Source organism: Pseudopodoces humilis, chromosome 4, assembly GCF_049639895.1.
Source record: "Pseudopodoces humilis isolate 2021_Gansu_Grassland_sample_001 chromosome 4, ASM4963989v1, whole genome shotgun sequence".
Lineage (NCBI taxonomy): Eukaryota > Metazoa > Chordata > Aves > Passeriformes > Paridae > Pseudopodoces > Pseudopodoces humilis.
In genome coordinates, this window is record NC_142203.1 from 32,036,885 (window position 1) to 32,281,822 (window position 244,938).

Sequence of the window (244,938 nt, forward strand, 5' to 3'; positions counted from 1 at the left end):
CCTCCAGTCCTCTCGTCATCTTCCTAGCCCTGTGTTACATCCTCTCCAGTAGTTCCTTGACTCTCTTGTCCTGAGGAGCCCAGAACTGTACACAGTATTCCAGATGTGCCTCACCAGGGTGGAGTAGAGGGTCAGGATCACCTCCCTTGACCTGCAGGCAGTGCTCTTCCTAATGCACCCCAGGATCCCATTGGCCTTCTTGGTCCCCAGGACACACTGCTGGCTCATGGACAGCTTGTTGTCCAGTAGGACACATGGGCCTTCTCCACAGAGCTGCTTCCCAGCAGGTCACCCCCAGCCTCTGCTGGTGCCTGGGGTTGTTATTCCCCAGGTGCAGGATCATGCACTTGCCTTTGTTGAATTTCAGATGTTTCCTCTCTTCCCATCCCTTCAGCCTGTAAAGGCCCTTCTGAAAGACTGCACAGACCTCTGAGGAACCAGCCACTGCTCCCAGCTTTGTGTCATCAGTAAACTTGGTGAGAAGGCATCTGCCCTTTCATCCAAGTTATTGGTGAATAAGTTAAATAACACTGGGCCCAGTATAGAACATTGTGAGACCACTGCAGTGACAGGCCTCCAGTTTGACCCTGTGTCATTGATGATAGACCTCTGGGATCTGCCATTCAGGCAATTCTCAATCCACCTCACTGTCCACTCATCCAGTGCAGTGTCAGTCTTCCCAGTAATCAAAAAGCTACAGCCCATCTGGACTATTCACCTGCTCCAGTTTTCACACTGTCACAGTCAAGCTTTCCTTTACCCTGTTTCTGTCATGCCTATCCCTGAAAAGCTACACATAATCAGTTTCCATCCCATTAGCACTTCTAGCCAACACTGCATCTCCCAACAAATGTCCAACATGACTAAAAATCTCAAGATCCAGAAACTGTTGAGTCTATCAGTTCACTGCAAACTTATTAGAAAAAAATTTTTTCACCAGATATTTGTCAAGAGGCTTTGGAAAAGGCTGTCCAGGGAAGTGTTGAGTCACTATCCCCAAAGGTACTTCAAAAATGTGTAGATGTGGCACTCAGCAACATTGTTTAGTGGAAGACCTGACAGCAGTATGTAAATTATTGGACTCAAAAATCTTACAGCTCTTTTCCAACCTATATGATTCTATGAGTAAATCATTCTGTTATTTATGTCACTGAGATAATGCCCTGAAGCAGTCATTAGCTTGTACATGAATAACAGCCAGCAATTATTAAATTTCAAAAACTACTATTTCGAAAGCTGCTGGAGAGCATGGAAAAGACCAGGTGGTCCTGGCCAATGTCAAGTTGAACATGAGCCAGCAGTGCCCTGGCAGCCAGCAGGGCCACCCATGTTCTGGGGTGCATCAGGCACAGCATCACAGCCAGGCAAGGGAGAGTATTTTCTCACACTGCTCTGCACTGGGGTGGCCTCACCTTGAGTGCTGGGGGCAGGTTTGGGGGGGGCACAATATAAAAAAGACATTAAACTGTTGGATAGCATCCAAAGGATGGCAACAAAGATGGTGAAGGGTCCTGAGGTAAGCCTTATGACGAGCAGCTGAGGCTACTTGGTCTGTTCAGCCTGGAGGGGGCTGAGGGGAGACCCCATTGCAGCCAACAACGTCCTCATGAGAGGAATGTCTGGATATAATAAAAAGTTCTTCATCCAGTAGGTGGTTGGGCACCAGGTTGGGCTCCCGAGGGAAGTAGTTACAGCACCAAGCCTGACAGAGCCGGGGAAGTGCTTGGACAATGCTCTCAGGAACATGGTGAGATTCTTGGGGCTGTCCTATGCAGGGCCAGAAGATGGACTTTGATGATCTTTGTGGGTTCCTTCCAATTCAGGATATGATGAATACTGCGTTTCTGTGTTTCTGTGAATGGGAGGGCTGCTCAGCCATCACCACACAGGGACACCTGGATCTCAGAAATGAAGGATGAAAGCTGTTGCACAGCATGTTGATAGACCATCTCTCTTATTATCCAACCAAACATTTTTCTTGTAACCTTGATGTCTGAAGTTAAGAAAAACAGGTTGAAGAAGGAGAGGTGTGCAGGAAGGAGGGAAAAAACAATACAGCACCCAAGTAAATTATACCTTGAAAGGAAGATATGAGTAACTGAAATGTGAGCAGGGATTTTATGCCATGAATGGCATGGCCTGCAGATGGTGAGGTGGAGAGATGACTAACAATTAGGTGGGCCTTGGTAGGTGGATCCTACATTAACTGACGTTAGAAATGAACAAGGAATTTAGTGGGAGAGACGAAGAAGAAAGATTGTATTTTAGAGGTCTACAGAGGAATAAATAAAAGTACTTAGGAAGAACATGTCTTAGAAAAACAATTATGATAGTAAAAGAAAATAAATCAGAAAAAATAAAGCCAGTATTTCAGCTAACTTCATCTGACAAGAGGCTTACAGCATTAAATTAAATCAAATCCTTTTGTTGCAAGCAGGGCTAATTTGAACAGGTCAAGGTCTTAGCACAAAAAGATTACACCTTTCTTAAGAGAAAAAAGTACCAGTATCACTTATAACTCCTGAATTTCTACTCTTCAGACCTCATTTAGACATACACTTTGCTGTCTGTAAATCTGTAGGTAAATTATGTGGTTAAGCTGTGTGTCATGTCAGTCCTGGTACTCCAGAGGATGCTGGAAATCTCACCCGGGCTGAAATTTCTTCTTTCTTTTTCACTCCTCCTGATCCACTAATGGCTGTCCCCTTCTCAGCTGCTTTCTACACATATCATGACTTCTTGTGCTCCTCGGTTATGGGTTACTATCAAATGAGAATACAATTTAAATGGGAAACTACACTTGCTGCTAGTAATTTTGATTCTCCTAAATACATGACATTAGTGTTACAGAGCATTCAAAGGGCAGACTACTTTGGTAAGGTTGTGGTGTGCTTAAATAACACACCCAGTAACACAATGATAAGAAGACCAAGCCCTGTGGCAGAACAAACAACATCTAAACCACCCTTGACTAATATTCCTCCAGTTTGCCCATATGGGAGGGTATCCGGGGAGTCAGGGCCCACCACTTCCTCATGACTCCTGTTTAATGACGGCCTCAATTGCAGCATGTAATGATGTCAAAATTATGAAAGAGCTTTTAACACCTAATCCATCTTTCTGTCCCTAAAATTAAACATTACTTTTTCTTCTGCTTTGCTTGGCTACAAAGTACAATTGATGATCATCCTCTTCAATCTTTTCTATATTTCTTGAGATTTACCAAGTCTTGTTTAACCACTCCTTCTGCTAAATCAAACTCTAGTCTTTCTTCTGAATTCTTGTATTTTTAAAGTCTTTTAACATTTTCCTCTTGTCTCTCTCCAATTTGTCTGTATCTTCTTAGAGCCTCGGATACAACTTCAAGAGTTACTGTATACAGCCTAACCAACCTCAGAATAATTGTCTTTTCTGTCTCACAGACTACACAATTAATAAATTCAATGACAAAATCTGGCTTTTTCACAACAATATATTCTAAAGAACCCAATCCAAGGCCCTGACATCTCCTCATCCTTTTCTTATTCTCTTGTTGTAGCTGAGCATTTGATTTCTCTTTCATTACCGAATTTCAGCTTTCTAATTCAGCCCACTTTCCCACTTCATTAAGAACAACTTGATGCATATCAGAAAGAAACAAAGACATTGACTAACAGCAGTTTGGTTTGGAATATTTTTTTCACCAAAATATGAATCTGTTCTTGAAAGACAAATTCCTTACCTAAGTTAGGTAAGCAAGTAGGAGAAACAATGAGACAATTTAAGAATTCTTTTTAAAGGTTAACATGTTTTCATCATCTTTACCTACCACATCTTATTTAAGAGAAAGTTCAAATGTTTGTTCCAAAACCAAACAACATTTCAAAACATCCAGTTTGAGGAAGTAAAAAAAAGATAGGTCCTCATTGTTCTTCCATCAGAAAAAGAAGTTACAAACTAAAACAGGTGCTCATAGAAGAATATGTTGACCAGCCTCCAGGACCAAACATGTAGTGTCCTGCTCTCATAGCATCTTAAAACATCAAAACAAAACATGTTTACTCAAGATCATGAATTTAATTACATCATTTACAGAATCACAGAATCACTAGGTTGGAGACATACAAGATTAACAATGGTTATTATTTTCTGCAGTACTGTACTGTTGTGAGATGGTTGCCTTAGCAACTGAAATATCTCCAAACTCAAGCTCCCATTCCTTAGTAGTAAAGTCATCATTTGACCCCAAGTCTTATCAAATCAAAGTACAGTCATGTTATAAAATAGTGGGGGAATTTTTCCTGCAAGCTTATTCCAAAATCTCTGAAGTTCAGAAATGGTGCTTCCTAACTCTTCCAGCATGAAGTCCATTCTCTTTCATACAGCTTTTCCTAATGATTTGCACCAGCCTGTAGTAACTTTTGCTGAATCAGACAAAGCTTACACAGCATACAGTGTTTAATATCAAAACTCCTTCTCCATTTACCAGGACACCACAATTGCCAATTCATAGCAAATAAATAACTTCAGTACATATTAACTTGCATACTTGCTTTCCCTGCATATTCTAAACAAACAATTTTTTGCCAGCAACATAAAAGGAGTCAGGCAGATATACGTGAAAATTGAAGAACATACACTGAGGCTTCAGTGTGAATGGCAAGTGTTTGTTCTACATTTCCAATCTAGAGAATAAAAAAGGAGCAGGGACATGTGGTGCCCCACATGTGACCACTCCAAATTAACCAGCACACATCAAAACTTATCTTTAATATCAAGTACTTGCAATGAGCAATTTATAATTTGAAAAGCATCTCAGGAGCGTGGCAAGTAACAACAAACAATGAAACCTAAATAAAAGAATGGCATCTTTTTTAAAAACCAAATAAAAAAAGAAGTTCCTAAAAACTGCTTGCCTAGTCTTCTCTTATCACCCTTTCTTCTCTGAGAAGGCCTGACTCATTTTCCTTAGCAATATGTCTCTTTCAGTAAATATCTATAAATAGAGAACATGACAAAAATCTCAAAGAAGTATTTGGTTTATAAACTGGTTCACATCCATCAACTTTAGAGATTAAATATCTGCATAGAGGGAATAAAAGTACATGCAGCAAAGTTATTGTAGTGCCTGCTTGGGAAATAAGAGATGAGTTATATCTTCATCAAGTTTTGAAGAAAGAGCTCGATTTGCAGCTTTTATGCTGACTGGGAGCTTGAAACTCCTGGGGCTAAGTTAATGTCCTGTGCCCATGTGGTGACTCTTTCCTAAATAATACCACAATATAGCTTCTACACCCATTTTGGTTCAGGGCATGGAATGATTGACCCCTTATCTGCTTCCAGAATTGCATATAGACCAACCTTCAGAAATAAATCACTGACAGTGTTTTTACATCTTATTTTATATGAAATGATATTTTATAAAAATATGTTTCAGGTGAAGTTGGATCCCCAGTAAAAAATCATGTCAAGCCAATATGTGTCTGGGGATTGTTTCAGGAGCTAAATAACCTCTTAGGATTTGTTTTCCTTAATTTTCAAAGGATGACCTACAGATAGCATTTTTCTATCTGAAATCAATAATTTTCATTCTGCAAGGCTTCTGCTGTTATACAAATGTCTTCTCCAGCGCCTTCTTATGTATATAGCAGGAATGCAATCAGAGGGCACATAGGCTGTGTGGAAGACCCCTAACTGCACCTCTGAACACTCAAGGAAGCCATACACCCTCAGTGCAATGATAATACAAGCATGCCAAAAATCAAGAAATTCCATTTGTTGAATCCCTAGAGAATTATGGAACAATTTATGTTGAATGAGAGCTCTGGGGGTCTTCAGTGCAACACCCTGATTTTGAAAATCTCCACAGTTATATTGTACTCATCAGTTTGGCCCCTGCCCAAGACCAACCCTGATTTTGGGTGAAGTTTTTTGTTTTTACTGTGCAGTCAAAATTTCCCTTCCTGCAATTTGTTCCCATTGTTTCTTGTCCCTTCACTCTATGTCTTTGAGCAGAGTCTATCTCTTTCTTCTCTATAACCTTCCAATGGGCAATTTAAGATAGGGATAAGAATCACAGAATCATAGGATCATTTAGGTTGAAAAACATTTTAAAAATCATCAAGTTCAACTGTTCACCCAATACTGCCAAGACTACCATTAAACCATGTCACTCAGTGCTACATCTAAACCTCTTTTAAACATCATCAGCAGGACAGTGACCCAACACCTTCCTAGCCAGGGCTGTTCCAGTGATTGGCAACCCTTCTGTGAAAATATGTGTTTCCTAATATGCAACCTAAACTTCCCCTGATGCAACTGGAGGCTGTTTCCTCTCATCCTATCACTTGTTGCTTGGGAAAAGAGATCAACTCCCACCTGTCTACAATCTCCTTTCAGGTGGTTGTAGAGGACAGTTAAGTCACGTGTGAGCCTCCTTTTCTCCAGACTAAACAGTCCAAGTTCTTTCAGCCACTCCTCATCGGGTTTGTGCTCCAGATCTATTGCCCTTCTCTGGACATGCTCCAGCTCTTCAATGTCCTTCTTCTAACAACAGGCCCAAAACTGGACTCTGGGTGTGACCTCACCAGAGCCAAGTACTGTGCCCTGCTGGTCACATTACTGTTGAACTGCTGGATCATGTTCAGATGGCTGTCAAACAATACCCCCAAAATTAGACACCCTCCTAATATTTAATTTCTGGCTAAATAAATCCATCTTCTCCCAACAGGCTCCTTGTTCTCTGCCAAACCCCTCAAACTAATCCCCATCTTCTGCTGGACTCACTCCAGTTTCTCAGTATTTCACTTGCACCGAAGAGTCCAAACTTTTACATAACATTCCAGATAAGGCCTCAAATCTGCTGAACAGAGGGAATAAGTAACTTCCTCATTATGTTGACTACAATTTTCATAGTGTAACAAAATGCATGGTTATCTATAAATGCTGCAAGGGAAACACTTCTGGTTCTTGTTCATCTTGCTATTCATCATCAGGTTCCTTTTTTTGCAAAGTTCCTCCCTATTCAGCTAGAACCCAGCCTAAGTTGTTGCTTATGGTTATTCTGACACAGACAGGAATTCACAGTCCCCTTTGATGAACTTCTTGAGGACCTACCAGTTCTTTTCTCCCTATTACGAAGTTTTTATAATGGCAACTGTACATCCAGTGTATCAAAAAGGTACTTGCATCCCAAATTTGTCACCCACAAAGGACATAAAGTGCATTTTGTCTGTCATCCACACCATTGATGAAAATACTGGCTCTGGCATTGCCTTCAGAGGAACACCACTCTCTTAAGACCTTAACCTGTGGGCTCCCATTGAGTGCATCTGCAAATGGACCCACAGAATCATTTCCCTTCACCTCCAGCAGGACAGGCAGATAGATACAAAGACACTGAAGATATTGTCAGCTCTTTTCAGGTCAGTGAAGGCAATATGCATATTTCAGTTATATGGGATATGACAGGCTATTTGTGTGAGAACCAAAAGCTGTTAGTGGCAGGATCTGGCTTTGGCACTGTATTATTTCATAGGGTTAAATTGTCACCTCAAATGACACATTTATCTTATGCTGATTCACACTGTTCCACATGACTTTTTAAGAACAGATTGTGGTCTTACATGAACCAGTCATCGTTTTTAACATGGGTCTCTTCCAGTGCAGGTCTCCTCCACATGAACAAGTCCAGCATGAGTTCACAGCCAGATTGCCTGTGCTCACAGCGGTGCTGTGCACAAGCACACACAGACAACTGAAATCCTCTAGGAAGGATAGCACACATTCAGCTCTTTCCCAGCTAACAACACATCAAACCTGGGGCCCCATGACCTTTTGCTGGTTTGAAAGTAAAACAGTGGGAGAAATGGTACAAACACCTTGAGAGATATTTCAGGTTGGAGTTACAATTTAATAGAAAGATTAAAATAAATGCAATGATACAGGTAAACTAGCTTAGACACACAAAGTCAAAGTAAAACCTGGCACCCTGTTGGTCAGGGTGGTGGTTGCAGCCCAGTTAAGTGATGGTTGCAGTCCTGTTGAAGTGATGGTTGCAGTCTTATCAAACATGGTGGTCCAGTAGAAAGTCCGGTCCTCCTGTGGGAGTTTGGGTCCTCCTCTGGATCTGTCCAGTGGTGGTGGTGTCCCAAGTCCCCAGACAGCCCAGACTGTGTATGGTCAGATTCAGGCAGGAAGGTTCAGTGCACTGTTGCAAGGCACAGCTACCATCCACAGTTCACAACAAGTAATGTAAGTGGGAGAAGAATGCATAGTTTGGTTACACCCCGCATTGTAACCCAGGACAGACCTACAGTCTGTGTTCTGGTGCTTAGAGCCACACAAATGCACGCTGAAGAGAGTGAGATGGTGAAAACAAATAGGAAGGGGCTGTTACATACCAAGGCAGGACAGGCTGCAGTGACCAGGTGCAGGATTCAGCCACACATCTGTGGCCAACAACCTGGTTTTTACACTCTGTATTACTCTTTCCACACCTCTTCCTCTAGGATGCACCATAATGGATCCACACTTCCTGCTTTGGCCCTTCACTTGAACATCATAAGTAACACACATTCCCACTGTCATCTTGAAAAGAATCTCTTACACAATCCTACAACACTCAAAAATACCCTGCACAAAGTTCTCTGTTTCCCTTGAGACACATGGTAACCTCATTTTTTCCCTTCCTATTTCTCCTGTCTAACTCTCTCCAAGGAGTGCTTCCTGCGCACCAGCTAGTGAGCTGATATCTGAACTTCAGTACTGTCTGTAACCTCCTGCTTGCTAGGGTTTGTTTACCTAAGTGTGGGTGATTAGTTTTCCCATCACTTGCTTTTGATTTTATGCTGAATACCAACTAACAGGATATGCATATATAGCCTTCCACATATCCTTCCACGGGCATTTTTCAAATGACACTACATCATGTCAGGTTACATAAGGGAAGAGGAAAAGGAAAGAAACACGGAGGAAACAGATATCAGATGTCTACATAGAGCAATGTACAATAGCTTGCACATCCGTACACTTCTTTCCAGGGTTGCAACATTTCTTTGGAGCATGCAGGCAACATTTAAGGAAAGGGATACAGAAAATGTTTTCAGGCATTGACAATAGGGTCTTACCAGAGTTTATCTCATTCTTACACACTCTTTCTCTAACCCAAGACATTACAGGGCTGTAACCCTCAACAGTCTCAGAGCAGGCATCCTACTAAGTCACCCTTTTTTGTTAAATCTCCAGGTTGGATGGTCATAGAAGGAGGACTCAGTGTTCAGTGAGGTTCCAGATCATCCAAGAAGAGGGATGAGGACATGTCTGGATGCAGGAACACCATGTCCCTGTCTCAGCAAGCATGTCCAATAGGCCTGAAGCAGATAGTCTTCTCAGCTCTTTCAGGATCTTCATGGTGTTGTGATAGATGCTGTGATGGAGCAAGTACTTGGTGTTGATGCTTTGATGTCCCTTCACACAGCATAATCTGCAGCTGGAGGCAGGGAAGAGCAGGGACCCAGGTAGCCCAAGAACATTTGAGAAAAAGTACATTTGAGGCACATGTTGACCAGGAGTCCCACTGCTTTGAAGAGATACTGACATATGCCCTTGCAAAAGGAGACTGACTTGTTAAAGGGAAAGTGAGAAACTTCTTGGTGCATGAAAAGAAAATGGAGACATAGAAAGAGGTCTTCCTGCTTCATGAAACAAAATTTTTTAACAATATTTTACCCAAAGTGCCCTATTTATCAGAATGAAGATTGCGATGCAGTGAAAAGTTGTTGACACCAATTTAATGAAGACCAAGTTGGAAAAAAAGAGTAAAGAAACATGAGAGAACTTTCACAGATTCTTCTTACACTATAGCCATTTATTTCAAAGTATAACTTTCATGGAAGCATCATTAAATATTCTTCCTGACAACAGTTATTCAGAGACAGTCCACTGACAAACAGACTTCCAAAAGAAACACAGTTCAAACACTGAACTTAATTCATGTCTGCATTATTTCTTTGGTCCTTTTTGGTGCTATTGATTACATCTGCCTTAAGATAGAGAAAAGGTATCAATGCCTTTCTCACAAAAAGAATTAAAAGGCCAGACATTTCTTTCACCTCTAACTGCATTTTAGCCATTCTGAAAAAAGTAGTATAATGATACACTGTCACATCATTCAGGACAAGACAGAATTGTTCCAAAGCAAGCACAAACTTCTAAAAGGAGGCATTGAAGCAGTTTTCCTGGTTAGTTATGACATGGCTTTTAAAGTGCAGACACTTCACAATAAAGCTGGAAGCACAAAACATCTGTAAGACCATCTAAAGACAAATCTCCTTGAAAATCACACTGCAGAGATTAAAACTCCCATCACAAATGCAAGTCTATATTTATCTTGTCAGAATAAGCTGGAATGCTACTGAGTCTTACGAAACATGAGGCAGACAGAAACCACTTAACCTTCATGGATTCCTCCTGCATTGCACATCCGCATTTGTGCTGTTCATGGAAGAGGAAACAAAGTATGAAATTTTTTGTTGACTAAAGACCTCACAGAGAAAGAATGATGATGCTTTTCTCAAGTTATCTCTGCACAGTGGCAGCTAACATCAACAGGCTTGTACTGTCTATTGCTAAACATGGAACTCTGTGAAGTTTTGCAGTGCTTTGGAGAGGTGTGATGACTGTGATGTGAAAATGGCTTAAAAGGAATGCTGTTTTTTTTTTACCCATGAGCGGTTTCAGGCAACAGAATCCACAGAGAAATTATCTACAGCACTGAAACACCTCAGATTTCCCACTTAGGATGAAGGTGAGAAGCATTCAATGGCTATTTTTCTCTTTAAACTAATTTTGTGCTAAAGTGAAGACTTTTAGAATAGCTCAGGAGAAAGGAAAAAGAAGGGAGCAGAAAACCAATGATAGAGCCTTCGAGAGGCTAAAGAGTCTGCTGTCTGAGCACCTCTGACCATATATATATATTTAGGGATTGTACAAACATTTGTTTCAGCAGGGAAGAGGAATACTCATTCCACTGTGGAAAGCATAATCATCAAGGCATGGAGAGGTCATTATTTGGTAGGGTAGGAGAGGCATCCAGTACATTTTCTCAGAGCCCTAAAGGAAATCACCAGCCTAAAATGTGGGCCAGCTTTAAAGCCAGATGACACAACTATGGGACAAACAGGCTATGGCAGGGATATTTGGTCAAAAGCTGGTCATAACTTGACCACAGTTAGTTTTTTCAGAAAACAGTACTCCATATTATGCCCAAGAATTGTAGACCAAGCACTGGTAAAACAGCTAAGACAGCAAGGCTGGCAGAAGGCAGGTACATGGAGAGCTGGCATTAATATTCCAAACTCTTTGGAAACTAAAGAGTTTTGTAACACAATACATTGGATATACCAAACACCATGATCAGCGTCCAGGAAAACATGTGTCAGATTCTTCTGGCACTGTCCTGAGCTTTACATCTGTTGCTGCATCACTGATGCTCCTATGACTATTGTTTCCCTGACGGTCTGCCAGAATACCTGGCAGTAGGATAAGAACAGATAAGATGGGAAGAAACCTTCCTTTTTATCTTTCACAACAATTCTTGATGCTCTCCAGATCGTACAGTTATGCTATAATCTGCCAAATGGATGAAATTTTCATCCTTGATCTCCACCCATGGAACCAATTTCCGAAGGTTACTTCTGCCTAGAAAGCACACTCTTTGCTCAGGTGGCAGGCATCCCTTCTCTCTGTCTGTCTCACTGCACTGTCTTACATACCTTTGTATGCAGCCTAAGAGATCAGCACAGAGTCACAGTAGGAAACTTAAAATTTTACCCTGACACACAGAAACAGACAAAATGTTTGTGCCTCATAGCATTTGGGTAGTGCAGACAGTTGTATGTCTGCAGTAGTGTGTGACAAAGAGCTTGTCTCACCTTTCAATCATCTGCTGAGATTGGCAGCCTGTACCATGGTCACCACAGTGCCATAGCCAGGCAGAGTTACTGCTCTTACTGCAACGTGACAAGCTAGGCTTCCAGCAGAGCATCTAGCCTGGACAGAAAAGACAAACACCAAATACAGACAAACTAGCCAGTTCAACCAGGAACTCCCACATGGATTCTTCAACAGTACAAGGCACACAAATTCAGGGTTGCTTGTTCAGAGCCACTTGTTCCCACATTTTCTTAATTTAACCTCACGTAACTGTCCTTGACCTGTGAAAGGTAGGTGGTGAACACAATGGCAGTGCAAAGTTTTCATCTGCTTTTACTACCTAAGTTTGTGAGAGTTATGCTTTTTTTCACCAAAGCAGAGGGAAGGTGAAGAGAGAAAGGGTACTGGTGAGGAAGATGGGGCTGGGACCAGGAAAAGAAGGGGAGGAAAGGATTCTAGTGGGGGAGTTTATTTGGCACTTAAAAGCTAGGTGGAGTCCTTCAGAAGTATGATTTAAAGTATCATTCATTAGAAAACATCCTATCTGAGCACTTACTACATGATTTGTCCCTCTGGTGCAACAATTCACTAACAGCACTCAGAAGAAGGAAAAAATATTTCTAAACTTAAATTAGTACCAACAGTGTACAATCCAAATCCCACTGCTGAAATTCTACACTGAAAAAAGGTCAGTTGTGTTGGATCCCGTCCTGTCTTCTAAATCTGCTCAGCTACTACAGCTTTGTACTTAGAGGTGTAAGCTGTGTGCTAGCAGCAGGCACAGACTGGCAATAGAAAAGCAGGCTGCCAGCCAAGCAAGAGAAAGCAACAGCTATTAGCCACCAGCTCTCTGGCAATGAGAATGGGCACTTGTCTCCTCTTTTTTACACTTGTGACATCCCTTGGGTTCCCAGGAGAGCCTTCCTGCCTGTGGAAAAGAGCTCCAATCAGGCTGGAAGATCCAAAGTGAAACCACTGCCTCAATGAGCATTCTTGGGATCCTTTCACACTACCAGGGGAAAGCGGGAGCATGAGAACAGCTTCAAGTTCTAGTACAGGATCATTTAAGAGGAAGCAAAAGTTTCCACAAATGTCGTGGCCTTTAATATTTAGCACAGCTGAACCTGCAATTTGGTGAAGGATGGGTAAAGTTCTAAGCACATGAAGCACTCTTAGTTCACTCATGAGCAGCTTGTCATTGGTGAATACACAATGCTCTGTCTCCTGAAAATTAATTGCCAGATGTAAGACACAGAGGAGAGGGAATTTCAGACACTTCAGAAACATGCATAGGCACATCAATGTATGATCTTATTGCTAGGTCAGCAGACTTGGCTTTGTCCTTCAGAGGTCCGCATAACCATGCCAAATCCTTTCAGAAGCCAATGGCAAACATTCTCCTGGCATTCTGCCAGACCTGCCTGCAGTCTCCAGGGCTCACTGAACTTCTTATTCGTTGTTCATGTCCTGTGTAACATTCAGTATTGGGATGAGCAGTGTAAGGCATGTCAGTTGCCCCACGCTGGGCTCTTCAGAGTGACTGGCAGACATCTCATTGAGAAAAGTATTCCAGAAAGGGGCAGTTGCTTTTCATGCTTTTAGGCCTTGCTAAGTGCTGTTATGCAGCTGTTCAGCAGGAGGAAAGACTGTAGCTATTCAGTTTGAATGATGCTAGCCCCCTTAAAACCTTGGCTCCCAAAATCTACTTTTGCCCCTCAAACACTAATTTTACATAAAAGATGGTGAGTCTATATGTCCCAGACATGTAGTTGATGGTATTTCTTTCCTATTGTCTCCTTAGCAGACAAAAACAGACAGGAGGAGAAAACATAAGAAAATTCTCCCAAGGTACCCGTTGCTCCCAGCACCTGGAAGACAGTAAGGACATGTTTCAGCAGAATAACACCAGTTTGGGAGTTACCCTGCAGCATGGTCTGGAAATTATCTGGAGTATCACTTTTATGTCTCTAAATGCAGTAACTCTCCTTGCCAGAAAGCTCTGCTACTGACTGTGGTTGACCCATCCAACACTCTGACCAAATTTTACTTTATATTGCTGAAACATACGTAAGATGGTTGCTGATGGTGAGAAATATCTTCTGAACTGCAGAACCACGCAAACCATGCAAACCACCATGCAAACATGGTGGTTTCTGAATAATTTTTGCCAGGAGTTCCTGCGAGAAATTCATATTGCAGCTGAGAACTCAAAAATTTCTTCTTTGGGACAAAGACATGTGGTCTCTTCCCCCTCTCTGAGCAACACACGCACAAAGACATCATGTTTCCACTGCTTTTTTTACATGAAAGGAGAGCTGAGACTGTTTATTGTTGTGAATCACTCAACATCTTACTCATTAGCAAACATATTCTCTCCAACTGTCTTTTTGTTTTGCAATATTGCACACATCACCAGCCACTCCTTATTTTCTTCACTTCTAAATAAACAATAGCTTTTTTAGACAGGAAGAGAATAACAGTAGTTGAGCCATTACCTTAATTTATACAGAAGCTATATTCTTAGTGTAGTATACTTAATGTAAAAGCCGTTGTTCTCAAAATCTATTTCAAATCCTCAAATACTTTAGTCACAGTTTACCACATCCATACAGTCATTACTTCTCAGAGAGATTTTTGAAAGCTAGTCCTTTAACCTATATCTCTTAAGAGCAAAAGCAAGTGACTGTTGTTTCCTTGTACTTGCCTTTAATTATGTATGAAGAGAACATATGAAATCACATGGTAACATTTACCAGCCTGTATCCACAGAAGATGCTTGCATTCTAATAGTTACTCTCTGTTTGCCATCAACAAATGAGGATTTTACCAAACAAGCCCTGCATCCTCCCCCTGCCAAGCCTACTGGCCGCAAAAGATACATGTGGATCAATAGGGAAACAAAAAAAGAGAGTTCATGACTCCCTCTCTTGTGTGTCCATACTATTTGGGAGAAGGCAGAGCATAAAATGCTAGATCTTTTGGTCAAGAAAAACTAGACAACTTGACCCTGGGTGCAGCAAATCCTCATTTTATCAGCATCCCTCCAGCTGAACCCTAATAATGGGATTCATTTTGCCAGAAATGCTACTGGCCCAGAAAGGTCATTGTGCTTTCTCAGTTACTTTTAATTGACTGAGTGATCCGAATTTGGCAGGGTGCAATTAAACAATCCTGTGTGGCTAGTATGAGGCTGTCCAGCAGCCACACTATGATCATCAACACATCTTTCAACCTTGCTGGTAATGAACATGGCAGAATGTCAGTGTGCTCTCTCCCGCTCTTTCTGTGTCAGGTTTTAATGCTCCTTAGCATTAAACTCCTTAGCAAGGAGTTAATTACTGGGGCTTTGGATCAGTATATAGCATAACATGACACATGTGACAGCAAAATTTGGTCTGCAAGGGGCAGAAAGTGCTCAAGGCTCTGGAGTTGCAGAAATAGGCAATGAAGCTGAGCAGGATCCTTTCTTGCTGACGTTACAGGAGGCTGGAAGCAGTCCCGGCATTCTCTACAGCTGTGGAGGAATTGATGATGAAGCAAATTACATACACAGAGCATTGTCAAGATCTGTGCATACTCCTGCTCAAATGACTCTTAACAATCTCACCAGAAAAAGTACAGCAGATTAACCGGCTGTGGGCAGCATGTGATGCCTGCAAGTTCATAACCCCATCCAATTAAAAACAGCACTTCTGCAGAAAGTTTCCAAAGTCAGGCCTCCTCAGTGAAGCTGATTTCCAGCCTCCTACCCTGGCTGTTTATTTCAGGGACCTTCTAACAAGCATAGGAGGATTATTTCTGCGGTTCCGGAAAGCAGATTTTGTCATTCTCACTGGAGTTGGAGAAGGGCAATCTGTGCTGAGTCTTCAAAAGAAGTCACACAGACAAATCACCACAGAGGTGGTGGAGGAGCAGGCTAGCAGCAGAAAGTAACTATGGGGTCAGGGCAGCTTTTTTAGACCAGATCGCTGTCAACCCTGTCAAAATACTGCTTAAGCTTTTATGCTATGAAACACCGGAGCTATGCCTTAATTGCAATATGGGGACTGTTTCAAATTGGATTTTTTCCCCAATTAAACTGAAGAGTAAAACTAACACACTGAATTTGCATGCAGGTGAAAATTAACTGTTCTGACACTTTGTATGATGTACAGCCCACACAACCCAGAGAGGGTCAGAAAACTACCCTACCTTGCCCCTACCTTCTTGGATACTCAAGCCCACAAGCAGACTCTATGGTACTGTCATGGTGGTGAGCTCTCACACCATGACAAAAACGTGCTGCTTCTCTGTCAAGGCTTAGTTACAGCTTGCCAAGGACATACATTTCTGGGCTGCACCCCTAATTTTGGTGGCTACCCATTTTTGGTAGGACAAAAATCTGACCTTTTCTGCACCTCTGCACATCTGCATATCAATTAAAGGAAAGTGAGAGAAGCTCTCCTTCACTGCAGGTTACCTGCCTCACCCTCCCAGGGCCTGCTAACGATTACCCACTGACGTTTTAAGAAATGTGCAGTGGAAGGATATCTCACTTATTTCCTTCCTCTCTCTCAGAAAAGTGGGTTCTTTCAAGATTTTCTGATTACAGACTTTTTCACCTTTAATTGCTCTTTCTTCCTCCTGTGGACTCTCCAGTTTGTTTCTAATTTCCTCAATAAGACCTCATCAGTGCTGAGTACAGGACAATAATTGCTTTCTCTGCTGCAGAGAACTGATCTGCTTTTAACTGCTCTAAGTTAAGTACTGCTGGCATACTAGGAGGAGCAATGCTGTGCTTCACCACCAGCTTCATTCTCATCAATTGTGAGCCCACAGAGTTGGAGTCAGAGGAGAAACATGACAGACAGTAAAAAGGGTAGCTATAGAGAATGGATGAAGAGCTCTGGGAGGTGATTAAAAGGGACTGACTTTATAAAAATGGGAGACAGACAAGTCCAGCTCCTAAAAGGTGTTCCTGCCAGAATAAAGGGCAGTGAGAAGTTGTCCTGCTTAGTGTACCAGAGAGGCAGAAAGGAAAAGGCAGATAAATCCACATTCCCCTGTTTTAAGTAGTTGTCTATTCATCAGGATGTCACACCTGCCTACTTAAGTCTTTGTGGCTGGAAGTTTGGGAGCTTTTGCTTAATGTTCTTCTCTGAAGCCACTTATTTGGACATCATACTGCTGCTACCCACAATATCCATATAGCATAGGAAGAATTCCAGAAGGAGATCTCTGGAATTCCATTTTGTTCATGTTGCATTTGACAATACAAGAGCATATCAGAAAGAAAAAACAAAACGCCTTCCTGCATGAATTGATACTTGCAGAGAAACAAAATACGAAGCAGCTGATTAAAATTAGATGGGCAGGAGAGAGAGTTATCAGCAAAATAACAACACACATCTTGTTTAAAGTTTAATCTGTGCCAAAAGAGGATGGAGAGAGGGGTGAAAGTCCCATGAACATTCAGAGAGAGGAAGAGAAAGGAGGGAAGAGTACAAGAAGACAAAGAAAGAAAGAAAGTCAAAGAAAGAATCTGCTTGAGACATAGGTATTCATGAGGGAAAAGAGTCCTAAGCACTACCAGGCAATAGAAATCTTAGATGGCAAATGCCAGGCACTGAGCACATTTGGGTACTTGGGTAATTCTGCCATGTATCTACTTAGAAGATTAATTTCTTTGATTCTCTGGACATTTAAATGTTAAACTATAAATTCCTCACTCCCAAAAGCAAAGGACTACTATGATTGAGAAGCTGTTGCTCATGTCATTAGCCTATGTAAAAAAAACCCAAAACATTTCCTTTCCTTGGGGATGTAATCTGTGAGTAGCAAGGTTGAGGAGTGTTTAACTGAGTCCTACCTGTGAATCTCTTATACTCTTGGTTTGTGTGGGAGTCTCACAATCACGTCAGCTCCATTTTTAGGGTTTCTATATCTTGTGCATGTCATGCTGTTGCTCAATAATTGTCAGTGTGCAGTTTTGTCAGGAAATAATACTGTTTATTCTCTGAGAGTCTTTGAATGTTGGTCTTCATATTTTATAAGCCACTCTGAGTCACTAGTACCTAAGGGACAAAGGCAAAAGGAATAACATAGGGAAAAATAAAGACAGTTGCTTGGCATTACATTTACTTAGCAGAAGGAATTATTCTTGGAAATTTAAATCTACATTCTTTATTTTGTGAACCCAGTAAAAGTTTTTCTTCAGGGCTGTTGAGAAAAATAGAGAAGAAGATTTTCAAATGTATAACTAAATTCCCTTCTATAACAGGGTGTAGTTCAATGCCAAATAGAAACAACAGAGCAGGTGTTGGAGAAGCATTGTAAAGTCTTGAAAATATTTATACACACTTAACTATACTAGACCATAAACGATTAGCTATAAAACTACTGCGGTGTGACAGGTGTAATGTGAGGACAAGGACTGAACAGCTTCTGTGGTATTTCAGATAAGGCTTCCCACAGTCCTGCTTTTCATAACATTCAGGCATGAGCAAGTAGGTAAAAATCTTTCTTTGCACACCAGATGGGACTGAAGCCCTCCCAGGAAGCTGATACACCCAAACCTTAAGGTGTATCTTTGACACTCACCTTGGTGAATGTTACATGCCAAACCTGTGACTGAGTAGAAGTAGCACAGCCAAATATCTCTGCTCAACTGCAGTCTCCCTGATGTATGCAAACAGTGGTTTTGCCTGATACGGCATCTCTTTGAGTACTACTTCTGTCTGGGACTTCTCAATGGTACTGTTTCTTACATGCTTCACTGGACAATGAGCTTCTCTTTAGTTACCACACTTAGGATTCAAAGTGTTCAGATGTTGTATCAAGATCTCCTGTGGAACCCAATTTTCTTAGTATTTCATGTTAACCTCCTACTGAGCCCCCAAACTCTTTTGACTCTTAGCATTTTTCCAGAAATGTTTCCAGAAACCTTTGCTCAGGGACAGCTCAAGAAAGACATCAATTCTTATATGGTTTTGTTCTAAGATGGTTAAAACCACATAATCCTCTCCTTCAGACTGAAATTCTGATCTGACGTTTAACTATTTGCTCCCTGTTACCTTTCTTTTTTACACCCAAAGCTCCCCTCTTGTAGTTGTCCTCTAATGGCACTCTAGACATTAGAGGGAGGGATGACATGGAGAGAGGGAACAAATTAAATCTCTTGAATTGAAGTTTATCTCTACAGGGGCTATTGGACAAGATTATCTGAATTAATTCTTAAATTCATGTTCCTTTTGGAAACAGAGAGAGAGAAGCAGTCAGAGAGAAAGACACCAGTTAAGTTTTGCTTTCTTTTCTAGGGGAATGAACTAGTGTATAATGAAGTACAGTCATATTTTGTGAATGAGGACAGTAAAAAAAAAAGCCACCTGAGCTTAGTCTTTCAAAAATTCGTATTTGCAGATAATCCAAACAACATTTCCTAATACCACCACAAAGTAAAGGTCCAATATCCACATTTCAAGACAGTTTTTGCATCTCTTTCCTCAACCCCCACTTCCCACACCATTTTCTGTTTTCTGAAATATTTCCTGTGGTCATGGACAAATGCTGTATTCCTATATTGAATTTTCAACATGGAAATTCTAGCCTTCATTTCTCAATTGCATATATCTCCAAAGGCAACATTACATCCACCTGCTGTGGCAGAAGCTGTGTTTTAATACTTCAGTAGTTTTTATCCATTTTGATCCCCAACTATTTTCCGGGCTGTCATCCCACACCCAGCAGGTAAGGCCACAATTGCCTATCCACACTTTCACAGCCTTACCCTGAACAGTACCATTTTTCTTCAAATGTCCTGCTGAATAATCCTGATTGCTCCTTTTGTACAGCAGTTTTTTGCACATGGCTTTGCAGACATTTTGGCTGACATAGTGTCAGCTGTGCTTTTCAGGGAGTTTGTATTCTCCTCCAGGTATTAGGAAAGGTTACGAATAGGCTCAATAGAAAACCTTTTAGAACATGCTGTAAGAACCCATATTTATCATAAGTTCCCTTAAAAACTACTTATGTCAGCTAGCCAATTCTTAGTGCCTGCACATTTCAGTGTCAAATAGCATGTGTTTCTGTATCAAAAAGGCAATGGTATAAGATCAATATCATAACAGAGAATCATATACCTTCACAGCTGCCTTCATCAATGAGACTTATTATCTGAAGGAACAAAGTAAATTTCATTTGACAAGGTGTATTTGGAATAAAGCTATGTTGACTGACATTAATTATATTCCTACGCTTTATTTCTCTACTGATTGAATCCTGTATCAATTTTTCCATTATTTTCCTCAGGAGTGATGTTAGTTCAACTGGTCTACACCTTTCTGTGTCATCTTGTTCACCTACTAATACTCAGCTTCTAATCTTCAGATATTTAATCAGTTTTCCAAGTATTTTAATATATGTTTATGATTATCAATAAAATATTTGCTTTTTCAGTGACAGAGGGGAAGTTTCATCTTTCTTTCTTTCTTTTGAGATCATGAAAGCAAATTACTTAGACAACTGACTGAAAGTCACTGCTGATTTACCTTCAGTTTTCATCGGTTAGGCAGCATTCCATGCTTCTTCTTCCAAGCACAGGAGACAGGAAGAACTGCAATACTTTTACCACTCCTGCTCATCAACACCTTCACCACTGTTATGTCAGATCTTGTTGGCTTTATATGCCCCAAACTATCTTGGTCCACCTAAGCATTAATTTCTTCTGATAACCCTGGCCCCCTTTAAAAACTATTCCGTCACTTACAACAACCCATTACACAGTTTTGCATATCTTTCTCCCTCTCCCATCCATCTTGTATTTTCTATTCTGTCTTTATCTGCAGCCCCCACTCACTGCCATTAGGAAAGTTGCATTGTGGATTCACAGCTTTGAGGCCCAGCAAATGCCTTTTTCTGAGATCACAACACACTGATGAAGAGCTTTGTCCCCAGTCTTGCATTGAACTCCTCAATGTTTCTTAAGTTTGCTTTGCTCTTTCTTGTCTCATTCATTAGCAGCATTATACCTTCTATGCAAAATAATGGCATGTGCTTTTCTGTTTTTCTCCCCTCACTGCACAAAAATCTGCACTATCCCCTGACACATGCATAGCTGAATCTGCTTTACATCTGTTTTGACAGTGCCTTGCTGTGTCGCTCTTTCCATTCCCAGAGTCAGTGTCAGCCCTACATGATTCCAGTCTCTTGCTCACGCTGTCTGTTGTTTCATTCACACTCTCTGCCGCCCCATGGAGATGCTGTGATGCAGGGAGGAGACATTATTCCTGCATGCAGCAGATCCCAAGTGTGGTGTGCTGCTCTGCTCTTCTCACAGAAAACAATAAGGCTGGGAACCTACTGTCCTTGCAAGTGCTCCACAGCTGATGTGAAAAAGCTATTCCAAAATTGCCTTTGAGGAAGCTCAATTTCAAGACAGCCCAATTTAATTTTACTTGCATTGATGCCATTGCTCTATGAAATGAATGAAAATTATTTTAGGAGCTTTCCATGTTTTCCCAAAGTTTAAAAATGAGGTGTGGAATATTGCTGTTTCAGAAAGAGGAGGTTTAGGAGACACTGTGCAAGAACTTGACAAATGGCACCTAAAGATAGCCTGTGAAGATATAAATATCCCATTTGGAGGTTTTCTCTTTAAAAGATTCCCAATGCTGACTTACAGACATATCTCCCAAGGCTCTGATTGCTGCTGTGGAGACACATTTTAGTGATGAAACCAATATAAAATATGTATGCATAATCTTGAGATCTAGATTTTAAACTCCCTAGGATAGAAAACCCATGTTCTCAGAGGATTCTGCATTGAGCCCTATGACTCCTCTGAGCTCTTGGATGGCTTTGAGTCTGGCTCTCAGTTTCTTAAGGTATATGGACACCATTCCTGAAAGTTCATGCCCAGCTACGTAATGAAGGGTCAGGACACTGTCACATCAGGTTATTTTTCAGATTATATTTCAGGTTATATTTCAGATCATGAAAATAATTAAAAATAAAACCTATTTATTATTTCATCACAAACTACACACTTTCCAAAAGCCTTTATTCGCCTCTAAAATTCACACTTCCAAGATCCTGTTTCTAGCAAGTGATTTATACTAATTTCTTATTCCTAGACCTTGTAATCTCTGCATATACAAACCTGCCTAGTTCTGGTAATAGCCAACTGTGATTAATCTCAGTGCAGCTCTTACTGACTCTACATGTAAAGGGATCTTCCTGGTAAGAAAAAGCAGTGCTTCTACCCCCAAAGGGAAAACATAAACACCAGAGACATGCAGGGTAGGGTAGTCACTAGAGATCTACACATCTCTCTTACAGTTATCAGAAAACAGCAGGGACTATAGCTTGTAGCAAGAGCCCAAAAGCTTTCAGTTAGAGCATGTAGAGCTGCAACATGGATAAGAGTAAAATGGTAACCCTGGCAGAGACTTGAAAATGCACAATGTATTTAATCCTCTGGTGTTATAGGTAGAGCTTGTCCTAAAAGGTGACATTCATCTCTGCACAAACCACCTTCCCAGAGGTCACAGGGAACTCACAGGGCTCCCCACTCACGTGATGGTGAGGCCTTGAGATGGAGCACTGCACAGCAACAATTGACCTGCTTGGGCTGAGCAAGCTGCAGAAAGAGGCACAGATGTGGCTGTGCCAGTGACCCCCTTGCCCTAAGGAGACCTCAGCAAACCCTGGTTATCCTGTGTGTCTGTCTGTTGTGCCAATGTGAGCACTTTTCTTCCAGAGGCCAAGGGATCTCCCGCCACACAGGGACAAGGAGCATGTTGCCTGCAGATGACTTGGAAGATCTCTGTGCTTTTAGTACTGCATAGACTGTGCTTCACCTGGAGGGTTTCAGAAGAGACCAAGGAATGTGAAGGGCCAGAATAACAGGTGCTGTTCAGCAAAGACCCCTGGCAGATGGTACTTTGGACTGCCTTCCAGCAGCTCAGGGAGGCACATCCTCATCTGGAATATATGGAAGAAATTCCAAAGACCCTGGATAAGTGTTTGCAAAAGCAAATACCAGTACCAAAAGGCTCTGGGTCTGCTGCAGAACAAGCAATGAAATCCATTTCTGCCACAGGAGTAATGTTATGGTGAAACCACACCCAGCACCTCAGGCACATCTGCAGAGTTCAGCCTGTTTGGGGACTTCTACAGAAGCAGAAGTCCACAGACCTCTTTGTCTCTGATTAGAAAAACCTCTTCAGCAAGAATCTCTCAGGTCATTTGTCAAATATGTTTAATTCTAGTTAGATCTTGTGGCAGAACTGAGTGAAAATGTGACCCCATCCCTAGCAGATCTCATCTTCATTTTAGCTGAGAAACTGTTATATCTCAGCCTCTATCACAGGCTAGCTGCTATTTCTAACCTGTCCATTATGTCAAAGGTCATTATTTATTCAGAAGAACTAGAGGGTAAGATAGCATCCAAGCTCTGTAGCAGGGATCAATAAGTGCCTTTTTTATAATGAGAACAATTTTTTTTTTTTTTTTTTTTGCTTTTTAAGGCCTAATTTCTGAGCACTTAGAGAGTCATTTCTAATGCTGAGCCATTAGGGATTGTTAGAAACATCAAAGCACTACTAAATGATCTATTAAAAAATACTATTGTTGCAACTGCTATTATGCTAATCTATGTATGATCTTGTTATTCGACATATTAACAAACTCCCAAAGCTAAAGAAAGGTAGCAGCATTAAGACCAGGAAAATAGATTTTGATGGGAAATTAGTTACCTGTTTGTATAAAAAGTTTTAATTTCTTTATCTTAACTTTGCAAGCCAATGGCTTCTTTCTCTTAATTGTCTGGAAAACAAGTTAGATGTAACATAATCAATTACACAATGCTGCAGATCTCACTTTCCTCTCAAAGAGAGTACCATGAAAATCTGCCACCTTGATCCTTGGAAAGTAAAGTAATAAATCTACTAATATTACTACTACTAGTAGCAGTACTCAGCAGCAGCTAAGAAAAATCGGTGGAAAGAGGCAAGAGAGGGAAAAGTAGAGTTTATTCTGGAAAGAGAAAATAAACCAAAAAAAGTTTAAAGAAAAAAAGTGCAAAAGGAGAGGGACAAATCTGGCATTTTTGAAACTTAGTGCAAAACTCTTTGACAACCCTGGGGAAACCAAGCCATCCTTGGATGTCCCTGGATATCATAAGGGTTTTTAAAAACAAGTGAACAAGATGGGAAGTATGTATACTTCTACTATCCTTTCTTTATAGAGAACATCAAAGAGAGCAATTAAAGAAAAAATTGCATCAGATTAGGTTCTGTATCTAATGGAGAGAAGAGATGGCCACTACAAAGTGAAGGGAGCCAGTGTCTACCCTCTGTTAATTCAATCTTTTCTATTTCTTAGGTATTTTCCAGTAGGATATATATTAAAAAGCCCTTTAAAACAGCACAATGATAGTGATGGCTTTCTCAGTGCCATGGGTTTTTCTTAGTGCCCAGAGGAAGCTCAGATGTCCCTTAGACAGGCTACTATCTATACTCACAAGAGAGAGACTGCCAATGAATAATGTGAAAACAGAAAATTCAGAGAAGAAAATTTCTCTTTTACCAGGCAGAGCTGGCAGCAGAACTCAGGAATAAGTCAGCAAATAGGAGAAGCTGAGGCTAGTGTGTGCTTTTTTGGGTCTGTGAAAGGAATCAGCATATAACTGAGAGTGCATCAAAGCTGTCCAGTCATCATTGCTCCCTTTGGTATACAGACTTGCAAGCCAAGGAGGGTAAGACTGGTTTTTTCTCCAATACATTACAAAAATAAGAAGAGCCTAGAATGTGAACATGCATGAGACAGCACTTTGAGGGGGTGCGAGGAGGAGGAGAGAAATAGGCACTGATTTGTAATAGAAAGCTGCCTGTAGCATCACTTGAACATTGAGGAGATTAGCTCTCCTGAGAACTCCATTCAGAGGGGGCCAGCATGGAGGGGCAATATTCTACACCATGCAATAGCAACATCAACTAGAACTGCTCTCAGGAGAGAAAGAACAAAGCCAGGATTGCCCTCAAGAAAGCAAATAAGCACGCAAAATTGCAGATTCTTCCAGACTGCAAACATTTCCAGACTATAAAGGACAACACATATCTCTGGGAAATCTGTATGCAGATGTCCAGGAAGTGAGTCCACAACAGGGTGCAGAACAGCCAGGCTTTGTGGGGAGCAACCCAGAGCAAGGCTGCTGGTGTGAGAGAGACACTGGTGTGAGATACGCTGTCCTCGTGTGGGCAGACGTGTTGCCTGGCCTTCCACAACAGCTCAGAGGGAGTGGTGGCTGTCCCCAGCACAGGGGCACACCAAACTGCCTGCTGCTACCTCCCAGCTACAAAGACAGCCTGAACAGGTAGCTCAGACCCTGCATGGTTCTGTAGTCAAGCACAGGTGAAACAAACCCTACACCTGAAATTTCGCTGCTCCACCCCTAGACCTCTTCCTCTCCCGAGTAAAGGGTGTCAGGGACAAATGGAGTGACTGTTTTCCTCCTGCCCCCAGAATGGCAGCCTTGCCTGGTCCACTCAGTCTGGGATTAAGTCTGCAAAAAGACACTTAAATTGGGAATTAAAAGGTGAGCTTATTATCACTATTACCTGGGATGCAACCTATGATTCATTAACTAAAGGAAGAGTTACTGTCAGGGAGACGGTCATTACAGATCAGATTACAGCGCTGCATTATCTGTTTCTCAACACTTTGCATTAGTGTATTTTTGTATTTAATTGCAGAACTTATTTTTTTTCTCTACTAATTATACTATTTTTTAATTTATCTTACAATGGAATGCAATAATTTTCTATAATATTCCTCCCACTACTTAACCTACTTAACAAATTTCAACTCCCTGCAACATAATGCATATAAAATTGATTTTAATTTCAAAAGCAGTGAAATATTTTTACTTCAGACATTTTAAATACTTTTCACATACTGGAAATCCATAATGCATGGTGTGAGATCAAATACAAAGCTATGATCCTCCAGACTGAGCAGTTTTGCATTTAAATTCTTAAAAGGCATTATCAGGGGAGATAATATTTTAAAAAAATATATACAGAGAGGCTTTTGTTTCTAATGTAGTATTTGATCCAAATTTTCATTTAAAAATAAATTGGCCAGGTCCATTATATATTCTCAAGTATGAATCAGCCAAACATCCAGTGATTTCTAATGTTGAAGAATACATACTGCACCTGCAATATGCAGATTTATAGGGGATAAAAAATTGAAGTGCTTTGCTTACTACAGCTGAGGATAAACGCTGCTGTACTCTGTAGCTGAAATGCTAACACTGGAATTCTAACAGCATATAACAGTTTGAAATCATCTACCATGATGGATGAAATGTGCACTCACATGGTTCTGCAACAAAAATATGGACCAGACAGAAGGCAGGATGAAAAACACACAAAGTATTTAAGAACACGGACTGACTAGCAGTAAAGCCACATAAAATGTTTAGATTTATGAAGACCCTGACCTGTATATAGTCTACTAAATATACTATTTTAGCAGTAAAATATGTGTGTCCTTGTATGGAACCAGGCTGGGGGACAGAGGAAAAGAGTCAGGAAATTTATTTTTCAGTATTGTTCATCATATCTGTCAACCTGTCACTCATGCATTTGGTATGCACAGTTGCTCTTAGCATAAGTGCTCAGTCCAGCCCTACTCCTGGTCCTTCTCCAATTAAAAGTAAATCAACATTCTAGAAAAGAACACGATATTCATCCTTGTTCCCACCTTCAAAGGAAGGACATGCAACCTCCAGTCACAAGTGTAGGAAACACACAACTGATGCATTTTGCTACAAGTAACACTAGTATTTTGCCTTGGGTAATAATTTAGCCTCAGACCCTCAGGCATATACAAGTAGCTCAGAAAAGTATCTGGACAACTTTTGAACTGAGCTGAGGCTTCATATTTTGGAGACTGTCTGACTCTGAAAAAACAGAGCAGAACCACTCAGTATTTTACTTCTGCTGGACTTACTGTTTTTAAATTTAAAGGTGGCCTGGCAAAAATATTTCTGGGCCTGCAATTTGGAATATTTTCAGAATATTTTGCTTGTTTGACTAGCAAAATGCTTCAGACAAATGAGTTAAGTGCTTGGTTTATGAATTTTTTTTCCACATCATATTTTTTTTCACTGTGGGTCACTGGGCGCACTCTGGGGTCCAGCTAGGCAAGGTCTCTTCTGTCCCTGCTGATAAGGGAGAAAATCACTGTTCAGGATCATGCCTTCTCTTCTGGTAGATGCCATTTACTGAACAGCAAGCATCAGAAATCTCACAAAAGCGGCCAGCAGGTTGAGCCTAAGAGGAAGATAAAGTTTTGGAAGCAGTAGGGTTTGCTGCATCAGATTCTTTGGATGGATCACCTGAAGACGAGCTTGCTCCTTGATGAGTGGACCTGCAGCCCAAAGCATTGGCAGTCCTTGTAACAGAATCACATAAACCCTAACCAAGTGCAGTAAGGTGAGGACGTTGCCTGCTGTGCACGACACCAGAGCATTGCAGCCCAGACACTTATCCCTGTAAAACCACTGTCCTTCCTGAGGGCTTTGCAGTGCCCTCAGCTGTACCAGGGCAGGCAAGAGCACACTTCCAGAGCTTTATATTAAAGCAAAGGGAGGGAACCAGAGAAGTATGAGTGCCTAGGAGAGAAATCCTCTTCCCCTCCAGCTCCAAGCCCATGACTTTTAACAAAGCCTTAGAAATTGTGAGAAACATAGCCAGGATTTTTCAACAATAAGAATATGTAACTAATAACCTTCATCACCCCCAGTATCAAAATGGGGGACCAAACACCTGGATAAGTGATTATTGGGCCATTAGGATATTTCCCTATAAGCCTGCCTTCTCATGTTTTCCTAATGTTTCAACATTTTGCTCATGGCTGCTGCACTTTTTATTTGGCATAATCTAAAATAATGATCCCCTTTCACCCAAAGTAAGCAAGAAGCAGCTTCTAGCAAAGAGAATACAGCAATTCATTATGCAGCCATCATTCAAAGGTTTTAACAAGACCAAGACAATACTATATTTTATTTTCTTTTTGTAAATCCTTACCTTGATTCCAATATTTTTTTCCCTCAGCAGTGTTATAATTAGCTCTGTGTTTGACTTCCTATGGCTAAACCATAAAGACCTCAATTTGAAGAGGAATTACCATAGACTGATTTTAAGAAAGTATGTCTTTATTGAGGCCAGTGAAGTCCTTTCTATTAATCATTATGCAAGTGCCTTAGTGAGCTTGAGAAAGTATCCCCACAAAAGGTTATAAAACAATTTCTGTGCAAGAGAGTGGAGGGATTTCATTTTTAACTGTGTCTAGGTTTTGTAGAACAAACAAAGAAATTAATCCTATGAAACATCTTATTAGTGCATTGAACTTTTTTTCAACAAATTATGTAGCTTCTGCAAGTTTATTGTGCACAGTGTTTGATAAAATCTAGGCTTTGGTGAGTAATACAGTCATGGCAGATATTTTTTTTTTCCTAATATGTTTCAGAAAGCTAGCAGCTGTGTGAAAACAAAGCCCATATAATTAGAAGTGTTCATATAACAGCAGTTCCTCTCCCGTGTTCCTGAGCCACACACTGACACTAGAAGAGAGACTGCATTTCCCCTGAAAGGCTTTACAGCCGCGCCGAGGGGCTGATACCTGAGGGGCCCATGCTCCAAAAGGCAGCTCTGTGGCTGGCAGCAGGAGCTTGTGTCCCCAGTGCCACAAGGACCTGGAGCGCAGGCCGAGCCTGGCTCACCCTCCGTCTGCAGGGAGGCAGCCGCACCGCTTCCCATGCGGGCTCCATCCCACATGGGAGAGACGCCAGCCCCTTGCCCCTCCCGCATCCCTCTTCCCATCCACCCACCCTCTGGAATGACTCACAGATGAGTAGCTCAGGTGGGGTCATTAATACAGCTAGCTGAAAAATAGTTTTGGGTGGGAATCTGTAGAGTTTGCAGTTTAACAATTTTCATGATGCGCTTTTTAAAAAAAAAAGAAAGTTAAAATTCCAAATCTAAAAAAACAATAAAAAGTCAGGGGAAACCATTCTTAAAAAGGGCTTCATTTTTTACTTGATATTTTTAATCTCAAATACTGGCGTATTCTTAATTTTTTTTTTTTTTTTTAATACCAAAACTGCTTGCCCAACATTGGAAGGGACTTCTGCTTTATAAGAAATAAGGAAACCATGGCAACCATAGCAGTTGTTTGCATTTGGCTAAGAAACCAATTTTCCATTGAACAAAGCAATCCTGGTAGAGGGCTTCCACCTAACTTTGAAAAGAAAAAGCCTTTCTTCCTAGGTAGCACATTGAGAAGCACATTGCACACTTAATCATGTATGGGTCAGCCAACTAAATGGACAAATAACCTTTGTAAGCAGAGAACAGCAAAACTTACAGAAAAATAAGTGTGGGATTTCTTTGCCCTCTGGATACTGGAGGATGAAAGACTAAGGTGTCTACTAAACTGCAGCTGTTACTCAGTCTCTTCTCTAACCAGCAGTTCCTTGTCATGTTTTTTACTATGAATGGAAAATAATAAAATAGGCCTTGCTGTATGTAACTGCTGGGTGGTATTTATTTATAGCTCTGCTGTGGATAGTGTGACTGGCTGGGCAACGCAGTATTAATCATCTTTCCAGTGAAAAGCTGGGAAGTGTTCTCAGAATAAGATTAGACATTAAGAACTGTATTGTATATTTTTGGGAAAATCGTGTGCTGGCCAGGGTGGAGCTGGGGAAGGACTGTGCCCAGCACATCCTAGAGAGAGCATGTGCTGCAGGGGATGGGACACTCTCCTCTCAGCCAGCCAGCTCTGCCGAGTGCTGCAGCAGACACAGCAGTGCAGGATGAGCTGAGAATTGCTTTCTTCCTCTGCCCTGCCTTTCCCTTCAGGAGAGAAGACCTTTTTTACTGGAAACGGCCCTGGACCAAGGGCAAAGCAGCATCCTTCTCTCCAGGTGACAGAGAAGAACCCTGCTCCATGGAAAGGCTGGATGCGGTGTTGGCTGCGGCACGGGTGTTGCATGGTGACTTGGGGATGAAAGAAGGACCTTACAGCTACAAGAAGTTAAAGCACTAAGAAACCCGAAAAAATGTCTCTCAAAGCACTAGGAGAGACATAGAGCAGAAACTGGGAGGCACTGGACAGGGAAAAGCAGCAGCTCTAACTGCAGCCTGAGAAGTCCAGTGCTTTGCAGCCACAAAGCCCACAGACAGAACAAAACAGAGCAGTGCAGCAGTGATGTCTGAAACCAGCAGCACAAAGCAGTGACACCCAGAAGGAGATATACAGCTAGAGCAAGGACAGAAAAAGATCCCAGCTCCCATCTGGAAACCTGGCCGCTCCTGAAAGCAGGGATGCTGGATGAGGCTGGTGGCTCTACACAGCTCTACAGGGATGGAGACTCCGGGGTACTAAGTAACCTTGAAAACCAAAGGGAGTAAGTACTCCTGCACTCCTGCAGCACCTGCCTGTGCTACAGGATGTCTGTTAATGCTACAAGAATGCCCTTATTACCATTACAGGCTGTGAGGTTTGAAGGAAGACACCAAAACTATGCCCAGTCACTTCAAGTTCCTGACACACTTGCAGGCCCTCTGAAAGCTGCAATCCAAGTAACTCCTTGAAAGAGAAGACAAAAATCAAGAGATTGACAAGAAGACAAGAATCAAGTCTACCTGGTCAGGCCTCTAACTGCATGAGCGTCCAGTCCTGGTTTCTTAACTTGATATTTATCCTTGACCAGCATATTTTACAGTATGATTGTATCAAGCCTTCAAAAACTGAAGATCTTCCCTGACTCTCATGTGTACACATGGCTGTACTTCCAGGGGAGCTCCCACTCGAGGAAACTCGAGACAGCAGCATGTCTACAGAAAATACAGCATCAATGTGAAGCCCCAAATCCCTCTGTGAATCCCTTGCCTCTTTTACCAGGTGCTGGCTCACCTGAGCTCCCTCCCTGTCCTTATCACAGTATAAGCATATCCCTGGCACCCATCATTGCCCTTGAAAGTCAGCATCCCCACAGCTCATGCCCCCATGTACGCAGCTGGAAAGTCAGGGAAACTCCTCCCTCACCCCAGACACCATTTCAAAGCACAACATTTGCAAGAAGCCTAAAGTAGGGCTCAATATTTCAAGGCAAATTAAGGGATGTTGCACCTGCAAGACCACGTTAAGCCTGCCCTCTGAGATTGTGATATGGGCTGGAGGTTCTCAGATGTCCCTTAGACTGCTGCTAAAGATCTTTCTTTGGTTAATGAACCCCAGCAAATAATCAGACCCCAAATGATAGGCTTGATTGGCAAGTAAGCATGAAACAAGCGGAAAGGGAGAGCCAACGGAAGGATACAAGCAATAGGAATATAATTATGCAGTGATTCATCTTGGGCATGCTTGCACACTGGGAAGAGGGGGGCCGGAAAATAGGGGGAACCAAGCCTTTTCTTTATTTCATTTTTTTTGGACAGCAGTGGAAATCCACTGAAGATGATCTGCAGGAATGATTTAAGAGACATAGGTGGATATTCTGCAAGGATCAAGGAAAGTGAAGCAACCCTTTGATTCTACGTGACCTATACAGAACTGTGCTTCTACAGTGCACAGTGAACACATTACTGAGATCACAGATTCAGGGGCTTAGCAGGCATTTACAATCCTATCCTCTCTCTTTGTAGCTTCACCTTCGTGAAACATAGAAGCTTTCACCAACCTTAAGGAAAAACTGTGGGATGAGAATTTTCATAGGCAGCCCACCAGTAGTCTATAAATATATCTGAGTAGTGGCAGAGGCAGATTTCAAGCACATACAAAAGATTGCTTTTGGGAGATCTTTAAAGCATTGCAGAGCAGGTGAACTGCTTTGAAATCCTGAATTGTCATTTTGAATTAAATGCTCATATCTACTGTATTTATCAAGTCAAATTACAGGCAGTTGTTACTGGCAGCTGGGGAGAGTGATACAGAGCATACTCCCTGTGAGCTGTGTGTGATCAGCCCAGTGGGCTATGAGTGATCAGAACTCAGGAGCAGCACGGTTATTCTACAAGTCCATCACTCAGCTCCAGCAACAGGGCTGCCAATTGGCAAAGCAGCAGGTTTGCTTTCTGTCTAAAGCCCAAAGCTCACTTCTGTGGCCATCCTTCTATCATGACCTCCTGCTTCACCCAGCGCAGATCACCCTCAAGACCCTGCAAGGACACAGATGCGCTCAAAGCAATAGCTTTTCCTCCTCATTTCCATAACACATACTGGTGGAAGTCACATCAGCTTTGGCAGCTCTGCACAAGCACTCACCAGGATGGCTGGAGGTCCTCACACTGTACAGGTGGCCAAAGAACACTCCCCATTTTGGGCAAATGCAGGTAAAATTGACAGCCAGGTCTTAGAGCAACATGTGAGAGTCACGTGCATGTTGGCCTGTTGCCTAGTGCATGGATCTTCTACTTCTAAGCTTTCTAAAAAAAAAATCACAATGAATAGACAGTAAATGAATAAAGGTTGATTTTTTTTTATGCATGCGCCAAATTAATTATAAATGAGCAGCAAAATAAATCCAAAAGGCTATCATCCCATCTACCAATCAATAAGTTGAAGGTATAAATAAACTAGAATGATACAAAGTGCCTGTGGCACACACACAAACCCAGTGAGCTAAAAAAGGAAGGAAAACATTTCCAATCTTCATCTGGAGAGATGCCACAGATTTCATCAGGCTAAGATGAAGGGGAAGAGTTTTTGTAACTGCATTATTTTTATAGACTGAACCTCCTCTCAGCAATCTACCTAGGGGGGAAGTATTTTCTCATAGCCACTAAGCATCACTGCTAGTCATGTGCATGCACACATACATCAAAACTAATGACCTGAGCAATCTTAATGATTTCAGCAAGGGCAGGAGGCTTGTCTTCAAAGAGATAGGGAAATGTTTGCTTGGATAAAGGCCTAACTTAATAGAGACAGGCAAACCCAAAGACAAGGCATTGCATACGTCAGTTTACAGCAAAATTGTAGTGAAAGGTGGTTAAAATGTGTTGTGCAGAAAGAGACAACCAGATAAACATCTTCTGCACAGTGATACAGTGAGAGCTGCAGTCTGCAAACAAATTGGTGTCTCATAATCCATTCCAAGAAGCATTTGAGAGGTGTGAAAGAAAAGGACCCAAGATAGCAGCACTATTCCTGCTCAGTGCCAAGTTACCACTCTTGGTAGAAAAGAATGACAGTTCGGGAACAACCTCCAGCTGTTGCAGAAGCAGTCCCTGTGGCACCCTGAGTTGGCTTTTCCTCCCTCTGAAATGACTGGTCAGGTCTCAAATGCACTCCTACATGCAGGTCAGAACAACGGCTGGGCTCCCCACAGAGTCCACATTGCTCAGGTCAGACTCATTGAGGTCCAGTGGCTGGCAGCTCCTCATAGAATCTTCTGAAAAACTTACCAGCAATCTTGTTTCCCATGTGGAAACAACCAGAAAAGATTTTATATTGTGCCTGCATTTGCTAATCAGCTGTACATGTTAAGCAAAGACAGACACACAACATCATCCACTGCAATCATTGCAAAGCACAGGGCTTGAGGATGTTTTCAATAATCCCAGAAGGCTCTGTTTCACTCTGTGTTAAATTTTTGCCTGTCTATTCTATATTCCACTTCCAAGGAGCTCTCTTTATTTATGGATCAGCTTTCTCTTCTGAAAGCCCAGCAGGGCTTTAGCAGACCGAGTGTGAACACACATTTTAGTGTTCTCCATAACCGATGCAGAAAATTCATGAGCTGAAAGCTGTCTGTGGTAAAGCTGAAGTCTGTAGCTGAGACACAGACTCTGCCACCTTTGTCTTGAAGACAGACAAGCTGCAATCATACACACATTTAGCCAGACCCTCAGCCTTCATAATTTCATTAACCAGTCCTCACAGAACCTCATCACTAGTCTGTTACATACAGCCTCTAATAAGTTTTCAGAAGTCTATTGCTATGCCCTGAATACAGCTGAACTGCAGTAGGTACAGACAATGCCTACTTCCTCCTCATTCCAAGACAAGGTGCTTTTGGTCAGGCAGTTCAAGAAATACACTACAGTGATTGATAATTCAGAGTTGACAACAATGCCTTGGCCACTCTTCCAGCTCCATGCTTCCCACATTCTCTTCACATTACAGATTTGCAGTGAACCAGTTGCATTATCCACATAAAAAGCTGTGTTCCATTTCCAGGTAAGGACAACAGCATCAGCTATTAAGCACATGAGGCAGGCCCATCATCTGGGTGTACTTGAACTCATTTAAGAGGCACAAGCTGATCAATGCTATTTAAACAGAATAGCATTTGCATAAAGGAACCCAAAGCCCTCCCTCCCTCCCTCCCTCCCTTCCTCCCTCCCTTCCTTCCTCCCTCCCTTCCTTCCTCCCTTCCTTCCTTCCTCCCTTCCTTCCTTCCTCCCTCCCTCCCTCCCTCCCTCCCTCCGTTATCTACACTACATTTTTGACTCTTCCTTAATACACTACTGCATTGCTGCTAGGGACCCGCTTGTACTTTTCCTTCCTACCCACAACCTGGACCTCATTTGTTACATTTCTGTCACCTGTGTCACTCAACTTGTATATCACAGAAACAGGGTTTTCGTCTCAGAGCCACCAAACTAAGAGCTTACAGGCCAGAGTTTCCTCTGCCTTCCTCTCCTTCCTTTCTTTAACTTCACCAGAGCTATGTGATTCCTTGTCACTCCACAGTGACCACCTGGACAAACCCCCCTGACAGACTGCTATCATCACACACACAGCTGATCATACCAATTAACCTGTTCTCAGTGGGTCAGAAATCCCAAACAGATGTGCTTGCTTTGTGATTCTTCACAAGCCCTAGCCCAGCCACTACCAGCCACCTTCTTCAGCACCTCTCTGAAAGATGGACACTGGAATTAGCTGGGGCCTTGTGGAAAGAAAATATGACCATTACATAACTGTAACAGTAAAAAGCAAAAGTAAAAATAATATAGCAGTTGAAGAAAATATTCTTACATACAAAATTTTATGCTGGATATGCGCATGCACGTAAACTCAATGTGTAATTTCTTACACAATTCCTGGAGTTTAAAATTAACCTATTTTGCCCAAGAAAGGCACCCAGCAAGATCAGTTCCATAAAAATTTAATTTCCTGTGCCATTGTGGAGCTGAACACAGGGTGAACACACACTGCATAGGTTACCTAGGCTACTTTGACTTAGCATAATTAGTGGTAACACCTTAGCTGGGGCGAGGCAGAGTAGAGCATCTTTGTTAGTGAGCTGGAGAAGGTGGTGGAGCAGACTCTTCTCTAGATCTCAGCTAGCAGCAAATTGTATGGAACAGTCAATACAGCACTGCCTTGATAATCCCACTGTACCTATGGAAAGGGATTAGTGACACAGGGCTGGGGACTTCTCGTCTTGGGAGGATAAGGGACAACGGGCCAAAGTTCAACAAGTGTTTCAGACCAGGTAAAAACAGAAGGGTTTTTCTGCATGGACTGAGGCCCAAAGAGGAGATGCAGTCTCAAGCCTCAGAGTCCTTCAAGAACTGACTGGACAAAGGCTAAGTCCATTTCACACTGAAGAATCCTTCAGTCCTTTGCATTCTTAAGGCTCCAAAGTCATGCGTACAAAAAAGACTAGAGACTGATTACAGGAAGGTTCAAGTAGCATCTGCAGGGCCAGTGGTGTCCTAGTCCCTCTGCTGCTGAGGGTGGATTCCAAAAGAAAGCACCCTGACAGTCCTTGTTCTCTGTACCTCTTCTCCTATTACAATGTTAAGTACCCAGCCCTGGACCTTTAGGCTGGGATGGCTTTGCAATTGCCTTCTCTATGTCCTGTGAGGCTAGGCATTATTTTCACCATGCCACAACAAGAAAAAGACATATCTGAAAGTCTTTTCATCTCTGCAGACCCCTTCTTGAATTCAGGAAGAAAACACTGTGTTTCTTCATGCCCTAATTAAGCCACAGTCATTTGTATTGTCTGGTAATCATCAGACATTGCAGTTACTGAACTGAATGCTGAGAACAGTGGGTGATAATGTCAGTTTCCAGGCAAGAGACCTCATTGCATATATGAACAAAAAAGTTTTCCTGCTTTTACAGCCTGTTCGTTCACTGTGGGCAATAGTAGGTGATTTAAAATAATAGCTGTGTTCCAAGCACTCTCAGTGTTTGAGAGAGCAAATACACCTGGAATGAGAAAATAACAGTCAAGAGATGAACAGGAATACAGCAAGCACCTGCAAACACAAAGGAACAGTGGCTGGGTGCAAACCTGATGGCTTCCAACAGTCAAAATGTTTTCTTACATCATAATCATGTAAGCTCATTTAAGCACTCTGACATTGCCACAAAACTTTCAAATTGCTTGGTTTTTTTCCTTTTAACATAGCTAGTATTTTGCAACTGAAGTGGCTTTGCATAGATATTACAGTGTTCCAAAGAAGTTGCTTTAGTAAAACCTTGCTGCCTCCTAACACTGGGGTGTCTCAGAAATGCAGGGATCATTCACACAGATGTAAAACATTAGAATAGCATGAAGTGCTTTTGTTCTGTCTTGGAACCTTTGGGAAGGCTTCAAAAATTCTCTGCAAGGCTTTTTCCAGGTAAAAAAACACTGCTCTGAACTTCAAGTGAACTTTTGTTCCCAAACCACAAATCAACCTTGGCTAAATTCCTTGGGATTATAGTGTCTACCTGCATGCTGCAAGCTGTCTTCCATTACACATCACAAGCTGGTTCTAGGACTCCAATTTCTACCCATAATCACCTTTTTGAGAACAGGATTTTCATCTTATTGGGAAAATAAACCTGTGGAAACTAATCTTGGTCAGAATGCTAATGCTTCCTACTAATTCTCATCCAAAGGAGCTGAAGTAACTATGGAGGATTTATCCAGGTTCTGTTCAGCTGAGCTATCATCTGAAGCATTCTTAATGAAGTACAAGTTGCAAGGTTAATCCCAGTAGATGTAACTGCAAAAACACAGGAAACCTGTACATGGAAGTTAACACTCTGGGTCTTTCATGGCAAAATGACATGCAAAACTGAATCATGGTTAGACTCGAATATCCTACCCTCCATTTGACTGGCTCAGCAGAGCACTTTCCCTTTGCTATCTAAGCTCATTTGCTCTGTCACTGAGTAACAGTCAGAGCACCAGTCATCTTTCTCTCCAAACATTTCTGTAATTACAAAGATTGCCTATATTTTAGACAATCCTTTGTGCCCTAATAGAATCTGTCACAGAGTTTCCTTGCTATCTGGATTAGTATGAACCATGTTTAGAAGACTGGAAGACTGACAAGTGAAGCCTAAGCAATACATGAACTGGATGTCTGTAAAAGTAGGGTGAATCAAAAACAATGGCAGTTCTGTACTATTGTGAAGCTGACTGCAACATTACAACTTTCTTCAGTGACAAGATCCCAGGATGACTGAGGTTGGGAAGAACCTCAGAGATACCTCCAGAGATACCTCCAGAGATACCTAGACCAAAGTCCCTGCTCAGAGCACAATGGCTTACATCAAGTTACTCAGGATTTTGAATAGTAAGATTCTGAATATGTCTGAGGATGGAGACTCCATCGTCTCTCTGTCCAGTTTCTGCCAGTGTTCAGCCACTGTAACAGTGAAACAAGCCCACAACCCAAAATCTCCTTTGCTCCCATTGTCAACTTGTCCTTTCATGGGGCACCTCTGAAAAGATTTTGGCTCCGTCTTCTTTATTCCTCCCCAACAGGTGTTCATACACAAGGGTGAGATTAACTCAATTCTTTTGTTCTGCAGAATAAGAAATCACAGCTGTCTCAGCCCCTCCTCTTATATCACATGATCCAACTTCTCTGCCCTTTTTGTCCCTTGGTTGGACTATTTTCCAATATGTTTATGCCTCTCTTATCCTGGAGTTAGAATGTGGATATCTCTCAGCAGTGCTGAGCTGACTGGAAGGACCACATCCCCTGATCTGTGTGCAGCACCCCTCCTAATTCAGCCAAAGATGCTGTTGACCTACTTTGCCACAAGAGCACATTGCTCACTGATTTTGCTCACAATTTTTCCAACTGTGTGCCAGTGTTAACACCAGCAATTTGAATGAAACTGCAGCAGCCTAATTAATCTTCAAGTAAGTTTACTTTGGTTAAGTTTTGCTTTACAATGCAGATGGTCCCTACACTTAAAACTTCAGCTACACTGTTCGAGCATTTAAGATGGGAATATATCCTGACTTCACTAGTGGATTGCTACATTGGTGCCCAAGAAACCATAAACCAGGACAGTTCAATTTGTGCTTGTGCATGCTTACAAGCATCACAGAGCTAACCTTCAGCCTTCTTCAGCACCATACCCTCTTTCTCAACTTCATAGATTGTGGCAGAGTATTGTAGCAAAGTTATTAGTGCTTAATACTTCCATTAAGGGTGTCTGTCAGATAAGACTTCTTCTGTAGGAGAAAGCTTCATCAACTTTTACTAGTCATTAAGCTCTTGGGAAGACATCCCTATTTCATTGTAAGATTTTTTTTTTTTTTTTCAGCTAAATCAATCCACCTTATCTAAATAATTTTAAATTCACTGGTTGAAAACAGGGTACTTACACTGAACAGATAAATTCTTCACTAGTGGTATAAGTTGTCCTGTGCAAGAAGGAAATAGTGGTCTCTCACTGTGAGTTGATTGAGGGTTGCCTTACATTTATGTGCTGAGGTAAAGTATGAGGCTTCTGAAGTGTAAAAGTTGCAGCAGTGATGACTCTCAGAGTTGCCAGGATGAGTGCTGGTGCAGGAGAAGATCCCTTCTTTTGACAGCTTCCCACTGCAGCAGTAGATGCACCTGCTTTTCTCTCTTCAAACAAGTGTAAATCAGAGCTGTACCAGATGTTTTTGTTGAATAGGCTGCAAGAGCTGCACTGAGTCAGCAGTCCCAGTACACCACACCAAAATTTCCCTGAAAGTTTTAGCTGGATGCTCAGCGATGAAACACATGTAACCACTTAGCAGGAAGAAGAATAGGTCATTAGGGATTTGGCTTGGTTTCTGTTCCTTTTGTTGAACATGCTTTTCCACTTCCACAAATAACTACAAAGAAGTTCTTCAAGATTACCCTCCTATGACACACCTATGACTAATGTAGTAATGAGACAACCACTTTAATTCACTTCTCATCTAAGGCTACCTTCAGTACTTCTCTTGCACACAGCTGCTATAAAAATTGACACCTACCCATTCTTAGGGCTACAGCATTATCTGCAGACCCTCCTTAGAAAGCAGGTGAGCACCCACATTCAGCAAGCAGTGAGGAACCACTGCATACTCAGTAGTGCAAAAGCACAACAGTCCTGACTTTATGGATGGGAAGCAAGTTTTTTTTTGCACTGTGTCACATAGCAGGTAAGCTCAGGAAATGTGGGTTAGGTGAACAGACAGTGAGCTGGATCAAGAACTGGCTGAAATGACAGAACTCAGAGGGTTGTGATCAGAGGAGTAGAATCCAGTTGGAGGCCTGTAGTGGTGACATTCCCCAGGCATCAATATTGGGTCCTGTCTTACTCAGCTTGTTTATCAACAACTCAGATGAAGGGATAGTATGAACCCTAAGCCAGCTGGCAGATGCCATGAAACTGGGGGAGTGGCTGACACACCTGAAGGCTTTGCTGCCACTCAGAGGGACCTTGATAGGCTGGAGAGCTGGGCAGAGAGAAACCTGATGGAGTTCAACAAGGGCAAGTTTAGAGTCTGCACCTGGGGAGGAGCAGCCCCAGGCACCTGCACAGGCTGGGGCTGAGCTGCTGGAAAGCAGCTCTGTGGAGAAGAACCTGGGGGTCCAGTGGACAACAAGCTGTCCATGGGCCAGCAGTGCCCTTGCAGCCAGCAGGGCCAGTGGGACCCTGGGAGCACCGAGAAAAGTGTGGCCAACAGGTCAGGGGAGGTGATTGTCCCCCTCTATCTCTGGTGAGGCACATCTGGAGTGCTGTGTCCAGTTCGGGGCTCCTCAGTACGAGAAAGACAAGGAGCTACTGGGGAGGGTCCAGTGGAGAGTCACTAAGAGGATGAGGGGTCTGGAGCACCTCTCTTATGAGGAGAGAGAGTGATAGAGAGAGAGAAAGAGAAAGACAGAGAGAAAGACAGAGAGGGAAAGAGCTGTGCCTGTTTAGTCTGGAGAAGACTGAGAGGGGATCTCATCAGTGCATACAAATACCTTCAAGGCACATGCCCAGAGGATGGTGCCAGACTTTTCCATGGTGCCCAGCAACAGAATGAGGAGCAATGGCCATAACCAAAACACAAGAAATACCACCTCAGCATGAGGTAGGACTTCTTTACCCTGTCATAGCAATAGAACAGGTTCCCCAGGGAGGTCGTGCTGTCTCCCTCTCTGAAGACATTCAAAACCCACCTGGACATGTTAACGCGTACCTGCTCAGAGTGACCCTGCCTTGGCAGGGGGACTGGACTGCATGATCTCTAGAGACCTCTTCCAATCCTAACAGTTCTGTGATCCTGTGATTGTGTGAAGGTCCTGCCATTCTCTGTCTTGCACAGCACACTGAGAGTCAGCTGTTGCACTGAAGCTCCAGCCAAAATAAACAGAAGAAAGAACATCTATTTGGCTTCCATCACTACACAAAAGAAGCCAAACTCCATCCAAGGCCATACAGACAATCTACAACAAAGCCAGGAATAAAAGCCAGACCTTTTCAGTTCAATTGTAGTTTTTCAGCCACTGGAGTTTTACTGATTTAATTTATGAAAGAAGAGCAGGGCACTGTCTGCCTGCATTCCAGCCATAGTGGGTGGCCCATGGTAGTGCAGCAGTCTGCCTTGTAACAGCACAGAGAGGACCTAATCTCTTCTCGTAGTCTTATGAACAGGAATAAAGGGACATTAAATTAATTCAAGGTTTTGTTGTGTGGGTTTTTCTACATCCAATACATTTATTCAACTGTGAATGATCAGCAACTTGTACAGTTTAAATTGGTATATTGCAAAAATTCAGACAGTATTCCCTTTGAAACAGCAATGAGAAAACCTCCTGCAGACTAATCATATACCCATGAAAAAGCAGCTTCTGCATGACTGCTCAGTAGCTTCAGGTATCCTACCTGATCTATTGCTCAATCTATCTGATTTTTCCAGCACCTAAATGGACACTGATCTATCCTGTTGGCTCTTAAAATTGTATCCATCAGACTTGGCTTATGCAAAGGCTGTGCCATCCAGCAAGAAAGCAAAAGGAGAGCAAGTGCTACATCACAGATGAAAACATCTAGTTAGAAAAAAGTGCCCTGAAAAAAGCTAACAAATAATAATATTTCACACTTCCTACTGCCACGTCAGGGACACTTCTTGATATTTTAATATATTAACATGCTGTTAGTATTAAATATCAATAAATCAAGACGTTTATAAATCAATCGTCTGCAAACCTGTACTAACTATAGATATAGAAAGTAAATGCCTTAAATTTGCAAGCCTGAAAGTCTTCCAGATAAATTCCATTTGCTGTTACAGAGTTACATGTTCTCATTTTGGTAAGCTTTTTCTTTAAGAGCCTTAATTTACTGCCTTTAATAACTATCACTGAAAATCTTCTGCTTCCTAATGAGAGTATTTATTTTGAGAGAATGCGAATTCAGTAAAAAATTCTTTTACTTGGTGGAAGAAAGATTGTTAATTACCATGAAATTCTGCAAAATGCAGTTCTACTATCTTACTGCCAAGATATTCAACCTGGCCTTTAAACCTGGCCCTGGGAAAATGTTGATGTTGCCAGTTGTCACCGCAGAATGTGCTTTGGGGACTGGATTTTTTAGTATGTAGCAATTTGCAAAGGCTAAAGTCAGAGCAAGCATTTATTAATTTTCCTTTTTTTTTTCTTCTGACAAAAAAACCAAAAACCCAACAACCCTAAAATAAACTCAAAACAACAAAAACCCCTTACATTTCTTGAATAAAAGATACTTCCCCCATTCTCTTATGATGGAATTGTTGTCAAAGTGACTCTTAACAGACTGACAGCTCCTGAGAGACTAGAAAACGTAATGAACTTTTTGTGTTTTTAAACCCAACTGCATTTCTAATGACATCTTAAAGTGTAGCATTCGTGGCCACATTATCCTTGTCTGCTGATGTTCTTCTGCATCTGAAAATAGTTCTGCACTCAACAAATTTCAAAAATACTCAATAGCAGACAAAATGTCGTAAAAATTGTAAATATCAGGAAGTTTCAGAAACATGAGAATATAGAAGATACGGATCCTAGCAGTACTTCACTGAAAAGGAAAATAAAAGCTTGATCCTTGTTAGGGTCAATCCAGATAACAGAATAGAATCCATGCCCCACCAGCCACCGCAGTGTACCACCTCTCTCAATTTCCTTTTGTAATGAGAGTCTATGACAGCAAATAAGGCAGAATAGAAAGATCACCTTTTTAAGGTGTACCTGCCAAAATCACCCTTTCACCTGTGCCTTCCCCCCTCTGAAGTAAAGAGTGAGATTGCCATGATACTCAGTATGATTTAGAATTTTTAAAAAGCAACTGAACACCCACCTGTGGTGAACCCCATTAAGCACTTGTTATTTACTTTAGCACTTTTCCTTATTTTTCCCTTTAGAAAAGAAGTCATATTAGATGACTCCACAGAAGCGTTGTGAGCACAGTCTGACAGTCCATCTAAAGGGCATGAGGTGATCTAAATTAACTCTACAATCATCCTGATATAAAGTAACAGGGACCCAGGAAGTCAGAGACACACCTGTGAAGGAGAGAGGCTATTTAATGTAGCTATCCTGGACCACAGTTTTATGACTTCTTTGACAAATTAAGTCTTCAGGAAAAGGGGAGAAAAACAACAGTACTTTCTGCAGTGGAAACACATTGTCCATTGCAGTGAATACACACTACATAATGTGTCCATTGCTTCAAGGACTTGTGGATACACCTTACCCTCCAGTCTTCTAAGACTGAGGTGGCCCTAATGCTTGATAGATGCTGGGGCTCCATAAATTAAAATTTTGCAGGAGAAAGAACGTGTGTGTGAGGCAGAATGTTTGGAGGTTCACAAGAACCTCCACTGTACAAAGTACAATAACATGAGGACAAGTATAAGTATAAAAAGTATTAAGCACAGAAAGTAGTAACTTCATGGAAAAAAATGGCCAGGAAAATGTAACTTTCTCCTAATGCCCCCTCCCTGATCTTGTCCTAATACCCCCTCCCCCGTGTCCTGATCTGTCACATACCAGTGGCTTTGAACTTGAGGCAGCCAGTGACACCCTCAGTGCACAGACATACAAACATAGGAGACAGTGCCAACGCAGTTAAACATTAGTAAAAAGCAAATACCTGAAAAAACTTTTAAAACAAAAACAAAACAAAAAAACAACCAAAACCACACAAACCCAAATCAAAACTAATAAAAGAAAATCACAACAATAACAACAACAAACAAGCTCTTAAAGAAAACCAGAGCTACTGTGTGGCTGCAGCTGGGAAGTCCCCCTGCAGACCCTCTAGCTCAAACTTCCTCTTCTAAGCAAAGCTCATGAGAGCAGATTTCTCTGCATACGGTTGGACTCCCTCTAGGGAGTTTGCTGATTGCTGCTGATGCCCTCTGTCCCTCAGCCAAGGCATTCACAGAGATTCAGAAAAGCATTAACCCCAGTTTCCATCCTGGTATGTTGCTGTGATGATGGGCTTTTAGCTGGACTTTGTGCTACTGACCACTGAACGGTTTGGGTTGGAAGGGATACTCAAAGGTCTTCTAGTTCCCTGCAATGAGAAAGGATACCTTCCAGTAAATCATGTTTCCCAGAGCACTGTCCAATGTGATACTGAATGTTTCCAGAGATGGGGCATCTACAACTTCTCTGGGCACCCTGTTCCAGTGCTTTATCCCCCCCCATAAAGAAAATTCTTCTTTATTTCTAGTCTGAATCTATCCTTGTTGAGTTTAGAACCATTAGCCCATGTCCTATCAGTATGGCCCCAACTAAAATGTCCAGACCCCTTGTTCTTATAAGCCCATTTAAGTAATGAATGCCATAATAAGGTTATGCTGGAGCCTTCAGTTTTGGTGAACAGCCCTAACTCTCCCAGCCTTTCCTCATAGGATGTTCTCCAGCTCTCTGATCATCAGCCATCCCTTCTCTGGACTCACTACAACAGTTCCACAACCTTCCTATGCTGGGACCCCAGAGCTGGATGCAGGGTTCCAGGTGGGGTCTCACCAGAGCAGAGCAGAGGGGCAGAATCCCCTCCCTCCCCTGCTGCCCACGCTGCTTTGGATGCAGACCAGGATACATCTGGCTTTCTGGGCTGGGTGTGCCCATGGCTGGGTCATGTCCAGCTTTCTATCCAGCAGTACTTACAAGTCCTTTTCCCTTACAATACTTGAACCCGGGAATCAGTTGCAACAAAGGAAACTTCAAGGAAAGATTTTTTTGTTTGCTTGGTTTGGTTGTTTGTTTTGTAGTTTTGTTTGTTTTGTGGTTTTTGTTTTGATTTTCTACCTGCAGGCAGATACAAGCCAATGGCATTTTATTGTTTGTGGACGTACCTGGATACACTGACTGCAAACAGCTTCACCTACTACGCTGGCTACAAATATTCCCTCTAAAATTTCAACACATTCCTGGTGTTGTTCTATCTACCATGGCTGATTATGCTCCCTTCCACAGTGTATTTACGTGTCTTCTTTTCTGTGTTCCTGAGGAAGAGATGAAAACCTGCCAGCTTCCTGATTAGAGTCCAGGAGACCCTTTCCTTATGGGCCATGTTGGCCCAAGAAAGTCTGCTTCATTTTGGCTGGCAGTGACTACCTGTGGGGGTGGCATGCTGCTGGGACAAGCACCTAGGCTCTCACGTCCAGGTCAGCTAAGGTGATGTGTCACTGCAGGTGGCTGTATCTGGGGAGTCCTTTAAATGTAAGAAAATTCCCAAGAGGTAAGTCCTGTGCAGTGAGCAGAGCTTTTCCAAAACCACCTCATGACTTTTGGGGAACTGGCTCTGAAGCTCTTTGGCTACAGATTTAAGGACATGCAGTGGGCAATAAATCCAGACAGAAAGCAGGTTTAATGACACTATTTCCTTTGGGGATGTGGTTTCTTCTTACCTTCAGACATCATGGAGAAAGAACAGTTTAAAGGAACTAAGCACCTGCAAACAAGAGGGTTCCTCTTTAAAAAGCCTAGCTTTATGGAAAGGCCAAGAAAATGCAGGATGAGTTTTTGAATATTTCAGGCTATTTCAATGGAAATTTTATTTCTTCTGAACCTAATGAAGTTTTATTACCTCCTGTCACACTGCTGTGCCAACCTGGTTTGAGTTGTGAAAAGTCCCTTGCCACTCCACAGGCACGCAAACTGCCATGAACCAATTGTCTTGGCTCATGAGATCTTTCAGATGATCTGACTGAAAGTCCTGCCATACCTGCACATCCAGAAAGAACATGCAATCATGAGGAGAGCTTGGCCAAAGTGTTCTCTGAGGCTATGTCCTTTCCTGTGGTGGGACAAGGACTTCTCTCCAAAGGTTAAACTCAGCTGAAGCTCCTTGTCTGGCTTTAAAACAGTTTCTCCTTTGGGTGGCTGTGCTTTTACCACAGTCAAATGGCACACAGTGGACACAACAGCCTAAAGCTTAGTTAAGATGCTTTAGACCTAGACTGACAGTGACTAATCAAACTTCTTCTTAGAATGGGTTGTCAAGCACTGGAACAGACTGCCCAGGGAAGTGTCTGAGTCACCATCCCTGGAGGTATTTAAAAGATGTCTAGATGCTTAAGGACATGGTTTAGTGGTGGACTTGGCAGTGTTCGAGTGACAGTTGGACTTGATGATCTTAAAGGTCTTTTCCAAACCAAATGACTCTGTGATTATATGACCTTGCAGTAGTCTGTCAACTTTTGAGATTAACTGATGGAAAAACAAGCAATAGAGCAATGAAGAGTTTGTTCTTCATCACAAAGCATCTCTTGCTCACAAACAAACTGTGATGATGAAGTAAAGTTTACTTCAGAATAGAAAGATAAAAGTGTTCAGTCAGGTTTTTTTCTGAAAAAGCATATAAAAACTTACAGAAAGAAAAAGAAAGAGGAAGAGTCTTTCAGGTACCAATTTTAGTACCTCATCAGTAGCTCCAATACAGGAGCTTTTTTAGGATACACTTTTTCCAAGGTAGTCCAGCCTAATGAATCCTGTACTTAAAAGATAATGGTTATTTAAGTCACAGAAATGTCTGTTAAAAATAAGAAAATTCCATTATCATCTACTTAAAAAAAAAAAACAAAAACAAAAAAAAACCACAAAAAAACCGCCAAAACCCACAGCTGAAAAAAAAGAAAAAGAAAAAAAAAAAAAAAAGGAGGAATTTCTGCAACCTTTGAAGTCTGGATTCACAATGTGATGCAGTTCCCTGAAATGCAAGTTTAAAGCTTGAGGATCATAAACACAAAGAAATCAGTGATAAATCCTGTTTAGCCATGAAAAGAACATTTTAAAAATCTTGAACCATATGTCAATTTGTGTATAAAGTAGCAAAATATAAGGTAGTGTGTCCAAAAGAAGTGCCTAAGAATTAGCACATACAAAAATTGCTAGTCTTGGTAAGATGGCCAAGTAACTAACAAAGGGGATTTTGAATTAACCCAAAATTTCTAGTATATAACAGAATGATGTTAAATGTAGGGTTCAAATCCAGTCATTTCAGAAATGTAGATGGGTGCTGAAATGACAAGACACATTTCATGGAGACACCAATAAGATTCTGAATTGTAAAGATTCATGCTGATGCACTGAATGTTAAATAATTTACTTAAAAGTACTCTTGTGCAACTTGCACAGATTGGAGATTCAATTCCTACCAGAATTTTCTTAAAAAAAAATAGAAGACAAACAGAAAAATATTTTAAGAAGTCATGGGGTATTGTATTAACCCAAACCTCTAAGGACTACTTCTTAGATCTGCAAATAGGCAGAGCTACAGGTGTTTCCAAAAGCATATGATTATCCTGCAGTTGGTTTCTAGCAGCTTAACTTTTCTGAAAGAAACTTTCTAAGGATAATAAGGGGATATTTTATGGGCATAGTTCAGAAAGGGCTTTTGAAATGAAATTTCACACTGTGTACAAATCAGTACACACAGCAAATTTTTTCCTTTTTTCATTACTTTTGTTCAGGTTCAAAACTCCAGTGGCTTTCTGGAAGTAAAAATCAAAACTAACCTTTGTGTCTCCTCCTACTCCTGTGCCTAAAGTAGCTGGATATTTAATAAAAAGCTGCTGCATTCAGCCTCCCTTCATTGCTTCAGCTCTTAAATGCTGAAGTCAGATTACTTCACCCTCAAGGAACAGAAAAATCAGTGTCTAGTTGGGAAAAAAAAAAAATCATGTTTTTTTAACATGCATGGGGGAATTGTTGTTCTATGCATATAACATGCAGATGCCAATCAGGAGCATTTATAACTTCTGCTCCTGACGGCCAAATGAATGTCCCCCTAAATGAATGGGAACCTTCCCACCAATCACAGTGGAAGTGGGATGAGCTCATAAACCATTGAACTATAAACATAGGATGTGCTAAATGTATTATAGAAATGAATTCCTGAAGAAATCACTAAAAGAATTCTTATCCTTTCCCTTCTGAGCTATATTTTATATCAAACTTGTTTTTGATAAATAAAAATTGTAAAGGTCCATTGGTAGATTGCATTTATACTAGCAACATTTGGTATGGAAAAACTGTTCTTTTATGACAACACCAATCTGCATAGGAACATGAGCTTTCAAATCCAGTAAAAAATGCAGAGCTTCAAGAAAATATGTCTTCAGAGGAGTGCTCTATGCTCTTTTTTCATCAGAAACATATTAAAACAAAAACCTATTGAAGGAAGAGACAGCCTACTAGAATGCAGCTCCAGAGCCATTTGATTCAGCCTCTACACAGTACCTAGGAGTAAAAATCGCTTACATTTTGCTTATGTTTACTCCCTCCTCTACATGGTATGAGGAAGATATTTTGTTTCTTCTCAGAGAAAACAAACTCTTCTTGACTCCAGCAACTATACTGTACAATAGTTTCTCATCCTCAATGGCATAATTTTTTCTCATAGAAAACAGAAACAACAAAACAGAGAAAAATGCATCAATTCATCTACAGGCATGAAAAATGTAAACGTATCTTCAAGACAAAAAAAGTGGGACATCAAGCATTAATGGCTTATTTATTTCTGAATAATTCCAATTATTTATTTTTATCTATAGATAAAAACAAGAGCTAGAGTATTTGTTTTCTCTAGGACAGCACAAAATAATATTGTAGAGAGATGACAGAAGAACAATGCATGAATCACTCATATAAAATATCATGTACAAATACTCATTGCTATTAAGGTGACATTGAAATACCTGCCCTGTCTCAGTCTAAATAATATATCAAAAACAGCACCAAGCAATTATATCAAAGTCTGACTGGGACTCCATCATGAAAGACCAAATTTTTTCCGTGCCATACAGGTGATTACATATGACAAGTTCAAACAAATAGGTGAGGTAAATCTTAAAATCTCTTTTACATCCTTTTGCCTAGATTTAAATGGCATCACAAGGAGAAAAAGAGAGGAGAATGAGCTCTTATTCATGCACAGTGACTCGTGGCACTTTTGGACTGATCAACTGTTGCCCTGAAAACTCAGCTTCTGAGCTTGCTGACATGGTTTTCTAAAGACTTTCCCAGGACAGTAACTGTAAAAATAGATATGTATACATTCCTTCTATTACACGTCTTGTGATGGGCATCTCTCATGGCCAGTGCAGTCAGAAAGTGTTATCCTGACCATCCAATCCCTGGCCGTGGTCAGAAACCTATAAATCCTGGGAGGAAAAATAAACTTTCTCTTCCTCTCACCACACCTCGAGCTGTGTCCGTGTGATCTATTCAGCACCAGCAGCAACAATCAACTAAGGGTATTAAGCAACCCAGAAGAGTATTTCAAAGCTTCTGTTTAACAAAGTCAGCATGCCTCATTTGTCAAGGCATCATGCTATCACAGAAAAAATGCAACACTGCCCATTAAGATCACACCTTGAGCATCTTCATTGTCCAATGTTTCCCAAAAATATGTGCATACTTCTCAAATGGAATAATTTAGCTTGGTTGTGTTTAACAACTGTGTCTATTTTATTAAGCCCCTTAAAATTTCCCCCTTTGACAGTCTAGATAACAGTAATGACCTTCTCCCGAGGTTCATTTCAGGTGTTGTAGACAGAGCCCATTTCAGGCAGATGGCCTGCATAACACAGTCTTTTGGCCAGTAAGGTGTTCAAAACAGAGGTTTTTAAAATTTGAAAACTTTGATTAGAGAGCTCTACATTAATGGTATTAAGACACCTAACTGGTATCTGAACTTTATCTGAATCTTGCATTTGTTTTCAGAAGTGCACTTACATGCTTTACAAATTTCTCTATAAGATTTGAACAAGTACTTACTAGAACAGCAGAATCCTCTTTATTCATTCTTTTCTCAGAAAAAGGAATTTTATATCAACTTCTCCACACTGACACCAACAGCAATATAATCTTTAATCCTTTCTGTGTGCACTGTGAAGGTAGGATTGTAAAATATCCCTAAGCTGCCATATTTTACAGTCCGTGCTGTAGTTAGGTAATGCAGGGACTGCAAAAGCAGAGAAAGGTTACTCAGAACCCTCTGTGAGACATCAGAGGGAGAGGAGAGTTCTGGTGTGCAGGTAAAACCTGACTGCTGCCCTCAATATTCCTGAGAAGAACTGTTCTCTTCTTTAGTATTTGTCATAGACTGGTCTTCCAAGTACTAGACTTGAGTAGCTCACATGAATTCCGAACACAGATCTGTTTAGAGATCTCTTCTTTCCAGTGAACCCTTTCATGTGAACTTCATCTTCCTGACTACACACTCTTGATCATCCTCAAAGAACATATGTAATTATTTCTTAAACTTCTCCTGTAACCTGCTCATTTTTTGTTAATACCATAAGATTTCTTAATATAGTGAGATCTTGTATTTTATCTGCTTATCACTCCAGCAAACACTCCACTTTGTAGTGGAAAATGCAGCTATGGAGGTCCCACTCAGTAAGCTACTATTTACCTAACCAACCAAATTATTTAGTTTTAATTATCTTATTTTCTGTCACAGATGGTTGTCATGCTCTTCCAGGAGATTTTGTGAGCCACTATGAGCCCTGCTCCCCAAAGCACCCATGTCCTCTAAGGAATCATTTCACATTCTTCAGTCAAGCCACTATGGCCTGAAACAGTGATGTCTTCAACTACAGCTGTTTAACAAACTTTCTGCCCTCTTTGTGACACTAAACCTCCAGAGGAACTTTACTCAAGGTTGATGCTCCTCATCATTTTCCACGATGAGAACACCAGTGTTACGCGTAAGGCAGCTGATGTTGTGTACTTTGACTTTCTACTGCCTTTGACAGTCTGTCATAGAGCACTGACCAGCGAACGGGTGAGACATGGACTGGATAAGTGGACCATGCCGTGGGTAGGAACTGCTGGTGGCTGCCAGCAACATCCCCTGAGGATCAGAACTGGCACAAAGACTGTTTCATGTCTTTATCCACGACCAGGATGCTAAGATGGTGCTTTCTGTCATCAGATGTGTGAATGGCACCAAACTGGTGGAGTGGAAAATTCACTGGAGGGAAAGGCTACTCTTCAGAGGAACCTGAATAAATGACCTACAGGAACTTTGTCAAGTCCAACAGGAGAAAACTAAGTCTTGCTTCTTAATGGAATAACCCCATGGAACAATACAAGACCAGGCTGACTGTCACAGAAGCAATTCTACAGAGAAAGATTTTAGCATCCTTGTGAGCAACAAGTCAAACATGAACTAGCAGTGTGACCCTGCAGCAAAGAGGGCCAGCTGCATTCAGACCTGTTTTGGTACTTGTGTATCTGACAGGACTAGTAGGGTTTGGCACTTACAATACTGCATTTAGTGTTGTGTCTGTTTCTATTGCTGCAAAAAGGACATTGACAGACTAGAGTGAATCCACTGGAGGCCACAAGGATGATCAGGATATGGAGTACATGAAGTACAAGAAAAGGCTCTAGAAGCATGAACAGTTCATCTTGGAATGGAGAAGGGATAGGAGTCACATTTCTGTTCACTACAACTGCCTGATCAGAGGTTATATAGGGGATAAAATCAGACCATTCTCAACCACATACAGAAAAAATAAAAGAACCAATGGACACATGTAAGAAGATGGGAAATTCTGATTAGATAGCAGGAAATATTTTTTGCCATGAAAGTAGCTAAATACTGACACAGATTGCCCAGGGATTTTGTCAGATTCATCCTTAGAGGAGGTCAAGATTTAACTTGGCATGGCCCTGAGCAATCTGATCCAATTACACCTGCTGTATTTAGGCAGTTATTGGGCAGAACAGTCCACCTCTCCAAATATATCTTAAATTCAGTTTACAGCTTGTACAATAGAGGATATAAAACAAAGCAAGACAAATACCTCACACCAGTTAAGACTTCATATTTTAAGTGTTCTTTCAGACTGTTAGGGGAACTCACAGTACACCAAAGCACTGAAAACACATTTCTTGATAAAAATATAAGGAGCTTTTACAATCCACATGCAGTTACCAAGGCAATCCAAAGGCAGAATAAAGTATGTCCTAGAGATCATGTCTCTTGTGTGCAAACTAGATAGATACAAACTCTAGAGCACCGTACCAGCCCAACCACCCAGACTGGCACTCATCTGTCTGCACATGTCCTTATGCATTCCTGGGAAACTTCTTCCAGAAGAAGGAACGGGCTTGTTGAAAAAGCTAATAGTAGAAAGATTTTTACCTTCAGGATGTATGACTTCACAGTCCTACTTGTTTGAGTCTCACTGTGGTTCCAGCAAGGTAAGGAGTAGCTCTGCATACCAAGACAGACCCAGCTAAATTAAGCACGAGGATGCTCCTACTTACTTTGCTGTGGATTGCCTCTGTGCCGAATTCTGTGTGAGGTTCCAACACGAGATAACCAGCATTTGAGTTTTTATGCCACTTGACAGTGCTTTTAACATGGAGTCTCAAATTGCCAAGCAGTTCTGGAGGGTTCCTCTTGCCCTTGCAAAGACCCTCTTCCAGGTGACGAGGCCTGCCCAGCGCTCAGTTAAATGTTGCCACATTAACGCCCCTCTTCCCACCCCAGTGTATGAGAGATGAAATAGCTCAAGAAATGATCCTTATGCTGTTTTCCCCGGCTACACCCATCAGGACACCTCCTAATGTGTACAGCACTCATAGCTGCTGAGCATTCCTGCAGATCCGTGGGAGCACAGGTCTGGTACCACCGGTAACTGCACAGAGCACAGAGCCTGCCAGCCCTTTCCACCCAACATCCCCTCAGTCATCTGAAGCATTCAGGTAGTACTGAGCAATGGGTCTTGGATTTATTCCCAGGTGTTCATCTCTGACAGCAGTCCACCCACAGGAAAAAGCTCATGCATTGGCCAGCCCTGCCCTCCACCTTACTAACTTGTTTCTCCCATGAGCTGCAGCGTTAACAAAGTTCGACTAAGGAGGCAGCAGTGAAACCTACAGCACTCCCCTGCTTGCATGAGCGCAGGATAATTTAGAAGTTGTGAATTGTAGCAGTCCCAAAACCTTCACTAAAAATTGCAGTATCTGTAAATAATATCTTCATCCTAGAATCATCTGAATGTAGGCCTTGTTCACTAAAATGATGTAACAAATACAAGTTTTTCTTCATCCTGAATTGTCATTTAAGATTTATATTATTCTGTCTGCTTGTGTGACCTTTTTAATAAACAGGGAGGTCCTCCTCTTCCACTCATAAATTATCCATCAGATGTTTTAACTATTCAGTAACTCTAATATGTGAATGATAAAATAATAATGCTTTGAATAATAATGATAACCAAGCATGAATAATAAAAACTTTTTCTGAATACTTTGGAGAGCAATCCCTGCCTTAAGTAAAATTTTTTCATTTTGTGATTTTCAATAACCAAACTTATGAATCAAACAATCTTTTATTTAGGTGTCAGAGAACACAGAGGTAGAAGCACTGATGAAGGGGAAAGAGACTAAATTAATCCATCATATCCACTTTTGCCAGAATTGTTCTAATATATTGTGGAACTGTAGAAGATCAGTAAAGAATAATTTTTAAAAACCCAAAATACAGAAGAATTATACCAGATACAGTTCCTATTAGTGAAAAGCTACTATCTATATCCATATAAATAATACTTTTAAAGCTACTGTTAAATTCTTGTATTTGGAGTCTAATTTGACCTACAGTTACAGCTGTCACTTCAGTGAATTTACAGTGATTTGTCCTGAGATAGAGATGTGCTCAAATCTTTCAGTTGTCTTTTATTTCCACTTCATGACTCAAGGATAAATTATAATGATTTTTTTCAGTTATGACTTCAATGCATGTAAGAAATTATTTTAAGCTTATTGGTTTTTTCCTTTGTGATTTTATTCCAGAAATTTAGGGGTGAGGTTCAAATACACCTATTTCAGTACATAAAATGACAATTCAAAAATCTCTTTGAAATACCTGATAGCTTTCTTTTTCCTCTTTGGAAAGCTCAGATTCAAAATTTTCCCACATATTGTTCTTAAAACATGTTCATGCTTCAAAAGAACATATCAGACAGGAAAGTTAAAAGAAAATTTACAATGTGTTTGTTATTTTCCCTCTTCTTAGAAACTCTTGATAGACTTCTGATTTTTGCCCCTTTTTCTTATCTTCTCAAATGGAATAATTTATTAACAGATTTCTCATCATTGTAAAAGAAACATATGCAGCCTGAAAAAAAGAAGTTATAACTTCTGTTGAGAAAAATTAGGTGCTGAAAACCTTTCTGATTTTTGTATTTATGAGAAACTATGTCCAAATAATTTCCTAAGTTTTTTTAGAACCTTTATAAGGCGGATGAATCTGGGAGAAATAATGCTGTTAGGGCTAATTCAATAGTAGTATAGTGGAACTGTTGATAGGAGAATGATGACACAATGCATGAAAATTATTCTTGCAATACAGGGGAAAATTTATTAATGGATAGAAAATGGAAAATTTGCAGTAGGCTCAAGCGGCATTAGCTATTCTTGCAGTATTGTGTGAGGAGTCAGCAGGAAAAGTGCTTAGCTTTCTCTGGAAACAGTTTTAGACCTCTTCCAGTGCAATGGCCTTACTCTGATCTCTAGTGATATAGTGACTCTCTGAGAAAAATCTTTTGAGTGCCACTTGGCAGACAGTCCTTGCTCATGCTGAATCCTGTTTCACAGACACAATCTTCTTTTGCTGTTCTCCTTTGAAGGTTTGGGGTTGGGGTGTTTTGGCTTGGTTTTTTCTTTCCACTGTTGAGGTTTTTAACTCAGTTTTACAGCAGGGATATTTCAGCAGATTTTTTTTTCAGCATGACATTTCACTGTTACCTGTGTCACATACTTCGTGCTATTCGGCACATCCACAAACATCAAAATTGTGGGTCCTTCTGAGGTGCCCATGTCAAAGCAAGGGCACAGTCCTCTACAGCAGGTGCACTCTGGGATGGGAAAATGAATGATGCTTCATTGCCCCACTGCCAAGAAACAGCAGAGGAAGCAGTGCTCCTTGCAGGCATGGCAGTAATAACAGACAGGAACACAGATGTTAGCAAATAAACCTTGGAAGAGATGCTGGTAAATGCCTGGAGTTGAGCAGTGCTCTGGTCTTGTTCCCAGCCTGTCTGTGGCAGGGGTAAACACAAAGTCTGGCACCAGATTGGATTAGAAAGAAAGAAACTCTTCTATGCAAACCAGGCAAGTCCATGGAATGAAATCCAGCTTCTAGCTAATTTCAGGAATACTTCATGCTCTGGAAGACCCTGCACTGGGAGCTGGGAACTATGCTAGGAAAGTTCGCTGTGTATTTGCATTTCTCCTAGGTACTCACCAGTAGCCAACTGATGGATTGGAAGCACTTTCAGAACTTTTCAGTGTTGTTCTCCTCCAAAGCTATTCTAGGCTTCCCATTTCCATCCTAAGATGAGCAGTGTGGGACAGAGAACAGAAGATGGATGGACTGAGGCAAGGAATATGAAATCTTGTTTGCTTCTCAACGCACAGTCCCAGAACACCTGCACATGGTTACATTAAGTGTTTTCATTTTCACTGAACTGTAAATATAAGGCACCCTTTTACCTGGGTCCTTCCCAGAATCATCAATACTTATCTTGCCCCTAATCCTCACAAAAGTTAGCCTGAGAGGCCCACAAGGGCCTGAAGCGGTATAGAGCACAAAAGCACAAGACTTTGATCTCAGGCTGTCAATGAGACTCCACAAAAACAAATACCACCTCACCTGACTGTGTCTGGAGATGCTAAAGGAGCCAGAACAGAACATTTTCTCAGCCAGTCAGAAGGGAAAAACTGTGCAACCACTTATTTGTACATTCAGTGAAAACATTATTTCTAACTAAAGGATAAACATATGTACCGTAAGGGGGTACCCCACCATAAGCTGTGACCACAAACATAGCAAGACAGCAAACATGATGTGACATTTTTCCAGTAGCTTCATAAGCCAGAAATAGCCAGCTTCCTAAGCTGTTGTATAGCCTGCAGCAGAGCTTTCTCCCATGACTTTATCCATCTGTTTTATATGACCGTATAGAACTTGGGTGGGAGATGCTTGGAGAGATGGTCATGAGCCACTATTAGTGTTATCCCCTGCCCTCTAGCCTGTGGATGAGAAGTGAATTTCCTCTCCTCTTTTCTGCATGCCATTTATCATTTAATAGGCCTTTGTGCATTTTCCAGGTTTTCAACTCTGATGAAACCAAGTTAGTAGATGCAATTTCTTACTTCATCTATCCCGCCTCCTCCTACACCTTTAAGCCTTTGACTGTACCCCTTGTAAGGTACTAGTAATAATCCATGCTGTGAGATTTTACAAAAATAAACACTGTATTCTGCACCTGGTAGAGTGTAATTCTGGACAAAAGTATAAATTCAGAGAAGAGAGCAGGAAAGCAGCCCTGGAAAAAGAGACCTGTGGGTGCTGACTGTCAACAGGCTCAATATGAGTCAGCAGTGGGCCCCAGCAGGCAAGAGGGCAAACCAAGGTGCAGAACCAACAGCTGATCAAAAGAGGTGATTATCCTGCTATATTCAGCGTAGGTGCAGCCTCACTTCTAATGCTGCGTGAAGAGCTGGGCCCCAGAGTTTAAGATGGACACAAAGGTCTTTGAATGCATCCAGAGGAGGGCAATCGAAGAGGTGAAAAGGCTGGAAGGCATGTCCTGTGAGGAGCAGGTAAGGACTCTGGCTTGCCTAATTTGAAGAGCAGGAAGCTGAGGAGTGACCTCATTGCTCCCTACAGCTTCCTGAGGATGGAAAAGGAGAGGGAAGTGCTGATGTCTTCCCTTTGATAGCCAGCAATAAGTCATGTAGAAATGGTTCAAATTTGCATCATGGGAGGTTCAGACACGACCTTAGGAAACACTTTTTTAAATACTGACAGGCTTCCTGCAGAAGTCAGTGTTTCATGCCTGTCAGTGTTTAAGAGGTATTTGAAAAATGCTTTAACTTCCAGTCAGCTTGGACTGGTCAGGCAGGAGGACTAGTTAAGCTCTACAGGTTCTTCCACTGAATTATTCTATTATATAACCGATGAGGACTGTGCATAGCATGGACAAGCTGCATGGAATTGTGCAGTGAAATAATGGTGTATTTAGTTTAGTCTTTAACTTCCTTCCTAGTATTACCTAGTGCTATGTTCTATGCCCTTCTTTGCTTATTACTGCTGTGCATTGGGCTGACATTTACATAGCCCCTCTGTAACACCAGGATCTCACACCTCGTTAAAAACAGTCACTCCAGAGTCCTTTCTGCATAAAGCTAGGATTGTTCTTCCCATGTGTTTTTCTTTACATCTGCCTACACAGAATTTCAGCTGCCTGTTTATGCTCCATTCAGTCTCATGAGATCCTTCTTTGATACAGTCCCAGCCTTTAAAACTCTGAATAAGGTTAGCAATATCAGCAAACTTTTCTCCTCACTAATTACTTCCTTTGTACAAAGAGTTATAAATAGGTTCAACAGCACAGACCCTGTCTGATTCCACTGGTGACTTGATTCTAAACTGAAATCCCCAAATTTACCATTTATTCTTCTCCTCCACTCTCTAGTTTAGTTGCTTACAGATCCACAGAACCTGTTGGGAAAAATTATCACTTCTGCTATAAAATTTACAACTATCCTACTGACTTACACATTTGGTTTTGCTGCTTCCTATAAATTATGTGAAAGCAAGGAAAGGCACAGATCTAGTCACTAGGTAGGATGGTGGTTGGGTTGGTAGTAATTCAGGTTAAAATCATGGCAAATTTCACAACTACAGCTCTGGCAGATGAAGTAAACGTTGTCACTTTATGTTGTCCTCTAGAAAACATTCCCTATTACTAAAGGATCCTTAATGCCTGGACTGGCAGAATTGCTGCAGTCACTTAAATGAACAACATGCATTTTTCTGTATAAAAATAACCTGGCCTTTTTTTTTTTTTCAAAATTAAATGCCAGAGTTGCATACAAATACCTAAATAAAAATCATCAGATTTCTTCTCATGTGCCTCCCAGTATAAAACAGAAAACTCATCTACATAAAATTGCAGAGGTCTGCTCAAGAAAGCAGAGCAATCATGTAAGTACATTTTAAAGTAGAGTTTGACAAATGGTTCAGCCACTGATAAGATTGGCTGTCCATGACACTTGGTAATGCTTCTGTCACTAATATCTTATGTGCTTGTATTCACACAGAGTTGCAGTTGTTTGGCATGAACTTACACTCTTGTCTAGGACTAAGATTTCTAAAACATATAAACTCAGAAGAAAAAAATAAGGGAAAAAAAAAAAAAAGCCAAACTCCAACCCCTGATGAAACAGCAGACACAGAAGAAAATAAAAAAAAAATAATCTGAAAGTTTACATGGTACCCAGCTATGTACATTACTTTGCCCATTATACTGGCTAATTTAGTAAAGCTTAGTATTCACACACAAAATCTTGCCTAGTGCCCTCAGACCCTCACAACTACAAAAGTACTAGGAAGACATGAACTTAACACCAGTGTCTCTAGTCCAGTGACACGACATCACATCTAGTCCATGACATGAAGTCACAAGGCAGCCTCCTACTTTCCTCAGAAGCTGGACCTGACAAGTCTGTAACAAGTTCACAGAACAACAATTGCACTGATAGAAACAAACTAAGACTGCTTGAAACTCCTTGCTAAACCAATCAAGATCAGCTTGATTACTGTATTGGCAAATACCATCTCCAATGAGCAAAGGAAAATGTCCCCCTAGGAAATCTGTCCCTAGTTGCGCTGAACTCTGGCTCTAACTAACAAGGCTTTGGGGAGCATTAGTTTATAATCCAGCACATTGTCATTCCAGATAGTCTTCTGACACCAGTGGCCTGCCTTTGCATAAGTGGGGTTGGACTCACAGCTGACACAACTTAATGAAAAATAGATTTGCCAAAGATTGGCATCTCTCCTAAATTCCATGTACCACCTGAAAAATCCTGTTAAAAAACCTGTTTCACAGTGCCCTGCTCCTTCCCCAGAGCATTTTGCACCCTAGTCTTCTCATACCAGTAAAGACAAACAGGCACTTTCCATTGTAATTGTTTTAATTAGCAAGGGAATAATCAGTCAGATACTAGTAGGATGCCACCACACAGCAGTAGCCCTTCTTTCCTACACTCTGTGCTCCAGAGTGCCTATAGCACACCAAGGATTTTCATAGCAACACATTCCACAGGCATTAATGTGGTGTGGACATCAGCATCCTGCATGCACAGTGACTATAGGGTGGAGTCCTGGCTTCTCATCTCCAGTCTGTGCTCCCCTGCACAGAGCAGTATTTCAGTCAGGGTGCCCAGACTCAGAACAGTTATTCCCAAGCCCTGTAATCAGGATCAAAACATGATCTTCATCCCTGCATCCCTTAACTTCATTACAAATCTAGACACAAAGTTTTTCCCACATGTCTGAAAAAAAACTGAGGTCTACAGGATCAAAAACTACTATACAGCACAAGTGAAAGTGACTGATAGGACACACATTAAAACAAACAGCACAAGGGCCTCACCTAGGAGAAATCTAATTGATTTTACAATGACTTAGTAATTCAAAGACTGACACAGGTTTATTCTCCTCCTGTCACTTATTTCCCATGGGTCTTTGGACACATAACCTTTCTAGCTGTCACACTGGTGAAATGGATGATATTTACAAGCCCAAACACTCAGGCTGCTCTAGCATAGAAAGACGAGTTTCTGGTGGTGCTCCATAATGATGGCAACATTCAGAAACTCTGAAACCGAGCAGTGTGATATTACAGTGTATTGGATATGGATGAGATGGAGTTAATTTTCCCCGTAGTGGCCCTCACAGAATTGTCCCTTGTACTGGTACTTAGGAAGGTGTTGGTAACACACCAGTGCTTCATCTGCTGCTGAGCAGCAGTACAGCACCACCCCCAAACGCCAGTGGGCTTGGCTGACCCAAACTGGCCAAAACCATATTCCACACCATATGACATCTACTCAAGCAACAAAAGCTAAGAGGAAGGATGGCCAGGGGCACTTATTGGGCTTGTCTTCTGGAGTCACCACTATGTGTACTGAAGTCTTACCTTTGACAAAGTGGATGGACATCACCTATTGATGGGACAGAGAATAAATCTTCTATTTTCCCTTGCTTCCACACGCAGACTTTGTTTTTGCTTCATTAAATTATGTTCATATTGACCATAAGATTTTCTGTTTTACTTTTTTACCTTGTACCTTACTGAGGACAGGATTGATAAAGTGGCTTGTTGGGCACCTTGTGCCCAGCCTAGGTCAGCCTACCACATACAGAAGTGACTGCAATCCACTGAGGAGGGGATCCCAGATAGGACCAAACCAATTTTCCTTATCCTCTTCTTCCAGTAAAATAAATGGAGAAAGCAAAACCACTCCCCACCCCTACATTATAGGAATTAGACTTGGTAGGGAAATGAGGACAAGGAAAGCTAACATAGATGCAGTTATATGTCTTTATAAAAGCTATCAAAGAACAGAAAATACTGGAGAGCCTTGTGGTCCTTGTTACCTGGGAAGTTCACTCAAACTCCTCTTGAAATGTGCCAAAAATTGGTCCCTGTTTTGTAGGTCTTGAAGAAAATAGAGAATGCAAAGAAGTGGCTGGAATGGGCCACTGGTCTGTCTGTGCCTGCTTCCCTGCACCCACCAGGACCAACGCAGTCTTCAGGCAAATTTAGCCAAAGCCTTCCCCACAAGCACCTTATTCCTCATGGAGCTTATGAGAACTCTCTCATAAACCTCTCCTGAGGTGCTGCATATAACTGCCTGTGTTCCCAACTCTGAAAATGCTCTTCAAACACTTAAGACTGGTCTTAAGACTGCTGTTAGTTTTATCCTCACATCCCTCCTTTCACACACCCATGTTTCGTTCATCCCTGTCAACTGCTTTACAACAAGGTCAGAGAAATTTTTCCTAGTTCTTACCAATATAAGTATCTGCCCATAACAATGAGTGACAGTTATTTGCTGGGACCATAGGAAGTTTCTAGTAGGAGCATTATCCTGATTTGAAAATGAAGTTCACAAAAAGACCCAAAAATATAAATAAGTAAATAAATAAATAAATAAAGTGGAATGTAATTGGAAAGCTCCAGGTAGGGAAAATAGGTTGGGTTCATGATGCTGTGTCTTTACAAGGGTGTCACAAATACACAGGTGAGCCCACTCCTGAGCCCACTGCCTTTGCTTAGAGGGTCAGATATTATCACAGCATGAAATTCCTCCAAAAGCCCCACTGTCCAAAAGCACACATCACTTTTAAGTGCTCAGACTTTCTGTTTGAAGCACATTTTCCCCTGAATTTTCATGATGTTGTTTCCCAAAGGGAGACAAAAGCCAGTATGACTGATCCTCCAGAGTAGCACAAATGCACAGCCTAGTGTTACTGGCTTGGGATTGTATTGCAAAGGCTATAAACAGTGCCCTTATACTCAAATTGAAGTCATCAGGTTGGCACCCCATCAAATTCCCAAAAGCTTATGCCCCCCATTCATTTTCTGCAAGAGTGACTCAGAGTGAAGTTGTTGAGTAACAAACCTGCCCCACTCACCCACTTCATGGCCTTAATGGAGTAGGTGCAGAAAAACAGACTGACGAGTGTGGACACAAAAATACACACTAGAGAATCAATGCCATAAACCAAGGTGGCAGCAAAAAAGCATCACAAATAGGCAAACCAGAGGAATGCCATCCTGATTTCTTTCAATGGCTCTGAAAGCTGTGTTTTGTAAACCCCTATGAATCCAAATTCTGCAGTCGCTGCTCAGCTTTTGTGGAAGCAAGCTTCCCATTGACGTCAAAGAACACATTACCTTATAAAGGACTGCAGGGCTACTTCCAGAGACATCACTCGTTATTCACTGTGACTGCACGCTTTGTGTAGAAGTAATGCATCTTCATTCCCCCCTCATGCTGTCCTATGGAAATTAAGAGCAGTTTTCAGTGATGCAAATGCATCTGCAAAACCAGTCCAGAGGTCGGACTGCTGCACACTGCTACGCTACGTTATACAGACACTTACAAAAACACACAGTTTATCCTGAGGTGTAGGGAGAACACATTTGATTCCAGTTACTGTGACAATTTTTCTTCTCTATGCAATAAGGATTTCTGCAGATTCAGTAAACTGTCCAAAAGCGGGCAGCAGTCTCCATTCACATTTTCAGTCCAGTCACCATGGGATGACTAGAGTGGCTCCAGGTTGCAGATTTCTGTCCTTTTCCCCTGCCAGGTGATGAGGCAGGCTCAATGTGTTGTGTGCATGCTCTACAGCTGCCAAAGTTCACAGGAAACATTAAGAAAGAAGCATCCACAGGGTGTCTGTAGGAGGTATGCCTTCCATGCAGTATCCTTCTGTTGGTGTGAGAAAAGCTGCCAGAGAAGGGAGGCAGAAAGCAAGGGTGGAAATAACCTTGGATCAGATGAAAACATGATGCTGGGTGCAAAAGAATAACTGCATTCCAGATTCAGTGAATTGTTTGTCAGCAGAGTCAACTTGTCAACTACAAGAAGCCACATGGGAAAGACGTTTCATGTTGCAGATCAAGTGCTTGGTCAAATAAATACAGACCATATGAAAACGGTCTTCTGTTTCCAGTTGTATGTGCCAGCAGGGCTAACACAATAGTCAAGAATAAACTAGAATGCATGGCAAAAATGAAAATGAGGGTAGAGTTAGGTATAAGCAAAACCAGACTAGCTGTTCCATAATATTTAGTCAGATTAATATTTTACACATTAATCTGCCTCTTTGCAAACAAATGGATTTAAAATACCCAGTAAGTTATTACTGAATAAAAGCAAGAATGTCAGAATCCAGGTTGAAATTGCTCTCCTTAGCGATAAGAAACACACTTTACATCATCATGGGTTAATATTTCAGCATCCTTGTCACAGACCATTCAACAGTAATTACCAAAATAAGTAGGTGAGGATTGATGGGATCTTCCATTTAGATTTACCATTTATAACTTGCTCTTACTGTCAACTTTATCTGGCTGGAATTTGCACTCATACATCTGTAATCAACCAGTGGATCCAGAGCTGTCAGGTGTTATACTTGGTTTGGTGATTCAGATCCGTTGTCCTTCTGCACCATTGCTTTATTGTACACAAATAGCACCCTGGTGCGACATTTGGTCCAGTGCTGAAATCCAAGATCCCACCATCATGCCTCTACATGCATAGGCATTTCTGGGGAAAGTATAGTCCAGGGGAAAATGTTCAGACTACTTCCTTTCTGCACTTCATATTGTTTGACTCATCTGCTCTATACCCTATTGATATGCAAATCCATACAGAGTGACAAGATGTAGCTACTGTGTTCAGATGACTGGTCTAAGGTACACATCACCACATTCTCTGTTAATTATTATCCAGTCATAAAAATAAATCCAAATCTGACTTCTCCTTGCCCATTTTAAGAGCCTTCTGTAACATCAGCAATTGTATCTTCTCCTGGAAAAGCAGAGATTGAATTTGGAGCTCTGCTAGAATCAGTGTGAGGAAAGCATCCCTTCACACAACAGCATATTTCAGCCCTTTCCTTCAAACTCTCTAATCAAAGGTGGGTCCACTGGCTATCTTATAACTGACACTGGTTGCCAGCTACATTCTTGGTTATGTAGCTGTTCTTGTATATCTCATGCCCACTGACAGCCTTCTGCTTCAAGAGAACTAAAACTTGGCAAGTTACAAGTTTCACTGGTGTATTTCAATGATTTTCCTTGCTGGGCCTCAAAATTCATTATCTTTGAAAAGCTCTTTTATCTTTGCAGCACCCTTTTTCAAGTATGAGTAAACACAGTTGTCTTTTCTCTGTCTGAGCCATCTGATTGTCATGTCCTTCTCTTATTCCACAAACTCCTCTCATTTCCACAGCACCCCTTTGTGCCTCTCTCTGCCATGAAGGGGGACCTGAGAACTGCACTGAGGTTTGTCCTGCAGCAGGTTTGCTTGTTTCACTCCTTGCTGTCCCTTCAATGCACCCTGATTTTCCTTTCACCTTCTGGGAAGTAATATCATGGCTTTGCCCCTATTTCTCTTCAGGAGGTGCACAGGTTCTTACTACTGCCTACATTTCCCATTTCCTGGCCCTGATGTGAAGGATGTTGCTAGTTTGCCTTCCCCTCCTTCAAGACCCCATCTGTTTTTCATACAGAGTAAGGAACCATCAAATGTAGGGCAGAATAGGAAGGGCAAATGGACTTCCACATTTTTCTAATAGTCCCCAAACTGGAAAAAATAATGAACACTATCTGCAGCTGAGAGTCCAGGATAGCCATCAAACTGCTCTTCCATTGCTGACCCTGCTGTACCAGACCCTCTATTCTCTCTGACCAGCACCAGCTTCTGACCTTCCTGAGCTTTACGAGACTGGAAAAGAAGAATTAGCAACAGTTTATTGTGAATATAAATGAGTGGACAAGCACAGAGTCCAGGTACCTTATCTTTCCAGATGTAGAAATTCAGTCTTCCAGCACTTTTTGTTCACTATTAAATACTTAATTAGGTGTCTGTCACTCTCAGTGGCAACATTTTTTACCTAACTGCCTGCTTTTCCCTACTTCATCCTTAACTCCCCTTAGTGCAGTTTCCTCCTCTTTTTGTTATATCCCTTATTTCAGGGTTATACTTCTTATTTCAGTTCTTAATCCCATGTGTATGCCCCCCTGAAGACAAAATCTGAGATTGAAAAGGTACATCACTCATGCAGATGCCTTTCCCTGGCCACTGCCCAGCATTGTAGCTGTGAGCTGATGTGCTGGATGATCTCCAAACTGTGACACAAGTGATGCAGTCCAGGCAAAAAATCCTGGCAGTATTCCTGAATATTTGTAGTGGCCTCCAAATGGGCAGAATACTCCCTGGAAGTTAAGCACATCCATCAGTCAGAGGGCATAATAGTGACTGGCATGGTGGTGCCCATGTGAATTAGTAAAATTAAAAAAAAAGTGGGCTTCACAGGGTCACTGCGAAGTATATCCTTTTACTGACAGGGAAATAAAATATTTTTGAGGAATGCCTGCTCTGATCCGTTGTGTTCTTTGCCCATCCCAGCTTTGGAGGAGAGGCAGTTCTGGAGATGAGATGTCACCACTCTGTACATCATCATACTGCAGCAGGAAGTCTCTTGCAACACAGAGAGAGTAAGTGTTAGGTTTTGACATTTGTGTGACTGTGAGATTTCATCTTTCAGAAATAGGGACACATCTGTAGAGCCTGACGATGCTAAATGCTTACAAATGGGCAGAGTATGAGACAAACAACAGAGAAAAGATACTATCTATTTTATAAACTCCATCTCCATTGCTGGAGTTCACTGGAGAGGAACAAGCATGTAGAACATGAGCTATTTAGTAAACCGCCATGGAGATCTCCCCACCAGGGAACAGAGCAAGGCAAGATACACACACAAAACAGATATTAGCCCTGTTTTTTGCTCACGGCAAATATCTGATGCTGCGATAATGGACACACTAACAGGACAGAAATGGGCATCCTGCTGTGGAAAACAACACAAGTCTCAAAAACTGCACCCAAGCAAAGCCATCAGCAACCCAAAAGCCACTCTATAACCTTTATGAGAGGTAAAAAGAAAAATACATACATAAGCAGCCTCTATTTGCCCTGTGGAGCTCATACACTTCCCTGCAGGAAACTATGTGCGCTCTTCACCCACACACAGACGCTGCATCCCTGGCTGTCTCTGAACTGCTGGCCTGCATTAGTGGAATGGGAACAAGGCACCAACTAACGGGAGACTTCTGTCCAAGCTCGCTGATGGTTTTGCTGGCTCAGTTATTATGATTAATTAATCACCGTAATTAATCAGTGCTACAGACCACTGGTGGTTGCTGTCTTTGTGCACTGCTAATGCCATGATGTGTTTCCTTTGTTCCCCTTCTTCTTTACCCAAAGTTACCCGGATGGACACACACCACTTCTGCATGCTTTGCAGCACTGACCCAAGAGGAATATAAGTACTTTCCAGGTGCAGAATACCAACAGAGGAAGCTGTTGGCTTCTCCACAGTCTTGATGGAGCTGAGAGCACAGAGACTTCATTCTAGCAGCTCTGTCTGTTGTGATCCACAAGCACACACCAGAGCTCTGCTCAGCCCACCTGAAGATGTGTGAACAATGATCACTGCAAGCTCCTTCCTCTTCTAGCTGCTGAAGCTCTGGGGACTTTTCACCAGCATAAAGGTGCATATCCAATAGATTCTGCAACAGATTCCATGCGTGAAGCTTCAGATTAGCTCTCCTGTTGAACATGAACCTCTCTAGAGCATTTAGGGAGTTCCAGCTTGAACCCCTTTAGTGCTGCTTTCACCTAATATCATTCATGAGCATGGTCTGGTACAGGTTCTAGGTTCTCCTCATATCAATGGGCTCTGTTAAATCCTTTTACCATCTGCCTATGCATGCAGCCTTCAAGCACATTCATACTTCATGCACCAACACCAAATTCCACCAAAGCAAACTAAAACAAAAAATATGATATGATGAAAAGGCTAATTTCAATACTTCAATTAGAGTGCATGATGTTAATCTTGTGCATTATGCTAATCTTGAGTCTTCTTTTTTGAAACCTGTTTTCCTCTCCACTACTTCAAGTGCACAATGTCCTTAGCACAGCCACAGGAGAAATTACTTGACTTTTGCAGACTGTCTTGCTAATGAGAAAATTTTTGGGGTTTATTGCAACTTGATGTATATAAATATTCACTGCAAGATAAAACTCTTAGAAAAATGTCTAATTTTCAAAGTGTCCAGGGACACAGCAGGGAGCAACAAACAAATTAATTCATAAAAAATTTCACATTGGGAAAATACTTTTTTATCAGTTCCACTGTAACAAAAATAATAATAATAATAAAAAATTTAAACTATAAATCCAAACCATGAAGGCATTCCCATTTTAATTCCAAAGGAGTATGGCACAGAAAAAAATAAAAGCATAGGAAAAACTCCTTCCTGATACAGAAGGATGCTTCCTGTAATCAGAATTGGGGAAGGGGAAGAGGAAGGGGAAGGTTTAGAAGTTTTCACTGAAAAAGACACAGAGGTGAATCTCAGCAACTGACCAAATATACCCAGGAACCAAAGCACAGTGAAATGGACCATGGCATGAAGTGGAGAAGAAAAGGCAAAGGTATGTATAGTTTTAGCTCTGTGCAGTGGCAAAGACCAAATACACTCCCATCATGCAGCAGCTGAAATTTATACAGCTGAAATTTATAAGGATCCATCGTAGTACATTTCAATACATTCTAAACCTGAACTTTAGTTCATGCATTAGATATTTTTAGTATTTTTTGTAACTTTTGGAAAGTGGGAATTACACCATGCACAAATCAGTGGCTTGGCCCCTGAGATCTGGATTCACAAGTAATATGGCTGTGTTCACAGAGCATTCTGCACGACTGCAGTCCCTAAAAGCTTCACAGGGATTTTGAAACTCTCTCACTGGAAGTAGCAAAGTGGTGGATTTGGCAAACGGAGTGTGCAAGAAGTTTAGCAAGTCTAAAAATGTATGGCAATGCACTTGAACAAAAATAGCTCAAACTTTTACGTAAGCTGATGTTCTGCAAGTGAACTTTTATGTGCCATCAAGGGAAAGCCCTCTGAGTCACCACATGTAACTCAGCACTGTCAGATGCCCTGAAGCAGGTGAAGCAGCTACAGTGTGCACATGTGCTGCAAAGCATGCCACCAAAATGATCTTATGCAACTGTGTATTTTCTTCTTTGTGTAACAAACAGGAGTCTGGGGCCAGTGCTTGGAGATAGTTGCCCATACAGCTTTTCTCTTCATAGACCAAATAGAACTCTTCCAGGAGAACCTGGAGCAGCAGGTAGAGGCTGTTTCTCCCAGCAGAGCTTTTCAGCTCTTCATCTGGAGAGACAATGCACTGAAAATTGCAATAAGCTGCAGGCTCAGCCATCACTCTGCTCCAAATTTTGTTGCTTTCAGACTGTCTTAAAAAATATGGCAGGGAGTGTGAAGGGAAAGAATTGCACTTTTTTCCCCATCTTTTCTGAAACCCCATATAAGATGGGGAAAGGGGTGAAGCCGTGAAAATGTGGTGTACCTTGTGAGATCCCTGTTCTGACATCTAACAATTGCTCAGGTTTTTGCTGCCCTTCCGTGCTCTGTCCTCCAAGGTTGATTTCTGTAGCAGATGAAATTGATGGTCAGGGAGGATTCATACTTAATTAATTAATTAAATTCACATTTAAGTGCTGCACTAGAGGCAAAATCTTGTGCCCTCTCTCACTGCTTCCAAAGGGTGCTATAATAAGCACCTTTTGAAGGTTTCTAGGTGATGGACCATCCCAGAGGCTTGAGGATGCCCATGGTCAGGAGATTTTGTCTTTCATCTACGTCAGGCCCATAGCAGAGCAGAGACTTTTTATTCCTTGAAATTTCAAATATAACCAGAAATTACAGTAGTATGTCAGCCTCTCAGAAAATCAGGCTAAAGAGGCACCTCAGCAGGAACAGCTAGACCTGAATGACCCATAGCAGACACTTGCCAGTCTGTTATTGGACAATTTTAACATCATCTCTATACACTGTCAAGCCACATGTTCCCTAGGAAAGTATCCAGACAGGCTGAAAGTTTTACCTCAAACCAGTGACTACTAGTCTTGCCAGTAGATATGACAACAGGTTACTCATTTCTTCAATATGGTAGTTTTTGCCACTTGCAGTACAAATCCCAGTGCCTTTTCAAGCCATTTCTCCAGACGGAGATTTCAACAGACTGGTATCAACACATCTTCTGGCAATCAGCCCACCTTTCAGACTCCAAGCCATGCCAAGGTCAGCGTGGAAACTGACCCTCGCCTTCCCACCATTGTGTGGACCCTTTCAGGCCAAGCAAAGGTGCACCAAATGCTGTGATAAAATCACTACCCAGATTTCCATGAGCTGTTTATCAACAACTCTAAACTAAACACGTTTAAAGTCTATGAAAACAAAACAATCTCCTAAGTGCCCTCACACACACACACACACAGAGGCTAATTCTGTTTGCAGTTCAGCCTTTTTGATTTAAAGTTGCAGGAGGTAACCCTGCTACCAACACTGCCAAGTGGCAGGATTTTCTGGCTTTCTGTGTTGGCACTGCAGATGCAGACATCAAGGCCTCACACAGTCCTGACTTTAGAAGGGATACAGCTTCAAGAAGAATAGGCCAGAACCAAGGTTGTTTGAAAATCCCACACTACAAAATCAATATTTAACACATTGGATTTCCTAGTGAGTCTTCAGAGACAAGTGCCTGACATTTGAGTTGTCCTGGGTCAATATTAATTGCACATAACTCCTCATCTGCATTTATTGCCATGTTTTCACAATTAAATTATAAAAACTAAATGAAATCTCTGAGTTTCCTAGCTAAATCTGCATGCTAAGTTAATTAACACTGTAATGGAAACCATAAAAAAAAACCTCAGGCCTGTCTGATCCAAGGCCCATTAAAATGACAGCTTGATTATAATCTGAAGCAAATTAATGCGGCTTTAAAAAATGGGGTAGTGATGAACTGTTTCTTAGTTGTCAATAAGCCATTTTGCATGGAGGCCAACAGAGAGACCCCTTTCTGGCAAAGTCAGCATTTCTGGCATCTACTGAATGCACACTCCCTGTTTTTCATCAACAGGACACAGGGCAGACCTTGCAATGTACACTAGCAGTCTCACCGTTTCCAGCTGTTCTCTAGGAGGCAAAATGCTAAGAAGTATGTCAGCTGGCATCAAGGCCACCAGGAGCCATCATCAAACAATGGGCTGAGCTCCAAAGGAAGATGCCAATTTTACTTCATGAGAGGTGCAGGGCACCAGAGAGTGCCACAAGATGCCACAGTATGCTCCTCACACATAGACTTCATCTTGCTCTTATTGCCAAACAGCATTAGTCTTTCAATCAATCAACTGTTTTTTATAACTCTTTAATGCATGACACTTTAGAGCACTTTCCAGCAAGAGCAACAAAAGCAACAAAATTAATACCAAAAAGAAAAAATAGGGACAGGCAGACTTCAAAGAGAATAAAATCCAGAATTCTGGCTCAGTGGTTAAATCAGAAAGGTGAAGGCTTATTCACCATGTGTGGCACTTGGGCCTTTGTCAAACATAGCACATACTCATCTAACCAGCTTTGGCAAGGCAGGGAGTTGTAAAATAGGCACTGAGATGCTGTCATGATCAGCAGCTCCCAGAAGCATCATGTGAAAAGCACCAATGATGCACTATGAGGATCCTGCATTCAGAGTCCTACAAGCTGCGAGTTAATTATGCAGACAACTGAACAACAAATTATTGAATTCAAAGGCATAGTACTGAAAGGAAGAAGTAAACACCTGGAATATGTATGAGTTTGTATAACCTGAACCTGCAAATGTGGATTTGTTAGTCATAAGCCAGCTTCAAAATATAGCAGGAGAAGTGTTGCAAAGCTTAATATGGTTAATTGAAGTTAATTATACCTAATTATGTATGTAACATATTGCAGAGAGTTATCTCAAAACAAGTATGTTTAATAACTACAAACAGCACACAGGGAACACTATGATGAAGTTTTAAAGAAAAAACATAATAGATGTGCCCGAAAGCAAAAGCAGGGAGTGCCAACTGCTGAAGAGCAGCAACTGCTCACACCATCTTTCTGGCAGTATCTGTGACTGCCCTGGACTCCCTTCTCTCCACACACTCACTTGCTGAAAGAAACCCACCACCTTCCTCCTTCCAGGCCCACCCCATGGAGAGCACCTGGGCCTGACCACCCAGCTGTGCCCACAGGCACAAACCCTCATCTCAGACTCTGGGATCTGCAGTCCCCACAGGCTAACACAAAATGTCACTGCCAGATCATGTGGACAAAGATGCCAAGAAACACTATCCTGTCTCTGTCAGCAAGCTGCTCCTGTTCTAGGTCACCAAAGGAGGTGCAACTGGTGACCTAATGGTCAGGTCCAAATGTGTCCCAAAACCACTGCCTGATGTCCTGCATCAGAAAAACTATGTATTTGAGTACAGCCACCTGAACTGGGACTGCCAAGGGAGCAGGCTTGGAGAAGGGAAAAAGTAATAACCAAACCCATCACCAGATGAATTATTTTACAAAATGGTAATGGTGGGACACAGCACAGACTTCTGATTTAGCAAGACCTTTATGAGGTGAAAGGGGAATTGGACCACATCCCCAGTAAAGAGCTGGAGATTGTTGAGTCCTTGCAGGATTTTCACCTTACCTTGCTGGGCCTTGAGAGCTTGCCCAAGACAAATTATATCAACATGTCCCCAGGAAGATGATAAGGGCCTGAAGATACCTCAGACACCCTTACAAAGGCCTATGGCTATGTAGTACCAACATCTCCTATATTTAAGTGTTCACTCACTGTGACTCCTATAGGAAAAGGGTTTCATGCACCTAGAACCATTCTCTCTCCTCCAAAGCAAAGCTGGAGTACATGATGGATTCATATCAATCAGTTTCCCTTAGCTGTCAGCTCCAAGGCTTCAGATGGGTTTTTCTTAGCCAAGGAAAAAGAATTACCGGTGCAGTACTTCAGCTTTGAAACCTGCAATTTTGTCCAAGTTTTTTTGCCACCAGAGAAGACCATTGCCTACCAAATGATGGAAAAGATAACTCACTCATAACACAGACCCACAATGAAGACAGTAAGATCAGACCTAGGGAAAGAACTGTAATTCTCTGACATAGCAACTGAAGAAAAAATTACCTTGACAACTGAGTGAGGAATTTAAAGAGTCAATAGACAGGAATGAAGGGATCCAGCAACAGAAATTAAGTTCTAAGTGTTCTTCATGCTTTAGAAAATGAAGGCAAAAGTCTGAAATCACGGCAGTGATGGGAAGACCTTAAAAATCTGTAGACATCAAGAGCAGAGGAGAAGATTAGGCATGCCAAGCATCCTTTACAGCACTCCTGAGTATGAAAAAGAATCCCTGACAAACACTCTTCAAATTCAAATAGGAATATGCAGCCATGACCGAGGAAAAGAAAAAAAAGGAGAAGATGGCTGAAGACATATGGGACAGCATAGATCTTTAGTGCTGGTCAAAGAGCAGAAAACATACAGTGAAGAAAGACTTTCTTCAGAGGAATGAGGTGAGTACCTCACATTAGAGGTGAGCTGCTGCTGGTACCCAGATAATGAAAAGGAGAATTAAGCAGAAGGAGCTGTGATGGTCAAGAAGAAAGGAGCAGCAAGCCTAACATGACAAAGAAGGGCAAAGAGAGGCTCAAGGAGGGAACAAACAACATGGAATAGACAGAAAATTGTAACACAGAGAACTGGAAACCAACCTCCAAACCAGAGGGGCAGATTTATATAACAAAGGACACTGGGGGGAAAAAATCTGCCAACTGAGGAAAAAAAATAAGGTTATTTGAGTAGTGGGAGGCACAATGGTGTTTTCAACAGAGAGGGAGTTCAAAATACCAGAAAGAAAAAAATTGAATTACCTTAAGGTACTAACAGGAATTTGAGGGGAAACAGCCAATTAAGAGGAAAGGTCATCAGTGCCCCCAACTGGCAGCCCCGCAGCTGGGTGGAAGGCAAAGAATGAGGTGCACTAAGTACAAGTATAGCCTCCTATGGGAAAAAGCAATCAAAAATTCTAGGAAAATTGGACAAGGACATTCCACTGGAGATGAAGAAGCTGTAATACCATCATTCAAGGCCTTGGTAAGATCATGAAAGGTACAGCATACTGTCCTGCTTATGTGCTTAGGGATGAAGTCAAACTGCAGAGTATAAAGAGTTTTTAATACAAAGGGGGAAAAAAAAGAAAAATAAAAAAGATCTGGCCTATTTAGCAAAATGAAATCTCGGAGGGAGTGTGTTTGCTGTCTATAAATACATCCAGAGAGTAAACATCAGAGAAGGAGAAGAGCCATTTAAGTTAAAGGACAATGCTGGCACAGAACAAATGTGTGCAAGCTGACCATAAAATACACTTAGCACTGAGACAGGCAGTTTCAAATCATCAGAGCTATCAGGCTCAGCACAGTCTTCCAACAGGCAGGCAAAGAATTCTAGAGAGAAGTGGGAGTTGTTCATGGGTGCCATGACAGGCGCATGATGTATGCAAGACCAGCAGCCTTACACACTGCCTTACGAAGTCACTTGTGTTTCAGCATTTGCTAATAATTTCCAGTCTTTTTAATCTGAAAATATTTCCAGTGGTTCTGCAGACTTTGATACAATGAATTTATGTCCCCTGACAAAAGTTTAAGCTTACCAGCCCTTTAAAAGCAGTTTACAAATGTTCCCGTGAATCAAGGAAAGCCCCATGTTACCCTGTGTCCATGGAAAGTCAACTGCCCCCATGGGGAAGTCGGGGACTGACAGGGAAAAGGCTGCACTTTGGTGGGGATCACTTGTAATTGCAAGCTAGGAAAAGACCAGACGAGCAGCTGAGATAGGGACTGAGACCTCTAGGAGAAACAAGCTGTGACAGGCAGCTAGGACAGCAGTTTTGTTACCAAGCCATAGCAGAAACCACAGCTCCACCATAAAAAAAAAAATATGTAGGCATCATTCAGGCAACAGCCACGCTGAGCCCTCAAGCAGCAGGGAGGTACTTCCTAAGCTGTAGATGTGTGTAGATCTACAGGAAGGCAGACTCACCATGCTCTTTGTATTCAAGAACCAGCCAGATTATTCCTTGTCTCAATATACAAAGGAAGAAATCATGATGCAAGTGAGCTACACCTTCCTAGCACATGACTTTTGCTTACAAGGCAGCCCCAGGCAGAATGATTTCCCTATTATTCTGACTGAAGAAGATATTAATGTACACTTTCAGGAGTCTCGCTGGAGTGGGGAACCTTCTCTCCCCCTCCACTCCTGCCTAGAAATTCCCTTCTGTAGAAAATTCAAGGTCGTTTAGGCTAAAAAAGAAGCATCCCAACAGGCAACAAAGTTTAGTATAGCATTCACTAGAAGGTGACTTCTAGTCCCTCTTTAAAGAGCAAGTTATGCCCTGATATTAAACAGCCAATGAATGAAATGCAATTCAGGTGCACAGAAATTCAGAAGTACAGCATCTTCTGAGGAGAGTCTCCTCTCAGACAAAGCAGCATCAGTAGAGAGTACTCAAGATCCCTGTGTCAAGTCCAGTACCTAGAATTTGGACGTGGGCAGGTGAGACTGACAAGACACCCTCTTGAATAAGTTAAAGCAGCATCTGATCCATCTCAACTCACCCGATGCACACACAGTCCTTCCTCCCCTCAGATGCAAACAGGTTCATTGTCCTGACAATGACAAACAGAGAAACAGAGGAGAGTACAATATCAAATTACATGACACATAGCAAAGTAACCCTTTTCTCCAAATTAGAAACTTAGCCCCCCTTCCCCTAAACCTGGAATAAACCCTGCTGTGCTGATTTTGGCTTGGATAGAGTTAATTTTTATCACAGTATCAAATACGGGGCTGTGTTTCAGATTTGTCCTGAACACAGAGTTGATAACATAGAGATGTTTTTGTTATTGCTGTGCAGAGCTTACAGAGAACAAGAGCCTTTTCTGCTTCCCATACTGCCAAGCTGGAGAGGAAGGTGGGGATACATCGGAGGCTGGGAGGAGACATAGCAGGACAGGTCACCCAAGCTGACCAAAGGGATATTTCAGTCCATTTCACATCATGCTCAAAATTTAAAGCAGGGGGAAGAAGGAGAAAGAGTGGGGCATATTTGGAGTGATGGTGTTTGTCTTCCCAAGTCACTGTCAAGTGTGATGGGGCCCTGTTGTCCTGGAGATGGCTGAACACCTGCCTGCCCATGGAAAGTGGTGAATTAATTCCTTATTTTTCTTTCCTTGTGTGTACAGTTTTTCCTTCCTCTATTAAACCATCTTTATATCAACCCACAAGTTTTCTACCTTTTACCCTTCCAGTTCTCTCCCCAGTCCCAGTGGTGGTGGAGTGAGACAGTGACTGCATGGTGCCTGGTTGCTGGCTGGGGTTAAGCCACAAAACCATATGGACCTTTCAAACTTCTTAATATTTTTATTATCACAGTCATTGCTCAGCAGAAGACAAAGCACAGATGTATGATTGCTGCTCAGGTCCTGTGATGAAGGCCTAAGTAGAAGCTAAGAGATGTGTCAGTCTTAAGCCTTAGTACAACACCGATTTCAAAGATATGGGATTTCAAATATATCAAATATGCAGACTGAACCAAAAACCTAAACAGAAACACATTTCAAAATAATCCGAGAGCCCAAAGAGAAGGACTTTGAGACACCTTTTGGCTGGCAGTGTTCAACAATCTTTTATGATCAACTTACCAGCTTCCTAGAAGCAACATAATAAAATACCACCCAGGTCCCATCATTCGAACAGCAGTTAGGAAACTGTAAGCTTCCAGAAAATTTGCCTTAATTTAACAATTTTGCGACATTAGTAAAGAAGTCCTTGTTTAAGTAATGCATCAAAGAGTATCAAATAGCCCCAAGCAACCCAGTCCAACCTCAGAGATATGTCTGCCTGAGCAGGTCTGACTGGGCACCTCTTATGGTCCCTTCCAACCTAAATTACACCATAATCTTAGAGTGAAATCACCTTATTGCTCTTAAAACCCTAACTTCTCAAACATTTTTTCCCTTATTCCAAAGCTCCTAGCACTAGCAGTTGCCAGGAAAGCCTTACATGTTCAGCTTCTAGTATAGGCTTTGCTTTCTCTGTTTTGAATCCTTATATTTTCTTCCCAGCCTCTCTGTTTCCTATTTGAAATGTCACCCATTGAAGCAGCATTTGCAGATGTTTTTTCATCACTGACCCAGCGACCAGTTAGGTCCAGACTTGTAGCCTTATGTGGGTCTTTTTCCAGCATGTGTTCTCCATAAATTCCCTGCAGAGATAAGTCTTTCCCATAAAATACTGTGAAAATTAGAGAACAGCAGGCTCAAGCACACAGAAATACACTTGTGGAACTTGTAAATGGGAAAGAAGAAGAAACAGAAATAAATACAATGGGTTTTACCTTCAGAGTTTCAAATTTCTAATTTCTAATGTATTTTTAGTAACTGCATGTAGAGCAATTATTGCAAGATTTCACAGTCCATAATGTCCCCTATGGAAACAGGAAAAAAGTAAGAAGTAGTAGGAAATAGAGTAAGTTATGGTAGGTTACACAGCCATCATGACTGAATAGTCAAAGCTATGACAACCATTTGTCAAACTGGCACAGAAATAACAACACATATATCTTACCATAAACACAGTGTGGGAGAAGAGGCAGACAATAAAATAATGCAATGTTTTGCACTTTGGTGGCATAAGCTGAGGATCTCCATCTATTTTACAAGCACGCATTTTAGCTTCAAGCCTAGAGTGCAAATAATTAATAGCTCTGTTGTCCTTTGTGCCACTGAGCCACTACAAAAAGTTAAGAGCCTGATCTGCACATTGCTGAAAACATCCAGTTCCGTGCACAGTAAGCAAAGCAAGCCCTCACTGCTGGTTATGCCAGTGCCTACTCCCAGCAAGGCACCCAACCCACCAAGCAGAGCTCCCTCAGCTCCCCTGTGAGCCAAACAAAACTTTGAACCAAAGATCTGCTACGCCTCTTTGGAGACAGGAACTGGCCATAAATGACTACCACTGCAACACACAGAAAGCCCAGACTATGATTGTGAAGAGACTGTTGGGAACATACGTTCCAGGTTGGCGTTGTTCTACAAAACCTTATACACTTGCTCCAAAGCCCGTCAGAATAAATCTTGAAAACAACTTATAAATTTTGGAAAAGGAAAGCATGACTAATAAAGCTGAGTGATAAAACAGCTGCCAGAAACTCAAAACTACCTGCAGCAACTAATTTATGTGACAGACTGATGTGGCCAAGTGGCTTGCAGTTCTCCCACCTTTTGTTGCACACAGATACTCTTTTTTCAACAGGCAAACCGGGCCGAGGAATTAGGCACACAGAGGTCAGCTATGAACACCCAAATGGATATCCTAACTGTACTGTAAGGGGCCACTAGCTAGGACTGAGGTGATCAGCATTGTTCTTTGGGGTCCAGAGACCTCTTCAGTGACCTTTGTTTGCAGTGGTAGGTCAGCCCTTTTTTTTTTTACAATAATGCCAATTCAGTCATCAACAAATTATTCGGTATAGGTATATAGATAGATGTTTTACGGAGTCTTATGTCTATTATTATTAATGCAACAATATAATTTAAATGGTTTTAGACCTGTTATCCAAGGAAGCTGACCTTCAGTGTGCAGGATATACTAACAACCATACTGTGTGTCTATGTGTATGTGTATGTATATGTGAGTGTTTAAAAAGTATCCTGTTACTGAAAATGTGTCACAGTGCAAAGCTGAAAATAATCTGGTGAAAAACTGGGCTAATTCAGAGTGGCAGTGAAACACAGGAAGTTTATGAATAATAAATAATGTGGTGAAACAAGTTGGCAGTGGAACTTCTGACTTTTCATATTGGTGCTTGGAAGGCAAAGAGGTGTTTTGGGGAGAAGCAGGTAAGATGTGGAAAAGATTAACATTAGCAAGCTGCTCCACAGGAGGAGTTAAAAGGTACAGCAGAATTATTAATTACATTATTAATTTTGGGTGTTAGTCTGGCCTCTCACAATGCATAGCAATCAAAGATCAGTCTCCTATCACAAACACAGGGAAGAAAATGTCCTTTCTTTAGAAGATGACATCCAGGATGAGGAAGACTGAACACCTGAAACAGCTGTAGGAACACCGGAAGAACCATACTGGAGAAGCCTTGCTGGCCACTTCTGACAGTTGCCAAAATGGAAAGAAACATCAATAAATGCTTTGTACAAAAAGCAAACAATTTGTTGCCAATGGAAGGTTTGCTTTTTCCTATCTAACCACTGTAAGTTAAAGGCTGAGTAATAAATTGATACATAAAGGCTTAGAACTTTTCTTAGTTTTGTATTTATTTAGTGTTAAAGTTTTCACCATTCACAAGAAATAGTTCATTTTTTAAAGTCTTGATAATCAAATTATACAAATCACACGTTTCCCTCACACATAAGTTTACGTTGTGTGCCAGGGAGTAAAGGCACTTTTCCCATTCTACATATAATAAGTTCACTAAGTGTTTACTTCCCGCTAACTACATCTCCTCACAGAGTGTTTGTACCAGGGTCCTCTGGATTAACAGCTGGATTGAGATTCACACATGCTTTCTGAAGCAGTATTTTGATGCTCAGCAGGTATTCCAGAAGGTGTGTGCTATACTTCATAAAATCCTGTGTGTCCTCTATGCATTCACTTTTTAAGAGTGATGGAGTGAGTTCTTTTCCAGCACCTGAAGGTCTTCCACAGCAGTCCAGGCACTCATCACAAGCAGAGCCAAAATCACAGCTCCTATAGCAAAATCTTCACATGGCCACAGATGAGCAGGCCAACAGACTCACTCCTCAAGGTAAGGGACAGCCTGGGAAGAAGAAGAGTTAAGGATGACTGGGCATGATATACCCAGCAACCCTTTTCTCAAGGGACACAAGAAGGCTGGTCAGGACTTTTGTGTCTTCTCACATACTCAGTGTTCCATGGGCCCTTTGTGAACAGGAGGGAGAGAGAAAAATTCCCTTTCTTTTGTCTGTGTGGTCCTATGGGGCAGGATGGCACATCCTTTTGATACTTTTTGATACTGAGCCAACAATGCTTCTGGAAGGTGCAGCCTTAGAGAGCTGGACTCCAGTCAGGACAGCCTCCCACCAAGTGTCCGTGAGAGGACCATTGCCCCATGGAGGCATGGAGGGCCCAGAAACCTCTCTCGCGGGGAGCAGCTGCTGCAAAGGAGACCTGTACCCCTCTGCCCGAGATTACAGCTGTGTGCTGCTGCTCCTCAGGGAGGTGCCAACAGGGTCTACCCCGGCGGGACAGAGGGAGCAAGGTCGCGTCTCTGCAGAAAGCTGAACACCGGATAACGCCACACACACCCCTCCTGCCACCAACAGGTGCACTTGCGCTGCTGGAAGAGAAAACGATTTGGAAAACTGCTTTCTCTCTCTCGCTTGCTCCCCTGAATGCTAATCAGCGGCGCCGGCTAAAAATACCCAGCAAGGCTGGCGTGCGCACGGCAGATAGGGAAAATGGGGGAACAGAAAGGCTACAGCTTCCCGGAAGAAAAAGGGACTAGCGAGGAAGAGCCTTCCTCAAGAATCCCTTGCGGGACTTGCCCGCTCCGAGGCTGAGGTTCCAACCTCTCCCTCAGAAGGCCACTGCAGCTGCTTCCCGAGGAGTCGCGGGGCCACCATCTACCGGGGCACCACCCCAAACCGGCTCCCAGCCTCGGCGCTGCAGGCGCTCCCGGACGGGGCGTACCGAGGGTGCCGCCGTGGCCATTCGTCCCTCGAGCCCCGCTGCCCACGGGGTGCAATCCCACAGCGGTTCATCGGCGGTGCACGAAATAAAGAGGGCTGCTGGGGACCGCCGCCCCCGCGGGCCCGGAGGACCCGGCGCGGCGCTGGGGCTCGGTCCGCTCGCTCGCTGCACCAGAGCCGCCGACACACCGCAACGCGGTCACAGCGATGCACGGCGGCTCGCCGGCCTCCTGGCGAGCGCAAGAGATAAGTAATAAATAAATAAAATTAAGAGAGGGAAAGAAGGCAGGAACACGGAGACAAGCAGCAGCCCTCGGCAACAGAACCCGCGGGGGTGTTAAAACCCCCGCCACCCCCTGCCCGAGCCGCGCGTCCAGACCCGCGCTCCGCGGTGCGGGGCCGGCCGGAGGGCGACGTGCGGCCCCCCCGCACCACGCAGGTGGGAGGGGAGGGCTGGGCAGCTCCGTCGCCCCCGGCCTCACCGGGGGTCGTACTCTGCCCCTACCACCCGCGACGGCCCGGTGGGCCGCCCCCTCCGTCCCCCCGCCCGCCGCGGCTCCCATCCATAATTAATCGCCTCCCCGCAGCCGCCGCGGTAAGAGAGGGCGGGCGGGGACGAGGAGGCGGCGGCGACCGGGAGGCGGTGGGGGGAGCGTTGCGCGCTCGCCGCGCCCGGCTCACTGCGGCCGGCAGCTGCCTGCCGTGCGGAGCGGAGCGGAGCGCAGCCGCCCCGTCGGGGGGCGCCGCGCTCGCATGGCCGCCCCGCGCCGCCCCGCCCCCGCCGCGGGGCCGGGGGGGGCCGCGGGAGGAGGATGAGGCGGACGGCGGGGCGGCGGCGGCGGCGGCGGCGCGGAGGATGAAGTGGAGCGTGCGGGGAGCCTGCGCCGCGCTCTCCAGCTGCCTCCTGCTCGCCTGCGCCCTCAGCGCCGCCGCCGTGGGCCTCAAGTGCTTCTCGCTGGGCTCCGAGCTCAAGGGCGAGCCCTTCCGCCTGGGCACCGCCGCCGGCGCCTTCTACTCGGGGCTGCTGCTGGCCGCCGGCCTCTCGCTGCTCGCCGCTGCGCTGCTCTGCTGTCGCCCGCCCGACGAGGCGCCCGTGGCGCCGGCTCCGGCACCGGCCCCAGCACCGGCACCGGCCTCTGCTTTGCCCCCGGCCGGCGACCCGGCCCCGGCGAGCGGCGGCCCCGGCGGGGCGGAGGCGGCGGCCGCGCCGTCGGGGCCGGTGGAGAAGGCGTCGCCCGGGGGGCGGCAGAACTTCCTGCTTCTGGGGGTGCTGGTGTTCATGCTGGGCGTGCTGAGCGCCTTCGCCGGCGCCGCCATCGACGGCGACACCGTGTCGCTGGTGGAGAGGAAGTACTCGCACTATTGCCTGCTGCAGCCCGGCGGCGCGGCCCGCCCGCGGAGCGGACCAGCGGCCCCCGACGGCACCGCCGCGGCGCTCCGCTGCCAGAAGCTGCGGGACTACCAGCAAGGCTTGGTGCTCTCCACCGTTTTCAACGCTCTGGAGTGCCTCCTGGGCCTGCTCAACCTGCTTCTTGTCAAGAACTACAAAGCCGCGCAGCAGCGCGGACGGAGGCGGCGGCGGCGGCGAGCGGCCCCGGCGGCGGCGGCGGCGGGCGGGCGGCGGCGGCGGCGAAGGGGCGGCGGCGGCGGCGGGCGGCGGGCGCCGCGCCACAGCCAGGGCTCCCTCTTCTCCGGCGGCGAGCCCGAGCTCAGCCCCGGGGATTGCCCCTTCCAGGCCGTCTCCTACATCAACGTGGGCGTCTTCCACGTCTTCGACGAGGCCGGCGTGGAGGTGCACTGCGGCGGACATCCCTCCGTCGAGCTGCCCGGCTACTCGCCCTTGGACCCCGAGCTCAACGCCTCCTACCCCTACTGCTACCCTCTGCCCAGCGAGCAGCCCCCCGCCTACGAGGAGATCTACCCCGGGGAGCCCTGCGCTCACGGCACTTAGCGCCGACCGCCGCCGAGACGCCCGGCTCCCCGCCCGGCCCCCCGGATCGCCGTGACAGCCAGGAGCGGGCCCGCCAGCAGTGCGGGGCCCGGGGACAGTTCTCGCACCACCGACGGGATGGTCCCGCCGCCGCGGGCGCAGCGGGACACGGGCGGCGTGCCGCCGTGCCTCTGGCTCTGCGGAAGCTTCTCCTCCCTCCCTCCCTCCCTGCTTTCCCCTTCCTTCCCCCCCTTCCCTCCCCCACACCGACCCTTCCTCCGCCGACGGCTGAATTTTCCGAAGGCTGCGCAAGAAACGCCTAAGGGTTGGTTCCTCCCGTCGCCTCTCCTCTGTAGCCAAGTTTAGTTCCCTTCAAGTGATTCATCAGTCTCCAGCTTTAGCAGTCCAGAGTTACCCATTTATGATAACCAGCCAGTGTAAGGAAAAGGTGTCATGAAGCTTCTTTACCTCTCAAAAGAGCTAAATTTCTAAACAACGCAGAGACATTTGTGTCACGTTTACTAGAGGTGTATTGGGGATCTTTAACGTTTACACTACTCCTTGGGAGAATTGAGTTCTGTTTTAAGATTTAGTGAGTTAAAACATTCGTTGGTCTTGTAAGATGCACATTGAGAAAAACCTGCACTTTGAAAAAGAAACAGGAAAAAAATCAACAACGTTTTTGTACACTAACGTGCCTGCTTTTGTTGATAACTTCTTACTGTAAAAGCTTTCAGAAGTCTATAGTGAAAATGTTTGGTAAATTCACTGCAGTTTAAAATTGATGATTAGTTCCTTTACTAAAATAACTGAGATGTTGCTAGGATATGGCAGTTAAAAAGGAAGTCCAAATGTAGTACACATTCCTTTTTGTAAACAGGTTCTGTGTTTTTAATGCAAGGCAGGATTTCTTTTTGTTTTGCACAGGTGAAAGGTATAATTCTATTTTGTACAACTACATGGTTTACCTTGTAAAGAGTTCCATTTTACCTGTTACAATTCATCAATCTGGTAAGCTTGAATATTAAAAGTTTTATTTGAAAAATATATATATTGTAAACAGCCTTAACTGGTGCAGTACTCACAGTTTTAAAGGATAAAAAAAAAAAAATATAAACCATCCTGGAAGACATCTTCCAAATGTGTTTTCAAAACAGTATTTACACTCCTATTTTAAAGCAAGGATTTTTATTTGGTTGGTTGGTTGGTTGGTTTGTTTGTTTATTTAAAAAAAGGCCAGTCTAATTTCTGAAAAGGGGGAGGGGGAAGTGATGGGATCATTTGCTGTTAACTCTTCATTAACTTTGAGGTATTAAAAAGGGTTTCTGCAAAGAGAAAAATGCTAAATCCTCCTTTTGGATTCTGCTTTGGAATGCCAGTACCAGATAGTATAAAAAAGTGGTAATTAAAGAGAATCAGATGCGGCACATTTTATTACATCATCTGAGAACAGACAAAGGCTTGATTTCACGTTGCTCGAAGAACCAAAGAGCAACTCCCCTGGTTGCATTTGGTTCAATACCCCCTCCCCCAGTTAAGGCATATTGAAATGAAGTATTACAAAATAACCTTTTTGTTAATCCTGTGTTTGGAGCCTGCTACAAAATGCCAGTGTATCAGCTTCCCGGGGCTGGGGGGGGTGGGGGGAATGTGGAAGAGGAGGGGAGACAGTGAGTGGAGAGAGAGTTAAGAGTATGCAAAGTTACAGTCTATTTCTGTGGTTCATGGAAAATTATTTTGAACTTTTTAGCTGCAGAGAGGCTGACGTAATTTGCAGCCTTAGAACTGGAGAGAGAGATTTGATTCTAAAATATTCAAATATCTCTGCACTGTTGTTTTCTAAAATGTTTTGACTTGCACACTTTGTACAATCTAAAATGCAGAATGCCTGAAAAGTCTTTAAAGTTGCAAACTGATGTCTGTGAAGCTCACGATTAAAGCTCTAATCTAGAGAAGGGAGTGAAAAGCAGCAGTTGCCAATTTGTCAAGTAGTTCTAAATAGCAGAAATTTAAAATAGAGTTCCTTTTGGCCAGCAGATTTCCTGGTGTGGAATGCCTGTCTAAAACATATGCCCTAGCTAAGTCCCATTTTAGTACTGAAGACTGATTTTATGCTGCCTCTCTGCAGATGCACCTTCTTAACCCCTTACGGGAAAGTGAGAGGTGCTGTAATCTTTGCCTATAATATTGATTTAGGCACAAGACCAGTTCCATAGCATACCTTATTGCTCATACAAATGGGATTCTGCAAAATTACTAACTAAAGCAGAAAGCCTGAATTCTTGCGGAGGTCTCCATTTGAATGAGTTTATGAGAGAGCACAGTACCTGATACTGAATTAAATGGGAACTGCTAGACTGCAGAGTGATTTTGAAAAACAGACGAACCAGCTAGGTGCCTAAATACAGATGCAGATGCGTAACAATAGTTGTTGGTTTTTTTAAAAATTGGCTACATACATTGTAGTTCATGGAAGATGTATCCTAGTTTTACTTAAGGAATTGATTTTTTGTCATAAAAAGACAGCATTATACTTAAGATAATTATTTTAGGAATTATGAGCTAGACAATTCTGAAACTCCAGATGTTCCAAAGATCAGTGCTCAGGGAAATAAATGGAAAGTCAAGAAAGCTACCTATTATACTCAATTGTTTAAATGTAAACAATTTTAGACTATGGATTTTTAAGATTGTTAAAGTCATAACTTTTTTTTGTATGTATGTGTGTGTACATGCCTGTGTAGGTGTGTTTGTGTTTGATTTAAGTCTTTTCAGGATGCCATTGAATTAGAATATTTATTTGTGGCTCAGTTTTAGTTCCCAAATTTCTACTTTTCTTCATTTGGGCTTTTATCCCCTGGAATAGTTTCATTTAGTGGTGGACAGATTGCCAGAATAATGTCCAAATCAGACTCCCACAGAAGCCAGTAGGCGTTGTTTCGTTGACTTCAGTGGATCTGGGCACAAATTATATGTAACACCTACTCTAAATAATCTTCAAAGTAATCTTGATCTTCTGGCATGACAGGATGCAGCAGTGGCATATTATTTCTCAGTTATTTGTGATCTGTATGGATAGCAGTATTAAGGGAGGTCACCTATGGTATTATACACGTTTTTAAAAGTAGGAAAAGAAATTGGCAGGCAAATTGACCAAACAAGCCATGTTTTATTAAAGATGGTATATCAGTGTTTCAGGTATCTGGTGACTAACTTTTCTGATAAAACACAAAACACCACACAAATTTATTTCTCAGTGAGAAGAAACTTACAAATACAGGATATGAAATGAAGCTTCACAGGCATGATTGCAGTATTGTGAAGCTGTTTTTAGTAAACCTGAATCATCATTCTATCTTCTGAGCAATAATGTTAGAGTGTATAAACTATACTGTGCCAAAATTGAAAATAGGCTGGTGTGGGAAGCATTGGAGCTTAGGTTAATTACCTGAGAAGACCTATACTGTCCCTTTATTTCCCATTCTCCATCACAGTATTGTCAAGGTGAATGCAAACCTGATCAGTTCATGTCACTGAAGGGTGATAGCTGCAAGGCTTCTGCCTAAAGCAGCAAAATCATGGAGAACGGAAGAGAAACTTGTATGTGCTATCAAATCTCCATTTTGCCTACCTGAAATAATGACAAGACTTATTTTTGCCCTATGGCTTGTTGTTTTAATTTGTTTCCAGCTTTACTCACATCTGTTCCATGGGAGGGAAGAATAGGCTCATTACTACTGTTTTGGTCACAGTGAAGTACTGATTTAGTAGCAGACTGCTTCACAGCTTTTGTGCCCCTTCTGCAGGTAATAGTGGCTAGTTAAGGTGGAAAATCAAGTCTGCTGTCTTTGATGAGACAGGATTTGCCTCCAAGTGGAAAAAAATTATTCCCACCAGCCTATTAGCAATTCACATGAATTATTTTCACACTCCAACATCCTTGCTTAAATCTTACTTATACTTCGCATTGTAATTGACAGACAGAATATACATGAATCTAAAAACAGGGAAAAATTTATGTTAGAGGGAAATTGTATTAAAGTAGTACAGATTTTACTCAAAGTTTGATTTCACTGTAGGACTTCTTTGGTTCACCAAAAAGCGCTATGGCGGCTGGTATAACTTGGATATATTTCAGACATACTGTTTAATAATCAGAAAAGGTTTCTGAATGTTCACATGAGGACGGCAATCTGTTTCTGCTTTTGGATATAGTACATATGAAAACCTTTTCTTCATTTTGCCATTTAATCCAAGATTGATCCTCAAGAAAATGTCAGTAATTGATCTTGTAACTTTAGGATCAATAAAATAAGTTTTAAAGCACAGCAAATCCTATAAGAAAAGCCTAATGCTCTTCATTTCATATTCTTTGTCTTAGGTGAATGTCTAATAGTACAACTGAAACTAGTATTTAATAATCATTTTCATTACAAAAACTTGGTTTTCAGAGACTTAGAACTGGTACAAGCGGAACCATGGTATAAAATGCCAGGTTTTACTGTGAAGTTGAGTCTGTTCCCATAAGTCAGGTATTTCTCAGTTACAAGATGTTCAAATATTTTAGATAAATTCTGCTGGTAAAAATCTGTTCATTTCATATGATGCCACTCTACACATGTGCTAGAGTAACCTCTCCTTAATACAGGTACATATTTCCAATTAAAATGCATAAGGATAAGATTCAAATTTGTCATGATCACTGTCCAGTTTTTAAATTTCTTCATTATCTGTTATTAGTTAATGGCATGGGACTAGGGCTTGGTGTATTTTCCAGCTCATCTAATAGCAGTTTAGCAGATAACAGATGGACTTCAGGAAATCCACAGGCTAATGGAGTGCTGGGGGAAAAGCTTCAATTACCTGTTGCAACCATTCACGATACAGGGCTTTCTGCCCCAAAGAAGGCACTGCCCAAACAAAATAACTAGAAGAAATCTGAGATTTTAAATTGAGAGCATTGTGCTCTCATAATACCAGTTCTGAAATTCTTTCCCTGCATAGCTTTTGAAGAGTGAAATCCTCAAATTTGTCATCTTAAAATGTGATTCAAGAAACTGCCTCACTTTCTATTGGCCAGGTGTGCTGTGTACTTTCTAGACAATGTTCAGGCACCATGGTGAAGTTCAGTTGAAGCTTATGGCTATGTCTCCTTGATGTCAGCCTAGATAGTCTGTAATTGAAGACCAAGTCATCTAAGAAGCCATAAGACTCTCTTAGGTATATTTCCTTTACAGAAGAAAGCCGTGCTGTCCTGTTTCATTCATTTTTCAGACCCAAACACCTTAAAATTCAGTGAATTTACCTTGAGGCAGGACATGACATTAGAGTTTGCCAGTACTTTGGTTGTGGAATTTTAGATATCTGGAAGATGTCCTTAAGTTTTGTGGAAGGAAATACTTCTAGTAAAAAACACATACTGACTCATCACCAGAACACAGAAAATTCCAGTGTAGATGTAGTCCCATAACACTACAACATAGCAGAAATTCCCAGGGTTTCACTTATGGATTACTTCTGGCATGGGTCTGTCTGGCACGGGTCTGTCTGATGGGGAAGTTCATTTGCAAATGAAGGGATGGGGAAGGTCTTTGCAAATGAATCATTTGTTTCACTTCAGCAGGTAGGATTTAAACACCTACTAAATACCTCAAGCATCCTTACCAGTTTGTCTCCTCTGTGGCCATTGTTAGCAGAGGATAAAGTGAAGTGTGGGAGGAGAGAAAGCTTATCATGATCTTCTTAATGGTTTCAGAGGACTAAACGTTCAGAAGCATTCATTGGTTTTATATTAAGATTTGTGAATGGAAGAATACCTATAATATCTAAAAGGATTATTTTCCAGGGTTTATATTTTTGGAAACCTAATACTTAGGTTTAGAGAAGGTTCTTTCAGAATTTGCGTTTTCTCCCAGGTTCTACATTTTAAATGAAAGCTCATCTCACAAAAATACTCAGTGAAATCTCCAGGCATTTAAATTATTAAATTTAGGGAGATTAAGTAGAGCTGTCCTACAAATTACTGAGTGCCACCAGTTCCTGTGGAGGTCATGTAAGGAATCTGACACATGGTGCAGATGAGGCCTTATTTGCCAACGTTCAAATTCTGGCATTTCCTCACAAGTGAAAGAGGCAACAGCACAGAGCTGTGCTACAAAAAAAGAAAGTTCCAGGCAATCAGACAGTCATGGATTTTGGAGGAGGTATGTACAGTCTCAAGGTCTATGCAGCTGCCATCCATTTATGATTAAAATGTATGGCCCCACAAGGGACTGTCTGTGGTGTATCTGAGTAGAGGCTGATCTTGCTATGTCTAGGTCCAATGGCTTCTAGAAACATGGAAAAGTCCTACCAAAACAAGATCATACTTTCACTGAAAAGGAAAGAAAAAGAAATTTCTATTTCCTTGTATTTTGGAGTATTCACCATTTCCTGAATAACAAAGAAGCTACTGGTATATGCATATTGACTAAATTAGACTCTTAGAAAAATAGAAAATTGAAATATAAGTGTTGAAAACTACTTAATCTGTCCAAAACCTTTTTTTGTGTAATCAAAAATTATGGTAATTCCAGTAGCATATCCGCCTGACCTGGGCACTCAAAATTACTAGAATTGAAAAAATTACTACCACCAAAATAAGACTGGGAGATTGAAAAAAAAAATTATATTCTGCTTTCTGATTCATCTTTTGCTCTAAATCAAAAAGAAAGAAATTCTGATACAGCTCTTTGTGAAACTGTTGCTAAGAAATATGGTTTGTTATTCTGAATGGAACATAAGGTTGCTTCTCTCAACAAACTGGGAGATGATAGCTGCACAGAAATGCATTTGGCTAGCACAGAGACTTCCTTATCAGTAAAGTCCTTGGAGATCCAGCTACCAGAAATATATTGAAAGGCACCATCATCATTATCATCATCATCATCCAGGTTTACCTGGACCATTGTTTACCGCATTGAGCTTCATGTTCTCCTAGGCAATGGAGCTCATCTTGTCAGTGGGAAACAAGCATCTGTCTTTTGTGACACGCTAATCCAGGACCTGGATACGTGCAGGGAGCCTCTGGCCCCCTGAGAGTCAGTGTGCTGTGGCACTGTCTGTGCATGTATCGAGAGCGGGTAAGGTGGGATGTGCGTAGCCCAGGGGAAACGCTGCTCTATGTTACAACAATGAAGAAAGCAGATTGCTGTCACAATGCCAAGTTCCAGACATGTTATGCAGTGGTCCTGGGGTGCAGCAGGAGCTTGGCTGCATTTGGGGAGGTGCTTCTGGGTCATTTCTGCTAAAGCAAGTTGTTCAAGTCAAGTGGAATGGGAAGAACAATAAATGTCTTTACTGCTACCCTGTCTCTCCCCCTCCAACAAAATGAAAGTGATCCAATTGCAGACCTTCACAACAGAGGTGTTGTGTCTTGAGTTCAATATTTATCCTCTGCTCCCTCTAGCAACTTCTCCAAAGGAACAGCTCAGAAATGCCAAGTGCACACTGTTGGTTGCCTCTTTGCTTAGGGGGACAGCCTGCTAATGGTGTACTGAATTACTTAATCAGCTGGTGGGACAATAAATAGAAATGAGCAACAAACAATATTTGGCACATTATGAGAGCTACGAGCTGCTCTGGGCTGTCCTTCACTGAGGGGCTGTGGCAATTCTTATCTGCTTAAGGTCTGCAAGATCCAGAGGTCCAAGAATAAGGGTCCCTGTTAGAAGTTTTCCTCAATGAATTTATCTCAAAAGTAGAAAAGCAACTGTTCCTGTGTTTCAGTAAATGCATCTTGGCATCCAAGCATGAAAAGGAAAAAAAGCATAAACAGGGCAGAACTGTTGATTCATTCACGGTTCATTAATTTTTCATCAAGGGCAGCAAAAAGACAAACATTAGTGTTAACATCTCAGATTCAGAGAATTGCTTCATTGTAAGAGGTTTTGAAGCTGACTGATAAGGAAGCAGCAGAAAGTACACCAAAAGAAAATTGATATTTCACAATGCTACTGTCAGACCATTCATAATGTTAGCAAAGACTAACAAGAACATGAATTTCAACTTCCCTTATACATGCAGCTGGAAATGCTGCAAGTCTCCAGATGATATTCAAAATCTTCTATACATGACTAGACTAGAGCTGCAGACCAGTACCCTCTGTATTCATAGCTCCGTTTTGGGACCTTTCAGTTGTGTGTGTGTGTGTGTGTGTGTGTGTGTGTGTGTGTGTGTGTGTGTGCGTGTGTGTGTGACTGAAAAATGTGTGTGCTGGCTGCAGACAGATGGCCATCTTCATCTTCCCTACTGCCACTGCAGAGCCAAGCTCATCCATTCTGTTCAGCACTGCAGCAGAACATCAGAGCACCACCACTCAGCCACTACATCTCAGCAGAAGTGCAGGCACTGCCAGCATAGTGGAGCCACACCTGACCCTTCCCTGTCACACTCCATGTGGGGCCCCAGTGGAACCTGCAGGTCCGTGGACAGAAAGATACTGGCACAGTTTTTCTCCAGAGAAAAATGCAAACAGGGTACTGCTCAGATCTTCATCTTCTCACTTTATAATGCAGGCCCCTGAGATCCTCAGCAGCAGAGAGCCTCAGTCACCCAAGGGTGCAACACACCAGGTCAGGTGCCCAAAGAAATGCCTTTCTTTCCTGGAGGAGGAATCACTGTCACAAGAACACACAGAAGAGAGACCAAAGCACTGATATCCCTGACTTGCAGATTTACATAGTTTCAGACAGGGCCAGGCTGCTGTCCTGTGACCCCCAGCCCTTACAGCTTATCACCTGATGCATATTGATACATGGCGAACCAGAGTGAGCAGAATGACAAGCACATTTAACCAGTTAAATTAAATACTGATGAACCAGCCAAGGGTAAGATATGGAGTTAAAACAGAGAGGCAATATAATCCTCATCCTGCCCTCTCCTGGGCACATACCTGGAGAACTTCAATAGGTAGGGATTTTGTGAAGGGAAGTTTTAGTTGCATCAAGTGGAAAGAACACCCCTGATTGTAGCGGAAATATCAGGGTATTTCCCCCCAAAATGGTCACCTTGTTACAGCAATGTGGAAACCCAAATGAAATTCCCAGGAAAGGTAATGCAGATAGAGACATCCAGCTAAAACCCACGTAAACAGAGTAGAAGCTGATCTCAAAATTTCACACCTCTTCTTTTGGAACAGTCACATCATTTCGTTCTTTGCATTTTCAGCTCCAGCTCTCAGGAAAGATAGAAGCTGGTAGGAGGCAGACACTGGTAAAGGCTGTACTGGCAAAGTGTCAGGTAAAGGGAAACCATTTTTACATTTCTGTTCTGACAAGAGAGGACAATATATTCTAGCCTGAAAGCTTAGATGGCAGAAGCAGCAGTGATTAATTGCTCTAATTAGGGCTCCAAATAGGAAAGAGTGAGTTTCCTGAGCTATTGCGTGCTAAATTTCCTCGCTTCTATGAATAACTGTATTGCTCAGAGGAGATGGGCATCGGAGTGCATCATCAGAACAAACATTTACCCACTTCAACCTAGAAATACCACTACAACCTCAAAACAGATAACCAATGCAAAGAGACAACAGGCCATTTTGTCACCCGGGAGGCAGCATAACAGTCTGGCTCATCTGCTTCCCTAAAGAGATCATAAGTCAGAGAATCACAGAATCATGAAATGACCTGGGTTGGAAGGGACCTTAAAGCCCAACTAGTTCCAACACCCCTGCCATGGACAGGATGGTCTGAAAAGACCAGATGCCTAGTCCTTTCACAAGACCAGGATGTTCAGAGCTCCATCCAATCTTCAGGGCCTCACCATCATTACAGCAAACAACTTTTTCCTTTTATCTAATCTAAACTTACTCTCTTTCAGTTTGAAGTTAATTTCTCCTTGCCCTGTCACTACATGCTCTTGGAAACATCTCTCCCTTTCTTTCTTGTAGGCTCCCTTCAGTTACTGAAAGGCCAAATTACAGCACCCTGAAGTTCTCTTCTCCAGGCTGAACAATCCCAATTCTTTCAGCCTTTCCTCATGGAAGAGGTGCTTCATTCCTCCAATCATCTTGGTAGCCTCCTCTGGAGTTCCAACAGGTCAATGTCCTTTCTGTGCTGGGACCCCAGAGCTGGATGCAGAGCTCACGTACTCAAATGCTTGCATGAAAATGGGTGAGCTGCTGGTCTACCACACTACCACTTGCTGGTTTCAGTGAACTACAAATTTCTTCTGGCTACCAAAGTATTAACGGGAGATTTTTCTGTAACAAGGCTGATATCTTAATCCTTTTGTGTTCTTCACTGATGTTTTGTGACCCTTCCACCTCCACCTGCCTTTCAGCTGCCAGTGGATAAATGTCAGGTCCTGATTCTGACCTCTTTGATGTGGACAAATGGAAATAAAATCACTACAGTCAATAGAATTACACAAAGAAACCTACCTCATATCACCAGAAGGAGAAAAGATCGCATAAAGTGCTGACTGTCAGCTTTGCAAAATGCATTATGGGAAATTCTGAGTACATTTCTAAAAAAAAAAAAAAAAAAAAGCTGGAAAGTGATTAGCAAAAAAAAAAAAAAAACCAACCAAAAAAACCCCCCACAACATTATTGTTGGAATATATCCTACACAGCCCGGGAGTCAGCCAACTTTAGCAACACTCTTCTGTCATATGCAGGAAAAAGCTTTTGCTTCAGCTGAGTCCAGCTGCTTCTTATTGACAATCAGATGTACTGGCACAGAGAGCATCTAATCTGGATTGTGGCCATCTACAAGTAGCTAGAAGCACACAAATAATAATGGTTCATCATTGCACACTGATTTATATGAGGCGGGCAGTGACATGCATATGTCCATTATTTTTCTTTCAGTCTTTGTTTGAACTCCTCACTTGCCTGACTAATAAAACACACTGATAGAGGCCATCAGGAAAGGAGGAGCTTAGCATAGGTGCGTGCCAGCAGCACTTCACATTCAATAAGTACAGGGTTCCTTTCACTGCCTGTGCCTGTCAGAGGAGTTTCTACAGTTTGCTACATCACTAGAGAGCCTGCCATCAGGGCTGCAGAGGGTTGCAGGCTGGTCTGAGAAATGTTCCTACTGGTGAAGTAAAGCAGAGCAGAAATACGCAAAGCAAGCCTCACTGCTGATAGTACCCTCTCATTTGTATGCTCAACACTCTTCCAGTAATGAATCATCAGCCCAAGTTCTGCTCAGCTCATCATGGCTAGAAATGCTGCAATAGCACCAAACTGGGTGGGGGGACACAGCTCCATCTCCAAACAACCAAGCAGAAGAGATAGTAGATGGCTATGAAGCTGGCAAAATGATACCTTGCTGATGCTGGAAGTGTTATCATATACAGGTATCCATAGCAGAGTTGAACAGAGGAGAGATACACCATGACAAGGTGCAATGTGCAATGTGCGTCAGTTGTGAAGCAAATGTTATTCCCCTCTGGAACTCCATTCTGGAGTACAGCAAAATTACACAGCTATGTCCACGTTTCCTTTAGTGAGGAAAACTTTTCATGTCAGGACAGGGGAAAGCAATGTATGCCATGGGGAAAGAGCACTCCATCCCTTTCCAATCATCCAAATAATCTAGGGAACAAACACAATGTTTTAGACAAAATGCATTCATACATTCCCAGCCAGAAAGGCACACTCTGTCCCAGCTGTCTCCAGCACTTACCTTAATGTGGTGCCTGGAAATTGCACCCTGGTGAGCAACAGAAGGGAACTACTAGTCCCACACACACCTGAGCCCACCTATGAACTTTCTCCTAGTGATCCCATCTCTGGAAAAAGGTGTACCTGTGCCTGCCAAGAACAAAGCTTATATGTGGAGATAACAGAGTGACATTGTAGGGATTTTTTTCAAGATTTTATGATGAGAGAGTGAGGGACCTTTTTGTTAACAGCTCACTTTTGGTTACAGAGACTTATGCATCAGCTTAGCCAAGTGAAACAAAGCAGAGGGATGGAAGAATTGGAGGGACACACCAGGTACAACTCTCAGGTACTGCCTTTAGCCAAAGCTGAACTCATGCAAAACTCACCCTGTCTTGGTGCCCTTCAGGAGAATAGCAACAGGTGAACAAATCCCAAATGCAGAGGAAATTAAAAATGCATTGATGCCATATATAATAAAGGGGAGACATGTCTAAGCATGATTTCAAAATTAAAAATCTAAAATCAATTTTGTAAGGTGACATTTTGACATGGAGCCATTTGTCTCCAGTGTCAGTGGTCTCTCACCTACTAGAGGATCTTAGTACCTTCTTGTTTTAGAGGACAACATTAAGCCTTTGAAAGCTCTGCCATCAAGGAAATTTGGGATCCTTTATAAAGCCCATCCTGAGGAAACATAGCTAATATGGTTTCCTGTTTTGTCATTATCCACTTACACAGAGTAGTAAGAGGAACAAAGGCAGGAGGATCACATATGTCATCTTCAGAAACAAGAAAACATTAGATATGGAAAAGGGCATGATTAAATGGAGATAGAAAAGGAGGAAAGGAACTTGAAAAAGTGGATTTTTAGGAGAGCAGGGGGAACACAGAGATCATAACAGCTTTATTCTATAAAATACACAGACTGGCCATGCATCTCTGTTAATGACCAGAGAAGTATTTTCTTCCTCATGGATTGACCACATAGCTCCTAAGACTATGTCTGCTCCTTTTCTTCTATCTCAGTTCCAGAAATTGCTGCCTTTGCCATTTTTGCTGCCTGGCAGTACTGTGGAAGGAGGTAGCAGCTCTCCATACCATTACAACCAGGACAGAGAGTGCCCACAGGCCAATAGCCCTGCACAAACACATTAGCTCCAGGAATTAAGACACTTCCTTTTCCTGCTATATTGTTGCTAGGGAGCTCCTGAGGTTCCCCTGGATACCACGTAAGGGATAATAAAATGCTGTCATCTGTCTGAACTGAACAGTAACTGCTACCAAGTTTCTCTTGCATTCTGTCCTTTTTTTTTTTTTTTTTTGTTTACTTCACCCCTCATTTGTCCCCAAAACCAAGGTATTGCCTAGGGTTGGTTTGGCACAGGCAAGAGTGCAATAAAATCATGTACATTCAGCCTTGCTTATTGTGCAGACACTGAAGCAACACTGAAGCTGCTGTGCATCAGCAGCTTAGTCTGAGCCTGCTGGGAGAGGCAGGGATGTGTTCAAGGCTGTGACCTAATGTTTATGTTGAGTCCAGGCCCTCATTACATAACAAAGCAGCACTTCCAGGGTGCATTCACAGCACATCCTTGCCTCTTAGTCACTCTCCTTGCTTGCCTGAGGTATCTGCTTATGTGCACCTCAAAATGCATGTAGCAAATTAGATTTTGAGTTGAAGCCAAAGAAATAAATATCTTCTTGTAAACCACTGTGACCCATGTGTTGCCTGTGAGGATGCAGGCTGGGGAACAGCAGATCTGAAGCAGAAGAAGAAATGTCAGATTGGCTAGAATTTGAAGTAAAGCCAGAAAGGGAAAAGTGCTCCAAGTACAGCTGTGATACCTCTGCTAGCAAAATTTGAAGAAGACTGTTTCATCTGTTGGATTTTCAAATGAGCCAAGATTCAAACATGCAGCATCACTGAAGTCTTATTCATCTACTTCTCAGCTTCCTGAAAATCTCATTATTTTTCTATACCCTAATATTTTATGTTCAAATCACAGCACAGATCCTATCTGCAAAATCTGCATGATGGAAAAAACTTCACAACCAGAACAGCAGGTACAGACAGCCACTGTATCAGATCTAGCTGAGACCATGTACCAACAATGATTCATCATGGCAGCTTAAGCAATAATAAAAAATAGTCTGCCCAAGGCTCTCAGTGGCCTAGCACATCTCAGGTATAATAAAATCTCTGCAATATTAAAATACTTCTACTAGCCAGCTCCAAAACCTCCTTGATAATCATCCATTGTTACTGGGGCCACCTACAGCCTTTTCTTGAAGACAGATAAACCCATCTCCAGCCTTTCAGTGAGAGGAATACTGCCTATTCCCAGCAGGTACTGCTACTGGCATCCCAGTGAAAATTAATTTCCTGGCTTCCTTCCAGGAAAAGTGAACCTTGGAGTACTCAAGATCAGCCAGAGGATAGGTGGGGACCAGGGTGGTGTGACCTCTCATTCAAAGCATTTTTCTAAATCAGGACAGAAATGCTGAGTGACAGATACGTGAGCATGTGTTTTCCTCTGCTTTTCATATGCTTTTTCCTTCACTTGTGAGAGGAGTTCCTGTGTTTCTCCTTTTGCAGCAACTTGCCTTGCAGAATGACATCAGTCCCCACCTTGGGACTGCACTGGCACACAGAGCCCAAACCTTGGAGCAGAAATGGGATACAGCAGAAGGTTGTTTGCCCAGCTTCTGTCTATTAGCTGCTGGCCACAGCACCACTAAGCTCCCACTGGTGCTCCAGAGGGGTAGGCTGTTTCGTCTGGTGCAGAAGGAAGGGAGTACCAGATCAGAGATCCTAGACGGTCCTGAGCAGACGGTGTCTCCCTGTTGTGACATGCCTTGGGGGAGGCAAAGAGTTACTTTTCAGATAAGCATTGTCCCACCCCAAACCCCTTGTGAAGGGCGGCCCAGGGGTTCTGATTGGGTTTCGGTCCCTGGGGCTTCTCCCTTGCTGTGTTTCTAATGGTCCCTCAAGGGTGGAGACCCCCCAAGAGTTCTGTCCCTCAAAAACCCCTGCTCGGCCTCTGTTCGGGGCTCTCTGCTCTGGACCCGAGTTTGTTCCCATGCTGAATAAATGGCTTCATGAATGGGAGCCCATCTCGTTGGTCTCCCATGCTGGTCCCCAGAACCCTGCGGTTTCCCTGGATGAGATCCTGAGGTTGCGGACTACAACATATGGTGGAGAATGCAGGCATCCAGCAAAGCACCAGGAGAACAGCAGGACCCAGCTCCGTGGACACCTCGTAGGCTGATGGCTTGAGAGCCAGCAAGACCCCCGCCTAAGAAAGGAGGACTCGAGAGACCTGGCAGGAGGGCCACGTTGAGAGTACCTCGGGCATGGGGGAAAAAAGGGCTTACGGAGGTGTGGGAGCCGAGACCAGACACTGGGACAAACTAACATCACCCAACGAGACGTATTATGGACAGTTTTGGTTTTTTTTATATACATGGGAAGGACCTTTATGAACGATATTAACATTATGGATGATTATGGACAGTATGGCTCTTCTTGTGGACTGGTTTTTTCCTTCTGTGAAGTCCTTCATTATTTTTTTTTGGTGTATACCTCCCTGTATCTTCCCCTCTCCTATGTTCCTAAGGGCAGGACAAAGGGTGAAAAAAGCCAAGATGGCTCGGGGTTGCTGCCGACTCCCCGTCACCCCGGTGTCTTTCTGCCATCCCATCCCCTGTTTTCCTGAAGGCAGGCAAGGGACGGAGAACAGCCAGAGTGATGCAGGTCTGCTGCCGTCTGCCTGCCGTCCCGTGTCCTCCTTCACCCCCCGTCTTTCCATATTCCCTGTTCCCGGTCCGGGAAAGTCCGTCCCGGACCGCCTTCCCCGTCCCAAAGTGGCGCTGGCCACGCGGTCTGGGATCCCTTGTTTCCCGCCTTGCTCCTTCTTTTCCAGTCCTGAACCTTCCCTTCCCCCGGTAACTCCTGCTTCGCTCCCACCCCTTTGTTCGGCTGCTCCATCCCTGGGGGTTGTGCCTTTTCCATCCTGGGCAACACCTCCTCCGGGGAAATGGAAACTGTAACCTGAGCTCCCAAAGCCAGTGTTTCACTGAGATCATCTAAAGGGAGGACACCCACGTGGGAGCCGGAGCCGAAGCTGGAGATCGAAGAACTGCCCCTCGTGAGAGGAGATCTAAGAGCTGCACCCTTCCTAAAAGAAAATCCTTAACTGGAAGAGACTAACTAAAAAAACATTATGTTTGTATTAAGTACCATCACTGTTTAATTTGCCCGGCTGTTGTCTGAGATTTAAGTGTTTGTTTTTAATTTTGTTTTTTTTTCTGTTTGCTTAATGTGTTTTGTTACTGAGTTTTTAGTGTCCCACAAAGCAAAGCGGGTGCTCTGTGGAGGAGGTGAGATTTTATGGTGTAAGTTTTAGAAACATTTTAAGCTCCGAATTCAAATTTGAAAAAAAAAAAATAAAAAAAAAGGAGCAGGTGTTGTGACCTGCCTAGGGGGAAGCAGAGTTACTTTTCAGATAAGCATTGTCCCACCCCAAACCCCCTGTGAAGGACGGCCCAGGTGCTCTGATTGGGTTTGAGTCCCTGGGGGTTTCTCCCTTGCTGTGTTTCTAATGGTCCCTGACCCTGAACTCCACCCTCAAGGGTGGAGACCCTCAAGAGCTCTGTCCCTCAAAAATCCCTGCTCGGCCTCTGTTTGGGGCTCTCTGTTCTGGGTCTGAGTTTGTTCCCATGTTGAATAAATGGTTTAATGAACCAGGAGCCTGTCTTGTTGGTGTTCCATGCTGGTCCCCAGAATCCTGCAGCTTCCCTGGACGAGATCCTGAGGTTGCGGACTACAACATCTCCCAGCCATAAACTCAGCTCAACAATTATTCAGAAGCCAAGGAAGATATTGGGAGGAGGTCTTGACTCCCTCAAAGGCAGAGTGGTTCTGCAGGGAGACCTAACAAATTACAGGGCTGGGCAGTCACCAACTGTGTGATTTTTAACATGGGAAGGTGTTGATTCCACATACGAGACAGGGCAGCCCTAAGGGTTCTGGTTGATGGCAGCCTGAACACAAATCAGCAGTGCCCTGGCATAGGAGGGCCACCCATGTCCTGGGGGGCATCAGGCACAGCATCACCAGCCAGGCAAGGGAGGGGATTGTCCTGCTCTGCTGTAACTCAGCACCAGCTCATCCTTCCAGGCAGCTTCTGGGCAGAGCATTTGTTCTCACCATATGCCATCCACACCCACAAATGTAAACTAAGCAAGGACACGAGATACAGCAGGATGAGATGGCTTATTTTGTCACCACAGGTGCCCTGTGATGCTGATAGGGCCCATTCTTACTGGATTCTGCCCCTTTAGGTTGTGGGCACCACAGTCACACCACTCTTAATCTGTAGGGAATGAATCAGCTCTGCCTCCTCCTAGGGCACCACAAGCAATAGTGCAATGCTTTACAAACCACACAAAGCCTGGCTTTTTACAGGCCACAAGTTGAACTACAAAGGATTATCTCAATAGAGAGACATGAAACCCCCATCCTTTATGGCCCCCTTGTGCCCATCCTTTGTGGGTAATAACTCAAAAATGGAAAACCAAAAATTAAACCTGATGGCCATGTTCCACATAAAAGATATGATCCTGGCAGTTTTAAATCACCTCCTCTTCTCTTCACAGATCTTAAAAGAACAAGAAGGTGATGTCAGTTCATCCATTTCTTCCTCAAACACCGGCATCAGGGTTGTGATAGAAAAAAAAAAAAAAAATCCCTATTAAGAAAAATATCAGTACAATGAACTGATTTTTTATACTTCCCCATAGACCACCATCAATGAAAATGGCTCCTGAGAATACAACACCAAGAATTTCCTGCAGAGAAGGAAACCCAAGCCTTTGTAAGTGTTATTAACACTCATGTCAGGCCTGCCTTGATCTTCTTTCTTCCTTTGACACCCTCAGCCTTATACATCATCTTCTATCCTATTTGCTCAGCTAGGCACATCTTTGATCTGTATTATGGATGTTAACTCTGAAACAGAGAGCACGGTGCCAGTGGAAATTGCAGGCCGCATAGCTTTCTGTCTTGCCTGAGAAAGTGGCCTGAGAATTCATAAGGAGGAATTAAAACAATCCTCAGAGACAGAAAACAGCCTTGCAGGTGCTGTTTGTCTGTTCCTTGTTTTCTTGCAAGAGAAGGTCGAGGGGTGGTGAACCCCACTGACCACTGATGGTGATGTGTTAGTTTACTAACTAATAAGAGTTTCTTTTCTGTACTTTCCATGTATCGGTCTATAAAAAAGACCTGAAGTAATAAACTGAGAGAAATTCTCCTGATCGACTCCCTAGAGAGTCTGTGTCGTTCTTCTCACCGTTCCTAATAGAGCGACACTGTATTTCTGAGATGATGACACCTCACAAGGCCAGGAATAATCAGTAGTACATACACAGCATAACCTAACTTAAGCATGTGAGCTGGAGGCATGTACTCAGCAGTCATTAGACAGAGAAAAAGGCTCTTTCAAAACACAAAGCAAGGCAGGAACCCAATTTAGCTGCACTGAATTGCCCTCTGGAAAAGAACAAGGTGCTTGATGATTAATCAGGAAGATAATCTCTCTAGATAGTTGAGGATTTACCAAATATACCCAAAATGATGTGGCAAGCAAGCTCACGGGCACAGGGACTGCACCGAGTGCAGAAATGGAGACTGGCTGCACTGCACGAGGCTAATGGGGAGCTCACCCGTGGCTGGAACACACCGCTGCTCAGGCATAGATGTGGTCTCCCAGAAATCAAGAGGGGAGAGCCACTTGCAGCTCACAATGCTCCAGTCCCCTGGGATGGCCAGCAGGTGCCCAAACATGGACAAGCCCCTTAGCATTTTCATTTTGCTGCACTCCAGCTCAGGGGAGGTCTGTGCTGCTGCACGTGCCATCACACAGCGCTTGAAGATGAGCCCTACCAGCAGGCAAAGCACAGACCTACTCTTGCTCAGCGGCTGCTCAGAGGGTGGTTTCCATTACTGCCTGACCCCTGCGGGCAGGGAAGTGGAGTAATTCAGCTGCTTGGCTAAAAATAGAAGGAGAGACTTCCCTTTCTCCCTTTGGCCTGTTCGGTGAAAGCTCTTCACACTGATTCAAGCCACTTTAGCTGTTGTCTGCCTCTTTCCTTCCCTAGCCTTTCACAGATCTGATACTCTCTGCCCCTACATTTCATATCCAGTCTACCCACCCCTTCTCTGCCATGCCACTTCAGATTTTTCTGTCTTCTTCTGCTTTGGAAGCTGCATCCTACCCCTGCAAGCTCCCTTTCCCCACCACTATTTGTACTGTCATGTTTAGGGCATCACAGATGCACACAGAAGGTATATGAAACCATCATTTTTAGTACAGCCACATTGCTGCCATGCCCTCTGATGGTGACACCTGGCAGGAGTAGATGTCTTCAGGCATCTGGGCTGGTGGATTCGAAGCTCTGCAAAGCCAGAGAGCACAACAAGTGCCAAGAAATATAATCCCTCACACAGCACCCACCCTCATTTGACAGCACAACAGCATCAGGTTAGCAGGTGCCTGAGTGATGAGAAGGCTGAGGGGATGGACTGAGGCATGTGGCAGCTTGGAGCAAAATGAGACTCAGATTGTACAGTAGCTGTATATGAACTATCTTTGCTTAAATTCTTGTGTTTGCTCCACATTAAAGGTAATCCAAATGAGATCAGAATCTGGCTTTACTTTCCATGTGTCCCATGTGCTATTACATAATCCCTTCCAAAAGTATTTAATTGCACTTGTAAATACAGTGTCTGTGATACTAGAAAACTCCAGTGGTGTATCCTGCTAAAATCCTTTGGCCAGCATCCACTGTTCCATGGAAAGACACAAAAGTTTTGGGCACTGAGTTGTTACCAAGTAAGCTGCTTGTAGGTTGTTTCTTTACAGCCTCCAATGAAAAGCTGAAGGTTAATCTCTGCCTGAAAGCATAGGACTGAGTGTGCTGATTGCTTTCTTGTAACTCCTTTTTGTAATTTAAGAAGAATACTGGTTTTGATCCTGATTACAAAAGTTGTGGGCTAGATGCTAATATACAGCCTAACATTAACCTAACATTGCAACTTGTGGGTAGAAAGATAATGAGACAGTATTCTGGTCTCAAAGCTGCCACACAACATTTATGTAACATGTGGTCTACTGACCACTTTTGTGGAAAGTAGTCCACGCTTCTAATGTTTTCCAAAGCACAGTATTGTCCAGAATGGAATTATTCTGCTGAAAATATAAATCAATGCGTATTTATTTTAGGCATACATGGCAGAAACTGTCTTACTCCCTTGCAAAAATTTCAGTGAAAAGCAGAATTTACACTAGATGAAGCAAAGTATCCCTGGTGCAGAAAATGCATAACTACATGGAAAATGTATCTCCCAAATGAAAAAAAATAGCCTACAACTTCTCATTAGGTAATTGAAGATACTATCATAAGACATGGATTATCTCCCAGTGACTAAAGTCATTCATCCTTCCCAAAGGTAGCTTAATAGGTTTACCACCTCTCAGGAGAAAATGAAAGGCTATACCTGTATGGTCTGTATTGCTGACGCCCTAACACAGTTTCCTGGAGTCTCCCATATAAACTCTCCCTCACACCTGATGACCATACACAGGCTGGTTCCTAGACTCATGCTAAACATGTAACTGTGCAACAGATTTTTACTGATTTTGGAAAGAAAAGGGATTTTCTAACAGAGGAGATGTTGGCTGGCTTGCTTTTAGTTCTTGTGAGAATGAAGGTAAGTGAAAGTAAGAACTGAATTTGGTGTCCAAATGCTTTGTTTTGTTTCAGAAAATGTAGAGTGCCCACAGCAACAAATTCTGGCGCAGCACATTCACGGTGATAGTGGTAGTCACAGTTTTGTATTTTTTTCCTAATGCACTACATCCTTTGCATTAGGCAGGACAGCCTGGGCAGCACAGGAAACTAGTCAGACTGAAAAGGAGTTATGTTCTCTTCTAACTGGAAAATAGGTAAAATCCAACCGAGGCTTCTCTTGAGCAACCAGAGCTTTAGCAAGGGACCAGGTGCTAGGTGACTGGGGAGAGGAGTCTCTTCAGCTAGAAGAGAATTACTGCATTAGAGGTGAGACAACAGATAATCCCAGCCAAGGCAGAGAGACTTGAACATATTGGTAATGAGACAAGCGTGTTTTGCAAAATGATCATCTACAACCACCTCACAGACAGCACGATCTGTAAAACCTCAGGTCTTCAGCAGGTGAAAGACAGAATTCTGCTTTGGGAAAGTTGTCAAGCATTACTCCCAAGCTCTTACTTTAACAACTGAAAGCCTGAGTAAAAGATTATATTGAAGAAGAGTAATTAATCAACACAAGAATTTAGCTGAAACCAAACAAAACAACATGTTTTGGGAACTTGCAATATCATACCGCCTGTATAAAAGTATTTTTAATGTCATCCTCACAAATCCTGGGATTTTGTCAAGAGATTAAATGTTTATGTTATTATTTAGATTAAAATTCAGGAATCACACAGATACAGCTTTTGGTCTCAAAGTTTCTAGCACTTAGGGTGTACGTGAAAATTTAAAAACCTTCATAAATCACATTCCCTGTCTTCTTCCCTGTCACATTCCCTGTCCCCAACCTTCCACCCCCAATAATAATATAATAATAATAATAATAATAATAATAATAATAATAATAATAATAATAATAATAATAATAATAATAATAATAATAATTATTATTATTATTATTATTATTATTATTATTATTATATATCATAATAAAGAGGCCCACTATTATTTTTACATCTCTGTCATAATATTCAGATGTCACTTTAACAATATTTTTTCATGAAGAATTTATGAAAATTGTTTGCTACCACTAAAGTTACATTCCTTGATAATAATCTAAGATATTAAAATAGATTTTTCCTTACATGAAAAAGACTGGAGCATTTAAATTAGCCTTCGAGAATTAGATAGAGATAATTTTCTCTAATTAACCATTCCAATTTCTTCCTAAATGACTTCCCCCAGTAAGTCAAAGATATTTCCCTTCTTAATTCTGCTACTACTGTGTCTAAAATAAGTCTACACTCAGTTTTACATTTCATTTTCTGCTACATTGGATCTAATAAAGGACCTGATTTACAGAATAGAATGCAAAGTGCTTAGAGGCTGCAGGGAGAGGTTGTCCAACCCATTGGTTTCAGAGAGTAATTAAAATTCACCCTTCTCTCCAGCTCACAGCAAATAAGAGACATTTTGCAAGCTCACTTCCCAAAGGTCAGCAAAGACAACCATGACTGGAAGAAGAAGATACTTGAGATGATGTGCTCTGAGGATAGTGATTAAGAGCTGGGAAGGAGTGAGAACTGGTGGTACTCACACAAGGTAACCTGCTGCTTGGTGCTGCAGGGGTAGCCACATCAGGCAGAATGGGCCAGGGAAAGGACACATGCCCTGTGTGACAACAAAGGGCACAGATTTCTGCTGAGGAGGGACAGCTGGGGATGGTGAGGGCAGTTCTGGAGTGGCAGAAATCACTACTCTGGCACCATGGAAAAAGAGCCATCATTGAACTCTGCAGCCACCTAAACACAAAATGGGAAAAAGGTTTTTCTCAAGAAACTCAGCTGTCAGAGGTACCAAGAAAAGTATTTTAGGTGAATTGTCAAATGTCTCCAAATATTGTCTCCCATATTATCCTTATGCAGAAGGTATTTGTCACTGGTGAATGTCAATGTCACTTGTCATTTGTCACCAGTCCAAGACTGGATACTGGAGCTAGGTGATATGTGGTCTCTAGTCCCAGTCAAGCATTTCTTCCATTTCATTTATAGACTTCTCCAGCAAAAGGGAGATCCTAGTCTCAGAGGGAAAGTAATCTCTCTTATCTTGTGAACAAGAGATTTTCAATATCCTGTTAATCGTGAAAATACTTTAATCATTCAGTATCATACATATTACCCCCAAACAGGACTGTCATGTTTCTCCTCATGGAGGGTTTTTTGGGACAGAAATCATGCCCATGCATGGAAACAAACTTTTTATTAGGACATGCAGTGATAGGATAAGGGGGAATGTTTTAAAATTAAAAGACGAGAACTTAGATTAGATATTAGAAAGAAATTCTTTCCTGTGAGGGTGGTAAAGCACTAGACTACGGCAGAGAAACTGTGGATGTCCCATCCCTGGAAGTGTTCACAGCCAGGCTGGATGGGGCTTTGAAAAACATGGTCTAGTGAAAGGTGTCCCCACCCATGGTGGGGGATTTGGAGCTAGGTAATGCTTAAGGTCCCTTCCAATTCACACCATGCTGTTTCCAGCTCACTGCACAGGACAAGTCCCATCACAGACAAAATTTTGCCATGAACCCCTGGGATCCTGAGTGATTTCCTCTGCATACAAAAGGTTCAACACATCCATTTCAGTGTGTAGCAAATATGGCACTTGCATAGAACACACCAGGTCCTCTGCAGTGCTCCAAGTCTAAATTTCTGCATAACAACTCTGATCAGGACATTGAACATCTGGAATTACAGGCAAACATCCAAATATGGCAGATTTCAACCAAACATCATTTTCAGCAAAGATGATACATGTGGAAAAGCTGGAAGCATAACAGTTTCACGAGCCCAGAGCCAGCCAATCCTGTCAGAACTGAAATCTCCTACTCACTCATTATAAAATTGGCTTTTATTTACATCAGAAAACAAGTCTTTTTGGTGTTTTTTACAGAATTTTATATCAAAGAGCTCAGAAGAGCCATCCCATCTCTCTTTCTATTCTTCCTATGCTTCTCAGGTACTAATTCTCTGGTTTTCCTTGTTCTCACTACTGGCCTGACATTCCATGCCTTATTTAAAGTATAAGGAGTCACTGAAAGTTTTTCTGTTGATTCAAGCCCTGAGCACACATGCAGTCTCCAGAGAATTTGTCAGGGAAGGATTTGCCTTTATCCAGTTCAAAGCCATTTAGGTTGCAAACTCAAGAGAGGCCTCTGGAGTCAATAAAAGGAAGCTGTGCCTCCCGAGGCTCTCTGTGTCCCAGCTGTCTCCTCCCTGCCTTGTGAAGCAGTACAGACATGAGCAGGACAGTGGAGAAAGCAGGTTGCCACCATGGGAAACACTAGGAGTAAAAAAAAGAGAAAGAAAATCCCAGGAGCTGCAGCCAGTTTCCCCACAGACCAAAAACCAGGGGCAATCTGGACAACCAAAAAACATATTTACCTCCAAAACACAAATCTGGTATACGCAGCTGTGGGGCCGCTGGAGATGCACATGCAGAGGACACATCACCCGGGTCTGCAGTTTCTAGACTGAAATGTTTATGACAGAGGATGAATTAGCTTTAGACCTCTGGTTAGAAGAACATTATAGCTTTGGGTAATAGATAATCACTTCTCATTATCATCTCCGTGAAATATGTTAAAACTGGATAAAAATTTAGGTACAAAACCAGCTTGTATCATGCATACAGTAGCCTTCTCACCTTCCTCCAAGGGAAGAAAGGTTAAACCAAATGATTCTTACAGTCATCTTCCTGGCAAACAAAGTTTCCTCTTTAGAGTACTTCAGTGTTGCAGAGCATATTTCGCGAAGAGCAGAAAATCATTTTGTAGGGAGCAGCAATGTGCTATTAACAAATGCAGTGTTTTACTGCCTAGTGGAGCAGAGCAGCTCACAGAAAATCTCTGTGCTTTCCCTTTTTATTCAAAAGGTCATACAATGTCTCAGAGACAGTATCTACTACTTTCATAGCTACTTCCATAGCTAGGACAGAACTTTGCATAGCTGCCTGAACACTAGAATTAGTCCTTGCCATAGCAGTGAAAATTTGGCCATTGAGCTACCAGTAAGAATTTGACCACTCAGCTAGCAAGGAAAACCTAAGCTTTTGTGCAGGTCTTATAAAATATTAATATATCCAATAGCAGGAATAGCAGTACAGTAGTACTTCAATACAGCCGTAGACAAAGCCATGTCAACAGTCCAGGTCCAGGCTCCAGCCCAGGTCCAACTGTTTCATTCCCACTCTGATCCCAGATCGATAGCAAAGATTTCATTCCATCTAACGAATGAACAGCTGACAGGATCATTTTTCCATTATCGTCTCCAGACATGATCATCTTATAGACCCATCCCCTAAAAGTTATCCTGTTTCATGGTGCACACAACAGAGCACAGAATCTAGAACAAAGAAGAGCTGTCTGCCATGAAATGGGGATGTGCTAGTCCCAAAGAGAAGAGAGACGAGTTAGCCTAAGATGAAGTTTGTCTTCTGCAGACCATCTAGAGCTGTGGCAACATAGAGAACCCAAACATACACGCTTTGATTTTACACTCGTAATTCCATGTGCCTTGCCAATTCTTCTTCTGTCCATGGCCTCCCTTGCATAGGCCAAAGAAGAACTTCCTGCGTGGTCTCTCCATTCCTGAAGTAGCAGAGAGGAAAGGGTGATCTAGCATCCAGTTGTGGCCCCTTTCCCTCTAAATCTTCCCTCTCTCCCTTTTGCTCTCAGCAGCACAAGCCAAAGCAGGATAGACTTGCCTTGCACTTGGATCAGCCAGGTTTGGGGCCCAGGAGGAATTGAGGGAGCAAAGGATTATGCTGAGATAGAGGAGGGAAGGGACATGGTGTGAGATCCCTTAATCTGCAGGCAGTTGCCTCTCTAGTATTCAAGTGGCTGGGTACCCTGGGGTTATCAACAGTGATATCAATTGCCTTCAGCTCAGATCCCTGGCCAAGCACAGCCAGGAGCTTCAGCTTCCTGAAGCACCAGCACCATGGAGGTTACCAGTGGTCCAGCCTGCCCCATGCCCACAGAGCTGTAAAGCAAGCCCTGAGATGAGCCAGGGGGGATGAGGCATTGCTGCTGCATTCCTATGTGATTCCTCCACTTTTAAGGATGCAACACCTGCAAGCCACTCTGGGCAAGAAGACTGAGCCACTGTGGAGGTTAAAGCAAGCCCTCACCGCCCTGCCAGCCTTCCCCAGATGAACAGCAAGGTAGGGATTGCTGGTCTGCTAAATCCCCCTTGCGTGTAGCAGGAGTGCTGAGGTTCAAGGACAACCTCTGGAAAAGGACTGAGACTCCACCACAGCCCTCAATTAACCCAGATGGGAAAAACTACCCTTCATTTCAGCTTTGAATTTGTTTTGTTTCAAGCTGCAGCAACTGGGTCTTGTTATCTGTCTGCCTGCTTTACTGAAGAGCCCTCTGTCATCACATCTCTGTTTCCAGCAGGTACTTACAGATTTGGATCAACTCAGCCAGTGGCCTCCTGGGTGATATGTCAAATAAATTGAGCTCCCAACTGTTGCATTACATAAGCAAGTTTCCTGGTATCCTACTTGTTTTCTTCCCTCCTCTCAGAGCCTCCTCCAAATCAGCAGCATGTTTCTGAGCTGCAGCTCAGTTTCTGAGCATTTCTGCTGCAGTCACCCCAGTCGCAAGCACAGAGGTGACACTGTTGCTCCACCTCTATCCCAGTGTTGCTGCTTACGTCACAGACTCACGCTAGGATACTCCAAGTGAATACCCAGCAAAAGATCTGTCATGCTGAGTATGTGCTGCCTTCTTCATTGACAAGACCTTTGTCCAACCAGTTTGTCTGCATGCAGCTCAAATGGGTTCCAGGTTCTTTTAGTAGTGGCATATTTCAGTAATTCTTTTATAATCTGTGTTTATTACAACCTTAGTATTACAATTTCTTTTATGCCTTGATACAATCCAGCACCACATCCTACTGTTATCTGTCTCCTTAAAGTGGGCAGGAGGATCCCTTCTCTTCTTAGAAACAAAGGCAGATTTACCTATCAATGGATATGTTGGCACACATCCCAGGCCATGTCAGCTGTCAGTCTGCGAAGGGCTTCTGGGTTTGTGCCACCAGCACACCTTCATCATAGTTGACTGCAATATGCCAAACCAGCCAGAAGAACCTCCTGGAAGAGACAGTTTCTCCAGGGCAGAGTGGGATGCAGCCCCAAGCTCTGTACCTTGTGTAGAAAAAGCCAAGAGAAAGGAAGGAGGGAAGCAGTTCTGTGGCTACGGCCCAACCACCAAAAACAGCGGCACTGCAGGGAGGATCCATGCCCCTGTCCCCTTGCCATGTCAACTGTGCCAAGGTGCTGCCATTCCCTGAGCAGTGACACAGCTCAGCAATTTCACATCATCATATGAAGAAAAGAGTGTCTCCCAGATCCCACATCATTTTATATTCCTGCATCATGGCCAATGTGTATTCCTTGAGCACTTGGGGCAGCCAGGATTTGACCAAGGTGGCAGGCTGCTAGTCTCCAAACCTCTGTCATTCCTTCATCCAGCATTCATCTGCAGCAATGTCACAATCACTGCTGTAAAGTGCTGTAAAGTGGTGGCCTCCTTGCAAGGAAAAGAAGGTGCATTAACATTGTCTCTGTATGCCCAGCTGCTGGAAAAAACTTAAAGGTATTTCCAGCTGTTTGAGAGAGAGAGAGTTTAACGCACGAAAGGGTCTGTCCCAGCTCTGCTCCATAGTTGCATCCTGTCCAAAGGAACAAGAAGATGCCTCCAATTGCTGTACAAGTGAAGCTGTGCTTGGAAATCTGACCTAAGTCCCTGGCCTGTCATCAGGGAGTGTTAAAAAAGAAGGACCATTCCAAGAAGACAACTAGGGCTTTTCTTCCTCATTATGTGTTTTCTCCAGGGAACTTATTTACTACAAATTTAAAGGTTTTGCTTAGCACTAGTGTGAGCCCAAAACACTCCAAGGCATTGGGGCATGAAGGGCACTGGGAATAATTTTTTAACCAAACAATTGTTTAATGTCTTTTCATTTAGAAGGCACTTTGATGACAAATTCCACAGGGATGTATTAAAACACTCTCTCAAGATTCATTTAATGTGGGCCAGGTGAAACATGACCATAATGGGTTTCAGTTTGATTTGGATTAATTTTACTGCCTTTCCAGAACTCATTAACAAATGTTTGCTGTGAACTTTTTTAACTAATAAAGTATTTTATACCCATAAGTAGCTGTTTGGCTCAATTATTACTCCAGACACCCTCAAAAATCTCACATTCCCTTTGATAAACATGGAGTCATTGTTGCAAGGCACTGAACACGACACAAAGGAGCTTGAGGGCTGAGTTAATTTTGTGTTAGGAGGAGACCTCAAGTGCAGACATTATCCTTCATTTCTAAGAGCACATTTGTCAGCTCATTGAATAAGGAAAATAAATTAACTCAGTAGACTATGGACCATTTTTTAGAATAAATGCAGATCAGACATGTTTAGTTTTTGGGTTTTAGAAGAGTCATGCAGAGCTATGAAACCGTGTGTGTGTATGTTTGCAGTGAATTCATTGATTGAGTAGCAGCAAACTCTGTAAGGAGGTGGACCGAGAAAGAGCTGAAGCAGTCCAAGCAGTGGACAGAAACCTCTGTCCCTCAGGACTGAGCATTCACAGATTTATGCCTAAATTGATGGCTTCAAGCAGCAGGGCAAGCAAGGAAGACCATATGGGTTTTTTCCATGTTGTGGCTTATGCCAAACATTTTGTAATGCATGTTGGGGTTTTGGGGAGGTTTAGCACTTCATAAGCACACATTACAGGAAAAGGTCCATAAATGGGGACATGATTGCATAAATGAGGAATGTCCATTCTGGATGCTGGAAGAAGAGTTTCAGGGGTGGTCCTGTGACTTACAAGAGAAAATAGGCATTAGTTTCATCATCCTACAGGTTCTCCCTGCCCTGCAGTACTTCCTTATCTTCAGAATAGCACCCAGAAGCTTACAAGAATACTCCTGGACACTGCTGATGTTCCAGTCTGTGATACAACTATCCCCCTCCCTTCCTCCCAGGACTCCTTCACCAGATCAGCTGGGGATCTTGAAGCTACCTGAGGTTTACAGAGAGAAGAAAATATTAACATTTCCAAAATCACAGGGCTCCTAGAGGGCAGCAGGGTGGTCAAAGCCATATCTGACAGAAACCCACCCCTCTGCATCCTCATCCTGTATCATGTGACTTTCACGAGCACACACTCCTCCATCCAAAATAAAGGCACAGGCAAAGGGCTGTTCTCCTTGCTGTGGAAGCATTGATAATTTTCCCACCTAAAGGAAAATTTCCTCCAATGCACAAAAAGAGAAACAGTAAAACCAGCTATGTAATAACAAATAACATTTGTTTTGAGTTGTCAGAACTTAGTTTAGTATCTCCATGTGAAATTCTCAGATCACAGAAACCAGCTCTTAGGGTGAATAACTTTTAAATCTGTTACGTACTAATGGATACTAATAATGCTACAGCAGTAGGTTGGAAGAGTGCACACATAAACACTTAATCCTAATCCAGAACACATACATGACTCCAGCTCTCTACATTTCCCACTCTGTATCTTTCAACAGCAGGAATTTCACATTACGATCACTTCCAACTCTAGGTATCTTATTTTGGAAATAATCTTTTCAAAATATGTTCAGGCTTTAAGCATCCCACACAGAACTGGTTGCTCTGAGTTCTCCATTATTCTTTTAGCATAGTGAATGCACACTTAAAATTTCCTAATAGGTACTAAGAAGCTCAAGTCAGAAAAGATTTCTAAAATAACTCATGCTATTTTCAGAGAATCCAATTTAAACAAGTGCCAGCTAAAATATTTCTGGATTGAAAAGTTTTCTATAGTAACTTGCAAATACAAAATCAGTCACCAGGACAGTTCTAGCTCCTATTTTTTTGTCATAGACCTATACTTCTGTCCAGTTAAAAAATCCTAGTTTGAAAATAGGAAGGTGTGGGATGAGCACTGATTTTTATCTAAATGTTTCAAAAAACAGATTCATGTTTCTAAACCACAGATCACAGGTAAGGTCAAAGAATAAGTCTGCCCAGGGGTTACAAGGCTTGCTCCTACAGCTGCTGGAGGAAACAGAGCTATAGCTTCTGAACACAGGATTGATGGTCAAGTTCTGGCCAGTGCAGGTTTGGGCCAGCTGTGGTCAAACACAGCCTTCTCTGTGGATCTCATAGACCTTGTGTTGCAGTATCCCAGACAAGTGCAATTGTAAGATCAAGACCAGAAGACCCACTGTACCTACTCTCTATTTTTCATCCTGACTCCCCCTTTAAATTCTCACTGCAAAGCAAAGCAAAAACTACTTCATGATATAAAAAAGGGGAAAACTGGAGCTGGACATAAAAAGAAGCTGAAAACTTGATGTCAGTCACACAATCCTATTGGGTAGTTCTGTTGTTTTGTTTCCAAGTGGTTGCTATTAAAGCCTTTGGGATATTCTCTGCCCATGTGAAAGTCAGGCTGCAGATCTCAGCCTCTAAGTGTGATTTTAAGCACCTGCCTTTCAGCAAGCAATTTCCAGACTCCAAGCTCTTCTCACAGGCTCTTGTGACCCTTACTGCATGCACCCAAGCCAAAGAATCTGTAGAAGGAAGTATGGATATCCAGGTATGAAAAGTAAGAATGGTGTGCTTAAATGCTCAGGCAGGCAGGGAAACATGACACATCCTCTTCAACATGTGCTGCTGCAGTGGACCCTCCTGCCCACACTGGTGCTGGGTTGGGGAGAGGGCAGCCCCTGCTCAGTGCATTCAGGTCCCTGAACACAGGTTCCTCCTTCTGCTCTCAACAGCTTGGAGGCAGCTTCTCTCTCACAGCAGCTCCTCATGCCCCTGCACCACTCCCCAATCTCCCCTGCCACTTTTTCATGGCTCGATCTTTCTATTTAGCTGCTTTACTGCCAACACTGAAGACTGATCTCCTGGGGCAGCTCTCCAAGTAGAAGCAGCAGACAGAATTGTCTGCATCAAGAAGCAAACAGTGAAAAACAGCTGCTTTAGCCCCATAGAAGTGGCTGTCAAGCATCTCCCCTTCCTGGAGAGATCGAGACTGTACAGATCTCTAGCAAGACATTAGCTGCCACACAGCAGACTCCAGCACACAGGAAGATTTGAAAGCCTACATCTTAGAAACTCAACAAGATCAATCCCACTGGGGATGGAGGAGCCAAGGCGGAGCACTGACTAGCACCCACACGCATCACTTCTCCCTCTGTCTCAGCTGGACAGGCAGAGCACAAGCCATCAGGAAAGTTCACACACTGCTGCTTTAAATAGCAGCTAATCCCCAAAGCCCAGAACTCAACAGAAAGCTGCCTGAGGAAAAACATTCAACAGCCTGAAAATCCCAAATTAATTCATTCTGATAGCTGCTGCCAAATAAACTGAAGTGGATTAATGGCAGCACATAGCAGACAACTGAATGTAAAGGCTGGTTTTTAGCTTGTTGCTCGGTTCTCCAGATGACATCACAGCACATCTCCATGTGGGCAGCTCCAGCTGCTATGTCCCCAAGCAGCCGTTGCAAGACAGGAGGCCAGGGGCTGGGGCTGTGGGTCCACGGTGTGTGTGGGCATGCATCTGCTTTCAAGGACATGTTGAAAATGCACAGAAATCAGCCTGTGGAGGACCAGGGCTGAGTTTACACCTAGCTCCAGCAACCCTACTGCAGCTGCTTCACCTTCATACAGTAACACTGCCATTGCCTCAGCATAAGCACTGAAACACCCACCCTGGCCCATTCATGTCTGCAGAGGGTGGCCTCCTCACCAAGGATCTCACACATTCCCTTCCTGTGTGAGACCCTCAAGGTAGATCCTCTTAAGACAGAAGCAGCAGTTACTTCCAGGCAGTGCTAGTGCCCACATCATGGATATGCGGTTTCTGTCTTCCCTCACAGTCCACCTGTGGATTTCACACATTGCACAATGAAATCTCCCAAATGAGCATGTACACACCTGGGAAAATGGTGGTGGCTTTCTGTAAAGCACAGAAATTAAGAGCTCCCCATCTTCTATTGCATTTGGGAGTCTCATTGTCTGGCAGCCCTCAGCTCCTTGAAACAATGCCCCAAGGAGCTCCACCCTTACCTGTTAGCACCTCATCAACTGACTTCTTGCTTTTGTTGGCTGCACCTGAGAGCAACATGGCCAGAAAATTGCTCCTCTCTTAGATCAGACACTGGAGATCCATGCACACCTTCAGATAACTCTATTCTTGACAGTACACAAGCCCCTTGAAACTCTTTGTTGCTTTTCTTTCAGACTTTTCATCTGGACAAGACAACCCTGCTCACTTCATCCAGTTTAAGAAAGTTCTAGCCTTTTCTTCATGCAGTAGTTTAGATTCGCCAATTTGAGTTTCCCAGCCAATGCACCAAATAATGTGGTGGGTTTTAGCGCTGGCTAAAATCACCTGGGTACTTACTAATTTCTTGCTGTGAGATATGGATTAGGAGAAGGGCAAAACAGGCTTAAAACGTAAAAGTAATAAAGAAACTTTATTAACAGGACTACAAGAATAAGAGACCAGAATAAAACCTCCAGAAACCTTTCCTCCCCCTACCCAACTTTTCCTTTCCCAACCGACAACGTAGAGATAAAATCTGGGATGTTAAAACAGTACCAACTATACAATAGTCTTTTCATCAGTTTTGGTAGTGAGATGAGTTTTCTCTTGTCATGCCATGGAGACTTCTCCACAAGAAAGTTTTCTCATGGCTCTTCATCCTACAAATAGCAGCTGCCCAGGCATAAATTCTGCCATTGTGCCCTTCTCCCATTTTCATAGCCCTCCTACAGCTGTGTCCATTGGCCATGAATTCAAAGGGCATTGTTTTAAGGATGAGTTATTCAAAGGCAAAGGTTCTTTCCATCTGTCTCTGTGATCATCTTTGGGAACAGAGGTTTTCTTCTTCTCTCTGTAGGGGCAGAGGGTCTTCATCAGCTCTCATCTCTCTCTCTGTTCAAGCATCTCATGGGATCACAGCTACTCCAACATCTGCTTAGCTCCGTCAGTGGATGCCTTTGCTCAGATCTACATCTTGAATACTTCATTCCCCCAACACTCTTTCATGAATTAAAGAGTTATTTTCAGAACATTATTGTCCATCTCCATGGCCCTACCAAAAGAGTATTTCAGCCTATTAGAGCATCTCCTCATTCTCCTTCCATCTGAGGCTTGACTCCTTCTTTTACTGATCTTGGTGTTTTCATGTTGTCTTTCTACGTGTTGCCACTCCTTTCTCTCCCTTGAGAGAGGATCGAGGTCTGCAAGTCTCATCTGTGTAGTGAAAGGCTTAAATCTTGCCCAATCTGCAGCAGTCACAGTGTTGGATTTCAGGCTGCGCTGGTGCCTCTCTCAGCCTGGCAGTCACTGGGAGGGAGTGGACGGTCCTTGGCCTGGAGCCGTCGGTGCAGGCCAGGACAGAGTGGAGAGGTGTTGGCAAGTGTCAGCAGCGGTGGCCTGGCCCAGCCTAGGGCTGGGGGCCCCCCTGGGAAGGGCTTTGGTCCCCCCGCTGGGATGGGACCCGGAGCGTTTCCCAGGACGGGCCACAGCAGAGCCCGGCCCAGCCTGGGGGAGGCCCCGCAGTCTCCATCCCCTGCCCGGGAGCCGCTGAGATCCGAGCCCAGGCCGCACAGGCCACGGGGGAGCAGGGCCAGCCGCACCAGAGCTCTGATACCTTTCAAGGCCAGAAAGAAAGGGACAAGAAGTTCCCAGACTTGGGTTTTTAAAAGGTGGTATTCACAAAGGTGATCTTACTTTTCAGTGGCACAAAATGCTGTCAGTTCTCAGAACTGGCCAGCTGTTGGCCTAATCTTAAGCACAGAAGAAACTCCCAGCAACTTCTCTCAAAGAAATCACTTCCGTGGGTATTTCCCACTTCTTCCCCTGAAAGCCAAACCACCACACTTCACAAATTCTCTTTGACGTCTGGAAAATAGTTGTCTTCAGGTCAGTAAAGTCTCCAACAGTTGGAAGGAACCGCTGAAATGTTGCTTCTCACACACTAGAGGAGCAGACTCACCAGAGAAATCACTCCTGGCTAGATACTCACGTGGACATGGACATTCACAAGTCTGGATGGGACCATCCAGAGTCCGTTTGAGCTGAGTCTTAGCTCAAAGGACTAAAGATCACCAGTTGAAAGCTTCCCGCAGAGCTGCAGGAATCTCCAAGCTCTTCCTTCCTTCACATCAACTGGGAGTGACATGTGCAGGGCTTTACCCAGCCACCTGCAGTTAGTAGTAAGTTATCTTCTTCCACAAGCCCTTGTAGATGGCCATATCAGGACATGGCATTAGTTGGGGTTTCTGGAAGGTGACATGTTTCTCTTTGGCCTTCCAACTTTTTATCACTGATATTTCCCTCACATTAATATTCTTTGTGTAGCCAGGTGTACAAAAACTTGCCTGATTTTTGCCTTCGCTAATAAAATTTATTCGCTTCCCTGTATGCCTTGCCTTTACAAGAAATCATGTCCTTTCTAGATCTGACCTGTAGAAACTGTCTTTGTGCACAGGGACATCTTGCCTGATTCCCTGCAGGTCACACTACAAGCTGTGCTGAGGGTGGTACTCCTTGTTTTCCCTCTCAGTCCTTCAGCTTGACTAAGTTACATAAATATTCACAGCACAGAGGAAAACAGTTCATTAAATGAGGGACTTCAGCTCTGATGGATGCTCAGCTGCTTCATACAAAGGAAAAGAGAGTCAGCAGGAGAAGGTTCTGTTGGGCTTGCGTGGACAGGCTTTGGTGATGGGGGGGAGTGATGGACATGGAGCCAAGAGTGGCCCCATGTCCAACAGAGCCAATGCCAAATGGCTCCAGGATGGACTTGCCAGTGGTCAGGGCTGAGACAGCCAAGAATTATAGTAATGTCTCTGTGATAACATATTTTAGAAGGGAAAAAAAAAAAGTTACTGTGCAGATGCAATTGTGGCCAGCAAAGAATGGGATGAGAATATGTGAGAGGAGCAGCCTGGCAGACACCAAGGTCAGTGGAGAAGGAGGGGCAGAGGGGCAGGAGGTGCTCCAGGCACCGGAGCTGAGGTTCCCCTGCAGCCCCTGGTGCGGCCCATGGTGAAGCAGCTGTGCCCTGCAGCCCCTGGGGATCCACAGGGGATGCAGAGATCCACCCACAGCCCGTGGGGAGGTGCACATGCTGGTGAATGCCTGGAGGAGGCTGTGACCCCACGGCAGGCCTATGCTGGAACAGGCTCCTGACAGGGACCTGCATACCCATGGAGAGAGGAGCTGGAGCTGATTTCCTGGTAACATTTGTGACCCTGTGGGGGACGCACACTGGAGCAGACTGTGCCTGAAGGACTACACCCTGTGTAAGAATGACCCATGCTGCAGCAGTTCTGAGAACTGTCTCCAGTGAGAGGGATGCCACACAGGAACCACTCCTGTCCCTGAGCAGCAGCAGAAGCAAGGTGCAATGAACTGACCCCCATTCCCTGTCTCCCTGTTCCTCTGTGGAAGGAGATAGAGCTGGGATGGGGCAGGGGGAGAGGAGGGGCCGATGTTTTTTAATACTTCGTTCTCATCATCCTGCTCTGATTTTGTTAGTAATAAATTTAATTAATATCCCCAAGCTGTGTCAGTTTTGCCTGTGATGTCATTTGGTGAGTGATCTCTCCCAGTCCTGGTCTCAACTCATGAGCCTTTTGTTATGTTTTCTCTCCCCTGTGCAGAGGAGTGAGAGAGTGTCTTTGGCAGGTGCCTGGCATCCAGCCAGGGTCAAACCACTACAAGGGTAAAAGCACACTTCATTTAAAGCTCCTGACTGCCTAGAGCTGGAAGAACTCAGACTGTCCCCTCATCATGACCATATTGAAGCTCTAATCAAAGGACTCTGGAGAAAAACCGGCCACTGCCAGTTTTCTGTCCCATTTCGTGACCGATCTCCAAGTTTTACCTCTAACCATAAAATCAGTGCTGTGAATTCAGCCTGGACTGGGGAAGATGAGAATGGGTAGAAGCTGTGAATACAGAATGGGTAGATTCCTGTGAATACATTGCACAGAAAGGATAGGTTAAGTGTTTCTCTTTTGCCCTCCTCATGCCTCCTCCTGCAGGATCAGAGCTAGACCAGCTGCAGTTTCCACTCCATAGTATGCTGTCAGCCTCATCAGTTACCAGAGTTAAATACTCATGTTTTTCTAAGTGTTGTTTCACACAACAGACAGCAGTTATGGAAAAGCATGCAGAAAAGGATGAGTTTGATCTGTCATTTAATTTGGGGAAAAATTTGTCATTTAAAGCAGTAGAATCCCAGACACTTCCCCCTGCCTCATTTGTCTGCATACCACCAAGGCAGTAATTCCCCTGAGAAAGTAGAGGCACAGCACTACTAGTCTAAAACAACTTTTTCCCCTCTTGAAACATAGTTTCATTTCTCTCAACACAGTGAGTGAAATGCAGCAGATGGACAAACACATACATAGAAAGGCATGCATAAAGTTGTAAGATGCACCCTGAAAGAGGCACATAATAGTGGTATTCCCACAAGCTGGCTTGTGTGCAGCTGAGTAGTGCAAGGACTCAGCAGCTGAAGTAGTAAAAGCAAGAGAGGGGTAGAAGTTGCTTGAAAGCCAGAAGTGATGACACAGAAACAAGCAAAACAAGCAAATACAGGTGCTGCCTTCCACTTGGAGTGGTCTTGAATGTTCCTGTAAGAGACTGTGTTCAGAAAACAAGGGATTTCTAGATACATATCTACTCACAGATTTGCTGTGTTTATCTTCCACCAGTAAAACTCTCTCTCTTTAAAGCAATGAAAATTCTCAACCAATTTCTAGAATCTTGGCTTCAATCTTTTTAAAACAAACTTCCCTGCTTCATTCACAAGCTGTGACAGGACCTTTCTTGAGATGTTACCTTGAGGGAGCAAGCAACTCTGTGAAGTAGGAGCCATAAAATGAGTGTTTTGTAAAACATTAATGCATGAAAAAGGAAATTGCTCTGTACTATCAATTCCAGTAATGCTCAGGGTGAAATGTCTATGGATATTTGTACATTACATTTACAACTTTCCCACCCTATGCCTGCTTTTCATAGCATCATAGAAAGATCTGGTTTGTAAGGGATCTTTAAAGATCCTGTAGCCCAAGACCCCTGCAATACACAGGGACATCTTCAGCTCTATCAGGTAGCTGAGAGAACAGTTCAACCTGGCCTTGAACATTTCCAGGAATGGGGCATCTACCACCTTCCTGGGAAACTTGTGCCAATGTTTCATCACCCTTACCAGGAAATATTTCTTCCATATATCTAGTCTAAATCTCATAGAATCATAGAATCCTAGAGTCATAGAACAGTTTGAGTTAGAAGGGATCTCAGAGGTCATCTAGTTCCAACCCCCTTGTCATGGACCAGGACATATTTTACTAGACCAGATTGCTCAGATTGCTCCACCTGGCCTGGCCCTGATTGCTGCCAGGAATGGGGCATCCACAGCTTCTCTGAGAAGTAGCCTCACAATAAAGATTTTTTTCCTAATTCTAAATCTACCTTCTTGTAGTTTAAAACCATTACTGCAGGTCCAACTAAAATATTTGTCCCCATCTTTCTTACAAACTCTCTTTAAGTACTGGATTGTGCTCTAAGTCTTTTAGGAAGTTTTTCTTCTCCAGGATGAACAGCCTGAATTCTCTCATGCTGTCCTGCTAGGGGAAGTACTCCAGCCCTCTGATAATTTTTGCAGCTCTTCCCTGGATCCACTAGGTGGATCTGCTTAGGTCCCTGTCTTTCTTGTACTGTCTTTCTACCTTCACTACGTCAAGAGATATTGCCCTGAAAATGAAACCTTCTGATAATATTTTCATAGTTTTAGTTACTTTCCCATGAAAGTCCTGTAAACATAAATTGTTTATTACATTCCTTCTAAGAAACATCTTTTGATAGATGTTTCGCATGACCAATGTGCTTGGGAAGGTGGTAAGTTAATTATCCAATCCCTGGTCATTCTTGAGAATCTATAAATACTGAAGTCAGAGAATAAAGGGACAGGTTTTGTTCTGACACTGAGAGTGGTTGTGTGAATCATTTTGTGTCCCTCAGCAACAAAGACACATTGTTCTGTGCAGATCTGAAGCCGCACAGAGGGTGATCATGACAGGATCCCATGAAGTGCTTACTAGTTGTCACACTATATAAGGACTGGCAGAAGCATGACACAGACTCTCTCTGCTGGGTTGCAAAAGAGAGCAACTTTTATTCTTCCAGATCTTTTGTAGACACGTACAAGAAGGTTCGAGAGGTAAAACTCTCATTGGTCATTAAATCAACACATCACCATCATTGGTCAGTTAGGAACACCAACCCTTGACTGTTTCTTGCAAGTAAACAACAAGGATCCAAACAACACCTGCAGAGGTTGTTTTCCCTCTCCAAGGACTGTTTGGATTCCTCCTTATGATTTTCCAGGCCACACTTCTCAGGCCAATCTGAGAAAGTTGTGTGACTTGTATTCACACAGGCTCAAGCTAATGCCTGAAGCATAAAAACTCTTATTTGACCATTGTCAGTTCTTGTAACTAGTCAGCAGGTAAGGCTAAATATAGTGAGATCCCAGCACTCTAATATTGTGGGATGCTGCTCATCAAGAAATCATCCAGTGTGAAACAGAATGAACATTCCATGAGATGGAGAGGGAGAGTTCTTAATCAGAGCAGGTAGTTTTAGTTGACAGTTCTTATAAATGGTACTGTTCTTCAAGCTAGACTTATTTTCCAGAACTGGTCATTTTGTCCAGCCTATGCTTTCAAGCCCCCTTTAGTTTTCTTTGCATTTAAGTTCAGAAATAGAGTGGATTGAAGTTAGTCACAAGCCCTCAAGAAACACCTTGAGAACAGACTTCAACCTAGCTTTTTCACATTTCCACCAATAAGTTGAAGAATCACTGCTTGACATTGGTTTCACATATTTCAGTCTTCCTCTTTTTCCTCTGTTCATTTGTCTTCCCGGTGTTTTCTATGTTCCATCTGATTCCAAACACTCCATCTATACTGCTCCTTTCCTGCCTGCAATTATTCTCACCACTTCTCTCCTGACAAGTCTCTCCCTCCAATGACCAGCCCTGCTCAAGGATAAGATGCAGAGTGCCTCTCCTAGTATCAGTCTACTAAATGCAGACCCAGCCTTGAACACAAGAGTGGCTGGATGTCTGTGTCATCCCTTGAGAAGGCCATCTCCACATGCTTAAGCATTTTCAGGATTTGGGTCTTTGATACCCTTGAATTAGAGAATGCACCATTCTCTTTGCACGATCAACAGCACTTAAGGCAATTACACTCAGAAAATAATACTCAAGATGCATATGCCTACATAAAAGCAGCATGACACTGACATTTCAAATGAAGAATTAAGCTGATTTAGTCCTTATTTTCTAAGAGTACTTCATACATCTCAAGCAATACAGCATCAAGCAAGTAAGAGATTTCAGTGATGGCAACTGGAAATGATTTGCAAGTTAGGGCTCTCTTGGCACTATGAGCAAAACACCCCCGATTTCAGTGGGAATAAGCAAGGTTCAGTTAAAAACCCCATTCCAGGGAAACAGAATGTTTAGACAGATTTTGGAGTGGACACATCACATGTAAGAATGTAAGATAATCTAATTGGTCTGATGAAAAGAATCCAGCAATTCAATTTAAGCATCTAACAGCAGGTGAAACATTTCCAGGGAAGTTACACTTGCTCTGTATTCAGCTAAGATATTTTCAAACCATCACATATCAAAATACAGACTAATTATAGTCTTTGCATAAAAGAGGAAAACTGCCCAATCTCTGCGCTTTTGTTTCATCTAATCTACGTTCATTGCACTCCTCATGCAAATGAGTACATTTGTTACAAATGGAGTAAAATTACTTTGCTAATCATCTGGTATTTTATCATCTGAATTTCAGGCTTTAAATATCTTGTTTGTCTATACCTGTCTGCTAGCTGTGGTATATATCACGTGGTATACTTTCGGTGATGTTTGCTCTGCAAAATTCACCCTAGGGCAAGCAAGCAGGCTCCACATAAGTTATCCACAAAATGCAGAAGGAAAGTCAGACCTTTATCAGTCTGTCTCTGCTGATCTGTGAGCTAGGAGAATGTGTCCCTTCGGGTGGCAGCAGCCCCCAGTCATGTCCCTACAGCATTCAGTGAAGAGGAAAAAACATTCACTCCCAATTCACTGTCCAAGTCTCAGGCAGGCTGTGTGACACTCCTGGCGCCCTTTCTGCTGAGATGGGAATCCAGTGCAGACAGTGTCACATACCCTGAGAGATGCAGCAGTGTGGAGGAAAGATGGAAAGGGCGACTCATTTCTATCCTGCACTTGAACTCAGGAATCAAAACAGGCAGCAGCTGTCCAGACTCCACCACAAGGATGCTAAGGCAGAGTTGCAGGTGTTGGCCATGGCTGTAGATAAGAGCCTTCATCAAAAACCCAGTAAAATTTTGCTACTGAGGCACATTTGTCAGATGGCTGTCTCTTTAGTGCATAAGAAGGAACTTGTAGGAGTTTCTTCATTTTGCATTTAAATAAGGTTGTTCCAGGACCAGAGAAACTAGCATCATCTGCTCTTTGCCCAAAGCCCATGTGCATGGACTGGTCAGGCTGCTGTTATGTGGAATGGACACGAGCTAAGTCCTGCCTGCTTAGTCTTTACAGAATCACAGAATTTTTAGGGTTGGAAGGGACCTCAGAAGATCATCCAGCCCAGTCCCCCTGCCAAGGCAGGATCACCCTGAGCAGGTGCCACAGGAACATGTCCAGGTGGGTTTTGAACATCTCCAGAGAGGGTGACTCCACAACCCTTCCTGGGTAGCCTATTTCAGTGCTCTGCCACCCTCCTTCTGTTGAGGTGGAATTTCTTGTGTTATGGTTATGGCCATTAACCCTTGTTCTGTTGCTGGCATTGCTAAGAAGAGTCTGGCAGCATCCTCTGGGCGTGTGCCTTGAAGGTATTTGTATGCACTGATGAGATCCCTCTCAGTCTTTTCTTCTCCAGACTAAACAGGCACAGCTCTCATAGTTTCTCTTTCTTCTCATAAGAGAGGTGCTCCAGACCCCTCATCCTCTTAGTGACTCTCCACTGGACCCTCCCCAGTAGCTCCTTGTCTTTCTCGTACTGAGGAGCCCTGAACTGGACACAGCACTCCAGATGTGCCTCACCAGAGTAGAGGGGGACAATCACCTCCCCTGACCTGCTGGCCACACTTTTCTCGATGCTCCCAGGGTCCCACTGGCCCTGCTGGCTGCAAGGGCACTGCTGGCCCATGGACAGCTTGTTGTCCACTGGACCCCCAGGTTCTTCTCCACAGAGCTGCTTTCCAGCAGCTCAGCCCCAGCCTGTGCAGGTGCCTGGGGCTGCTCCTCCCCAGGTGCAGACTCTAAACTTGCCCTTGTTGAACCCCATCAGGTTTCTCTCTGCCCAGCTCTCCAGCCTATCAAGGTCCCTCTGAGTGGCAGCAAAGCCTTCAGGTGTGTCAGCCACTCCCCCAGTTTCATGGCATCTGCCAGCTGGCTTAGGGTTCATACTATCCCTTCATCTGAGTTGTTGATAAACAAGCTGAGTAAGACAGGACCCAACACTGGTCCCTGGGGAATGTCACCACTACAGGCCTCCAACTGGATTCTACTCCTCTGAACACAACCCTCTGAGTTCTGTCATTTCAGCCAGTTCTTGATCCAGCTCACTGTCTGTTCACCTAACCCACATTTCCTGAGCTTACCTGCGATGACGTTATGGGAGGCAGTGTAAAAAGCATTGTGTAAAAAGTCAAGGTGGTAGCAAAGGCCTGCCCTGGGAACTTTGTACATGAGACATTGTGGATATTTAGCCAAGACATACGGGAACTCAGAATAACCTGCAACTTCTGTTTTGTTCCAGGTTTGATTCAAACAGGTCAGCAGTACAAATAAGGCTACATACATTTTGTTTCCTTCTGCTCCCCTTTCTCTCCACTAGCAAAACATTCTGAGCCGGATGTTGAAATGAAAGCCTACTGGTAGTCAGCTGTTGTGAATTTATATGTAGCTGAACGATTGGTTCCAGTTAGACAGCTGTCTTGATTATGGTGATTGGATTTTTCTAGTTGGGGTTTGGTTTTGGTTTGATTTGGTTTGGTTTGGTTTGAGGGTTTTTGCATGGTTGGTATTTCCTTTTTTTTTTTTTTTTAATTCTGGGTTTTTCATAAAAGGGATTAATTTTGGCTTGCTCAGAAATGCTGCCTACATGTGTTGAAAGGGCAGATGGGATTTACAGCACAGCCCACCCTGCAAAAACTACCCCACAACAGAAAAATTCAACACCACTGCTATAATAACTACCATTTTGCTTCATCCTTGCATATCCCTTATCACAACTCTACTTTCCCTTAAGTGTTCTTCACATCCCATCCCATAAGGGAATCATCTCAGTCTGCTACTGAGAGCCTTGGAAATAAGCCCCAGTGTCCTCACAGGGGTTCCCCAGGCTGTCCTCTGTACACCCAGACCTGCCAGGCATGGAGCTTCTAATCACACACAGCTGAAGTGGTTCACCACATATTAATCTTTCACACACTTCACACAGCAGACTGTGCTTTGTAAACCAAAGCTGTGCCCCGCGCTGCTCTTCACCAAAGGATCGATCACCCGCAAGTGACAACATGAAGTGCTGCACTGTGCTGGAGTCCTTGAGGCACTGCCACCCATTTCACTCCCATGGTGGATCTCCACAGGGTTGCCCTACATGCTTATGGCAAAGCAGGAGACAAGGCACTACTTAAGTGCTGTAGCAGATTATTGAGCAACATTAAACAGGAAACATTGAGATTTTCTGACTACACAGAGCAGAAAAGAGGTGTTTACACTCCCAGAAGCATGTCTTTGCTAGAGTTGTGGACAACAAATCTCCAGTTGTAACTACATCTCCAGCTGTGACAACCCTCTCTAACAGGCCTCTGTCTTTCCCCAGCAGCTGCCTCATGTTCCAGTTGGAACTGGAGACCTTACTCCACTGTGTTGGCTTGAAAGACAGGTGTCTGCTACAGAAGGCAGGAGCCCACCTTGGAACGAAAAATGTAAAACCCCTCCCTCTGAATGATTATAATTTTTGCAATTAAGGGGCTCACAGGCAAAGCTATGGTGGTAGGAATGTCAGTTCTTTCATGGTGTGTACAATAAAGCAGACAGCAGCAGCTCTGGCACTCACACCAAACAGAGCAGGCCCCAGTGACCCCTCCGGGCCGCTCTCCCCTCTGCAGTTCCGGGCACGGCCGCCAGGGGGCGCTGCTGCTCCCGCCGGGCGGGGATTCCGCCGGGCCGGCAGGGGGCGCTGTGGCGCGGGCTGGGCCCACACGCGGTGATGGCGGCTCGGCCCGGACCGGAGGGGATGGGAGGGAGGCTTCGCTTCACAAACCCCCCTGGGACAGCCGGGCCCGGTGGCCCCGCAGGACTCGCGGAAGGACCGAGCTGGGACCGCAAAATGTCTCGGCAGGCAGGGGTTCGGGACTGCAGTGCAGCGAAAGCTCGGAGCAGCGCGGAAGAAGCGGCGGGAGTGGGACAGCGACGGCCCGGCTCCCAGCAGGGCAGGGAGAGCTGAGCTCAAGATCCCGGGCAGCCGAGCAGACGGGGGTCGGTCCCTCGTTTAGTAAGGTAGCTGTTAATAAGGTGCCGGTTCAGAGGCTGCTCTCAAGAGCAGAGGCTCACCCCACGGCAGAAGAAACAGCTGCGGGCTGGGCTCCAGTGGCAGCAGCGAATTCCCTTCTCCAAGAAGCAGCTCCGACAGATAGAGTCAGACGGATGCTGACAGAGAGACAAAGAGATAGCCAGCAGCTTCCCCAGCCCCGTCCTTTACCTGCCCAGTCCTCACGGTCTCTCTACACCTCAGAGAGAAACTCCAGATGAGAGCAGTGCATCCCGATGCCCTCCTCCCCTGAGCTTGGCCACTTGTTTTTCCCAAGTACCCAATCGTTAGTGTTTCTGAGCAATTTAGGGGAAAAATTCTTTAAGTAAGAAGAAACAAAAGGAAAGAAACCTAACCCCCAACATCACTGATAAGGCACTTACAGCATGGCTTTTGTGGAGGAATTACGCTTTCAGTGCCACTGCCAAAAGGCCTGAGCACTGATGTGTAGGGTGAGTTTATGTGCAAACAAAATCTAAGAAGCTGTTCACCCACTCCTAAGCTGTTCGCTGCTCTGGGCGGTTGACTCCAGTCATGTTAGTCTCTTAAACATTTATTCAAAACAAAAAGCCACCCACAATACAACTAAATACTGCCTGAAAATTTCCCTTTTGTCCCCACCTTGCATTTCTTACCAGCCAAGCACTTCTGGGAGTCTACAGACAACGTGCAGGGACTGAGGCAGAATTGGAACCAGTGGATCTGTTTGTCCCTTTTCCTTTTAGCTCCCACTTTTTATTTTTTCCACAAAGATGTTGATTTCCATGGCCCAAGGTATGATTCAGGTATGTTTCCTTTCATCTGACCTTGTGCCCAGCCACCCAAAGACCTATGGACTAACACTGCTCAACAACTACTGTACACCAATGGTGACAAACCAACTTGTGCCAAATCAGCAAGCCAGACACTACACCACTCTCCAGCACTGTCCCTGTGATCACAGACTCAGCTTTTATAGGGGACCGCCCCATACAAACAGCTTTTGCAGGTCAGCAAAAGCTTAAGACCAAGAAGGGCCATTTCCCCAAGAAGGGAACTGCTTCCACCTCCAAAGACAGCAGGTTTTCAGCGGTTTTTTTCTATTAGGAAAAGTTGAGCTCAAGTCTTCCTATCTTGACAGATAGAACCAGTTCTCAGGGTGACATGTGCAGGGTCTTCTGAATGTTTGGAACCTCCTGTCTTCCTGCTGGTGAGTAATATGCCAACATGCAGTACTGGCTGCGTACTTGAGTTGGTGAGTTGGTCTGTGTCAGGTTCTGCATCACCAGCAGTCTTTGCAACAGACATCAGCAAATACACTGCAGTGGTAATGTCAGAGGTCTAAAAAAGACATAGGTGATTAAAGTTTTGCCATGTATAGTTCATCTTCAGATTAAGTATGATGCCTAAAGCCCATCTCTAGTGGCTGGCACCCTTAATTCTTCAGATGACAATGAAGTGATAGGAAACAGTGGTGCACTGAGTAACAGACTGAACTTTTCACTGAGTTACACCTTAACCGTTGTATCACACTGAAAATATGTCCTCAGTACCCTGCATGTGGGCAAATATACGGAGTGGGAGAGACAGCTGAAGAAACAGGGCTATTCCTCATGGCAACCCAAGTGTGGTAGGTTAGCGTTTAGGAAAAAAAGTCAGAAAACACCCACAGCTGCTGAAGGCTCTGAGAGAGGCTGCTGGGAGTTTCTTCTCTGCCTGAGACCTGGCCAATAGCTGGCCAGTTCTGAGAATTGACAGTATTTTTCACCACTGAAAAGTGAGATCACCTTTGTGAATCCCACCTTTTAACCCTAAGCCTGAGAACTTGGGACTCTCTTTCTTTCCGGCTTTGAAACGTATGGGAGCTCTGGTGTGGCTGGCATGCTCCCCTGTGGCCTGACGGGGGCTGGGCTCAGCCTCCAGCAACTCCCAGGCGGGGGATGGAGCCTGCGGGGAGTCCCCCGGCCCCAGGCTGGGTCAGGCTCTGCTGCACCCCTCCTGGGAAGCCCTCCAGGTCCTGTTCCAGTGGGGTGGCTGAAGCCTTTCCCAGGGGGGCCCCAGTCCTAGGCTGGGCTGACATCTTACCAATACTGTCCCCCCTCTCATGGGCTCAGATGGCTCCAGGTTGAAAAGCGAAAAGTGTCTGCTGCCCGTCCAGCACTGCTGAGCTGAAATTCGACACCATGAATACCTGTTGCAGCTTGGGCCAGATTTTCACCCTTTCACTACACAGATGAGACCTGCAGATTTAATCCTTTTCCAGAGAGAGGAAAGTGAGAGTGATCAACGTGTAATGAGACAACATAAACCATCAAAGTCAGTATAAGAAGGAGTAGAGCCTCAGATAGAAAGAGAATGAGGAGATGCTTTAATAAGCTGAAATACTCTTTTGATAGGGCCATGGAGATGGACAATAATGTTCTGAAAAACTCCTTTAATTCATGAAAGAGTATTTGGGGGAATGAAGTATTTCAAAGTGTAGATCTGAGCAAAGGTATCCATTGATGAAACTAAGCAGATGGTGGAGTAGTTGTGATCCCATGAAATGCTGGAACAGAGAAAGAGAAGTGAGAGTTGATGAAGACCCTTGGCCTCCAGTGAGAAAAAAGAGAAAACCTCTGTTCCCAGAGGTGATCACAGAGACAGATGAAGAGAACCTTTGCCTTTGAATAACTCATCCTTAAAATAATACCCCTTGAGTTCACAGCCCATGAACACACCTCTGAGCGGTGTGAAAATGGGAGGAAGGCATGATAGCAGAGTTTCTTCTGGGCAGCTGCCATCATGGGAATGAAAAGCCATGAGAAAACTGTTTTCTTGTGGAGAATTCTCCATGGAATGAGAAGAGAGAACTCCTTTCTCTACAAAGACTGATGAAAAGACTACTATATAGTTGGTACTGCTTTAGCCACCAGGTTTTGTCTCTATGTTAGTCAGTTGGACAAAGGAAAGTTGGGTGGTGAGGAGGAAGGGTTTCTAGAGGTTTTATTCTGGTTCCTTATTCTTGTAGTTCTGTTAATAAACTTTCTTTATTCCTTTTAAGTTTTGAGCCTGCTTTGCCTTCCTCCTGATCCATATCTCACAGCAAAAAAAAAGTATTCCAGTGATTTTTAACTAGTGCTAAAACCATGACACCAAGCTTTTCATCAAATGTTGTGAGAGGTAATAGGTCCTTTGAGGCGACCCTCTGCCTCCAATCAGGCAAAACAAAAGAAATAATGTCCACAGGCCTATTTCTCAATCTGAAAACAGAAAAACAACTCCAGAAAGTTAGTCACCTATGTGCGTCCTACCAAACATACCCAGCATGGACCTGCAGAAGTCCCAGCCAGGCCACAAGTTTCACTTCAGGCATGACAGACAAGCTGAACATTTTAGGGAGCCATCCAAATCATGATGACATAATGAAGAGATAAGAGATAATGGCAGAATAGGGCACCTTTTGTAATCAAGTCTGGAAACAGAACAGCTACAGAGGCACTGAAGGGCAGGTGACATTGCAACTAGGGGTAAATGCATGGCTACAGAAACGCCAAAATTAACAACAATTTTCAACTGTTTATCTATTAATAAAAAAAAATAAAAATTACACAGACATCCTTTCTTGTTGTATTTTTTTTTTTTTTGTGGTGGTGGTTTTTTTCACTTTTTTAAAATTTTTTTATTATGAAGTCAGTTATAAAGCTTTTTGACTTCAAGAAGTAATCTGTGAAATGACCAGCAAGAAATTGCAGAGACAACATCAAACACAGCAAAACCACAGAATTCTTGCTGAATGTTGGTTGGAAGAGTTCTTTGGAACACACACAGTAAAACTTCCAGCCCACAGCAGGGGCAACTAAATGAGGTGCTCCGGTGCTGGAAGATGTCCCAGGGCGTCATCCCCACAGTAAACACCCAAGTAAGAAAAGAGTCCCCTGACCTCCTGGAAACGTCCTGTACTGCAAATTGTGCCTGTTGCCTTTGAGGCTCTCCCTATGCCCTTCCGAGAAGAATTCACCTCCATGCCTCCCCTCCTTGGAGCTGACTGCAGCCAAAAGGTCTTTGATGCATCCTCATTCCCAGGCTGAAACAAGGCACAAATCACTGCAAACTTAGGTAGTAACAGACTGTTCATGATTGCACAAAGGTCAGATGGGCAAGGCCTTGCTGAGGATCTCAGCCCACCTAATTGCTCAGTCAGCAACTTATAGTAATTTATTTAGATAACAATATAATCAGTCACTAAGCAACTGGACAATTATCCCTCGTGTGAAGCACACCAGGATTAGTCAAAAAAAAAAGTGTTTCCTCCCAGAGACCTTGCAGACTCAAGGAATTTACTGCCTGGAGGAGCATAGGACTCATAGGATCCACAGGAAAAGGCACTTCAGGATTCAGTAAAACTTACAGCATGTGTTTATGGGGATTGATGGAACATGCAAGTTATTACATAATACTTAGAGAAGGGACAAAAGGATGGGAAAAAGAAAGACCAAGATGGTTGAGAAAGGAATAAACATGGGAAAACAGAAGAAAATGTAGAGAAGTGCTGGCTTTGTATAAACAAGCCTCTAGAGTATGTATTTCTTTGCGAGTCCTTCCCTTCATCACTGCTGAGTGCCTCATCCTCTCATTAAATCCTTTGTAAGTGCATCCTCTGCTCTTGATAGATGTATGAACAGCAGTGAACTTCAGGCTGGACTCACTTGTAAGAGAAGAGGTCTGGATACTAGCAACAGAAGCTGGAAACCTCTGGGGTTTCCTTGTCTGGGTGACAGCAGCAGGACAGGCTACTGGGACCAAGGCCAGGTACTGGATAAAGTGTCCATGCAGATGTGTGTGTGCTTCTTGAACACTGATGAGCTGGGGAACAGGATCAGGCTGTCACGGCTGCTCAGCAGCCCCTGGGCACCATCCTGTACCATTACCAGTCAGGGGCACATGCCCAGCTGTACTGCAGGTTGTCAGCAGCCCATTTCTCCAGTGTGCCAAGCTCACCAAGGACCTCCAAAGGGTGGTCCTTCCCTTCAGCATATACACCCCTCCCCTCACTTGGTACCATTTCCAGATTTGCTGTGGTCTCTCCCCTCATCCAGCTTAAGAATGATCCTAAAGTGCCTTGCCCTAGTATCACATCACTTCTCTGCCAAACAAGGCTGAGATGGAGTGACTCAGACCTCAGAGGTCAGAGCCCACAGATCCAGCCCACCTTCAATCCCACTCATCTATTAGCTCAACTAATATGAGCTCAACTTGGCTGCCAAGTACACGCTGCTGAAGGCAGTGCTCAAGTTGTCCAACATACAGTGCTTTTCCCTTCTCCACTGTCTGTCATCTCTTAAGAGAAGAAATCAAGTACCTATGGGCCAGGCAGAAATTATCCTGCAAACTCCCTATCAGTCATTTTCCTTCCATCTAGCTTTTGGCAAAGAGTCTGCCTCTGTATTATCTGCCTGTAGAATGAACAGAGGCAATTGCCCAGACTTTCTGTACGTTAGATGGTGCAATGCCAGCCTCACAAACATCCGCTGATCAGTCTTTCACAGTTAGGAGGGTAGGACGCCTATAATGACACCAGCCAGCTCCTTCTCCTGCCCCACTGACCAGTGGAAGCACAGTTTCTTTCCTCTCCTGCTGGTGAAGCACTCTGGAAAACCTTGGTTTTTCAGAGGAAGCCCTTCATTTTAACTTGCAACTATGGCCTCTCCTTTTGCGCAATTGTAGAGCTAAATCTTGCTCTGATGCCTGATGTGAGGGATTTCAGAAACTGCCCTGACCCTCATAGAGAGAACCATGAAGGAATAGTGGCCTACCCTACATGCCCTGCCTGGGGTTCATGCTGTGGATTTTGTGCTGGCTTATGTAGATACAAGGAAAACTGAGGCTTCTTTTCCTAGAGAGCAGAAATACAAACACATAGTACCTGAAATACAAATAGATTGATTTTTTTTTTTATTAAGCAGGAATTAATTTACAAGAATGAAGCCCAAGCATCACCCCTGTGAATCCATGGGTTCGTACTGGACATCAGTTATAAGCTTTAAGTTGTGCTGACTGGTGGTCAGTTGAAATCTAGTGAAATCCAGCTGAACAAGCTGTAGACCGCAGTAACTTGTTGCACTTTGTGACCAGCAGTGAGGGTTCTGAGCAGAAATATTTAACATGGCAAAACTTTATCCAAATAGAGAAAACATACCTGCTTAGAAGTTAATTAAGGAGGAGTCTGTGCCTGTGCACAGGGCAATACCGAGGAAGCCCAGGCTGATCCCACACAGAAGCAGGGACTACAGGTGACTTGGACAGAAGAAACTGGTATGCTCAGAACAGCAAAAAAACATCCCCAGTAGTATTCCTGCTTCCCACATCACTTGTCTCCTTGTGTGAGGGTTTGAAACACACTGAACATGACAAGAAGTGAGGTGGAACAACTAACTCGTGAGATAAGAGAATTTGTGTTCAGGCATTTGCTTTCTCTGTACATTCAGATCAAATGCCAAAACTTTATGTTGATTTAAAATAAAATTATTATAACATAATCCTCCAGTTAAAGCCTGGTTGCCTGAAGCAAGAATTCATTCCTTTACTGCCTAAGATCTGCATTGCTAGAGCCCATAAGCTCATGAAGCATTATTTCATTTCCCTACACTCAAAGGAAAAGGCTGAAAAGGAGTAAAAATGTTGATTCTGAAGTTGAAAGCATCATGTTTCTTTCCCATGTCATGCAAACTCATCAGTTAACTTGAGACAGAGATGCAGTCTCTTCTTCTTCCTTCCTTTCCTGGTCTTGAAGGCCTAAGTAACATCTTTCCCAAGCCATTTAATGCTGGATCCAGTCTGGACATCTTTCAACTTCAGAGGAGAAGGGGGACATGAATCATTTAACTAAGTAATCTGAAAAAATGCAATTTTAATACACACACAATAGTTTGGATTCCACCATTTGATAAAAGAGGCATTACTAGAAGCAAAAAAAACCCAAAAACAACAAAACAAAAACAAAAAAAGAAACAAGCCAAAACAACAACAACAAAAAAACAACAACCACCCAGGAGGAATGAATAAAACTTGTAAATGTCATGCCACATTGTTTTAGGAATCTGTACACCAGAAGAAACTTCTGCTCTATCCCTCTGACCTCTTTATTAGCACCCTTTCCCTCTGACTCAAATATCTCATAAACATTCTCAGTATGCATTTTAGGGAGGACTGCTTACAAATTAATGACGTAAGTAAACAGAGAATATGTAGATAATGCCACATGGCTGCTAGTCAGCAGGTAACCAAAAAATATTGAGAATTGTGAAAATGGTAGATGTACATTTACAAATACAAACTCTTTTAAATAACCACAGTTGGCAGTAAAAAATTATTTATTAGAAGTATTTCATTTTCAATCTTCCAGCAGGTCACAGTAAGTGACATTAAGATCCAGTACTCCCTCCTGCAGGTAAAGAGCAATACGTTGCTAGTGTATTGAAAAATTGAATTATTTTATAGCTGAAAAAATATATCATTATTAGTTATCAAGATGGCCTATTATTAATGTATAAAAACTAAAGGCCTACATTTTGAGATCTGCATTATCTGTAACATGAGACAAAAAAATGCGTCAGTGATTTTAACAACGGTGCTGTAAGCTGTATTGGTCCTGAAAGCTTTCTTTTTCCATATTTGTAACAAAAATTAAAAGGTCTCTGTATGCTTCTCTTCTGATATACCTCAAACATATTAGCCACTAACATGGACAAAAAACATGGACGAAACTAAGAGGCAAAAAGGCCTCACATGAATCCTGATAGTCAGTATAGTAATTAACATGTATCTTCTTGAAAGAAGCAAGGAAAACAATATTGTTAGAAATTAGTTACAGCACATTCAAATGAGAAGGCTAGACAGGTCACTAGGGGGGTGGTGATGAAAACTGCAACACACCTTTTACGCCTTTTATTCTGCTGGTAACTTAATCCATTAAACTGTTTTCCTGTTCGCTGCTCACAGCTTCACACCCATGTGTGGAAAACGTGATCAAATGTTCAGTATGGCTGCACCAACCTGATTTATAATTTATACACTGATAAGAAAAAACAACATTTGAGCGGTGAATGGACTCGTCAGAAGATTCATTACTTTGTTAGACAATAAGTATTTCTTATTCAGTGTCTGAAGTGCAGATCAAAATCCATTACAAATAATGATTGCACTCATCTTACAAAGAAAAATACTGCTTTTAAACAGAAATGCTTTCTGCCTATGCAAAACAAACAAAATCTCTTACCTGGGATGTTTGTACAATAAAAATTTAATAATAATTTCAATGCATCCACTAGAAAGAAAACAAACATAAAAACCCCCTGAGGCTAATGGATTCAGGATCTTTTGAAAAATACCTAGAAATCCTGCACATTTTTTAGGATTTTATAGTCTAAGAAGGTAAAAAAATTGTATGCACACAAGATTTTTTCAGTGCCCACAAGGCACTGGTCTATATTTATATTAAGATGTATATTTTTTAATTCAAAACATGTAATATCACCATTCTGTTATTTGGAAAGTGCTATAATGACAGCTACAGAGCAAAAGGTATCCATGAAAAAACAGTGTATTTCAATTCAACATTTTTAAAGAAAACTCAGTTTTAACACAAGACTAATCTTGACTAAAAGAAACAACTCTTTTAACAATTTACTTTGCAAAATCTGCACAACAATTTAAAGCCAGTATTTTCCTTCTTCCATTCCAGTGGCACACTGGACATCGCAATGCAGAGTCACATACCACACTTATTTTCAGTCTTGCACTTTTATGTAAGAGTGGTTCTGATCCATTGCTGTGAAGAACAGGCAGACAGCAGCTGTGATGAACACATGCACTCCCTCATACAGTAGCTTTGGCGAGAAGACACTCCATATGAACAGGTGGTAGCGCAGACCTGTTACCAAAACAACGTAGATGGCAACTGGAATTGAACGCATTAGAGCGTAGCAGAAACAGCCGTGACCCACTGCTGCAGAATTCCTGGCAACAAAAACAGAGGAGTTCATTCTCAGGCAAACTCAGAAAAGACACTGGAGTTCCTCCCCTCTTTAGCATTATTTCAGAACACAAGGAGTATTCTGAAAATTTCACTTTGTATTAGAAAGCTGATTGTTTACTCAATGATGAACCAATAAAATTTTTTCTTGTCACCTCTAGATATCCTATAATGTGTATGTCAGGTGTAAGCATAGCAACTGTCTCTGCAATAAAGGTGCCCAGGAGTTCACTTCATACTTAGATTGTTCTGTGCTTTAATGTATTTTATTCTAATTGTCAAAGTTTCAATTAAGCAGTTTCAAGACAGCTTTGTCTCCTGTTAGCCTTATAGTGCTGCTCTACAGAACCTGAACGGTAAGAGGAAGAGAGGACTACAGTACTCCTCACAAAGCTTCCTAACCTGTTCAACAGACAGTTCAGATGGAGTCCGTGTCCCCACCTTGTGAAAAGCATAAAACTTGTCAGAGTACACTGCTGCCCATAGCCAGCAACACTGTACAAAACAACATAAAAATTGTGCTATTGGAAAACTTCACAAAGCTAACATAAATATATTCTCCAAATAATACCATATTCTTAGGTTCACAGGAGTGATGCATTGCATTTCTGTCACAGCTACTTAGCTCAGCTGGGTCCGCGGCATCCCAAGAAATGTCTGCCCCATGTAGCCTACAAGGTCCAAATTTGCCACATTGATGTATTTTGGTGGGTTACAAGAGCCAGATGAAAATGGAAGTGAAAAGGTTTTCTGCACTTGGATTGTCCTCCCTCTCCTGAGGCACCAACTCAAAGCAATGATGCTGGGTTGGCCCCTCTCCAACATATATTTATTCCAAGATATATTTGCCCAAAATACATCTGCAGAGATTAATTCACACTGAATTCAGATGTTTACCCCTTCAGACAAAAGGAAGGAAAAAACTGTTTAGCTGGAATAATAAGTGAACATTTTCCTCTCCCCATCAAAATATTTTACATCATCAGTTCCCAAAAGAACACACTGGCAGAGTGGAAATGTTTTACAGTGAAATCCTGATCTGAGACTCTGTTCAGCTCCTCCCAGTTTTTAATTCTAATCTTGTTCCAAGTAATAAAAATTTAACATGGCTAGCACTTCTGCAAGATGTTAATTAGTCACTTATGACTAAGTAAGCTACAGAATGCAGTATTTTACATAAACCATTAAACTTCTTATGCTCTAAATAGAAATAACTAGGATACAGCCCTGTTTTCCAGTGAAGTCAAGATCTAAATTCCCAAGGCTTTCAGTAGAAGGAAGAACAGGTCATGAAAGCAGAGTTTTAAAATCAAGAACAGCAGGCACAAATGACTGAAAAACATACATCCAGTTCACAGAAAACTATTTCCCTTGCTGCTTAGCCAAGGAAACTGAGACTTGGGAGTGAACTAGACTGCTCCCTGCTTCTGCATAACTATCTTAGTCTTCAGTGAGCTTGTGTAAATAACCAGCTTTATGTTTAATAACTGATTTCGTGGGCAAGGATTAAATGAAATGCAGTTCACTCAGTCTTAGCTGTTTTCATGCTGATGTGAGTTAAACCAGTATTTGTAGTAAAAATAGTATTTGTAATAGTCAGATGACCACTGAATAAACAGAGGAAATGGCTTTTCAATCAGATAAACAAGCATTTTAAAAAACATTTTCTTGAGCTAAAAAATGCACTTGATAGACCATATAGATGAATCCCCAAGTCAATGATACATTGACTTTCTGCATTCTTTATCAAAAAAATAGCTAATTCTTTCCTACTTATAGGATACCTCTACTTACAGAAGCTCTCAGCACTCACTTCACCTCTCAAGATAACATCGACATTGTACCTTCAGAGGGAAAATCTGAAGAGTTTCACTGTATAATGCAGTGGTGCATTATACAGTGCATTATAGAGGAAGCAGCAAAAGCACACTGCAGCCACAAAATTAAACTGTTAGTGGGATTCAACAGCAGAATAATTGGGTTTATCTCAGAGCTGGTTCACACATCCATCATCGTGGACAGAGCACTGGAATGACTGAGCATAAGCAGCTAGACCTTCTTGGCCTGATTCTAAGACAACAGCTGATCCTAAGGCAACAAGGCTCTTCAAACACATTTTTGCTCTTACTTTGGCCAGGGACAAAATCTGAACAGCTAACAGTAATGCTTTTGTGTGCTCCTTCTCCTCATTCTACAGTGCCCACAGCATCTCCAGGCCACAAGAAAGGCAGCATTCAGAGATCAGGCAGTCAGTGATAATATGACCATGACAATCCAGTTAGTTCAGCCGGTTTGAGTTACTCCAAATGAATTCACCAGGAAAACAGAGAAACCTGGCTGTGGCAGGCTACTCATGTATCCTCATGATTATGATCTGGACCAGCCAGTAATGAATAACCTTCCATATTATCAGTGCTGTTTCCATTAAAATAATGGAAGACTATAGGACACATTTAAGTATCAATCTGTAACTAGTCCATACTGAATCATCTCTCCAACAATTAAAACCTTTCATTATTTAAAGGAGAAGAGCATAGACAGATATAAACTGTGCACACTATCTCCATGTTCTGACAAAACCAGCCCGCTATTAAGGCCTCTGCACAATGCAGGAGTAACAAAAAGGAATTCTAATATTCTCATCTATAGCTCATCCAGGAAGTTCGCTTATGGGGACTTGAAGGAGAAATCCATATGTGTTACAGATGACAAAGCATATCCAAACTTCATGTGAGATCCAGGAAAAAACAACTTTTTTGGAGAGTTCTGAAGCAAAGAACACTACAGATTCAAATCACTAAACATGCTGCAATTCGAATGCAAACATTAAGTGTGGTCTAAAGAACATATTGGCTTTCAGCAAAAATCGTCTATTTTTCATGGAAAATGTTTAATACGTAGAAAAATATGCCCAAGAAAAAGTTACATTAATAGGTTTACCACTTCTCTGGATATCCTAAACCGTAATTGTAGATGTTTCATCAACAAATCTTTCACCTCTCAGTCCATCTCTAAGGTGCCACCAAGATGACTAATACAAGGCTTGCAAAATGAAAAAATTATGATACCAAAAAAACTCAAAAAACCAACCCCACCAAAACAATAAGAAACTATTTTCTTGTGAAAACATGTCTCCTAGTTATATAGAATTCTTGGCACGTGGTGGCAATAAGTTTCGTAGCTTAAAAATCAAGCAAAGAATCTCCATAGACAGCCCTACAAATGCATCTACAAGGAATTTTTAAATATGCTTTACAGTGTTTACAGTGTTCCAACCCTTTTTCTAACACACCGTATCAAATAAATGGTTTAGAAATATGCAAGCATATGATGATGGAATACCCTAGGTATTGTCACATTTCTAGGGTTTGAGAAGGAGGGTCATTCTGGAGGGTTTCAGTATGAATGTGCTGAATCCTTTCAGTGCAAATTACCCTCTAGCATTTCTGCCCTTCCTTTCCTCCTTTTCTCTCTGATTATCACAGCCTAAGCTACCTCCCACGGGAGATACTGAATTTGCCTATTTGAAGACAATTTTTGCTGTATTAACATCTTCTACAATATTAAGCGGCACTTCTCTTTCTTGGCATTCTGCAGTTTCAAAGATCTCCCTGTTTAGTGTCCTCTGAAAAATATTTGGCATTTCATTCATCTGCCCCATATATACTAATGAAGGGTTGCACTCCACATGTCTCCAACATCTTAGAGTATCTGCAATGTGTAAGAAATTTCTCTGATCTAAGCAAATATCAGCAGCAAGAACAAACTTGCTACATCTCTCCCACATGTCCCACTCTCACTTAGTGTAATTCTACAATACTATTTTAGATTACAGAACACAATCCTGCATTGTCATGGAAAAACACTTTATATTTTTAGCAGTTCCAAGGAAACCAAGAGTCCTCTGGAAACCTACATGATTGACTCTGGTAGAAACTACCAATCAGAACAACATTCTTAATGCTACGAAGTCACAATTTTTGTCACCACAGTCTATCAATGGATAAATGTCAAAAATGGTGGTTGCCAGAAAGATAAAAGGGCTGTAAAGTATATTCTGCTGCCATGGAAAGGATGGATCTTGGGAATGACTGATTCTTCTCTGCTGTCTGCATTCTCTTTCCCAGTAAGAAAGGCAGAAAAGACACAACTACCCTAGCAAGGTCATGTCTGTGGCAGCAAGTTACAGGGGACTGTAGCACATGTGGACTGTAATACAGGGTTCAGCAGGTTCACGCAAAGATTTAGCTGCAAAAAACTATCAGGACTTGAAACTTCACTTCTCTTCATCTCCATATCTAGAATATGAAAAATATAATTGTATCAATTTTTTTTCCTGTTCTCACTGCTGGCATAATCAGTTGCGCTGTGAGCTTCATGTCAGCAAAATAAAAAAAACAAAAACAAAAACAAGCAACAAAACAAACAAAAAAACCTCCACACAAAAGTAACAAAAACAAAGCCAACTCAAAACCAAACCAGCCTATTCCTGTTGACACTGGCCCAGATTTTATTGCAGCAAGGTATAACCAAACCATCCTAACAAGCAAAACACAAATCCTAAGTATTTCAAAGCCCAGCCCTGGTCAATTTTCTGTGACTATTCTTCCAAAATTCACTGAACACTTAATAAGTTTCCAGTAGGAAAAAAACCTGATGCATTTTATATTGGCATCATACATGCAAGGAATAATAAGGAAATTTACAGCTTGACTTTTCGTTAAAGGTGCATCTGCAGGCTTTCCTACCCATCTTTCTAAGCAAAACAGTTGTTCTTCACGATCTTAGCTAAAGGTATAAAGAAAAATTGCATAAGACAATTGTTATTGACAGGTGGGATCTGAAGAAATTTAACACAGACTGTTAGTGTCCAAGTTATTCAATTAAATTCAAACTTAATAGGTTAAAATATACCAGTATAAGAAGACACATCAACAGTGACACAAGGCATTTCTAGAAAGGCAAAGCACAATTTACTTACGTATGGATAGGAAACAAGGCCAGAATGGGTGGTGATCTGTGTTTTTTACTTAGTGGGGCAGCCAGTCACAAGTAGGGTCCCACAGTGCATGTTACTGAGCCCCAAACTCCTCAACATTTTCATAAATAGAGTAGATGGTAGGATTGAAAGCACCTTCACTAATGTGCTGTTGGCACTAAACTGGCTGTCAAGATGGACACATTACAAGGGAGAGCTGTCTTACAGAGAGATCTGGTCAGGCTATCAAGAACTGTGTGAAGTTTAACAAAGACAAGTACAAGGTCCTGCACCCAGGTTATGGGCTAGGATGCATGTGTTGCTGAAAGGGACCTGGGAGTACTGAGGGACAACAAGCTAAACATGAGTCAGCAGAGCACTGCTGTACCAACAGGTGCACTACTAGCTGCATCTTCAGGGGCACTACTAGCAGGGAGAGATGTGATTATCCCAACTCTACTGAGTGCTTCTCAGGCCATACCTGTAGTACTATGTTCAATTCTCGTCCTCCACCCTTCCAAAAAGACATGGATAGGTTGGAGGGGCTCTAAAGAAGGACTGGAGAGCATGAAAGAGCTCTACAACGTACGACAGTAAGACTTAAGTCTCTTCTTCATGGAGAAGGCTCAGGGAGACTTCATCACAGCATTCCTGTACTTAATTACTCAAAGATGGCAACAAAGGATGGAGGTGTTCTCCTTACCAGGTGGTACATAAGAAGACATAAGGCAAAAGTTGCACTAAGAAGGGTTTCATCTCAGTATAAGAAAGACATGTTCTACAGTGAGAACAATCAATCACGGATGCAATCTTGCCAGGGATCTGGTAGAGCCCCCATGGCTGCAGATTTTCAAGACAAGACTGGACAGCATGCTAGATGATCTCATGGAGGCTCCTGTTCCCAGAAAAGGTCAAACCAGATGATCTTTTAAGGGCACCTCCAACCTGGGGTGTTCTGTGATTCTGTGAAGCAATGCTCACTCTTCTGAACTGAGAGCAGAGTCAATTCTCTCATATTTTTCCACTACAGTAACTATTTTTAAACTGGTGACTTAGATAAAATAACAGTTCTCTCCTCAAATTACTCCTGCCATCCCAGTAACACACACATTCAAGAAGAATTTGTTAACTTCAAGAAAAGGTGTGAGAAAAGAAGATAGAAAAATCCTAGATAAACACAGAATGACAGTATGTCATGTAGAGTCCTATCCACAGCTACCAGAACTAAGCAGTTATGTTGGCCATGGAACAGAGGAGAACAGAAAACTAGTGGTGATAAAGGAACTAACTTGTAAGAATAGTATGACTAGGCCAATACCAGCAAAAAGTACAGGTTACATCTAGAAACATTGCTACAATAAAGAGGTATGTAAGCAAAGGTCTACAAATATGACCCTCTCTTTCCAGTAGTGCTCTTCTGAATGACTCTGATTCTACTTGAGCAGCAGCATAAACCAGAGTCCAACATCACCATTCAGCTCTTGCTAATTTAAGAGGGGAAACAAAGTTGGTACTATGCTCCAATCTTTTCCAGAATAAAGAGGAAGGAATATGCAAAGTACTGAAGAGAAAAAGGGGATGGGATAATTTCTTCAGTGCACTGAATTAATGCATTTTTTCAGAATATTGCTCCCAACTTTCTTCACAATTTTTTCTAGCAAAATGCCCAGCATATTCATCTTCAGACTCTTTATTCCTTGTGGTGCAATGAGATGTCTTCTGGAATTGTACAGGGATACTCTTACTAAGCCCAAGTGTCATACTTCAGCAAGTTTATAGGAGTGTTGGACTTGTTAGTAATTCAGCTTTGTGCAAATTGCTTTTAAGAACAATACTCAGCATTAGGATGAAGACTGTGCATGAAGGAAACTACATGTGCGACAGAAATAAGGGAAGTGGAGAAACTGGGCAAGAGAGTGGATGGGGGAAGAGCATTGGAGGGAAAGGAGAAGTTACATGAGCAAAGGTTGGCAGGAGGGGGAGAAGACATGGAAGCAGAAGCTGAGAAAGGAGCGTAGAAAAAAGGGAGAGAAGGAACAGAAAGGAAGACAAAGTAAGCCAAGAAAAAAAATGGATGGCTGTGGGTGAAATGACATTAGGAGAGACAAGGATTGAGCAGAGGGAGTGTGAGAGTGATGAGGGAACTGAGGGAGAAGAAGAGAAAATGGGATTAAAAAAGAGGGGACAAAAGAGGAACAGAAATGGCAGAAGGAGCAAGCAGAGACAACAAGATATGCAAAGGAAAGAAGGAAAGTGAGAATGAGGATTTCAGGGATTTGGAAAGTATCATTAGGGGTAGACAGATTGATTGTGATCCAAAGAGACGGCAAAGAAAGCCAGAGCGGGATTGAGAGAGGAGAAAAAAGCCAGATACAAGAGAATGAGAAGGGAAAAAAATGAGTCAAGAAGAGGGGAAGAAAAGCAATGGTAAGAGAGTAAGAATGATGGAAAGAAGAGCGAGACGGAAAGGGCAAGCATAGGCAGAGACTGACAGGGAGCAAACCAGAGAGAAGGACACAGATAAGAGAGAGTGGGTAAGACAGTGAGCATGACATGAGGTAAAGAAGGAAAATTGCACAAGACAGACATAAAAATGCCCAGGACAACCAGAAATAGAAGCAAAAGAAGATGTGCACAGGAGAGAGTAAAGCCCTCATATGGAAGAAGGAAAGAGCTTGACAGAAAGAAGAGGCACAAGAGAAATGGAGCACAAGAAGGAAAAGTGCATGTAAGAGAAAGGGACAGCATGTGCATGTGCAAGAAAAGTGCTCAAAATCAGGAGAAAGAATACACAAGAGAGCAGAATTACATAAAATCAGTAAGAAACTGTAAAGCAGACAGACACATAAGAGAGAGTGCATGCATGAGGGGGGAAGAATGCAAGACAAAGTACAAGGGGTAAACATGAGATACAAGGCAAGTCTGACACAGAGGAAGCATGTAAGGTAAGAAGAGAAAGTGTGACTGTTAAAACAAAGTGCAAGGCAGACAAAAAGTGAGATGTGTGACATTTAAGACATGAAGTATCGGGGAGAGAGCAGACAGAGCAGGAAAACAGGCAAAGGAAAAAGGGAAAGCATGAAAAAGGAAATGCAATGACTGGCAACAATTGAAATATAGCATGTGACAGAGAAAGGATAAATGTGCCTTAGAGAAAGAAATCATAAGAAGAAAGGGCAGGAAAGTACATCAATAAGAGAGTGATGGTGCAAGACAGAGGACATGTATTGTATGCCAGAGAGGAAGGGAAAGCTCATACATTAAAGGAACATTACAGTGGTTAGAAGGGAGAAAGTGGGGAAGGGAAATCAAGACATTATTGGAAAGTGTGAAGAGCGTCTGAGAGAGGAAGAGATGTACAGGACAGAGGTAAAACGTTTAAGAGAGGAAAGGAAACCTTTCACAATAACAAGGAAGAGAAATGCAAGAGGGACTGAAAGAGGATCAGACAGATGTTCAATCAAGAAGGAAACTTCTTGATTTCCTTCTTAGAGGGCAAACAGACACAAGAGGGAACATATGTTGATTGAGAGAGACCAAGAAAGTGTAAAAGTGATAAACATTCACAGTAGAGACAAGGGACACTTGAGCACACAAGAGATGTGTACAGGAAAGTGAAAGAACCTGTCAGAGAGGGAATGCACACAATTAGAGCAGGAAACTGAGGAAGAGAAAGCACACGAGAGAAATATGAAAAGTATGAGAAAAAGATGAAAAACAACAGGGAAAAGGAGGGAAAGCATACCAAGGACACACACTGAATGTGTCTGTAGGTGTGAGCATATGGGGAAGCCAGATAGAGAATGAGAGAGTATGTGCACAAGAGAGAGGAAAGGTGCAACAGAAAGAATGAAAAGGTGTCAGAGAGGGGAAAGGCAGGGGGAAATGGATGAAAAAATGAGAGGGAATTTATGTAGAACATACTTTTATTATGAATATACATGTGGAAGATCACAAGCATGTGACAAAACAGGAAAGTACACAAAAGAGATGTAAAGCTTCCAAGTCAGCACAGGAAGGGAAGGGAGAAAAATGGCTGCGTAAGGAAGGGAAAATATGCCCGAGAGAGAAAGAAAAGCAAGAATAAGAGGGTAAGAATAATCAATGGAGAGGAAGCAGAAGCCTGAGGTGGGGAAAGCATACCAGAGAGGAAAAATATATGCACAAGATGGGGGACACACTAGAGAGAGATAAGGAAAGCATGCATGCAAGGGAGTGGAAACTTGAAAGATGAGGAAACCAACAATACAGTGTGAGGCAAAGAGGGAGGGGAAGTTTACACAAGGGAGAAAAGTATACAAGGGCAAGAAAGGAAAACTGCAGTAGACCAAAGGAAAAGCACATGCAACAAAGTAAAGGCATGAGAGAGAGAATATTCTAGGAACTGAAAGCATTATCTAAAAGGAAAGCATAAAAAATAAACAGGGATGGAATATGTGAAAGAGAGACAGAAAGAACGAGCAAAGGAGGAGAAGAGGGGAAGTGAAAGAGCAAGTGAAGACACATGTAAGAAAAAGGCAGTGTGCATGAAATGAAATTAGAAAAGTACAAGCAAGAGAGACTGGGATATTGTTCAATTGAAACTAAATGTGGTTAAGAGAAAGCATTAAATACAATGAAATATAAAAGAGAAACAAAATGTGTGAGACAACCCACAAGAAAAGGAAAAAAAATATAAGGAGTGCAATAGGGATAGGGAAGTGCATATGCAGAAGAGCAGGAGCCAAGAAAAGCATGGTAGAAAGGGAAGCCCTGTGAAGCAAGTGTGAGAAAGCAAAGTGATAGAGGGAAGTGTGTGAAAAAATAAAACAGGGTAAGAGGGTGAAAGACTTCTGATAGGGGAGAGTCAAAGGGTACAATTGGTGGGAGGGAAGGGATATCCACAGAGGGGTGAAGGGAGTGCAAGGGAAAGACCCCAGGAAAGACAGGGTGATGAGGAAGGAGCATGTGGGAGTGACAGAACCTGTGTATGCCAGTGAGTGCCAAGGTGCGTGAGAGGCAGGAAGAGTAAGGAAACAAGAGAGGGAGTGTTAGGGTGAGTTTCGGAGGGAAAGTGAGGGGGCAGCAAGATGAATTAAATTATGGAGGAGAGGAATGCAGAGAGAGAGGGAACTAGCAAGTGTACAGTGAGAGGAGTGCTACTTACTGAGTGAGAGACACGCAGGAAGCACAACCAAGAGTGACAGCATGTGCTGGGGATAAAGTGCAAGTGAGTGAGTGACATGAAGCATGCAAGGGAGAAAACTACAAGGTGGCAAAGTAAGAGAGCATGATAGAGGGAAGAGTGTGAGGAAGATGAAGAAAAACAGGAAATCATGTGAGAGGGAAGGGAAACAAGAAGAGAAAGAGAGAAGGGAAAGCAAGAAGAGATAATAAAGGATGAAAAGGGGCAGCATGAGAGAGAGGGAGGAAAGGAGCACAGGAAATTGACAGTAGGAGTAACAGAAGAAGTACAAGCAGAGGGGAGGAGAACTGTGTGCCTTGTACAGCAGTGCAAGAAAGGGGGGCAGCAGAAGAGAGCAAAGTGACAGAGGGCAAGGGTGTGTAAGAGAAAGATCACACACACAAATGAGTGAAGGCATGCAAGCGAGAGATAGAGAGCAAGAAAAGGGGTCAAAGTGCATCCAAGAGAGGGAAAATGCACACTCAAGAGAGAGGACATAAACATCGAGGACAGCAGTAAGAGCATATGACAGAGATGGAAACATACTGTGAGAGGTGTAGAGCTAGGGGAAGTGTGAAGGGCAGCAAGTGGGACAAGGACAGAGAGCAATAGAGAGGAAGGCAGCAAGCTAGAAGGGGAAAACAAAAGCCAGAGACTAGAAGCACAAGAAAGAGGGAAATCCAAGAGGAAAAATGTGAGAAAGAGGGGAAACTGTGAGAGAGTAGGTTAGTGAGCGAGAAAGACACGAGATAAAAAAGGAAACAGTAAAGCACAAGGGAAAGAAGAAGCATGCAAGGGAAGTAAAACATTAGAGGGCAAGCACAAAGTGCATGTCCAAGACAAAAATCACATGCCAGACAGTAAAACTGAACAACAGCATGAGGGAAGATGTCTGTGACAGAAGGAATATGGATGAGGTGAAGATGGGGAAGGGGTGTGAGAAAGTGTGAGGTGAGCAGAACATGACATCAGTGAACCATGCAAAGTTCAGGGGAAGCACATGACAGAGGCACAGCAGGTGAGAGGGAAGCAAATCATATACTGCTGGGAAAGTGTGTGAGAAAGACAAGGCAAGTGACAGAGGGGGTGGGAGTTGAAGAAAGAGAGAGGTAAGGGAGAATTAAGGACAATAAGAAAGGGAATGAGGAGAGAGGGAAAGCTAGAGAAAAAGAGGGAGCAAGACAAAGGGATAGTGACAGCAAGAGAAAGGGAACAGTGACACTAGACAAGACAGAAAGCACAAGTGGCATTCAAAGTGCAAACAGGAAGGGTAATTTTGTGAGACAGAAAGCATGCAAGAGAGAGAGGAAGACACAGAAATGAGAATAGTAATAGATGTGAGAGGAGTGCCAGAGAATGAGAACAGCAAGCAAGGAAAAGGACACATGGGAGATACTGTAAGCATGACAGGCGGAAGTCATGTGAAAGGGGAAACACATGAGAGTGAGGAGGATGCCTGTGAGAGGCTGTTTAAACAGACAGGCACAAGGCGCACCACACATGGGTAAAGGACACAGAGAGAGGACAAGGTGTGGGAAGCCTGTGAAAGGGAAAGTGTGAGGAAAAAAAAGCAGAAGTGAAGAAGAGGGAAAGAGACAAAGCATCAGAAAGGCAAAGCAAACATGGGTACCAGGAAGAGGAGGGAGGAAAATAGGTAAAAATGGAAGCAAGAGGAAAATAAAATCAAAAGAGAGAAGAGTGTGAAAAAGGGATGAAGCACCCAAGAGAGAGGGATGTGAGATTAAGAGATCAGAACAACAGACATTGAGACAGGGAACCACCTGAGAAAGAATAAACATACAGGACAGCAAAGACACAAGAGACATGCTAACCAAGAGAGGCAAAGTGAAAGTATGAGAGAAAACACTAGAAAGAGTTGAGAAAGAAGACAGAGAGGTGAGATTCACGAGAGAGACATGCAGATGGGATGAAGGAGACGTGAAAAAATGTGCCAATTAGAAAAGGAATATACATTGGGACAATGAAGGCAGAGAAGGAAGGGGGAGGGAAAGGAAGAGTGCTGGCAAGCACACTAGTTGGGGAGAAGAGACCAGAGAGAGGGGGGGTTGGTAACAGGAGCAAAGCATGGAGAAATAAGAAAAGCACACCTAAGAGACTGAAAGCACAGGCAGGAGGGAAATCACATCAGGAAAGCAGGAATAAGCTGGAAATCACTGCAGAGAAAGGGCAAGTATGCCAGAGAATGCAACTCCACAAAGAAAGAGGTGAAGTAAATCCACAAGAGCGGGCAAGCATCTGAATAAGGCAATGCAGGACCACAGCAGGTACAGTGCATTCAAGAGATGAATTATGTCAGACGGGGTGACCAAGACAGGGGGAATGCTTGAGAGAGAAATCTGTGACGAAAGGGGAGAACAAGCACATCAGGGAGGAACAGTATGCCTGAGGCTAAGGGGCAAATGACAAAGGGATAATAAAGGGAAAAGGATATTTAGGGAGAATTACTGAATCATAGAATGCACCAGGTTGGACAAGACCTTTGAGATCATCAAGTCCAACCTATGATCTAAAACCCCCTTATCAACCAAACCATGGCAGAGTGCCACATCCAGTCTTTCTTTAAACACCTCCAGGGACAATGACTTCACCACCCTCCTGGGCAGATGATTCCAGTGTCTAATTACTCTTTCAGTGAAGAACTTTTTCCTGACATCTAACCTAAACTTCCCCTGGCTCAGCTTAAGATTGTCATCTACTTCTGTCAGTTGCTGCCTGGAGAAGGAGACCAACCCTCACCTGACTACAAACACCTTTCAGGAAGTTGTAGAAAGTAATGAGGTCTCCCATGACTCTACTTTTCTCCAGGCTAAACAACCCCAGCTCCCTCTGCCACTCTTCATAGGACCTGTGTCCCAGACCATTTACCAGCCTTGTTGCCCTCCTCTGGACATGCTCAAGCCTCTCAACATCCTTCCTGAACTGAGGGGCCCTGAACTGGACACAGCACTCCAGGTGTGGCCTCACCAGTGCCCAGTACAGGGGGAGAATGACCTCCCTGCTCCTGCTGGCCACACCACTCTTGATCCAGGCCAGGATGCCATTGGCCTTCTTGGCCACCAGGGCACACTGCTGGCTCATGCTCTTGTCTGTCACCTGTACCCCCAGGTCCCTTTCTGCCTGGGCACTGTCAGGCCACTCTGTCCCCAGACTGTGGCACTGCAGGAGGTTTTTGTGACTCAAGGGCAGGACCCAGCACTTGGATTTGTTAAATCTCGCTGGAATTGGCCCTTCAATCCAGGCTGTCCAGGGCCCTCCTACCCTATAACAGATCGATACTTGCTCCCAGCTTGGTGTCATCTGCAAATTTACTGATGGTGGATTTGATCCCCTTGTCCAGATCATCAATGAAGATATTAAACAGGACTGGTCCCAGTACAGATCCCCAGGGGACTCCACTGGTGCCCAGTCCCCAGCTGGATGCAGCACCGTTCACCACCACTCTCTGGGCCTGGCCACCCAGCAAAGAGTGCTCCTGTCCAAGCCTGGGCTGCCAGCTTTTCCAGGAGTGTGCTGTGGGAGACAGTGTCAAAGGCCTTGCTGAAGGTCAGGTAGACAAGATCCACAGTCTTTCCTGCATCCACCTTGTGGGTCAGCTGGTCATAAAAGGAGATCAGGTTGGTCAGGCAGGACCTGCCCCTCCTAAGTCCAAGCTGTCTGGGTCTGATCCCCAGGGCATCCTGTAGGTGCCATGTGACCACACTCAAGATGATCTTTTCCATAATCTTGCCAGGCTGACAGGCCCCTAGTGTGCTGGATCTTCCTTCCTGCTCTTCTTGTGGATGCGTGTCACACTGGCCAACCTCCAGTCATCTGGGAGCTCCCCAGTGAGCCAGGACTGCTGGTAAATGATGGGGAGTGGCTTCACAAGCTCATCTGCCAGCTCCCTCATCACTCTGGGATGGATCCCATCTGGTCCCATGGATTTATGACCATTCCAGTGGCTCAGCAGTTCTCTGATTGCCTCCTCCTCAACAACAGGGGGACCATTCTGCTCCCTGACACCATCTACCAGCCCAGGACAGTTGTCCTGAGGACAACTTGTCTTTCTGTTGAAAACGGAGGCAAAGAAGGAGTTAAGTACCTCTGCCTTTTCCTCATCTTTAGTTATTGAATTCCCTCCTGCATCTAATAGAGAATAGAGATTATCCTTGCCTCTCCTTTTGCCATTAATGTATTTATAAAAATATTTTTATTGTCCTTCACAGAAGTGGCCAGACTGAGTTCTAACTGGACTTTTGGGCTCTCTAAGTTTTTTCTTACTTGACCAGCAACTCTCTTAAACATTTCCTGAGGTACCTCACCCTCCTTCCAAAGGTGATACACCCTCTTCCTTAGTTCCTTCAGAGGTTTTTTGCTCACCCAGTTGGTTGTCTTCCTGATGGCTCATCTTTTAGCACACAGGGACAGCCTGCTCCTGTGTGCCTTCAAGATTTCTATTTTGAAGCATGCCCATCTGTCCTGGACCCCTTTGTTTTTAAGGGCTGCTTCCCAAGGAACTCTCTGAATAAGTCTCTTGAATAGGCCAGAGTCTGTCCTCTGGAGGTCCAGTGTGTAAGTTTTATTGATGCCCCTCCTTGCTTAACCAAATACTGAAAACTATAATTTCATGATCACTGTGCCCCAGACAGCCTCCAATCACCTCATCTCCCACCAGTCCTTCTCTGTTTGCAAACAGCAGGTCTAGTATTGTCTCTTCCCCGGCAGGCTCCTCACCATCTGTGACAAGAAGCTGTCCTCCATTCACTCTAAGCACCTCCTAAGACTGCCTCTTCTCTGCTGTGTTGAGCTCCCAGCAGTTACCTGGCAGGCTAAAGTCACCTGCAAGAAAAGGGCTAGTGATTGTGAAACATTTTCCAGCTGTTTATAGAATAATTCATTCCCCTCTTCATCCTGGCTGGTGGTCTATAAAAACTCCCACCAGGACACTGGCCTTGTTGTCCTTCCCCTTGATTCTTACCCATAGGCACTCAACCATATAATCATTAATCTCAAGTTCTGTGGCATCGAGAGCCCCTCTAATATACAGAGCCAACCTTCCACCTCTTCTCCCTCTCCTGTCTCTTCTGAAGAGCTTGTAGCATTGCAGCACTACAGTTATGCGAGTCATCCCACCGCTTCTGTAATGGCAACAAAGTCATAACTTTCCTGCTGTACCATGGCTTCCAGCTCCTCCTGTTTGTTACCCATGCTGTGTGCATTAGTGTACATGCACTTCAGCTTGTACTGATTTCACCCCTGATTCTGGCTTACCACCCATAGGCTTGTTTCTGGAGAGCCTGGTTGCATCCGCTTCCCCCTCAGAGACTAGTTTAAAGCCCTCTAAACGAGTCCTGCTAACTCACAGGCTAGAATCCTCTTGTCCTTAATAGATAGATGGAGCCTATCTGGCTTCAGCAGGTCAAGCTGCTGTAAAAGTTGCTCCATGATCAAAGAACCCAAAATTCTACTGATGGCACCAGCCCACTTGTTGATAATGAGAGTTCTCCTGTTACTTTCATCATTTGTCCCTGCCACTGAAGGGACTGAGCAGAACGCCACCTGTGCTCCTGCCTCATTAACCACTCAACCCAGAATCCTGAAGTCCCTTTTAATTGCTCTAGTGCTCTTCTTTTCAATCTCATCACTGCCAGCCTCGAGTATCAGCAGTGGATAATAATCTGAGGGCTGAATCAGCCCAAGAAGTCTCTCAGTAATATCCTGTACCTAAGCCTCAGGGAGGCACAGACCTCCCTGTGGGATGGGTCCGGTTGACATACAGGGCCCTCTGTTCCCCTCAGAAGGGAGTGACCTACTATGACTACCCTTAATTTCTTTTTAATGCTAGAGTAGCAATCCATCTGACAGATGAAGTGTAATTGGGAGGCTCTCCAAGCAGATTATCTTCTTTAATGTTACCTGGCTGACCCTCTGGATCCAGGGCCTTGTACCTATTCTGTGGCACCTGGGTAGGTGACGGGTCAGAAGGAACTTTTATTAGGTCTCCAAGTAGGGGGACCCATTTCCACTCTCCTTCATTTACTAGGTCTCCTCCTTCTGCCTGATCGTAGGAGGCACAGGAGTCCTCTGGCTCCTGGTGGGTTTCTTTCAGGGATGAAAGGATGAAACTTCATAGTATTTCCCTTTCACTTTCCCTAATACTCTTTAGTCTTTCGACTTCCTCTTAAGCTTGGCCACTGGACAAGGGAAATCATTCACCTGTTCACACAACAGGCAGGCATCTTCTGCATCATCCCCCAGTACTACTGACAGGTTCAAACACTCCTTACAGGAAAGGGTCTGAACAGATGTGTCCTTCTTGAGAGGTTCTGTTTGGGTTGGCACACTTTTACTAGCTATGGCTTTTGATCGTTTGGAGACCATTGCTGGAAAAAAACCCAAAACCAATCAACCCCCAATATAAAATACAAACCTCACTAGCAGGAGTATGACTGCAACCCTGCCTGTGTGAACTGCCATGTCACTCCCTCAAATACATGTGGCATCCCTGTTCACAGTACTCCCTAGAGCCTTCTTTTAGTTGCACCTCTGATGACAGGAGGAAGCCCCTCCCCGCACTTGAATGGCGGCAGAGACAAGGGAACCACCTCCTCAGATGGCTTTGAGAGAAATCTGTGAGGAAAGGGGAGAACAAGCACATCAGGGAGGAAAAGCATGGCTGAGGCTAATTGGTAAATGACAGCAACAAAGAGAAAGAGATAACAAGGGCAAAAGAGAAGGCTACTTAGGGAGAAGTAAGGGTAGCAAGCAATGGGAAGAGATAGCAAGTAAAAGGGGTAGGGAAAGTATGAGCAAGAGATTGCAAGCATGAGCAAGAGGGAAAGTGCACACATCAAAGTAGAAAAATGTGCCTAAGATGGAAAAGCACCCAAAGGAGAGGAAAGAATGACAGAGAGAAGTAAGAGTGGGAAGAGGGAAGCGCAAAAGAAAGTAACAGCACTCAAGAGAGGCAAAGCATGTGACAGAGGGACAAAGGACATATCAGATGCAATGTAAGAGAGGCAAAGAAAGTAAATAAGGACAATCATGTGAGAGTGAATGTGAAAGGGAAAACGTCTGAGACAGAGTAAAAGGAGGGTAAAGAGAGACACAGAGTGGGGAAATGGGAATATCAAATGAGGGACAGAGTGAGGTGGAAGGGAGGGAAAGAAAAATAAGCGAGATTGAAAGGTGAAAGTAAGAGAAAGAAGAAGAGAGGGATAGCATGAAAGAAGGTGGGGAAGCACAAGAGACAAAGTATGAGAGAGGAAAGGTACTAGCAGGAGAGAAAGGGATTGTGTAATAGAAAGCATGTTAGGAAGATGAAGAGAGAGGAATAAGAAAGGGCATGAGAATGAAGTATATGCAAGGCTGAGAAACTACAAAGAGATGTAAAGTTGCACATGACTGAAAAAAAGCACCTGAGAGTGAGAAAGCTAAGAAAGAAGAAACTAGATAACTTTGTGAAAGTATGGGAAAGAGAGGGAAAATATGCCAGGGGAAAAAATTATACAGGTGAAAGGTAAGCCAGAGACATACTGAGAGCAAATGAGGGGAGTAATGAGAAAAAATAAAAGGAAAATAAATCAAGCTGGAGAGAGAGAAGAGTGTAGGGGAGAATGGAAAGAGTGGGTGAAGAGGGGAAGCAAGACAGTAATGAGTAATGAGGATAGCAGGGCTTAACAAATGGTCATGCAAGAAAGGGAGGAAAATCACAAAGCACAGGAAGCAAGAGCAAAAGGAAAACTGAAAGCAGGAGATAGGAAAATTGTGTAACGGGGAGAAAGCATGCAACATGAGGAAAGACTAGGAGTGCAAGACAGAGAAAGAAAATGCAAAAGAGTGAGAAGGACACAAGAGAAAAAGAAACATACAAGAGAATCAAAGCATATGAGACAAAAAGGCAAAGCATAAGAGACTGTTGAAGTGTGTGCAAGAAAGTCACAGTACATCCAAGAGACACAGGGATAGTGGTGACACATGCTGTGCAGTAAAGGCAGGATAATGAATCAAAAAGAGGGGAAGGCATAAGAAAGAGAGACTAAGAGTACAAATGCAGGCAATAAAGAACACGTTTCAGAAACAGAAAAGTATGCAAGGGATGGGAAAAATGTAAGACTGAGCAGCAGAGCAAAATAGGGAGAGGGAAAGTGAAGCAGAATTAGAAAGTGAAATGAAAGGAAAGATGAGGATGAGTGTGTTCAAGAGAGAAGACAAGTGAATGGAAGGGTCAAGAGTAGGAAAGTGCATAGGGATACACATACATACACACCACAATGACACAGCATTCAGAAAGGCAGATAACGAGAGAAGTGAACAATCTATGAAGTAAAGTCAGGGAGAGGTACAGCAGAAGAGGGGGAAAAGTGAAAGGGAGAGCTGGTTGGAATGTGTGCATGGAATAGAAGAGACAAAACATAAAAGAGAGGGAGGAAGTGAGAAACCATGAGAAAATAAGCATGCTAGAGGAAGTCCTAGTGAGCATGTGCACATCAGGGAGATGTGGAAAACAAGACAGAGAAGAAAAGTACAATCAAGAGGGAAAGCTTACCGGAGAATGGGAAAGTATGCCCAATAGAATGGCAAAGCACATGCAAAAGAGAGGGAAAACGTGTCTGAGACAAATGGAAGGCTCAGGAGAGAGTAAGCAAGAAAGGGAGGAAGTGAGCAATTGAGAATGAAATAGTGAACAGAGGACAAAGAAACCACAAGCATGAGAGTAAGAGTGCACACGAGAAATGTGCGCACATAAGAAATGTGTGCATCTCAGTGATGGAGTGGCATGTGAGTCACAGGCAAAGTCAGTTAAGACAGAAAATCAAGCAAAACAAGGTGGGTTGGAAGGGCATAGGATGCAGGAAAGGGAATGAGAAAGATGAAAGGGAAAGAGAGAAAAAGAGAAATACGAGTGAGAGACAGCAACAGACCGTAAGGAATAGCACAAGAACAAGAAAGCAAAAGTGTAAAGGTGCAAGTAAAAGAAGAAAACTGGAAAAGCAGGAACATGTTAGAGAAAGAGTGTCGCCCTGAAAACTCAGCTTCTGAGCTTGCTGACATAGTTTTCTAAGGACTTTCCCAGGGCAGTAACTGTAAACATAGATATGTGTACATTCTTTCTGTTACACGTCTTGTAATGGGCACCTCTCATGGCCAGTGCAGTGAGAAAGTGTTATCCTGACCATCCAATCCCTGGCCGTGGTAGGAAGCCTATAAATCCTGGGAGGAAAAATAAACTCTGCTCTTTCTTGCACCACACCTCAACCTGTGTTCGCGTGATCTATTGATCTTCAGCGGTAACAAAAGAGGAAAAACCTATCAGAGAGAACCTATCTCAGAAAGAAGGGGAATTTGGAGATAGAAGAGAGAAAAATACATAGGGAAAGTGAGAGCAAGAAAAAGAGAAGTCAATGGGATAACAGCAAGAGGGAAAGTGAGGAACACAGAAAAAACAGAAAAGAAACATACAAGAGCATGAACATCCACAAGTACCTAAGAGAAAAGCAAACCAAGAGAGAAGCAACATGTGTGTGAGAGGGAATGTATGTGAGGGAAAGCAAATGTGTTTAAGGTCGTAGGAGAGGGGAGGGGTCTGTGAAAGAGAAGCCTGATCAGAACAGAAGAGAAAGCACATCTACAAGGAGAAAGAGCTTTTTATGGGAAGGGGGCAACATGGCCAAGAAGGAGGCAAAGGTTGAGAGGTAAGAGGGAATTGACTGAAAAAAGCCCACTGCTAAGAAGGAAAACAGGGAGGGAAAGAGACGGGTGGAAGGCAGAGAGGAGTCCCAAGAAAGCCTAAGGCAAACAGAGAAAGTAGAAGCTATACAAATAGGAGAAAAGTAAGAGTGAGACTGGGAGGTAATTCGTGAGGTGGGGAGGGAGAGAAAACACATCTAAGACAAAGGAAAAGCCCAAGAGACAGATGGATAGAGAAAGGAAGGCAGTGGGATGCTGAGAGCAAGAAATAGCAAGCAGTGAAGGGAAAGTACAAGAAAGGGAATGAAACCATGAAAGAGAGGGAAAGCACATGCGAGAATGTGTCAAAAAGGTGGGGAAGCACATGAGGAATGGAGAAAGTGAAAGAGGCAAAGCAAGGGAGAATGTCAAAAGGCAAGCATGGGAAAAACACCATGCCAGAAGCAAAGTGAGTGAAAGGCAGAACATGTCTGAAAGACAAGAAAAGCTGCAGGGCAGGGACACAAATGAGAAAGGAAAAGCACATCTCAGGAAGGCAGAAAGATAGGAGACAGAGAAGAGATGAAGGAAAAGAAGGGCAGAGGCCAAAGAAAGATAGATTGATGGGAAAGAGGGAGGGAACAAGAGATGCAGAGTGAGATGGAAAGTTCAGGAAGGAGAGGAATGGTTGGGGGGTGTGATTAGGAAGGAGGGATAGCGAGCAGAAGAGAAAAGTACAGTGAGGCAGAGAGTGGGACAGCAAGTGACAGAAGGGGGATTGTGAAAGACACAAAGCTGTAGTGAGACAAAGTACAAGGAGAGAAAAACTGAAAGATAGAAATGCATGGGAGAGAAGAATATTAGACTCTATAGCAAGAGAGACTAGGAGAGTAAAATGCCTAAATCAACACATTGACTGCAAAGCACAAAACACAAAGCTGCAAACGTGTATGAGGGAGACAGAGTGGCAAAGCACGCACACAAGAGACAAACTGCACATGCATGCACAAGAGGTAAAACATGAGCACAAAACACTGAGGAGAGAGAGGCAGAAGGAAAGAGAAAAAAGGGAGAAAGGTAAAGCACATGACACAAGAGACAAAGCACAAATGAGAGAACAGCAGAGCATGTGACAGGTAAAGCCCACAACATGCATGTAAAGATGACAACATGCAGAAGGAAATGAAAGAGGGTAAGTGTACAAGGGAGAGAAAATGCATGCATGAAGAAACACACAAGGAAGGGAAGTACATACAAGAGGCAAGGGTCAACACACAAGAAATCAGTGACAGAATAAGAAAGGGAAGTTCAGAGTTACAAGAAAAAAAAGGCACACGAGAGAGGCACAGCACAATATTCAGGTGAAAGGCAAGAGAGGCAAAGCATGCAGGAGAAAGCAAGCATCAGACAGCAAGGAAAGAATGAGAGGGAACATTCACACAAAAAGCATACAGAATCATTTCGGTTGGAAAAGACTCTTAAGATCTTCGAGTACACCCATGAAGCCAGCATGGTCAACTCCACCCCTAAACCATGTCCCAGAGTGCCACATCTGCACATTAAATATCTCTAGGGATGGTGACTCCACTACTTCCCTGGGCAACCTGTTCCAATGCTGGACAACCATTTCAGTAAGGAAACCTTAACATCCAATCTAAACTTCCCCTGGCCCAGCTTGAGGCCGCTTCATTTTGTCCTATGACTTGCTGCTTGAGAGCAGAGATTGACCCCCAACTTGTTACAACTTTTTTTCTGGTGATTGTAGAAAGCCTCTTTTTTCCAGGCTAACTAACCCCATTTTCGCTTCTTGTAGGACTTGTGCTCCAGACCCTTCACAAGCTCTACTGCCCTCTCTGGACGTGCTCCAGCACCTCAATGTCCTTCCTGTAGTGAGGGGCCCAGAACTGGACACAGAACTCAAGAAGTGGCCTTACCAGGGCTGAGTACAGAGGAACAATCCATGCCCTGGTCTTGCTGACCACACTATTGCTGGCCAGGATGCCACTGGCCTTTGTGGCCACTCGATGGTTCATGTTCAGCTGCTGCCAACCAGCACCCCCAGGTCCTTTTCCACCAGGAACCTTTCCAGCAATTCTGCCTTCAGCCTGTAGGTTGTTGTGACCCAAGGGCAGGACCTGACATTTGGCCTTACTGAGTATTATACCATTGGCCTTGGCCCATTGATCCAGCCTATCCAGATCCTTCTCCAGGGCCTTCCTATCCTCCAGCACATCAACACTTCTACCTAACTTGGTGTTAACTGCAAATTGACAGAGCGTGACTTGATCCCCTTGTACAGATCACTGATGAAGATACAGATGAGGGGCAGGCAAAGCAAAGCAAATGAGAAAAAGGCAAAGCCTATCAGAGAGAGGGAAATACGGGTGCAGAGAGAAAGAGAAAAGTCTCACAGTGAGAGGGGGAAGAGATGTGGGAAGGGAGCAAGAGAGAATATGAAGAGGAACTAGTGGACATAATGACAGAAGGGAGAGAGTCACCCCAGGACAGGAGGGAAGGACTCAAGAAAGCTTGAAAGACAGATAGAAAATCCCCAAGAAAGAGGAAATGCAAATCTAAGTGGGAGGAAAAGCAGGTTCAACACAAGCCAAAAGTAGGGTATGGCTGGAGAAACTCTACAGATTTAGAGGAAAAACTATAGAGATGGAAAGGACAGAGAACAAGTGGGAAGAAGAAAGCAGAAGTGAGACACTGCAAGCTTAGGAGAGGCAGAGTGCATGCAGGAAAGCATGTCTGTCAAGAGACTGGAAAGCAAACAAAGGAGAAGGTAAAAGACAAAGAGACAAAGGGAATGAGGGAGGGAGTGAAGTCCTACAGTAAAAGGCATGTGAAAGAAGGGTAGGAGAGAAGATGAGGACCCAGTTAAAAGGACAGAGAAGGAGAGTGCAAGCAATTTGGATTTGAACGTATTTGAGTGCATGGGAGAGCTGGAAAATCTGTGAGACATGGGAAAAGCATGCAAGAAAGAAGAAAAGCTACGAAAGACAAAAGAAGACACAAAAAGGAAAAACAAGAGACATAAGGATGTACAAGACAAAGACACAAGAGACTGAACATGCACAAGAAAGCAAGAGAAAAACAAAGCACGTTCAAATGAGAGGGAAAGCATTTGCATGCATGCAAGAGGGAGAAAGTGCATGAGCAATGAGAGTTGCATGCATGAGGGAAGCATACAAGGGGAGAGATGCAAAATGGGAACACACAAAAGAGGATAGAAGTGTGCCAGCCAGGGGAAAAGCATAAAGGTGAGGAAGCAGGCAAGACAGACGGAGAAAGGTATGTGAGAGAAGGGGAGAAATGTGTGAGAGAAGATGTAAAGAGGGCATAAAGCAGGAAGAACACATATGTGAAAAGGAGCAAGCATGATAGAGAGATGGAAAAAGTGAGCATGAGAGAAGGGGAAAGGCCATAATGGGGAGTCAGGGAGCCATGAAGTGTGTGTGAGGATGTGCATGAGGAGGAAAGCTCATGCAGAAGCACAAAACAGGGAGAAGCATGCTTGCAAGGGGTCAGAACCATGAGAGTGACAGGGGTAGACTGAGGAGGAGAGCATGAGTGTGATGAAGCCCATGAGAGAAAGGTAAGCATAGTGAGGACAGGAAGAACATGCATGAGAGGCAGAAAGCCCATACATGTGGAAAATGGGAAGAGTCTGCATGTAAAGGAGGTGGGAAACCGAAACATGAGGGGTGATGAAAGCACAGCCATGAGAGACAGGCAAAATGCACAAGAAGGGCAAGTGTCTGACAGGGTAGGAAAGCAAGAGGGAGGAATAATTGAGGGGGTGGAGAGAAGACAGGTGTAGCACCAGGCAGAGAAAGACTGACACAATGAGAGAGGAGCACGAACAGAAGTGGATGTTAAACCACATCCAGATGACTCAGTTTGACTGGGACACCTCATATGCATAAAAAAATATTTACTCTTGTAATTCTGTGCTTTCCGTCTTGGTCTCCCTCCTCAGTCTGCATAGAGCAGTCTTGTCTTGATGCAAGTGTGAATTAGGGAGAGAGGTGATGCACATGCAAGTGAGAAAAAGTATGAGAAACAGGTTCAAAGTGTGTCCAAGAGAAGGAAAGACTGGAGTAGGGTGGTGTGATGGTGGCAAGGGGCTAAGAGAGGGATAGGGAAGATACCAAACAAGCTAAAAAAGGGATACAAAGGAATGAGAGGAGAGATAGCAAGCAAGATACAATGAAGTGAATCAGAGACAGCAGGAGAGCATATAGGAAAATGAAACTTCATCTTATAGCAGCACCAAGCTTCCCAGTCCTTCATCTACTATCAGCTGGGTTGACTAATCAAAGTTTTCTTACATGGCAGTACAGAAAAACCTAATCGCTTTCATATGAATTTACTAAAATTCCACTGTGGAATGATGTGTTTTTGAAAATAACACACTGCACGACCACCTATTATCCTGCAACTTTGAGGAAAGTTAGCTTTCCTCTGTTAAGCTGAAGTAACCATAGCTCAGTAACAGTAGAAAGGACTGCCATAAGTTTATTTACAGACACAAAACTTAGCCAAACTTTCATTATTATCTTTCAGCTTTTCAAGTCCTTTTAGAATCCTGCTAACAGTTTCTGACTAGACTGTCATTTTTCTCTGAGGATACTCTGCACACTTACCATTGGAACACAGAAATTCCCCTAGGTTACTCATGTCCAACATGGTTAATACTGATTATCTTAATATATTCAATAAGCTTTGCATGTATTAACATTTAATTAACTCTTTTGTGTAAGCAACATTGGGAAATCTAACCATACAGGATGACAGAAAAATACTGTCTCACAACACAGAGATTCCAAACAAGAATAAAGAACAAATACTGCACCCTTTTGTACAGCTAAGTGGTACTGCATATTCCACTAGTAGGTAGTTGCAGGTATAAAGATGCAATGAGAACTGTCAACCTATGTGCATAATAACTTCAAATCAGAGGTTGGGCAGAAATAAAATATTTTCAGAACCCTTTCAATTCAGTATTACCCACAAAGAAAAAGTGATACCCCACTTAAATTAAAAAGTATAGCTGATGTTACTCCAAGTGGTCTCTACCTAAGACTGAAGTTCTGTCAATGAGATGATCTCATAGCAATCACAATAAATAGCATCAGGAAGACCATTTAAAAACCAAGTGAATAAGGCTCAATGATTTGAGCAGTAGCTAGCACAGTGGAGGAAAAGTTCTCAATTAGGGTCATCAGTCATTACTGGAAAGCAACCTTCATGTTGGATAGGCTAAATCTATTGAAAATTAGATCACCAAATCTATTCAGATGCTTACTTTTATCTACTGAAAGCAAAAATAACCTAACCTACCCCAAATCTGGTTAGATTCTGCACACACAACTCTCCCTAATATTTACATAGAAAGTACTTCAACTCCTAAAACTGATCCACAGAGCAAAAGGATGGTATTTATTTTGGAAATGGCTTTGAAGAAACTGTTTATTTGTTTATAACGGAGGCAACCCTACTTTGCTGGATCACTTTCCAACTAGAAAATACTTTTCAATACTGAGAGTCATGGCTGCCTGGAAGAAGTCTCATAGGAAAAGTCAAGGTCTCGACAACATGAAAAAGAAATGAATGAAGGGGTATGCATCACAGAGCCAACATCAACAAAGTCCAAGAGAAATCTTCAGCCATCTCTACAATGACAGCATCTCAGGAAAAACCTAAGTGAGCAGAATACTCTTCCAGCTTGTGGCAATAAAACCCCAGCCCAGTTTCAGCCAATCACTTCCATATTTCCATGCATATCAACAAACAAGTAGATGACCTCTGTATTTCTTTTTATTTATTTAGATAATGAGACTGCTGGCAGTACAACAGGTAAGTATTACATGAGAAAGCAGCAGCATATACTCTTAGATGCCAACATTTTTTTCAGCCTTAGTTAACCTAAGAGAGGTTCTCTCTAAGACAGAATGGAGTTAAACAGAAGAATTAAAAACTACTTGTATAAAATATTGAAGGGTTCAGTAGAAAATGTTTGGATTGTCATTTGTCTTTAAGGAGGACTCCACTTTCTACCTAGGACTCAAAAAAAGGTATATTGAAACACTCACTGCATGCCCAGCTCATGTCAGAAAGAAAACTGATTAATGCATTAACATGGGTAGTGAACGGGGAACTCAATCAGTCAAACACATTAGGCTGAAGGTGGCAAAAGCTGACATTAACTGTTGAAATTCCTAGCACACCTTCCCAATTCTGTTTAGATCAGCATTATAAAAGAATTCAGAGCAAAATTTAAGTTTTCTGTGCCAGAGTTCTAAACTAACAAAGTCAAGACATAACATTAAAGTTATGCAACTATTAACAACCTCCTGTTGGGCATACACCCATTTTCATTATCTGAAAGCCATTTGTCAACATGAAAGCACATTACAACTTTTGAGATCTGAGGAACAAAAACTAATCGGCATGCAGGCTTCTAGTGCTAGGAAACTCCCACCAGCTCACCCTGACACCTAACCAACTAAACCAACTAAAACACGTATTTCAATGTGCTGGTAATCTGAAAACCATCACGATGCCTAAGTGAAGAGTGGTAATTACACAACACTGTGAACATCACCCACATGACAATTTTGTTTGGGTAGGAGCTTGGAAACTGAATCCATCTGGAGTGTACTGCACAGTGAGGTCATATAATATAGGTCAAATTATCCAACAACATGGCCCTTTTCCAGTTGTAAGGACCCAAAACCCCAAAGTTCTAATTCAGATCAGAGCAATAGAGTGGTTACTGTAAAAACTACCTTTTACATGAACCAGGTGCTTGCAGGAATTTATGCAAGTCACACACAGAACACTTGGTTAAGTTCAGACATCAGTTTAATCAGTACTCCCCATCTCAAAAATAGTTTCAAGAGTTATTGCACAGTTTCCATGGAGACTGAACCTAAAGAGTTCTTTCTATTTCTGTCTGTGAAAATCCCTTCACATTTATGCTGCCAAGTTTCTCAGGAGAGCCTGAAGGATTAAAAGTGGCAGTAATATCCATGTTAGTGTCTATCACATGCCACTTAATTATTTTAGAAACACATTTACCTTTCCATATGAGAATATCTTATAGTTTCACAAGTTTCTTCAGATGAAAGCAAATTATTTAAGGACCTCCAACTGCACTTCCACAGCAAATGTACTATCTGAAAACCTCCATATCTTCTATTCTACCTTATTATACCAGCAAAATACACATGGGCTACATGTATCTAATGCACTTTTATCTCACTCTTAATGTCTCTCATCAGATCTCCACAGACAAAATGATGCAGTCCAGGCTAGGAAAAGTGAACATTCAGGTGAACTGGAAAACTATTGAGATGCTGCAGAAATTCCATCTGAAGGCCAGTCACCAGTGATTAACCACAGGATATCACACAGGGGCTAGTACTGCTCAGTATCTTCACTAATGAACTAGGTGATGGGACAGTGCCCCCTCAGCAAGTCTGCACACAATACAGAATGGGGAGGATAGTCTGTGCAGGAGCTGGGTCTGCTACTAATCACGGGCATCTTGACAGGCTGGAGAAACAAGACCTTTAACAAAGGGAGATGCCAAATTCTGCACCACACACCAGAACAGGCTTGGGCCTGATCATCTGGAAAGCAGCTAGGTATAGAAGCACATACAGCATTCTTGCTGGACAACAAGTTGAGCAAGCATGAGCAAGCAATGTTCCCATGAACCAACTCAGGGCTGTAATGTGAAAAGTGGAGCCAGCAGGTCAAAGGAGGTGATCTTCCCTCTCTGTTGAGCATCTGTGAGATCACATCTGGGGTTCTGGATCCGGTTTTGGGGTGCCCAATGCAAGACAGACATGGATGTACTGGAGCGAACGCACTGAAAGCTCACAAAGATGTCTCAGGGACTGGAGCATCTGACAAAGTGAGAAGCTGAGAAAGCCGGGACTGTTTAACCTTGCACAGAGAAAGTCTGGCAGGGTTCTCACCAATGTTCATAAACGTCTCATGGGCAGAAGAAGATGTACTCGGACTCTTTCCATTGATGTTCACCAAAAAGATGAATGATATTCAACAAATTCCCCTTAAACACCAGTGAACAATTGTTTAACTCCAAGTACTGCCATATGCTGGAACAGGTTGGTCAAGAAGACCCCGGAGTATTTCTGCTTGCTCTGACTGACCCTCCTTTGTGAAGGAGGGTTGGACTCCAGGCTCAAGTATTCTGTGGCTTCATAAATGCAAAGTGCCAGAAGAGGGAAGGGTATGTATGCGTACTTGCCCCTAGGCAGTGACGCCCAATGCAGTGCAGCTTTAAAGAATTTCAGCAAGAAGCTCTGGTAAACCAACCCAACTGATGCAGCTGTAAATTACATAGGCTCTGCTAAGTGACTTAAATTAACAAAGACAGTCCTGGAGTAAGGCTCTCCTATCCAGGCCGACCTCCTCAGATGCAACAGCTCTTAAGACTGCAGAATGCAAAGCTTTTTGCTTAGAATGACACTGCTGAGTGGTTCTGGACACATCTTCATTTTGCTCTCAGAACCACATCAAAAAATAGGGGTTTGCATTCCACTGACCAAGGCACATTGCTATAAAGCAGTTAATAAGAAGCTTTTATAAAGAATATCTAGCACTTTTAAAAAAATAAGTTCAGTCTCCCATACACTTAAGAAAACACATGAAGCAGCTGACCCCCTGCCTTCTGCATTTTCAGCTTTGGTTCCAAGGAGTAGTAAGCAAGTAATAAGAATCATTTGGACAGCAATGGCAATGCACAAGAGAAAGCATGTAGACCAAATTCTGAGAAGATTAACATACCAATTTAACCAAATCCCAGCAGTTAGAGATTCCAGTCCATACTTAAGTACTATTTCATTGAGGTAACAGCCTTACCAGTTGATCCAAATGAACCTTAAAATGGCTATAGACACAAACTGCTTGATGGAATCTACTTACATAAGTGATGTGAGTGTTACAGGCCATAGCTACCCACTTGAGAGCAGGTTAAGCCAGCACTGTACCTGGCAACACTACTAGCTGAGATTTAATCTGCAAAAATTCAACCAGGAAAACATCAGAACAACAACCAACACTACTGCAGAGGCATATTATTTGAAGCAATATAAAACAAGTACAGATACTCAAACATTTTGTCATCAAAAGTTTTTTGTTATTTTGTTAGAAGAGCTTTCCAAAAACATGCTGTATGTTATCACATTCTCTTCACTGTATGTTAGTGTTCATCACAGTCTGCAGTCTAGGTTTTAAACAACAATAAAACTGCAGTTCTTTAAATTATGGGTGCTCATTTTTTATCTCCTCCTTCCCCAGACAATGCCAACAAGGCAGCGTTCTCTACTCTGCTTGGCTCAAGCTCAAGCAAAAAGTGTCAGTTCCAAAGCACCTACAGTATAATTAAGAATGGAGAGTGGGACCAGAAGAAAAAAACCCTAAAATAGCAGAAACATGGATGTGTACAGTTAAATGGCACAGCACTATTTCAAACAAATCACAGCAGAGGTATAAAGGAATACCAGGACATTCATGGAATGCAAGCAATACCCAGATTAATGGGTCACACATTTACCAGAAGACAAGTGGCAATACTTTTTATATGTACATGTTCACTATTTTCTTAAATAGAACTGAAAGAATGGAGAAAACTTGAAGAATCTGGATATTAGAAAAATGCATCAAGAAAAGCAGTAGCTAAAGCTAAACTGGGGAGCATTAGAAACAGAGTTCAAACTCAGTTTGGTGTCAAGTCAGCAGGTAGTACAGAAAATTCGAGAAAGGGCTTTCTGAGGTTACACAAATCAAGATACCAATAATTAGTGTGCTCCACATCCAACTCCTCCTGAAGCAAAAAAAATACCAGAATTAACAGAGAAAAGCCTGGTTTTCAGAGGTATTATACTCAAACACCAGTGCTTAGACCCTATCAATCTATTTAAGACCTAAGACAACTTCAAGGTAGCTGGCCTCAGACTAAAAGGTAAGGTTCTACAGTGAGTCTCAATTTACACTAAGGAGTGCATGGGTAGATCAGTACAATGGCCAGTACTGGTCTGCATAAATCCACAGCAACCAAGCAGAGACTGCTAGACATCTTTACAGAGCCATGTAGCAGACAGGCAAATCAGAGAACAAAGGTTAATCACTGTGAATACCTGCTAAAGAAGCCTGTTAATCCAGAACAATGGACACAGTGACTGTGCAGGAATTTAGTCTGCTAGAACAGACTGCCTCAAAAACCTCCACTGCTCTGTGCAGCTTGGTCAGCTGGTGATCCCATCTCCTTACACCTTTAATGAACACAACCAAGCCAACACAAGTATACAGTGTAGGCATAGCCTAAAACGAAGAAGCAAAAGAAGTAGCCAGAAAGCTAAAAGCTTTCAAGAAAGAAAGAAAACAAAAATCACTGACAGGTGAGACCAGATGACACTGTATAGATAAAAGGGAATCAGAAGCTTACAGAGGTTGACAATGCATATGGCAAAAAGCTGTGATAAACTAAATACTGTCTAAAATCCCACCTGCCAAGCTTACTGCAATATTTTTTTAATCCCTAAAAAAAAAGAAGTAGATTAAGATTCCACAGATAACAGAAAAAAGACTCTGAGATGGTAAGAATTTAGTCACTGTCAAATGTTAATTCTGTGCAAATACATCAAGTTTTGGCATTTGTGTATTGATGTGATATGATGTGGAATTCACAACTCCCCTATTTTAATATATTGTATTGCTCAGTTTAAATACCCTGAATGATAAGTTAAAACCAATTTTAGAGTGTCCAATTGGATTTTATATGCACACTCCTGAATTATATTAGCATTTTATGACTGTTTTCTTAAAATTCCAGTGCATTAATTTATTTTATTTTAACTCATCCACCACACCAGATACCCAGAGAAGTACAAATATTTTAGCTACAAATGACTGCAATAACCAGTAATATACAATAATATTTGTATGTTTTATTTATAAAACCTTGCATGTCACTTTGTCAAAGAATGAAATTCAAAGAATATCATGTTAGTTAAGTTTGAATTTTATTCTAATACTTTAAAAAACCCTTCTCATGTCTCTAACTCAAAAGGTTTCAAGAAAAATGTTTTTAGGCAGAACGTGCTGTCATAAAAAAAAATAATAAAATTTTAAGTAATTTAGCACAGCAAACTGAGAACTCATTAAGAAACAGTATTAGTAAAACATACATGTATATTCCCAGAGCAAAGCTTCTGTAGATAAAATGGAAGTGGAAGAGTTAGGTGATACAAAGAGTTAGGTTAGTACAAAACTAACTTTCAGGGGAAAAGATTACGTGAACAAAAATTTCTTTGAAAAGATATACATTTTACGGATGGTATTTATATCTGCAGTGTGGAGCATTACGTTAGTTCAAAACTTATTACCTGCTAACTTCAGAACTCAAGTAGCACAGCAGATGGATGGCCCAAAGGAAAGGTCCTGCATATGTTGCAAATGCTGTGAGGAAAATAGCTGGTATCTCCACATAGCTGTCTAGTCCCACAAAACCTGCTGAAATGTCCACAGTAGCAATGCCATTTGAATTCCCCTGCAAATAGGGATAAAATAGTAAATAGCCAAATACCTCCAAAGACACACTTAGAATACATTAGTATAATATTAATTATTGCACCCATTAAGGACTTACTCTTTAAATTGCTTTACAGTACAGCCATATTCTTTACATCTGAATTTCAATAAAACAGCTTACACAACACGTGCTTTTAATTAGAATTCACAGATTAACAAAGACATAAACAGCATGCTATTTTGTTAGTCTTATTTTGTCTGCAAATTAACATGCCTAGTGTTTAATAAGTTACATTTAAAAAAAAAAATTAAATAAACAGCTACAGTTGCTGATTTCAAACATATTAATGAAAAATTCGCATTTTTCATCAGACAAGGTTGAAACACAAGATTTTAGGTCTGCTGCCTAAAATTACACCAGGAAATAAATATTTCTTGCCCTTAGAGACAGTGGGACTCTAATGTAGGGCTGAAATGGAACACTACATCGCCCACCTGCCTGCCTCATGGCACAAGTTCCTGCATGTAAACAGATTAAGACAGGCAAATTTAGAGAGGTTTTTCCTTTCCAAATCGTTATACAACATAAGACTGCATTGGAACAGACCAGAGTTCAGTCTAGATAGCCTGAATCATCAGTAAAAGGCTTTTAAATCTACCAAGAGAAAAACAGAAGGAACATACAGCAATTAAAGTATCAAGAGCTGTCTGGTATGTTTTACCTGGTTTTCTTTTCCAGTGACCAGGACCACTGAATAATAAGGAACAATGTAAAACTGAAGGAAGTGTTTTCTACTGAAAATCCAAAAGTACTTAACTTTACCCAAATATCCAGAGTAACAACACACCCTATGATTAAGGCAGAATATTTCTTACATTAACAGGTCACAGAGAGGTTTCCTCAGACTAGTGAGAAAGTTCTCAAATATTCTTGCTGTACCTTGAGAAACTGATCTGTTTCTACAGCACTGATATTCTAACAGCCATCCAAACCTCTTTTTCCACTCACAGAATCCCAGAACAACACTAATGTAAGGACTGTCACCACCAATAGCCTTAGACTCAATCCCAGCAGAGCATATGGGGAGTGGTGGCTCCCTATTTCCCTCAAACCTGACCTTGGCTCCCCTTAGTGACTGCAGTCCTCTTGAACTGAAAGTTACTCCAGCAAGGAAGTGCTATCATCAAACACACGCTTCTGTCACAAAGCCCAGAGCACACAGGGAAGCACAAAAGATAGGCAGCTTTTTTAGGTACATAACTAACTAGGCACCAGCAAAAAAACCTCTTCCTGAGGCAGTTCTAAAATCTAAGAGAAAAAAGGCATCTGTGTTGATGGAACTATTTAGAGCTCATTATAAGCAGCCACCATCCCCATCAATCCCACCAAAAAGATATCTCCAGAATGTAAAGAGAGCCTGAAGCTGTAAGGGGACTGTATGGTATGGATTTTACCAAGATACCATACAGTAGAAAAATCTTGACTTATGACCGTTAGTCTTCCTTGTTCTGACTTTCATCATGCTCCACTGTAGTAAATCACTGCAGTAGTATAATCAATTATTGTTATGCATTTAATGCAATGTCCAGCAATGCCAGGAGCAAAGCACGGCACAACTAATGATAAGCAGCTAAAAATAAAAGCATGTCTGTGTCCTAGAACCTGTAATATGAGACTGGAAAAGAAAGCTGGATAAGACCAATCCTCAGGTTTAAGAGATATAGACTGAGGTCATGGCAAGAGCAGAAAGGGAATAAGGGAAGTGTAGCACTTTGAGCACTAAGCAGGGTGTTGCTTCTCAACAAGCTAGAGTTTGACAGGAACTGGTAGGGAGGGAACCTGCTCTCTTTTCCTCCAGTCCCTGTACACAGCAGCAAGTCTGCTGCCCAACCCATCTACTTATTTTTCCTTCCCCTTCTCCTCTGCATGATGCATATAGAGTAGAAAAGCTGAGACATCAGGAGATCCTTCCTGCTCTTGTCTTGAGGGACTGAAAGGCCTCTTTACACTGTTGAATCCACATGCACAGGTTGATCTTGAGCACCTTGGGGCAACTCCCCATATCACTGTATGTGAGAAGAATATCACTGTATGTGAGAAGAAGCAACAATAAATGCAGCACTGCAGTGCACGTCACTGGTCCTGAAGAACCGGTGCAGGCAAAAAAGATGAACTTCCCTATGGAAGACAGGGGAAGTAAGGAACCTGGAGGAAGGAACAGGTTCCCCTTCTCCTCAGCTCCCCAACTCCTTTCCCCAAAGGGCTCACTCAACCTGTCTTTGACTTTGCTTAAAGTGACACAGCTGTAGAACAAGGATGAACGTATTTGGATCCACATATAACTCCAATCACACTCTGAAGTGTCCAAACGTCTTACTCCTACCCTGAATCCGCTGTGCCTCACGGAAACTACTGCCACTGTTACTACTGGAAGATCCCTGGTGAGTAGTAAGCATTTTTTTCCTCACATTAGGTATTTTTCTCCATGACAAATTAATGTATTTACACTGAATTTTGTTAGCTATAAATTCTAATACTCCACACAATAGGTAACAGTTCAGAGTGCCTCCTTTTATTTTAACTTATCACCCTAGTATTTCAGAAAAGGTTGCCCAGAAAGATTCTGCTGCCTCCAGACAGACCTTGGAGCTTTCAAGACCCTTCACCAACTCGTTTGACCTCACAGGTGATGCTAACCTGAAAATGGGACTGAACTGTGAGCCTGCCGAAGTCTTTTCCAATGTAAATTATCCTACATTGCTTTGAAATCATAACAAAAAAAAAGTCACTTTAAAATACCACTCAGTCCATCTCTTTACCTAAAGGCGAGACAAATTAGGTATAAATTATTCTAAAAATGTACAAACCTATTCTGGTTTCCTCCAGTGATACAAACCACCAGAAACTGGAACTGTATGTTCTTTCTCCCATTCCACAGATATACTACTGCTCTAAGCATGGCAACAAAACCCCACAAGACTAATAAATAAATACATGGAATTTTTATTCATTTATGAGCTTTCATGCAAAGAAACAAAAATATTTTTAGCAATATTTACTACAAAGTAAGTTTTCTAGGAGCTAGTTTATTAAAGAGAAACAACCAAGTTATTTATTTCTATTCTTACTGCATTTGAAGGAAAAATAATAAAGATGAAGATACAACATATTTTTGGGAAATGACTGCAAAATTATGAGACGTGGGCAACTCAGGGCTTAGGAGAAAACAATCAATTATTCAAGCTCATTGAAAAATTTAACAAGATATTCTCAAGCTTGCAATAATATCCTGATAAGTAAGTAGTATTCTGACTAAATGTATTAATTTCATCTATTTTTGACAATACTGGAGTGTTTTAAACTTTGCTTTACCTCATCAATTCATACAAAGTGATAAATAAAGTGAAGACCTTAATTACTAAAAGAAGACTAGAAAAGAAATTTGGTTTACCCAGCTCCACATAAATAACACAGCACTTTATCCAGACAATCTCTAAAAATCTCCAAGCATGAAGACTGCACAACCTGTATGAGCAACCTTTTCCTCTGTTTACTATTCACAAAAAAAAAAAAACATGCTAAAATGCTGGAAAAATGACATCACACATAGTCTTCCCGTTTAATTTACAACTGTTTAACAAATTTTCCTTTTAGATCCAAATTGCCAGAGAGCAGAAGGGGACAGCTGGTTCTGCAAAGGAAGGTAAGCTGGGAAATGGGTGTGAAAAAAAGGCAGGTGAGAGCAGTAAGTCAGGACTCTTCAGTGGCACGCCCAGGTCAGGGCTGGATCCAGAGACAGTGATCAGGGCTAGATGCAGTCCAGGGACTGCAAGTCTGTGGTGACAAGGCAAATCCAAAATTAGGCCAGAAAGCACAACCACCAGGTCCAGGTCCAGACAGGATCAAGAAAGTACAAGACAGGCACACATATAGCTACTTACACAGCTGGGATACAACAAAGGCAGTAAAGCAGAACCAGAATGGAAAGAAGGGCCAGGCCCCCTCCTCTGCTTTTCTCCCATCAGCTCCTCTGTCAATCAAGGACATGACCTTGAAGTCTGCTAAGTGAACTGCTAACTGAGACAGGAGATGCACTCAGGGTTCTGACACAGAAGAAGTGTAGAATGCAAAACTAAGTGTAAGATCAAGGCATTTGTTTTCAATCCACCCATATATTTTTTTTTCCTACTGACATTCAAAATCAAAAAATTAGCTTCCACACCCAAGCACTTTGTTTTCTTATCCCATGTGCACCAACTATAGCAACTGATTAATGAGAAGTAGTACCTGTTCCTGTCAGCTTAGCTTATTCGGTACACTACTTAAGATTTTCACAGATCTACTTCCATAAAGTCTTGAAGGACCCTACAATACTTTCTGAAAGAACAGTGCCTCATTCATTAAATATGCTACCCTGAAAAAAGCTATTTTTACTATGATATTCAAAAGGCCATCAGTTACAATCCACACTCAGCAAGACAGAGTTACTGCTTTAGTCATTATGTACCATATTGTCTACCAAGACTTAATAAAGGCTCAGCAACATAGGCAAGTCTGATTTAGTTCATAATCACACCAAGACATGTGCAAAAAGTAGTTCTCCAAACCTCTCTCCTATTTCCAGATGGATGCATTCCATATTTCATTTATATTTCTCTTCTGCTGCCTCATTTAGCTAGGACAGTTTAAATTTAGTATCCAATGTGATCTACATCACCAAAAATTTCAGTGGTTTTCAATTTTTGTATTTCAAACCCTAAGCCTGCTGTTTTTTTTGTATGCTACATTAGATCTTTATGCCTGTCTGGAAATTAAAACCCTAATATCACTCTGAACTCAGGCAGTTTCATAGTGACAGCTCTAGTGACCACAAAACTTAGAGAAACAAAGTCAAGGAAGACATTTAAATCTATGCCAGCAGTACACATCACACCCAATAATACAGCTGTGCTTCCTTCACATCTCTCCCCTAGAATTCTAGCACACGTACTGCTTGCTCCTGAGGCAGTAAAAAAGTGACTGTTACCAAGAGCAAGTTGAACAGAGGTCAATAGTGAAAGTGACAATTTGAAGGACTCCTCCAGCAGAAACAGCCCTGCTGTACTTCTTTAATGTTTATTCAGTATCTGAGAACAAACCATACGTGCTCTGTCTGAAACACAACTTGTCCTAAGTCAGTCAAAATGTAAGAACTCGGCACTGATGGTCACCAACAGGACAGGTAGTTGCTAAACCTGGGACAACTGAACTGTAATCAATAAGAACAGTGTCACTTCACTAGGAGGCACAGAAGTAAGGCGGGGATCTGAAAGTTGTCAAGCAAAGACCTTCCTACTTTTCCCACAAGGTAAATATGAAAAAGATCAAATGGCTTATTCAAAGAATTAAAATCAGTTACTAATCCGGTATGGGTATATCCAGAGTTCCAACTTGCATCACTTCCTTAAGGAAGAGCAGGAAAATGTACACAACCATGCAGAATCATCTACGGCTTCACCTGAGTCACCTGCCTATGGTACTCTCAAGATACATAAAGATGTAAAGCTTGAGTGCCTGTATTTGTCAAAGGATGTGTGAGTAAACAGCGAAAACTGCACTGTCTTTAGAAGAGACTGAAACACACCTGAAGGGGAGCGGTTACCTCCATGTGTTTGGGAGAGGGGTGTCCCAGGGCATGGGATAGATTTTTTTTTTTCCAAATCAGGTACACAAAATGGCATAAATACTGGTGAAAGTTCACCTGTTTTATATCTGATATGGATCTCGCATCTACAGTTCAGTGACTGACAATTAATTACCAATATATAGTTGTCAGTTAATTATGTGTCCATAATAAACCAAAGAAACATTTCAGTCCCGATTTTAAGCTATACAAACTGAGCACTTTTCACTTTGTGATAAGTCATTCACACTCTAGACAGAGCTCAAAGGAAATGAAAGATGATATTTAAATACATTAAAAAAAAAAAAGTAATGAAGAATTCAGTTTTGTATGTTGCTAGCTTTTTGATTTTCCCAGATAATGCAGATCAGAATGCCACACTGAGAACAACAACATAAAAGAGGCATGAAATTACGTATAATTTCTGAAAGAAGATCCTTCCATTCTTGGAAATAGGGACTCAGATTGGAAAAGCTATTCTCCAGATAAACTGAGAGAAATTTAAAAATTGAAGAGAGAGCATTTATTAGATTTTGAGGCACCTCTGTAGCCTCTGTAACTGACGACCTACCAGCTTCACCATTCTACTTCTCTACGCTAGTATTCCGCATATCAAATAACTGCTTTCAATTGTGAAATGCAAAAAATAAAGAAGTCCCTTTTACCCTCATATGATTCAATTTCTTTCTTTCCATACCTTCAGAACAGTTTTTTCATCAGAGAATAAAAGGACAAGCTAACATCTAAAGATGGGTATTTTGGTCAAACTCTTTATCTCCATCCTAAAAATGCATCTAGTATAAATGTACTTACAACATTTTTAAAAGAGAACCAAACACTTGTTCTCTAATGAGTGGGGGAGGACAGACTGCAAAAGAAAATTCCATCTGTCTTGACCCTTAAAAGCTCTTTTTTCACTAACATAACTGATTTCTCTATTTCTGAAACATTTCTAAGATGTTCTGACAGAAAAACAAAAAGAGAAATAAAAAGAGACAATAGAGGAAATCCTTCCTGTTCTATTACAATTCATTGTCATTTTAATCAGTCTTGGGCATCATGAATAGGCACACACATTCATTTCTGTGGCCAGCCACACAAAAAAATCCTAGAAGACTGCAAGCATGTTCTTCTGAAATTTACATATTTTTAAAGGGTCCTGTGCTAAAACAACTTAATGCCTCAAAAATTTTGCTAAGCCATTGCTAATTCAAAATAATCTTTTCAAAGATGGAGCTTTGGAACATGTGATGGGATACAAAGAGGCAGCTTCATATATGGGCCTGCTCTATTTCATACAAAGCAGCATGGGAAACAACGTGGCAGAAAAAAGCTTTGCTGTGCTTCTAACAGAAGTTTTGATAAGTAATTATCACCCAGATCAGATCATTTTACAGATTTTACAAGTGATGGGAGATGCATAAAAACCCATCTAGAAATCTGGCTCATAACAAAGCAATGGAGACTTTCTCATTTATGAGATTTGGATGCTGTGACTCAGCAAGATGTCTATGTTAGAAATTCCCTTGTCAGAACTAATTTTTCAAATATCCTAAAGCTTGCTGAAAATCATACTGGAAGTTATTATTTGCAAAGGAAACACTTCTAGAAGAAATGTCAAAATTGCCAGCAAAGTGATGGGGCCGAGGCAGTTGCTCTGAAACTGCAGGATATCCAAAAACACAATTTGCAGTCAAGTAAAATGGAAATCACTACTTCCAGTCTTCTAAAAATAAAAAAAATTCTCAATGGCAAGGGTAGTTGAAACTACAAAACATTTATCATGAAAAAGAGCAGTCTTTCCCATAACACAAATTTAAGACCACTAGAAAGCTGAAAGATATGTTACCTATATGAAAGATAACAGATCCTGTTTTCTTCTATTGTCTTGCTTATGCAAGATATATTTTTATCGGTTTAGAAAAAAAAACCTTTGACACAGTACAGTCAAACAGAATAGCTCTAACAGCTTATTTCTGGAAGATGTTTATAGCTGCTTCAAAGTTGATGTAAACTCTTCCACAAGTGAGTCCCAAATTTTTGGCATCATTCAGAGCAAAAAAGACACAACATATAACTGCCATATTACGCTTCCAAAAAAAAACCTATTACTTTAAGAAGCTTTTTTCTTTTCCATCATGCTGTACTGGCTGAAGATGCATGAAGATATATTTATCTAAGGCACTTTTACCTCACATACACTTTTAAGCATCTCTTCAGGCAAACAAATGGATGCAGTCCAGGCTAGGAAACTGGATACTATTGTGGACTGGACTCACAGGACTGTCAGCAGCAGCTTGAGGTCCACTAGTGATCAGGCACAAGGATTGACACTGGGGCTGATAGTGTTTAACATCTTTACCAATGACCTTGGCAGCAGGACAGAGAGTTCCCTTAGGAAGTATGCATACAATATGAACTGGGAGAACGGTAGATTACAGCAGGTGGGTCTGGTGCTGTCAGAGGTGCTTTGACAGGCTGGAAGAATGAAATGACAAGAAATTCAGCAAGTGCACCAAAGGGAAATGTCAAATCCAGCACCTGCGGAGGAATAGAACCCTGACTTTAGTCACACTTGGAACTAACCACATGGAAAGCAGCTTGGAAGAGATCAGCCAGCCATTGTATTTTTTGTGCAAAGACAGGAGCATCCAGGACTCCATTAAGGGAGAGCCTCACTAGCTGTTCAAGGGATATCTCCATTCTCTCTAATAAGCAGTGGTGAGATCCACATTTGGGTGCCTGGGTCCAGTTCTAGGCTTGACACCACAATAATGCCATGGGTGTGCCAGAAAGTCCACTGAGGCACCACAGATGATGGTGGGAACAAAGCACATGTCACACAAGCAACTCCCTGGGTCTTTTTACTCTCAAGAGGAGAAAGCTCAGCAGGGATCCTAAAAACGTGTGTAAGTACCTGATGAAGGGAAGTACAGAAAATGCAGCCAGACTGTGACTTTCTCGGTCACCCTATAGTGACTAGCAAAGGGATGAAAAGCAATACACAGAAACAGAAATACAAGAAGTTCTGATTAAAATCAGAAAAAGATTTTTTTACTAGTTAGGGTGGTCAAGCCCAGAGAGCTTGCAGAGTCTTCACCCTTTTGGGTATTTGAAATAGGGAATGGACACAGTTCAGACCAACCCGGTCTGCTGTTTCATGGGGTCAGGTTGGACTAAATGATCTCCAGAGGCATCTTCCAGCTTCAACTCACCTGTAATTTCATGGTTCTGTGAAATTCTCAGCCAAGTGTACCAAGAATTCAGCATCACCGAAAACATTTATAAACCATTTGCTGCTTTATGAAAAAATCTGAACCATTCTTTATTAGTCTCTTTTCCACAACCAGAATTTTCTTGCCACCCTCACCACCATTAAATTTCTGGCAGCTGTTTTTGTCTGGCATCTCAGTATAGAGATGGCTCTGTCTTCAGCATTTTGCCAGCTGCACTAAGGGTGCTCTCAGAAGGCTGTAATCAAAGCTGACTGCCTGAACAGCAACATTCAAAACATGCAAAAGCCACTCAACCAAGACACGATATGCCCTCTGAACAGGAAAAGTAGGTAGGAACGGATGAATCATGATGACCTTACCTGCATCAGCAATGCCCTACCTGGACATACACTAATCTCAATCAAGCCAACCCTCAATTTGCAGTTACAGTACCTTAAGCTTGACCAGAGTTTTAACACTCCCAGCCATGCCACAGAGGTAAAGTCAACAGAGGTCCCACATTGAAATTTTGTAAACCCTGTAATGAATAGAGACCCTTTTGTTCGCCTAAACATGTAAGATACGATGCTTTGCAAAACTATGCTTTGTGTAATAGAGATGAGGTTGAAGGCTGCTGCTGACGTCTGTATAATTATGAGAACAGCCTTGCAAGCTCTCTTGAATTCCAGAAAGTTAAGCCACTCAGATAAGCCTTAAAAGGAGAACAGTGAGGAAAGGTCAAAAGAGGAAGACTCCTGATCTTCATCCTACGACCACCAGAAGGCAAAAAGCGACCACCAGTGACCGGAGGCACATGCGCAGAGACACCCGAGAAAGGACACGTAACCCGGAAGTCGGACCACTTAAAAGGGAAGACACGGAAATCGGACGTGCGGCAGCCGAAGGAGTAGAGACTCCCCTGCCGCCCAGCGCTGATTTTTTGCTTATTGCTTGCTTGCTGTAATTAATAAAATTTTTACCATATCACTCTCTTGAGTGCGTTCATAACAATTCCCACCTCTTAAACTTTATTTCCAAGTTAACAAATGCCCTCTTTAGACAGCCTGCTACACTAAGGTTGCAATACTACTAGAAGTAAAAAGATCCTCTCCAGCTTCAATGCAAAGAGAAGTTTTTGTGGAATTGCAACCTTATTTGCAATGCAGAGAACTAGGTTACCCAAGTTAGTAAGAACTTCCTCCTAAAGAAAGAAGGTATCAGTTGACATAATAAAAAAGAAAATTAGTTCTAGTTCTCATAAGAGATATTACATGCCACAGCATTTTCCTTCAGTCTTAAACAGTATATATACCTATTGTAAGCCTCAAGAACCAGTGACAGAAGCTGCCTTTTACTGGTATTAATCAACTCAGATGACATTTTAAAATTAATTATCACCTGAAAAGTACTTACAAGGCCCATTAACAGACGAAAATCATCCTGGTATAGATCTCTGATCTTTGAAATACTTTTGGAGATCTACACTGAGGATTAGGCACTAAGGTATGCATCTGTCCCTGATTCCGAAAACAAAACATTAATAAAACATTTAGAAACTAAATCCTTCTGAGAACTCAGTGAACTCTTCCACTGTAATATTTAGTTAGCATTTTATTTACAATGAACAATATTTCTTTGAAAAACTATTCTCTCTCCCACCTCTGCAGTGGAGAGAGCATTCAGCTTACCTGAAAATAGAAGAAAGCTTGACCAAACCAGTAGTGCATGATAGTAATCTGTGCTGCATCAAATTTCAAAGGTATCCAAATATATTTTGTCATCATTGTCTGAATCAGCAGACAAAACACCAAGACTGGTAAATTGTGAGGTCTAAATAGAAGAGCTGCTAGTAGAACCAATCCGCTATATACTTCCCATAATCCTGTGCTCTTCGTGGTGGAGTCTGCAGAAATAACCTGTGACTTTAGTAAATCTTTAGTGCCAGTGAAGACTATGCCAAGAACAAAGACATAAACAAAACGGGCTTCAGTAATCCCCCTAAAGAGAAAATAAAATTGAAAAAAAATTAATAAATAAATAAACAAAAAATATTAGTTACTTACTAATACCTACTTCAGAGCCTTTCAAGAGAGGTCAAGACCAACCAGTTCTGCCAAACAGATTAAATCCTAGGCTAGTATTTTTCAAATCCCTAAGAAATTCCATTACCAAAAAAATTTATGTTTTAAGTTGTAAGTGTAATTAGCACTTAGGCTATCTTCAAACCACCTATAAATTCATTTGCCTCTTAATTTACAGTGAAAGCCAGTTTCTGAAGGAAACACAGCATGTTGTCCAAAAATGCGAACAAGGACAAGGACCAGTAAGCTTAAAAACTGTGACCTGCTGTTCTAGAAGTGCAAGGTCTGAGAAACTAAGGCTGAAAGGGACTACAGCAAGTCATCTGGTCCAACCTTCCTGCTCAAGGCTCAAGCAGGGTCTTGCTAGAGTCATTGCACGGGACTGTGTTTAGACAGTTCGTTAATATCTCCTATGAGGGAGATTCAACAGCATCGCCATGCAACCTATTCCAATGTCTGGTCACAGCAAGTGCTTCCTCATCCTCAAGTGTAACTTTCTGTGCATCAGTTTCTGCCCATTGTCTCTTGCCCTGTTGCTTGGCACCACCAAGAAGAGCCTGGATCCATCCTCTGACACTTTTCCTTCAGAGACTCTGCTGAGGCTGTCTCTCAGTCATTCTCTTCTCAAGGCTGAACAGGACCAGCTCCCTAATAATTTCTTCATAAAAGAGATGCTCCTGTCCACTAACCACTTTCAGAGTCCACCTCTCAACTCACTCTTGAACCTCCCATGTGCCTGTTGTCCTGAGGAACCCAGAACTGGACACGGTATTTCAGATATGCTTCATCAGGGCTGAGTAGAGGGGCAGGATCACCTCCCTTGAACTGCAGGCAATGCTCTTCCTATTTTCCAGGATCCCACTGGCCTTTTTGGCCCCCAGGACACACTGCTAGCTCCTGGACAGCTTGTTGTCCACCAGGATACCCAGGTCCTTCTCTGCAGAGCTGTTACAGCAGGTCAGCCCCAGTCTGTTCTGAGGTCTGGGGTTGTTCCTTCCCAGGTGCAGGATCCTGCACTTGGTCTCTGCTAAATTTTGAACAGTTCTCTGCCCAATTCTCCAGCCTGTCAAGGTCATTCTGAAGGGCTGCCATTCAGCCAGGACCTAAGTGTCCACTCATCCAGTCCACACTTCTTGAGCTTGTTCATGAAGGCATTGTGAGAGACAGTGTTGAAATCCTTGCTGAAGTTGGGGTAAACAACATCCATGGTTCTCCCCTTGTTCATCCCTGTATTTGTTTCATTGTAGAAGGTAATTACAGGATGGTCAAGCGTGATTTACCTTTGTTGAATCCATGCTGACTACACCTAATCACCTTCTTGTCATCCAGGTGGATAGAGACGAACTCATTCCAGAATGAGGTGCTCTCCCATCACCTTTTCAGGGACGGAGGTGAGGCTGCCTTGCTGATAGTTTCCTCGATCTTCCTTCTTGCCCTTTTTGAAGACTGGGGTGGATGAAGACTGGGAAGACTGGAATTCTTCCAGTCCTCAGGCACCTCTCCTGATTGCCACTACCTTTCAAAGGTGATCATTAGAAGGCTCACTATGCCCATCAGCTCCCTCAGCACCTGTGGATGCTCTTCACCACGACCCATGAGTTTGTGGATGTCAGATTTGCCTACATGTTCAAACCAAACCTCCTTGGGAAAGTCTTTCTTTCAACATTCTTTCTGCTGGGTCAGAGATCCCTGGCTGGTCTTGTCAGTGAAGACCAGTACCAAGAAGACATTCAGTAATTCTGACTTCTCTGCATTCTGTTACAGGGGCCTCTGCTAGTAAAGGCCCCACACTATTCCTAGTTTTCCTTTTGTTTTTCATGTATTTGAAAAAGTTCTTTTTGTTGTCTTTGACATCTTTGGCCAGATTTAGTTCCAGCAAAGCCTTGACTTCCTTGTCTCATTTCTACCTTCTCTTCACAACCTCTGTATTCATTCCAAGTGGCCTGACCTTGGTCCTGCCTTCTGTGTATTTCCCACTTACACTTCACCAACAACAGGAGTTCCTTGTTCATCTACACAGGTTTCTTATCCTATTTCCCCAATTTCTTGCTCATCAGGATGTGTCCTTCTTAAGGCTGCAGGAAATAACCCTTGAATATCAGCCATCTCTCTTGGGCTTCTCTTCCCTGCATGCCTGTTCCAATGGGATATTTCCAAGATTCCTAAAGAGGCTAACATTAGCTCTCTTGAAGTCCATGATAGTTTGTTGTCCTCCTTCCTCTTTGCCCAACAGTGAACTCCACAATCTCATGGTCACTGATGCTGCCCCCTTCACCCTTCACATCTCCAACAAGGGCCTCCCCTGTTTGTTGTTATGATGTTGAGCAGCACACCATTCCTTGTGGGAACCTCTGCTGTGTCAGAACGTTGTCATCAATGCTTTCCAGGGACCTCCTGGACTGTTTGTGCTTTGTTGTGTCACTTCTCCAGCAGATGTCAGGGGAGCTAAAGTCCCCCACAAAAACCTGTGACTTAGAGGCTGTTCAAGCTGCCTGTAGAAGTCCTCATCCACTTTTTCCTGACCAGGTGGCTTGTAGCAAACACCCACAACAATGTCACCCTAGACGGTCCTTTTATCCTGACTCATAAGCTCTTGATTCTCTCATCACCCACCCCAGACAGAGCTCAATACATTCCAAGTGCTTCCTCACATAGAGGGAAGCTCCACCAATGCACCTTCCTGGTCTGTCTTTCCTAAGCAAAGTGTGGCCCTTCATGACAACATTCCAGCCATGTGAGGTACCCCACAAAGTCTTTGTAACCTTATTTCTGTCAAGACTGGCTATGTCCACATCTGCCTTCAAATCTAGACTACAGCTCAATGACCCTGGTAAATCCCGAGCGAAGACTCCCTCCTTAAAGCAGGTGGACCCCATTTATTGCCAGCAGGCTCAGTGTCATACAAACTGATCTGTGATAAACCACTCAGAATTCTGCTGGTAACACCAGTTTTAAAGCCAGGTGTTCATCTGCCTGTTTTTCCTGTTTCTTGCCCCACCAATCCTTAAAACAAGTAGGATAAAAAAGAATACAACTGGTGCTCCAGACCCCTTGATCAGCTGTCCCCAAGGCCCTGAGGTCCCTTTTGATCATCTGCACCCTTGTTGTTGGTCATTTACCCACCTGGAAAACCAGCAGTGGGTAATCATCAGAGGGCTGCACCAGGCTGGGAAGTTTCTTGGTGATGTCCCTTATCCAGGTGCCAGAGAGCCAACACACCTCCCTATTGGATTGGATCCAGTTGGCATATCAGGCCCCCCATTCCTCTCAAGAGGGAGTCACCCATAACTACTACCCTCCTTTTTCTTAACTGAGGAGGTTGTGTTGTGGGGGATCTGCTCTGCCACAGGCAACCTCATCAACCTGGATGGACCTTCACCCACATTCTCATTCCTCTGGTCCTCATTTCCTTGGTCCACAGATTCCAGGGCCTCATATCTATTGCATACGAGCATCTAAGGAAGTGGGGCAGGTCAGGAGGGGTTTCGCCTGCTAGCTCAAGCAAAAACCCATTTTCACTGCCCTCGATCTCAAAGGTCCCTTCCTTCTGGCTGGTTGTGAGAGGGTAGGGGTCCCATGGCTTCTTGTGAAGTGGATGTCAGGTCTGTTGGTCTGAAACATTGCAGAGTGTGACTCCACCAATCAAATCTTTACTATCAGTCTTCTCTATACATGAGTAATGAGTGAACATTACTGTTCTAATGAGGAGACAATGGTCTCCTACAAAGTTAATATCATTCACTCAGAAGTGAGGATTCCTGAGTCATCTGGACTCAGTAGTTTATCAAGGATTAGACCAGGACTCTAAAAAGAGTAAAATTACAGTTATGTTTATGTAACACACGTAACTAACTGACCACAAAAAGACACCACTATCCAAAATTTCTAGAAATAAGTTTTGTAAATAAATATTTATTTTTTTTTCTTAGAAAGGTAACCTTCTTTCTCAGCCAATTACTAAAAAATAAGCTTGAATTCAATCTTTCTTTTCAATACAGGAGAGAAAAAAGTAAGAAGAGAAATAATAAGCAAGAGCACTTATATATTCGATTTTCCTTTTGTGTGTACATAACCAAGAAAAAAAGGCGAAACCATAACACAACAGTAATGTGGTTTTCCTAAACCTGAATACAGTGCACTGTTCTGTCATTTACCTTTCAATGGTTCAAAGTTATACCTAACAGCCTATGAAAAAGGGCTTTACTGTTTTATTCTCTTTAATAGCAACCCTTTGTAAAAACCCTGTATTTCCCATTGGATTTTTCCTTTAGGGAAGAAAGAATAAAGTTCTCTAAACAGTAAAGTTTAGAGAATTCCTGTGTTTCTGGCTAATGCAGAAATTCAGTGCCCCTTTTCAGCATCTCTGGTAAGTCTGATATAATTACTACTGTTATTATTACTATAATTATGTAAAAAATTACATATTTACTTTAGATGTAAAACTTTAGAAAATACGTTGAGGTATTTGCCTATTCAATAAATTGAGTGAAAACTGGAATTAACCAGTTGATGGAGATTCAAACTAGAAAAAGTGCTCCTCAGCAAATGCACTACTATTATTTTGTTTGTTTTAGTATAGTATATACTCATCTTTTTCATTGCATAGACTACAGTATTTTTTAAAATAACTCTGAGGCAAAAAGAGCAAAGATTCTTCATCTTAGAGAAGAATACACTATGCATGAAAAATGCAGTGGCTGCCTACAACTTTTTCTCATATTACACAAAATTACCTCTACCTTGCATCTGGATCTGGAGCTATTCCACAAATCATGAGTACACTAAAGATACCTCTAGACACATTTATGTTTGCATTTTAAACAGGATTTTATCATATAAATCATATCAACCATCCAATTAAGATAAGCAAGTATCACTGTGACAACATGTCACCTATCATCTGAAGGTAAGACAATCTACTAAGATTTGTCTACCATCTCTTTTGACATGCTGTACTGGGAGCCTTGCTGAAGATGTTTGATGAGTCAGTGACCATGCCTTTCTACTGGGCCCTGTACTTTTCTCCTGAGAAGCCCACATGTTAGCACATGGATAGCCAGGGACCATGCTGGAAGCCCTAAGCCAGCCTGGTAGGTAGGTATCTTGATAGAGACAATGTTCTGATCTGGCAGGCATAGACTCAAGCTCATTTTGGATTGTTTGCTGGTTTGTTTTTATGCAAAAGTAAAAGGCAGCATGGTATGTGAGGGAGGCAGAACTTCTCTTCAGATAGGAACCATGTGCCACATTGTGCTACGGGAATGTTCACTTGGGGTTTATATAAAGCTCTGGCATAATTTAAGTAAATCACTGTGTTCACTATTTATTTAATAATAGAAATAATACAAAAGGCTTTGTATTTTGTAATAATTGAGATTCATATGCTGACTACAGAATGAACAAGTTTCAAGTAAATGTTTGACTTCAATATTTAAGTACTGCCCTTATTTCTCTAACCACATTTTATTTATGGCTCAGTTGCTGTATTTAATGTTCTGTCCCATGCTGCAAGGATAGTATTATTCTCCAAGGCTTTCTTTCACTGAAAAAAGACACAAAGCAAAACTAGACATCACACTCAAAAATCAGGCATGTTTCAAGCATAGAGCCAAATTCTGCATAAGTAGAGATTAACATTATTTTCTCATGAAGCAGAACTAACAACAGTGTTAACATTAGTATGCAATTACAATGATCTTCAATATTTGGAGAGATGGAATGTATGTAAATATATCCAGATACACATATAAACAAGTATTTCTTGTAAAATATGCCACGTTTGCAAACCTGATGTTCTCTATGTCCTAAGATCTTAGGCTGAAGGGCTTTTTCCATCTCTACACATCTCGTGGCCCCTGACTAAGAAGCTTCAACATCATTTATATTGATAAAAAATTCAAAATGAGTGCAAGAGGAAGTTCTCCATCTAGAAGACAATGGTTTCAGCAGCTTCTCTTCCATAATATCCTACTTCTCATCAAATGTTCCCACTGACTCTGGAAGTCTTCCACAACCCTCTGACATTTAGAGAACTTGAGACTGCAGAGCCAGATATAAGAAAACTAAAGTCACTTAGCTACATGCCAGAAGTAGTCATTGGTGAAAGAGTTAACTGCCTTACAGTTACTGACTAGTTCTTTAACAAACTTAACATCAGACAAAAAAACCTTACTATGCAGTGCGCTGCACAGGTGAGACCTTGAGAAGAGCATGGTTCATCTTGAAAGCCCATGTTACAGAACATTCAACTGCAAAAGCAAGGTATAGAAAAGCAGCTCTCTGAACTACTAAGCACTTTTGAAACTAAGAAATAGCTAAATGAGCTTGGCTTATGAGCTGCTAGATGTGGCAAGTCCATCTGAAACAACAAGAGATGGTGCATTTAGAGTATTTTGTAGCAAAAATACAGATTATAACTAGGTTTTCCTCATATTAATTCTTATCTGACTGGCTTCTCACCTGTCACAGTCAAAATAAACTTCATGTGGCTTAAAATTAAGCATGCATCACAAAAATTCAGTGCTGGTCACCTCAAACTACAATTCTATTTGTAAGAACATAATTCCAACCTAGAACATCCTGTCCACCTCATCCCCTGATAGCCAAAGGGTTCAATACCTTGCTAGAAACAGTTACTTATCTGTTGATGAACTTACTTTGAAATATCTTTGCCACCATGTTGCCATGGAAATATGACATTTCCAATAGCTGCCCGGTAACTGTAGACTCCCAGGAGCCCGAGTGCCATAGCAATTTTTGAAACCAGGGAGCATCTTCTTTGAACCAGAAAGAAGATCATAAGAAGGGAGACTGCAGCCAAGAAGGAGAGTTCAGATTTATGTTCAGAGCTGGGAAAGAAAATGAAACAAAAAATCCCTTTAAAAACAGTAATTAGTGCTAAACACATTTGATGAAGCCTTAACTACAGCACTATATTAAATAAACTGTATTAATTATTGCAGCACCAAATTAATCAATGTAGTGGTATCTGTTATGAACTTTCCAAGAGGTACGGTAAAATAGTCTAGTATTTTCAGAAAAGCAGTTTCATTAATGAGGTTTTCTATTCAAGCATGCACATTTGAAAGTGTAATTATTGTGTTCCACCATATGCTAGTTACTCTCTTAATTATATAAAAACTGAGCTGTGTATTGCATAATAGAAAAGGTTCTACTGCTTTTAAACTAGGGTTTTGTTATTTATACATTTTGAAAGTGTGTTTTCCTTATACTACAGCATTGTATTTTCTAGCACTACACAAAAGATTTTTGCACTACAAGATTAAAACTTTCTTTTGAAATAAATACATATAGTAACATATAATAACTATATTTGTTTAATTTGTTTAATATTGTTTAATATTATCTACCCCACTACCTACCTATTACCTATCCAAAATGAACAAAAACATAGTTTAAAACACAGACACACAAACTCATTAGCACAATCTGATTCCCTTATGCAACTATAGCACCTTATATTGTGCCAATACATAGAAGAGGTAAGACATAAAATTTGCATCATTGGCAGAGAAGATCACAGATACAGCTTCTTTGTTTGCTCCCCTGCATCCTAAATAGGTAACATTCATTGCAGAATCAAGGGCATTTTATTGAGCTGTGTTATATACACTGCCAATGTTATATACCTAAATTTTCAGTAGTACCAATTAGCACTGAAAAATGTAATGGGGTAAGGCAAAGATCTACACCCATCCCTTAACACAGCTTCAGAAAGTCTGCTGTAGTCCAAGAATTGCCAACCCATGCCTACTGAAAATATTCCCAGTATACCAAATAACATAAAACCACTAATTCTGTTAAATTTGCCTTCAGTTAAGAAGAGCATGTAGATTTTTAAAGCTAAGGGCTCCATCTTCTGTTTTCCACAACTCAAAATCCCATGATAAAAGATCACTAACTTCAGGAAAATAACAGTGTGTCTGGGCTGTTACTTGCATTGAATTCAGTCACACTTATGAAATTCCAGTTTTATCTCTGATTTAATAAAAATTATTGTACTTCAAACAGGTTTACTTTCCTATTCCCTGGTATATACTATATCAGGAGCTTGACCAATAGCTGTTCCAGCTATTGTTGTGCTTGAAAAGTCATGAAGGAAAGTTGTAGAGCAGATAAATTGTCCCATTAGTCCTGCATACAGGACCCAGTCACGTAGTTCTTACACCTTATCAAGATTCCCAAGAGATGCACTGTTCTCTGAAAGCCAGTGGAGGAAAGGGAGAGGAATAAAATCTAGAACACTATGAGACAGAAAATGTAGTCCTGATGTTTCTCCTCACAATTATTCTTCCTCTACACATGGAGAGAGCAGAAACAGTGGACTCCTGCAGCAACCTGTGAAGATAATGCAAGCACCACCTGCTTTATGATCAAAGCAAACAAACTAATTTAGTAACCACTAAACCTTTCAAATGAGCATTTATAGAAAATTTTAAGCATTCAAGTCATATTCTCCTTGTACTCATTGTATGAAAGCAAGACAAATCAGGGATAAATAACAGCACAACATCATCATCATCACCTTTGTCTCTTAATCTAAAAAACTCAACACACACTGAGTTTTCATTCTTGACTGCTAGCACAGGGACTAACATACATCTCATGTCCAGGTTTTCTGGTAACAGTCTTCTGTGATCTCTGTTCAGAATTTTTTTTGAATCATACAAATCTTAGGTTTTGCTTTAAAAAACCTAGCCAAGTGTTTCACAGCATTTGCTGAAGAAACAATTAAAGGATTTATAGCAAGCAAAGTCAGGTCAGCACAAATCACCTACAGTTTCAAGGTTTTCTAGCCAATATTACTACAGTCAGGCAGTTAAAAGCATATGCAATTATCACATATTTTGAAAGGAGATGGTAGTTGCTTAACACAGAGTCCAATCATTCAGCAAAATTCTAAATGGTTTTGATAGTCTGCTCAGAAATACAAGCACAAACAAGCTACTCTGATCTCAGCTGCCATGTCCTGGGTTTTGCACAAGCCACAAAATTGAAAGTGAAGAACCAATACCTTCCTGAGAGAAAATCTGATGAGAAGGGAAGAAAAAAAGGGCACTTTGGGTCTGTCTTCCTACTGTAACAGTTTGTGGTCTACACTCATACTTCTGTTAATAGAATTAAGGTTGAAGATATTTTCTTCCACTGCTTTGACCTCACCTCATTACTGCAAATATAAGTAGAGTGAAAGGAATTGTGAATGTGCATGATTAGTAACTTAAGTAGATAAGGTCTTTTTTAATCGTTTCTTACATTTTAGAACTGAATACATAGAAGTCACAAGGTGTGCTAGCTTTGAGAGGAAGGGCATTTGGGGATGGTTAGGTACATTATTAAAAGAAAATATTATCTTCCCATGTTGATGCTTCTTGTCACTTCTCTTAAAGCTGACACTGCCGTGTAGCAGCTCTGACACCTTTCAAGTATCAGCACTGACCAAGATTAACAGCCAAATAAAGCTAACTGAGTAACAACCAATCAAATAGAAAACCTGACTTCCAGACAGATTTAGATTGCCTGTTTTCTTCCATTTCATCTACTGTCTGATTTTCTTTTGCTCTTTTTCCCATCAAAGTATTTTTCAGGTTTCACAGTCTGTCTGCAAATAACAAAGAATGTTTTCCTTATTTTAGCACTGCTGAATGCATTCCTAGTAGCCAAATTCAACATGCTATAGGTAGATTGATTTTCTGTGTTTTGATACTTACATCAAACAGGAAAATCTGGACAACAGTCTGTTCTAAATGCTGAGCCCCTTAAGCACTGTGTAGTTAAGCAAAATACTACTCTGAGCATATGCACAGATATCCGAAAGATCAATAAAGGGAAATGAAAAAAGAGGGCCATTTGTTCATTAGTTTATCTTAGGGACAAAATGGAAGGCTGGCTAGAAAAAGCCTGCAACCTTGAGTAGCCCAAACTCAAACAACAAGAGCACACATGATTCTAAGGCTCCAAATTATTATTAGTAAAAAACATGCTATTAAGACATAACTATGCCAATTAAACTAGTACTAAAAATAGAGTAACAGTTAACCTTATAGACTACCAACGCATTTTGAGAAGAAGTGCTTTATGCAACCCAATTTATCACCAACTTTTAATTCCTGCTTTAAGGAAAACACATCATCTCAATCCTGATCAAATCACTAGGGAAACAGACATCTCTGTGACCTTAATATCATGTGAAGGAGAACGAACAAAGATGTTAAAATCCTCAGCCAAAGAAAATGCAAGCATGCTGGCCAAATAGGAATTCCCAAACACTTTACAGACCACATGATGTGTAAAGATTTAGCTACATTATTGAATAACCTTTCTGAAGCTTGTTCAGTGAGCCATAACAGTCATACATATCAACTACATCCCATTGTTCAAGTCCAAAAACTGTCATACTTCAAATGTTACTAATCTTTTAATACTACATTGCAACTGTCAGCAAGGAGACATACTGTAAATTCTCCTGTTAGGCTGAAAATTGCTCCATTGTTTTAAGTCAGGATGTAGCTCCACAGCAGCCTGAGCCAACCTGTGCCAAGGCTGGCAGGGTTCTGTCCTTTCACTTGCTACCAAAACACAGCAGTAGTTACAGCAATGAAAGGGTGCAGGCAGAACTGTGACAATGACAGTCCTAATCACACATCCTCTTAGCTTGCCATGCCACAAACACTCTAGACTGCTGAATCATCTTTTTAAGCCTCCCAAAGTACAACGTAGGGAGTCATCCATCGCTTCTTTCTCAATTAGATTTGAAAAGCAAGTGAGTTTTTATAAGGAATGCTTGAGAATGGCAGAAAGAAAACACTGTTTGTCTGCAGCCCTTCAAAAGATGCAGATACTTCCACATTCTCTTCTCACAGTAATTTCAACAACAGCAGTGCTGACTTGTATTTCGCTTCCCTTCCTGCATTCTTGTTACTAAGCCAGCCCATTTGCCTGTGAAGACTAATGGTAGATCAGAGTGAGAAGTGATCCAACTGAAAGCCAAGAGTTTTCCATGCCATCTTGAGTTATTTTTCCAGACATATCTATTCAGTGATTTAGTTCACCATACTGACGCAGGAACAGGTAAAATACAGGGCCAGTGAGGTGAGGAGAAAGAGAGCAAGTTCCTTGCCTTGTATGGCAAAAGCTCCTACAGCATACCCTTTTGGCCAAAGATCAGCCATAGCCTAAGTGTACAGATGTAGAATCTCTTCTCTTCTACTTTCTTCAAGACCTAAGCAAATAAACTCAATATGAAGCCATAATTTTATAGGGATCAGAGGAAGAAATTCACCTGTAAAATTCTGACATTTTTATTTTGATATCTAGCTGCTTTACTTCAGCCTCACTGAAGGGGGAGGCAGACAGCTTTAATAGGGTTGTGATGGCTTTATGAAGGAGAATACTTTATCAACACGACAGTTTTTTGTGACGAGACATGCTCAGCAGAAGAGCACAAAGCAGGCATTATTTTTCATCTGTCCTTTAACAAGGTTTTTAACACCAGCTCCCATAATATTCCTGTAGGCAATCTCATGTAGAGAAGTGGACAATCAGGTAGACTGAAAAGTACTCAAATGCTGGATTCACAGTTGCCATTAGTAGCATAAAGTCCACCTGGAGGGCAGCCATTATCTGTCAACCTCAGGACTTGGGCGCTGGCCCCCACTATGGCAAATGCTGTTTAGTGTCTTCACTAGTGACCTGAGTGATGGGGCAGTGCTCCCTCAGCAAGTCTTCTCACAATACACAACTGAGAGAAATGGTTGATACAGTAGGTGGGTCTGCTGACACTCAAAGGCCCCTAGACAGCCTGGAGAAATTGCCCACCAGGGATCTTATGAAATTCAATGAGGGCAAGAGGCAAGTCCTGCACCTTGGAAGTAACAACTACACATACAGAAACAGCTACGTATCAGGACAGACTGGGGGATGACCATCTTATCAGAGGTGACTCTGAGCACCTGGGTAGACCCTGAAAAATCAGCATGCAACTTGACCTTGTAGCAAAAGCAACCAACAGCAAGTGGAGCTGTATATGAAAAACCTTATCAGAAGACAGAGGAAGTTTATTTCTTACCCTGTGTTCAACCATGGCTCCAGTTAGGGATTACCCAGTACAGAGAAATATACAGACATATTCAAATTCATACGAATTCCAATTTACAGGGACAAAAACCAAACACAAAAACAGACTCCTCCCTCCCTTCTCCCCTCTCCTTCCTCAACAACAACAAAAGAGTAAGCCACAACAGGAGTAAAAAGCCTTGGGTTTACCTGAGTGGGTTGAAGTTTCTGACAGGCAACTAAGTGTTGGAACTGGGCATATAGGATTTCCCACTTTTGTTATACATTAGGAAGCACCCGCTTTTGTATCTGTAGTCTACACTCCACCTGTGTTATCCCCTTAAGACCCCTCACAGCCCAAGGCTACAAAAGGTTTTGCTGCTTTCCAGGCATACTTAGCACCATGAAATCAGAGATGGGAGCATACTAAAGCAAGACAGGATCTTTGAAAGTTAAGTCCATACATCCACACACAATTTTTAGAAGTCTGGTAACATTTCCAAGAGTAAATAAACATCTCCAGGGGACCACATCAGTAAGAGCATGTATCTGAAACAAACCAAATTTTTCAGCCAAAGGAGTTTGGTCCTTGTTTCATGGCTTTGGGGCACCAGCACACTCCAAAGAAAAGGACCGACAGTCTGAAGAAAATGTCTGAATCAGGACATTATTGGGCAAATAAATCTTTTGCAGATGGTCAGGATTAATTGTAAAAATCCTTAGAGTCACACCAAATCACACCTCATCCTGCTCATATCGGCTTAGCCCATAATGAAGGAGTGACTTATCTATCATATGGACTTGATGTAGGAAATATGACATTTTTTCCTCATTTCCTCACCTCAAGAGCAGAAATGCATGGTGAAAACTCTGGTATAGAACAACCGCTATAATGCGATAAATTCCCTCATAACTCATGTCTTTCAGCACTCATGCCTGTCACTGCAATTAGCATTTCATCTGTGAGGCTGCCAATAAATAACAAGTCTCATTTGCTCATGTCATTTTTAATGAATGATGAATGACATTTCATCCGTGTGTTGTAAGATACTGGCAAGAAACCTATTTATCTTACACAGCAGAGCCTCTTCATCTGCTGTTTGCAAAACCTTGACTAGACAGCCAAAAAGTATTGCTTCTCCATCCACTAACTGAAGTACATGAGACAGTTCAAGTATCACAGAATAATAACTGTAGATCTTAAAAACACTGAAAGGTATTAGAAAAAGCAGAAGCCCTTCTCTGCTGTACTTTCAGTTATAAAAAATTCCCTTTTTTGTTTATCATATTACACTCAAAAAATTCCTTCAGCTTTTCACCCACACATTACAAGCATGTGATAGACAAGGAAGAATTCTATGTGTGGCATCTTCTCGTGTGACTTCATAAATTTTGGAATTATGCAGAACCTTCCTGCCTTAATTTCAAGAGTTTAATTCTATTAAGTGATTTTTAATTTCTCAAACCAGACACTGTTGAGTTACACATGGAAAATATTTACTTTTTGCTTCTGATAAACCTATCATGTATAATTGGCATTAATTAGATAAGTCATGGTGCAGGGCAAAGATTATAAACTATTGATAGTACACAAGGAATTACTCCTGCATGAAATAGCAATGAAAAATTCCTTATGCCACTTCACTGTTTATCTGCTTTGCATGTTTGTAGCACTTTCTGGTCAGAGACTGTATAGAAAAATACAAATTTCACCAAATGAAGTACACATTAATTTTTAAATAAGGCAGAAAGTGTGACAGTAAATCAGATACCCACCTTGTCAACCAGTGTCCAAAGTCTGGCCGATGAGCCCACTGGACACCTGTCTGATTCAAGGATCGAAGCAGCCGACAGCAAATAAGGATGATCCATGGAGTTGCTAAGCTTATCCACTTATCTGATCCTTTCATGAATTCAGATGAAGAGGTGGCCTTGTCCAGTTTTGAATTACTTGATGCTGGAATGTCTATATTCTTGCACTCGGAGACTTCCCCAATACTATCAAAATTTTGTTTCACACTGGTGCCAAGTTGAGGGTCACATTCTTTCAGAAGAAAATTATTTCTGCAAAGTTCCTGACACAGCACCAAACAAAGTGTATTGATAAGAAAATACCAGGTCTGATGTTCCTCTTCTATAAAACTGCTTGCCCCCAAACTCAAAACATGGCCAATAGTTCCAGCCAGAATCAGCACATCTATTTCTGACCAGCTAGAACTGGACACAATAGGATTCTGTGGGGGGAAAAAAAAAGCAGCAGTGAAAGAGTTTATAAAAATTTCACTTGTAAGTACTCATAGTGTGCTTACAGCAATTTACAGCAATGAAAGCAAAATAAATAGCAGGATAACTTATTTCTATCTTAAGAAATATAAAAAATTTATAAAATAATCATTTCAGTGAAGCATACTCAGCACTATAACATAGTAATAATTTTTAAAGCTGCATTCTGTTTAAGGAATAAAACTCTATGAATAATCATCACAACTGTAGAGATTAAGATTCCCTACCACCCTGTAACAGAAGGTTCAAAGGAAGTTCATGCCCTGTTGCATATTTGTAAAAGTAAAAATAGAAATCCTGCAGAAATCTTGAGATATAGATAAGAGGTAATTCTCTAGTGGTTGAAATCTGTAATATCTTTACTCAATACAGTGATAACCTTCACTAATCAAGTTAACAAAGTTATTGCCTGATGGCACCCCTTTACCTTGCTTAGTTTGAAATGCATCTTTCATCATAAAATCTACTTTCAACCTTTAGCCATCTATTATTTACTTCAGAAACTATGCTTATCTAAAACCACAATATTTTTTGTCTAACGCCTTCATTAGCTCAATTTTCTGCTCTCAGCAGTTAATTTGAATTGCTTTACTACCTTCAACAACAAGGCTAAAGAGAAAGCATAAGGGCATGAGGAAGTTGAGAGCCCCCGGTTCATTGTTGTTATCAGGTAAAGAACCATTTCAGCACACAGGGAAAGCCATAAAAAGACTGCAGAGGCACAACCATGATAAGTATGCACTAAGGAAGATCATAAAGATGGCCAAAACTCTTCAGCTGTTAGCTGACAAGCCAGCAAGAAATCACCGGCATAGCTCTGCAGGGTGTCAGTCTGGACTTCACAACAGATAAGGGGGAAGTGACAGTGCACGGGTGTTAGAGGTATATGATAGCGCCTGTGGATCTGTACCAACTCATTAAGTAGAGCTTCTAGAAAGTCTCAAGGGTGGGGAAGATGGGGTGATGAGGAATATACTGGAAACAGGGGCAAAGTAAGAGGAGAAAAAAGGAAGGATTCCATTACATATAAGCAGGAGCCAGTACACACATCTTTGACTGAGCCCTGTGCCTGGTCACTGTAGTCCATCCTGTCTCACTAAATTGTATCCTATCTTCTGTTCACTCCCTGTCCCACCTGTGGGTGTTGCAAGATGCCACTGCAAGTAGTTGGGGACAAACCTGCACATCAAAAACTTGAGACCAGAGAAAGTAAAAGCAAGCACCAGAGGACACTGGGACCAGCGGAAGCTTCCTAACAGACCTTAACAAATAGGATAACATACATGCTTGTGAATAATTTTGGGAAAGACACTGTCAAAAATCATACATTACTATTTTATTTTATCTCATCTTGCACTATTACAGAATATCATGGAGTAACTATTAAACTATATTTTAAGACCTAATAAAAAAAAAGTTTAAAAGCCAGATTGAAATTACTGCATGCCATTTTTACTTCAGAACAAAGATCTCTGAAACTGCTTTCACATTCATTTCTTTAACTCTGTATTTTAACCACATTATCCTCCTACATTTGACCTATGAACAAACTTACAAAAAAATCTTGAATATTCATAGGGATAAATTTCACAGAGAACCTACTAAATTAAAAAATGCACAGTGTACTACAATTCCTGCATGGTTTAAATCATGTTGAAAGAAAATCAAACCAAACTGACCTTTGAACAGTTAACAAGAGAGCAGGTATAAGCAATACAAGTATCTCTGAACATCTTAAATGCAAGCATCACTTGTGTTTATGACTTACTGACAGCAGCATATGTATTTTTGTTCAATAAGCAAGACAATGTAACACAGAGAAAACAACAAACACATGATGCAAGAAGACAGTTAACATTATTAGGAATTTTGCTTTAGGGAAAAAACTTTTGCAAAATCAAAACTGAATGAGTTGTATGTGAAAGAATGCAGGAACTATAATTAAAATAATGACCTAGTCACATCTCTTTCCTTTCTTGTGTTGTTAAAGACATTACAACAAAATCATTTCACTTTAAAAAAACCCAACAACACAAACACACAAACAAAATCCCACAAAACCAAAAGTCCCCATTACACACAACAGTAATGCGGGGGGAAATACTAATAATCTGAAAAAATGTCCAGGTTCAGTCTACATTTACTAGCATTTGAAACTTCTTTGGTTTTCTAAAGACCACTCAGTTTGTTTAGTACTCTATTCTGAAAAGCAAATACCATAAGCTGGTATTTGGAACAAAAGGACAAGGTAGTCTCTCCAAAGACCAAAGAGCATGAAATTCACAAAGCTGAGACAAGAACAGTACATGATGGATCTTCAGCAAGTTTAAATTCCAGTAATTCTATCATGCTGACCTTAAAGATCTTGGCTAACTAAATAAATGAGCATGTAAGCACCATCTGCTTGCAGAGACAAAGGAATCTGAGATCCTAAATAAATGAGAATGAACAAGTCTGTGATATAATTTGTCTTCTTTGTAAGACATAACATAAAATCTACAGAAGGATTGGTCTCTTGTATCTAGTTGCTGTCAGCAACTGGTATGAAAACTGAAGTGATGCATTATCAATGGGGAACATACAAAAACCTCATCAAAATTATGGCATTAATGTGAAATGTTCCAGGGTCAGAATTCAGTTATTTCTCACCTGCTTGTCTCTCTCAACTTCAGTGAAAAGAGAAAAAAACTACACTTACATTCACATCAAAGGATTCAAATCTAATGACGTTTACTGATAAACCACATTTCAGATCCAAGTTAAATCACTATGCAAAATTAAAAATTATTATGCAAATTATAATCTCCTGAGCCTTGATAATCTCAAGAAAATCTGGAAATACCTTCACCAAGCTTTTCTAAATTTACTTCAAATCCCTTATAGACAAACTGTGCCTTATTATGAATGCCATGAGTATGGTGTAATATAGATTCTGACCTTAGATTATTTAGATTGCACCTAGTTTTTAGATTTGGTTTAAAGGCATTGAAATATAGGTCTTACTCTGATAATCACAGTGCTGTTTCTCCCACTGCTGAACATTCCCAGCCCTCAGGTACCCAGCAGAAACTCTAGATACTAAAAAACCTGTATAACTCAATTTGGTACCTTAGCAAAAAAACTTGGAACAGAAGCTTTTGTTTAGAAATCTTTAAGTGCCAGGCTTTAAATGATGTAAGCATATAATCTCCCAAGCCAAGGCAGCTTGAACAACTGATGTATCAGCACTAGAATTTAAGCAATAAAAAACTGACCTCTCTGCCCTATCTTTGAACATACCTTGCTAGCTTGCAAAAGTGTCAGTACATAAATGACAGAGTACATGCACCTTTGATCATTAAATTTTGAAACTTTTTCACTTTGAAATAAAACCTGTAGTAGTCTGTGCTCCGAGTCTTATTCCAGTTATCTGGGTTTTTCGTGATTAACCACCTACAGTTAATGCCTGAGAAATTCTGCAGCTACTTTTCAGATGAGAAGCATTTTCTTCTTCATATTCACCATCACTCACAATTTAAACACTTACCATTATGCTCCCTTCTGATACTGGAGCTCCCTGAACCCAGGGACTTGATTCTCTATGATGGTAACTTTCCCATGACAAAGTACTACAGATCACACTTGTTCCTACATTTTCAAAGCAGTTTGGGATAATTTTTGAACACTATCTGGTAAAGCCACCAACCAATCAGCTTTATTCTCCCCAAGTCAGAAAATGCTGAAAATATTTTAGGTGCAATTGCATAAAAATGCAACATTGCTCAATTCATCAAGAATATCAAACAAAGGAGGAAAACCAAAAATACTGTTAAATGAACAGGTACTTTAAAATAAATGAAAGAAGAACATTTTGCAGATGTAATAAAAATCCACTATAATTCTGCATAATGAAAATTCTCAAGACCTCTACTTGACAAGACTTTACTTCTATATTCTAGTTTCAAAAAAAACCTGTTAGTTTTTATTTCTATCAGAAACAGGGCAAAAACCCCACAATTAGTAGTAGTAAATACCATGCTTAAATCAACTACCAAGCAATTACAGTGAAACTATGAACAAGAAATTAGAATTTTTAACAATTTTCTGGAATTCATAAAGGGCTGCCGAACTATTTAAAGCCTTAAGTATCATTAAAAGAAGGGACTGGTTCTGCTAGAAACACAGCAATCAGAATCTATAAATAACAGTCAGGAAGCAGATGCTAACACTGCCTGCACTGGTCTTCAGAAAATTCATGAACTTGGTAATCAGTTTCTATATTCAGCCACAGTGGGGGAAAAAAAAGCATTACAAATGAGAAGCACTTCAGAGAAATCTTTAGATGTGAACGGAAACAATTTGAAGGAAAAAAGCTCTGAAGCCATTAACAGGAGCGCTTATCTTAATTACTTTTAAAATACCTACATTTCATCATATAGCTTGAGCTTAGAAAAGGCTTTTGAGCTTTTTTTTTAACCAGAAAGGCCAAGATTCAGGATTCTACTCCCACCATCTGAAGACCAGGGCTTCAGAATTCTTTCAGAAGTGGACTCCAAATGCAGATTTGCAATATGGAGATGCACAGGTAACAAAACACTTGGATTCAGAGGTATTTTAGCATAAGTGGTACTCATAACTCACACAGAAGACCCTTCAAGATCAACACACAGCATACAAAAACAACCCATTTCTTCCCCAAAATCTAGGTATTCTACTGGAAAGAAGATGAAAGACAGAGATGAATGTTTGGAATGCATCTGCATTACAAGCAGCGCCAGATTTATACACTGCTCCTTTCACCTTCTCCACGCTCCGTATTTGTCTAAGCAGACACAAAAAAAGCCCCACCACATCATTCTACAACAGCCCTGAGAGTGGTCAAAGTATCAGAACCAAGTCACTGCTTTTATACATGTCTGGAATGAAGGCACATACTAACTAAACTCACAAAATATTTCAAGCTTTCTTTGGAACTTGAACAGGGACAGCAAAGCCTCCCTGACTGATGCGAGGAGATACATCCAGTAATTCAGTCACCTATGGAATAGGAGTGAAGATAGGATGACAAAAATGTATTTTTACAGGGCTGAATACAAACAAAACCTCAAATTCTACCTCAAACAGAATTAATCTTGCCTAAACTTCATAAGATATACTTAAGCTTCCCACTTTTTCAAATATATCTCAGGTAGGAATATGATCACAGACCAACCTGGGATGGAAAATCCAGTATTTTTTATTTCTATCTGCCCCAGCCCTGAAAAAAAAAAAAACATACACACAAACCTGGCTGAAAACCTCATTTGTGTATTGTCAATTTGAACAGATGATCTGAGGGTGAGACACTAAAATGGGCTGTCCAGAGAAGCTGTGGATGCCCCATGCCTGGAAGGTCAGGCAAGATAGAGCTCTGAGCAACCTGATCCAGTGGAAGGTGTCCCTGCCCATGGAAGGGGTTTGGAACTGGATATCTTTCATATTACTTCCAACCCAGAGCACTCTATCATTCTGAGATTCTTTGAAACTGTCCAGCTGGAGAAGAAATATATCATCTGTAGTCATTGCCCTCCATGCTACTGAAGTGGCATGTATGTAAATTTTATGCAGGTCTACAAAACTCATCATATTTAGATTTCTACTGTTTGCTAAAATTAGAAAAACTAGTAACAAGATGACAAGTTTATCTTTCATAGTTGTGTTTGTTTGTCATTGCACACCAAGTACACATGAGATTTCTACACTGGAGCATTAATTATTATTTCAAGGTTATATTCTTATTCTTCTTCTAAGGAAAAAAAACACCTAGTCAGAAATTACAGAAAAAAAAATATAATATAGTATAGTTTGAATAAAATATATTAGCAACCTGATTTATAAGAATTTAGATTTAAATCTACACTCAGGAATTACAGCACATGTCTGCACAGAGTGCAGAATGAATCTTTACTCAGGAACACTGAAATTTTCTGAATTGTAAGAAATATAGCTGTTACAAAATGTTTCTTCAAGTCAGAAAGTTTGCTTTTCTCCTTGATAGAGCATGCTGTCATATCATTAAAGCAATGGACTTGTCATATTTTGTCACACACTTAAAAAAATGTACTAAACCCCCAAGCTTGATTCTATGAACATAGTTGATGAAGGGCTGTACTGCACAGAGGTTGCACCATCGAATGGAATACTATAGGCAGGAAAGCTATTGAACATCAGGGACCCTTGAAAAATATAACTAACAAGCAGCAGAAAAAACAGCTAGAAGCTGATTTTATGGTGTGACTGACAGCTCTTGGCACACTACATTTCACAGTGGAAGAAGAGACATTGCAAATTTTATTTCCTTGGAATTACCTGTATTCTATTGAACACAACAATAAAACTCATCACACTGAGAACACTTTGAGAACTCCAAAAACTTTAACAAACTGTATTTCTTAACCTCTAAAAGACAGATTAAATCAGCTCCCTCTACTGCATGCTCAAAACTATTTAAAAAAACCCCAAACATTAATAACACCAATACAAGGAAAGGTAGAGTGGCAAAATATATTTTTCTTAGAGCATTACTGTCTCCCGTATCATCACTGTCCTTTGTGCATATTGTTGTAAAGTATTATACATCTTGTTTCAATTGCAATTGTGAAACCTAACTATATAAAAGCATACAATGTGTACAAGGCATAACTGTTTCTGATCTCACAGTCAACCGGAAAATATTGTACAGTATTTAAAAAATTTCTTCAAATTATGTCAAAATAAGCATTTCTTAGATCTTCACCAGCCAGTATCATGCCACAGTGACAACAGCACATTTCAGTTATAATTTTAAATAATAATACATATTCATATTACATTACAAATAAGAATTTCTTTAAGCACACACAGAGAAAACAAAATTGTAACTGACAGTATTATGAAAGATAAAAGACAGTATATTAAAGATAAAACTTTTTGAATCATAATTAATGCATGCCCTCACCTTCACTGGAAGTCTGGAATTCTCCAAGATTTTTGCTATAGCAGATAAAATACCACACATGAGTGCAGAAATCAGCATCATCACTCCAACTGCTGTTAACCAGGACATACTGCAGAAATAGCACAAACTTTCTGCTGATGTGCATACAATGATATGTACAGCACACAGCATTAGACACATCAAGTAAAACAGCAGAGAGTACAGTGGAGGGGAGAGGGGCACTTCAAATTCTGCTCGCTTACTCAGGGCTTTTGGAACACTGAGCAAAAGTAGTAGCAGAACCTAGAAAAGAAATAGAGGATTAATACTTTAAAAATTGGGGTTAGCTAAAACATACAGTAAGAATTCACACAAAAAATCATGCTGTTGTCATCCACGTCACACTGCTAATATGCATACTTTATCAAAAAGAACTCTGAAGAATTATGTTGGACTTCTTTTGCCCCAGTAAGATACTACTATATAAATGGGAGAACCCAATATTGTCTTTTCATCTATTAAGGGCTTAAACACACAAGTTCCCAAGTTCAATAAATCATCATCTGGCTCTTCACCTGTGGCAATCAATGATATGTATGACCTTCATTCCCTGTAAAAGACCTTGAACTCCCAATATTGAAATAGCTCCTAGGCAAACAAATTTGACCCATTGTTTGTCACCTGCAAATGCCTGAAGTTAATACACTCTGTCAAAGGCAGTTTATTTATTTCCTGTATGAAAAAAACATATGTATGATACCCTGCTGAGCTAAATAGCTTCCCAGACAAGGGGAAGTTCTCATACTATCCCACAAGTGTATGCTGAATTTCTAGCTTACTAATTCTCACAGTATTTACTTCTTGTATCTCTCTTTATCTTAATTTAATTTATTGCTTTTACTTTCTTGGCTCTGACCTGCACACAGACAAGGCAGAATTCCAAGTTTCCTCTTATGTAACTGTAGCAGCAGAGATGAAAAATAAAATGAAACTTTCTGCTACTCAGATACAAACCTTTACCAAAAAGTGGGAAACTTCAGCCACATGCTGAAATGGTTTGCAAGCTGCAGAGATGGAGCTAGGACTAGACTGACCTCAATCAGCTGGTGCTAGAGCTAGATTAAAACAAATCAAAACAAAAACAACTATATCAGACTACTGTCAACCTGTAATCTTTCACTGTCACTTGCAAAAACCTGTGCCTAAGTTTTTTCCCACACTGCAGTGAGACATAGTATAGTAGACAAAAAAAAAAAAATACCAACAAACAAATGCTTTGCAATAGTCTGCTACTTCTTTATATTCTACTGCATATGTCATCTGGTTATGCAAATATGCAGTTTTGAGTATCATACTGGCTTAAGTATTATATTTCAGCCCATCACTCAAAATTTAAGCTAAAACTCATGGCACTCATGGCGGGAAAACACTCAAAGTGTAAATATCTACCAAGCTAAACTTAGGTCTTTGGAGCAAATGCACTGTTAACAGTTCATGTCTCAGAGGTATTCTTCTCAACAGAAATACAGGATAATTGGCATTTATAGCATGGAGTAGTTTGAAGCAACATCTGAGTTTCTCTAGTCTTATTTATTCAGTGAAGGTGGAAAATCGATATCTAGACAAAAACATTTTGGAAAGCAAGGCAGTTTCTTGAGTATTGCACTGGAGAAAATAAAAACTCCAGCCTTTTTGCTGGAATCTTACAGTTATTCTGAGCATACACTCCTAAACAGAAATTTCTGTGGTTAGTAGCTGCATATTTCTTTGATGAAAGTTGATTGCTTATAACACCTAAGATTTGTTTTCCAGAAATAGCAAGCATCTACAACTACATTCCAGAAAAACAAAAATCCAGTGCTTCAGATCTAAAGTAACTCTCAACAGCTTGAATGCATAGGTTCTGAAAACAAAGGAACAAAGAAAGATATGCACCTTCAGCTTTGCACTGAACTTTGTCCACCTCCAGATCTTCCATCTGTAGAGCAGGAACAGAACCTACCATCTCATCTACCCAAGGGTACCGTGGAACTCATTCCTGTGAAATGATCAGCAGAGTGACAAACCCTACTGAGCAGTCTACCAGAAAGCCATTTCAGAAGCACTCTGTATGCAGAGAGCAATGCATGGGAGACAAGGCACAGAGCCCAGACAGGACAACGGAGATTCAGCACTTGAGTTTTCCCCATAACCTCAGCTGGAAAGATCCACTTAAAATTAAAGATATGGTATATCTTATCCTTATAACTACAGGAGATATGAATATGTTGATATGAAGAGGTAATCCTACAGCAAGTATTTATTTCAGGGCTCTAAATCTATCAGTACAAGGAACAATTCCTGTAACTCTGAAAATTTTCCATATAAGGTATTGCCTGTTTGGAGCAGCTATACTCAACATTAGATAAAGAAGAACAGCTAAGGATTTACTTTCCAGACTTTTTTTTTTTCCTAATGCAGTAAAACTACTCAAAAATAGAAGGCTAACTAATAGGGAAATAACTTAAGTTGTAGCACATCTGCATCTCTACTATAGCTACCTACACTAAAATGTAACTAATTTGTATCAAAAGCTCTCTTGAATCATTTTGGAGCCCAGATTTTATTTTAAAAGGAGCATTAATCTTATCCAAGCAGGATGTCAGCCAACCCTAAGAACCCACATTCAGTAATTTTAAAGACCAGTAAGTATATACATTACATATCCAACACCAAGATACTTTACTTTAGTGCACTTAACTTTTTCACAGAAAGTTCTATTTTCATACCTCCATAATGATCACAGTCCCCACCATCATTGAATACATGTCATATTGTGCCACTTGTCTGCTTAATGAGGAACTCAAAGTCTTGAGCGCCTCTAGGTATTGCTTCAGGATCTTCTTGCCAAGATTTAAGAGTATTTCTGAATTGTTCCCCTCTAAATACAGTTTGATCCAATTACCATGGGATTTTTCTGCTATCTTAAAATGTTCATATCCAGGATCTGGAGAGAAAAGGAAAAAAGAAAAGAAGCAAGAGGAGCCATGAATAAAGAAAGATTACTTGAAGACGTGATCATATTTTTATATTTGCTTGTATAGTTAATAAAAATATATAATTGCTATGGCAGTTGAAAATTTTTTCACAGGTACAAAATTACACTATCTTTATCTCCCTGCAGCAATACCAGTTACTTGGAATAAAAGCAATTAATTATAACCTAATAAACTGTCAAGACCTCTAACAATTGAAAAACTTATTTTAATAGCCATTCATTTCTACAAAGAGTTTCTAGGATAAACGATTCAAATGCTTCAGATACTGTGGGGGAGGGAAGAAAGCAATGTTGTCCACTGGAACTACTCATCATCCAGAACACATTGTATAAACTAAGTAGGAAATTATTAAATAGCTGATGACAGGTCCAGTGGAGGGCAACAAAGATAATGAGGGGATTGAAGCACCTCTTCCATGAGGAAAGGCTGTGGGAGCTGGGCCTGTTCAACCTTGAGAAGAGATGGCTGAGAGGAGACTTCATCAATGTCTGTATGTATCTGAAGGGAGGGTGTCAAGAGGATGGAGCCAAGCTCTTCTCAACAGTGCCCAGCAATAGGCTGAAGTCTGCCTGTTGACAAGAGGCAACACAGGAACACAGAAAGTTCTAACTAAACATGAGGAAGAACTTTTTTTACTCTGTGGCTGAGCACTGGAACAGGTTGCATGGAGGGGTTGCAGATATGCAAAAGTCATCTGGACACATTCCTGAGTAATGTGCTGCTTGAGCAGAGGGGTTGGACTAGATAACCTGAGTGATCCAGTCCTACTTTACCTAATCTGTGATTCTGCTTTTCAAATATTGGTCATTAAACACAGTATGCATTCACAACACAAATTCAGTTGATAGCACATGGAAAGCAAGAGTGTTACTTCAGAAACTCATATCTCACTGGAACTTATGCTATACATGAATATTACATTTATCTGCATTTTTCTGAAAAAAAGATGTTTAATTTCACTTCACACTAATAGTACTTGATATTTCCCTGCAATTTCAGTTGAAAGGTAAGTATAAGTATAAGATAAGTATAAAAGATCAATTTGGAAATTCTTATATAACTTGCAGTTCTTCCCTTCTTAGCTGAAAGTGAGGTGAAACATTTTCTGTACAGTTTCAGACAAGAAAGATTAAAACAATGACTGAAATAACTCTGGTGTCACAAAAATTTAAGTTACAGCTCTTTTTCAGTCCTCGTAAATGAATAGTGTATTCTACTTGGAAAAAAAACACTTTATTTTTTGTTAAGCCTTTTCAGCAAAAGTACATAATTAATTCCAGAAACATCTGAAATTTTATTTCAAGTGAATTAAGGTGAAGGTGAATTAAGTATTTCTATTCACAATTTGTATAGTCATGAAAGAATCGTGCTTACTATTTGCAAGTCTCTTACCATACAAGACACTTCATCATCTACTGTGGGCTGAACTCAAAAGAGAGAATTTTAAGAGGCAATGTTTAACTCAAAATGTCCAGTTTTCCCAAGATTTCCAGAAGACTCCAAGACATGCTGACCCTGTTATGCAGGGGGTTTGCAGCGATCTGCTAAAAAGTACAATCCAGCCAGCAACAAAGAGCTGTATATCAAGATAGATGCCAGTGCACACAGAGGATTTCATTTCTTCCCTGTAATTCCTTTAACTTCCCTATAAAGTTTCTCTTCCAGTATATTTGAAATAAGGTTAAATATTCATATGTTTGAGGACATCCATAAAGGATCATCCAAAATGAGCTTTAATCAAACTGAGATTTGACAGGACACTTTTTCATTACACAGAAGACTGAAATGAGTTCAAGATATATTTTGAAATATAAATAAATTCCCTCAACATCTTCTGCTCCTGTTCTGCTCCATTTTACTGCCTCTTGATTAGTCTCCCTCTTCATTCCTTCTAGCATTTTTCTTTCATCCTCATCTACTTCTTTCCATGCTAACTGTTCACCAAAACCATTGTGTTCATGTTATGAAAGATGACTTTTAGTCAAACCCTCATGAATTAATGACTTCAAGACCTTGCAAACAGGAATAAAAGACCATGGTTCACAAATTTTGTTTGAGAACTCCAGTTATATTGGTTCAGTGGCACATTTATATGCAGGAAGCATAAAATAAGAAGGGTCAAGGACACTAAGTTGCTGGAGAAGCATTTTGGTAACAGGCAGGTAATATTGGTAAGTCAGTCCCATATGGGATACTTAAAAGACAAGTCAAAATGGAAGCAAAATCCAAAGCAAGCTTGCCAAGCTGCACATTTCCCAAAGCACTGGCAATGTTTTACTTGCAAAGTATTACATTAGCAATTTGTGCTTCAGCCTCACTACCATCTTATCACAACCAAATAGGCAAGAGTTGCAAGCTTCTGTTCGACAACAATTTCACTCAGTTCCAGTCACAGGCAGCAATCATTTAAAAAGAATTATAAGGAAAGAATGAATAATGTAAAAGTGACTTCTCCAGTTTCAATACATAAATGTCCCAGTAAAAGTCAAATTATTTTAATCTAATACAAGTTCAGGATGAGTCCCAAATGGAAAAGCTTGCACTCATTTTAATAACACCACCCAACTTGCTCTCAAGCATGACTCTTCATTCCACTGTAAAATGTCTTTCAAAGGTCCTAATTTATAATTCAGCTACATGTTCAGAAGTTCAGAACACAAGGGAAGCATTGCTAGATACCTAGGCCTCTCTTTCTTACACTGAGGTATGAACTTGCTCAAAAACCCAAAATGTCTTTTTAGATACATCTTTTTTCAGCTTTATAATTTTTGCTAGCTATTTTTATTCTTATTTTTCAGACTTTAACTGCATGTATCCACATCTATCAAAAGAAAAGCTCATGTCTCACATTACAATTTATTAGCATGTTTCAAAAAGATGTGTTTTAAATAATAAAGCCCTTAGTCAAGCTTCAAGTTTCTCATGTAAAATTTAATTTAACTGAGGATCAGTTTAAGTGTGAGGATTCTTCTGTACTTCAATAAAGGAAAGCCCAAGTCCCATTACAGGGTGTAAAACTTCTTAGTTTGAAAACGATTGTTTATATGAACAAACATGGGGGGAAAAAAGTTACTGACCTGCCTTCATTCTGCTCTTTATTTATGAACAGGTATATTTAAAACACACTTGAAGATGAAAAGATATTTTTATGTACTCTTACCATTTGCTCTTAACATTGGAGCAGGTGAATCCATGGCTTCTTTATGAAACAGCTTGTAAAGGTCATTCTGCCTTCCCATCTGACTGTTACTCAACTCAACTGATACCTGTCTTCATCTCATTGTGTTAAGAAGGAAACTAATATTCCACCAAAAATGAATGCATATTTTATGATACAGCTTAAAATGGGTGAGTCTTTTCCTGCCATGACTGACTTAGTCATCATCCTCATGGTACCAACATTGTGCTCTAACCCCTGTGCTGTAAATTACAGCACTGGACAGGAATGCCATGTTTTCCCCTTCCATAGAGCTTACTGATTTTGACATCAAGAGTTCAAAATTTTGTGTTTGGGGTTTTTTTGTTTTTTTTTTTTTAAAGCAGCAAGGCTTATGCTATCCTTCCAAGCATTTTCAAGAATGCCTTTCACCTTAAACTGAAGTTCCAGTCATAGGCATTTTTCTTAGCATTGATCTGAAATGTTATGGTCCACTAGTTGTTACCAGCTGAGAATCTGCATTGGAAAGCTTGAAACTGCAGCATCAGTTTCAATGAGTGATGTCCAACTAAGCAAATGTGAATGACATCCAACTGATTCCAACTATGTTTTGGGCAGCAGAGCTTGTCGGTGGAATTCAGAAATTATGTACCCCGAGAGCTGTCAATGTAACTCTGATGAGTGTTCAAATGTTCAGCAGATGAAGATCAAAAGGTTCTGAGCAGGGTGAGCTAAAGAAGACTGCTCAGATCTGTGTCCAGTCAGCTCTTGAACGTTTACAAGTAGGAAGTCTCCACAACCTTTCTTCCTAACTCTATCTAGTGTTTGACAAATCCTAAAAAAGTTTCCTCTAAATTTTTTGTGGGGACCACCAGTTCCACCTTTTCTATTCCCTCCCATCACGTATTACCTACATTGATAAGACCCCTCCTGAACAGTCCTAGCACACTCAGTCCCTTCTGATATGACAGATGTTCCAATCCCTTCATCACCTTCATGACCATGCTCTTCACACACTACATTATATTCACTAAATTATGGTACTGAGAAGCCCAGCACCAGACCAAAGACTCCTGATGTCTGCTCACCACAGCTGATACAAGAGGCAGGATTGACCAGCTGATGACTGTCGTCCTAATGCCACCATGGATGCTATTGCCCTTCCTTTGACAAGGGTGCTCTGCTGCCTGATGTTCAATTTGGTCACCCCATGGTGGTTCTTCCAGTTGTTTCCAGTCAGTCAAAATCCAATCTGCACTGGTACATAGGAATTATGTCTTCCCAGGTATAGGATTTGGCATTCCCCTTTGCTGAACCTTTAGAGGTCTCTGTCAGCCCATTTCTCCAGCCTGTTGAAGCGCCTCTGAGTGACAGCAGACCCACCTACTGCATCAAGCGCTTCTCCCAGATTCCTATTGTGTCCTTCCCTTGCCGAGACACCACTTTGTCCCACTGGCCAGATCAGTGATGAAGATGTTAAATAGTGCTGGCTTGAGTCAAGCCCTGTGGTTGATCACAACAGCTTTCAAGAGGACTTTGTGCTGCTGATCACATGCACATGTGAATCCAGCAGCTTTTCAGTCCATCTCACTGCCCAGTCATCTAGCTTGAAAGGCAACAGGATGGCTGAAGCACTACATGAGCACCATGGAAGATGAAGGTAGGACTTCCTCCAGCTGTCCGAAAAGCTATGAATTACAATCCAACTGTCTGCACTAGACACCCACACAATATTGCCCATGTTGGTCTGTGCACTAATCCTGAGCCAGAAGTTCTCAACTATTTCATCATCCACTCCCAGGCACAACTACATGCCAGTCACCACTCTCTCACATAAAGATTGATTTTCCCTCACATTCCCAACTTTACAATCTTAGAATTCTAGAATTATTCAGGCTGGAAGACTGCTTTTAAGACTATCTCATTCATTGCCAGCACTGTTAATGGAGACATATTTTGCTAGATCACCACCCATTACTGGTTTCAAATTAGACATTAAGCCACTGACTTTACATTTACATTTACACTTATTCATTACAGAGTTCATTTGTCAAACTCTATCACTCCAACGGCAGCAGCAGAAATGTTCAGGGAGGCCTTACCAAAGGGCTTACAGAAACCTAAGTGGATGACACATCTTTTGTCCACTGATGCATTTACTCCATCAGAGAAGGACACTAAATTAGCAGGCACCATTTGCCCAAGGCAAAGTAGTGTCAGTTGTTTCCAATAACCTTTCTATCCTTCACGTGTTTTGACATGTCTTCCAGGAAGATCAGTTTTGTGAACTTACCAAGCACAGAGGTGAGGCTGACTGGCTAAGCAGCTCCTAGGATCCTCCTTTTTACCACTGTTAAAAAGAGGTCAACTTCTTGAACATGATTCAGATTACTTAATATAATAACTTCTCTGCAAGGTAACCTCTTTCTAGGGGAATCCTAACAGATGTGTATATGCCTGTAGTGGGATAGTGGGATGGTAGCTATCTTCACTTAAAAGCCACGCAAAACAAATAGCTATTCATGCATGCTCATATTAGTCACTGAGTTAGTGACATTGTCTTTAGTATTTCTAAGCCTGAAGTATCCACATCAATCAAACAACACTAAACAAACAGAACATACTGTTTCCCTGCCAGTCTTAAATGAACAGACATTAGCCTATAGCCTTGCACATCTAGGACACTCTAAGAAAAACAAGGTTCCTCTCTGAAGTCCACAGCAACACAGAAAATTGACATTAAGACTGTAAAAAAAGCTACCATGATTTGGACCAAGACTTGCACCATGTTACTGAAACTTTCCATTACTGAAAGGAGAGAAAGTCATTTGGATGCTTTGCCTCCCGGACTCTTTCCAGTAAGGCAGCGCTTCTAATAAGTTTGCAATCACAAGCAAACAGCATAAAAGATTCTCACATTTTTATCCTCAGCAATTTCGACTTTCATTTCTCATATGAAAGCTACAAATTGAAATTAAGCTGTTCTGAGATGAAAAATAAAATTGAAATGGAGATATAAATCAGAAGCTGGTAGAAATTCCAGTTTGTTTCATCAGTGTTTGCAGAAATACTCTAAGATGGAGTTTTGTGACGGCATTTTCAACCATACAGTCAAATCCTGAAACCCCTCAACAGGGCAAGTTCCTCACTTGACACAATTGGGTTGAGTGAAATCTGTGCAGAAAAAAAATGGCAGAAGAGATGAAGCATGAGTCCTGCTGTAGGCATGCTGTGGCAACAAATGGAATTTATTTTGTTGAGATTCCTGGACAAGGTTTAATTATGATTAGGAGCTGTGATGTTGAAAGATAATTGATTCTTGACCTAGAATTATCATTTTGCTAAAATTTACGTTGCTATCCACTTTAATTATTCCTAGCTGTAAAACAACTCTGCATTCTCATCTAGTTACTTTAATAATTCAACAGATTATAAATCAATTTATAAGCTTCACAGTCACTTTTAAGACAACATCTTCTAATGTCAATGGTAAAATATACTTCTTCACCCTCTGACACAGTTTTTTTTCACAAAATTATCATATTAACTTCATTATTTATACTGCAATTTTTATCATGTTTCCTAATGAAATACCACATTTTGCTAGGTTTGGTTTATTTTTTCTACTTGGTAGAAAAAATACTTGTTTTTTATTCTTTCCTCCAAATACACACACATACGCTTACTTTTAATAAGCAGTTCTCTAGGTTCTCATTCCAAGTAAATACATAAAAATGAAATTAAAAGAAAACTTACCCTAAATTATATCCCAGCTTTGCTTGAAGCATCTTTTTATTTAAACTAGAAAATTCAGTCCATTGTGTTAACTCTCCAAATAGCTCAGAGTTAGTGCCCTATATAGGACACCTCACAAAGAGCAGTTATGAAACCACTGAGATTTAACTACACTGGCAGTTTTACTTTAATCTTACTCCATCATTATTTTTGCTCTTTTGCCAAAAAGGAATAATAGTAGTCATTAAAAAAACTGTATTCAGAAGCAGTGTATCAAAGTAGGTTGCATTAAAAATTTAATTTGGTACAGTTGTTCCAAATACTGCTCTCAAAAGAGTAGCTAATTTGCAGTGCAACGCCATACTATTGAATTTAGAAGACCAAACTGCTTTATAAACAGTATATCTGTAACATTTTTTTAGCTAATTTACCTTTTTCATATGCAGGTGTATTCTCTTGCAGCAATCTGCTAAGCTGGAACCCATTCAAGTGCACAAAACGTAGCTGTTCTCTCATTGTCTTGCCTCCAACAATTGGCAATATAAGGTTCCCAACACTGTTTCTTGAAATTGGAAGGCCAAGACCTATTGCCAATGTGCTAGCTAAATCTGTTTGCTGCACATGTTCAGGTTGGGCTAGAGGAGCTAGAAACAACAAAAACAAAAACAGAAAAAAAAAATCAAATAAAAAGAGAGAGGAAAACAAGTATTTCAATAACAGGCTCATTCTATCCCATTCTATTTCTCCAGAGACAGCTGGCACCTTATTGTTTCATTGGTGTTAGATCAGTTATTTTAAATGGTCTGCAGAGAGCTGACTGATCTTTTTCAGCTGCTATTCTTTGCTGCTGTAAATCCAATATTTATTAAATTCTTAGCCAGAACCACTCTTCAATGTTAACAACTACCATAAACACAACATAAATGTTATACAAGTAAAAGTACAAAAACAGATGGTCCAGGACATCACCTTAATATCAAGTTGTAGCCTAAGAGAGTTTCATAACTTTTACATTAGAAATAATAGAAAGCACTACAGTAGACTAATCTAATGTATTAACAAAGAATGAGAATCTAAAATAATGTTGACAGGATTCCAGAAACTTCACCATGTAATGACAACAGGTCAAGATTTAATTAATATCAGGTGGCTAGGCAAACAGAATTAGACAAAAGAATTAGAAAGAATGTTGAGGCTCAAAATCTATGGCTATATCCAGGCAAACCCAGTGACTTTTAAAGGGTCCTGTGTAAGATTCCACTAACTTACTGCAGTTACCAGGATTAGCCTTCAGTCCCACAGAAAATCTACAGACATGAATGATTTTATTAACACAGGTAACTTCCTGTTTTTAAACTGTTTTGCTAGCTGTTTCTTTTTGTGCTAAACTAGTTAGGCAACGGTGTTTTTCTATTATGATTTTGTTTCATCCTTTTTGAAACTTCAGGTATTCAGTGTTTTGACTTAAATGCAGTATAGTAAGAGTTCTATACAGTCTTTATTCCTCTCAAGGCTCCTTTTAAGAGCATTAAAATTTCCCTCATTTCTCATCTAGCTCTGATTAATCCCATACTTGTACAGAATGCCATCTATAATCCATAAAGCCTCTTTGCATGAGTGCCTGTATGTCAGCAGTTTTCAGATTTTATCTTTAAAGGCAAGTTCTTAACTGGTTAAAAAAAGCCAAACTACCAAACACATTTAGCCAATCATGGATGACACATCTCTATAGAAGGCTATACAAGTAATACCCTGACAGCATACTAAATGGAAAAAGCCCACAGGATTACTATTTTGAGGTCTACCAAATTAACTACAGTACATTTTGTTTACAGTCGGATCATAAGGAGCAGTCACTAGAATCCTGATTACTGTACCAATCGAAAGTAAACTGCTGGATATTTACAAAGGCATTAGAAATCAAGAACTGTGTCCCAAAAGACAGGTAAATAGATATATTTCACTGTATTGTAAAAACTGCTCATTCAGTTTAAGCCTCATTGAAACTAATTCCAATGAGCAGAAGACTGCACTTACAGAATCTATGCTCTTCCTGGCTGTCAACACATGCTAGTGAAATTCATAAAATAAAAATTTAGCCAAGAGCTTTGATCCACTCTTAACTTTGTTTTGTTTACAGATCTGAGAAGAGATCAATGACTCCTCAAGTAGTGCTTTCTATTGCAGCTCAATAACAACTTTCCAAACAACAGGAAAATCTACCTCCACCACGCTGCAGGAACCTCCAGCAAGATAAATAAATCAAGGTTCTGCACACAGGTTTTAGAAGAAAAGAAAACAGATGGAAATGGGCAAGTGGCAGAATGAAAGGCAGAAGGGAGAATTATTTTGGGGAAAATATTCACTCTTGGTATAACTACATTCTGGCGAGTCACTCAGTCAAGGAGTTTAAGCACAACTCTACAAAACAGACTAAAGATTCTCTACCACTCCACTTCTTCACTGCCTCCTAACTATCTGGCTTTTATATTTTACTATCCACATGTAGAAAATCAATCAGCTTCAGAAACATGTAAACTCACATCAATAATATAAAATTAACCAGCCCATACAGTAAACACACTCATGATCGATATTCCATCCTTAAGTCTTAGTAATCAATAGTCATGTTATCAGTGCCATCACCTCTCACCCTTTCACAAAGGTCAGATCAATTTAATGTTAAAAAAATAAACCTCTTCCTAATAGTCTCTAGCCTCCTAAGTGCTTTCTTCTTCCTTCAAGTTAACTCTGTGTGAGAAACTGTCATTCATTCCTCTATCCCAGCTCTCTGAGAGGGAAGAATGGAGGCCAAGCAAATATTCTGGCCATGAAAGAAAAATTTAAACCTACTTCACATATGATTTTGCATCTACACCTATTCATTTACCATTAGCCCAGTATCCAGACAACAGACCTCATTTACTCTCAAAATTCAGGGCAGGGCTGTACAAGATTATCATCTCAGAAATATACCAATTCTCTACAATGCTTGATTCATGGTTTCACCAAGATACAGATGCTAACTTTGGCTGAGTTTTGGATTACGCAGAATGGGTTTTCCCAAATAGCTGTAGAACAAACCAAAGCACTTTTCAAGAAGAATTCTAGACTATATAAGTAAAGAGTTGCCAGTGTGTTCTTGTCCTGGTTTCAACTGCAACAGAGTTAATTTTCTTCCTAGTATCTAGTACAGGGGCTTTGTTTTGGATTCAGTATAAGAATAACGTTGATAACACACACTCAAGTTCTAGCTGTTAGTAAGGAGGGCTTACTCTAAATCAAGAACTCTTCCACTTCCTGTGTTCTGCCAGGGAGCATGAGAAGCTAAGAGGGAACACAGTTGGAGCAGCTCTATGGTATGGACTATTCCTTCCACTAGTTCAGGTCAGCTGAACTAGGTGAAGGAATAGTCCATACCATACAGCATTGTAGCCATTACACAAAGTGGAGGGAGTTGACTGGGGGCGGTGGATTGCTGCTTGAAGGTAGGATGGGCACCGATCAGCAGGTGGTGAGCAATTGCATTGTGAATCACATGTTTCTGTTGGGTTTTATTCCTCTCCCTCTCCTAGGTTTTATTCCTCTCCCTCTCCTAGGTTTTATTCCTCTCTCTCTCCCCCCTCTTCCCATTACAATAATTACTATAATCTACATATAATTATTATTGCTGTTCTTGTTACAGTTACATACAGTAGTAATGTTCCCATCCTATTAGAGTACACTATGCACTGGTATCTACTGGAACCTTACACCAAGTACCACAAAGCCACTCAGTCACTCACAACACCCATCCTGGTGGGGAGGAGAAAGAAAAGGTAAACCTCATAGGCTGAGACTAGAACAGTAATAAAATTAAATATAATAATAATAATAATAATAGTAATGAAAAGGAGACAAGGAGAACAAAAAAAAACGAACAAGAGAAACAACTGATTCACAATAAAATCTGTCACCAACTGCTGATGAATGTCTAGTCGATCCCTAAGCAGTGACTGGTAGCCCCAGTTTACATACTAGGGATGATGTTCCATGGTATGGAATATCCCTTTGGCCAGTTCAGGTCAGCTGTCCTTGCTATACTCTTTAATGGCTCCTTTTGCACCTGCTTAATGGCAGAGCATGGGAAACAGAAAAGACCTTGATTCAGAGTAAACATTAAAGCACCAGTGTGTTATCAGCATCATTCTCATACTGAATCCAAAAAACAGTCCTGTACCAGCTACTAAGAAGAAAATTAACTCTATTCCATCTGAAACTACGACAGTTCTAAAAATGCTTCTTTGATCCTTACCACTTCTCTTCTCAAAAGCAGAGCTGATAAACAGCAGTGGTGTGTGCACTTCTCCTTCTGAAGACCCACCATGACTGCCTGTTTCAGACATCCCATGATCCCCACAAACAACTAACAAATTGGGCAGAGAAGCTTCCTCCTGTAAATCATAGAAAAAAATATAAGTTACCATACAAACACAATTCATTTATATAATTTCACTATCTTCATCATTTTCAAACATGATACATCTCAAAATTAATTTAGTTTTTGAAACTTGCTCACTGTGGGGCAGATAACAAGAGACGGCTGCAATTAAGTGTAACTCAGTAATAGCAATTTTTAAAAGTTAAGGTACATTCACATCTAACACACTTGTCAGTATCTTAGCAAAAATAAAGCATAAAATAAGCTTTAAAAAAAAAAAAACAAACCTGAATTTACAAAGTTACAAGAAACTCTCTGAAAGCTAAAAAAGGTTATCACACCATGAAAAGAAAATCAAGAGTACCAGAAAAGCATCATTAACACAGAAATATTCCCCCTCTTCGTTTCTTCAGCTTCACTAGGTTTTAATATAGATGCTGAATTATTGATACTGTAAATATTAACATAATATCAACTCAATATTAAAAAGTAATCCTATTTCTAATAGGATTTCTAGTTTCCCAAGGGCTTTAGAGGTTGAAATTTGACTGATTTGGGGTTGAAATCTGACAGTCAATGAAGACTGACTGTTAATGATAGTTGAAGAATGATGTTGAATGATGTGTTGGTTTCTGAATAAAGAGAAACAGAAATTTAAAGTACTTAAAGTGAGGTCTGTCCAAGAATTTTGAGCTAACAAATCAAAGTGGCAGAAAATAAACACATTCAACAACAAAGTAGCTTTTTATTATCTCTAGTTATTACCAGTACTATTCTATCCAAAAAAATAAAGTGAATAAAGTGCTTTTATTATGTCTGTATTCTAAAATTGAGATAAAGGCTTGAATATAAATGGCAAAAGTAAAGATACTAAAAAACAGCAGCAAAACAACTGTAACATTCATACAACTCAGACACACAGGATTTAACCTCTTTTCATGAAATAGTATCCACTTGACTAAAAATACTATTGAAATTTCACGATCAGCTATTCTGAATTGCAGTAGCCAAAACCAAGCAATTAAAAAAGTTTCATGCCACCTGGAACTAGGATTTGATATTTCAGAATTCAGACTCCTTAGGTAAGCAACAACTAGTATTTACAAATCTAAAAACAGATTCAGATGCGCTACATTCACCATAAAAAAAATGCAGATTAAGACTACCACATCCATTTGAATTTATCAAATATCTAAGAATTAGGTATGCCTTCATAATTCTGGGCATCAGAGCCATTAGCTACACGTGCCCATTACTCCTTCTGCAGAATTTCATTACTAGAAAGCATACCAACAACCATTTTAATTCACAAGTGATGCAAGAATTTTGGCAGGCATTCCTCTCCTGTTCCTGGACACCAAGGGGGTATTATTTCCCACAGCTGCCCAAAAGAGGCTGTTAACAGATGTTACTAAGGTCAGCCACCAAATCCTTAAAAATGCTACACTGGGAAATGGCCCAGGAAGGCAAAGAACAGAATACACACTTCAGTCTATGAATAAAGAAGGTACTAACAACAACCAGCAAGCATTTAAATGTCAGTCCACAACTAAGAGATACTGACCCAAGAGGAAGCTGTATTACCTTTGAAAGAAGGGAAATATGAATCTTCTTCAATATGTTATCCATTTCACGAAGTTTTGGTCCCACTAATGGGCTGTTTGGCCCAGTCATATGACCAATATGGTCCAACCCCAGGTAATGTAGTATTAGCAGATCCCAGTCTTCTCTCTTCAACACTCTATCCAAATGTCTGGTAACATTATCATCAACCTCAAAGAAAAGGAAAACAACTATAAGGTAAAAAAAAAATCCCTCTCGTAAAAAGCACAAAAAATTAACTACAGTACCCACGAAAATTCCATAGAAGCTGATGAGGTTACGCAATGTTAATAAGAAAAAAAACTGAGCAGTTCATTGTCAGGCAGTCAAATATATTTGTATTACAAAATAAATTCTTCACCCCATTTAATCTTTTCTGGTAAGGATGCATCAGATTACATACAGACAAGGCAAATGGGTTACCAAACTTACATAGAAACTTTTAGAAACTGTTCCAAGAACTTTTCAGTCACTTTCGCCCTTCACACCCGAATTTATCACTTCATGTGTGATACATTAAATATCACAAGAACAACAAAAAGTCTCAGTTTAGTGAGGGGAAGCTCAGGGGTACAACAGACCCTAATTTTTCAACTCCATTTTTGCTAGTGTGCAAACACAAGAAGATTGCACTTGCTGTGAGTAAAAGAACTGATAACATAGTGAGAAAGAAAAACTATTTGAAAAGTGCTATTTGGGGCCTAACTCACCTATTTTCCTGCTTAGGCTGACAGTACATCTTTAGTTGCATATAGTCTCTTAGGTTATTAGAAATCCCTACAATATTTCCCATGTGATACTACTTCGTTGAGTCTATATATAACTACCAAAAAAAACTATAAAAAACTGTGTGTTTAATACACTACATTAAGGCAGTACAAAGAGCTTGAGAACCACATAACCACAGACCCAGTAGAACATTTGCACTCCAGGTTAAAGCTTTTGCATGTCTTATCAGCATAACCAATCAAACATGTCTTCCAATTCATGTTTGACCTTTGTAACTTCCTCAAATAATAAAATACTTCAGTCAGTAGCAGCAGGTCAATGGCTTGAGGTTTTAGAAATAATAAAGGTTCAAAAATGAAGTAAATTTGCCAAAGCATTTACTCTTCTAATGTGCCCTGAGTAAGAATTTTCAGAATTCGTTTCATATACTTTCTGTGCTCCCTCTTTGACAGCATAAAGAAACACCACCCCCACTGCAATTACAAAAGTGATGTAATAGTATAAAAGTACCTCCAAGAGACCAAGCTAACATATTAATGGACCTCTTCAAGATTGCACTAATTAAAAATATGATAGCAAACTGAAAATTTGGATGGTGGAATTTTTAAACAAAGCAACTAGTCTCTTCCAACCACAACAAGTTTTATGAGAAAATGGTATGTTTAGGAGTTACAGAGTGATAAATTGATGATCACTGTATCATCCCAACACTTTTTACAGCATATGCATGAGGGATTGAAATGCTTAGCTTTACAGTGCCCACACCAAAAAGACATACAAATTCAATTTCTATCTATTCCCAGGTGAACATTTCAGAACAAGGGTAGCTTTACTCACTCATTCTCAGAAACTGACACTGTTTGTGCTCACTTTATTTAACTTGGAATCATACAAAGCCTCTCACCTCTGTAAAGTCTGACACAAAAAATGATGTTGTTCCATCATACTCCACAAAGTGCTTTGGGAACAATTTGACCCAAGTATCATCACCATAAAATATTATTCTTTTCCCAGCTGTTTTTGCTTGCCATATCAGATTGTCATCCAACAGAGCTGGAGAATTGAGGTTCACAACAACATCGATGAAACCAGGTATGCTACCTGTCATCAAAGCCTAATAGAAAAAGAAAAGTGACACATTAAACAAGAAACTTCCAGTGCTCAGAAGACAGTAGCAATGTAAATGGAAGGAAGCAATAAGCCAGATGGCAGACAAATTATATTTTTGATAAGGAAACATAACAAAATAAAAGAACACAAGCTGTCTTGTCACATAACCTCATTTAACACGACAAAGTGCTAGCTGATGTCAGAGATAACTGCTTCAGAGAAGGTACAAATATCACTGTCTAAATTAATGGACAGAAAAAAAAAACTTTCTGTGACAGTTGACATTTGTTTCATTTACTGGTCATTAAACCATCAAAAGACAATTTAGGTGTAAGCAAACTGACTCAATATTAACAACAACAGTACCCTCAAAACAGTAAAAAACTTCTAGAAAAAGCAATGAAGTCCACCTATGAAGAGTTACCAGACTGTCTCCCCCTCACTCTCTCATTCGCCTGCTGGTTGACCTACCAATGATCACTCCCTCAGCTTCTCCAATGCAGAAGTGTTACTCAGATGTACCACTGACAAGCCTGGATGATCAAGTATTTTGATGACACCATCACAATTAATATTTTAGTTACCTGGAACTTGGCAGAATTTCCTTTTTAAGCTCTTCAGAAACATCCCTATGACAAAACAATTTTATACTAAACTGGATTTTATCTCAGAAGTTATAAGAACTCAGAGAAATACCATAAAAATGTTCCTAGATAGAAGACAACTGGAAAACTGGACAATTAAGAGGCTACTGCTTTCCAATGATTACAATAAAAAGGCTATGTCAATCATTTAAGCCTACACTAGGGTCTTATCTGCCCTTAACCTCTTGCCCATGGCAGATCAGGACTCTATCACATGCACTACTACAGTGAAGAGACAATCAGCCATAGACTGCATTAACACCACAAATGTCTTTTATGCCAACTCCAAGCATATAAAACAACTCCTACTTCAAAAGCTTGTCCAATGAAACAACAGACAAAAATGCCACTTACCTTAATTCGAGGCATGGTCACAGTGGGTGGCTTGGCTTCAGCAATGAAACTATAGGAAGTCCCTTTTTCAACAACTTGAGTAGTATACGGCATGAACTGTTTACCTTTGGATCCAAACACAAAGTCGTCTCTCAAAGCATCTATCAGCACAATGACAACTTTTTTGAAAAGCGGTGGAGGAATCTTGGTCCAGTTAGAAACCATTCCTAAGCAACAAAAACAGGGCATATGTCGCTCTAATTAGGAATGGCAAAAAGAACGACACAGACTCTCAAGGGAGTCAGAACAGGAGAAAATCCTTAGTTTATTGCTTCAGCCTTTTTTATAGACTGGTTTGTGGAAAGTACAGAAAAGAAACTCTTATTGGTTAGTAAACTGCTACATCACCATCATTGGTCAGTGGTGAACAACACCCTCTGACTTTCTCTTGCAAAGACAACAAGAGACAGGAAAACAGCACCTGGCAGTTGTTTTCTGTCTCTAAGAACTGTTTTGATTCCTCCTTAAAACTTCCCAGGCTACTTTCTCAGGCTGGACTTCAGAAAGCTATGGGGCCTGCAGTTTCTGCAGGCTTCATGCAGCCTGCTGCAAAGCTAGCATCCACAGGCATACAAAAATCATCAACAAATTTTATGGAGGACTAGCCAGAAGTCAAAGGACAACTTCACCACGTAAATGAGTGCTTTCAACTTCTTTATTAAATCTACACCCAGAAATGGGAAGCTGCAAACAGCAAACCTGAGAAGTAATCTGAGGAAGATGAGTTTTCAAGCCATCCAGCACAGGAATAATATGACAACAACTCCAAAACCACATCTAGGAAGTAAAACAAGATGTGAATGGAATGTGTGACGTGAAATTGGGAAAACAAAGGAAAACTTTTGGAATGGAGAGTGTTCGAAGTAATAAGAAGGGATAGCTGCTACCTTCTCTCTTCTTATTTCAGAAAAGCTGAACTAATTGTATCTGACAGACAACATCTGTTAGAAAAAAGACATAGCATTCAACTGTGCTAATACCCAATTTCACACAGCACAACATAAAAAATACCTCTATATGAAAACTCACCATAAGATAACAGGAAGATTACAAACAAGGAGACAACTTCACTGAAAGTTGTATGAAACAGATTTGTGTACATTCGTTCCCTTCAAGGTAAAAGAATGTATGAACCCAATTCCAGAATTCCCTGAACAGGGTATATAGGTGGGTACAGAAAACTGCTTCTGTGTATCAAGTAGTAGGCAGTGCCATGCCCCCAAGCCCCACCTCTTTCTCTTGCATGGTCTTAATTCTGGCCACAGCAACTCTTCATCTGCATTGAACTTGGTCCGCATGGTGACATTTATGTCTTACAGCAGCCTTTTTGCCCCAACTCTACAGGTCTCATTTCTCTATCAGGAAAAGATGCAGAAAGGCAAAATGGAAGCAGAATGTATCCCACCCACAGGTCTCTTACCCAGACACCATTGTATTGAATCAACTTCTCAATACACGCATTATATAAAGTTAGGGGTTTTACAATCTTTTTAGAGTAAGAGCTTTTTCTGCTTAAGTGTTTGACAGTTTGGAAAGGTTGCAGACAATGGTGTGTCTAATACAACATCAAAAACAATCCCAGAAATTGTATTTTGGGGTATATAGATAAGCCTCAACAATCACATTCACAGACTAGTTACTGCTAGTGATTTTTCCAGATCAGGAAATAGGGGAGGAGGGCATACCAGGGAGAAGAAGGAAACCTCAGCAACAAAATGCTAACTGCAAGCAACCCTAATCAAACTGATAATTTTGTTTTTTCCAGGACTTAAATAATCAACTTAGTAGGCATGCTCTGGCTCTCCATGAAAAACATGAAGGCAACACTGGATGCTCTGTTAGTTACATCTCTCCCCTATCCACTTGCTTAGTGAAAGAAAGCTCACTGAACACCAAAAATGTTCAGATCACAAACACATATACACTATTCCTAACTTCCTCCTGCTGTGTGATTTATCAGAAAGTCAAAGTTCAAATGAATTTGGAGTCATTTACAAGCCATGTGAAAATACTAACTGTAAGAGAGCTAAAGCAACACGTTGTCCAAGTCTGGCCCTGCAGCATGTTTATCTCTGCCAAGGTTACTTAGAAAATAGTTACTTTAAATGAACCTGAACTTCTGTGAAGAAAACCACAGGTTCTCTACCAAGAACTTATAATAATGTGCTGCAAGTGTTCAGTAGCACAACCCTCTCACAGTCAAGACAGCATGCACTCAATGGCAGCCAGGACTCACAAAGTAAAACATTCAGGATTTAGAGAAGCACTGGAGAAATGTTATTTTCTGAATAGGTCTAAAGTAGGTTGAAAGCCTTCTGCATCATGGTTGAGTAAGCAATACCCTGGCTTTAGACCTTATCATCCAGACATCACTGTGCAAGTACATCGTAACCAAGAACTACAGAAAGCAAGTATTCCTCTACTGTCACTCCAATTTTGCCTACTACTCTTAGGCTTGCTCATGACATGCCTAAATTTAAACTACTTGTAGAGCACTGTGGTGCAGGGCTTCACTCTTCAACACAAATCAGCCCTTTCAAAACCAAATTGTCTGACATAGCCTTCCCACCCAAGTAGTCTCCATCTACATTAGTCTCCTGCTATTATCACATGTGAATGCAGTATTTCAGTCATAGCAGTCTATCGAATATCTGTGACAGTCTTGGTAAACTCCAGCTAAAAATCAACCTGCTTTTCAGCAGAAACCACTCAGTCTGTTACCAGATTAGATTCTTTCAGTGTTCCTGCTTAACCAATACCAGCACATCACACCCTAAATCACACAACCTTCTGCTCCCTTCACTCAAGTTAAGTAAGCCCACCCCCAGAGGCATAACGTCACACACTTCAGAAGAATTAACAGTAAATATCAGGCACCTGAAGACGCATTTTAGCAGTTACAATCCTGCTCCACAAGTTAACCATAGCAGACGTCCCGAGCAAGAGCTTTTATGAGCAAAATACTACTCGATCCAGCTGCCAAGTGACCCTGAAGTTTCATGCCACAAGCTCCAAACTGGTCAAAAAACAGTACCTCAAGTACACAGTCCTCCTCACACTACTTTAATACAATTTGTGACTGAACAGATAAGACGACTACATTATTAGCACATCCTCTAATGACTCCTCAAAAACATTCTCCAAAATTTTGGTTTCACAAATTTAGCTCTGGAACAGAGCAGGACCTGTAAAGACAGTGATTTCACAGAAACAGTGATGGATGGCAACACTGTGCATATCACGACCTGCATTACAACAGTTGCTTTGTCACTACTGAGGTAAGTCTCACTGAGGTGGCATTACACACACACCACAGAAACATCACAGAGATAATTAATCTCGGGCACAAAACAGCCAGCGAATGACCACAGGAAAAGCGTGAGGGGTTTTAGCTGAGGTGCCATCAGTTATTGCAAACAACTTGCCATTGAACAGGACCAGGTATCACGGCTCCATGAGAGTCAGGGCAAGGGAAACAAAACGACAGGAAAACACACCCTTCAAAAAAGTGACAGCTGACGGTTGAGGCATTTCGACTGCCAGCAGATATTCCTGCCTGTGATCCATAACTGTGTGAAAACCAGTTAAGTTCTAAACTACTAAGGAAACTGGTCTGGAAACACGAGGGCGCTACAGAAAGATGTTCCCTGACACCGAGCGACGGGGCCCGCCCGGCACCTGCTCGTGTTACCTGGGCCGGGAGGGGCCGGCTCGGCGGGAGGGTCCGCGCGGGCCTCTCTGCGGGGCACGGATCTGACGGGCACCGGGAAGAAGCCGCGGAGGAACAGCGCGACGCCTAAGGCCTGCACGAGGAGGCAGGAGGACGCGAACACGCCCGAGCGCAGCCGCATCCTGGCTCGGCACCAGCGACGGCAGCACCGACCCGACCCGGCCCGGCCGGCGCTGCGCCGGCTGTGCGGGGCGGCACCAGCGGCGTCCCGCCCCTCCCACCTGGCCCCGCCTCCGGCCCACCGCCCGCCAACCACCGGCCATTGCGCGCTTCCACCAAGCCTCGCTATTGGCCGGAGGCCCGACAGCCCCTCCGCGAGCGCGTAACGGCAACACCGAACCGGAAGTACAGCCCCGCGTCCCGCCCCCACATCCCTCCTCCGGGCCCGCCGCCGCATCCCTCCTCCAGGCCTGCCTCCCGGACCCGCGTCCCACCTCCTGGACCCGCCTCTCAGCCGCGCGTCCCACCTCCGTATCGCGCTTTCGGGGCCCATTGCGCTTCCCATTTCTGCATGCCAGCCCCCGCTTGCCATTCCCGCGTCCCGCACCTGCGACCCAACTCCGCATCCCCGCGTTCCAGCCCTTCGTCCCATCCGGCGTCTCGACCCCGCGTTCCTCGGCGGGAGGGGAAAGGAGGTTTGATGGATTGTTGCAGCAAAGGGTGTTTGGTAGGTGAGGAAGGAATCCTGGACGGTAGCTGTTGCAAGTGTTTGGCAAGCAGAATCTTTCCCCACGCAAACACACACCTCTTAATAAAACTGAATAGTGACATCTTCTAGTCTTTCCGTGGGAAAGGAAATGGACTGTGGCAGGCAGATCATGGCAGAGGAATGAGGAGAAGTTTTAAAACTTATATTTTCTCCAAAAGGAAACCAAAGGAGCTCTGCAAAGTGAAGCAGAGTTTGTATTGGTCTCACCTATGTATACTGTCCTCAAAATTTCACTCTCCCGAAGAAAACTGCTCCTCATTTCTACCCAAGCAGTTTCTGTATGGCCCACCACTGTGCTGGAAATATGTGGCATATATTTCTGTAGTGTACACAAATCCTTGGCTTTACCTGTGAGTGGTACATTTTCCCTGACCTCACAAGCTGAGCACGCTGCCAGCTGCACCTGCACTTACACCTGGACATGTCTTCTTGTAGTCAGTCAGGACAAAGCTGCACAGCCACAGCCTGCTACTGGCATGGCACCTGTTTGCAGCCAGCAACCAAAGCTGTGTGCATGTGCTACCACTGGAAGAGCCGTGTGAGCAGACTCCAGAGTGCTTTTCCCAAGAGGTCTTTCCCCTCAGCACAAAGCATGATCTGTTTTGTGTAAACACATGCCAAGTGCATCGTACCATGCTTTGAAAAACGTTTTCCTGCTGCAGCTGGTCTATTTGTGTTTTTACTGCCAGTTTCACTGGCCAGCTGTTAATTCTGAGCTTTGCAACAGCTGCCACGAGGCTAAGTTGCTGTGATGTGAGGTGCGTGTGTGAGTGGTTTCAGGACAAAAGCTTTGTATTTGGCCTTTCCTAGAGTCTCCAAATACAGAGGAAAAAAAATTAAGGAGCCTGAGTCCTGTGGATTCATGCTCTTTACATTTGAGCATCCTTGAGCACTATGCTACCTTTAGGCTATGTAAGTGCTTTTCTGGCCACTTTTACCACTTCATGCTTCTACTGAGGATACCGCTAACATTTTCATTTCCTAAGATGATACAAAACCATTATTTTAAAAAGAAATTGCATTTTTGCAGACACTATTCACTTGTTTCTTTGCAGGAGCATGACTCTGGAGGCCCATGAAAGTTAGTATTCAGTAATTAACTTCAGTGAATTATGAGCAGTGCAATAAAATTTGGAAAAAACATGTAAGGAAAGTTGCTTGAATCAGTAGGAAATGGCAAAAGGCAACTATGGCTGTTGTATTCAAGCTTTAAAATGGCTTTAGGTAATGTGTCTTAAAGTTACATTATTTGTATGTCCAAGAAAAGCTGTATTTGTTGCTTTTTCTGGGTGTTTTCCTCTCCTTTAAACCTTGAACTAGTGAGACTATCCAACCAGAAACTAGGAAAGATTGCCTAACAAATATAAAGCAACCTAATGTAGGCTACATTTATGCATCACAAAACAGCATCTAAGAAATGTCTGTCTTCTTTTTATTTCACGTGTAAAATTTACTTTCCTTTTCAGTAAGTGGAAATTCCCCAAACTACATCTTTCTCCCATCCTTCAAACCTTCAAATTCCCACATAAGATCAGAATTTCTGTGTTCAGGCAAAAGGATTTCTCCACAGACATAAAAACAGTATCTAGCATGTGATTCACACTCCCTGGGACCTATCACTGGGTATTTACTGCGTACCATCACCATTTGGCAAGTTCTTGCAGCAACACGCTTTCAAGTCCATTAGTGTTACACGTAACTGCAGGAGTCAAATACAGGAAGAATTCTGAACATTGTACAAGACTTTTAATCTGACTGTCTGTGAATCTACAAGCATGTAACAACATAATATATTGATAATCACTGCTGTGCACTGCTGTGGCCATTTTACAAGCTCTTGGGTATAACCTCCTCTGTTGTGCATAGCACATTTATGCCCAGAGAGCTGGTGATTCCGTGAGCATTCAGAGGAAGTGTTTGTGTGCTTCTTCAGTTTGTAAGCACACAATCAGTGTTGCATGCATCAGTTTATGTCAAGGGGTACTGGCTGACTTAAATAGCCTTTGGAAGGTTAAAGGTTCATGTTGGAGTATCAGGAAAGGTGCAGTATAGTGCAGTTCATGTGATTCAGAAGGCTTTTGTTTCATCAGAGGCAGCAAGCGTTTTAGAGCACAGTACAGCCCATCCCTGTGGGAGATGAATTTGCATCTTTCCCTACGAGAGAGCACGTTGTTACTGCTACTGTTGAGAAGAGCCACTCAAGCAAACTTACATCTCTGTGTGTTGAGGAAGAAGAAGGAATTCAGCGCTCTGTACAAAGCCCTCTATAGAGACATTTTCTCAAGTCTGCTGAGGAATCAGCAGACTGAAATCCAACCAAGCTTTGTCTTCGACAGGAATATACTGTACCACTGGTTCTGCTAAACCAGTAGGAGCACATTTTTTTAACTGCTTTTGCAACCAACATTTAAAGCAGCCAGGTGATATTGTTAGTCACTCTGGCATCCCTCAGGCTTTTCTTTACTGAGGCAGCTAGTAAAAAGTAGGTAAGATAAAAATTTGGTGCGTCCCATGAGGGAAGAACACACCCCTTTCCAACAGTCTCTGTGTCCTCTGCCAGCACTTAACAAAACACTGTTCTTTAGACAGCACTCAGCATGTCTGCTTCCCCAGCTCCTTTTCGCCTGATTATTTAATTTCTTATTTCACAATTTGACTAGAAAAACAGGCCCTATCTTCCCTTCTCCTCTTGTTTCAAGTACAGACAACATGCAGTCAGTTTTCTCAGGGATTTTTTGCAACTTTTCCATTTTCTTACTTAGATTTATTTTAACTAATTCCCTTGTATTTTCTCTCTCAGGCCTGTTTACCTGTTGTTGATGCATCCTGGGTATCTGCAGCTCACCACCTTGCTTTTTGAACTGCCTCAGTTATACTCCCTCTCTGGGCCTAATTTAACAGGATTTCACATCTGAATGTGCATGAAACCTGCACATTTCTTCTGACACTGACAATATCAGATATGTAAACATCTCATGTCAATGGTTTAAACAATCATCTCTGTTCTACAGTCAGTGATACCTCTTAAACTTGTCCCTAATACATTTAATATTGTATTGGGAAACACACAAGTGGAGCAGGAATATGGACAGTGGAAAAATTGATATGTATGAGTAGAAGCAAACATTTTTACATACAAGGGGTGTGAGACATAATTAATTCAAAATTAAGTGAAGCTGTAATAAAAAATGAGACTACCCGAGGTGATTTGACACTCTGAAAGCATTGTGATGTAGTTAGAAATTCAGAAGGACAAGTAGTAATTTTTTCTCTCCCATCATTTCTCCATTCTTCAGTACATTGCAATTTGAATGTATGTCAGGTCTCTGCTGTATTTAAGCCACAGTAAAACATCAGAAAAGGTTATAAAAGACTGTCTGCTGAAGTGTGACTCTCCCTCCTCCGTTCTGGTGCACTGCAAAGCCTCCAGAGATTTGTAGTTGCTGAGGCAAAAGACAAAGCAGAAGTACTGCATTGTAAACCCAGCTTCTGAAATCTGAGACTGAACAGGAATTTCTTCACATAGAAAAAAAAAATGTTAAGAAATAATTATATACCTTTATCCGCATCAAATAATTGATTATCTGTCTCTGTGCACACACGCACGTGTGCACACATGCACAGAAGTCTACCTTCAGATTTAGCTATTTTGGAAACCCTGCTTGCAGAGCTTATGGGATTTGAGATTGAGGGATCACTGAAGCAGGGATCACTGAAGAAGATAACTCCTGATAACCCCTGAGCTGGTGAGCTGTAGGGAGCCAAAGCCTGGCTTGTTTCTGTAGGCTGCAGACTTGTTACTTGCCGCAGTATAAGATTACTTGCTTTTGAAGGGGAAGCAAAGCTGCAGAGCAAGAACTAATTGAAGAAAGAAGCTGCTTGTTAGTTTCCCCCAGAGCCTTGCACTCAAAGCTTACACGGTTTAGTAGCGATATCTGCATCCCTCTTTCTCTACACAGGGTTGTGCAGAGATATAACCAGTCATTCCTGCTTAAGAAAGCCCTGGCTTTAGAGCTGCATTTGTGCACTCACCCTGGTAGGTTCTCTCAGAGCTGCAGCCATAAACTGGGGTCACTGAGCATGAACCCCATATGTGCTGCTGATTAGAACACATCGTGGGATGCTGACCCAAGTTTTTCATTCAGTCTGTGAATGACTGATGAACTAATGAACTGGTTAAAACATGAATGACAAAGAATAAAACCTCAAGGATAACTTCCAAAACCACTTAAGTAGATGGACTGAGTCTGGTAGTATAAGTGTCTGAAACTGCCCCCAAATGTCAGTAGATACCACAAGTTAGAGTAATGTCAGTCATCTAGTCTTCAGAGCAGTCTCTTAGAGAAGGAGCCAAATCAGGGCTCAGCAGAAGCAACATCTTTCCATGAGACGTGAAAACTAACCATAATCTCCCCTCCCTACAATTTTACCCATTTATCTAGCTGTCCCCTCCTTTAATCCCATTTTCTTTCGTAATCTGCTTTTTCTTCCTAAAGTAGAAGCTTTTGAAGTCATGCTTTATATTTGACATTCTCTCTCCTTCTCTTCCTGACAGCCTTAGCTACTTTTTAGAGATGTAATAAACAGGGAACTCAGTGATACTAAGTTTTTCTAGATTTAATGAGGACTGGAAACAGCAAACAGACTTTGTCAGTGCCCCTACCAAGGAAATTGCCTGTTGTATAAGCTGACTCCTTATCAGATGCCAAAGCATCCCATCCAGAAACATGTGTAAAACAACCAAATGTTTGCATCTTGGTTACCAGGGAGTCCAGCAACTCTTCCCTGCAACTGCAAGAAACCAGACTGACCCTTTTCCTGCTTAGCTACTGCTTCTCCATGACATTAGCACATTATACTCAGCATGCAGGTGATGACTTCAACTCCCTCCAGTCCTCCTTGCTTCCCTGATCCACCTAGTGCTATAGGGCTTCCTTTAATCACATGGTCTTTGTCCTACTGAGAATTTCTCATGCTGCAGAAATCCTCTCTTCCTGTGTCCCTATGAGCAGTGGTGATAAACAATTAAAGCAATGAAGTAGGAAATGTAGCTGCATTCTTCCATGACATATGACTTTACTAAAATAGCCTTCCTAAAATATCCTAGTAAAGCATTTTTTAATCTTCATAGACTTCTTGACTCACATCTTCCCTTCTCTATTTGAAGCCTTCTTTTTAAAGTGATTCACCTGCAGGTACCAGATGTTCAATGACACTGCCTTTATTTACTTTAGGCCTAGTTATTTTGTACTAGCTAAACACTACACTGAGTTAAAAAATACCAGTGTGTAATGTAAGTACTTCTAGTTTCAGAAGCCATCTTCTTCTCTGACACCTCTTACTGCACTTGTTTCCAGGAGAGAAGTCTTTATGTGTTGCCTTTCACTGCAGGGAATTGCCATGCTGTACCAAGCCAGCATCATAGCCTGTTCATCTTAATTCTCAGACATTCTTCAACTGTCTGAGCTAAGAAAGCAGAGAGTGAGGAAGGCTGGCAGGCACTGGGAGTGCAGGCTGTTGGTGCACTTGCTAACTGAAGTGTGCACTTTGTCGAATTTCACGCTGAATAGTCAAGTCATCGCTGAGGGAGAAGCTGAAACTATACAAGGTACCTTTATAAGATGTGTTAGTGGCTGCAGGGAGGTCAGGGAAACAAGAATCTGTCAGCTGGTAAATTATCCAAAGCAAAAGTGTTTGTGAGGGGGGAAGAAACAGCAACTTAGCTGTCTTTAGTCACCTAGGGTAATTAATCAGCATCATCAAGCCCTGGCCTCAGTAAATTCTGAAAAAAAGTTTTCAAGTATTTATAGTTTCAGGATAAATTTCTTCCAGTGCTGTGTACCTAGAATTTCTTGCTCTGAAAGCTTTGTAGCTTGACATGCAGATGTACCCATCTCCCCACCTTGTGGGAAAAGTCTAGCTGTTCTTTCGTGGGCCAGAGCCGTCACACCTGGGCTCACTCTCCTCCACACCCTGAATTAATTAGCTCTGTCTATAGATTGAATGACTATCTATTTTGGGGTTTTCCCAGCTTGCTTCTGCAATGGCAGAGTGGTGTGTTTTCCATGGTGGGAAGCCGTCAGCTGTTCCCCACCCTGTGAAGGAGCAGAGGGGATCACAAGGAACTTAACCTGCCTGAAGGTCGCAGGGGGCCAGGTCTGGTGCAGTGTCACCCAACAGAAGCAAGATCCTGAGACGGGCTATCTGCATTACCACATTTCAGTTGCCTATCCCTGTGTTCACACCTTACCTCTGCAGCCAGGCCAAGAAAGCAGTGCCAGGCAGAAAAACTAAACCATCAAAGTTTTCTACAGTTTCATTTCTTTAGATGGCTGGAGCTCTTGCTTCTCTCGCTTAGTAATTGAGCCGATTATGATGTCTCATGGACTTCTAAGGTCTAATAAGACAGAAGTTTGCCTTAGTGCTTCTCTTGTCCCAACTGCAGACTCCTTTCCATGTGCACAGCACCAACTCACACAGCCAGGAAAGGTATTTCTACCTCTTACTCTGGTTTGTGCAAAGGAGGGAGCAGGGTGGTGGTCCACAAAAGGCTGGCTCCCCAGTCATCAAAACTTTATCCCATTTGTATGTTTTAACAAACAAAGCATCAGCATCCATTGTTTACAGATGACGTGACTTTAATTAATTAGTATTCAACCCCCTATTTGCCCTGCTAATTAGTCTGCAGGTACAGTTCTTCCCGGTGTCTGACTCCAGGGTCTGTTTGGGGTAGGTGGTCGCTGAGTTGGTGGTCCACTGCTGGAATTTCCTCTCCCCCAGTTACTGCTCAGTCCTGGTGGCTCTCATCCAGACAGCCCATTCATCTTGGGATTGTCTTCCCTTTTCCTTAAAACAAACACTAGCCTAGCATATAATGTTCACAATGCAATTGCTTAATCATAAGTGTCTAGCTACATCTGCTGATTGACAACAACAAAACAAATTGTGAAGTTTGATTCAGATCTTGAGGGGCTCAAATCTTGAGGGGCTTGATATCGCTTCCAGCCTTTCATAGGTCCTCTCTACCTTACTCAGCCACCTGTCTCCTCAAGTCATGCAAGATTGCCTCTCTGAATGTTTCTTTGTATTTGATATGCAGAATAAAATGCTAAGATGGGCTGACAATGATGCATAGAGGCATTATAAGCCTGTAAATCCTATTTCTAGAGGAAATCAGTCAAGAACTTCTTACGTCTAATTGCAGGCTGTTAACCTTATCTGCTCTAGTAAACTGAAAAAGTTTCCTTGTCTGAGGTTTTCTTTTTTTCATTTCCAAAACAGCTTCTGGCATATCCATCAAATGAAACAAAGCTTAAGCAGGATTTCTCCCTTACTTAGACTGTTCTCAGTGCCTGTGTTCTCAAGATGTAGATGGAGAATGAGACTTAGGTCTCAGCAATGCTGAAATCAGCTGAGCTTTTGGAAGATGTTCGAAGATCACCAGTGCTCCTGTCAGTAGAAATATAAAAAAATTGTAGTATCTGAAGAGCTTCTCCCAGTTGTGCCCCACCAATTTTCTGATCATTTTGTAACTGGCATGCTGTCATGCATTTTGTTTCTCCTACACAACCTATGATGTATTTCCAGCTGAACACAGAGATTCCAGATGCTGGTTGTCAAGACAATAATCTTATCACTTTGGGTTACTGAAGCTCATGTTGTATCATTGCGCTCATCTCCTTAAATAATCCAGTTCTAATTCTTGTGCCAAAAATCGCTAGTAAAATGTAAACAAGTTACCATCCATAGGACAGCACAGATCAGTCCTGTCTCTGAATGGGCTACTGCAGTCAGCACCTACCGCCTTTGACTTCTCTTAACCAGCTATTGCTCAGAATCCCAAACTGACTACCTATAAATCTGTCTCCCTCATTTTATTATGCTAACATGACTTTACTGAACAGACACATTCTTTCCTTCTGAAGCTCATAATTTCCCATACTAGATGAGAAACTTAATTCCTTCCACCCAAGAACAGGTTTCACTGCCACTATGGGTGGCATCCTTCCCTGGGTATTTCTGCCCATTGTGTTACTCTGTTTTTATCTGGTGCTGGGTCCCCTTCCAGAGTATTGAATGCAACAAGAAAAAATATTCTTTAGCTTCTTCTTCAAACCACAGCAGTAGTAATCTTAGTAGTTATTAAGAGTTTAGAAGTCCCTTATTAGCTTGAAACTCTGTCCAGAGAAAAATGTATCAAAGTCACTTTGGTTTCCTTTTAAGTAGTTGAAGTGTGACTTAACAATGGGAGCAGTCATAAAAAAAAAAAGACTTAAAAAAAGTAATGACATATACCCTTGAGAGTATAAGTATGGGAATCTGGAGCTGCAAAGAAGGAAGACAGGTTGTGAGTATGATGCTTCAGGATATGCTACCTAGCCAAGTACAGCCAGGCCTTGCTGTCAGCTTCTTGCTGCCTGCAATACTTGAAGAACATTCTAACACAACAGAGATCTATCATGGGAGGAAGGGGCTCCTGGAGAGCAGAGAATTATGGAACACTGACATTCAACAAGAAGGAAGCCATTTCTGTTGGGGAGACTCTGAAAACAAGAAGAAATAAATAATACCATCATCAAGCCATGGCTCCTAGCAAGCAGTCCCTTCTTTCTGTATGGAGAGAATCTGTAGCATTTCTTCAAAGACTACATTGCATATGAACTTAAAAAAAAAAAAAAAAAAAGCAGGCAAGAAAAAATCACATTAAATGGCCAAACAGTGCCATCTGGGGACTGCTCTCATAAGAATAGCATGAACAGAAGACATTAAAGTTAATGAAGGACCTGCTTTTTCACTCAGAATGAGCAGAACTTTATTCTGTGGGAAGTTTTGATTATTTGCATGGGACCAGTCTTGGAGTCAGGCACTGAGTGGCACACAATGCTCTATTAACAGTCAGGATAACTCCAGCAAAAGAACACCAACACATCTCTAAATTCAAGAGCTGTGGTCAAGCAGCAGCTTTTTTATAGGTTCTTGATACAAAGAATTTCTTTATTTGAAGCTTGTAGGAAACAGGAGGCTACATGGAAATCAAGGAAAGGACAATATGATGTAGTACCAATGGAGAAATGCTTTCAGAGCTTCTTGTTTTACTATGCTATGCAATAGAAATTTATTTCACAAAGCCTCCAGGGCAGAGTGATCCCCCATTTAAAGCAGGTCTTTTCATATGAGTGCCTGAGACTTTGCCTAAGGACTGCAGTAAAATCACAGAATCATTTCATCAGATGGGTTTGGGTTGAAAGAGACAAGAAAGATCATCTAGCTCCAGCCTCCACTGCAAAGGGATACAGCGAGCAATACCACATAGCTGTTTGTACAAGCAGTGGGAATATGTGGCTTTCCAGGCCGATGCAGATGATACAAATGGAAGCAGAGATCTCTTGTAAGGACAGCTGTGTTGTTTCAGAAGTGGCATGAGGGAAAGGAGGGTGCAAGAACAAAGCACCTGGTGCTGCCTTCAGGCGGGCAGATTCAGTCTGGGCTCCTGAAGGAATAGAAGTTTGATGGCTGCCTGGAAAATGCAGGCTTTTCAGCAGAATATAGAAAACCCAGAGATGGACCAAATCTGCTGATTTGGGTGTTGTGCAAACAGAAATGAAAAGCAGCTGCTTTTAATCCCAAGCTGCATATACAAAAAGGGAAGTAGGAAAGTAGCAAAGGCAATACATTTTTGAATTTCTTTCAAAGCCTTAGATTTCTTTGAAGGATTATGAGTATTATGTTAAGACCTTCAGTTTAAGCTGGATCAAAGAGGAAGGAGAAACCAGAGAATGTGGTCTTCAGTAAGAACTGAAGTTCTTACTATGTAATTTATGGAAGTAACATAGACTTTTTTTCACTTTTACCCTCAAACTGCCTATAAGCCAGGCTAGCTCTGTAAAACCAAACTAAAACAAAACTGGGTTTCATCAGAAGTCTGTGCAATGTTTTCCTATCCATCTGTGGTATTTTAACATTTTCAAGATTTCAAAATGTTCAGTACACAAGTATTCCCTTCTGTTATATTTATAGGATTTAAATCACATGCTATTTATTCTATTTATTATTTATAATACAGTCATTTCAATTCACCTGCTGCAATACACAGTTCATTTTTAATACATAATTTCTAATTTCAGTTTCTTTGCAAAGTCTGCCTTCTCTTGAGCTAACCCTTGGAATTGAGTTCTTAGCCAGAGACCACCACCTGGGAAATCTGCTAAAACAGCAGCACATGATCTGCATCCTCATGAAACTGCCTGACATTTAGGGTCACCACTGTGTTGATGTTAAGCCTGCTGAGACTGGAGTGAGGACAGTAGGCACCAACCTTTCTCCTTCTTACCTATGCAAGGGAAGCAGAACAACTCATCCAGCCACTAGGGTGGAGTGACCCCCACTTTTCCACCTTCCTGCTCAATCTGAACAAAAGTGATGTTTTGACCATCTCATCTTGTGGCTACACTCACCATGGTATGTGAAGATAATCATGAACTTTACTGGGGACAGATTTTTTTTCAGAACAAGCATTGAACAGGAAACTCATCCTCAGATGGATAGAAATCAAGGCATAGTAAATTAATTCCCTCCAGCTTGCAGCAGTTTCCAGGCAGAGTAGGTAGCTCTACGGCATACATGTCATACCAGCACTCAATAACTCCCCTCATCCTCAGACAGCTGCCTCCTTAGGTCCTTGGGGAAGTTTCTCTCAGCATCCTCTCTAAGGCACAGCTGTGGGTATGTTCACAGGGGCTCTTTAGTCAATACTTGAGCCTTCTTGCTCTCTCCACTGCTCCTCCTTCTTGCACCAGCTCCCTGGACAGTTTGACACCCCTCCCCTCCAGCACAGTGATGCTACATCCTGTTTTCACAAAGGAGTGCTGTTTAAAAAGTGCACTACCACGAACAAAACAGATGCTATACACCAGCTGGAAAAAGATGCTTTACACTGGTAGAATTCTTTGCAGGTATACCAGGGGAACTCGACTAACAACAAAGTTTTAGATTGTCCCCAGTATGCAGTGTTCAAAAAAAAATCACCCTCTGGTTTATTCAGTTCTTCATATACAAAAGAAATATGTATTCAGCTCCTTTAGGAATTAAACTATTGACCTTTCTGAATACCAGAAAGCCTAGAAATAGGGCAGAGAGAGAATGATTTTCATATTGTTGAAACAGAAGAGCTCCCAAATCTATTAGCTGTTAGACCTGACACTACCTGGGAAAAAGGAGGATGACAGGATGCTGTTGTTAGAGCAGGATCTGTTGGGGGTTGGTTGCATAGATAATCCAGGGTGGTAGAGGTTTCTCTGATGTTTTGGAGGGCATTTGACTTGTTTCGGTGGTACACAAATAAGTCACATCCTTACAATAGTTTTTTGCACAATGCAGGAAGCAGCATTGACCCAAATCAGAGTGGGGGGACTTCTCCTCAGAGGTACCCTCAGAAATGTGTTCCTGGTAGAGGTGCTCAGTCATATTTTTTTCCAGACACTGGAAGGCCCTGTGATGGTGGGACAGAAGGAGGGGAGCACATACGCTGCTGCCAGAGGACTTTGTCTCAGGGAGCTGCCTCAGCTCCAGGCCACACAGTGCAGAGCCTCACTCTTTCCCAGACCCCTGCAAAAAAGGGGGCAGGGCACATGCAGACCCTCTCATAATTCAAAGCAGGCACACAGGCACCTCATGACAGCACACAGACAGGTCACTTTCCCAGCCCACTGTGCAGGAGGGGGTGCAGTGGGCACAACATGAGGACACCACCATTTCTGCTAGCTGCTTGGTAGCCTTCAATCATCCATTTAAAGCAAATTTCCTTCCCAGGGCCTTTGGAGACAAGAGAGCTCAGTCCATGCATGGGGTTTCAGGCGGTACAAGAACGTGACTTTTAACTGTGTGGGTGCTCTCACCAAAAGGGATTCACTGACACTTTGGGAGCAGCAAACAGCCCCAGCTGCAGCATTCTGCACAACCCAGGACACACCAGAGTGCCTCCACCTGTGGCGATGAGGACCCATGACATTTTCATTTTGACAATATCCCACATACTGCAAGTGTCTTCCAGGACTGAGCCAGTGCCATTTTTGGGAGCCATCTCAACTGCAATGACAAGGCAGACATTTCCTTTCACAGGTCAAGAGCTAGTCATCATTTATTTATCAATGGCTTGTGTTTGTTCAACACTTCGTATTGCTGTTAACCAGACAACGTTAATAAAATGTGTTTTGGTTTGTTTTTTATAAAGTTTCTTTTTTGCCTTTACTGATATGTGTTCCATGAGAGAAGGCATGTCCTAAACTGGCAGTGACAGCAACAAAGATCATCTATTTTCACTGGAATATTTTACCATTCTACAATTCATGATGAAATAAAATTATTTTAGAAGTTAAGACCTGCTACAGAATTTTTGTTTCTGCATCCAAAAAAACCCCCAGAACCTGTCTCTATATCCAGTGAGGCAACTTGATTCCTTTACCAGCTGTGGTGGGATGTACATATATTTGGAAGAAACTAGAGTGCCCAAAAACCTTCTTGACTTTCTGTGCTTCCAGGAAGCATAGTGCAGTGTTTTCAGCATAGGAAAAGCTGCTTCCTAGAATTTCTGTAAACACAACTCCCTGCCCAAGCTGCAGTCCTGCTAATTTGACAGCAGGTGGGTGTTCACAATAGGGAGCTGTTGTGTCACGCTCAAAGGGGCAGAGCTAAGGCTGAATAAATATTCAGACTCCCCTGTGCCTGGTTTAACAACTGACTCTTGCTTTGAAAGGAGTTCTCTGAAATACCAGATCCCCTAGAGGCGTTCCTCCAGGTAACAGCTGCTGAATGCCAGAGTTCAAAATGCCTGGACCCCTGGCATCCAGATTCATTGTCAAGCAGCTTCTCTCTTTTTGAAAGCTGCTTTGATTAGGATTCGTTGAGTCTTGCAGTATCTCATACGCTAAGTGCTCAAACACCAACATAAACCAGTGATCTGAGAACATTTTTTGCACTCCTGGGAGAGTTTCTGTGAATCTGCTGAGGAACCACTGTGTCTCACAGCACTGCTGTTTGTCTTTATCTCATCTTCTCGCTGCCCTCTATTTCCAAGGGGAAAAAAACAAAACCAAGGAAAGCTTGTGATGCAGTCATGAGGGAGAGTTTGTGTCCAGACCATCAGTGAGGTTGTGTTCGGGTTGCCAAAGCTAAGGAAATGATGTTCCCACACCCCAGGGTGCATGCAAAAAGCACTCTGCATTTGGGAGCTGTGGTTCATGCACTTCTGTGCATTGTAACAGAGCTGCTTAAGGAAGGATTGGTGGTTACCTGGGAGGTCTGTTTCCTAAATGAATATCCATCATTTCTGAGGTCCAGTGGTAGCAATAGCTGAGAGTAACCATCTACCAAGACATACTTCAAGGCAGGTTTATGTCTCTGTGCAGCTATAGTGCCTGAGGATGCCCAGGGAGCCTTTGCAACTCCCTCCTTCCGTCCTCTCTCCCTCCCAGCTGCGTTTTGCTGATCTGCTCTGCGCTGCAGCTGCCCAGGGAGAGCGTGGGGTGGGTACCGCCTCCTACACCAAGATCAGGCCAGGAAATTGTGTAATTTTTGTTTCTGCACAACCAAATCCTACCCAGAAATCTACTGAAAAGGGGGGAGAAAACAAATCCTCTTTATTCTCTTCAGCAGAAAGGAGATTTTGTAAGCTGCTAAGTAACAGGTGTGAGGGGATGGTGAGGAGTTACTGCCTGCATAAGATAATTCTTTTAACAGCTGTGTGCTTGTAGCATTGCTTGAAGCAACTGAACATGCCTGTGAGCTCTGCCCACTGGGGCTCTCAATGGTTAATCCACAATACAGGGATCCAGAGCACTGCTAAAGATTTCACTAACGACTTTAGGCTTTTTTTATATGAAGAATAGAAACCATAAGACAATTCACCTCAGGGTCTATTATGCTACTGGCACAGCTCTAGACAATTTGAGACCTGCAAACAGGCCTCCACAGTAAGAATCAGAACAGCAATTGTGCTCAGTGGGGGCTTAGAGGAAAGCGGTCAAGCTAAGAAGGAACCAGCCTCCAGAGGAGCTGTCCAGATCTCCACTGCCCTCCTTTAGGGAATCCCTTCCCAAGAAGAACCTGGGCGTGTTTGATGCATGCAGCAGCTTCTCATGCCTCAAGCACCATCTCAGACACTGTGTTTGTGCAGATCCTCTGCCATTTGAGGCATGTGGTGAGAAACGTGCTGCCCTAAGTTAGTCACAGGAAGCCGTCTCTGGCCATAAAGCAAACCCAGGTCCCTGGGACTAACACTTTACCATGCAAGGAGGAGAAGGAAGCCGTGGATCTTGATGGAGGTTTTTACCCTGCCAGTCTGAGGAAAAACTTTGTAGCAGCTTCTAACAGTGGAGGAGCTGGATGAGGTGCACCCGAGAGAGAAATACTGCTCTGCAATGTTAATTAGCTTAATACTAGAAAATTATACCCTTCCTTCCTTTCCAGCTGAGCTGGACTGAGATACAGCTCATGAAGGAGGGATACAAAGCTTCCAGTGAACCTCTCTGAAGATACAGAGGCCCTACCCCATGTCATCCAAGGTCCATCAGCTCCCTCTATGTGTGTGGTGAGGCTTCAAGAGCCACAGCTCCAGTGCAGAGGCTGACAGTGCAGCACTTTGAAGATCAGGCCAAGTGGGAGAGGCTCACTTTTCCTCACTCTGAGAGCATTTAGATGAAGAGAATTGATTCCCAGACTTGTGAGGTTTCATTTAGAAGACTTTCACAGTGTGAAGTTGGTTGCTTCACTTTCTCAGTCACCCCTGTCATGTTTGCGTGTTCTGTTTATCTGAGAGGGAATTGAGCTGTGAAAGGGAAAGTCAAGGACAGCAAAGCAGAGGATCAAGCAACAGGACACTGAGCAATGCAGTCAGCTGTCCAAGGACAGCTTCCACACAGCTGTGTTCCTGAGCACCACAGCTGAAAAATATAGCAAACCTGAGCAGAAAAATAAACCAAACCTTCTTTCTCATACCACATGTGGCTGACTGCACCCAAGGGGGTGAGGTGGAGTGCAGGGAGCAACGGAGCACTCAGGACAGACAGATCAAGCATCCCCAGACCTGATGGCCTCAATATCTTCCTAACACCAACTAGTCTCCTAGTGTCATAGTCCTAAATTTCCATTTTTCCTGTATGGGCACATCTGCATGAGTGCACACATGCTTTACACCTCCTCACAAACACATAATCCCTTGGCAACTTCAAATGGATCTGCAGGGAAGAAGGGAGACCTTTACAGTGTGAGACAATATTTAGAGATCTCTGGTTAGGTTGATGATGTCAAATGTTGTAAACATATAAAACGATTTTTTTCAGGTAACTTCAAATTGAATCTCTAAAAATAGGTTTGGAAAAAACCAGACACTGTTATTAAACTCATCAGGAAAGCTGAAGCACAGAGAGGAGAGATTTGCTTGCATTAACAGGGAACAGAAAGTGCAGATGACCTAAAGGAGACCTGGAGTCAAAACCAGTTGATGAGAGAGGAAAGTGATTATAAAATCTTTCTTGGATCAAAATACAAGCTGAAGCATTAGCGGCAGCAAGCACCTCTTTAAGTCAGTATGAAATGTTCCAATTTTCATACACAATTAGCCTCACTAGAACAGTAAGAGCTGCCTCAAGTCTCCTTAATGTAATCATTGCTTGTGGAAAATTTCCTCTTGCATCTTTGTTACAGTTTCTCCCACAACACATCTCCCTGAATAGGTGATCATTTCAGTCAGAGCATGAGGAAACATCTGGGCCCATCTGGCTCAATTAAAGTGCCTTGTTCTAAAAGCATAACCCATCATTTTCTGCTCATCTTGTTGTATTTTCACTTTTGTCTGAAATTAGGACATGCTCAGAAACGCTAATTATTTTATGAATCATCTAACATCAGACTTGATACATCTTTTTTTGTTGTTGCTGTTATGCAGAACCCTTACTTTCAGTTCTTTTGTCCGCTGAGACCAACGTAATGCTGTCTGGCTTATCTCATTTCACAGGCACTAAATAAAGCCTTCCCAGCACTAAAGCTGGCCATGCGTATGGCGACGTGCTCTGCCTTCCCAAGGCGTCTGCTCGCCGGCAGATTAAGCCTGTGCCCTCTGGAGGAGGCAGATCGTGCTGTGCGATGGCCGGAGCCTGGTGCTGACAGCTGCTTCCCACTGGCAGGGCACATTGACCCAGGGCTCGGCATCGTTTACAGCCCAACAAGCCTTTCACCCAGACACGCACCAGGATGCCGAAGGACACGCATAAAACCTGTTCTGGGGCCAAAGCACACTCAGTGCTCACTGCCAGGCACAAGCCCTGCGGCCTGAAGCCCAGCATTAGGGTAGCTCCTCAGCAAAGGGTGAGAAGCTTTAAAAGGTGTTGTGCCCCGCAGCTCAGCGCGGCTGTCACAGGCAGGGCAGCAGGAGGGAAGCCTGTGGGAAGTGCCTGTCCCTCTGTGGTACCGATGAAAAGCCAGGCTGAGCAGCAGGGCCTCTTGCGCTGTTGTACGACACAGAGCTGGGTCTGTTTCAGAGGGTGTGCAGAAGACTTGAGAAGTACAGCTTTGTACCATAAGGAGTACCTTCACCTGTGTCACTCGCCTTCTAGCTGCTGTGACAGGAAGAGCAAGGGCAGGCCTCTCCAAGACTTTTGAGACCAGATTTACAGGACATGCAACAGTAAGCATGTTCCTCTGGTCTCCTGCCCAAGCTTAAGGTATACCGGGGGAAACAGCAGGAGCAGGAGAGCATGGAGGGCTGGTTGAAGGCACTCAATTCCTTTTATTCAGTTCATTGTCCTATGGTACAAAAGGGTTCATTACCATGACACCACTCCCTGGAGAAGGGCAGATGCCTCCTCTGATGCTCAACTATCAGACCTACATTTTCATGGTCAGCTGTTCCAATGCTTCAGGCTCACAACATCACAAACATTGTATCGAGCTTTCCAGAAACCCCAGGATATGATCACACTGGAGCCAAAAGAATAAACATTCAAAGACTCCCTTCCAGCAGTCCAGACCACAGGAGGGCAGGTGGATCTGGTTCAGGGTCCCTGAGGAAGCAGTGTGCAGGTTCCCCACTGACGTGTGCCTTGCTTCCAAAAGGTTTGCTCTGAAGTCAGGGGTCCAAGACCACAGCAGCTACCCACAACCCCAGAGCTGCCCTGCTCCCTGCAGCAGGCTCTGCTAGCCCCAGAGCAGGCTCCTGCAAACAGCTCCCCTGCAGCAATGCAGAGCCAGCTCCCTTGTCAGCTCCTGGTGTCGAGTCTGCAGCAGCAGGAGCAGAACCAGCCTAGAGAGGTACTTCTGCCAGACATCAATCCCTGCTCTGTGCAGCTGCATACTGCTCATGCAGAGCCCTGGGGTTCTACTGGCCAGCAGTGGCTCCCACTGCTCAGGATGCTCCTGGTCCTGGTGACCATGCAAACTATAATATTACAAGTATAGAGGCAGAAAATGCTTTGTGCCATCTCATCCTCCATGTCCCCAGGGTTGAAATGTCCATATTAAAAGCAAGAAAGGTTCTAACTGCATGTGTTATTTGCTAGAGATCAATTACAGATCAATGTAAACTGCTGATCTCCCACTGAATTCACTTCTTTATTATACAATATGTTAGAGGATTGTTCAGACAGCTCAGCTGGACATTACTAGCACATCAATATTTATTCTGCCCTTTAGCAAGAAGGAGAAATGCAAAGCATAATTTTCTTACTAAACTCTCCAGCTGGGAAGGCTCCACCTTGATAATGCCACAGAAATCCTCTCTGTCCTCCATGAAGTGGCCTCGTGAAGACCCAGTCCGCTCCTGGGCCTGGCTTGGGACAGGCAACACCATGTCCACGTGTCACCAAAGAGACACATCTGCCCAAGCCAGGGATGCCACAGCAGTGGCCAGAAATTGCTGTGGAAACCTGAGCTGAAGCTAAAAAGATAAGTGGAGGCACAACTGTAGCAGCACTTAATGCCAGGGAACACCTTCAGAATTCAAAAAATGTCCTAGTGAGAAAAACAGATAAATCACCACTATTTCAGATTACTCTGACACTAGAGTTGCAGGGATAGACAAGCAGATAATTCTGCAAAAGCCACATATCTGAAAACAAGGCTTTGCCTCAGCACACATTTGCCTAGAGTGCCAGGCTGCTTTCTTGTTTATGCTCACTGCTCCAAAAATAAATTGCTTCAGCATTGATAACTGGATGTGTAAAACAAGGGCAAACATTACTTCAGACACAGTCAAACATCAGAAAATATGAAATACATAGGCCTTTAGGGCCCATACTAAAGGCACTAAAATCTAAAAACCCTGTATTTTTTAGAAACTGTCTAAGCTATCAGAAATATTGACCTCCCATTACAAAGTCCACAGTACCATAGGTTGTTTTAAGGATTTAATTCCTCATAAATCTTAGAAATTCCTTACAGAGTAAAGTATATGTTTGCTCTCCAGAACCATACCACTGAAACCAGATTTCTGATATTTTGTATATCAAAGAGGCCTCGGATTTACCCTTTATCTCCTAAAAAAACCTTGTAGCTCAGCCATGCTAACAACAGATCTTGAGCTTCAAAACATTGCATTACTAGACTTTGAGTTGTCAGGCTTTAAACCTATCTCTGCTTAATTTTGGCCATCTCTGCAAAATCTGTTAAGATGCATCACTTGCAATTTACCTTAGACACTTATTGCCTAGCTTGTCTTAGGTGCATTGTTTGATGGTCAGTGCCTGCTCTCGTCCTGTGGCTTTGAGCATTTTTTTTTTCTGAGATATTGCCTCAAATGTCTTTTAGTGTAAGTTTCGTTTAGCTCGTGCTAATTGTGTTGCTCTCCCTTCCTAAGAAATTGTGTCTTACACAAAGGAAGAGCAAACCTGAATAATCAGGGTAAAATTAACCCTCTGGACCCATAGGAGACAAGAAAGTATAACCTACAAGTATGTACAAGGTCGATACATACAAGGATCTCCCTAAACATACCCAAGAACAAGAAGAAAAACAGAAACCATTTTCCACAAAGCATTTTCCAGGAAAATGCTGTGAAATGCCAATGAACATTGTACAGGAAGGTATAAGGCAAGATATTGTTGAAGTAACCTGTGCTATGAGCAAAACACTGTATCTTTTAGGACAAACATTTTGCTCTTTTCTGATGTTGGAGAAGCCATCTCATGAGCTATGCTGTGCCCAAGATGAAGCTAGGACATACCTTGAGCTCCAAGAAAACTCCTGCCCCTTGTCCTGTCACTACATGACCTTTCCAAAAGCCCCTCTCCCTCATTTTTATAAAGCCCCCTTTAGGTGCTGGAAGACCACAATGAGGTCATCTCAGAGCCTTCTCTTTCCATGCTGAACAATCCCAGCTCTTCATAGGAGAGCTGCTTCAGCTCTCTGATCATTTCTGTGGCCTCCTTGGAACTCACTCACACTGGTCCATATCCTTATGCTGAGAGTTACAGAGATGGACTCAGTACTACAGGTCACGTCTCACAAGAGCAGCGTAGAGAAGGAAAACTCATGTGACTCAAGCCATTTCTAAGAGAAAGGTAAGGAAAATTGGCTTGGTTTTCTGTACATTGAACTCTAGTGACTTCCTGGGAGAAAAGGCAGGGGTGGGTCTGGCAGGACACTGCTGGCACAGTAGGTAGGTGTGTGCCTTCTCCTGTGCATTGTCCAGTGGGAGTCATTAAAACTGATGCAGCCTTTTTGCTGTTCAGGGATACAGAGGTACACCACTGCTCTGAAGAACTGGAGCTTCATTTCACAATTCTGGATAAAAGCATGGTCCTCTAACATCTTCTTTGGGTGCTTCTGCAGAAGTTGCAAACACTGCCAGGAGAAATGTCTTTGGGAAATGTATTTGCATTCCAGCCTGTCTGTGGAAAAGGATATGAAGCATTAAATGCCACCATAGAACACAGCAACAGGAATTCCAGACGATGCTAAAGATCTGCTGAAAAATTCAGATTCTCATCTTCCAGCATCAGGAGTAATCTTCTAATACTATTTGCATAGTACTGAAATTAAAGAACTGCATTTATCATTTCTCATCTGAAGCAGACACATTACACTTGACAGCAATGGAATCAGAAGTTGAAGCTCATCTGATTTTTATTTACATTACACAAGATGCTTGATCATATTCAAGATGTAGTTTCCAATAATTCATTCAGGTAAAAGTCAAACTTTGTTTTTGAGGTCTTGTAGGTATCAAATCCTTTTCAATTGGTGTCATTTAGGCTGTTTTATACCATTGTGCACAAGGATGAATAAATGCACATAAAATTTCCTTTGAAGCTGTGGACATTTTTTTTCAGACAGGAAACAATCCAGGACAGAACTTGATTAAGAAGCTGAATTTGAATATTCAAGAAGCTGACCAGATGAATTTTGTGGCACTCATGGTGGGGCACAGGAACACTGGTGAGAAATGGGCCTTTCCTTGAGAGCACTTGTTAAGAATGCCACCCCTGGGTCAAGTGCTGGACCGTTCAGGGAAGTGCCCTTTGGGGTCACTTAGGAACCCCACACCCAGGCACCTCAACAGCCCCCCACGGGTGAAGCAGCCTGGGCCAAACTGTAAGGACCTCACTTTACAGCCTCATTTACTCAGAGCAAGTGCTAGGACAGTACAGCAGCTTGCACCGCCCGGAAGCTCTGTTCTTGCTCCTCCCACTGTCGCGGAGCACCTGCAGTCTAAATGGTGTGCGTTGGTGCTGAGGTCACGCTTACCCACCACAGGCTGAGCACACACAGGGCACAGCCCTAGGATCTGCCTGGATACGTACTGCCCAGCCCCTTGCTCTCCTATGCTTTCAGTCTGTGTCCACCCCCACCCCAAGTTCCAAGACTCCTGTAGTGCATGTAATTTTCAGAAAAAGGAGTAATTTTCCTCATTCCCCAGCACAGATTACTTGCTTCTGTCCACTTAGGGGAGCATCTGTTCTCATGGGCTGTGAGCTCTGCCTCCAGCATTGTCAGCCTGTGAATACAAACATCCAAAAGCAGCCCTTTTTTGCAACACGCACACACAAACTGCACAAACTCATTCAAAATGCTTAGTACTTAAAAAAAAACCCTATGTGGCTCAAGCGTGAAATGGTGATGGTCACACTATTCTGCCAGCAGATGGCAATCAAAACAAAGAAACATGATTACTGATGATAAATAATTCCACGGGAAATCAGGTGCATTTTACTCAGGGGAGCAATGAAGTTGTCAGCAACCACGAGGGGGTACATGGCAGAGGACGAGGTGAGCCAAGGACAGGCCAAAACAAGCTGCCCACATTAGAAAAAGCAGAGCACAGAATGATGTCCCTTCTGCCTCTTCCCCTTGCATGAATTCCTAGGAAGACTTTATAAGAAACCCCCCAAACATCCTTTTATACATCTGGAGATGGTAAACAATTGCAGTTCAAGCCTCCACATGGCGTGGTCCTCATGATGTCCTGCACACAGGAAAAGAAATAAGGAGGTCTGACAGAGGCTCATTCCTTGCACGTGTGGGGCAGCAGCTGCAGTGCGTGCACAGAAGCAGGTGAGCAATTTCCAGGTCTAACAGGAGTTAGGCTTCTGGTAGTAGGAGCAGTAGAAAAGCCTAGTGAGGAGAAGTGAGTGAAGGAAGAAAAAGGGACGGCAGCTCCCATAGTGAAGATAGCTGAGAAAATAAAAAACATTGGTAATAAAATGAAAATTTGAAAACCCCTGCATTCATCCCTTGTTTCATGATGAGTCAGTAAAGGCATGAGAGGAAAATTTAGCCACAGTATATAAAAACATGTCAGTGTGAAATGAGATAGAATATACACAGGGTTCAACAGCCTTAATACAATCCATTGAAAAAACACGTAGGAGTCCAGTTCTTGTGGTTCACACATCCCTAGAACTCATTTTCCTCTAAGGTGATGTCGTGGTTTTAAACTAGTAACTAAAAAATTACTTATTTCTTGCTGTGAGATATGGATTAGAACAAGAGCAAAACAGGCTTAAAACTTAAAAGGAATAGAGACAGTTTATTAACAAACTACAAGAATAAGAACACTAGAATAAACTTCCAGAAAACCTTTTTATCTCTCACCACTTGACTATTTCTTTGTACACATGACAACATAGAGACAAAAAACTTTAGAGCTTTGGTGGTTAAAACCAGTTCTAATTCTTATTAGAGTCTTTTCATCAGTCTTTGTAGAGAAACAGAAGTTTCTTTCTGCTAACTTACGGAGTTTCTCACAAGAAAACTATTTTTTGTTATAGTTTTCTATTTCTCCAATGCCAGCTGCCCGGAAATCTGTCATCAGAGTTCACTCCTCCCATTTCACATCACTCTGAGGTGTGTATGGGCCATGAGTCTAGGGATGCCATTTTAAGGATGAGTTATTCAAAGGCAGAAGTCTTTTTCATCTGTCTCTGTGAGCTTTCCTGGAAAACAGTTTGCTCTTTGCCCCCCCAAGGCTTCAAAATCTTCAGTCTACCCATTTCTAGCAACTCACAGTATCACAATTACTCTCTCTTTTTCTCAAAAGTCCACACTTTGAACACTCTATTCCTCCCAATACTTTGTCATGAATTAAAGGAGTCTTTTTAAACTACTATTGTCCATCTCCATAGCTTTAACAGAAAGATATTTCAGCTGTCAAGCATCTCCTTATTCTCTCTTTCCTATTTCAAACTTAACTCTTTCCTTCACTGTTTTTGGTGGTTCTGTGATGTCTTCTTCATGTTGATTGTCTCTCTCTTTCTCTGTCTTTCTGAGAAAAAGGAGTAATCTGTACGTTTTATCCAGGTAGTAAAAGAATTAAAAGCTTTAGAAAAAGCTGCAAGAGTTCATGGTGTCAAGTTTCAGTCCAGCAGCAGCAGTAACTGAGCAGCTCTGCTTTCTTTTCCTCCTCCACCCGTTTTGTCCTCTGCGGCCTTATCCGGCCGAGGGAGGGGCGGGGGGGAAAGAGGAGGATATGACAGGGCCTTCTCAAAAGCCAGAAACAAAAGAGGACAAGAGAGCTCTGACTGTACTTCTTAAGGGGGTGTTTACAAGTTGACTTAACTTTTTAATGGTCAAAACTGCTGTCAATTTTAGAAATGACTGATAATTGGTCAGGAAGAAAAACTCCCATCAGCCACCAGCAGCTTCAACTTCCTTAACTCTCAAAGATGTCCTAAAAGTAAAGCTACCCCATGACAGGTGAGCCACTGCTAGGATGGGGACAGAGCACGTGTGCAGCAAGAAAGGAAGAGCTATCACAGCAGCTAGCTGCTATAGGTTGACAGTTTCTGGTTCTGCTTTGCTGGAGGTCAGTTTCCACAAGAAGTCTAGTGAATCCATTACTTTAGAAGCTTCAGAAGACCAGAGAAAGATGAAATCTTGGAACTGTTGACAAGAGGGAAGTCTTTGAGTCAAACACTCCTCTAACACCTTCTAGGGATGCTATTGGCAGCATTTTTGAACTTCATAATGAGACTGACAGAACTAGGCTAGCAAGGATCAGGAGAGGAGCAGACCCTGCAGGAGTACCAAACTCAAACACTATGGAACACTCAGTTTCACAGCACACACAGCAACATCCCTGCAATGGCAAGCCAAGGCTTGTAATTTAAATTGGCTTCCTGAGCAAGCTGGATCAGCTGTTTCTTCAGGTTTCTTCTGGCACATTAGAAGCATGCTGGACAATTGCATGTTGTCAGGGTGGGAGGGCAGTGACAATCCCATCTCCTGCAGAGTACTTGTGCTGTCCTGCTCCTCACCAGAGCCATGCACACAGAAACATGCCATTCACCAATTAATAATGGTTGCATCTGCCAGCACCATTCTATACCAGAAAACTTCACAGCCATTATTTTGTGTGTACCCAGAGCTTTGATTGGGAGCTGAAACCACTCCAGGAGAACAGCCAGCAGCTTTACAGATTAAAGGAGATGAGGAGTTCCTTCTGAGTTTTTCCTAAAAAGGATCCTTCTTAGATCGAGTCTTCACTTGCCTACGTGCTCCATTTTCCCTTCTTCAGAAAAAAAATCTACCGGAAGTCCTTCTCTTACCCTCATAAGAGAGGCAGTTCTGGGGCAGGGCAAATCATAGCCTCTCCAACATTACAGTAACCAGGTCAGGTGTCTACAATTGCAGACTTGGAAGTCTTCGATTGCTACAGGCTGCTCTGCACACTACATTGCACAGTGTTTCTGCTGCCTTTTTATAATCCCCCATTCAATCTGTTTTGTGTGCTTTGTTTGATATTGAATTTCTAGCCATGCTATTTATTTGTAATACATTCTGCTTATCTGGTGTAATTACTGATGTTTGCTAGCTTGACTCTTCCGGATTTCTATCTGCTGTGTTCTCCCAACTCAAGTCTTTCTAAATACACGTCAGAGTAGCCAGAGGCCTTGCATATGGCGAAGAAAGATGCACTTGACTTCAACATTATCCTCCTTTGCTGCAGTGAAGGACCAGAAGTAGGTATCAATAAGTTTTTCAGCATCTTTGCATGTTAGGAATAAGCTGACTAGCAGCAAAGGTGGTAGCATGTTCTGTACATGATACAAGGAGGTCTTTTAGCATCTTGGCACTGAGTAATCTATCATATATTCTTGTAAATCTATCAGATTATTCAAACTAGTAAGCAGAATATGAAAAACATTATCCAGTAGCAATGCCCTTTACCTAAGAGAATTCAATTTGCTTGCTAGCACTTCTCTTTCTTTCCCCATGCAATTCCAGCCATCATTCTTGTGTCATGTCTGTCCATCTCCTCCCTGCTTTTCACCCTTCTCCTTGGGGATCCCCAGTGGTAATCCTATACTTTTGTGCTTTTAACTTTTTAATAAACTTTCTCAATGTCACAGAGTGGCTTGTTCCCACCTATGAAAGATCCTGCTTGCCTATTCTTATTGTAGAGTATGGAGTCAAAAGATGCTTTCTGGGTGCCTTGTCAGGACACTCCCAGCAGAAGCTCACCCTTTGCCATGCCACATTCC

General features: G+C 42.0%; 2 protein-coding genes and 1 long non-coding RNA gene across 3 annotated transcripts; 1 reads left to right on the top strand and 2 right to left on the bottom strand.

Moving 5' to 3' along the window:
* Positions 1–79,832: 79,832 nt before the first annotated feature.
* On the top strand, positions 79,833–85,091 carry TMEM271 (transmembrane protein 271). The gene has a single exon (XM_088054276.1). It carries the CDS (start codon positions 79,833–79,835, stop codon positions 80,925–80,927), a length of 1,095 nt encoding a protein of 364 aa, XP_087910402.1. The 3' UTR covers positions 80,928–85,091.
* Positions 85,092–104,462: 19,371 nt separating this feature from the next.
* On the bottom strand, positions 104,463–112,467 carry LOC148184482 (uncharacterized). Its single transcript, XR_015772367.1, has 3 exons — positions 112,370–112,467; positions 104,794–104,882; positions 104,463–104,692 (listed from the first exon to the last, which is right to left on the bottom strand). It is a non-coding gene; the product is annotated as an uncharacterized LOC148184482 (long non-coding RNA).
* A 17,600-nt stretch (positions 112,468–130,067) lies between these two features.
* On the bottom strand, positions 130,068–219,431 carry PIGG (phosphatidylinositol glycan anchor biosynthesis class G (EMM blood group)). Its single transcript, XM_005530935.3, has 13 exons — positions 219,223–219,431; positions 215,493–215,698; positions 214,289–214,498; positions 212,638–212,826; positions 210,928–211,066; positions 207,065–207,277; positions 199,472–199,689; positions 196,725–197,006; positions 189,263–189,720; positions 182,071–182,262; positions 175,022–175,331; positions 164,311–164,474; positions 130,068–133,060 (listed from the first exon to the last, which is right to left on the bottom strand). Exons 1-13 carry the CDS (start codon positions 219,380–219,382, stop codon positions 132,832–132,834), a joined length of 2,970 nt encoding a protein of 989 aa, XP_005530992.2. The 5' UTR covers positions 219,383–219,431; the 3' UTR covers positions 130,068–132,831.
* Positions 219,432–244,938: the final 25,507 nt, after the last annotated feature.

What these genes read in the sequence shown, in the direction of transcription:
- TMEM271 (XM_088054276.1), top strand. Translation starts at nt 79,833, where the DNA reads ATGAAGTGGAGCGTGCGGGGAGCCTGCGCCGCGCTCTCCAGCTGCCTC.
- PIGG (XM_005530935.3), bottom strand. Translation starts at nt 219,382, where the DNA reads ATGCGGCTGCGCTCGGGCGTGTTCGCGTCCTCCTGCCTCCTCGTGCAG. An exon ending in GCCGGCCCCTCCCGGCCCAG is followed by an intron (nt 215,699 to 219,222) that starts GTAACACGAGCA and finishes TTTGTTGCTTAG; the next exon opens with GAATGGTTTCTAACTGGACC. An exon ending in TTTGGACACTGGTTGACAAG is followed by an intron (nt 182,263 to 189,262) that starts GTGGGTATCTGA and finishes TTTCTTTCCCAG; the next exon opens with CTCTGAACATAAATCTGAAC.